The sequence below is a fragment of the Canis lupus genome, chromosome 9 (genome assembly GCF_003254725.2).
Source record: "Canis lupus dingo isolate Sandy chromosome 9, ASM325472v2, whole genome shotgun sequence".
Taxonomy (NCBI): domain Eukaryota; kingdom Metazoa; phylum Chordata; class Mammalia; order Carnivora; family Canidae; genus Canis; species Canis lupus.
In genome coordinates this window covers 37,842,538-38,075,862 of record NC_064251.1, presented here as the reverse complement: position 1 = coordinate 38,075,862, position 233,325 = coordinate 37,842,538, and the positions used below count along the sequence as shown (strand labels likewise).

General features: G+C 46.1%; 2 protein-coding genes, 2 long non-coding RNA genes and 1 pseudogene across 10 annotated transcripts; 2 read left to right on the top strand and 3 right to left on the bottom strand.

Moving 5' to 3' along the window:
* Window positions 1–1,354: 1,354 nt before the first annotated feature.
* Window positions 1,355–110,866, bottom strand: AATF (apoptosis antagonizing transcription factor). Of its 7 annotated transcripts, none has more exons than XM_025439792.3 (13): window positions 110,577–110,866; window positions 109,431–109,622; window positions 106,956–107,387; window positions 105,976–106,113; window positions 73,602–73,716; window positions 71,944–72,145; window positions 71,053–71,217; window positions 69,293–69,376; window positions 40,892–40,959; window positions 38,950–39,030; window positions 29,764–29,835; window positions 13,002–13,132; window positions 5,081–5,439 (listed from the first exon to the last, which is right to left on the bottom strand). In XM_025439792.3, exons 1-13 carry the CDS (start codon window positions 110,659–110,661, stop codon window positions 5,240–5,242), a joined length of 1,965 nt encoding a protein of 654 aa, XP_025295577.1. In that variant the 5' UTR covers window positions 110,662–110,866; the 3' UTR covers window positions 5,081–5,239. The 7 variants fall into 7 exon arrangements, 6 of the variants coding, with proteins under 6 accessions (XP_035576852.1, XP_025295577.1, XP_025295578.1 ...); XM_025439793.3 differs by having other exon boundaries at window positions 13,002–13,126; XR_007413019.1 differs by lacking the exons at window positions 5,081–5,439; window positions 13,002–13,132 and adding exons at window positions 14,844–14,858; window positions 16,439–16,545.
* Window positions 86,286–86,445, top strand: LOC112655704 (U2 spliceosomal RNA; annotated as a pseudogene).
* A 4,736-nt stretch (window positions 110,867–115,602) lies between the features above and the next one.
* On the bottom strand, window positions 115,603–122,645 carry LHX1 (LIM homeobox 1). Its single transcript, XM_025440101.3, has 5 exons — window positions 121,907–122,645; window positions 119,742–119,968; window positions 119,368–119,645; window positions 117,813–117,978; window positions 115,603–117,497 (listed from the first exon to the last, which is right to left on the bottom strand). The coding sequence occupies exons 1-5, from the start codon at window positions 122,074–122,076 to the stop codon at window positions 117,118–117,120; spliced, it is 1,221 nt and encodes a 406-aa protein (XP_025295886.1). The 5' UTR covers window positions 122,077–122,645; the 3' UTR covers window positions 115,603–117,117.
* Window positions 122,646–170,093: 47,448 nt separating this feature from the next.
* On the bottom strand, window positions 170,094–180,390 carry LOC112655283 (uncharacterized). The gene is made up of 5 exons (XR_004818800.2): window positions 176,023–180,390; window positions 173,800–173,926; window positions 172,576–172,769; window positions 172,002–172,232; window positions 170,094–171,680 (listed from the first exon to the last, which is right to left on the bottom strand). It is a non-coding gene; the product is annotated as an uncharacterized LOC112655283 (long non-coding RNA).
* Window positions 180,391–182,855: 2,465 nt separating this feature from the next.
* On the top strand, window positions 182,856–184,584 carry LOC112655223 (uncharacterized). The gene is made up of 4 exons (XR_003133591.3): window positions 182,856–183,213; window positions 183,299–183,594; window positions 183,739–183,898; window positions 184,153–184,584. It is a non-coding gene; the product is annotated as an uncharacterized LOC112655223 (long non-coding RNA).
* Window positions 184,585–233,325: the final 48,741 nt, after the last annotated feature.

Below are 233,325 nucleotides of genomic sequence, written 5' to 3'. Positions count from 1 at the left end.
TGTGCAACTCTCCAGAGCAGGGGCGCAGCCAGGCACCCAGCCAGGGGCACCTGCCCCAACAGCCCCTGGCTCAGCCCCCACGGTGCCTGGCTGAGGGGGGCCCACATCATCTGTGTTAGGGGACCTGAGCGGCGTCCCTGGGCCTGTGCTAAACCCGGGTCTACGCAGCTGCTGTTCCGGAGATGCAGCTGCCCTGCAAGTGCTTGGCTGAGCCTCATCTGACTAAGTAGGAGCCCGAGGCCCGGCGTCTAACCAGCGTCCTCAAGGTCAAACCCCAGCACGTCTCCAGGCCAGGATTCTTTCGTTCCCATCAGAAGGCCGCCCAGACCCACTCCTGGACTAAGCTGTGTCCCCCAGTCTCGGCCCGCGGCGAGCCCAGAAGCCCCCCTTGGGGAAGGACAGCTCACGCACAAACAGGAAGGTGGGCGGGAGGAGGGCTGGCGGGGACCTCTGTGTCACTGTCCCATGCCTACTGGGGCCTTGTATTCTTTTCCTACCCTGTCAATGATGCGGGATTATTGGTAGCTGGTTGGTTGTTTTTTGTTCTGTTTTACACTCTTGAATTTTCTTTCCTAAGAACTCAGTTGTCCTTGACCTTGACAAATGAACTAGAACCCTGAAGGGGCGGGGGGTGGGGGGTGGGAATAAAAGCAGCAAACTTCTCAGGAATATAAATGCTGCTGCAGCAGGACCCTAGAGGCAGACCTGCGGCGAGGGCGAGAGGGAACCCCGAGTCAGGTGAGGGGCCACTGGGACACTGGTCAGGACAGCTGTGGACAAACCGGCTACATACAAATCAGCAGGGTGACACGGGGACCCCGGACTTGAGAGAGAATTAGTTAATGAACTTGCCAAATTGCTGGCAATTATTTTTGAGGGGTTACGCAAAAAGAGAAAGCGAAGATATAAAAATTGGGTAGATGAGCTTTAAAAAAAATGACTAAGCCAAGCTTAATTCCTCCACAACTGCCCCGCTACACTAGCACGTACATAAATTTAAAAAGTAAAAAGACTCAGATGTAAAAAAAGGGGTTCATTTGCTTGAGACGAGGCTCACTGCTTGTATCTATTTGCCTTTATTAAGCAGAGAACACAGGGCAGCAGTGTTGGGGCGTCTGCCCCCTGCTGGGAAGCCCCCCACCATTTCTGCACCCGCAGCCTCAGGCTTCCCGGCCTCCTGGCCTCCTTTACCTCGGCTTGTCTGCCAAGTTTTGCTGAGACACGTGGCTCCCTCGCTCGTGAGTCCAGCCCAGGGAGCCTTGGATCTTGGCATCACCGCATCCCAGGTGTACAGTGACCGCTGCGTCCGGGGGAGCATGTGCAAGGCTTATGACAAATGTCACATTTGGATTCATTCTGTGCCTCGAACTCAGGTCCGTCTGGATGAAATGGGAAGAGGTAAAGTCGAAGTAAGAGAAGTCTTGGCAAAGTGCACGGGACCCAGAGAACCAACCTCTAAAAGGAAGCTGTGTTTCTAAGCTGGAGAAGCAGAGTGGGCTGAACTGCTCGGAGCCAACTTTCCACCGTGTTCTAGGGGTTCTGGGGGTTCCCAGGGTTTCCGGATGATGTTCCTGGATGCTGACACCCAGAGAGAATGGCTATGCACCAAAGACCGGATGGCACAGCAGGGAGGAATGCACACCCACACCAGAGGTACCCGCAGGATGTAGGCATGGAAGACAGCAAGAGCCTGAAAACCAGAGGGGAGAGTGGAGAGCAAATGATATGCAAGCCAGCAGCCAGGAAAAGGATATGCACCAGCCCAGGAGGGAGATGACGTGTCACTCTTTTTTTTTTTTTTTGAAGATTTTATTTATTTATTCATGAGAGATGCAGAGACACAGGCAGAGGGAGAAGCAGGCTCCCTGAGGGGAGCCCAATGTGGGACTCATCCCAGGACCCTGGCATCACACCCTGAGCCAAAGGCAAAAGCTCAACTGCTGAGCCACCCAGGCATCGCGACGTGACGGGCGTCACTTTCTATTTATCTGCCATCTTTCATGGGAGCATCTCCAAACACATTATAGGCGGCAGCTCTTTAATCCTCCCAGAGGAGGATCTGATTTGCAGGGTTCCCTCGGGGGCAAGAAATAAAACCCCAGGATCAGGCTCCTGGGCCAGCCTCCTTTGTGCCACTGCACACCTTTTGTGGTGGAATGGCCCGGCCTAAGGGGGGTGAGGAGTGAATAGGAAGCTAAATAAGCCTCCATAATATGAATCAAGGGCCATCAAAAGAGTTGGACTCTTCCTTGGATCACTTAACTCCTCAAAATATATGCCAAGAAAAAAAGTTATTTGAAAAGACAAAAAACAAGCTTTATGCAGAAGTATTAGACTGTAACATTATTCAGAATAGCAAATAATTGTCTAACAATTAAATGTTCAACTATGGGGAATTTGGCTAAGTGCTGAAGATACATGCTCCAAATGGAATAATTAGCAATTAAATGACTTAGATGGCATCTGTAAAAACATGGAAGTCATCTTTTACTATACTATTTTTTAAAGATTTTAATTTAAAAAAAAAAGACTGGGAATCCCTGGGTGGCTCAGCGCTTTAACACCTGCCTTCAGCCCAGGGCATGATCCTGGAGACCCGGGATCAAGTCCCACATCAGGCTCCCTTCACGGAGCCTGTTTCTTCCTCTGCCTATGTCTCTGCCTCTGTCTCTCTGTGTCTTTCATGAATAAATAAATAAAATCTTTAAAATAAAATAAAATAAAAATTAAAAAAAAAGTATGTATTTTAGAAAGAGAGCACAAGTGAGAGGAGAGCAGTGGGAGAGAATCTCAAGCAATCCCTGCTAAGTGCGGGGTGGACACAGGGCTGGAGTCCAAGACCCCGAGATCACGGCCTGAGCTGAAATCAAGAGTAGGATGCTTAACCCACTGCCCACCCAGGCGCCCCTAAAGATCTTAAGTAATCTCTACACCCAACGTGAGGCTCAAACTCACAACCCCGAGATCAAGAGTCGCACGCCCCCCTGACTGAGCCAGCCAGGCGCCCCTCCTTTACTGCACTATTAATATGAAAATGCAAAACACTGTGTACGTACCAGTGGTTCCCAACGGGTGGTGTGTGGGTGTCCTGTGGAGGGGGAGGTGTGGCTGCACAGATGTTTTGTTTTCATTGTTTTTAAAAGGGTGAGTAGAAAATTTCAAATAGTCTGAAGTAAAAACCAAGTCCCCCCACCCCCAAGAAGACGCGGGGCTACTCCAGCTCGTGGCGCCCGCACAGGAATACCAAACGGCGAATAATGAGAAGTGGGTATTTCTGGGTGGTAGGGGATCAGTGGAGACTTATTTTTATTTGTTCCTTATACTTCTCTGTAGTTGTTAGTGTGAAATAACCTAAAGCAAGAAAGCAGCCTCTGTCCTCTGTCTTGAGGGGAGGGCAGCGCCACTGAGCCGAGCCTTCAAGCTTCCTCGCTGTTCTGGTGGCTTAGGAGTGTCTGTGTGCAGTAGTCAGCTGGGCAAAAAGAAAATAAGCAAACTCCACACAAAAGGGAGGAATGCTTCAGTCAACACTGAAAAAGGGCCCTGGATGGAAACCCGTGATAACAGTTCTCACCTCATTTGAAAATCAGCATTAGCTACCAAAATGTAAAGTATTAGTTTTATTAAAATGCAAATCAATCAACTAATCTGTCTTTCTAGTAAGAGTTGAATTGCAGTATCCGTGTCAATTAAAATAGTTTCCAATTTATTCTTGGCTGGAAGGAGGGTGGTCTTCTGAATTTTAAAATGTAAGGCTCTCTTTCTGAAAATTCTCTGTTCTTTCTCCTCTCTCCTGACTTTAATTTGTTTTAATTAAACACATTGGACTCCAAATATCTTGAAGTACCTGTTTAAATCTTTTTCTTCATCAGGTCAGGAGTGACTGTGACAAAGATTTGATCTCTTTAGGAAACAGAGGTTAGTGTCAGGCTCACCACAAGTTCAGTATTAATTACTTATTGCTATTTGAAGGAGCATGATTTGCACTCCTCCAGCTAGGTGGACAGGATTGGATGTTCTCTATATTTTAAAAAGTGATCATTTTGAAGGGAGTAAATTTGGGGGAAACTCTGTCCCCGTTGATTGATTTTTTGGGTAGCTGGGACATGCTGAAAATGAAACATTTCCCCAACAGTCAAGCCCAAGAGGTAAGTACTGAGACAAGAGAAACAAATCACCACGTGCCAAGGTCCAATTAATGTGAGCTGGAAAAACCCTCCTCCCCCACCACTGTCTGCCCCATCCTGAGCTCAGAAGACACTCTGATGTTCACACTAAACTGTGACGTGGATTATGTGCAGGACTCACTTCATCTGGAGCCCAGCCGGTAGGCACCGTGCAGGGTGCCCAGACACCGACACTGCACGATACGTGGGATTCCCGGGCACCGAAATCTGTCACTTGGTTTTGACATTTCCAAACAGTATCAGAACCTGACGTTAACAAAAGCGACGAGTTATGCACCACAAGTACACACAGTTCCTAGAATGTGCATTTCTTCTCTAATTCCACAGTTCTACATAAAGATGTGGGTAAAGGAGCTGTGGGGTGGTCAGTAGAGAATGCCGGTTCGCACACATTACTTATGCAAGATAATCTTCATTGCATATTGACCACAGCAGGCCAATAAATCCCCCTTATGGGGATTTAATTTCCAGCTTTTGACCTCTGGATGGAAAACAAGTGAATCATTTCCTCCTGCTAGATTTACACCAGAGCTAATCTCAATAAAGTGATTTGGGAATGGTGAGACTGGAAAAGGACTCTGGAAGAATCTATGGGGAAGAGGAAACAAACCAAAAAAAGGTCAGGGATCTATTTGCGACAAATCAGCAAATGCCTCCAAGTTACAAAGTCTCCTGGGCAGAGTTCGTAGGTTTTTGTGGATTCCCTGCTCCTCGGAGCCGTGACCCATCACCAAATGTAATCCAGCCAGCATCCTGGCTTCCGTGAACTTTTGTATTGTAGGAGGAGGCCGTTTGACTAGAAAGAAAGTGAAAGCTCTCCCAACAAACCTGTCACCCCACCAGAGCTCTAAAGCTGCCTTAGTCCATGCTGCTTAAGACATCACACGCAGTGGCAGTGGCTGTACCAACAACACCCTTTATTTGGGACAGTGAATGAACATGGGGTGCGGGTCCCTGGCAGGCTGCAGCATGGTGGACATGCACACTTGTTTCCAGGCTTCCTGGGATGTATTAGGCACATACTCTGAACCCCACACCTTTCTAGGACTTCCCAACTAGTCCAACGCTGTGGGCTGACACCTTCCTACATTTGGGGCTGGGCAAGGGGCCATGTGGCGTGTCCATGTGTCTACGTGTATCCGTGTGTCCGGAGGCCCCGCCTCAAGCCTGTAGCCAGAGCAGCAGGCGCGGTCAGTCCCTTGGGCCTTGATCAGGAGGGTGGAGCTGCCCAAAAAGAGATCGATACAACTCTGTCCTAGAAGACAAAGAAAACAAACTGGTAAACACACTAGTTACCTTTTCAAGGTTCAACAAGAACTGAGAAGACAGGAAATGTCCCATTCGGTTCAATGGCCAACACAGCCGTGTAATTAAAAATGCACCCCACCCCCTTACTCACAAATACAAAGAAAGAACTGAGAAGCAGTCAATCAAATAGTAAAATATGTAAATAGTCCGGTGTGGCTGGATACCTGTCTTCCGGGAATGAGTTTTCTATAAGTTTGCCCTTTACAGACAGGCTCTTCAAGTAAGAAAACAAGATTGAATATTTTAATAGGATGTATGAGACCGCTGCACGACGAGGAGGATTCAATCAGACATGGGATGTAGGGGGATATGATTTAGTTTTCATACATTTTCTTGGACTCGGCAGTACTTGAAAAACAATGAAAATGACCCAGCAACAAGATTCCAATTACTATCACACATGCAGCTGTTTGGTGGGAGAACCAAGGTTCCTCCCCACTCTCCTGGCCCCTTTTATCTATTTTCAATCTAATAAATAATTTGATTGGCTAATTTATTTCTAGAGCTGGGCTTCGAAATTTAGAAAATGATAGTATGCCAGGGTCTTGGGTCCCTGAAAATAAAGTATCCCTTCCAACCTCGGTTTTTGCTGTCAAATGTGACACACACACAAGCACCTGGCCAAAGTCCTCTATCAAGGCCTGGAAATCTAAGGGGTGGAGCAGGGTCCCTCCTGCCACTGGGGCTCCCAAACACTTTCCCCTGTGCACAGAGAGCAGGTTCTCCTTGCAGCGATCAGAGGAGCAGTGAACTTCTGAGGAAACATGGCCGGCCAAGGCAGGTGATCCATGGCTGCACTCGGTGTCAAGGTTGGGCCACCAACCCTCCCGGAGGGAGGCCAGGCACACAGGGCTATGGACATGTGCCAGCCAGGGAATGACCCCAGAAGAAAGCTGTGCCTGCTCTGTTTTATACTTTCAAGATCTAACCATAAAAGACAGCCTGCCACCCTGGCAAAGAAAATAGGCTTTTAAAAGTGTCATCGTCAGCAGGCCTGACTTTCCAAATAAAACACCAAACCACCCCCCCTTAAACAGTTATTTCGGTTTAACAAGACTAAATACAAAACCTTATTAGTCTGTTTCTGAAGTCATCCTGCTATGGTTGTGGACAGGAACAGAGGTACTACCATTAGAAATTCCAGCAATGGGGCAGCCCTGGTGGCGCAGCAGTTTGGCGCTGCCTGCAGCCTGGGGTGTGATCCTGGAGACCCGGGATCGAGTCCCGCATCGGGCTCCCTGCATGGAGCCTGCTTCTCCCTCTGCCTGTGTCTCTGCCTCTCTCTGTGTCTATGAATAAATAAATAAAATCTTAAAAAAAAAAAAAGAAATGCCAGCAATAAAAATAGTGTATTAAAACTTCCAAAAAAAGGAAAACTCCCAGGGATGCCTGGGTGGCTCAGTGGTTGAGTGTCTGCCTTTGGCTCAGGGCATGATCCTGGAGTCCTGGGATCAAGTCTCGCATCGGGCTCCCTGTATGGAGCCTGCTTCTCCCTCTGCCTGTGTCCCTGCCTCTCTGTGTCTTGAATGAATGAATGAATGAATGAATGAATGAATGAATGAAATCTTTTTTTTTTTAAAGATTTTATTCACTCATTCATGAGAGAACACAGAGAGAGAGAGAGCGAGGCAGAGGCACAGGCAGAGGGAGAAGCAGGCTCCATGCAGGGAGCCCGATGCGGGACTCGATCCCGGGTCTCCAGGATCAGGCCCTGGACCCAAGGCGGCGCTAAACAGCTGAGCCACCGGGGCTGCCCAAAATCTTTTTTTTTTTTTTAAAAGGAAAATTCCTAAAGAAGAAATTGTAGTAGCCCAAAATGCAGGCTGACTCTATCATGCAGGGGACCACAGGGCAGGCAGAGGGATTTTACCAAAGAATCTGCCAGCAGCCGCACTCTGGGTGATAGGGGATCAGTGGAGACTTACTGCTGTTTGAAGGCACGTGGTTTGGACTCGCCTGAGTCCGACCAGCTCTGAGGCCTACAGACAGGGGCCACTGGGAGCTCTGCTCTGTCTTTTGTTTCTCAGCTTTGCACAGCTGCACACCCGCCCACCTGCCCGCCCGGGCTGGCCTTCGAGCACAGGCTGGATGGAAGGCGCTTCTGACCAGATGTGAATGAGAGGCAGCGGCTTCCAGATCACCAGCTCCATCACATAAAGGACAGAAGTGCCCAACGCAGGCTCCCAGGGACCACACCGTGGCCTATTTGCCACATAGTACCAGAATCTTTAGTCATTTCAACACACAAACTGAAACAGCCTGGAGGGAAGAGCAGCCACGGCAGAAAGGACAGGATGGATTTAGGGCAGTGCGGGCTGATGAGTGGCCCAGCCATCCCACTGGCCCTGTCCCCGGCCCGCGCAGACCCCATCACTGCCGCCCCAGCAACCCCAGGAAGCGCGGGGCCCAGGCAGCAGTTACTTGGCCGCAGCAGGGTTCACGTGTCAGCAGCGCAGAGTGAAATGCTGAAACCCATGTTTTCACAGAACATCATTTCACACTCAGGTGGACAAAGCTGACAAACATATGCAGCTGTTCGTGGCAGAGCAACCTGGAAGGCTGAGGGGTCTGGGATCTTCAAACAGTTTGAGAGACAGAGACTAAGAGTGAGAGATTATTCCAATCGAAAACCTCCTGTGTGATTGCAGCTCCGTGTCTCCCTCAGCCGCTGCCAGCATCCAGTGGCCACCTCTACCCTCCCAGCATCTCAACTTCCCCTGCTCCTCGAGGCCCCACCACCTGTTCCACTCTTACCATTGCTAACCACGAATCAGGTGGTGGCCTCAAACTGACTTCCTATTCCCTGCTCTACCCAGCTGTTTCAGACCCTGCCCCGCCCGTAACATAATGAAGCACCCCCTGCCCCCCTTCAACCCCCCCACTGAGGTTCTGTGCAGCAGGACATGACCCCCCGGGCTGGGGAACACCCTGGCCACTTGGGGTGTGTGTGGGCCAGGACCGGGCCCCGAGTCTGTCTGAACATCTCCTGCGAGAGTTTTACAGAGCCATGCAGCCCCCTTACATACAGAATTTTTCTCAATAAATAGTTACAAAGGACATAATTACCAGAATATTGTGAATACTAACTTTTGGAATAAAACTCTTACATTTCTTTTGTAATGCACCCAATGGAATGTATGTGCCATATTGTCTTGATACCCATCATCATTCATTTAAATAACACATAAACATACTCTTTAACTTGGAAATTTCACAGCATTCTCTCCTTTTTAAATTTGTATTTCCATTTGATTTTTCCCTACAGATTTCTGTCCTAATTGTTTTATGCTTCAAAGTCTTTTATTGATCACCCTATTATACTTCTTGGCCACAAAAAGTATGTAAATTGACACTTTTTGAAATTTCAGAAGTTGAAACAAAAATGTTTTAATTTCTTGACACCATCAGGCCCTAAGTAATTAAAAAAGTACTTCCAGATTATGTTATTATTACACATTTACTATTCTATAAAAACAATATATAGGACAACAGTACAAAACTGTGTAAAATGGTCCTAGAACTGCATGTCTTCATGATACGGATGGGGCGTGTCATGGACCCGTGGTGAATGGTATTTATCGCCAGAATGCAAGAGCACTCAGTATCCAGTGTATTCCTGTCTATTGGTTTTTGCAGACACAAGTGCAGAGAAACATTGTCACATGAACAAGTAGATGGGGACAGGGGAGTTTTGTTACAGCAACATCACCTGATTCTTTTGATTCCTTCTGAATTATATGCCCCTTGCCCCAAATCATATAATGACCTACCACCAAAAACTGATTTTAATGATCTGCCAGCTGACAGTTCAATTGGGTTCTCCTGCAATTTTGTTGAAAATAAAGACCTGGAACCCTTTGACTCACAGGGACTTATTACCCTCCATCCTCAATCCCTGCATCAGTACTGTGAGCTACGTTCTTGCTTGGTGCCCGGGGCTGGGAAACCTCCACGTCGGAGAGAGGAGGGGCTTGGGTGGGCCGAGTAGCAGATGGGAGGACAACGGTGACAGGTGAGACCAGAGACCTGGTGCATTCTCCAGCCCAGGTGCATTCTCCAGCAGTCCCACTTGGGGAAAGAGTACACATCTGGAAATTGATGCTCCCAAAATGTGTATCTGCTTCCCCCTTGGGGAGTCTTGGCACACACACCCCAGCGTGAGGGCTCTGGGATGGGGAACACTGCGTCATCCCCAGACCCACACAGGCATGTGGTGTGGGGCCAGTGCTGAGGGAAAGGTAAGAGCATCTTCCAAGAAAAGGCACATGTCCACATCCCTTTCCCCATCCCAAGGAAAACAAAACTAAAAATAAAACTCAGTAATAAAGAGGCACCACGGGACGGCGGGTCAGACTGCCTTCTGCCGCACGGAACATTTTCCCTGCAGCCTCTTTCCTAACCGGGATTTAGCCATGCAGAGAAGCTCAACTATCAATCCTTCAGGTTAACCTTGTCTCCATCTGATTCTCTAGGGTAAGTGTATAGTTTAATACTTGAGGTCCCCTTAAGGCTATGCATAATGAACTTGGTTTAAAAAAACCCCATAATTCCTGCTCCCCATCACTTCAAGAATCAAGATTTGAACTGCTGAGTTGAAACGCCTTCCCCCACACTCCCAGCCTCAATGGCCAGTGGGAATGTCCACTGTGGAAAATGTATTAATGTCCATATCATGCAGGAGAATAACCTACGGAGTAATTAACAAGACATGGACCTAAGGTAGAAGGTCGATAGCAGGGGCCCTTCCTTGAATTAAAATTTAACTTACCCTTTATTGCAACCTACAAAAGCAAGTAATGAGCACTAACATTTTTATTTCTTTTAAACTGTCATTTAGGCTGTAGAGGGGATAATTACCTATCTCTAGTGTAGTAAGGTTTTATAACCCTTAGTGAGGCATTTTCTAATTTAATATTTTTACTATATTATCATAAAACCTGTTTCTAGAAAAAAAATGATCATGGATTAGCGGCCATTTTCCATAAAGACAATGTGTGTGTGCACGTGTGTGTGTGTGTTAGGATTTGGCTTATTTATGACACGACTCTTCTGAGGAGACGCAAAGTACCGCAGCTGAGGAGTGGTAAAGTGTGATCACCTGAGTGGTGGGTGAGGTGTGAGGTGGGGGCAGCATGCGTGTAAGACCGAGGCCCCAGGTGTGTGCAGCCCAGGGCTTTTCCTTCAGTCTTCCATGTGGACTTCCCGCTGACCGCAACATACTCCAGGGTCTTCTATGCCGTGTGGGCAGTTGGCACAAAGGGGCACGGGAGACCCGCACATGATCTGCGTGGGGCACAGTTTGCTCAATTTGCTAGGTCAGTAGCCTGCAGCATTGGGCTCCGGGAGGAGCTGTGCTGGCTGTGCTCCAGAACGCTGCATCCCTCTGACTTGGGGCTGGAAACCCCAAGCTCTACCTATCTGGCCCTGTGGCCAGAGGCAGGCACAGGGAGGAAAGAAAGCAGCATGCCACTGCTCCCTGAAGAAACCTGCACAACTCCCCAAGCACGCTGTGTTCTCTGAGTGAGTCTGACGTGCAGGAGTCCTGAGCCAGTCTTCCCAATGTGCCAGCGGAGACAATACTGCTGCTTTCCTGATTAAAATTATACACATAATTTGCCCTTGATTAATTTGAAATTGTTCATTTGTTGCCTCATGGTGTGTGTGTGTGTGTGTGGGGGGGTGCTCTTTCCAAAATACACAAGCCACATCCCAGAACATGTCATGACCCTTCCTTTGTTCCACCCTCTCCCTGTCCACACGCACCCCAAGGACCCCTGGGTGCACACAGAAGTGGCGCAGCATCTGCTTCCGCTTCGTTCAAACCCTTGTGTGGCCATTTAAGGGTAAAAGATGAGGAAGCACACAAAGGGAACAAGAGACAGAGGGTTCCAACCAGCACAATCCTGATCGAATCCGAATCCTGAGGGGTTGGTATAGGAGCAGCCGAACAGAAATTCACACTGACCGGCAGGGTGATGGGTGACAGACGTGCTCAGGAAAATCACTGGTGATGTTTCAGATGTCTGCCTTTTTCCACATTTGTGTTCTGAGAACAACATAATCACTAGAGCTGTGGAAGCTTATAAACACGATCAGATGTGGTCCCTGCCTCAAAATATAACACAGATGCATGATACATGCCCAACACCTGTCTGAATACCCATGTGAACTTCGATAGGCTTTGTGGAGGGCTGCCAGGATGTGCATGACAATAGCAGATGCAGGGTCGGGAAGGTGAACCAACCCAATACATGTGTCCAGGACAATCGGCCCACTCCATCAGGGGAGACATGGGAAGGTTCCTCCTAAGGCTGAACCCAACCATGCCATTGTGTGACTGCCGCCCACGGGCCCCTGACCCGCCAGAGCTGAGAGAGTGACAAAACCGATCGCTCTTCCCTACCTCAGCATTTTGACTATCTGAGGTTTTCTCCTAACTAAACTTGTTCTTTGCTAGGGGAAAAGAAACAGTTCCTCCATGCCGTGACGAGGCCTGGGGCTCTCCCGACGACGGTAAGGCCCTCCTGCCCTCCAGGCCAATCCTGACACGCCTGGTACAGACTGGTTGGTCCCAAGCGGGCAGGACAGGGCTTTACTCCCTCCTCCGTTCTCAGCCCGCACTTCCCCTGCCTTCACGGAGCTTCAGCTCTCTTCCCAATAGTGATCGAACAAGGTATCTTGTCAATGATTACTTGACACATACCAATGACACCAAATAAAGGGATCCTCCAGACCCTGACCCTCTAAATGCTTTGTGCTCAGCTCCCTAAAACATGAGACACAAAATGGTACCTTCCTTTCATCTTTTATTACTCCTGCTTCCTCCAACCCAAATCCATTCTATTCTGTATCAATGACTTTACAGGTGAGAGAAATGTGTTGGAGACATGCTTCTGTGACCTAACAGGGGAAATATATTGATCCAAATGGCAAGCAACTGCTCCAGGCTCTTCAGGGGCTGTGGTGGAGGGTAAACCCTAGCACGTCACAGCAATAGTATCAGAGGCTGAGGTTCGTGTTGGAACCTGTCTCTCTGAGACTGGACTGTTGAGGACGCAAGCCAACGAAGACACACATGCAGCTCGTAGAAGGAGACAGGACAACATACAGAAATTACGACAGTAGAAAACTTAGGATTCCTCAATGTAGCCAGAAGGTCAGCACTTAACTCACCCTCACTCTCCTCCCAACATCCCCCAGCAATGAAAAGTGAATCACAGGCTCCCTTCTTGAAATCTCATCACGGTTCCATAGCAAAACCCGACACCCCCCGCCTCCAAGAGATGAGATAAAAAGAAAAGGAAGCAACCTCGTTTCTTGACAGAATCAAGTAGCAAAGTAGCAGGCAGGACTCCGAGGATGCCCACATCCATCACTAATTACCTGAATCTGGAGACAAGGCAGGTCTCCCAGCAGCCGCCCGAGTAGGCCACGAGGTGGCAGTGCACGACGTGGTTGTAAGGACTCGGTCAGTGGCATGGCTCCCAGCAAACTGCGCCCATAAATTACCTAGTGTGTCTGTTCTCATCGCCATCCTCCCCGTGCTTGAAGGAGACTCTAGAAGGTCTGTTCCAAGTCGCTCTTTTGGTCGGGTCAGAACTAGGTCCTTCAAACCTCTGCCGATGCTTTTAGCCCTGCAGCTTTAAATTACAGACGGTGACATGTGGCCTCTGGCCTGTCTCCTAAAGATCAGACAGATTTATAAATGTTCAGAGGAGCAGGTTGAGGGCCCAAACAAAGGAACTGAGAGGCTTGGAAAAGGAAGGAGAGGGCAGAGGGCCAGGGAGGCACAGAGCAAGGGTCAAAGCTGCACTGGGCTCCTCACTTGGGCTCCTTCCTGGGTTCCCAAGTCAGCTATGTTCACTTCACTTGAACAAAGGGAGAAAAAGACTCGAAACTTCTGTCATCCCTAGTAGTAGGCTTTGAGTCTTTCAAATTCTTTTAAAGAAAAATAATTTACCTTGTTGGACTATCAAAAAAAAAAAAAAAAGAATAGTGTGTGTGGGGGAACCCTGGCACTCTAGACAAAAGGGATGTTGCCTCCTTTTCTGTGCATTAATATTCCATATTCCTGAGATGATTTCCACTTTCACAGTTTGACTGTTTTATAACAGATTTGATGCGAGAGAAGACAAATGGCCTCGCTAAGGAAAGACGACAAATCATCTCACCGCTTTTAGCAGGGTTTTCTCTTTATTTTTATTTATTTTTATTCTGTGGCTGGGCTGCAGAGCTCTCCGCCTTGCTGGAGATGTTTAATATTAACGTCAAGCCACCACGATCCTGGCAATAGAGTTGGCCGGTGTTGTGTTTACGGTTTTGTGACTGCTGGCTTCAGGAAGATGAAGCCCCTTGTTCAAACAGCAGCCCCTCTAACAGCTCCTGTTAAAAGCCTGGGGATGCTTCACTGCTTAGACGTGAATCACTTCCTCCGACCTCACTGAAGGGGAGGCTGACACACGAGTTACATTTGTGTCCCTATCAAGGCTGCTGCTGTGACCCAGGGCTGGGGGTGGGAGGGCGGGGGCATGTGCTGCATCTCTCAGCCCCAGGTTAACTCCTTCTTTTGGGGTTCAAAGTGCATGGAAATTAGTGAAGGTGTTTACTGGCAACCCACAGAGTTTCAGCAAGGCTTTCTAGGGCTTCTGGTAATCAGCCCAGGATCATACTTAACTAGAAAGCCCAGTACCGCTCCAAACAAAGCAGCGACCACTGAGCTGGCAAACACGAGGCACCAGCCCTGCCCTGCTCCTACCGAGGGTGGGGAGGGTGGGGTGTAAGGTACCAGAGTGTCCTGGGGCAAGGTGCCTGGTGGCTGACCCCTAAGTCCTGACACTCCCCGCCCTGGGGTACAAGGATCTTGCCTCTCCTTTGCTCCTCCTCCCTCTTTGTCTTTTTCATATTCCTCCAGCCGACAGGGACTGTAGACCTTCTCCTAGCTTAGACCTTCTCTTAGCTTCGGTTCTTGGCCCTCCTCTCTTCCCTCTCTCACCCACCCCCAGCAATCACATCCATGCCTCCAGCTCTAGGCTCTAACAATCTCCAGGGCTCTGACCCCCTCACCTAGGCACTGCACCCTCTGGCCCTGCAAGGCTAAGCTCGCTGTCACCTAAACTACCATCTATTAACAATGGCAGCGAATTCTTGGTCATTCATGTCCCACACCTAACTGCTTAATGGCAGGAAGCTGCAGAGTTATAGGTATCCATACCACATTTTCTGATTCAAAGATAAAACACACCCCGAGACAGAGCTCTGGCTTGGACAGTTTACTTTTATTAATTGACAGAATGAAAATTGATGCTCTCCATCTGTCAGTCTTCCTTGTTTTTTAATAGTATCCTTCAAAGAACTTCTTCCTCTTCTCTATAAATTGGAAATTGAGAAAAAAAGGTTTGTCCCAGACATTTGCCATGTAAACTTTCCCCCAGGAGTAGTGACCGGGACCCAGTAGCCTCTTGGGTCCCCCAACCTGGTTCACCAACCAGTCACTGAAGCCAGCAGTCTGATGACCTTGGCCAGCTAGAAGACTGGTTTTAAAAAGCCTCACTGCTAAGTACAAAAGGAGTAGTTTGCATCTCTGCCCCTGGAAGCTGGTGGAATCTGTTCTGTTGCATAGCTGCGCCTCCCCTGTAAGGCTGGGAGGCAGGCGAGGAGGCGGGAGTGCTGCCCAGTGCGTGTAGGAGAAAATGTGTGTAGGAGAAAATGTGTATCGATTTCTTCTTTCTCATAAAGAAGCACAAAGCACTGAAGAACAATCGCGCATCTCTGCGGCATTTCACATTCCACGTGAGACAAAGGCCCAACCCCCACCGGCCTGCGGAGCAGAAAGGGGAACCACACAGAGTGGCGGGCTCCCAGGCATCAGCGGCCACCATGCCGTCCAGGGCCACTGCGGGGACTCCAAGCACCTCAGGCCACCCGCGCCTCCCCTGCCTCTGATCAAGTAATTTTCCTCACCGGGCTGATGCTGCCTCATCTATATTGGAGAAGAAAGAGCCTTCAGTCTTATTTACCTTTTAAGTGGAGGTGCCCAGAGGGTAAAAGAGTTAATGTTTATAAAGTGTTCTGCTCCCCAGAGGGAGACAATGGATAAAACACAAGGTGTGGTTATGGCTCATTCAAGACCTCATTTCCAGGGTAGTTAGTAATAGCTTCCCATTACAAATGCAGTGCTTCCCGGCACCCTGGACTCAAGGTACCAAGAGGCGATGCCCTTTATCTAAATATCCTTTTTTTTTTTGGTTTGACACTTACTACCAACACTAAAAATAACAAAAGGTAACCAGGGACTATTATGCCTCGCTAATGCACACACAGAATCCATTCCACACTGTTTTCTTCTTAAACCACACAAATCCTGAAAGCAGTCCAAAACCCTGACTGGGAGCTGTAACTGGTCATCACAGAGCACTGTCTCTATATTCTCTGTGTTTCCACAGTAACTAATAACTTGTAGGACGGCCACCAGAAACCAGACTCAGGGTAGATCTCACAGCCAAGATGGACAGGAGGAAACCTCCTACAGAACACAAAGTTTATGATAGGTACTTTTGGAAGTGATAGAAAAAACAAAAGTGTTTTTGAAAGATCTTTGCCCAAGGTTCATCCTCCATAAAAATGACCTCACAAACTGTAAGTAAAGGGTTGGGACTGAGAAGTCACAGAGCTGGACTTTCATTTCTGGGGATCTTCCAACATGGCCAAGAGCTAAGAACAAAATACAGTGCTGGAGCTCAAGCAGGGCCATGTTTGGACTAGGAGACAACCCACAGCTAATTAGGGCATGACCTGGGAGGCAATGCACTTTGTGGCCTAGATGGGTACAAAGTGCTAGGGGAGCAAGAGAAAGGATATTAAAAGAGTTAGATAACTTGGAGACTGGAGTAAAAGAGGCAAAAACTTGTTCATCTGTCTTACAGGTCTGTGTGCAAAAATAGTCTTACCAGCAAATTGTAAATAGACTTATAAGCTGAAAGTCTTTAAAGGCATTTCAGACAGGAGACCCACAGCCAACTGTTTTCAGGTTTGCACCAAAACGACTATGTTTTTGCTGCAGGCAAAGGAACAATGACACAATATTTACCTAAATGCAAACATACATTTTCTTTATTTAGATCACTATACAGATTACATTTAAAACAGTCCTTCTCAGGGACACCTGGGTGGCTCAGTGGTTGAGCACCTGCCTTCAGCTCAGGGCATAGTCCCAGAGTCCTGGGATCGAGTCCCACATTGGGCTCCTTGCATGGAGCCTGCTTCTCCCTCTGCCTATGTCCCTGCCTCTCCCTCTCTGTGTCTCTCATGAATAAATAAATATTTTTTAAAAAATAAAATAGTCCTTCTCAGAAACAAAAAACTTAAAAGAAATTTCATTCTCAAGACTCTCATGAGCAAGAAGGACTATCTTCGCTTTATAAAGAAGAAGACTAAGCCACAGAGGGAAGCCTCCTCTGGGGTCGCACTGCATGAGTGCCAGGGCAAAACATGTGCTCAAACATCCTCCTGCTTAAGAGAGGCTGACATCAACTGGGAAAAGACATTGTATTGTTTTGCAAATAATACTTCTGATACAAAAATATATACAATAAGGCAAGATAAAACTGGAATCAAAATTAATGTATGAGGGACGCCTGGGTGGCTCAGCGGTTGAGGGTGCCTTTGGCTCAGGGTGTGATCCCAGTCCCGAGATCAAGTCCCACATTGGGCTTTGCATGGAGCCTGCTTCTCCCTCTGCCTCTCTCTCTGTGTGTCTCTCATGAATAAATAAATTAAAAAAATAAATAAATGTATGAGCATAAAACTTTGATACAAAAACAAATGAGACTATAGTAAACATACGCACACTGCTTTGACTTATAATTTAAGCATTCTTAACCCCGATTAAGTGCTCTTGTGAGCTGTAATAAATACCACTGAAGAACAAAGTAGGGGTTCAAGGAAGAGCAAACCCCCCAGCTCAGTGTGGAATGGGGAATCATAAGTCTCCCTGGAAAGGTTGGTGTTGGTCAAGGACTATGAACCTCACAACAGGAGACACCCCGAGTTAAGTGAGCAGAATTAAGAGACAGGAGTGCAAGGAGTGGTTGTGAGGGGTGTTGTGGGGATAGCACAAAAGGTATACAACTGAAATGTGTAACAAGGGAAGGAGGGAGCAAGGTCTTGAGGGGCAGGGTTAAGAGTACAGGTTCAATTCTATAGGCAAGGAGGAGTATCATCCTCTAAGTGGTATTCTAGAAAGATTTCATCTGGCAACGACATACAGACCCGATTAGATCAGACTGGGTGGTTAAGAGACTATAAAATACATACACAAAAAAAATTCTGCAAGAAAACACATAAAAGTATTCATGTTCAACTCTCAATAGCACCTAACAGATGAATTTTTCTTTGTCCTTTCTGTATTTTCCAAATTTTCTTCCATAGGCATGTATTGTTTTTATTACAGGAGGAAAAAAAAAAGATATTTTCTTTAAGGAAAGTAGATGACAGTGCATATGACAGGCATCTGCATATGGCAGATGTAGAACTATAAAAGCAAGCTTACTGAATACTCTAAATCAGGTTTCAAAGCAGATTATAAGGTTTAGGGTCTTTGTATCAGAAGAATTGCGTAACCATAAGAGCAGGTCTAGAAATTCAGTGATTCATACTAAGATGTGAATGACTTGTTAAGTACCCCTGCCCCCATAAAAAAGCATCTCGATTTTAAAAGAAAAAAGGAGGGCAGCCCTGGTGGCTTAGCGATTTAGCACCGCCATCAGCCCGGGGTGTGCTCCTGGAGTTCCGGGATCGAGTCTCCCGTCCGGCTCCCTGCGGGGAGCCTGCTTCTCCCTCTGCCTGTGTCTCTGCCTCTCTCTCTCTCTCTCTGTGTGTGTTTCTCTCATGAATAAATAAATAAAATCTTTTAAAAAAAAATAAATAAAAGAAAAAAGGAAAGGAAAAAAACCATTTTAATCCAAACGAATCTCCCCCCCTACTCACCCCAAACAAGTTTTTGATTGAGAGAAAGGTTCTTGGGCAGCCCGGGTGGCTTAGCGGTTTAGCACCTGCCTTCAGCCCAGGGCCTGATGCTGGAGACCCAGGATCGAGTCCTACATCTGGCTCCCCACATGAAGCCTGCTTCTCCCTCTGCCTGTGTCTCTGCCTCTCTCTCCTCTCTGTGTATTCTCATGAATAAATAAATAAAATCTTTAAAAAAAAAAAAAAAGGAGAGAGAGAAAGGTTCTTATATGTATATTGAGGATGCAGAGAAGCAGCTTCCCTTTGGGGCCTCACTCCCAGACATTTCTAAAAGCTTGCTGATGCCTTGGAAACAGCAGCAGGTTTGAATTCACATTCCTAAATGCACATATCAGCTCCACCACTTACTTGCTATTTAACTTGAGCAGGTTACTAAATTGCTCTATGCCTCAGTATTCCCTTTTTCTTTTTAAAGTAGGTTCCAAAAAAAATTTAAAAAAATAAAAGCATTAAAAAATAAAGTAGGTTCCCCCCCCAACAGGAGTTCGAACTCATAACTCCAAGATCGAGTCGCATGCTCTACTGGCTGAGCCAGCCAGGCACCCGTATGCCTCAATATTCTTTTTTTTTTTTTAAGATATTTATTTATTTATTCATAGAGACACACACAGAGAGAGAGGCAGAGACATAGGCAGAGGGAGAAGCAGGCTCCATGCAGGGAGCCCGACGTTGGACTCCATCCCGGGCCTCCAAGATCACACCCCAGGCCGCAGGCGGCGCTAAACCGCTGTGCCACAGGGGCTGCCCATGCCTCAATATTCTTATCATAAAAGGCAGAGAATGTCAATCACTTCAGTGGTTTCTTTTAAGAACTGAATGAAAAGGTATATGAAGGGCTTAATGCAGTGTCTGGTACATAGTAAATACTCAACAAGTGGAATATGATGTTATTATTCTGTGTTGTCTCATTGCCAATCAGAAATCGGGAAGCTGACTTAGGGTGGATAACTCAGAGTAAAGGATGAATGCACTTAGAAATGGTCTATATATCTTAGCAAACTAACGTTGGCTCAGTGATCATTGTGGGAAATGTAGGACTTAATCTAAATTAAGGGGAAAAACATTTAGCTATTGCCTACCCACTTACAGGATACTTAGCTGTGATTTTTTTTTTTTTTTTTTTTTTTTTTTTTTTTTTTTTTTAAAATTTTTATTTATTTATTTATGATAGTCACAGAGAGAGAGAGAGAGAGAGAGAGAGAGGCAGAGACACAGGCAGAGGGAGAAGCAGGCTCCACGCACCGAGAGCCCGATGTGGGATTCGATCCCGGGTCTCCAGGATCGCGCCCTGGGCCAAATGCAGGCGCCAAACCGCTGCGCCACCCAGGGATCCCCTTAGCTGTGATTAATATGATATTTTAAGATATTATATTTTAAAAGATAGTAATAATAAAATGCCATAACTTAAAAAACAGTAAGTCCTTAAGAGAAACATTTCCATCCACTTTAAAGCATGTGAAAGATCCCTATGGGGGAAAAAAAGGATTCACAATCCTTTGAAGAAATGATAGGAATTTAACCGAAATGAAAACTATAGTCAAGAAACCCATTTTGAGGAAAAATTTATCTGTTCAACATCTACAATCTCTTTCTAGAAGATGTACTTTTATCACTCTACATCCTGCTTGGAACCAAGGCTTCAATTTGAGAATGCAAATTCACTAGAATTATATAAGACCGAGCAGCAGCAAATCAGGAAAAACTGAAGAAACAATCACAGTTTTCAATCCAGTTTTAAAACTCTGGCCCATGTCTCATCTTTGAACTTGAGAATGTTTCCTTTGTCCTTTCTGACATTACCAGAGGAGGAAGGCCCCATGCCTCCTATCTCTGTGCTGGACGCCATCTTTAATGATGATATATGGGGGTCCTTTCCCCTCAGCACTGCTGGGGGGTCAAACATGTGATGCTGCCCGTCTGAGTATCAACAAGCGAATTATAAACTGTGTCAATCCGAGTTAATGCAAAGCTGTAATCCTCTTTAACAAGAGATCAAATCACTGCTGTGAGTTATGTTCATTCTGTAATCTGATAAGGAAGAGAGGGAACCTCTAATAAAAGAGTAATGGGAGCCTTTAATGATGCTGGTAAAAGGCAGCACCAGTGAAAATATTGCTCTCGTTCCTGCTGATTAGATCAATGTTGCATATTTGCCTGGACTTGTTTCACCTGTCAGAATAACCTGTGTCTTTTTTAGGAGATAAGAAACCTCAGAGAAAGCAGCTGTATGTATCTTAACCATTCTTGCTTACAAGTTTTTAACTAACGAGAAATGCTCCACGGAGGGTACTTCTGGGGTTATTAGCTGATGTGCTCTCAATGCCGAGCAAACTACACCAGAATACTTGACCATGATGCAGTGCATATTTCTATTAAATAAAGGGGTAAAAAGTAGGCAAATGGAGTAAAAAATGGCCCACATAACCTCTGGGTTACCAACTGTGGGGGAAAAATATTATCAGGAGAGTGGGAGAATGTGCCCATGTCTAGGGTGCAGACCCACACACAAAAATGGCAAGCCGAAGATAAATTGCCTGTACGAATTCTATTATAACAAGGCACCTCAAGAACAACGTGGCAGTGATATTGACAAAGCACTTTACAAGGCTGGATTACCTTTGTACATTTCCTTTCTAAAACTCCAGATGTAAAACAATTATGTATTTGGTGCTTAGTGGTTATCATTAAAAGATCTTTTCCTGGTTCTTTTTTAATGCCAGCAGCTTCATAGAAGGAGTGGGAAAAATGGTTCTTTATTGTGGGGGAGGAAAGAGGGGGCTAATATGGAAATTCTTACTGTTTCTATTGAGAATTTCTTTTAAGTTCTTTGCAAGGAACAGGGCATCCATAAAGTGTTAATACTGCTATCATTTTTGTAGTAAGAAACAAAGCTTCTCAGGAAATATAGTCAGCTAGCCTTAGTATGGGTGGTACCAGAACTGGGTTTGCGTCAGAAGCATTGTCCAAAGCAGCAGTGCCAGCAAGGTGAGCACCAAGTTTCTATGATGCACATGCAGCTGCTAGTTGCCGCTGAGACCCTTACCGTGCTGACAGCCAAAATGCTCCATGGAGGGGCACACGTGGATTCCCTTCCCAAATCTGAGGCGGCAGCCAGCTCAGAATCTGCTTCTATTTGTCACATCAGATTTTACATCTGACCTCCGTCAATACAAATGAAGAAGTAACTTCTTTAAAAAAGTCTTGCCTCAGAGGGTCTTTGTTTTCTTCCATTCATTCATTTATTTATGATAGTCACACACACAGAGAGAGAGACAGAGAGAGACAGAGAGAGAGAGGCAGAGACACAGGCAGAGGGAGAAGCAGGCTACATGCAGGGAGCCCGACGTGGGATTCGATCCCAGGTCTCCAGGAGCACGCCCTGGGCCAAAGGCAGGCGCTAAACCGCTGCGCCACCCAGGGATCCCCTCAGAGGGTCTTTGAAAAACACAGGCAAATTTCTACCACCTCCAAATTCTTCATTTTGTTAGAACCATAGTAAGAGATCATCTGAATTTTCATGTCAGACACTCTCTGGTCTCAAAGCACCCCAGGGGATTCACACCACATAAAGTAAGCTCTATTTCTAAAATACTGATAAGTTTAGAATAACTTCAGTCGTCAGAGAAATGAACAGCAATCCTGTAAACCATGCAAGTATCACACTGACCTGTTCTTGGTGGTAACAATGGGCTTAGAGGGATTCTCTCCCAAAGAGACACCACATGTTTTTTCTCCCTTAGCCCACTGATAACCCTGTCTCTACAGTATCACATTATACTTTACCCTCTTAGCAAAAATGACCCTAAGGGGCAAACAGCAGCTGCTCTGGAGTTGAGCTGCCCTGCATCAAAACTATCAAGGGCTTGGCAAAGTCAACGATCATTTTTAGGCTCAGAGTAACACATGGGCAAAGAGTGATTTCTTTTGTTTTCTCTAGATACTGGGTATGTTCATCAAGCCTGCAATAGAAACCACCCGCCTACCTCCTAATGGAGTAAAGACCTACTGGACATATGAAGTATCAAGGGTTACATGAGACTTTCAGTAACATGGGAGACCTGAAAGCACATAAAAGGCATTTAAATTAGTATCCAAAGTTTATCTACAAAGAAATGCCCCCAAAGGGAAATCTGGTAACAAGGGGACACAAACTGGCTACTTTGCATTTAAAAGGTTTTAAAAAAAAAATAGATCGCTTGAAGAGAAAAATTCCTAGCATGAGAAAAGAATATGTATCAGCAGAAATTAACTAAATAGATAAAACTACACAGACCACATCACAGGAGAAACAAAATGAAGATGCCATTGCCTTCTTTTAAAGATCCTTTTAAAGATAGCACTTCTCTCTCCACTAAGGGTATTTTAATACCCTGTGTTAAAGATCTCTTCTATCCTCTCCCTTAATGAGAACTATGTTCCAGTTTCAATTCAATTTGACCAAGTGCAAAATTTTTTTTAGCTCAAATAGGATGATTTTAGCTCAAACTGGGAATTCAAGAAAGAGTAAAACAGCCCTCAGATTGTCTCCCTCTTCCCATCCAAAAACCGCAAGCACTGGGGCTCTAGGCATGTGTGGAACAATGAACTGAGAACAAGGAACAAAGAGAAGGGGTTCTCTCTTCAGACCCGGCTAAGGTAGGAATCATAGGTGGAACTGTCTCTGGGAATAAGAAATCAAAGTGCTAGAAAATGTATGCTTATTTTACCATAATTTAAAAGGGGAGGGGCAGCCCCTGTGGCCCAGCGGTTTAGCGCCACCTTCAGCCCAGGGCGTGATCCTGGAGACCCAGGATCGAGTCCCACATCGGGCTCCTTGCATGAAGCTTGCTTCTCCCTCTGCCTGTGTTTCTGCCTCTCTCTCTCTCTCTCAAATAAAATAAAATAATAAAATAAAATAAAATAAAATAAAATAAAATAAAATAAAATAAAATAAAATAAAATAAAATAAAATAAAATAAAATAAAATAAAATAAATAAAATAAAATAAAATAAAATAAAATAAAATAAAATAAAATAAAATAAAAATAAAATAAAAAGGGGGCAGAGGGTAACGGGAAGAGACACCAGTATTTAAAATGTATTAAAAAGCCAGTTTTATCCATATGGTCCATAAGGCAGAAACCATAAGGAAGAGATCTTTCATTCATGTACTTCAATAGAGAAATAATCAGGACTTTCCCATTTCCTCTATGTATTATATATATAATCTGCAAACTGAAAATGTCCTTTTTTGTTGTTGATACAAAGCAGTATAAGGTTACAGCAGAAAAATTTCAAACACTGGAAATACAGAGACTAGAAAGTAAAGTGTGTTTTCTACTCCTCTCTACCCAAGCAACAAGTATGTGGAGTCTGATATCCATTATTTCAGAGCTTTTTTACTTTTTTATATAACTTCTATGAATGTATTCTCATGGTAAATAAGTGGACCAAAATAAAAGGATAAAGAACAAAACACTTGAGTTTCCCTCCCCCGTCCCTCATGCCATTCCTTCTCCACAGGTAAATGTCAATACTGTGATGTGTGGTCTTCCCACACATTTCTCTCACCACTGTAACATATACACAGATATGTATACTTAGGCCTGTTTAATCTTTATTTTCAAAACATAAGTGGATCATCACATTACAAGCACTGTTTCTTTTTCTAGTTAATAACCTGGAAATCTGACAGTATAATTGATTTTTTTAAAGGTTATCACTGTTTTTCTATCATACATACCTATTCACTCAAAATGTGGATTATATAATATTGTATTTTTTTTTTTAGATTTTATTTATTTATTCATGAGAGACACAGAGAGAGAGGCAGAGACACAGGCAGAGGGAGAAGCAGGCTCCATGCAGGGAGCCCGACGCGGGACTCGATCCCGGGTCTCCAGGATCAGGACCTGGACCGAAGGTGGCGCTAAACTGCTGAGCCACCTGGGCTGTCCCTAATATAGTATTTTGTACTTGGAGATTATGTCATGGCAATACCTTTAGTGCCACTTCATCATTGAACAGCTGTTTATAATTTCATTAAAAGATTTTACTGTGATTTATTTATTCAGTAAGCAACTACTTAAGGTAAGCAACTAGTTATTTTCCCCCATTATAAACCATGTTGCAATAGAGATTCTTGTTTTGTTCTGTATTTCCCATTTACTTATTTATTTTTAAATAGTTTTTTAAAGATTTATTTATTTCGGGGGGGGGCAGAGGGAGAGAATCCCTCAAGCAGACTCCCTGCTGAGTGTGGAGCCTGATGCGGAGCTCAATCTCACAATCAATTAAATCATATTTATTGATTTATTCTTTACCAAAGTACAGCTGACACACAATATAAAGATTCTTAATACAAATATGTTTGCCAACTTATTTCCTTAGATCAATTTCTAGAAGTAGCTTTTTCTGGGTCAACAGATAAGTATATATTTAAAATTCTGCCAAATAAATAAATAAATAAATAAATAAATAAATAAAAAAAAAAAAAAAAAAAAAAAACTCTGCCGCCCATTGCCAAATAGCCCTCGAAAATCATTTTGCCAATTACATTCCCAACAGTGGTATATAAAAGTGTCTGTTTCCCCACACCATCAACACAGGAGATTACCAATCTTTTCATGTTTTATAATTTAATAGGAAAAATGAAATCTCATTTTAATCTGCATTTCTTTGATTAATGAGGTTGACAGTCTTAGTTTTTTAGCTATTTGAGATTTTTTTTATGACTTCTAGGTTGGTTTGTTGACCTGCTTTTTGCCCATGATTTTTACTGGGATTCTTAGAAACTTGTAAAAACTCTTTTACATATTATTTTACATAGTAAAGAAAAATGCTACGCTACATATCAAACCTTTTCTTGCCAGTTTGTCATTTGCTTATCACTTTGTTTTCCGATGTCTTTTTTTTTTTTTAAGATTTTTTTTTTATTTATTCATGAAAGACACAGTGAGAGGCAGAGACACAGGCAGAGGGAGAAGCAAGCTCCCTGTGAGGAGCCCAATGCAGGACTCAATCCCAGGACCCCAGGATCACACCCTGAGCCGAAGACAGACACTCAACCACTGAGCCACCCAGATACCCCTCAATGTCTTTTTCAATATGGACTTTCAGAAAGTCAGATCTATTAATATTTTTCCCTATGGCTTCTGACCTTGTTGTCATCTTAGAAAGTTCTTCTCTATCTCAAAATCATAAAAAATTCTCCATTCATACATGTACACCAAAAATGACGTACCTGTAACTTAGCAAAACCAAAATTATTCATTTGAGGAAAAGTACAATGCACTGATATTGATGTTTTAACACCTATGAAAGTTTCCAATTCCTCAGTGATATTTTGTGGCGTACAAACTAGGAGACAAAACAGTACAGTAGCAGACTGTCACCAGTTATGGAATTACCTAAAGGGAAACAAAATAGGCCAAGCTATGACTGCCTCCTTCTGCCCTGAGAGTTTGGATACTAGAAGCTGAGAGAGCTAATGCCCACTTACTCTACCCATAGTTAATCTGGCTTATTCAGACTATGGAGCATGAGCTGTAATGTAGATGAATGCTTCTTCTCCTTAGGAAACACAATGGAATAGGAGTATGCTGTGGTGAAAACACATGCTTCATTCTCCAGCTATAAGACTTCTATTAAATTCCTTGTTAAGTGGGCTAAACAAGCTGGAGAGGGCAGCCTGGGTGGCCCAGCAGTTTAGCGCCGCCTTTGGCCTAGGGTGTGATCCTGGAGACCCAGGATCAAGTCCCTTGTCAGGCTCCCTGCATAGAGCCTGCTTTCTCCCTCTGCCTGTGTCTGTGCCTCTTTCTCTCTCTTTCTCTGTGTGTGTGTCTCATGAATAAATAAAAACTTAAAAAAAAAAAAAGCTGGAGAACAATGCTGATAATAAGCAATCAGTCCACAAGGGACAGCCTTTTCTCCTCCACAAATACTGAATGCCAGAAGGACTATTACCCAACAAACATACCCAACCCCTTCTCCCTTGCCTGTACCGGAAATAGCAAGATAGCACAGTTTTAACCAATGATATATAAGAAGTTTGGAGGGGATTCTGGGGAAGCTTTTACTTTTCTGATCAAAGAAAGCAGGTAAATCTGACACTTCTTCCTTCTCTTCCTGCCCTGAACACCATTTGATGGCTAAAACTGCAGCCGCCATCTTGGGTCCAGAAGGGAAAGACCAAGGGATGCTGGCCCTTCTATCACTGAGAAGGGAAAACCACTACCAGTAATTACATGCTACCCCTAAAACTCTCCTGTCAAAAAAAATAAACTCTCATTTGCTTATGCTTCTGTATGCAAGTTTTAAGATTTTCACAGATCAAATCTAACATAATCCTAAATAATACAGTTATTTTCAAATAATCTTTGGATAGCATTTGTTAGCAATCCTCAGAAATTATAAGGAATAAATAAGATTCAGGAAAACTAAGTGCCTCTGGGATATTAGGTGGTTTAAGAAAAATCCCAACTAAGAAGGACAACAAGTTGTTTCTAAATGATCTAGTGGTAATACTGTACTCAAGAGATGCCACTAATACTTACACTGAGCTTCACTTTATGCCTGGGGTAATCATGTTTCCTTAATGGGTTTGTTTTAGTTTTTGAGCATCTACTTTTCCTTTTCTATTGATATAATTTTCCATGTTGTCCTGACAGGGATTTTAAGTTGTACTCAATTTACTCTGTAATTTCAAAAACACAAACTAGATCCAGAAATAAGTGGAAACAAACAAAAAACCTCAGCCAGACAAAAGCATTCACTTGTAAAGCACAGGAGAGCTAAGTCACAAAGTTCAGGGACCCCTGGGTGGCTCAGTGGTTGAGCATCTGCCTTTGGCTCAGGTCATGATCCCAGAGTCCTGGGATCGAGTCTCACATCAGGTTCCCCGCAGGGAGCCTGCTTCTCCCTCTGCCTATGTCTCTGCCTCTTTCTGTATGTCTCTCATGAATAAATAAATAAAACCTTAAAAAAAAAAGTCACAAAGTTCTGAGTATAAATGTACTCAGAACCCTGCATAAGCTCTTTTGTACTCAAAGTACTGAACAAATGCAAACAAAAAATAAGTAATCATTGTATTCACCTAAACCTGCAGATCTACTACGTTTTAGGGCAGGAGAGAAAATCTGATGGGATTTAGTAGCAAACAAAATAATCTCAATTAAAAAGATTAAATGTATTTTGATATATAAAGCTGGCAAAACCCTTATGTGCTTAAACCAATACTTTCACTTGATAAAGATTTATGTTTATATATGTCTACCAATAGGGCGCGCCTCGGGGGCTCAGGCAGTTAAACATCTGCCTTTGGCTCAGGTCATGATCCCAGGGTCCTGGGATTGAGTCCTGCATTGGGCTCCCTGCTCAGCAGAGAGTCTGCTTCTTTGCCCTTCCCACTGCTCATGCTCCCTCTCTCTCAGATAAATAAAAATCTTAAAAAACGGGACCCCTGAGTGGCTCAGCAGTTGAGCATCTGCCTTTGGCTCAGGGAATTTTCGTGGGACCCAGGATTCAGTTCCATATCGGGCTCCTTGCAGGGAGCCTACTTCTCCCTCTGCCTGTGTCTCTGCCTCTCTTGCTCTGTGCCTCATTAATAAATAAAATCTTTTAAAAAGATTCTTAAAAAACAACAACAAAACCCACAATGTCTACCACAACATTATTTACAATAATCAAAAATCATTTAAATTCAACAATTAGTGAATGGCTAAATAAGTAGTATAAAAATATTACACAGTCATTTACAATTTTTGAACAATGTTACTGACACAAAAATGCTCACAGTATATAAAGAACTAAAGAAAGAATTCACAATAGAACTTTAATTATGTTCTATAGGAACATTCTCAAATGGAACTCATAAAGACTGAAAGGAGGGGCACCTGGCTAGCTCAGTCAGCACAGCATTTGACCCTTGATCTCAGGGTCATAAGTTCGAGCCCCATGTTGAGTGTAGAGACTACTTTTAAAGAAATAAAAAGACTGAAATATTCAGAGATGCTACAAGTGGCTCTCTCCTGCATGTGTGTATATATTTACACACACATTTCCTAGCTCCCTACACTGAGACAGCCTAGGAACAGTGAAACCCGGTGATAATGAACACCCTTAGCACACAGATCTTGGTTTCTAAATACCACAATCCCCCCAAAAAAATCAGAGCTCCCTGGAAAAAGACTGATTCCAGGGCTAGAACAGGGAAAGTATAAGACAAACCTAGAACACCTTGCTGTGCCACAAAATAAGAACATACTCAAGGAATGGGGACATTTCAAAAGGACACAAACCAGCTTCCATTAACATGGAACCATTTCAAAAAAAAATAATGACAGTAATAGATAATAACTTATTGAATAAAATAGGAAAGCATGAGTTCACCCTGATATAAATGAATAAATGAACGGCAAATAAATGAAAGAGAAGGGATATGGCTAAATAAGTAATATAAAAATATTACATTGTAATAGAATGACAACTAATAAATACAGAAAGAATCAGTCTTTTACAAATCAGTCTTTTACAAATCAGTCTTTTACAAATATTAATTGTAATATTATGAGGATACATTTTTTGCATATATTTCTATTTTGTTTTATTTTATTTTATTTATTTTTTTAAAAGATTTTATTTATTTATTTATTCATAGAGACAGAGAGAGAGAGAGAGAGAGGCAGAGACACAGGTAGAGGGAGAAGCAGGCTCCATGCAGGGAGCCCGACACGGGACTGGATCCCAGGTCTCCAGGATCACACCCTGGGCTGCAGGCAGTGCCAAACCACTGTGCCACCGGGGCTGCCCTCTATTTTGTTTTGGTTTATAAAATGAGCATGTACTTCTTTTGTGAAATATATATATATATATATAGCCTTACCAAACACAACATAATGCCCATCTCTAGAGCAGTCTCCTTTTAATAAGGCAAGCATATGCACAAAAGCCCCAACCACATAAAGCAAGTGTCCTGACCCACGTTTTTGTCCTAGAGAAAAGCCTTGATGTCCTAGGCAGATAGCTAACGTTAAAAGCAAAACAGCAAAGACAAAAAAACACTACCAGAGGCAACATTGATATTTACAGAAATTTTGTTTTGGTTCTACAGTAATTATGGGGTGAAGAGATGTGACAAGGACCCTTACTATGATGAGAATGACAAATGGTTAACTGATAAGAAGAAATGGAGAGGGTGACAGGCTGTAGAACAGGTCAATATCAGGCTGTCATGGAGCCATTTGAGACACATAATTAATCTATTACTCACCTGGCATCATCATTCATTGTAGTATGGTCAATAGGTGCCATGAAGCTCAGTAGCTTGCTAAGGACATGAAACCTAAAAAAAGCAGGAAATAAACAGGCAGCAACATTAGTAACTATTAACCTAGAAAAGGACACACGAGCTAACATACTCCAGAACTGATTACAGGAACATTTGGCTCTGGAGTAGAAAAGAGAATAATTCATAGGCACACACTGATCATAACCGTTATTTCCCTGTTTTTCCTTAATGTTACAGGAGAGATGTGTGATAACAGCACATTGTACATGACAGTTCAACACATCCATTTACATCATAGTCCCAAAAAAGAGTTAACACACTTGTGGCCCTCAGCAATATATTAACCCTTAAACACTATTCCAGACAGAAGAGAAGGACTTTGAGTATCTATCCCATTTTCCTCCTCTAATTACATCTAAGCATTTTTCTTTTTGTTTTTGTATTTTTTAAAATTTAAATTCAATTAATTAACATATAATGTATTATTGGTTTCAGAAGTAAAGGTCAGTGACTCATCAGTCTTACATAATACCCAGTGCTCATTACATCACCTGCCCTCCTTAATGCCTGTCATCCAGTTACCGTGTCTCCCTACCCCCCTCACCTCCAGCGACCCTCAGTTTGTTTCCTATGATTAAGAATTTCTTATGGTTTGTCTCCTTCTGTGATTTCATCTTATTTTATTTTTCCTTCTTTGTTTTGTTTCTTAAATTCCACAAGTGAGGTCATATAATGGTAATTATATGACAGAAAAAGATGTTCTCTAATTGACCTATTTCACTTCGCATAATACCCTCAAGTTCCATTCACATCATTGCAAATAGCAAGATTTCACTTTTTTGATGGCTGAGTAGTATTCCAACATCTTAATCATTTTTTAGTATCGTTACTAGTAGTAAGTATAGTTGTGTGACAATACCCAAATGCAATGCCTCATACCACCATCACTCATTAGCACTGGTTCCCTAAGTCAGAAAAGGCTTTTTAGTTTTTGGGGTTTTTTTAAAGATTTTATTTATTTATTCATGAGAGACACACAGAGAGAGGGGCAAAGACACAGGCAGAAGGAGAAACAGGCTCCATGCAGGGAGCCTGACGTGGGACTCGATCCCGGGTCTCCAGGATCACACCCTGGGCTAAAGGCGGCGCTAAACCACTAAGCCACTCAGGCTGCCCCAGAAAAGGCTTTTGGAATTCCATATCATCTCTATTCACTAGATGCAGTATTCCATTTCCCCTATCTTTAAATGAAGGCGTACATCTGAATATACAATAAGTTCAACCCTTAGATCTTCAAGTCATGGTGTTACAGAAATTTAAATTATATCATTTCCATTTTCCACTAACAAAAAAAAAAGGCATTTTTGTATGAAGTGCTTTGAGATCATCTGATGAAAGAAGCTGAACAGGGACTCCTGGGTGGCTCAGTTATTGAGTGTCTGCCTTCGGCTCAGGGCGTGATCCCAGACTCCCAGGATCAAGTCCCACATTGGGCTCCCTGCAGAAAGCCTGCTTCTCTGCCTCTCTCTCTCTCTCTGTCTCTCATAAATAAATAAATAAAATCTTAAAAAAAAAAAAAAAAAAGCTGAACAACTATATGACCTATTTGGACCATATTATACCAAAGAGATTCAAATGAGGTAGCCCTTTCTACTCATTATATAGACGAGGCTATATGACAATATACATATTATAAAATTCTAACCATAAAAACTCTACTTGGAGGGCACCTGGTTGGCTTAGTTGGTAGATCATGTGACTCTTGATCTCTGGGTTATAAGTTGGAACCCCACACTGAATGTAGAGATTACTTAAAAAATAAGTAAAATCTTTAAAAATACCCACAAAATTCTGCTGTGCAAAATACTATCCCCAAACCAAAATATGATAAATATTTTCATGTACATAATATTAGCTTTACAGTATTAAAAACATTTTTACACTTATCAAGTAATTTGATTCTCTATAGTACCACCCACAGCTAAGCCTCCCAAATTTCATTCTTTTTTAACAAATAAATTTTATAAGAATAATAGTGATGAGATTTTCCCCATTACAAGAGTAATAGAAAAAGTATAAATTCATTATAGAAAATATGGGAAAAAACCAACGAAGCACACACACAATATGCATAGTTCTTCCACCTACAGAGAGCTGTTAACATTTTGATTAGTTGTCTGTTTTTTATAGTGATCCTGTTATTTACACACACTCACAGAATTTTGTATCCTCTTTTTCTCACTTTGCATTGTAAGCATTGTCCCATAACAGTATCTGGATAGCTGTATACAATTCCAGGAGTGGAAATACTATAATACATTTTTGAACATTTGTATTGCTTCTGATTCTTCATGTTTCATAAGATGCAAAAACAAAATCTCTGCATACTTTCTTTATGTCTGCTATCTCCTAATTATAGAAAATAATATATAATTCTTATAAAGATGACTCAAATATAAAAATGTATAGAAGACTTACAGGCATCCTGCAGTCTTATCCCCCAGAAATAATCACTGTTAACTACAATGTTAAATGTGGCATTTTCCATATATAAGACAAATATAAACCTAACACATTTTTCATGTAAAAGGGAAACTGTAATATACTTAATATTCTGCATGTTTCTTCCCACTAAACCATGTCATATTCTATTCCTTTTCATAGTTGCAGAATATTCCCTTGTGTAAATATATTATAATTTATTTAATCTCCTATTGATGGGCATTTATATAGACTGACCCTCTTTCAAAACCATATTAAACAGTGTTAAAGATTCTTTTTTTTTTAAAGATTTATTTATTTGTGATAGACATAGAGAGAGAGAGAGAGAGAGAGAGAGGCAGAGACACAGGAGGAGGGAGAAACAGGCTCCATGCCAGGAGCCCGACGCGGGACTCGATCCCTGGACTCCAGGATCGCGCCCTGGGCCAAAGGCAGGCGCTAAACTGCTGAGCCACCCAGGGATCCCCTAAAATAAAGATTCTTATACATAAACTATTGCATATTTGTTCACATACTTCTTCAGGATAAATTCTGAAACATGAAATTGCTAGTGAATCAAAAGGAACACATTGAAAACTGAAAACCAGGAGTCAAAATATTTCTCATAAATTCACATAAACTTTTAAGCATAAAGCGTAAGTACTATTAATAAATGCATTTTAATGTCTATAGGTTTCACCAAACTTTGGTGTCCATCTAAAAAAAGGAATACTATTCTTGGATATATCTAAAGAGAGGTTTAATCCACTCACTGGACAAAGATTATGAGCTCTACTCCACAGGTAAGTATTGTCCAATCCTGTAGTGACTGGCCACATGCGGTTGCTTAAGCCCTTGAAACGTGGCTGGTCTGCATGCCATATGTGCCAAATGAGAAATGCATCAGATTTTGAAGACTCAAGATTAAAAAAGAATGTAAAATATGCCATTAATAATTTTAAAATAATAAATTGTTGAAATACTGAGTAATAATATTTTTGATATATTGGGTTAAGTGAAATATATTCTTAAAATTAAGTCCACCTAATTCCTTTTACTTTTGAAATATGGCCACTAGAACATTTAACATTACATATGTAATACATGTTTTTATTGGATAGTGCTGCTCTGATGCAATATATTTTTTTTGATGCAATATATTCTATATTAACAGCATGACAAAAGACAGACTGTAAGAAGTAATTACACTAAAAACTATTTAGTAACATGTACTTAATGCAACAGACTTCATCTAATCTCACTGCTGCTGAGGATGGATGCATGTTTTAGTATTAAAACACCTTTTAACAACCATACTAAGAAGAGATAAATGTAATTTTGTGGCAGAAGAACGGACAAACATAGTAAGACATCCTGTTATTAAAAGCCTGAGTGTACGGCAGCCCGGGTGGCTCAGCGGTTTGGCGCCACCTTCAGCCCAGGGTGTGATCCTGGAGTCCTGGGATCGAGTCCCACATGGGCTCCCTGCATGGAGCCTGCTTCTCCCTCTGCCTGTGTCTCTCTCTCTCTCTCATGAATAAATAAATTAAATCTTAAAAAAATAAAAAATAAAAAAAAAAGCCTGGGACACCTGGGTGGCTCAGCAGTTGAGCGTCTGCCTTTGGCTCGGGGCATGATCTCGGAGTCTCGGGATCGAGTCCCATGTCGGGCTTCCTGCACTGAGCCTGCTTCTCCCTCTGTCTGTGTCTCTGCCTCTCTCTGTGTGTGTCTCTCATGAATAAATAAATAAATAAAATCTTAAAAAAAAAAAAAGACTGAGTGTAATTCACTTACATTATGAATTTTTTTTAATTTAATTTATTTATTTGACACAGAGAGAGAGAGAACATAAGCAGGGGGAGAGGCAGGCAGAGGGAGAGGGAGAAGCAGGCTCCCCGCTGAGTAAAGAGCTCAACATGGGGCTCGATCCCAGGACTCTGAAATCATGACCTGAGCCGAAGGCACCACCCAGGCGCCCCTATGAATTCTCATTAAATCATGATCAAATCCACTTAAATATAAAGCTGTGAAAAAATGCTGATAATCAACAGTTATAATTATTTCCCCAAATCCAAATATCCTTTTTTAAAAAAATAAATTATTTCCTACCATCCACCTACAAGTTGCCATCCCCAGTCTGACCAGGCTGATGCCCTTAACCTGCTATCATTTAAACTAATGTTTCCACAAAGTAATATTCATTTCTGCTATGACATTTCTGAAAAATCTTCTCTCTCCAGCTCTATCACTAAGAGCAAAACTTGCTTGCAGGTGGAACTTAGTATCAGTGATGACAGCTGGCACACCTACCAGCTCTCCTTGAGGTCTCATTTAAGGAAGTTATTTATAATATTTTCACCTAGCCTGGCCACTTATATAATCCTTTGGAGCAGAATGCTAATGTTTCCAATATGTCATTCTAGTGCCTACAGGGGCCAGTGAGTCCTGCCCAGAGAAACAAAACAAGCCACAGGTTAGAAACATGGGCTCTTGCTATCAGACCAATTAGCTCAAATCCTAATTTGCTACTTCACAGCTCCGGATGGGCTGTGTGAGTTACTTCTCTTCTCAAAGCACTTTACAGACATTAGCTCATCTAATCTGGTATCAACCCTCCAAGATATGAATTAATACATGCATTTCACAATGAGGAAAGTGAAGCACAGATGTAAACTAACTTGCCCAAGGTCTCCAGGTGGGTAAGTAGAAGAGTCCAGTTTCAAACCTGGACAGTTTAGCTCCAGAGTCTGCATTTGTTGTTCTCTCTGCATGTAAATTGCTTAGTAGTGCCTGACACTGAGAGTTTTATAAATGTTATCACTGTTGCTATTCATAAAGATCACTCTCTGATTCTGACCACATCCCTCACAGTCATGGTCACAGGAAAGCCAAGTGAATGTGGATGACAAAACCACAAAACATGTGATCTTTTTTTAAAACTTTTTTTTAAACTAGGCTCTAAGGCCAGAGTGGAGCCCCAAACATTTTAGGGAGGGAGAAGGAGACAGAGAGAATCCCAGGCAGGCTCCCTGTCCAGCACACAGCCAATGTAGGGCTCACTCTCACGACCCTGAAATCATGACCTGAGCCAAAACCAAGAGTCAGACGCTCAACTGACTAAGCCACCCAGATGCCCCAGACCCAAATTTTTTAATTCAATAACTAACTTGTAGTAATTTTAGATTTGTAGAATGACTGCATAAATAGTAGAGAGTTCATGCATACCCTTGCCCAGCTTCCTCTAGAGTTAACAATTTATACAAACATAGTGCAATTAACAAAATGAGGAAATTAACACTGGTACAATACCACTACCCAAATTAAGAGCCTTCAAATTTCATCCATTTTTACCCTAGTGTCCTTTTCCTTTCCAGGATCCAATCTGGGACCCTAAATTGTACCTACTTGCGCTGTCTCCTTCACTCTATGATAGTTCCTCAGTCTTCCTTTGTTTTTCAAACACTCACTACAGTCTACAGAATAAAGTCCAAATTCTTAGCACAGCCATGATCCAGCACTTATCTACTCATACAGCCTCATCTCCTGCCATTCCCCCATATTCCATTTAAGTTTCTGCCAAAATAAATTAAATCACGGTTCCCAAAATGGTCCTGTACACTCTCAAGCCTGTGTTTTTCCAAACCTTATTCTCTCTGCCCTTTCACTGGGCTGACTCTCATAGTCTGCTCAGTGTGCAGTGTGGATGGCGTCTTAGATGACGTCTTTCTGGGCAGCGTGCATTCCCCCAAGGGCAATCAGGTGACCCATACACCAAGAAGACCTCTGTCACAGCACTTCCCACACAGCATCATTGTCTGCTTATTGCTTGCTACCCTCTCCCTCTCTTTTTTTTTTTTTTTTTTTAAGATAAAGAGAGTACACACAGGCAAGTGGGGGGGGGGGGGTTGCAGAGGGAAAGGGAGAGAGAATCTTAAGCAAGAACCATGCTCAGATGGAGCACAAGTGGAGCCCAATGTGGGGGTCTGATCTCACGACCCTGTGATCATGACCTGAGCCAAAACCAAGAGTCAGACATAACCAAATGAGCCACCCAAGTGCCCCAGTGTCATCCTCTCCTGAGGACATACTCCTCGAGGGCAGAATGGATCTTACCTGGCACCTAATACGGTTCCTAGAACTTTAGAAGGAATCTTTTTTTTTTTTTTTTTTTTTAAGATTTTTTACTTATTTGAGAGAGAGACAGAACAAGTAGGGAGGAAAGGCAGAAAGGGAGAATCCCAAGCATACTTCCCTCTGACCAGGGAGCCCGACCAGAGGCCCAATCCCACAACCCACAAGATCATGACCCCAGTGGAAATCAAGAGTTGGAAGCTCAACTGACTAAGCCACTGAAGGGCCCCTCCTTTTTGGATTTTAATTAACCATGTCTTACATTTTAATGTTTAGCCCCATTTAAACAGAATGTCTGTCTCTCACTTACCTGTTGCCAGGATAAGATTTTAAATGTTTCTGGATTTATGGGCATGTATGAATCTAAATCACTATGAAAGTACCACAAAACCAGATGTATGTACTTGCAGTGACCATACCTCTAATGAATAGTTTAAGGAGGTTAGCTTAGTAAATTAATATAAGAAAAACACTTGCTATTAAAACAAAATCCTGGTTTGTTTTCTTTCAACTTAATAACTGTGATAAGTATATTTTGATTTGGGAAACAACAAACTTGTGCTGTTTTCCTAAGTTATTTGTCGTGTTAGCAAAGTACTCACTTTTCTAACACTCACCCAGACTTCTTACTCTGGTTTATGTTTAAGGTTAGAGCCATTTCGCCTTACCTGTGAGCATGGTAATTTTAATGACATAGCCATCCAAAAACATCTTCTGGCTGACTAACGCCTACAAGGAATTACGTAGATAATAAGTAAGGTAGGAATTGTCTTAAAGAATTAGAGGAGCACAATTCTTACCCTCAAGGGGCACACACACATAACTACTTGCCCCAATATAAAATCTGTAACAACAATGTAGAAAAGAGATTTTCTCCTCTCTCAATTCCTTTGAAGACAGTATATTTGCAACAGTGATACCAACAGACAAACACAAGAGAATCCAAAGAAATTAACATTTTTAAATGCTTACTATGTACTGGAACATTTACACATCATTTTAATCCTCAAACCAAATTTATAAAGTAGGGATTATTATTGCTACTTAGTAAATGAGCGAAGTGAGTTCCAAAGAATAAAAAACCACCAAAATCACAGAGCCAGCCAGAGCCAGAATTTGAACCTAAGCCTCCCAGGATTCCACGCTCCTCCCTCTGGAGAACAATGTTTATAGTCTCATAAAGCTACAATTTTAAAAAGCACAGCACTGGAGGAAAAATCTGATCTCCATATTAAAAAGTAAGTTTGGCTCTCAAGTCTATGCTTAACCATCCCACTAAAAACAAACTTGGAGAAGTGTAAAGACTTCAAAATTGTAACATGAAAAACGTTAAACAAATTATAACAATTTAACCTGAGATTTAAGAAAGTGACTTTGAATAAAAATATAGTAACAAGCTGCTTTGCTCTTCTGCAAAGTTAGAGAAATACATATTTTCTGGAGAATAGGTTAAAAACAAAAACAGATTAATTAAAGTAGTTGTGAAATCTGCTTCTCTGAAGTTATATGAGACAGATCCACATTTGTTTAAAGGGAATTCAATGACAGGCAGGTTCTAATAAGGATATAGAATTAACTATCCATCTAAATTGTCCTAACACAATGGGTTTAAGATTTTTCCCCATATGCCCTCCAATTATAAGTAGTTTCTTTGACATGGAGACTTTGTGCAAATATTACATAAAAGACATACAATAAACTATTATCTTTCTGTATACTATACATACAAACATACAGGATTGAGAGTTTTCCTATAGTCAGAAGTCTGAAAACATCAGAAGTCTGTTTTCTCATAAAAATTATATTTCTCTGGGTGTCTGGCTGGCTCAGTTGATGGTGTGTGAGACTCTTGATCTTGAGGTTAAGTTTGAGCCCCACACTGGGTTTGCTTAAAACTTGTATTTCTCATCCCATTTAAGCACATTGTTAACATTTTCTGGAATCCTTCATTTATATCTCCTTAGCACAGCATGTACGTGTATGGCATCATGAAAATGGACCCATATAATCTTATTCTAAATAAGCATCCAAAGAAAAATTGTTATATTGTTCTGTAGAAATCACTTTTTAAAATTAAAACAATTTTAGGGTGCTGGGGTGGCTCAGTCGGTTGGGCATCCAACTCTTGATTTCAATTCAGGTTGTGGTCTCAGGGTCATGAGATAGAGCCCTGTGTCTGGCTCCAGGCTGGGCCTGGAGTCTGCTTAGGATTCTCTCTCTCTCCCCCAACCCCAACTTTCCCTTGCTCTAAAAGCAAAACAAAACGAAAAACTAAGACAATTTCAACTAACTTGTCTTGTTTTCTTATTTCTCTTTCGGGAAAATGCAGGTATTATACTTAACCTATCCTCTTACAACAGCAGAACAAAATATAACTGAAACTATAGTATTTCCATTTTAGAGTAAGAAAAACTGAGTCCCAAAAAAGCCACAAATATTGTTTTAGCTATTTTTCTGATCCTTAAAAACAGAATCATCAGAAGAAATAGAGAACTGACATAACAGCCAAAATGTAAGAGCTGTAACATGTTAAAATCTTTCTAAAAAGTAACTCACCGAAGTTTCCTTCCTTTGCTGGCTTTCCTATCTACTTTCTTGTGGATTTTGCTTCGTAACTTCTGGATCGCAAGCCACTGCCTGGGAAATTCACAAGCAATGTTATACATCATCACTAATAGAAATAGTTATACCTATTGACAAATTGGAATTTTTCTTACTAACAACCCTGCAGAAAGAAATCATCAACCCACATCAAGTTCCTCAAGATAGTCTGGGGCCAGAGCAGCTAATCAATTGAAGAGGATTTGTGCAATGATAAAAAAACAAATGGCAGCTGGGAAATTCCACAGCAAATTTGGTTAACAATACTCCTTAGTATCTAGAGTTGCTGTGACAGGTACTAAATCTAGCAGTCTGCAGGAAAAGCCAGCAAACTGAGTAGAGCTGCTTGCATTTGCTTTCAATGTTTTAGCTGTGCAAGATGTTCTATTACTAATATTGCACTGTTGTTTGGTCTGCATACAGGAATTCTTCAATTTTCCCTTTGTTAATACACAAGTGCTTTTTCCAGCACTTTCCAATTTTTGCTAATGTTTTATAATTATCCACTACTGACACAAGTTTTGCAGCCATTTTGTTTATTTAATTTTCATTTCATCCGTAGCATTTAAGAATGTGCTGCTGAAAGGTAAGGGTTCTTTCCCCCCAATATAGTCTCAATATGATGTCATGCTACAAAGAAATTACCAGTAATTCTTTACTATCAAATATTGAGTCAGTCTTCAAATTTCCTGGATCATCTCACTTTTACAATTCGTTTGTCTGAATCAGGATCCAAACAAGATTCACATGTTCTGCAGTCATTTTAGATTAAAAGAAATTAATTTTCAAATAAAGGACACTGGCTAAGAAAAATCTTCCTAAATTCCTCATATGAACAAATGTGAAAAAAAGAAGAAACAGCAGCAGCTAGTCATCTTACCTGATTTATACAACGAAAACTCAACATCAGAAAAAAATAATCTAGGGAAATCCAATTACTGTAATCTTAATATAATCTTAATTACCATAATCTATTTTATTGTAAAGTCAGATAAATGTACAATATAATCATCACTTAAATGCAATTTGCTGTATCACATTAAATTTATAGTGAACAGCTCTCTATAGCATTCCAGAGATACACAAAATAACAACAATATCCTATCCTAAAACCCAAATAATGTTTTACTCAAATAAAATTATTTCATCAACACAAATTTTTCATTGCTTTCTCAAAATGTCGCTGTGCCCAGAATCCCATTCTGGCACTTGCAGCTTTTGTTTCCTTTCATGCTTTTGCAAATTATGGCTCATGGCTATTTAAATGTACACTATTCATTAGGTAGCACTCTAAATGCCCTTTTTATTTTCCAACCACAGGATGAAGCATACACACAAGAGCCTTCCTTCACTACTTTACATTCTACCCTGACATCTGGGTAATGCTGCCACGTTCCATTTCTAATTGTGCCGAGGCTTTTACTGAAGGGGTGGAGGTCTAAATTAGGGCAGACTCAAACAAAGCAGATTCAACTATGAGCAAGGAACCTGTTGTGCACAATGCCACATTCTGACAGCTGAGAGCACACATTTGGGCGGTTGCTTTTTATCCACTGGTCAGAGACTGATACAGATACAATCACTGTCCAAATCAGAGAGCAAAGAGCATAAGAAGGACTTTGAAAAACAAACCCTAAAACAAATACATAGCTGTTTTATAATTTCCTATTCAACTGCCCTTAAGGCAAGGTAGGGTAAAACAGGATTTCCATCACCCTATCTTTCCTAACTTTAACTTCTTATTGTCTGGCTTAACTTTTTTTTTTTTTTTTTAATGTTGCTTAACTTTTATAATTACAGGGCCAATCACTGCCTTTGAGGCAGAATTAAGGGGACTCAAAGGGAGAAACTATTATGTAGGTTGCTTTGCATGACTAGAAAGCCATATCTGAATTACCTTCCCATGGCCACCTGATCATTGGGATCCAAGGAGCTGGTCTTCCGTTCTATGAGTTCTCGAAGAAGCTAGGGGAAAAAGGAAAGCAACTGATTTATTTATCATCTCCCAGCACCACGTGACTTTCAAGGGCATGGCAGGAATTCTGAATGGCATAGTGACAGCTCTAAAACTACAATCAATAAGGGACAACCCAGTGGCAAGAATATGACTGAATTCCCATTAACCCTTTCATATTTATATATCTTTAAAAAGGTGGCTATAGTAATAGCTGTGAACAGAAGTCCATTTAGAGGACTTATTGTACTGCAGTTCATTTCAAATGGATCAATGAGTGTGCAACATTCCCTTCATTGTTTTTATGATTAGTTTCGTCCACCTCATCGATACCAATGGAGAATCTTTAAAAGGTCAGGTGGGAAAGGCTGTATGGCCAAAAGGAAAATGCATCAGCTTCTCACCAACAGGATAATGGTACATGGTTAACTTCTGACCTGTAACCTCTAATATTCAGGAAGGTCTTCCTCAGGCAAAAGCCTTTATTACATATAATTAAAAGTGTGAACTTCATTCTCTTGCTTTCCATGGCTGGTACTCCACCATGCTTACTATGAAGAGATTTAACCACGTATGACACCAATACATTCACAGCCACAACAATTCCAAAAGGTAACCTAAGGGGCACCTGGGTGGCTCAGCAGTTGAGAGTCTGCCTTCAGCTCAGGGCATGATCCTGGGATCGAGTCCCACATGGGGGTCTCCGCGGGGAGCCTGCTTCTCCCTCTGCCTATGTCTTTGCCTCTCTCTCTCTCTCTCTGTATCTCTCATGAATAAATAAAATCTTTATTTATTTTTTTAAATATTTTATTTATTTATTCATGAGAGACAGAAAGAGAGAGAGGGAGAGGGAGAGGAGAGAGAGAGAGAGAGAGAGAGGTGCAAAGACATAGGTAGAAGGAGAAGCAGGCTCCATGCAAGGAGCTCGATGTGGGACTCAATCCTGGGACTCCAGGATCATGCCCTGAGCTGAAGGCAGGTGCTAAACTACTGAGCCACCCAGGCATCCCATAAATAAAATCTTAAAAAAAAAAAAAAAAAAAGAGAACCCAATGGAAGTTGTATGTGTGACTGAAAATACAACAGAGAGAACTGTTTATCCCATACAACGAACTCCATGAGAACTCTAAAATTACTCTCCTACTCTCCTCTTACTTCTGAGCAGCCCATTGCACACAACTAGAGTGTAAATCTATACCTTTCACACAGACTAAAGAATATGCATTGGATCTTAAAGTCATTAGGTGAAAAGGAGTAATGTTTAAAAATTAAACATTAGGGGTGCCTGACTGGCGCAGTCGCTAGAGCTTGTGATTCTTGATCTCCAGGTCATGAGTTTGTGTCCCAAGTTGGACATGGAGCCTGCTTAAAAATAAAGAAACGTTAAGCATTAAAGGAGGAGAGTTTTAAATTACAATAATAATACTAGATATCATCTCCCCTATGCAAGTGCTATGTGCAGGGCAATCGTAACAGAGATTAAAGTCCCAAAAGTCTTCTAAGAGAAATCTAAGGGAAGACACTAAAATAATCCTGCTAATCATCTGTCAATATGGGTTTGACTTTGAAACTTGTTTCCTCACCAAAAAAGGTAATGATTTTGTAGGTGAGGCATGGTAGCAATACAGATATTTCACCAAGTCAAACAGCTGAAGTCTGGGGGAGGATAGAGAAGGAGGAATAAATTCCTACGAAAGTAGTCCACTCTCTAATTTTCATTTGTTTATGTAAGTAGGCACTGGAAGAAGTAAAACAAATTTATAGAAATGTTCATTTCCATATAAGATGAATCTTTATTGCAAAAGGGAAAAAGGATATCTCAATCGCAATTAAAAACCCTCCTGTGATGTTTTTTCATTTGCTTATTTTGGACATTATTACTACAGCAATTACGTTTAAAAATGCGGGGACCAGAGGCCACTGGTTTATTATCACTAGAAAACAGCAAGCTATTTCTCTACCCTGTTTATCTGATTGATTCCCAACATCTTTCTGGCAGCCAATCTATCAGTTTATCTCTCCTACTTCATCACAGTCACTTCTGGCAGCTAAATACAAGATCCAAATCCAGTGTTACACAGACATACGACACAGTAAACCTGTGTAGCGCTGCTACTCTGTAAACAGCTGCCCTGAAGGCTGAGCAAAAATGGGCTTCTGGTTTCTAGTCAATATTCTGTCAGAAGCATGGCTGGGGGACAGGGGTAGAAGGGGGAGAGGTTGATAAGAAGAACAGAAGAAAGAAAAAAAGAAAATGAAGAGAAAGAAAATACTAAAAGGGCCGGGAAATAATGGAGTGGCTGCATCTCATTGCCCTTACCTCGGTTCAAGCCACAGAAGAGACTGTAACAAGGGTTCCTAGTTTCCCTAATCATCTCTGATTCTGAGACTGGGGCTGTCGTGGCCAGTGAGAGCAAGTGCTCACAGAAGGCTGCCCCAGCACAACAGGGTGATCCTCTGCAAGAAAGTCCCATATGCCCTTCCTGAAGGCTGGAGATTGGAGCCGCACAACTACAGTGGGTCTGGTACATTTGCAGTCGCCCCCACAATTCACCAAGTTGGTGCATCATTTACTTTCAAGCACTCTACGTCCCATATTCTGAGCTGCAAATTCACTACTCAAGGGCCCTGCACAGCTACTCTTCGTCACCTGTGACAAGGAAGATGGTTTTACTGGTCAATCTGGCCAAGTCTACTTTTTTCAGTCCAGTGTTTCTGAAGATCCTGTTGTGTGCAAGGCAGGAATGAGAAAGTAGCAAGAAAATACAAATAAACAAACTATTCCCATGGCTACTTCTCTCTCCCACAGTTAACCCAATCACTGGGCTTTAATTTAATTAGGAAAACTGCTTTCAAAAAAGTTACTGAAAAATTAAGCTTTAGGGATATTGCTGAAGAATTAATTTTGCTGCTCAATTCAATTTTTATAGCTTAACTTTATGAATAAACTTTTCCACTAAAACATAGGTTTTTATTACAGTTATTTAAGCTTTTTATTTTTCGACAATAATACCACCGTATTGGTCATTTTCTTTGTGACTTGGAAAAAGGAGACATATGTGAAATATTTTTGTTCTAGTCTGTTTTAATTCCAGGGTCAGCTCACAAAAGCTTGACTGTTTTTCTCTAGTTCTAGGGGAAAATCATAGATATTAGGTTTCCAGGTCAGCCCACAGAAACCCATTTAACACATAACAACATACATGAGGAACAGCCCTGATGGTACTGTGCAGCATCTAATCAGCATTTATAATACATTGTCTAGAAAAATGCATGCCAGAATCAGTTAAAAATGGCAGACTGAACACATTAGTTTATCTCTTCTCCCTTCTCAACCCCTCCAAAAGACAGGAGAGGAATAAAACAAATGTATTAACTCATGAGAAGGAAGAGAAGGGGAGTTAATGAGAGCAGATTTTCATAAATTTTTCAAAGACAGGAGATGGAAGAATAAAAGGCAGTTATCATCCAAGTGCCCAGAGGGAATAAAGGTGAGGGTGGAACTAATTAGGCCCACAGAATCCCTGTGAGGAGGAGCTCTGGCAATTGCAGCTACTGCAGAAGAGGGAGAGGTGGGAGGGGACAGCGCCACTGGACCTTCTCCAATATCCCACAAGTGACTATCTCCTCTACCACCACCTCTCACTAAGGAGACTGTTCTGTGGGAAAACTGGGCCCTAAAGAGCTACAGAGAGCTATGAGGCACAGCAGGCCGGGAGGAGGCAGAAGGGAAAGGTACTATGCCCATCTCTGGGAACCTCCGCCTCCTTCCCTCACCCTACACACAGAACGCCAGCACCCAGAAACAAAATCTCCGAGGCAGGAGAGCAGAGGAGCCTCTCTTGGAGAAACTGTACTACCCAGAAAATATCTCCAAGTTCTGGAGAGTGTTTGAAGAGTATTCCATTTGAAGAGTATTCCAAACAGGAGGTTAGTTCACAGCATGATTATAGTTAAAGCAGAGCTTTCCGTTCAGGTTTCAGAGATACTCTTATGTCTTAACTACAAAATATGAAGAGACTTAAGGATCACCAGGAAGGCTCAGACATAGATCAAAGCAGATAGGAAAAAAGGGGACACCGGAAAGCAATGAGGAAAACAAAGAAACCTAAGGAAAGAAAGAAAGAAGAATGGACACTCTTAGAAAAGTGAAGATATACTCCCATAGAACATGATGCTGTGAGAAAAGAGTAAAACAAGAAATTAGACACAAAACAGAAAAATTAAAATTCAATACAAGAACTGGAAAATAAATGCACAAAAATCTTTCAGCTATAAAACAAAAAAGCAAAAAGATAACATCCCCTTGCTTATTTGTAAGAGGAAAAAAAAAGCTAGAGGACAATGTCAGAATTGTCCAGAATGTCAAACACCCAACTAACAAAGGCTAGGAGAACATAATTAGAGAAACAGTAATGAAAATTTTCCAAATCGAAGGACAGGAATGAGCCAGCAAAAATCTAGTACAATGAATGAAAAAGGACCTTTCCCAAGACACATCAGCATGAAATGTGGAACACCGAAAGTACAGAGGAGATCCTAAATGCTTACAGAAAAAAATAGGTCATGTATAAAGAGGGTGACCGTATGTCCCAGATTACCCCAGAGAGTCCTGGTTTACGCCTGTTGTCCTAGTATTCTTTCAGGCTAGCACCTCAAATGTCCCAGTTTTGGCAAGAAATTATATAGTCACCCTACATATTCAGGAATGATAACTAAGTGGGACCAGATATTTCAATAGCAACAGCAAGTAGTGGAGGACCGCAGGGCCATGCCTTCAAAATTCTGAGGAAACGGACTTTCAACCTCAACTTCCATATCTAAAGTATTAATCCAGTATGAGAGTTGTTACATGGAGACACCTTCACACGTGTAAAGACTCAACAATTTACTTTGTCCATGCTCCTTCACAAGACAATGTGTCTCAGTGAGATGTGCACATACAGCAAGAAGGAGATAGGCCTGAGGTGTCAGAAAGCAGGTCTAACTCAGGAAAGCAGCAAAGGCAAGTCCTGAGACTCCTGATGGCAGAGGCCCAGAGAGCAATCGTTCCAGAGAGCCCTAGAAATAAGGTCTCCAGGGAAAAACGGCAGGGGGAGGAGGGGGAGGAGGGAAATGACAGTTTATGTACTTAAGGCATTCGGTGTGTGGAGAGAAAAAATAGGCAGAGATACACAGAATACTACACATATCCTTTAAATACAGGCATTATTAGCTTTAGGAAAAAACAAGTGTGTAAGGAAATATTATCATCATATATGTGAACATTTACTTAGTCATAATATTGTAAACACTGACTTTTCACAAAACTGACAATAAGTACACCAGGAGAATGGAGAATGGGGTTGTGGAGGCAGAAAGTGCAGAAGGGCTAGGACCTCACTGCCGTTAAGAGAAGTCAAGAGATGATTTGATACATAACTGAAATTGGTAAGTCGACAGTAGTATAAACATACTATTTAAAACATGCAAGTAATAAGAAAACCTAAAGAAAGCCTTGGAAGTTTTTTCCCCTCCAAAACTTCTCAGCACCATAATATTTTACCGTTTCTTAGATAATGCATGACCCAAAGAGAATTGGTCAGGATTTACTTGGCAATGTCCAGAGGAAAGAGTATACAGTAGTCCCCTGCCTCTTCCTTGATTTTAGTCACCCACCGCCAGCTGCGATGTGGAAGCAGATGACTCTCCTACGGACCATCAGAAGGTCCACAGGAGCCTGACGATATGTCATGTGCCTGTGCCATTCCCCTCACTTTGTCTCATCACGTAGACGTCTATCATTTCACACCATCACAAGAAGGGTGAGTACAGTATAGTAATATAGAGACAACATTCACATTTTTATCACAGTATATCATTATAATTGTTCTATTTCATTATTAGCTATCGTTATTCTCTTTTGTGCCTAATTTATAAGTTGAACTTTATCATAGGTATGTATGTGCAGGAAAAAAACAGTATATTTAGGGCTTGGTACTATCCATTGTTTCAGGAATCCACTGGGAGTCTTGGATCATATCCCGTGTGGATAAGGGAGGCCCACGGTAGGTGTTCTGTAAAATCTTTCCAATCTACAAACTCACACTGAGAAATTTTAGAATTCCCACAGGGGAAAAGATAGGAGGATCAAGGATATATTGATTAAAGTCCTTATGAGTATCTTTCTGCACCCTAAAATAAAACATGGCAACAGGATGCCTGGATGGCTAAGTGGTTGAGTGTCTGCCTTTGGCTCAGGGTGTGATCCCAGGATCCAGGATCAAGTCCCACATCAGGCTCCTCGCAGAGAGCCTGCTTCTCCCTCTGCCTTTGTCTATGCCTCTCTCTGTGTCTCTCATGAATAAATAAATAAAATCTTAAAAATATAATAAAACATGGCAACACACTAGAAATAATACCAATAACATTTATTTTTCATTTGCTAACAATGCCAATTATTAACAACTTACTATTGAGATATGATTCACTTACTATATAATTAACCCATGCAAAATGTATGTAATTCAGTGTATTTTGGTAAATTCACAGAGTTGTGCAATCACCACCACATTTAATCTTAGAACATTTTCATCCCACCTAAAAGAAACCCCAAACCTATTAGCTATCATCCCCGGTAAGCCCCATCCATGTACTCCCATAGCCCTAGGTAATCACTCATCTTTCTCTCTTTATGATATGTCCATTCTGGACATTTTATATAAATGCAATCATATAATTTATAGTCTTTTATAACTAGCTTATTTCACTTAACATGTGTTCCAAGGTTTATCTATGTTATATATACCAAGTATCAATACTTTCTTCTTTGTTATGACTGAAGGATATTCCATTGCATAGATATACCATATTTTATCTATTCATTAGTTGAGGGATATTTGAGTTGTTTCCACCTCACTGTTATTATAAATAATGCTGCTATGGATATTCATGACAAGTTTTTGTGTGGATATGTCTTCCATTTCTCTTGGGTATATACTTACAAGTAGAACTGCTAGGTCACATAGTAACTCTGTTTAGCATTTTGAGGAACTGCCAGTTGTTTTCCAAAGTAGTTGCACCACTTTAAATTCCCACCAGCAGTGTCAGGTCCAATTTTTCTACATCCTTGTCAGCACTTGTTATTATCTGACTGTTTGATTATAGCCATCCTAGTGGGTGTAAAGTATTACTTTATTGTGGTTTTGATTTGTATTTCCCTGATGGCTAATGAGGTTGAGCATTATCTTGTGCTTACTGATCATTTGTATGTCTTCTTTGGAGAAATGTCTATTCAGATGCCTTGGTCATCCTTTAATTAGACAGTCTTTTTATTACTGAGCTGTAAGAGTTCTTTATATATTCTAGACACCAGTCCTTTATCAACTCCCATTCTGTGGGTTGTCTTTTCACCTTCTTGAGTATCATTTGCAGTAGAAAAGTTTTTAATTTTGGTGTAGTCCAATTTTCCCTGGGTCATTTGTGCTTTTGGGGTTGTATCTAAGAAACTATTCATGATTCAAGGTCATGAATATTTAATTCTATATTTTCTTTTAAGAGTTTTATCATTTTGGGACGCCTGGGTAGCTCATCAGTTGAGTGTCTGCCTTCGGCTCAGGATGTGATCCGAGTTCCGGGATCGATTCCCGCATGGGGCTCCTCCATGGAGCCTGCTTCTCCTCCCTTTGCCTGTGTCTCTGCCTCTCTCTGTGTGTGTCTCTCATGAATAAATAAATAAAATCTTAAAAAAAAAAGTTTTATAATTTTAGCTCTTGTATGTAGATCTATGATCTATTTTGAGTTAACTTTTATGTATGGCGTGAAGTAAGAGTCCAACTTCATTCTCTTGCATGTGGATATCCACTTGCACCATTTGCTGAAAGACCATTCTTTCTCCCATTGAACTGTTTCTGGTACTCTTGCCAAAAAGTCAAGTAATTTTTAAAGCATTTGGTTTTATGGCCACATATTTCCTGGTTTCCTGAATTTGTGACCTATAGTTATCAATTCCTAACCCCTCAGGCTTCCATGGTTCATAGCCACAGATGTTTGAGATGGGAAAAAGCTTGGGGCAACCCTCTATTCAACTTAGACTAACTGAGTCAGGATTTTTCACCTCCCCCCCCCCCCAAAAAAAACCATAGACTGCACTTGGGAAACAAGTGCAGTCAACTTCTCCTACATGTGTTTCAGTCCCTCTCTCATGGAGATATGAAAAACAGACTCACAAGTCTTGGTTTATTCTTCCTTCAGCTTCCTCTCTAGCTCCCGCAAGAAATCTTAGTGAAATATATCTGTTTCTGCTCTGCCTCCTGCTTTACCACATTTTTTTTTGTTCTTAGCTCTCCAGTCTTCCAAATTAACCCCTAAATGAACCACTTTCAATTTTTTATTTTTTAAATTCTTTTTTTAAAGATTTAATTTATTTATTCATGAGAGACATACAGAGAGAGGAGCAGAGACATAGGCAGAGGGAGAAACAGGCTTTCCACAAGGAGCCAAATTCAGGACTCGATCCCAATCCCACCCCGGGATCATGACCTGAGCCAAAGGCAGATGCTCAATCACTGAGCCACCCAGGTGTCCCACTTTCAATTTTTATATACTATAAAGTATATTTAAAAATCTACATACACTATAATTTCAAATAGCTGGGAATTTCAAATGTCTATAGCATAAAATTGCCATAAAGTAACCCACTCCCCATAGGTAACTTTTTCTGTTTTCTTTCTACATTGCCCATTCCTCAACCAACTCGATATAACACCTAAAATTTCTGTCTCCGTTTTTCTACTGAAACAACTTTTGCTGAGATCTCAGGATCTCCATGTCTAATGGACACGTGTCATGACTCATCCTACTGGTTTTTGTTTTTTAAAGATTTTATTTATTTATTCATGAAAGACAGAAAGAGGCAGAGGAGAAGCAGGCCCCCTGTGGGAAGCCCGATGTGGGACTCAATCTCTAGACCAGGATCACGTCCTGAGCCAAAGGCAGATGCTCAACTGCTAAGCCACCCAGGCGTCCCTCCTATTAGATTTCTTGAAGCAGCAAGTGACACTAGACATTCTCACCTTCCCAAAACACTATTTCTTGGCATCTTCAAGATATCTCCTTGGTTTAATTCCATATTAAGTCACCTCCTCTGCCTGAACATTACATGCTAACACTCCTCAAGCTCAGTTCCAAGTTGCCTTTTCTTCTCACTCCATATGCTTTCTCTAAGAGTTTCATTCTATTCTCAATGACCTAAGAGTTACCCCTGAAATTTCTTTTCCTTTATATTCAGTATCTAATCTGTCTCCAAGTCCTGTGTATGTGATCCACTCATTCATGAAACTAACCATTTCTATCTACCTCCACTGCCTATATTCTACTATAGGCTATTATCATCTTCATTCATTCCATAAAAGTACGCTTGAGTACACTGGGTAAGAATGAAAAATAAAAGAGACATGGATTCGCCTGAGTTAGTATAATGATGTCCCTCTATTTACTCTTCCCCCTCCTCCATTTTGCTCTAATTATAGTCAGAGTAAAAAAAATTTTTTTTTTTTTTTAAGAGAGACAGTATATGCACATGCAAGTCGAGGGAAGGGGCAGAGGGAGAGAGAAAATCTTAAGCAGGCTCTACGCCCAGCACGGAGCTCAATTTCATGATCCTGAGATCATAACCTGAGTCAAAACCGAGAGTCAGGTGCTTAACTGACTGAGGTGCCCCAATCAGAGTAATATTTTTAAAATGCAGATATGCCAGAGAATAAAATCCTTACTGCATCTTCAAGGCTCAACACAGTCTGGTCCCTTATCTATCCTCTTGAGCCTAACCTTCCATCTCCATGCTCTGGTCTCAACAGTCTTCTTTCGTACTTGAAATGCTCCCAGGTCCACTCCCACCACAGAGCCCTTCGTGCATAGGCACTGCTGGGGGCATGCTTCCTGAGCCATCTACCTGCTTGTGTTCCACCTCCTTCTCTACTCAGTTAATCTGTTTAATCATCTCCTCCTTAGGGAAACTTTTCTTAATGTATCCTACACACACACACACACACACACACACACACACACAAAATGGTTTTTGTTGTACTTAATTTACCTGTTGGTAGTAGATTACTTGATTAATGCCTATCTCCTCCTCTAATCCAGAGGACCACTATCTATGTAAGCAACCGATGTCATTACCATTATCAGCAAATCTCCCCAAACAATACTCTCCTTCTTATATGTCTTACATAGGGCCCAGAGAAGTGGGTGAGAAGTACCCTTTTTTTTCTTCTTTCATTTAATATATTATTCTTGACTTCTTCATTGATTCATTAATAATACAATCAATATGCATGAATTAGGAAAATAAAACCAAGATCCTTAAAGATATATGTCCATGAAAGTTTATTTCCTACAGAGCCTACAGAACTAGTTTTTTTTTGTGCAATGCACCTCAACACTGCAAGTATGAATTGAACCATGTCCTTGCATCATTTCAAGAATTATCCTTTTTGAGGGCCTGGGTAGCTTAGTTGGTTAAACATCTGCCTTCGGCTCAGGTCATGATCCTGGGGTCTTGACCTGCTCACCAGGGAGCCTGCTTCTCCCTCTCCCTCTGCCCCTCCACCCAGCTTGTGTGCATGCTCTCTCTTTCTCATTCTCTCAAATAAATAAAATCCTTAAAAAACAATAATAAAAAAAGAATTGCCCTTTTTTAAAACCATCCCAATACTACTTGAATTAAAAAAACAGAAACAGGGGTGCCTGGGTGGCTCCATTGGTTGAATGTCTGATTCTTGATTTTGGCTCCAGTCATGATCTCAAGGTCATGGGATTGAGTCCTGAGTCAGGTGCCATGCTCAGCAGGGAGTGTGCTTGAGATTCTTTCCGCCCCCCAACCCCAACCCTCTCTCCCTTCCCTTGACTCGTGCTCCCCTCTCCTCTCTAAAATCAATCAATCAAACAAAAACAAAAATTCATCTAAATGAATTAAAAGATCTTAAGTCACTTCTCTTTCTTTTAATGTTAAAATGATGTAGATCTATCCTCCTTCTTGGATTTAATTTTTCAAGGGAAATATTTGGTTCTTCTCAGGAAAAGAAGAGGGAACTGATCTTTTATGCTTCCTCTAATATATCCATACCCTCTTTCTGTAGTCTCTTTGAGATGGTCCTTTTATTTCAAGAAAGGTGTCTTAACATCTTTATAATAAAAATCTGAACTAATTTTAATATAGTGTTTTTTATTTAAAAAGCTTTTATTTATAAATACATTTTTCAAATTCCAAATCTCAGGTTTCCATCTTCCATTTTCTAAGATCTAACGATTCTACATATGAGCTTTCGTTATGTGAATGTGTGTGCTGCATAATTCAATACAACTGTAAATATCTGCCCTGAGTCAGTATAACACCATGGCTTTGGAGTCTGACAGATCTGGGTTCTGAATCCCAGCTATGCCCCTTACTAGTTGTGTAATCTGGAAAAAAGCTCTTTTGACCTCTCCAGGGATTCAGTTTCTTCAATAATAAAGAAGTAATAATTTTATCTCATAAAGATGATTTGGTATTTCAGGTGATAAAAACAAAATTTAAGTATTCAATAAATAGAGATATTGTCAATATCACATAACAATAATAATCCCCAAACCCCATTTGGGGCAAAAAAACCCAAACCTTCTATAGCTAAATCACCACCACTATAGATGCTAACAATGAACAAGTACAATAATTCAGTTTTCCTTTCTACTGATTTTTGTCAGATTAGATACAAAATCAAAGAAAAACAGAATGAAGAAAATGTAAAGGCAGAGAAGATTAACAGAAACAGTAAGTCAATACCTGCAAAGTTATAGGGCTTTTCTAAACTGGACCATGATAAATTAGAGCAAAAGTGACCCTCACCTTTATCATTCATTCCATTTGAACAACTAACTACTATTCCATTTCTATAACTGCAACTCTGGTCACTATCCTCTGATCACACTATCCCTACCACCTCATACCCCCAACTCCACCCCCACCCAGTCTCACTCTATTAATGTTCTACCATTAATGTTCTTTTTTTTTTTAATAATAAATTTATTTTTATTGGTGTTCAATTTGCCAACATACAGAATAACACCCAGTGCTCATCCTGTCAAGTGCCCCCCTCAGTGCCCGTCACCCATTCACCCCTACCCCCCGCCCTCCTCCCCTTCCACCACCCCTAGTTCATTTCCCCTAGTTCAGGAGTCTTTATGTTCTGTCTCCCTTTCTGATATTTCCCACACATTTCTTCTCCCTTCCCTACCATTAATGTTCTATCCTTTGAAGGCCCAGATCAAATGTCATCTCCTGCTCCCTGTAGCCTTCTCAAACTCTCCCAAACTGGTATTAATTTCTCTCTCTTCTGAATTATTTCACCTCTCACCAAGCATGCTGGTTGTTTATATTTCTGTTCTCTCCTCTGCCTGGCTGTATGCTTCCTGAAGGCAAGGGTATAGTCTGACTCAAATGCTCACCTCCCACAGAACTCTGCACACTGCCTTGCACATAGTGATTATTCAATGTGATTTCTAAAATGACAGAGTTAGGGCAGCCGGGTGGCTCAGCAGTTTAACGCCGCCTTCAGCCCAGGGTGTGATCCTGGAGACCCAGGATCGAGTCCCACATCAGGCTCCTTGCATGGAGCCTGCTTCTCCCTCTGCCTGTGTCTCTGCCTCTCTCTCTCTCTCATGAATAAATAAAATCTTAAAATAAAATAAAATAAAATAAAATAAATTAAAACAAAATAAAAAACAGACTTACATAGAAAGCATTCTTTTTTTTTTTTTAAGATTTTATTTATTTATTCATGAGAGACACACAGAGAGAGGCAGAGACATGCAGGGAAGCCCTATGCGGGACTCAATCCCAGGACCCAGGGATCACACCCTGAGCCAAAGGCAGACAGACGCTCAATTACTGAGCCACCCAGGAGTCCCCATAGCAAGCATTCTTCCAGACCTTGTGGTCAGGGATGAACAGCCTCTGGCTTCTCAACGGCAAGTACAATATTTATAGGAAGAGTAGTACAGAGAAGAATGGAGAGAAATCAGGATGTGTGAATAAAATCCAAGAAGCATCTTAATGCTGATGTTAGAAATAACCCACCTGTGGTTACCAAAAATAAGAAAGTGTAGAGCTAGAGGCTACCATTGAAAGTCAGCCTGACTCTGCCTCGCTGCCGTTGGTCTTTAAGGATTTGATTAGTTTTTCCACTTTCTGATTCAGTGCTGCATCATGCCTCTACTCCAGAGCTAGAGCCAAGTAAGGCCTATGATTTGGAAGGGATGATAAATTCGTTCACTGAATAAAGTAACACTGTTTTCTCAGCACAAGTTCTAAAATATTTCAAAGGCCATAATATTTCACTAAGGCTTGGCCATTTGGGTTAAAATTTATTAGTCAAAATAGAAAACTTTCTCATCAGATCCCATATATTCCATTAGGCGTGATATATAATGTCTCTCAATGTCTAATTATTAACTGGGAGTGTAAGTAAATCACTATCAATATTGGGCCCTGATGTATGCAGAAAGGTAAGAATTAACCAATTCAAATGCTAAAGAATTTCTTTTTTTTTGCCAATTTGCTTTTCCTTTCTTTTTCTTACATATAAAAACAATTTTCTGGGACACCTGGGTAGCTCAGAGGTTGAGTGTCTGCCTTTGGCTCAGGGTGTGATTCCGGAGTCCTGGGATCGAGTCCCACATCGGGCTCCCTGCATGGAGCCTGCTTCTCCCTCTGCCTATGTCTCTGCCTCTCTCTGTGTCTCTCATAAATAAATAAATAAAATCTTAAAAAAAAAACAACAACAATTTTCTAAGAATCAAATGACTGCATTTAGCCATTCTTCCTAATCCCTACCAAAAGTAACAATGTACAGAGAATTTTATTGTTCAGAATTGCCAACAGTTCCCATTTCCAGTATTCTGCCCTTTGGTAACCAGATAGATGTCCTGGTGTAGCTCTTTTTTTTCTTCTATCTTTAATAAAGGTGGGAAGAAGGGTCATATATATATCCTTTGAGACCTCAGCTCAGTCACTGCCTATTCTAGGCATTCCTGGGCAATGTTTCCTTTAATGGCATCAAACAATGTACCTTTTGTATTGGAAGAATAAGGAGGAAGTCACTCAGAACTAGAGAAAATTTTACTAAAAACGTTTACAAGAAGAAACCAGAAGGGTAGTACTAACTTGTGCTCTGTCATGATGTCCTTTAGGGATGAAAAGCCCAGCTGAAACAAACCTCTCCCTGTCTTTCCAGCATTCTCCTTCTAGCATGTAGGCTCCAACAATTCTTCAGCACTATCAGGATCAATAACCCATTGATCCTGACAGCTTTTCAGCACCCTGCCTCTTCTTCTCACGTGCTCACTGCCCTCCTTCCTCAGGTAGAAGTGAGTCCACAGTCCATCAGGATAATCACTCCTAGTATACACTCCAACTCCTCTGCATGATAGGATATCCCTTTGTCAAACAGATTCATGATCCCTTGGGGACTGATGGGTCTTGGAATTCAGAATCTTTAGGATTTTAGGAGATAAGACAGTGTATTAAACACAAATGACCCAGCAGAGTCTGGGACACCACCCTAAAGTCAAACACATGAATATTTCTTCAGCAAAATATATGAATCATCCCCACTAGGTGGAATAAATAAAGCCTTATATATTTATAATAGCTTTGTGACCTTTCAGATCAGCTGCCACCACAAAAGCTTGCCAAAGTTACCAAAACAAAACAAAAACTGAGTTTTCAGAACTTCTTCAACTTCGGAATTACAGGAAAGGGATTATGTACCTATAGTCCCTCAGCAAACCCCCAACCACGTTAAGTCTCAGTAGGTGCATCCATCAGCTGAACTGGCTGGGAAAAAAAACAAGATCATGTGAACTGAACTTCAGTGCTACCTGACAATTCCCCAGGGGCTCTCCCCTTCACTCATTCTCCCACTCTGTCAGGGGACTCTCCCATACCTCTGCTTTTCTCCAACCTCCAGCCCCTGCCACATCTTCTCACTCACAGCTTCTTGGTTCAAAAAGTAAAATAAAACATGACAAAAGCACCTAGATGAAAATTTCCACATGCTTCCACCATATCTACTTGCAAATGTACCCAATATACTCTGCCTTCCCTCTAATACATATGGGATGAAGTGTCCGTCAGACCAACCCCTCCTGACCTGAATACTTCCCAGCAATTCTCACCTCTCTTTTGAAACATCCATTTTCCTCACTGAATCACTTCCATCAGCATACAAAGTACATCGCCTAACTTAAAACACTCTCCCAAACCTCCACTTCCCCTTTCAGCTGCTCTATTTCTCTATTCTCTTTACAGCAAATCCCCTGGACAGCTGTCCACACACAGCATCTCCAATTTTTCTCCTTCCATTCTTTCTTGAACCCCCTCCATCATTCTACCAAAGCAGTTCTTGTCAAGGTCACCATGACTACCACTTGCTGACACCAGTGGTCAATTCTCTATCTCACTTGATCTGCAGCACCTGACCTAGGTCACTCACTTCTTTTAAAAAAAAGTTTTAGGGCACCCTGGGTGGCTCAGCGATTGAATGTCTGCCTTCGGCTCAGGGCATGATCCTGGGATCTGGAATCAAGTCCCACATCGGGCTCCCTGTGAGGAGCCTGCTTCTCCTTCTGCCTATGTCTCTGCTTCTCTGTGTCTCTCATGAATAAATAAATCTTTAAAAACATAAAAATTAAATAAATAAAAATTGTAAAAAGTTTTACTCATATATAATTCACAAACCAACAATTCACCAACTTAAACTGTATGATTCAATGGTTTTGTATATTCACAGAGTTGTGCAACCAACACAACAGTCAATTTTAGAACATTTTCATCACTCCCAAAAGAAACCCATTACCCACTCCTTGTCACTTCCCATTTCCCTCCTAGGACCCCCAACCTTAGGCAACCATTAATCCACTTTCTCTACATACATGTGCCTATCCTGGATATCTCATATATACGGAATCATAAAATATGCTGTCTTTAGTGACTGGCATCTTTCACTTAGCATTACGTTTTTCAAGGTTTACTCCAATTGTAGCATTTATCAATACTTCGTTCTTTTTCACAGCTGGATAATACTCTATCGCATGGATATACCACATTTTGTTTATCCACTTATCAGTTGAGGGACATTCGGACTGTTTCTTTTGTGGCTATTACGATAACACTGTGAATATTCATGTATGAGTCTTGGTGTGGGCATACACTGTTTCTCCTGGATATACACTTAAGAGTGAAATTGCCAAGTCATATGGTAACTTGAAGCTTAATGTATTGAGGAGATGCCAAACTTTTCCACAGAGACTGCACCAATTTATATTCCTACCAGCAATGTGTGAGGGTTCCAAATTTTCCATATCCTTGCCAACACTTGTTATATCATCTTTTTTATTACAGCCATCTTAGTAGTGTAAGGTGGCATTCACTGTGCTTTTGATTTGTATTTTCCTTAAAGACTAATCATGTTGAGCACCTTTTCCTATGCTTCCTGATCATTTAAATATCTTCTCTGGAGGACCACATGGGTGGCTCAGTCAGCTAAGGGTCTGCTTTCAGCTCCAGTCATGGTCCTGGGGCTGGGGAGCAAGCCCTATGTCAGGCTCCCTGCTTAGTGGGGAGTCTGTTTCTCCCTCTCTCTCTGCCCCTACCCTCCCTCTCATGCTTTCTCTCAAATAAATAAATAAAATCTTGGAAAAACTCTTCTTTGGAGAAATGTCTATTCAGATCCTTTGCCATTTTAAAAAAAAGAGTAATTTTTTTGTTTGTTTTTTTTTTTTTTAGAAAGAAAGAGCAGGGAGGGGGGCAGAGAGAGAGAATCTCAAGCAGACTTCCCACTGAGCGTGGAGTGGGAAACCCAAGATCATGACCTGAGCTGAAATCAGGAGTTGGACGCTTAACCAACTGAGCCACTCAGGTGCCCCTGCCATTTTTTATTGGGTTATCTTTTATTATTACACTATAAGAGTGCTTTATATATTCTAGATAACAGTCTCTTATCAAATATATGATTTGCAAATATCTTCTCCCACAAATATTCTTTTTCATTTTCCTGAAGGTACCTTTTGCAGCACCAAAGTTTTTTATTTCAATAAAGTCCAATTTATCTATTTTTATTTTTGAAGTCCTATCTAAGAACCCATTTCCTAACCAAAGCTCATGGAGATTTACTACTATGTGTTCTTCTAGAAGTTTTACAGTTTTATTTTTACATTAGGTATGTGATTCATTTTGAATTATTTTTTATGTAGGTGTGAGGAAGGGCACCAACTTCATTCTTTTGCATGTGGATATCCATTTCTCCCAGCACTATTTGTTGAAAAGACAGTTCATTCCCCATTGCATTGTCTTGGCACCCTTGTTGAAGAACAATTGACCATAAATGTAAAGTCTTATTTCTGGATTCTCAATTGTATTCCATTGATCTACACCAGTACTACAACATCTTGATTATTGTGGCTTTCTAGTAAGTTTTGAAATTAGGAAGTATGAATCTTTCAATTTCCTCTTTCAAGATGGTTTTGGCTATTCTGAGTCCCTTGCATTTCCATATGAATTTTAGGATCAGTTCAATTTCTATAAAAAGGCAGTTGGGATTTTGATAGGGATTGTATTGAATCTAAAAATCAATTTGGATAATGCTGCCACCTTAACAATATTAACTCCTCTACTCCACAAACACGGGATGACTTTCCATTTATTCTGGTCTTTTAAAATTTCTTTCAATGATCTTTTTTTTTTTAATTTTTATTTATTTATGATAGTCACAGAGAGAGAGAGAGGCAGAGACATAGGCAGAGGGAGAAGCAGGCTCCATGCACTGGGAGCCAGATGTGGGATTCGATCCTGGGTCTCCAGGATCGTGCCCTGGGCCAAAGGCAGGCGCCAAACCGCTGCGCCAGGGATCCCTCTTTCAATGATCTTTATAGTTTTCAGTGTACAAATCTTTCACCTCCTTGGTTAAATTTATTACCAGATATTTTATTCTTTTCGATACTATTGTAAATGGAATTGTTCTCCTTTTCAGATTGCTCATAGCTGGTGTATAGAAACACAACTGATTTTTTTTGTGTATATCTTGCATCCTACAATTCTGCTGAATTTGTTAATTAGCTGATAGTTTTTTGGTGACTTCTTTGGGATTTTCTATATATAGTGTATATATATATAGGATCATGCCACCTGCACATGACAGGTAGTTATACTTCTTCCTTTCTAATCTGGATGCCTTTATTTCTTTTTCTTGCCTAACTGTCCTACCTAGGGCCTCCAGTACAATGCTGAGTGTTACTGGCAAGAGCAGACATATTTGTCAGGTTCCTAATCTTAGAGGAAAGCATTTAGTCTTTCATCATTGAGTAGATGAAAGTGGGTTTTCATAGATATTCCTTATCAAGTAAAAAAGTTCCTTCCATTCCCAGTTTGCTGTGTGTAGTGGTGGTGTTTTCTGTTTCAGTTTTTGTTTGCTATGTGTTTTTTTTTAAGATTTTATTTATTTATTCATGAGAGACACACAGAGAGAGAGAGCGAGAGAGAGAGAGAGAGAGAGAGAGAGAGAGAGAGAGGCAGAGACATAGGCAGAGGGAGAAGCAGGCTCCATGCAGGAAGCGCGATGGAGTGCTTCCCAAGACTCCAGGATCAAGCCCTGAGCCAAAGGCAGACGCTCAACTGCTAAGCCACCAGGCATCCCTGTTTGCTATGTGTTTTTACCATGAAAGGACTGAAAGCTTTTTTCTGCATCTATCCACATGAGGTGATCATGTGGATTTTGTCCTTTTTCTATTGATATGGTGTATTACATAATTGATTTTTTATATTAAACCAACCTTGTGTTCCTCAGTTAAATCCCACTTGGTTATGGTACAAAATCTTTTTTACATATTGCTGGATTGAGTCTGCTAGTACTCTGTGGATTCTTGCATCTATATTCATAAGAGATATTGGTCTGTAATTTTCTTTCCTTATGCTGCTTTTGTCTGGTTTTGGTATCAGGGTGATACTATATTTCCCCCTTCTTGAAACACTTTTACATGGAACCTGGGAAATTACTCTTCCTTACTCTCTTAGCTTACCAATTGCTCTTTCACAATGATCTTTGCTGGTTGCCCTTCATCTCTCCACCTCTAAATGTTTGAATGTCCCAGGACTCAGGGTTTGAATTCTTTTTTTCTTTTGCTCCATTCTCTAGGTAATATCTCATTTAGTCTCATGGTATTAAATACAATCTATATGCTGATGGCTCTCAAATTTATACCTTCAAGTCCAGATCTTCCTATGAACTCCAAAATTATAGATGTAACTATATGAATGAACAACTCCATATGAATGTTTCAGGGGTAACCTAAACTTGATATAACTGATAATCAAAATAATTAAAGCCAAAACACATCCACAGAGGGGGGAAAAAAAGCTTAATAAAACCAAAACAAAGTTCCAGATTTCTTCTCCAAATTAGCTTCTCTCATTTTTCCCCCCATCTCAGTAAATAGCAATTTTGTTCTTCCAGTTGCTTAGGCCAAAAACCTTAAAGTCATCCAGGACACCTCTCTCTTTCCATACCCCATATGAAATCCAACAGCAAATTCTGTCAGTTCAACTTGAACATAAATTCAGAATCCAACCACCTAACACTCCTTAAAAAACCACTCTAGTCCCAGCTACCACCATCTCTTGCCTGGATTAGCACTAGATCCTCATAACTGGCTTCCTGTTTGCCACAGTTTCTTCTCAACATGAGCTAGCAGAGGTATTCTTTCAAAATATTAGCCTAATCATGCAACTCCTCTCTTCAAAACTCTTTAGTGGTTTCCCATTTCAGTCACAAAAAAAGCTGTAGTGCTGCAGTGGCTTACAAAGTCCTACAGTACCTGGTCCTCTATTACCTCTCTTTCCTCCTCTCCTACCACTGTTTCTTGCCTACTCCACCCCAGTAACACTGGCCTCCTTGAATTTCCTAGAATATGCTAGCCTCCACTATGCCTCAGAGCCTTTGCACTTGTCATTCCTTTTGTCCCCAACACTATTCCTCCAGATATCTGTATGGCTGTTATTTATTTCCTTCAAGTCTCTGCTAAAATATAGCCTTATCCCCTGAACCTTCTACATAAGAATAGTAACCATCCTATCCATACCCCAGTATTCCCTTCACCCATACCTGGTTTTAGAATTTTCTACTGTACAGTCACAACATATTTCACATTCATTCTAGCTTGAAGCTAGAACATTATGTTCACAAGGACAGAACTTTGCTTTGTTGCAGCCCCTAACAGAACTGCAAGAGAACTTTCTCTGATGAGGAAATGTTCTGTATTTGCACTGCCCAGAACCGTAGCCACTAGCACATGTAGCCACATAGCACTTGAAATGTGGCTAGTATGACTGAGGAAGTCAGTTTTTAACTTTAATCTGTTTTAATTAATGTAAATTTAAATAGCTACATACATGTACTATTAAATATTAAATAGCTATATATACATGTAGCTACTGCATTAGACGGCACAGCAAAGCCTAAAAATAGCAGTTACTTAAAAATACATAGCAGGTATGCAAATATTTATTGAATGAATGATGGAAGAAAGAAATCTGAAGGCTTTTTTCTCATTATAGAAAATTTCAGAAATACACAAAAGTAGGCTATAGCTAAATGAACCTTCCAATACCTATCACCAATATGAAGGCTCTTCCAACCTGAAATAAGTTTCAGTGGATACCAGCATCTCAATCCAGCTTGTAACAACTACTACATTCCTAGAAAATAGGGATTTTATATCATCCAGAGCTTTTATCAAATAGCATCTCCTAGGATCCTTTATTTTATTTAATTATATATATATATATATATATTTTTTTTTTTTTTAAGATTTTATTTATTCATGAGAGACACACACACACACACACAGAGGCAGAGACACAGGCAGAGGGAGAAGCAGGCTCCATGCAGGGAGCCCAACATGGGACTCAATCCCGGGTCTCCAGGACCAGGCCCTGGGCTGAAGGCAGCGCTAAACTGCTGAGCCACCCGGGCTGCCCTATTTAATTATATTTTTAAAAGATTTATTTATTTAGGGGCGCCTGGGTGGCTCAGTCAGTTAAGCGTCTGTCTTTGGCTCAGATCGTGATCTCAGGGTCCTGGGATCGTGCCCTGCATCAGGTCCCTGCTCCATGCGGAATCTGCTTCTCCCACTCCCTGTTCTCTCTCACTCTCTCTTAAATAAATAAATGAATAAAAAAATATTTTAAAAATGGCTTCAAGAAAAGATATATTTATTTGAGAGAGAACGCACCCACATGCACCTGCCTGCAGGAGCCAGGGCAGGGGGACAGAAAAAGGGGGAGTCAAGCAGACTCCCCCCGGAGTGTGGAGCCCCACGAGGGGCCCAATCCCAGGATGCCAAAATCATGACCTGAGCCAAAACTAAGAGTCAGATGCTCAACTGACTGAGCCACCCAGGCTCTTTTAGAGGTTATAAGAAATGACTTGAGGAATCAGATCAGGTATATGTTGGGGGGAAAAACTGGTAGGCAAATCAGTGCTCGAGACAGACACTAGAGAGCTACATGTATGTTTTTGTATCAAGGACTCGATTACTCTCACCATTTACTTTCTCCACACGAATTTTAATGAAGTCACACTCTTAAGGAGAAGCTATGTGACCATACAAATTAAGAGAGAATCTCACTCTTGTTGGATGACACAAATTCCTTGGGCAGGGGTTCTGTCTTCTTAATCCTTATAAATTTAGCATCTGGTATAATAAATGTTAATTGAATGAAGCTCATAATTGCATAAAAGTGATACATATAAATTGTCAGAGTGCAAAGAGACACACTGGACCTCCAATTTCCTAAACAGATATATTCTGAAAAGGAAATTTTCAAACATGACAGATCAAAAGGCAGCTTAACATGCTAGAAAGAAAATCATACCAGGAGCAAGAATTCCTGGATTTCAATGTCGTAACTCACTAAGTAGGGTGATCCTAATACTAGTCATGTATTTGCTTTAGGCTCCAGTTTGTAAAAAGACAGTTTAGCCTTGATGTTCTTCAAAGATGTTATCTGACTTTAAAGCAATTATGTTCTATTCTAGATCCACAATACAGAGAAATTTTTAAAGTGCTTATTAACTTCCCCTTTCTATGCCAAATCATTTTTCCTGTGACTTACTTTAAAGGAGGTATACGTTGAGTGTGATTTAATAAGAAGACGTTGTCTTTACTTTAGGGACAGGTAGTATTCCCCATTTCCTGAGAAGTACCAAATTCTTCATTTGGGGCCACTAAAATACTGCTGGAGTCCTATTCTTGATTTATACTCAGCTGGTTGGCATTGTGCTTATTAGTATAGAAAAGGCAATTCTGACCACATATTTGCCTAGTAAACTCCCAAGGTACCATTTGTGTTTGAAAAAGTTTCTTCAACAGTTCTAAGCCAATCCTTATCTCTTTCCTAGCTGGCTCCATAAAACGTACTGTTTCAGGCTTTGTTCTCAGATTTTACCCTTGTTAAACAAGGTGGTAGTACTGAAGGCATGCTCTGATGTTTTTTAAAGCAGGAAAACTGAAAGAAATGAGGGCCAGCCACATGTACTTTCCCTTGGCACTATTGTTGGATGGAATTTCTGGACCTTGCATTTAAAATGTGGCTTTGGGCCTCCTATCACATGCAGCTTCCACAACAGCAAGCCCATGCTAGGAATCAAATGCCAATACTCATGCTGAATTTGGGTCTGAACATTGATAGATCAACGATGGCAGCACAGCAGCTAGAATGTATCTCAAATAAAATTCTTACACATGGCACACAAAATAATCTTGTAATTATTAAAACTGGAGTTTAATTGGACATTGGTATTTGGTTTGCGTTTTGTTGTTTGGTTGTTTTTTTTTCTTAAAGATTTATTTATTTATTTGAGAGAGAGAATGCATGCGGGGGTGGGGGGGGAGGGACAGAGGAAGAGGGAGAATCCCAAGCAGATTCCCTACCTAAGCGCAAAGCCTGATGTGGGGCTTGATCTCATGAGCCAAAATCAAGAGAGAGACACTCAACTGTCTGAGACACCAGGTGCCCTGGGTTGTGTGGTTTTTCTTCCACCTATACTATGCCTCATAAAACCTAATTGATTAGTTCTCTGCTGTATTTTTAGCCAAAATTTCAATTTTCAAGTTTATGTACTTCATATCTTCTCTAAAATCATCATACACAGGGCAGCCCCAGTGGCTCAGCGGTTTAGCACCACCTTCAGCCCAAGGCCTGATCCTGGAGACCCGGGATCGAGTCCCACATCGGACTCCCTGAATGGAGCCTGCTTCTCCCTCTGCCTGTGTCTCTGCCTCTCTCTCTCTCTCTGTGCGTCTCTCATGAATAAATAAAATCTTAAAAAAATAAATAAATAAAATAATCATACAGGTCTATGTGTAATGAGTTTAATCAAATTTTTAAGAAACAACCCACATCTCAAGTAACAGTAACATTTAAAAGTAAAACTAAAAATGACTAAAACTACTCTGAACCAGAGGGTATCTGTTTTTATCTGTTTTTTGACAACTAATTAAAAGGAACAAGTTCAAATCAAACTTAAAAATATATTATTAACCATCAACTGAACCACTGGAAAGATATATGCCAACAGTAAGAAACTGGTACTGCCATTAACCATAAGAATGGCTTGAGACTCTTATTCACACTAAATGTATACAATTAAAGCCACCACATCAACTGTCCTTATTAATCACTCACCAATTAGGGTAAACCATCTTGTCAGAAAGCTTGCCTCTTTCCTATTTCTTAACATTATTGACTCTTAATAGTTCACCAAAATAGTAATTACTTGTTTATGGCATTATCAAATGTCTAAGCCCAGCATGTGGCAAGGTCAGTTATAGACATGCCCTGATGGCATGTGAGAGGAGAAATTTAACCCACCAAAGTGGTCATCGAAAGAGCAAAACCTATTATCCATTTCTCTAGACACTCCTGGTTAAATTTAAAGTGACAGGACAAACTAGATCAAAACTAAACAGAGCTAGAAGCAACATACAAAATCCTAATGAACCCTTAGAAATCTAGGTATCGATTTGTCAATATCTAAGCTCAATTAGTCCTTTCAGAACAAAATACCTCATGAAGCAACAAGAAACTAGTTTGAGATCTGGGATATGAAAAGAATAAAAGCAGTCACTTTACATTGCTAAGTGCAGTCATATCTCAACCTGGAGATCTTGTGGGGATTAAATAAAGATGTATGTCAAGCACCTATCTACTAAGCCAAGGAGCTGGCACAGAACTAGGGTTCAGTAAATGTTAGTCCTTCCTCAAATCTTTAAGAATGCAGGCTTATCAAGTCAAAGATCCACTGGCAGTGTAAAAAAGCAAATTGAAACAAAAGAAAATCCTTACATGCTGATATGGACAACAGATCTTATAGAACTCAGCAAACAGGATAATGAAAATGAAAAATAGATCCTGAAAACATTTCTCAATGGCTCATCCTTTGTGGTCATTTACAATGTTCCTGTTTTGTGAAATTGTCTTTAGGGATGAGCTTTGACAAGAAATAGGCCAAATGCAAGCTAATTCTACTTGAGAGGGAAACTCAGAAATGCCTCCAGCAGGTAAACAGTTTCTCTCATAAAATCTTTCCACTGGGTATACTTCAAGCTTTCAATAATTCCAGTTTCCAAACAAACTAGTAGCACAACCATAAAGCTAATTTTTTCTTTTCTTTTTTTAATATTTTGTTTATTTTTTCATGAGAGACACAGAGAGAGAGAGAGAGAGAGAGAGAGGCAGAGACACAGGCAGAGGGAGAAGCAGGCTCCATGCAGGGAGCGTGATGTGGGGCTCGATCCCAGGACTCCAGGATCACAACCTGGCCGAAGGCAGGCGCTAAACCGCTGAGCCACCCCAGCGCCCAAGCTAATTTTTTCATTAGAATTGTTAAGTAACAGGAGCTCAATAAATAATTTGCCTTCTAAGGAAAAAAAATGACTTTCTAACACAAATAATATTTCTTCCAGTTCTAAGAAAAGGAAGGCTATTTACAAATTGAAAGGTATATACCACAGTCAAGTCTTTTTACGGCTCAAGAATGAAATATTTAAGAAATAAAGGTACGGAAAGAACAGGACTTGGTCTAAAGCGTCTTGAGATGCCATTTACTATTTGGCTTCCAGGAAGTTACTAAACTTCTCAGGGACTCAGTTTCCTGTAAGGTTCTTTTCAGCTCAAAAATGATATGATTACTTATGATATCTGATACTCTTTAGTGCCTCTCTATGTATACATATATATGCACACATGTACATACACATACATATGTGCCTTTATTAAATAATACAGATACATTTTCAAAGTTGTAGTAATTATGAAACAAATGGAAAAGAGAGAGACGGAGAATGTGTGTGTGTATGTTCAGTATTCTGACCCTGAACATCATTCTCAGTAGTTAGGGCATTTACACAGCCTGAATTAACCAAGTAAGCCTTTAAACCCTTACAATGAAACATTAAAATTCAATGTGGCTATAATCTCTTCCTTACAAAACATGGACCCAAAGAGTCTGGCTTCAAGTACAGTTTAAAAAAAAAAAGGCAAAGTGTATTATATTCACCACTCAGCTTTTCCATATGACCACATTAAAAAAAAAAAAAAAAAAAAAACCACACACACAAATGAAAACTCACAGGCCCATTGTAATACATTGTACCGCTTCTGAATGCAACACTTAGCTCAGGCTTACTACCCTGACAAATAAAGAAAAGCACTTTATGAAGCCAATTTAATTGGGAGGTGACAGAAAACATACTGCCATTTTCTTTAGCCTTATCATTGAATTGGCTTCAGCTCCAATCTCGGGCAAATCCCACTCAACAGAAGAAATTAACCAGGTCAGCAGAACAGGTGCTGTGCTGTGTCTGTCAAGGGCCTGGCATCACCACAATTACTTGCACACAATGAAGCAGTAATCTTTACAGATCATCTCTCCCAAGAAGTATATAGGGGAGGGAGAGGAAAACTGAAGGGAGGCGGGGGGAAAGTGGGAAGAAGAAGAGGAATAGGAGGCCAAGAGAAAAGGCAAGGAAAGAAAATGAATGTGCAGCTGCCTCGCGGCTCAGCAGATGTCGGGATGTGATGTACGAGGCTAGGATAAGCTGTCGTAGCCCGCTGCCAGAGTGGTAAGTGATTAAAGCCTGCACAGTTCTAAGCACCATATTTAGAATCTGCGGGGTTTCAAGACTTGCACCCATTCCTTGCTGTGCTGCCAGATGTTGGCAACTGGTCCAGTTCCTACTGACTGTGTGTGGATGGCAGCAGTTGGTACAGCAGCAAAGCAATCTGGAATGCTTCCGGAGATGCTGTACATTAACAAGTGTCACCCATCATTCACCTTTACAGAAGGCTGAAACAACTCCAATTTGCTGCCACTTCCCTCTTGGGAAACAGCCAAGATAAAGTTGCGCCTGGCAGCCCCATTTGTTTCACTCAGGTGTTTCAGCTGCCTTGCTGACCTCTATTAGTTTAAGTTTTAATTTAGATTAACCCCAGCACCCCAATTAACCAGCAAGGGGAAAAGCTAAGATGTGACTAGTCATAACTCTGAAATCAGAATTTATCGAAGGTAAAATTATTAATTGGGATGAAGGGCCAATCAAGTAATGCTATTTCTTTTTAAACAGACCTCCAGGCAAAAAAATAAAATAAAATAATAGAAATCTTTCAGACTAAGGATAGCCAGTGGAAGTAACTTCTCAGTAATTTCAGTGTATTTTATTAAGCCTATTTAATTTATGATGCACTTTCTATCGAACAATGTACACTTCAATAAATGAAGACTGGAGCATTTTTGATTGTCTCCCATGATCTCACACAATTATACAGCATTAATATCCCATATCAGGTACTTCCTTAGACACTCTAGAACAAAATAGAGTTCCCTACTCTTCTGACAAATGGATATAATAAGAGAAGAAAAGGAAAAAAGAATCAGGACCTCTGACTAGGAACACCTGAAGACACACCAATCCTCTTTCCTATACCCTCTTATCATTACTTTTAAGGCTCACTTATGGCAATAATTTCATTGAACATTCCAGAGTGAACAGAAAGATTATTAGTCTCTTTCTCGGGGCAAGACTCAGCTATCCCTTATAAACAGAATCACCTGTTCTACTGGCCTCATAGTGTGATTTTCCCATGTTCCTTCCTTCATATTCCAAATACATAATACAGTCCTCATGGCTAAACCTTCAATAAGCAGTTGCAAATTCCTTGGTAAAAGTTAATACACTAAAAATTCAGCAGAGAAAAGAGTATCTCGATAAATAATGGCTCAACAAAAGCTGTTGTGTCACTGCTGAACAGCACCCTTGATTCTCCAGAGCTAGAAAGGGTACATCCTAAAGCACATTTCATTAAGTATGACTTATCAGGAGACCTAGGATTACAGGAAATTATTTTAGTTCTTTAGAACAGCCCAAATGTTTAGTCTATTTTTACAGTCACTAGCATCATTAAAAAGAGCAGCATGCCAACAGATAATTACATCAGAGAAAGAATTGGGGGACATTTGGGAAGAGATACTAAGAACTGGGCCATATTTCAACTGTTACCAATTCTTTCTGTCTTCAAAACACTACACTATTATTATAATCAACAGCAGGAGACAATCTCAATACATACTTAACTGATTTGAACAGGCATGTGCGTACACACACACACACACACACACACACACACACACATCAAAGACAAGGGACTTAATAGGCAATAGAACCAGAAGTGCAATTCAAGGACTCAGGGATCCCAGCCCTTTAGCTCCATATCCTAATCTAATAGCAATGGTACAAGAAACCAAATAACTAACAAAAAGTCCTCTATTAACATTATCAAAAATGGCTGAGAAAGAATAAACCACCTGACTCGAAGAAGTTGCAGCTGTTTTACAAATCCTTTACACCCTGCGGCAACTAACAAAGTAGTTGTAGTCATTTTCACTTCAAAAGGAAAAACACAAGATAGAAGCAGAACAGGGGTGCCTGGCTGGCTCTGTCTGTGGAGCATAATGAGACTCTTGAGCTTCTAGGCTGTGAATTTGAGCCCCACACAGGGTATAGAGATTTCTTTTAAAAAGTAAACTCTTAAAAAGAAAAAAGAACAACAAACTTAGAACTACACAGTAAGTCAATTCAAAAGACAGCAGTTCTAACTCCCCGACTCTATCTTCCTTCCAAAGTAAAGCCACCTTTTGGTCAGAGAATTCCATGAGTTATTTTAAAATGCTAAAACATGATCTGTAATAAAAGAAAAGAGTGTAAAAATCACACCTGGTGATAAAAGTCATCATCATCAAAGATTTCACCATCCAAGTCCTTCAGGTGGGCATTGGCAGGGGCCTGAGGAAGCATTTCCTATTTTAAAGAGAAAAAAGAAAGGAGTGAATCCAAAGGAATTATCAAAGTAATGTAGCTACTACAAATAATGTGTGTAACAGTCAAAGCAGTTTTCCTTAAGATATAAAATTAAAGAACAAAAACATTCCAATAAAAGCAGACAAAAACATTAACCAGGCACTTACCTGGAAAAGAACCACAAATCGTCAATAATCATATAAAATGTTTAATTTCATTCTAATTAAATATATGAAAATTAAAATGAGAAGACACCATTTTTCACCTCTAAAACTGACAACACTCAGTACGAGAAAACACAGCTGGTGAAAATGGAAATTAATGAAACTTTTTGGAGGCAATCCGTAACATCCATCAGGATTTAAAATGTGTATTATCTTTGTGTGTGTTTTTTAAAGATTGTATTTATTTATTCATGAGAGATACAGAGAGAGAGACAGAGAGAAGCAGAGACACAGGTAGAGCTCCATGCAGGCAGCCCAATGTGGGACTCAATACCGGGACTCCAGGATCACACCCTGAGCCGAAGGCAGACGCCTAACTGCTGAGCCACCCAGGCATCCCTATTCTCTTTGATTTGACATTTCTACTTTGAGAAATCTACCTGTATGTTCACACAAATACACATATTACAAATACTCATGTTTCCTATAGCACTGTTTCTAAAGCTAAAGACAACATAAATATCCACTGTTTGAATAAATTATAGTACACACCCACATAATGGAATACCCTGCAGCCTAATATTAGGAAGAATGAGATAAATCTCTATGTAATGATTTGGAAGTGTCTAGGAAAAATTAAATTTAAAACATTGTCAGGGGCAGCCCTGGTGGCGCAGCGGTTTGGCGCCGCTTGCAGCCCAGGGCATGATCCTGGAGACCTGGGATCGAGTCCCGCATCGGGCTCCCTGCGTGGTGCCTGCTTCTCCCTCTGCCTGTATCTCTGCCTCTCTCTCTCTCTAGCTGTGTCTCTATGAATAAATAAATAAAATCTTAAAAAAAAAAAAAAAAAAAAAAACATTGTCAGATTTTATATAGAGTTGATAAAATTTTATATATTTATAAATACACATATCCATCCCATTTAGTTAAAATAGAATCATGTTTTTATATGTATATGTGTTATATGTATATACAGTTACATGAATAGAAAATACCTTTTTACAATTATGAACATTGGTTCAATCGGAAAAGCAAAATTTTACTTTTCATTTTAAATTCTTCTGAACTTTGAAAAAAATTAAGTGCATATTTCCACAAATAAAAGTTTCCTTGAAACAAAAGAACTTGTTTCAATTATGGATCATTTTCTGTAGTATCTAAATGTCCAACATAAAACCTAAAGTACACACTTCCTTCCATACCAACATTTCTAGAGAAACATCTTTAAAATTGAATTTTAAAAATTGGATTATGAATGCTTCCATTATCAGATACAAAGCAAACTCAAAAATAAGAAACTCCATACAAGTTAATAATAGCTCCATTTTAAAAGAACACTTTCTCCCATAAACTCTTAGTTTCTCAACAATCTAGTAAAGTAGTGCCTTTTCTCTTTCTTTCACTGACTTCTTAGACCAAGAATAATATCTACAAGCAGGTGATCAGATCTTTCAGCAAATGAGCCTCACAGAAACTGCTCCTTGTAATCACCTAGCATCACAGAGCTCTTACCGGTTGTCCTGGCAAACTCTCCGGGAGAGGCTGCATTGCTGGTTCAGGTTTGCCAAGAACTCGGTAGACAGAGCGCTTGGTCTGCGTCCTTCGAAGTAATCTTTCTTTGTCCATCAGAATATGATCGATCTGAGTCAAGATTGAGCGTTCAAAGGCACCAAAACCCTGCAACAACATTAACCAGTGTCAGATAATGCAGAGCGTCCGTGCTAAAGGCAGCTACATTGGTTTCTCTATCTTTCTGTGTCAGCAGAGAGACAGACAATCCTCCTTTCAGAAGGGACTTCGTGTTGCAGATGGAGTTTGTGAATGGCTATAAATGTTCTCGGGGGAAAAAAAAATCAGTCTTAAGCAGGTCGTATTACTTTCCTATATCCGGAGATTAACTTCCACACCTTTCGTAACAATTGAAAAATCCATTTCTTTAAGTATTTTGTATTTCCAAACATTTGAACACTTACAAGGCCACAATTTCTAGAACAAAATATCTTTTTTAAAAAAAGATTTTGTTTATTTATATATTTGAGAGAGTGCGCACATGCATGTGTGAACAGGGGGAGGCGCAGAAGGTGAGAGAGCAAATCCCAAGCAGATTCTGTGCTGAGCATGGAGCCTGACATGGGGCTCAATCTCACCACCCTGAGATCATAACCTGAGCTGAAATCAAGAGTTGGAGGCTTACCCAACCGAGCCACTCAAGTGCCCCCAAAATATTCTAATAAAATTAAAATCCCAGGTCTGAATGGAGTTCAGTAAAGTTTTCTGTAGAAATGACTACTATTATATCATAACATTATCCGTTATCAATGAGCTGTAGTTCTAATTTCTTAAAACTGCTTCAGGTGGCGACAACTCTGTTACACACATGTAGAGACATACACACACACTTGCCTTTCCCAGTTTTCCAGAGGCCAGCTTGGTTCTATCATGCCACTTCTGAAGTATACGGTTCCTGTAGACTGTAAAATCAGCAAAACGCTTTGCCATGAAGCTAGGATAGTCCTCCATTTCCAGCTTCCTCTTTGGTGGGGCCCTTCTCTGCTGCTTCTTCTCTCCTACTAGCTCTTCATCTTCACTGGAAATTTCCTCCTCACTAAAGTTCAGTAAGGATATTAAGTTCAATATAAACAAACATTACCCAAATAAAAAGCTAGGCTCACATAAAGTTGAGAGTATTTAGGCCTTCCCTATTCTATCTACATTTTTATAAAACACCATAAATGTGAGGGGGGCTTTTTTTGTTTGAAAGGAATGTTCATGAGGTCAATCAAAAAGTCATGTAACTTTTCAAATAAATATAAAAACTACTGGCTTAGAAATATTTTTTTAAAAGGTAAGCAAACCATAAAAATAAACGAGGTTGTAAAAACATTATTAGAAATGCATATGAACCAGGCCTATCCTGTTACAAGAGATGGTCTTTAAAAATTAAACACATAATCATACTTTTATGACCTTAATCCCCAAATCAATAAGGGAAATGGTTCTCCCTGTAACCGATTGTTCAGGAAAGCTGAATAATATTAGCTGAATCAAAGGAAGAGAGCTAAAAGTGAAGAAAACTCAAAAAGGTGGGCAACGAAATGGGAACTACATTGCAATAAATGCAACTACCTGGAGAGAGTAAGTAATACAACCTCTAACTATCAAGCCACTTGCACACCCTGGACTACCGACCCCAACACATTATAGGTGCTCAATAAACATGAGCTTACTTGTCCCTCCAACTAATTCAGCAGAAAAGAAATGGAGCAAAGGATAAGCTCAAAGGAAAAAAAGCAAGCAGGTACCATATACATACAGCAGGTTTAAACAATAGGTGGTGGTATGGTGGGTGTGGAAATCCTTCATCAAATGTGACAATTTCAGAAAAGAAAACAGGTTTATTTTGTGCTTTTCTAAAAATTTTCCACCTGTAAAATAAGTGCTTCTTCCCTTACTGAAAAGGAGATGCCTGTGACCAGCAATTCCATGGTATTGGCAGGAAGTGCTTCATAAACATTAATCAAGAATTAAAATAAAAAATGTCCTTTCATTGCCTAATTTCTTTTTTAAAAAGACTGATTGATTAACTGAGGCAAGGAGGAGGGACAGAGGCAGGGAGGGAGAGAGAGGGAGGGAGAGGGAGAGAAAGAGAGAGAGAGAGAGAGAGAGAGAGAGACTCAAGCCAATTCTACACTGAGTGCAGAGCCCATCACGGGGTTCGATCTTACCACCCTGAGATCACGACCTGAGCTAAAACCAGGAGTCGGACACTCAAAAGACTACCGCCACCCAGGCGCCCTTCATCTCCTCATTTCAACAGGTCTAAAGAGAAGGCAAGCCTTTTCCGAAGTCCACAAAGGAAAGCACAAGTAAATATAAAAATGGAAAACCTAATTCCTAATTTCTGTGCGATCTCAGCCACCAGTTAAGTGCAAGAGGGTCTTTCTGTTTTATTAATAGTAAGTCTATTATCTTCTTGCAGAGGATTTGGCTTTCTTTTTCAAAAATGATAGTAAACCGCTCAGATTAAAATAAGCAACCCCAGAGTTCCATTCCTTCCTTACCTTTCTGCTTTGGGCTTTGTCCCATCTACTAAGTATCTAGTATCTGGGTACTGGAAAAGTAACTCTTCCTGAAGATCTGCCAATGACCTCAACAATGATTTCAGAGCCTTGTGACCTGGGAAATAAAGCACAGAGAAGGAACAATTAATTATCTACAGTTCTCCAAAGTAGGCAATGCCTATAACTCATGACTCCTGAGCAGTTCTGGCCGGGGTGGGGGGGAAGGCAAAGGGTACCCAGGGACTAAGAACTCTCTGAAACACAGAATTCCTGAAAGGAAGTAATAACAGTGCCTACTTCACAGGCTTATTGTGAGGAACAAGTGAGGTAACATATGTATGGTGTGTAGGAAATGATCTACAATAAACGTGAGTTCTTAAATTTAGTAAGATTGACAAACTCCTTCCCTGCTTGTCATCATAACTAATCATTTTTCCCTATTGTGTTAGTTTCTACAGGTAACCCACAGACCTCCTGGATTATCCCTCTATCAATCAACTCCTTAAGCAATTCCTCCTCTTCTAAAGAGCACAACTTTGTCCTGGGATCCCTACTACTGCCACCGCCACTGCCACCACCACCCTCCCTCAGGAGATCTCATTTGCTCTGGTTTGAGCTGCCACCTCACACATCCAATCTCTCTGCACATATTCCTATGAAAAGTTCTTGTTTACGTATGGAAACTCAAGTTAATGACTTCCTGTTTGCAGTACTGCATGTTGTATTAAAATTTTGCACATCGAAACATGTTATTAACCTGGTTCTCCTCACAGCCAACAGGATGCATTTGTAATAAAGCTGGTCAGGATTAAGTATACAGTCCACGGCTAAGAACTTTCAGGATAAAAATTGGCCCTCTGAGAACTGAACTCTTACCTTCTTTATCAGCCTAATCCTACTAAAGGGGCTAACTAGACACTGATAATCACTATTTATGTGTTGATAGCACTCAGACTTCTCTCCTTTTATTGAGCTTCCACATTTCCAGCAACTGCAGGAAAATCTTCACATGGATGCTCCATCACCCTTCCAAATATACATCAGAAACAGAACTTTGTTCTTCCTACCTAATATTACTCTCTTGTCTGATTTTCTCTGCTTAATGTGTTTTCATAGGCAATCACTGACATTTTGGTGCCCTTATTGTATATATTTAATCCACTGCTAAATCGTGTGATATTCCATTCTATTGTCAGTAATAGCTGTCCATTCATCTCTGGCCAGGCTTCTCTCACACCTTCCCTCTTTCCCTTAAATACTGTAACCCTCTCACAAGTGCCCCTAATTTCATTTAGCAATCCCTGCATTCATTGTTACTTTATATTCCATAGGGACTTCAGCCCACACAAAGTTAACCATGGTTTTTAATGCCTTTTCTACAAAAGGTTACACCTTAAGAGACAGAGCCTATGTTTTCCAAAGTGAAACTACAAACCAATTTTGCTTTTGCAAAGTGGTTTTCAAAATTCCCAAGACCTAACCTTGAAAATCTTATGCTAAGCGAAATAAGCCAGTTGCAAAAGCACAAGTACTATGTGATTCCACTTAGACGAGGCCTAGAACAGTCAAACTCATAGAAGCAGAAAGAAAGCAGAATGGTGGCAGCCAGGAGTGCAGGGGAAAGGGAAACAGACACTTATTCCTATTCAATGGATACAGAGTTTCAGATTGAGATGATGAAAAAGTTCTGGAGATGGATGGTGGGGATGTTGGATAGCCATGCAAATGTACTTAATGATACTGAACTATATATGCTTATAAATGGTTAAGCTAGTAAATCTTATGTCATGTATATTTTAGCACAATTGAAAAGAGAAAAAACCTTAAGTGTTCCCAAGACCAGAACATAATAAATAATTCTTCCATCCTAGTGCATCTCTGTACAGAAAAAAAATCATCTATAATCCTTCAATCTTGAGCCTAGTTAAAAAGAACAGGGAAAAAACAATGGAATATTATTCAGCCTTTAAAAAGAAAGAGGGAACCCTGGGTGGCGCAGCAGTTTAGTGCCTGCCTTTGGCCCAGGGCGCGATACTGGAGACCTGGGATCGAGTCCCACATCGGGCTCCCGGTGCATGGAGCCTGCTTCTCCCTCTGCTTATGTCTCTGCCTCTCTCTCTCTCTGTGACTATCATAAATAAATAAAAATTAAAAAAAAAAAGAATTTAAAAAAAAAAAAAAGAAAGAAAGAAATTGGGACGCCTGGGTGGCTCAGCAGTTTAGCGCCTGCCTTTGGCCCAGAATGTGATCCTGGAGACCTGGGATTGAGTCCCATATCGGGCTCCCTGCATGGAGCCTGCTTTTCCCTCTGCCTGTGTCCCTCTCTCTCTCTCTCTGTGTCTCTCATGAATAAATAAAAATCTTAAAATAAATAAATAAAATAAAATAAAATAAATAAAATAAATAAATAAAATAAATAAATAAAATAAATAAATGAAAGAAATTCTGACATGTGCTACAACACACAGATGAACCCTGAGGACATTATGTTAAGTGCAATAAACCAGCTGTAAAAAGACAGGGACTTATAAGAAGTACCTAGAGTAGTCAAATTCATGGAGGCAGAAAGTAGGATGGAGGTTGCCAGAGGTTGGGGGAGAGGGGAATGGAGACTTGTTTCACAGGTATAAAGTTTTAATTTTACAAGATGGAAAAGTTCTGGAGATTGGTAACACAACAATGTGAATCTACTTAATACTACTGAACTGTACACTTAGAAATGGTTAGGATAAATTGCTAAATCCCTATATTATACACCTGAAACTAATATAACACTGTATGTTAACTATACAGGAATGAAAATTAAAAATAAATTTAAAACTGAAAAAACAAACGGTTAGGATAAATTTTATGATACATAAATTTTAGGTTATGTGTTTTTTGCCACAATAAAAAATTACGAAGAACAAGAAAAGCAGGTGCCTGTCCCTTCCTGCCTGTAGGTACCATGTGTCCATGATGTAAAACAGAAAATCAGGAACCTCAGCAGGGGGAAGCTGCAGAGTAGTCTGTAATGTTCATAGCTGCTTGCCCCCAACAAGCGAGTCATAATGTGATTCTCACATGCAGCATAACCAAGAACTGTGAAAACACCCAACGAAAAGACTACTACTTTTAAGGGCCACTTTCAAGTAGCTATACAAGCCTTTTTATTTTGTTCAAGTCAGTTTTAAAAAATCCATTGCAGATATATTAGACAGCATATCAATCCAACAAGAAAGCAGAGAGCCAATATCAGTAAATCAAAGTGTGCCTTTCTGTTAATACTCTCTCATATGTTCTCATTTTATACACCCCTTCACCCAGTCAGAAAGTAGCCCTGAAGTATTTAAGCTCCATTCAGGGATAGCACCACCATGCATCAAAGTGTCAAGAGACCTACCAGAGATGAAATCTGCAATTCTGTGCTTCTAACCACAAAAAAAAAAAAAAAAAAAGAAGAAGAAGAAGAAGAAGAAATAAAGAAAAATGTTTATCAAAGGAGAGTCACTAGTGACCAACACATAGACAGCTTCCTGTAAAGAGATATAGAAGAAAGAACTGAATTCTCATTTCTTTGCAATATTAGGGCCACATTTCCCTTCCACTAAGATTTTGTGTCAAATCTAAAGAAACTGGACAATCCTTTGGCCTCCTCAAAGCCACAGCTGACAAGAGTGAGGAAACTCTCCTGAGGACTCAAATCTAACAGTATATTCGTCCCAGTCAAAATATGAAACAAAACCCAACCCAACCCTCTTTTCATCATTCAAATAGGACCAAATTCTATTTGTTCAACTCTATGAAAAATGAAGAGAATGGAACCAATGGTTTCTAACTCATCTTTTATTTTTCTCCTAATTACTGTCAGAGTTACAAGCTAAAAAAGCAGCAGAGAGGCATATACTTTCTTCTCTCTCCCTCTTGGCACATGGCCACAAAACAAATGGAGACTGTCAAGGATATATATGTTTATTTTGCCCTACATGGTCCATTTCCAGAGGCCTTTCCCTTAAGAAGAGATTAAGAAGGACATATGCCTCACCATATTATCAAGATACAACCTCAGCATCTGGGCACCAGCTTTAGGAATAATTTTCCAAGTACAGAATCAATGGAAAGAATGCTTTACTAAGGGTCATAAGCCCTGTATTCTGACATTATTACTAACTAGTCATTTTATACTGAGCAGACCAATTTAATCTTTGAGTTGTAATTTTCTCATCTGTAAAATGTAGATAATCCTTTGCTTGTTTATCTCACAGAATTTAGGTAAAAATAATAAATTTGTCTATATTAAGGCATTTCATAAATTTTTAAATGCTGTGGATACAGAAAGTATATCAGTATCAAAAAACCATCATCTTTCACATGGTGAAAGCCTCAAGTTCTGCTTGTACTGATCAACAGTTCTAGGACTGAACTAGTATTCATAGATTCCTGTATTAAGTATTCATTTACATGCTACCCATATGCAAGCATTCTATATATAAAATGTCACCAATCTAAAAACCATTTTCACCTAACAGCTTTATTTTTCTCCCTGATTCATTTTGGCTGTTCAACATAAACAAAATTGTAGGCAGAGAATAAGTTTGGACATAGACACACAGTTCATTAATTAGATTATAAGCCAATAAGTACAACTTCTGGCAAGGGGATTGGGGGATTGGAGGGGGAATGCAGACGGTGAATTTGTAACTAAAATACAGCTTACCTTATCAGTTTTTTTTTTTAATTTTTATTTATTTATGATAGTCACAGAGAGAGAAAGAGAGAGAGGCAGAGACATAGGCAGAGGGAGAAGCAGGCTCCATGCACTGGGAGCCCGATGTGGGATTCGATCCCGGGTCTCCAGGATCGCGCCCTGGGCCAAAGGCAGGCGCCAAACCGCTGCGCCACCCAGGGATCCCACCTTATCAGTTTTTAAATATCTATACAGTTATTTTTAAAATAACCATGAAAATATACAGTAATTTATGTACAAGTATACATAAATTCCCACATTCCTATTATGCCAGATAAATACAATGAACTAGAATGTATAGATTACAAGAGCATTTTTTTTCTCCTTCAAAAGTAACTCTAGAACCAGAGCTAAACTATAGGTCAAAATGACACACGATATATTGGCCTGAGAACAATACTTTTCATTCAAATCCACACAAGCCTGCCACTTGCACTAGTCATCCCCGGCAATTAATCCCCCAAGAAAGACGTTTGATTAAATCTTTTCAAGCAAATCCTTTGCTTTGCTTTTGTTAGTTCACTTCTTGTCAACATCTATTAAAATATGCCTTTAATTCTCCCACAATCTTAAAAAACACCGATTCCACTGTCTTCAACTTTAATCAACTGTATGGCCGGCATTTTTCATTTCATAATAATGTGCTGCTTGGAATTCAAGAGGCAGGCTCAGCATCAATCATCTGGTAAGAATTTTTCCACTGCAATAAATATGCAAATGAGGAGAGCCAGTCAGTCGTATTTCAGGCCCGACTTGCTAGTGTTTTAAAAAAGACACAAATTTATTAATTGCCGGTGGCCAGAGGAATCCTATTACTTTGGGCATTGATTACAAAGCTGTGTGAGTGATTATTGTGCAACTCGCGGGCTACCCAGGCATGAGGAAAAATTATTAAAGCAAGGCAGAGATTATCAACTCAGAATAACAATAAGCCTTAACATTTAGGCCCTAACTTCTTCAACAAAGAATTACGTGAAGGCTCCACTGTATCATAATTCCGAATTCTGTCAGTATTACTGTTTGGGCTTGTTCTATATTCCCCAAGCAGAATGGCATTACCAGTAGAAAGAGTACTTCAGGTTACAAATTCCTGAACACCAACCATATGGATGAGTTGCTATCATCTCCAATGTGTGTCCAACTAGAATTTTTATATAGCCACGTACGTATATGCATATATAGGTGTGTGCACATGTGTATTCCCAGATTTGGATAAGTGGATGTGTTATTATGAGGACTGTGGTTTTAACTGGAACAGTTTAAGGAGTTCCATCTCTGTGTGTTGGCTACTTGGTTCTGTGGACCGAAAACAGTATTTTTTAATGGAACAAAATAACCACCAGGATAACTTTTCAAAGCAGAGCACAGGGACTGATATTCTAAAATCACGATGGCTAAGCCAAAAGCAACCTTGGGTTTCCATACTTCAGGGGGCACCACAGTGGAAGGCGTGTAGTCTGTGTAGGAGTCTATGGAGGAAACGGTTTGATAGGCTAATTCTGAATGCAAAGTGTTTTTGTGAGAAACATTCAACCCAAGACATATTAAATCAAGAAAGAAAGAGGACTCAGTGGACAAAACTTATTTTTTTCTCTTAAGAGAATGATGTGGGGAATTGGGGGAGTAAGTGGAAGCTCAAATAGGGAGAGACGAAGAGACATATGATAAAATATGTTGAGTGAGCCCCCTCACAGAAAGAAGCAAAAAGCAAAAAGCAAAAAAAAAAAAAAAAAAAAAAAAAAAATCCTTAACATTTTACATTACTGCCACACTAAGTAACATGATAGATAGTGTGCATTTGAGTTCTGTGGAGGGACATCCCACTCAAGCTGTAATTTCTGACTTGGCATGAATTTATAAGGAAGGGAAAAGAACTGCAGAACTTCTTAGGTTTCCCTGAATACTCCCTCAAATACCTTGATGAAGTGTGTCAATAAATCCTTAAAAAGCCCTATAGGACACAGCAATCTAACTGATCAATGTACTTCCCGAAACCCACTACAGTTCCCTTCCACTTCACAGGTCCCAGACAGCTTTCATTGCTCCGTAGTATTTTCCTACAAAAGGAAATGTATTTTTTACCCTTTGAACAGAAAAAAATACATGCTCAGAATATGAGGTACTTAAAACCCAAACTTATTTACAAGTAATTGTTTAAACTGTCTAATGAGAGCTACCCAGGGAAAAAAGAGATACTTTCATTTTTATTTGATATACTTTTTAACTATCTGAATATTTTATAAGCATACATTACTTTTATAATTTAAAATACTACTAAAATTTAAAGCAAACTTTAAATAATAAAACTTACTCAAAATAAATTAAGGCAGCCTCGGTGGCCCATCAGTTTAGCGCTGCCTGCAGCCCAGGAGGTGATCCTGAAAACCCGTGATCGAGTCCCACATCAGGCTCCCTGCATGGAACCTGCTTCTCCCTCTGCCTGTGTCTCTGCCTCTTTCTCTCTGTGTGTGTGTCTCTCATGAATATATAAATAAAATCTTTAAAAAAAAATTAAATTAAATTAAAACCACAATCCAAGTAACCCTGTTTATATAAAACAGTCTGATCCTTTCTTATTCAAAAGCCTTCAAACAAACAGCGTCTTAGGCAATGAAACTACTCCTAACCTAAATGCCCTAATTCTCTCTATAGCATGGGTCTGAAAATGTGGATTCCCAGGCAGAATTGATCACTCCTTTCTCAATATCATTCACATCACTGCTACAGCCCTTGTCATATTATACTGAGTCTGATTTCGTTACACTGTAAGCTACTTGAGAGCACAGACCTCATCCTGTCACTCTAGCATCCAACACATCACCTGAGCCATAAAAGGTATTCTACAAATATATGTTCGTTCCAGAGAAATTATGCCTAAGCCCCATAGCAGAACATCTAATTACACTACCATTTCCAAATCTAAATGCTGACAAGCAAACAAAATGGGAACTATATATTTGCTAACTTCAACAAGTATGTACCCTCAACAAACTGACTTTTTTTAACAAAAGCAAAGTAATCAAACTTAACTTCTTCCTATAACATATTCAGGCTACTCCTAAGAGTCTCAAAACCATCTTACCAATTTTAAGAACTTACAAATAGTGTAATGCATTCATATTAAGACATAGTAATCATCACCATTTAGATGGCTAAAATGAGGCTCAGAAAATAAGACTGTTTCTGTGTTTCTTTTAATATTAGCAAGACTAAGCATTATTTGTTTGCCAATCCAAAATGAAAACACTTTGAGAGGTTGCTTTCATTTAAGTGAAAACACTTAAATATTTATATTTTAGAAGTGGTTTATCTATCTCTACACCCTACTATGAGCTCCCTGAGGTAGGGATTGTGAATAATTTGCCTTGGTATGCATGGTGTTGGCAAATGGCAGGTTGTTGAATGAATAACTGAACAAAAATGGCATCCTAATAATTTTCTGGGCATGCTTTTATATGTGCATTCCAAGTTTTCAAAGAAGTAACTGCCAGTATAGTATTAGTATTTATTTATATAACCCTTTTAAGAAGGGGGAAACAAATACTGTGGCCACAGAGCTACAGCCTAAGAAAAGACCATACTATCATTATTAACAGATAACATCACGAAGAACCCACAAAGTGGCAGGCCCTAGCCTAGGCACTTTATATGTATTACATAACTCAATTAAACCCTTCCAATAACCCTTGGAGGTGGGTACTATTATACTGCCATCATACTAATGAAGAAAATTAAATACTACTAAAGCTTTAAAAAGAACTACATATTTTTCATTTTCTACATCAACGTATCCTTAAATGGTCATGTATCAAAACAATCTGGAAAGCAAAGTATAATGAAATTTTCAATTATAAGAAATGACAAAACTGGGATCCCTGGGTGGCGCAGCGGTTTGGCGCCTGCCTTTGGCCCAGGGCGTGATCCTGGAGACCCGGGATCGAATCCCACGTCGGGCTCCCGGTGCATGGAGCCTGCTTCTCCCTCTGCCTGTGTCTCTGCCTCTCTCTCTCTGTGTGACTATCATGAATAAATAAATAAAATCTTTAAAAAAAAAAAAAAAAGAAATGACAAAACTGCCCTCTCTCTAATATCACTACATGATAAACAAAAACAAAAACAAAAGACAATGCAAGTGAGGCTCTGTTAAAATGCTACATCCAAATTTGGTTCCCACACCAGGAAAAATAACGTGGAGAAAATAAAGGAAGCCCAAATCTATACGGAAAGAAGGCAGGTCTGGTAAGGCAAAATAAAGGGGTATTTGCCTAACATGAAAAAAGAGAATGGTAAGAAATGGATTAATAGTCTCCAAAATTCAAATAGCCAAACACATCAGAAAAGATGTTTAGACTCACTTAAGGGAGAAAAAAAAAAAAGAAAGAAAGAAACCTAAAACAATGTAATATTTTTCTGATACTACTTGATGTTGGCAAGAATGTTTGGAAAGGGGCACTATCCATACACAACTGATAAGAGTTTAATTAGAACGACATATCCAGGAAGCAATCTGGCAAAATGTATCAAAGGTTTGCACATGCATACCACCTGACCCTACTTTTCCATTTCCAGAAATTAATCCTAACAAAATAATCAGATAAGAAAGCGAAGAAGCAGGTACAAAAAAAAATTATTTTTAGCATTGTTTATAACTGGTAAAAACTGCAAACATCTTAAGTGCCCATTTATAGGGGATTGATTAAATTAATTTAGTTTAACCAGATAACTTTCTGTGCAGCTGTTTAAAAAAATAATTATAAACAGAACTTGTTCTGAATAAACTAAACTATAAAATACTTTTTGAAATAACTGAAGTACTCTGAATATGGAGTAGACATTTCATTAGGATTAGTAGGAAGTATTAATTTGGTTAGGTGAGATGACAGTGTTATAGAAGAAACATTTTCATTTTTTAAGAGCCATTTACAGAAGTATTTTTTTAAAGATTTTATTTATTATTTATTTATGAAACACAGAGAGAAAGAGAGAGAGGCAGAGACATAGAGGGAGAAGCAGGCTCCTCACAGAGAGCCCAATGTAGGACTCAATCCTAGACCCCAGGATCTCGACCTGAGCCAAAAGCAGATGCTCAACCACTGAGCCACCCAGGCATCCCTACAGAAGTATTTAAAGGCAAACTGGTATGATGATTGTAATTAACTTTAAAATACTTCAGGAAAAAGAAAAAGAAAACAAAAATAGCCAACGATTTTTTTTCTTTTTTCTTTTTTTTAAAAGATTTTATTTATTTATTCGAGAAACAGAGAGAGAGGCAGAGACACAAGGAGAGGGAGAAGCAGGCTCCATGCAGGGAGCCCGACGCGGGACTCAATCCTGGGTCTCCAGGATCATGCCCTGGGCCGAAGGTGGCACTAAACTGCTGAGCCACCTGGGCTGCCCAATTTTTTTTTTTTCTTAAAGAAAGAAAAGATAGATTTATATTCATTAACATGCAGAGATGTAAATGTCATGTATGGTTTTAAAAAAGTTTAAATTGACAAAGGATCTGGAAGGATATCTACCACACTGCTATAAATGGTTACCTCTGAAGAGTGCTATTTACAGTAGGGAGAAAAGAAGACATTCACAATCCATGTTACATTTCAGTACTATTGGGGAGGAGGAGGAACAACACTATTTGAAAAAAAAAAATTTTTTTTTAATTTTTTTACTACAAACACATTTTACTTTTATGACTACTAAAAAAAGAAAAAAATTAAACTTAAAAAGTAAGAAAGATTAAATATATATAATAATACAAAGGTCTTCTGAGGTAGAAGTAATTCTGCCTGTCAACAGAAAACCAAACAAGGAGAAATAGATTAAAATAAAGGCAGGAGAAATTACAGGTAGTCATAAGTTTGATTGATAAAGAGATCTTCTATCCCTAAACTCGTCTAAAATTCCCCTGTGTGATTCACAAAAGAAATGCCAAGGACCAATAAATGTAAGGGAAAAAATGTTTACCCTCATTAAACACTGAAAAGTGTAAATTTTAAAAAATGTAAACTAGGGACTCCTGGGTGGCTCAACAGTTGCATGTCTGCCTTTGGCTCAGGGCATGATCCTGGAGTCCAGGGATCAAGTCCCATATTGGGCTCCTGCATGGATCCTGCTTCTCTCTGCCTGTGTCTCTGCCTCTCTCCCTCTCCCTAATGAGTAAATAAATACAATCTTTTTTTAAAAATGTAAACTAAAATAAGCAGAAACCATTTTCCACTTATCAAAGTGACAAAGATGAAACAAAATTATAAAGTCCAGTGTTGACATGGATAAAGGAAACTGACACTCCTATAAAGAAGGTCAGAATGTAAAGCGATACAACCTTTCTGGAGAGTGACTTGGTGATACAGATCAAAAGCCTTAAAATTTCACATATCCTTAGAACACATACTAATTCCACATCTAGAAATTTGTTTTCCACAACAAAGTAATCGTGGATATAAGATTTACTAACAATGATGTTTATTACATTATTTACAAAAACAAAAACATGGAAACAATCCAAATGTTCAACAATAAAGAACTGATTAAACTATCCATATGATGCGAAGTCTATGCTGCCATTAAAAATGATGCCATAGAATCATATTTAATGGCACAGAAAAATATTCATAATCTTTGTTAAATAGAAAAAAAAGCCAGATTGCAAAACAGAATATAGAAAATGGTTCCACTTTAGTTCTAACTATATGCCCACAGTGAGGAAAAAATTGGAAAAGATATATGCCACACAACAAAGTATTATAAGTACTGAACTCAAGCTGCTGGGATTGGGGAAGATTACTTCCTTACTTTTATTTTGGCCATTTACTAGATTTTATTTAAGGAATATGTATCATAGTAAGAAACAAGTCTATTGATACATTTCTCTACCATTTAAAAAACAGCTTATCTGCCTACAGGAGAAAGAGTAGATCAGCTGAGTCCCAGGGCCCTTCTAGTTCTCTAACTGAAAGGCAGTATGTAGAAAAGACCTTAGAAAACCCAAAGGATACAATTACTACTCACTGTAGTGAGTAGCCACCTGTTTTACTACAAATTCATCTCCACATTGCTCCTGCCTTCACTTCTTCAAGTTCCAGCATTTATTCCATTTCTTTATTTCCCCATACTTTCTTTAAAAAGGAAAAAAAAAAAAAAGCAAGACACCTAGGTGAACTCAGTCAGTTGAGCATCCAACCCCTGACTCTGGCTCAGTATATGGATCTCAAAGTCCTCAGATCAAGGCTCCATGCTCAGCAAGGAGTCTGCTTAGGATTCACTCTCCCTCTCCCTCTGCCCCTCCCAATGGATGCTCTCAAATAAATAAATAATTAAATAAATCTTAAAATAAAACAAAAGAGTTAAACCGCACACACAGTGATTGGGTGGCGTGGCCAAGAGCAGAGATCAAACCCCTGTTTCCACCCTAACTTTGCCTCTAACTGTATGACCTTAAGCAAGTTACTTGACCCTCTCCAAGACTTCACTTCTTCATATGTATGGCACATTTATTAGCACCTATTTTACAGGCTGCTGTGAGGACTAAATGAGACATTTGTAAAGAACTTAATATAGTGCCCGGGCAGTAATGCATAAGTACCAAACTGAAGCTATTTTTATTATTTGTAAGTATAAGGTCATCTGACATTGTACTTGCACAATGAAAATACCAAGAGAGAAGTAAATTGATCATCCTGGTTCTCAAATTGTCGCATTTGATTTCTTTTCACTCGTGTTCACCTTATGAGTCTACTGAGGTCACCAGAAATGCTTTCTAATTAGAACCTGACTTTAAAAAAAAACAAAAACAAAAACGGGGGAGGCACCTGGATGGCACATCAGACTCCCTGCTCAGTGGGGAGCCTGCTTCTCCCTCTCCCCCTGCTTATGCACTCTCTGTCAAAATAAATAAATAAAATCTAAAAAAAAAAAAAAAAAGAACTTGAGTTAGAATGTCTGTCTCTGCCCTTCCCCCTATCGCTTCTCAGCCTTGAGGCTTAAGATCAAGTGTAGTATCTGTCCTTCCCCCTAACCCTCACCACATAACATTCATGTACCATCTTTAAAATGTAAGAATCTTTTTTTTTAAAGATTTTATTTATTTATTCATGAGAGACACAGAGAGGCAGAGACATAGGCAGAGGGACAAGCAGGCTCCCTGTAGGAAGCCTGATGAGGGTCTCTCAATCCCAGGACTCTGGGATCAAGACCTGAGCCAAAGACAGATGCTCAACCACTGAGCCATCCAGGCACTCCAGAATGTAAGAATCTTTAAGACTGTCTAAACAGCTTGTCTACGCTTAAAAATTTTCCTTGTATGGGGGCACCTGACTGGCTCAGTCGGTAGTGTGCAACTCTTGATCTTGGGGTCAGGAGTTTGAGCCCCATACTAGGCACAGAAATTACTTAAAAAAATAATAAATAAATAAATAAAAATTCCTTGTATGAAATAGTATGAATAGCTAGTAAGAATTCTTCTCAAAATAGTAGAATTTGGGGTTTTATCTGGAGGCAAATTTATCCAAATGCCTCAAGAATGTGATAGATCTAAAACTAAACACCAAGCAAAACAATATTATATGAAAGTTAATTAAAAATTACCAAAGAGGGCAGCCCGGGTGGCTCAGTGGTTTAGCGCCGCCTTCAGCCCAGGGTGTGATCCTGGAGACCCAGAATCAAGTCCCACATCGGGCTCCCAGCATGGAGCCTGCTTCTCCCTCTGCCTGTGTCTCTGCCTCTCTCTCTCTCTCTCTGTGTCTCTCATGAATAAATAAATAAAATCTTAAAAAAAAAATTACCAAAGAATTAAAGTCAAGTACAGTTCAAGTACAACAAACTTCCAAAGCTAATCATACGGACAAACTTATTTGGGGTCAGGTTGTAAATATAATTATAATAATCAACAGAAATGTGTCTTAAAGGTATCATGATATTCAGATTTTCTCTAAGATAATTCTTAAGCAATTCTATAGCCTTTTTTCCCCTTCAAACTGGCCTCCTCAACCTCTCCCCTCATCAAACTTCCACTAATACTTAACAGAAGAAAATATGTACATGTTAAAATATCTGGGATAATACACCCCACATTGTTTTTTTGAGAAGGTGGTACAGGGATTTGGGAAAGTGGGAAAGCGTTTAGTTTTTCCTTTACATACTTCGATACTGTATGTGTATATTCCAGTGAATATTATATATACACACTTACATAAAAAAATATACATATAAAGATTTTATGTATGTCTATATCTACATAGTAGCAAAAGGACATAAACATAAATTAAGTCCCACAAAATCCCTAGCAAGTTTCATAAATATCAGAGAAAAAAATATCTCCACTCGTGAAAATGCTTTGCAGCTTCTCATAATATTTTTAAGGACTAGCTACTATTAGGAAAATGCATTAGGAATAGATAAGCATTAGCCATGGCAGAGACCAGAAAGGAGGAACCTGCTGAACCAGTGATCTGATTTCATGTTTCCAACTGCTTTTTACACCCTCTTACACAACCTCTGGTTTAGATTAGGCTTCCAAAAGAAATGGTTAACAGAACCCAAACACCCTGAAAAGTGATTTCATGAAAAAGCAACTAAAAATAGGAATATTATGTAACAGCTTACTTGACATAGCATAGGGTTATGTTAGTCTAAATCTCTGGGGTCATTTGGGCTCTGAAAGGCAATTTCATTTATCAGTATAGCTACTATTACAGAGAGGAAAAAAATCTGCAAAATCAGAGTAAAGAGAAGTACAACTCAACAGTATTATGCCTCCTACATTCAGCCAACTCCAACAACCAACAAAAACCAAACACATAAATTCTCTATGTCTTCCAGGGGGATTTTCCCCTTTTAAACAAAGGATTTACTTTCTACTCTTCCACTGTGGCCCCATCGTTTGGATCACTTGTTCCTATTTAGGTCCAATGTATCCCTTAGGAGTTTCAATGAGTTGTGAATTAATTGTTATTCACAAGCAAAAAAGAAAAAAAGAAGACGAAAGAAAGAGAAAAAGCAGGATTAACTGCAGTTGCCACTACAACTGCGAAGCGTGCATCTTGCACTTTCACCGTGTAAATAATGCACAGATCCTGCGGGAACATGCCAAACACCAGGATCCTTAATTAATGGAGCTCTTTAATGTGCAAATCAGGAACAAATTGCAAGTTCTGACTTGCATTGATTATGAAAACATTAATTGAATGAGCAAGACCCTAAAAAAAAAAAAAAAAAAAAAAAAAAAAAAAAAACAGAATCCTAAGTCTTCGAAGAAACCAAAAGAATACAAAGCTCTGGAAAGCAGACAAGTCTGACTGATGTCTAAAATGCAAACCTACAACTGAGTGCTGCTCACTAGCACACAATGAATTTGAAAACAAGAAACAGAAAACCAACAGTTTGATCAGAAAGCAATCAGTATAAAAGCGTCTAGTCCACCAACATCTTGCATTAAGCAGAAAAATGAAGGCTCACTCTGGAAGCTTGCAGACACTGCTTTAAGAGAAAAAAATCACCTTATATATATACACACTTATATGTATATAGGTATAACAAAACAATGCTGTCTCTTTAAAAAGAAATTCATCCTATATAAATTATAGCCATAAACTTTTCCTGCAGTGCAGCCTAATTAATTCTTGTTCTATACACAAAGGGAAATGCTGGGTGACAAATGGGTGTGAAGCCAGAAAGCTGCCAGGTCTGCAAAACATTTTCTACTTCAATTTATAAGCAATTTTGCAGTAAATCATCAACCAGAACCTGGAATCTCAGGAATCTCTGAGTGTCCAAACCACATTATATCACTTATCAAAGAGAGAAGGAAAAAGAGTCTAAAGACATCTCATTTTTCAGTTCTAACCCACATCAAAATCTAGAAGCTCTGTGCAATCTATTATTCTCTTCTGGGTAAGGTTTTAGTATCAAAGATATATTTTTCAAGCAAAAAATGACACTATAGGTTGATGTAACCCATTCCTCCATCCCTGGAAGTACTGTATCATGTATCCATTACCATAAGAAATATTCCTAGACTTATCTGGGAATAAGCACACGAGTATTTCCCCCCTTCCCTCAATCCAAACAAAATGTTCACAATCAAGACAAGCTGAAGGGTTCAGTGGTGAGCCATTGTGAAAAAACAGGTGGGAAACACTCCAAGGAAATAGGCTACTGAGGAAAATAGAAACTTCCAGGAACAAAGAGAGCAGGGCTGCTCCTCTGCAGGCAGACCCTTCATTTACCCCTAACCTCTGCCAGACCCTGATCTGTTCTCCAAATCTGTAGTTTTACCTTTTCCAGTATGGCATATAAATGGAACTGTAAAGTATATAATCTTTTGAGACTGGCATCTTTCACTTAGCATAAGACCTTTGACATTCATCCATGTTTTTGCATTTATCAGTAGCTTGTTCCTGTTTTATTGCTGAATGATGTACCACAATTTATTTTTTTATTTATCTATTGAAGAACATTTGGGCTGTTGCCATTTTTTGATGATTATGAATAAAGCTGCTTAAAACATGCATGTGCAAGCCTTTGTGTGGATATATGCTTCTCTATGGTAAACATCTAAGATGTTCTGCTGGATATCTGGTAAGTATATGTTTAACTTAATTAAAAAACAAAACAAAACACTCAACTCTTACCCCAAGCGGCATTCTCACCAATAATGCATGAAAGTTTGAGTTGCTGTGCACCCCTGGTGTCACTTGGTGTTGTCAGGTGCTCGTTTTGAGACATTCTAATAGGTGTGTGTAGTGGCATTTCATTGCAGTTTTAATCTGTATTTCCCTCAACACTAATGCTTACATGAAACATTTTTTCATGCACATCTTTGCCATCATATATACCTCTCTTGGGTAAGTTCCTGTTCAAATGCTTTATCCCCCTTTTTTATTGTTCAGTTTTGAGAGTTCTTCATGTATCCTGGACGTAAGTCCTTTGTCAGATGTTTCCAATTTGCAAATATTTTCTCTAGGTCTGGAACCTGTCTTTTCATTCTGTGAACAACACATCTTTCACAGAGCAAAAAATTTTAATTCTGAGTTAGCCCAACCATCAATTTGTTCTTTTATGGATTATGCTTTTCATGTCATATCTAAAAACTCTTTGCCTAACCCAAGGTCATGAAGATTTTTCTCCCACGTTTTCTTCAAAACACCTTATAGTTCTGCTTCACTTTTAAGTTACTGATCTATTTTATGTTAATTTTTGTATAACATGTGGGCTACAGGTTGGAGTTCATTCTTTTGCAAATAAATGTGCTATTGCTATAGCACCATTTGTTGAAAAGACTATCCTTTCTCCACTGAACTGACTTTGCACCTTTGTAAAAAGTCAATTGTCCATATTTGTGTGAATCTATTTCTGAACTGTATTCTATTCCACTGATTAAGTAACCTTTAAAAGAATAACCCACAAAGAAAGGACAAAGTATGAGAGAGATGATAGCAACTCAGTTTCTTAAGCTGAAAAGTCAATGAACTACATAGTTATTAAAATGCCTAGGGACACCTGGGTGGCTCAGTTGGTTGAGTATCTGACTCTTGGTTTTAGCTCAGGTCATGGTCTTGGGGTCAGGGATAGAGCCCTGAGTCCAGCTCCATGCTCAGCATGGAGTCTGCCTGAGTTCTCTCTCTTCCTCTCCCTCCCTGTCTGTCCCTCCTCCTCTTGCTTGTGCTCTCTTACACAACCTCACTCTCTCTCAGGTAAACAAATAAATTCTTAGGCGGGGGGGAGGGGGGGAGAATCCCTAAAATTAAAAAGACTGACCACACCAAGCATTTATGAGGACGTGGAGTGACTGGAACTCTTATACACTGCTGGCAGGATTATGAAATTGTATGACCACTTTGGAAAAGAGCTTAGCATTTCTTTAAAAGTTCAACATATACTGGGGCCCTGGCTGGCTCAGTTGGTAGAGCATGTAACTCTCGATGTCAAGGCTGCGAAGACTGAGCACCACACCGGGTATATAGAGATTACCTAAAGTATAAAAAGAATTTTTCAAAAAAGTTCTATATGCTAATAACCATGAGACTCAGCCATTCCATTCTTAGTTATCCAGGAGAAAGGAAAGTACACATCCATATAAAAACGTGTACACGAATGTTCATGGCAATTTTCTTTGTAACAACCAGTAACTGGAGCCAAAACAAACTGTGTCTGTGCCTCTAATGAAACATCCCTCAGCAGTAACAGGCAATGAGCTACTGACATATGCAAAACCATGGATGAACCTCAAAATAATTAAACTGAGTGAAAGCTCAAAAAAAAAAAAAAAAAGATACAAACTGTAGCATTCCATTTATATAAAATTCTAGAAAACAAACTATAGTGACAGGAAACAGATTAGTGGTTGCTTAGGGACAGGAAGAGGCAGGAAGAAAAGCTAATAAAGAAGCTCAAGAAACTTCTGGGGATGAGGAATATGTTTATTGTCTTCATTGCGGTGGTGGTTTCATAGATGTCTACACATCAAATTGTACAAATGCTGACAGGTTAAGTAAGCTGAAAATTGAGGACTGACCATTTCATTTAGTAATGTGGGGTCATCTGTGACCTTGGTGAGTAGTTTGGGTAGAATGGTAGAGATACAGGCTTGACTGGAATGGGTTCATGAGAGAATAGGAAAAAGGTATCTGTAATAATGAATACAGACTCTTTCTAGGGATGTGGCTTTAAAGGGGAACAGAGAGATGGGATGCATATACAGTTTACTGTATGTCAATTACACCTCAATAAACCAGGTTTTAAAAAGCAAATAAATTAATAACCAACATAACAAACCTGAGCAGGTTGACTCTAGTGCTAACAGTGAAGAAGAATGAGAAGAAGTCCCCTTATGGTCTGTGAATAAAACCCCAGAAGATTCAGGAACTGGCAGTGCTGGGCACCTCTAGAAGAGAAGAGCAAGACAGGGCTAAAAGCAGTCAGTATAGGAGATCCTTTCCCAAAGGCAGAAGCAGAGAACTTTATCTTCTGAGAGTTCAACATAGCATCTCTAGACAGGAGGACACCAGACATGATAGAGGACAAAGGCATGGTATTAAAAACAGAGGAAATAAATTTAAGTTCAGAGATTAAATGCTCAGACCCCAGCTTGCCCACCTGATCTAAAGATATTGACACTGGGGTTCCCCAAATATGGTCCATATAGATCACTTCACAATGGAAAACAGGGGCAGCCCTGGGTGGCTCAGCGGTTTGGCACCGCCTCCAGCCCGGGGTATGATCCTGGAGTCCCGGGATCGAGTCCCATATTGGGCTCCCTGCATGGAGCCTGCTTCTCCCTCTGCCTGTGTCTCTGCCGCCCTCTCTCTGTCTCTCTCTCATGAATAAATAAACAAAATTTAAAAAACAAACAAACAAACAAACAAAAAAACAATGGAAAACAGAAAAGAGCCCCACTAAACATACAAAACTTTGAATCAACTTTTTGGTACCCTCCTCTTTTTGTTTTTTTCTTTTTAAATCTTATTTATTTAAATAATCTCTACACCTAAATGAGTGGCTCAAACTTATGATTCTGAGATCAAGAATTACATGCTCTTCCAACTAGCCAGCCAGGCGCCCCAGTACCCTACTTTTAAAATCAACAGAGAGGAAAAGATTACCAAACGTCTAAGAAAAACATCTATCATGTTATACAGGGGTTAAAACAAAAGAAAAAAAAAGCATGGAGGGAACAAACTATGTAGGAAGCACACTTAAGAAAATATGTATCATGTATATCCTCAGAGAAATAACATCGAAATGATAGAAGAAATAAAAATACTGGATGGAAGGGTTTGAAAATAAAGCCGAGGAAGTATCTTAGAAAGTAAAACCAGGAGTGCCTGACTGGCTCCATCAGTGCAATGTGTGACTCCTGATTTTGGGGGTTGAGAGTTTAAGCCCCAAGGTGGGTATAGAGATTACTTAAAAATAAAATCTTAAAAAAAGAAAAAAAGTAGAACCATAATAGAAAAGAGAGAGAAGAGATCATGGAAAACTGAAGAGGAAAAAAGAAGGAAATCAGAGGGACAGACTAACATCAAATGATAGGTCCGATAGGTCCTCCCAAAAACAGAGGAGAGAAAATCACAAACAAAATAACTTCAAGGAAACTTCCAGGACTAAAAATTAGTATCCAGGTAGAAAAGGCCTGCGAGTACTCCATATAATGGATAAAACAGATCTACACCAAGTGGAGCATCATGAAATTTCAGAATTCTGCAGTCAAAGAGAAGTCCCTAGCTTCCAGAAGAAAAGGAAAAAACAGTAAGATCAGGAATCAGAAGGGGATTTTGACTTATCAAGAGCAACTTTAGGGATCCCTGGGTGGCGCAGCGGTTTGGCGCCTGTCTTTGGCCCAGGGCGTGATCCTGGAGACCCGGGATCGAATCCCACGTCGGGCTCCTGGTGCATGGAGCCTGCTTCTCCCTCTGCCTGTCTCTCTGCCTGTCTCTCTCTCTCTGTGTGACGATCATAGATAATAAAACAAAAATTAAAAAAAAAAAAAAAAAAAAAGAGCAACTTTAGAGAGTAGAAGGCAATGGAATATTTTATAGAATTCCATACACAATCAAGTGTGATGACAGAATAAAGATATTTTCAGACAATCAAGGTCTAAATAATTTACCTCTCCAGCACCATTTCTCAGCAAACTACTAGAGGATATACTTCACCAAAATAAAGAGTAAGCCAAGAAAGATCCTGGAATAGGAGATGCACAGAGGTGAGAAGCTAAGGTAATCCCCAGAATGAGAGGGGAGATGTCAGCATGATAGCTGGGCATCAGAGGTGAACAGTCCAGATTAGAGCAGGTCAAAAGGCTCTGGAAGAGACTTCTTCAGGAAGATAAATTGGCAGAATATCTGATGCAACTGAGTATCTTGAGGGGAGATTTAAACAACTACAGAAAAGTTTGGGCTTAAATAACTGTACAGAAAATAATACAAACAGAAACGTAACAATTATTAACTCTAGAAAACAAAATGATGTGTGGGAAAGGACAAATAATCATAGTATATATATATTACATGGCTCACCTGTGAATGGTGTTTACACAGACATAATAATGTAAATACTGACTATTGATCTAACCAAATTACAATATACAACCACAAAGCGATAGAAACTGTGTATGAGTGTAGTAAGAACAAGAGCTAAATCCTCATTTTCATAATGAAGTACCAATAGATAATGCCTAAACTGAAAAATCAAGTAGAAACAAAACATGTTAATTAGAGATATGGGCAGAAATCCATGGATTCAAAAACAAAACAAAACAAAACAAAATAATTAAAAATATAATTGTTGCTTTAGAGGTACCTGGGTGGCACAACTGGTTGAGAATCTAACTCTTGGTTTCAGCTCAGGTCATGATCTCAGGGTCATAAGATCGAGCCCCAAGTCAGACTCCACATTCTGCGCAGAGTCTGCTTGAGACTCCCTCTTTTTCTCCCTCTCCCACCCACACACTCACATGATCTCTCTCTCTCTCAAATAAATAAATAAATCTTAAAAAAAAAAAAATATATATATATATATATATAGGGACACCTGGGTGGCTCAGTGGTCAAGTATCTGCCTTCTGCTTAGGTTGTGATCCCGGGCTCCTGGGATCAAGTCCCACATCGGGCTCCCCACAGGTAGGCTACTTCTCCCTCTGCCTATGTCTCTGCCTCTCTCTCATGAAAAAATAAATAAAATCTTAATATATATATAAAATATATATAAAATATATAAAATTGTTGCTTTGGGACAGTAGGTTCTGGCAAGGGAGTGGTGTACACAGGCAGTAGATATTGGTTTTCCTATAATGCTTTATAAAATTATTTGACTCTTTATATAAAAATTTGGGTAAAAACTTAAAAGAGGAAAGGGGGGGGCAGCCCGGGTGGCTCAGCGGTTTAGTGCTGCCTTCGGCCCAGGGCCTGATCCTGGAGACCCGGGATCAAGTCCCACATCGGGCTCCCTGCATGGAGCCTGCTTCTCCCTCTGCCTGTGTCTCTGACTCTCTCTCTCTGTGTCTCTCATGAATAAATAAATATATAAATCTAAAAAAAAAAAAAAAAAAGAGGAAAGGGGATGGCTCAGTTGGTAAAGCATGTGACTCTTGATCTCAGAGTCTGAGTTCAAGTTCCATGCTGGGTATAGGATTACTTAAAAAAAATAACAAAATAAATACATAGAACATTTTTTAAAAATTAAAAGAAGAAAAAGTCCAAGGTAAACAGAACAGCTGGTGGAAACAGAACAATTCTAGGAACTAAAGTAAATTTAAAACAAAACTGAGTATTTGTAAGTGTACATAGTTTATATAGAAAAGGAACATTAATTATATAGAAAAGGAACAATTAGAAAACAAAGGGCCTCTTACAAATTAAAAAATGATTACAAAAAAAATAAAAATAAAACCTGGAAATCAGACAGACATGGAAAATCTTTTAGATACTAAAGCCAGGTTCAGCATCAAAAAGAGAGCAGAGAAAACGGAGGGAAAGAAATTAACAAAGAAATCTCAGAAGAGAATTTCCCCAAACTGAAGGAACCTAGTGTTAAGGCTAACAGGGCCCAGGCAGTACTCAGCACAACGAATGAAGAAGGACCCATACCCAGACATCTCTTCTGGCAATTTCAAATAACCAAAAGTAAAGAGCTCAAATATTTCCAGAAAGCAACACAAGCCACCCACAAAAGAATGAAATTCAGAGCAGCAACCACCTCCTCATTAACAACATTCAGATAGGGCAGCCCCGGTGGCGCCTAGCGCCTAGCGGTTTAACGCCGCCTTCAGCCCTGGGGTGTGATCAGGATTGAGTCTCACGTCAGGATCCCTGCATGGAACCTGCTTCTCCCTCTGCCTGTGTCTCTGCTTCTCTCTCTCTGTGTCTCTCATGAATAAATGAATAAAATCTTAAAAAAAAAAAAATCAGATAACAAAACAATACTGGTAGGTTGAGCAGCTCCCCCTCAAAGAGGTTCACATTCCAACCCCCAGAGTCTGTACATATGTTAGAGTATGCTAACCCCAGAGTCTGTACATATGTCAGAGTATGTTAAGAGTCTGGGATGGGATGAGTATCCTGAATCAGCCAGGTGGCCCCAATGTAGCCACAAGGTCCTGATAAGGGGAAGGTAGTAGGGTCAGAGTCAGAGAGAGAGAGAGAAAGAGAGAGAGAGAGACACATTGGAGGAATAACACTGGTTTTGAAGCTGGAGCACAGCCATGAGCCAAAGAATGTGGTCAGGTTATAGAAGTTGGAAATGCCAAGGAAACCTTCTCCCCTGGAGCCTTCAAAAGAAGCAAAGCCCTGCTGGCAGTCTAGCTTTAAGAGTTCTCACCTCCAGAACTGTAAAATAATAAATATATAAATAAATAATCATGTGCTGTTTGAAGCCATCAAGCTTGCAGTGATTTGTTGCTGCGCATAGAAAACTAATATGGAGCAGTACTGTTGAATTCTGAGGTAAAGTCATTTGCAATCTAGAAATTTATACCCGATGAATTAAGACTATATCAATGAAGAATGGAAGTACAGTATTTTTAAATCTACAAGAATGCAAATAATTTACTCCCCACACATTTTTGAGGAACAAACTGACAAAGTAAACTGAGATAAAGGAAGACAAGAGCCCAAAAATAGCTTCAAGAGCAATGAAAAAAAAAAAAAAAAAGAAAATCCTAAGGGAATGACTGTGCACTAGTCCCAAGGAAACAACCAGTTCAAACTGGGAAAATACAATAGAAAAGATGGTATGATTTAAAGTTTGGGGAAAAAAAAGATTGAGCTAAAACTGAGCCTCAGGGTGGGGGTGGGGGCGTAGGGATTAGAGACCTAAGGGGAAAATGATGTAATAGATTAATAGTCTGAATGTGAAGCAAACAAAAATACAGCACGGTTTTAAGCATCTGGTGCAGGGTTTTTGTTTTTTAAAGATTTATTTGAGAGAGAAAGAATGCGTGCACACATGAGCAGAGGGATGGGCAGAGGGAAAGGGAGAGAATCTCAGACTCCATGCTGAGTGCAGAGGAGGCAGGGCTACATCCCAGGACCCTAAGATCATGACCCAAGACAAAACCAAGAGATGCTCAACCAACTGTACCACCCAACCGCCCCCAATACAGGGTTATTAATAAAAGATCTACTGGAACCAGGAACTAGAAACTTGAACTACACTAAGAACATTCTCCTTTAAGTGGCCCAGGAACCATGACTCTGAAAACAAAGGAAAAAAAGTTTAAGTCTCCAGTTCTTCCCCGCCCTGCTATTATACTTTATTTACATGGTAATAACACTGTAAATGCGGTTTGCAGGTTTTCAACTCCTGGGGTCAATGCATGGATAAAGCACTGGGTTCTTGGTTGTAGCGGCAGGGCAGACTGTAAAACTGGAGCAGAAAGAAGATGGGATGGACTATCTCATATGCTTTCCTCAAAATTTCTGCTGTCTCATCCTCTATTCCTCATTCACAATTTATGACCTTGGTTTCTCTTTTGACGAAAACAACAATCAAAAGAGAATTTTCACAGACTCCTACCTATCGGTGCCTATTTATATACTCCCTTCCCAGCTGTCATGACAGTTAAATTGTCCACACTGCTATCGAAGGACACCCTTCTTGTGCATAGTCCCATCTCCACTTACCTACTCAAGGACATTGCTACAGCAGATGGAGCATTCTCCTCAACATACAAACATGCAGCTTACTTCTTGCTTCTCAAAATAATCAAAACACTTCTCTGACTCCACATCCTTCTCCACCCAATGTCCCATCTCTCTGCTCCCCTTTAAAGTCACATCCCTACAAAGAATTGTCTAAACTCACCATCTCAAATCCCTTTTTCCCATCCTCAGCAAACCCATTCCCGTCAAGCCCATATCCCACTCCACGAACAGTGCTCACCAAGGTCATGGCTGACCACCATGTTGCTAAATTAAATGTTAATTCTCAGCTTGTTTAACCGGTCAGGAGCATCTCATCTTTCATACCAGAGAATAAATGAATCAAGAAATAGATATAGGGATGTCTGGGTGGCTCAGCGGCTGAGCATCTGCCTTTGACTCAGGTCATGATCCTGGAGTTCCCGGATCGAGTCCCACATTGGGATCCTGCTTATCCCTCTGCTTATGTCTCTGCCTCTCTGTGTCTCTCATGAATAAATAATAAATTCTTAAAAAAAAAAAAAGAAACAGATATAAACAAGCTACCTAAAATTATAGAAAATGAATAAAATGAGACTAAATGTAAGGCAAAGGGTTCCTGCTGTCTTCCTGAATGCTTCTGTACTGCTTATTCTGCTCCTGTATGATATTAATAAAATTATTTAAGCATAGGTTTTGAGACACATATAACAATAATAAAGGAGAATAGCATCTCATGCAGCAGTTAGGTTCTCAAGCCTGAACACAAAGCAAATATCAAAGTTCTGACAAAATGACTTGAAAACCCCTAAAACTGCCTATAGGGTTCAGCATTGTACTGTCTCCACAAGCTCAACCTAAGCAGCTCCTCCCCTCAAACTCTAGGACCACAGCTAGTTCAACAGTTAAACACTGCTGTAAATGATTACATTTAGGGACCCTGCTGTACAAAGACTGTGTGCTAGAAGTCTAAACCCCAGATTCAGTCTGTCTGATGAGATGCTCACAGAAGGGCAACTACAGATCCCACCCTCCATCTCTGACGGGCTTCCTTTGTGGGGCCTATGGGAGGCACCACTGGCTCACTGAATACAATGGCAGGCCGAACTTCTGCACTACTCAAGCTGTTTCTCTCTCCCTCTTCTTTTTTTGGCCAGGCACCTATAGTTAAAAGTGGATTAATTAAATGTCCATATAATGAGGCTCCAGCACATAATGATGAGTATAGCTTCCCGGTGAATATAGCAGGTTGAGTAACCCTATTAGCAAACTGCTACTATTACCAGCTACTACAGGGTTGCTTCTTGCTTCTGTGGCCAAAGACAACCCTAATTCCTAAGGAACCCAAACCAGTAAAACAAATTTTCTGACTAGATTGGTTTCAGCTGTTTACACAGTTCCACAGCCCTAGGGCTCAACTCTTCAGGGTAGGTAGACTCACTGCAGAAGACTCTGACCCTCTCTTCCTGGTCCTACCACTTAGTTACTTTGGAAAAGCACTTGCTCTGCGATCCAATTTTACTCTTTGTATAATATAAATGCCTAATTAACCAGGTTGGACAAATTAAGTAAGTAGCTCAATAGGGACCAAAAGTCTTCCTACACAAAACTCATTCTCTAATAAACAGACAAAACACAGCATATGTTTAAATGCTAAATCAAGAGGTATTGTGTAAATATCAAACAAAAAGTTATCAAGAGATGATTGTCTTCATTTCCCACCTACAGTTTAGGAAAAATAAGAGATCAATAATGCTCTGAGGTAGCAGGAAAGGAGGAAAACAACAGTCACAGAAGAGAATTTCAATTGTTATAAATCTTCTAAGGCCAACAAATTCCAAAAACCTTAAGAAATAAAAAGGCACAACCCCTTGGTCCCAGCAATTGCAGAGAATATAGATCTATGCTGTCCAATACAGTATCCACTAGCCATATGTAGCTACTGAGCAGTCAAAATGTGGCTAGTCCAAATTGAGATGAGTTGTAAAAGTAGGATATACTCTGGACTTCAAAGATTTAACATGAAAAAAAAGATATATAATATACCTTCTTATTTGTTGACTACATGTTAAAATATTTTTGATACATGGAGTTAAATATCAAATATATTACAAGTTAATTTTACGTGTTTTCCTAGACTTTTTCTTAACGTAGTTAATACAAAATTTTAAATTACATATGTGGCTTACATTATATTTCTATTGGAAGGGCTACTTTCAAACAAATTGCACAAATATGTATGTACAAAGATGTTTATCAAAGCATGCTTTATAAAAGTGAAAAGCTGGAATAAACCTAAGCATCCATCAATACAGATTGGTTAAATAAATTGCAGTAAATCTATAAAATGGAATATTCTGTAGCTACTGAAAATGCTGATGTACATCTAAATATACTGACATGAAATGATATATCAAGTAAAAAAAATAAGCTTACAAAATAGTACATATTTATAAGATTCCTTTCTTTTTTCAAAAGGAGCATGTGTATGTGTATGTATGTGTATGTGTATAAGCACAGAAAAGGTCTGAAAGGTTATTCATCAAAATGAAAACTGTGGTTACCTCTGGGCAGTAGGATTGCAGGTAATCCTTCTTTTCTTCCTTATGCTTTTATGTATTTTTGAATTTCTGAAGTAAGCATGACATAATTTTACAATAAAACAGTAAAGATATCTTTAAAAATGAGACATCAGCTAAAAGAAAAAGATCAATCTTTTATTACTTTTGCTAGATGAAGTCTACAGTGACAAGGGTCCTTAATCCGACACAGTGCTACACTAGGAGAAGCTTGCAAATACCTCTGTCCCAAGCTACACTTAAACTTACCCTATAATTAAGAATGTTTCAGGGTTCTACATATCATTTGTGAAAACTCTGCCATGAACCCATAAGGTATTAACAGAGAGAACACAGAAACGCACATTTGTCACCTAAGGCAGCCAAGTAATTTAAAAAGGGAGGGCTGGGACGCCTGGGTGACTCAGCAGTTTAGTGCCTCCCTTAGGCCCAGGGCATGATCCTGGTGTCCCAGGATGGAGTTCCACATCGGATTCCCTGCATGGAGTCCACTTCTCCCTTTGCCTGTGTCTTTGCCTCTCTTTCTCTCTGTGTCTGTCATGAATAAATAAATAAAACCTTTAAAAAATAAAAAAATAAATATTTGGTATCTTTTGAATTTTGAGCCCTGTGAATCTACGCCTACTTTAAAAATAAAATCTAAAAAACAAAACAGAAACATTATCTATAAAAACTCCATGATTGCCCATGACTTACTCAAAATTTAAAAAGTTATTCCTAAGGGGCACCTGGGTGGCTCAGTCAATTTAGTGTCTGACTCTTGATTTCCTCGCAGGTCATGATCTCAGGGTGGAGAGATCGAGCTCCAAGTCAGGCTCCAAGCTCAGTGTGGAGTCTGCTTGAGATTCTCTCTCCGTCTGCCCCTCCTCCAGCTCACACACACTCTCTCTCTCTCAATAAATAATCCAAAAAAAAAAAAAAAATTTATTCTTAAGGTGTCTACTGGTGCTGAGATCAAATTAGCATTAAAAATTGTAGTCTATTCAATTCAAAATAGTTGAAGGGCTGGGGTAAAGGCCAGAGATTGTGGAGAAGGTGAATATGAACGAGAAGTGGGAAGATGCAGGGGAGCAAAGACAATGTAATTTATTAACAGTGGAATTTGTTCTTATACTCGTACGCAAGTAAAGAACCTCAACACTTCCTCTCTATATATTACATTATACTGTGTTCCTGGGTTCTTTTGCTTATGGGAAATAGCAAAATGTCAACCATTGTTTCTATTAAAGGTCTTTAATGATATTGCATTTTAGACCTGTAATGAAACATGGTGCTCACTGCAGTTTGTAATGCATCTCATTAAATACATTAATAACATGCATTTCACTAAAAGGTCAACTTATTATGGCTGAAGTTTGGCTTTCCTTTAATCACTTCATTTAAAGCTACAGAGCCAACTCTGAAAAAGATAGTAGAGAGTGTCTGTTACAGAAATCCTCTCAATTCTCCCATCCATTAAAATTAGTTACACTTACTAAGAAATCACTGTTAATGTTCTTATATGGAGTAACAGTATTGTGATTTTTCTTTTTTAAAGATTTATCTATTTATTTTAGAGAGAGAGAGGTAAATCTATAAGTAGACTTTAGAGCAGGGGGAGGGGCAGAGGGAGAGGAAGAGGAGGGAGCCCGAGACACTGAGATCATGACTTGAACCAAAATTAAAAGTCAGACACTTAACCGACTGAGCTACCCAGGCACCTCAGTATTATGGTTTTTTAAAAAGTGCTTTTAAAGATACATGCTGATTTACTGAAAAAAATGATAAAGCATCTACTATTTGCTTCATACAAATCCAGAAGTAGAGGGAGAGTTAGTATAAATATAAATAAATAAGATTGGCCAGGAGTTGATGACTGCTTAGCTGGCAAAGGCATGTGGGTTCATTGTACAAGTCTCCATGCTTTTATGTAAGCTTGATATATTCCATAATGACAATTTTTAAATAACTCATGCTCAGGTTTCTTTCTTCCTTATGTTGCTGCCACCAACATAAAAGACCTGCCTCCTAATCCTGTAGGACTTTTAAAGAAGAAAAACAGAGAGGAAAAAGTAACCTCTTTAGAGAAAAATGCTTTTGCCACAGGAAAACCCTTAATTTTGCTAAAGCTACTTTATGACTTATCACTTCTACAACTACTTCAAGAGTTATAATCACCAACATGTAACACCAAGGTGATTGCAGACTAAGTGCATGTGTATTGGGGAAAGGAGATACTGATCTATTTTCTGAAAAATAGAGTGGAGGGTGCTGACATTAGAACAGCATGCTGCTCATCAGTTTAACTATGGTTAAAATCTCCTGCTTTAGAGGCTATTTTAGGACTATGAGAGTAAACAGCAATGCTAAAGACAGAATATATCAATCCTGAGAACAGGATCCCAGGTGTAATGAAACTGACGTTGAGAGGATAAGAGGGGTCTGAAAGGAGAAAAAATTAGAAAGGCAGGAGAACCCAAACAGCATTCACAGTGTCACCAAAGTCAAAGGCAAATATGTCAAGGAAAGGTTGAATGCTTCAAAGAGGCAGTAGCTGGCTTTGGTGGCAAGGAAATCTCTGATCATCTTTTCATAGTTATGAGACAAAAGCTGAATTGTGAGCATTAAAGGAGAATGTAACACTACACTTTCCAGAAGGAATGCTTAATTTAAATTATATAGGAAATTTGAGTACTAATAAAAAGTCAAAAAACACTGAAGACAATGAGGATGATGGTTATTATACTGATGACCATCATTCACATGACTGATCATTACCAAATGCTTCTTTTGGCAGAAAAATACCCATGCCTAACATGTGTGCCAGACACTATGCTAATGCTTTATACTGATCATGTCCTGCAATCCTCACAATCATACTATTGCCCTCTCTCTGTGAAGTAACCTGCCCAAGGTCACATAGGTAATCCATTGCCAATATGGATTCTAAAGCCAGGCGGGTCTAACTTTAACTCCTATAAGACAGTGCACTGACAAGAGATTTATTAAAGACAGTAAGTTCCAGTGCCTGTTCTGGGGTCAGTACATATTCAGCCTTGGTTCTACACTAGCCATATAGCACAGTATAAATGGTGCACCCAGAGTAATACAGCCCAGAAGTTTTTCTTAAACCGTTTACCAAAAAAAAAAAAAAAAAAAAAAACGTTTACCAATATAGGGAGGTATTACATTTTTATGGCTGTCATAAGATTGAAAACAAACAAAAATTAGCCACCCTGGGGCATCTGGCTGGTTCAGTCGGTAAAGAATGTAACTCTTGATCTTGGGGTCATAGTTTTGAGCCCCTCTCTGGGTACAGAGAGGATTTAAAAATAAAATCTTAAGGTGCCTGGATGGCACAATCGGTTGAGTATCCGACTTAGTTTCAGCTCAGGTCATGATCTCAGTGTCAGAGTCTGCATGGGACCCTCTCTCCTTCTCCTTCTGCCCCTCCACCCCATGCTCTCTCTCTTTCTCTCCCTCTCAAATAAATAAATATTTAAAAACAAATCTTAAAAAAAAATTAGTCACCCATCAGATGTGCAGAAATGTTACTTACTAGATACTATTGAAGAAACTATCATTCAGGTTAGAATGAATGATAGAATATGTGACACTAAACAAACATGCCTTTCTTCTCCCTCCTCCACTGCAATCCACCCTCAGATTGTCACAGACATCTGTCACATTTATTGCAATGCACCAATGAGACAAAGAGGGAATTGGTTAAGTACAAAAAAAGATTAAAAAGATCAGAACAGTTGCAAAATAAAAGTAAATGATACTAAAGTAGCTAAAGAAACTAAGTTACACTCAAGAATAAGAATGTGTCCACCTTGGGATCCCTGGGTGGTGCAGCAGTTTGGCGCCTGCCTTTGGCCCAGGGCACAATCCTGGAGACCCGGGATCGAATCCCACGTCGGGCTCCCTGCATGGAGCCTGCTTCTCCCTCTGCCTGTGTCTCTGCCTCTCTCTCTCTCTCTCTGTGACTATCATAAATAAATACAATCTTAAAAAAAAAAAAAATGTGTCCACCTGACAGGGACTAACTCTTAAAATAGCAATATTTTAAGATGAATTTTTTTTTTTTAAAGGCACAGGCTCAAGTAAAAAGAGTAATAATTAACAAAATGGAAAAAGTCTCCACATGTAACACTCCAGACATTTAACCTAGAGCAGTCTGGGCCTCCCTCCAAAGCAGACCAGGAATTAGGGTACCAGGGCATTAAAAATAGAGAGATGGGGCACCTACCTGGCTCAGTCAGTAGAGCATACTACTTTTGATCTTGGTGTTGTGAGTTTGAGCCCCATGTTGGGCACAGAGTTTACTTAAAGAAAGAGCGGGAGGAGGGAGGGAGGGAGGGAAGGTAGGTAGGTAAATAGCAGGTAAGTGCTCCAAAAATCTCAAAAATTTTGAAAATTGCCAATTTATCATTTATTTAAGAAGGGGAGAAAAACTAAGGGAGGGATAGAAAAGATCCACCCTCACTGTATCCGTGGGGTTCCTGACTTCAGGTACCCCTGATGGACCTGATGGCTGGACCCTAGGAATCAATTCCTAATTACAGCACGTATTCCGGGGCACCTGGCTGGCTGAGTCGGTAGACTGACTCTTGATCTCAGGGTTGTGAGTTTGAGCCCATGTGTGGCACAGAGTTCACGTTTAAAAAAAAAAAAAAAAAGGCAGGTATTTTCCCACAAGAGAGGTTTGCAGGATCCCCTACCATAGAAATCCTAAATATTTACTTTCAACTTTGAGGTGATTCTATCTAGAGGCAGATGTCCTCCCCGGGTCCCTTCCAACTCTAACTCCATGGTACCATAAAAACAAGTTTTAAAGAGCAAATGAAAACACTTAAGTCTCAGCATGCAAATATGGAACAGCAATTCCAACCACAGTACACTAAGCCCAAATCTCCCTCTGCCCCATTCTTTGGTGCCCTTGGGCACAGAGCACAGTCCACAGGAGGCAAGGCATGTAACACTTCAGACATTTAGGCGGTGCAGAAGACTTTTAAATAGTAAGGTAGGAAAGCTGGAGTTGGCTCTGCTATGCATGAACAAGCTCTATAACTTTGGGCAACCCATTGTCTCTGGGCTCTAGTTTTCTTATCTGTAAAATGAGGGGACTGCAAACCAAGTAATTTCTAAATTCATCAGGACACCTGGGTGGCTCAGTGGTTGAGTATCTGTCTTCAGCTCAGGGTGTGATCCCACTCTCAGAATCAAGTCCCACACCAGGCTCCCTGTGGGAGCCTGCTTCTCCCTCTGCCTATGTCTCTGGCTTTCTCTGTGTGTCTCTCATGAATCAATAAATAAGATCGTTTAAAAAAAAAAAAAGTAAAAACTATTCTGTACCATATGATCACTGAAACTAAATCTCTTCAACTGTGTGGTGTTGCAAATACAATCCAAGTATATCCCAACATATACTCCAGTGGTTCTAAGTATCCCCATAATGACATAAGTATTCTTACTATTTTTTAGGGCGCTGGCAAATTCCAGGCCCCCTTTGTCCTTGAAAATAGGGAAAACATCTGGTTGAGGAAGTTGATTGGTAGTCAACAGAGCTTTTTGTAGCTTGATCCTTCCTTCCAAGAGCTGGTCCCACAGTGCTGAAAAAGAAAAAAGATTTCATTCCTCAGTTACAAAATCTTCCTGGGTTGGGGGGGTAGAGAGGGGGTAGGACAGGAAATCACATCAGTCTCTACAAAGCATGGCTTTATCACAGCTTCCTAGCGCAAAAATACTTGCTATTATAGGAAATAAATTCAGTACCTTGGAAGCAAGTATTTGCTATACCAGAGAAGGAATGATGAAGCCCCAAGAGAGGAGAAAACTGTTTCCTCTTCAATATTCCACAGTTGGAATGCCTGTGTGGCTCAGCAGTTGGGTGTCTGCCTTCCACTCAGGGCATGGTCCCAGCATCCCAGCATCAGACCCATGTCCAGCTCCCTAAGGGGAGCCTACTTCTCCCTCTGCCTACATTTCTGCCTCTCTCTGTGTGTCCCTAATCAATCAATCAATCAATCAATCTTTAAAAAAATATTCCACAGTTGTTGGAAGCCTGGGTGGCTCAGTGGTTGAGCATCTGCCTTCAGCTCAGGTTGTGGTCCTAGGGTCCTGGGATTGAGAACCACATAGAGCTCCCCGCAGGGAGCCTGCTTCTCCCTCTGCCTATGTCTCTGCCCCTCTCTCTGCATCTCTCATGAATAAATAAATAAAATCTTAAAAAAATATATTCCACAGCTGTCAAAGCACTAGAACAGAACCAGCTGAGCAGCTCAGTGTAGAAATGATGGGCTAAGCACAGAATAATGGGGCTTCAGGCCTCTAGATAGGGGAGGCAGGTCACAAACTAACTGGAATGACATAGGAGTGCAGGAACAGCCAAAACAAACAGGAGATCAAATGTAGACACTTAGAAAAATAAGCCAACAGCAAACCGTGTACAAACCTATCTGGTTCTTCACAGCTCTTCCTTTCTCCACTTCCTCGGAAACTCTGACACCGGAGAAGGTCATCACTACACCATCATCTTCACTATTTTTGTCTGCAGCCCTGTCTTCATCACTCTCACCCGCGGAGTCTTCATCTCCATCCCCTTCTTCCAGGCCACTCTCCTCCTCTCCATCTTCCTCCTCCTCACTGCTACCGAGGTCATCCATTCCTTCCGTGAATCTTTCAAAGTCACTGATGCTCTGGACACTAAAACCTGGTGTTTTCTCAGGGCGGCTTCGGCTCCTCTTCTTCCAGGCCAAACTGCTGTCCCTGTCATTATCATACTCCTCTTCCTCAGCAGCACTCATGGCATCCTCATCAGATCCCTCCAGACCCAGCCCCTCTGAATCTCCATCTCCAGACTCTTCCTCATCAGATACCTCCTTGTCTAAACAAGAGAAGAAAGAAGGAAAACAAGATGGATGTTACTTTGAGACAAACACTAGGCTGCATCTTTGATTTCAAATAAAGGACTGCATGCAGCATCCATCAAAAATAATAATAATAATAATAATACATATTATTATTATACTCAATTCAATTCAAATCTTTATTGTACATCTACCTCGATAATGCTACAGGGAAAAGCAAAGGTGAACAAAAAACATGGATCTCATTCTAACAAAAGGTTCTAGTGGAAAAAATAGACCCTTCGAAACTTAACATAGGGCTTGAAAACCCAGAGAAGGGGGAAATTTTAAGTGTAGGGCAAGTGGATTTAAACAAGGCTTTTAAGAAAGAGGCTAGTAGCCTTTGATCTGGACCTTGAAGAATGGTAAGATTTCAAGTAAGGAAATTAACAGTTTTCCCAAATCTACATCTGAAAAAATTTAATTCATCATTAAATGTACAATCTATATCACTACAGTGTACCCTGTTTATTACGTACTTATTAGGTACCTATTATGAGCCAGGTGTAGATAAAAGCCAGGAAATAACAACTAGAATGTAACACCTATGGGGAAGGAAGGGTTCATAGCTTGGTGGAAGTGGTAGATATGCATGGTAACATTCATATTATTACCATTATAATGTCATTAGTACACAGCATATGGAAAAGGATCCATCTAACTCTCCTGGAAAGATGAGGAATTGGCTTCATGTGAAGGAGACATTATAATTTTACTGATTAAGCATAAGTAACAACTTAATATGATAGTCTTCTGTACTTCTTTAAAGAACTATTTAAACTCAAGATATGGAGAGGGCTGTCAAAAGTATAAATACAAAACTAAGAATAAAAATAGCAGAGATTAATGATTAAGTTGTTTTTATGTGTGCCATTTCTCATATTAAGGAATATTCATAGAGTAGTAATTAAGAGTATAAATCTTGGAGTCAGACTGCCTTATTTGAATCCTGACTCTTCTGCTTACTAGGTATATGACCCTGAGCAAGTTATATAAACCACTCTGTCCCTCAATTTCCTTATCTGTAAAATGGGGATAAATACTACCAGCTCCATAAACTATTGGGAGTATCAAACAAAATGATACATGTAATGTTAACAGTAACAGCATCTTTGGAAGACTTACCGTGTTCCAATCTCCTAGCACTTAAAGAGTTTACCACAATGCCTGATAAATGGTGAAAGCCCAATAAATATAACATTTGTCTCACAATTGGTCCCTTTATCACTCTCTAGGCAAAGAATGTGAAATGAGCTTATCAGGAGCCCCCCAGAACTATACCAAGGGCCAAATCATGGATATCATAACCTGAATGATAGTTTCTTCTATAGTATCTGTGGAGTCTCACCAAGGCACCTCTCTAAAGGAAAAAGAAGATGGCATCCACTCAGTAATCATCATATCCAGCCTCTCCCTTTTTTCCACTGAGAAACTTAGGGTGTTTTAAAACTCTAAGCTGGTGTCCTCACAGTCTTCTAAGGCTCTTACAGGGAAGAGGGAAAGATTTTGCTATTTTTACAGTGGCAAAAAATGAGCTTCACAAATTATTCTTATACAGTGACCCAATCAATGCAAGACTTGAAAAACTAAAGGAAGGAAGAGGGTCAAAATCCATGAGTAGCATGTTCATCAGATGCAATTCTTTTTCAACCCATAGCCTTCTCCAATACCCAACACATATTGCCTTTTCTTTCCATTTTAGGGTGAGGCATTAGGCTAAACATAAGGATTATAGAAACTTAATGGCTCTGAGCTTTAGACTTGCTTATGAAGCGAAATAAAGTAGCTCTTAAGATTCTTTCTAATGCCAAAATCATGGTTTCTCCTAAGACAGTATGTGGACACACACACACACACACACACACACACGAGACTTGCAGAGATCCAAAAAAGAATAATAATAATAATAATAATAATAACCCCAAACAAAACCACAAAAAACAAAACAAAACAAAAAAAAACCCACAACTTTAAACAAGTAGGGAAGAAAGAGAAAGTATACCAAGCAAACATCTACTCACCAGATGAACCTGGCAGGGTCTGCTCCCAGTGGTCCTCCTTCCAAGCTTTTCTAGAGGTAGCCTTGCCAGAATACCTTTTGTCTGTGTCCAAGAGGGAGGCTGATGCCAGTTTTCTGATGCTACCCACAGCCAGGAAATCACCTTCCCCATCTTCCCCTTCATCAAACCTGTCAATCACTCTGGCAGCAGTGGCTGTAGGGGAGGGGTGGGGGCGGGGGAAGTCTCCAGGTTAGAGGGAACTTGAACGGTAATCCCGTCCAATCCTTTTAACGCATCCTCTACAAAATCCCAACTAACTTCCAGGAAAAAGAAACGCATGACTTCTCAAGGTAAGACCACTACCGTATTGCCGTCCCTGAACAGAAAGTTGACCTCTGCATCTACTAGCAGGGCCTATCTCTACGCCTTGGATCATAAAAGCTAGCCTAATCCTTCTTCCACTTGTGACAGTGGCTCAAATATTGTTAAGTCAGCCATCTATCCTCCCTCCCTCCATCCCATCCCTAAGGGAGCTTGCTTCTCCTGGCTCACCCCCACCCCCATCCCCCTTTTGGCTGATATTTCCTAAGACACGGTCCAGCACTCACATTTATCCTTCCTTATTCTTCCTTCCTCACACTTCTCTGATTCAAGTCTAAAGCAGGATTACTCCCAACCAGACCTTGGACACCAGCTTACAGAACAGCAGTCGCATTCGTCAGCCCCTGAGCAAGTGTCTCGAGGCCTAAGGAGGCTTAAGCAGCACCACGGAATCCCACTTCTTCCTTCAATCTCCAAGTAAGTTCTTAGGGGCAGGCCGCCTTAAAAAACAAAACGGCTAAGACTGCCTTCTCACTTCTAACTCAACACCAGTAAGGGCATCCTGAAAGATACCTAGTCCCACCAGCGACCAGACCCTAGCTCCCTGCAACAGCCCTGGAAGCCTGAGGCCCCGGGATGCTCCGCCCACCCGAGCACCCAGTCCAGCGTGCGGGTCCGAAAGGAGCCGAAGCCCTAGTGCTCCCGGGAGGCGGTTTCCCTCTGCGCGGGGGAAAGCCGAGTGGGCCAGGCGGCGAGGCCCGGTGGCCGGCCGCTGTCGCGCTGCCCGGCGCTGCCCTGGGCCGGCCCCACCGCTCCCCACGTGGCCTTTCCCCAGTCGGGCCTCACCCTCCTCCGGGTCGGCCTCGGGATCCGCCTCACGCGGGCGCGGGTTCAACAACTGCTCCAGCTGCAGCGCCAGCGGCCCCGCCATCGTCACCAGGTCTCGCTCCGCGCCGCTGCTCGTCAGCGGGCAGCCCAGCCTCAGCCCCGGCCCGGGCCCGGACGGCTCTCTCCCCGCCGGGGCCCTGCCGCCCGGGAGACTGCTCGCCGGAACAGCCCGGGACCGCGCACAACCCCGCTCCAGCTCTGGGCCGGCCACTTCCGGGAGGCGCGCGGGAGGGGGCGGGGCCCGCGTGTCACTACGGGCGTTGCTAGGAATCAGGCGGAAGCGCGCGGGAGGCTGTAGGGAGGGTCGCCGTCCCCGCGGGCGTGCGCGTGCGCGTGCGCGTGCGCGTGCGCGTGCGCGTGCGCGTGCGCGTGCGCGTGCGCGTGCGCGGAGGGGGTTGGTGGGGGGGGCGGTCCGGGAGCGCGCGAGGGCACGTGGCCGCCGTTGGCGCTGAACAGACGCTGCGATGTGCCGCGGCCCTTGTCGCCTTTAAGATTTGCCCGAGAGCTCCCGGTGCATGGAGCCTGCTTCTCCCTCTGCCTGTGTCTCTGCCTCTCTCTCTCTCTCTCTCTCTCTCTCTGTGTGACTATCATAAATAAATAAAAATTAAAAAAAAAAAAAAAGGTTTGCCCGAGATTCGCTTAGAAATAAAGTGTAGTGTGGCCGTGGCCTATGATGGCTGATTTGAAAAAGACGAGGGAGTAAAGGGTGAGCATCTCCAGCCTCAGGTGCGCTTTCAGGGACGCACAGACTGAACCAAGATGGGTTTGGCATTTAACAAGTTGGAGGAGGCTGGGGCCGGGCACATGCCTGTGACCCTGTGGTGGGCAGGCTTGAAGAATCCCACATCAGGGATGTGCATGTGTGTGTGCCGGACTGTTGGCGTCGTTATTAACGGGAATAATTAGAAATAGCTCCGGCGGGCAGCCCGGGGGGCGCGATCCTGGAGACCGGGGATCGAGTCCCACATCGGGCTCCCGGTGCATGGAGCCTGCTTCTCCCTCTGCCTCTGTCTGTGCCTCTTTCTGTGTGTTTCTCATGAATAAATAAATAAAAATCTTTTTAAATTATTTATTTATTTATTTATTTATTCATGAGAGACAGAGACAGGCAGAGACAGAGGCAGAGGGAGAAGCAGGCTCCACGCAGGGAGCCCGACGTGGGACTCGATCCCGGGTCTCCAGGATCACGCCCTGGGCTGAAGATGGCACAAAACCGCTGCGCCATCCGGAATGCCCAAATAAATAATTTTTTTTTTAATCGCTCCGTCTGTTCATAAATAAAGAGTGACTACAGTTTCTCCGAATAGCCTTGTCTTAGGGAAAAGGAGGTGGTGGCGATTACTCCGTATCCTCGTTATTGGTATCTGTTCGAAGGTGAAGGCATACCCAGGCCCTTGAAACTGGTGCACAAATGCAGAGAAACCTGTACCGTTAGAGGGGCACAGGTAGACTCAGAATCTAAAGACTTAATAGGATCAAGTTAATTACACCCAGCCACATGGAAAGATACAATCCCTTTGTTTTCTCTCCTTCATGAAGTATTCCCTAACTGCCCAATGTGTGGCAGGCACTGCTAGATGAAATACAAAGATGAGTAAGTTAAATTCTCTCCTGAAGGTGATCAGCCTAGGGGGGCAGACAAACTTGTTAACAGAACAGGCAACAAGAGATGATGAGGGTGAGTTGAAAGTGGTGTATCCTTCCAATGTCTGTCTGAGGTCACCTGTAGAAACTTAGAACGCCCTAAACAGAAACTGCATCAGAAGAGTCCAGAAGACTGTTAAGGGAGCTGGACAAAGTTGGATCCCATAGCTGAACAGCCTGGGAACCCTTAGCTCATCAACTGTTTCCTGTGGAACTTAAGGGAGGTGAGGGTCCCCGACTTTCACAGTCTCAATATGCCCTCAGGGTCAAGATCAATGAGAGACCAATCCTTTAGTGAGGCTTGCTCCTGTCCCCTTCCTAGGTGGCTGCAGAGGGGAAGGAGAACCTGTCTATAGGGCAGCCCCCCTCAAACAGGAAAGAGAAAAAATGCCAGGCTTTACCAGCAGCAAGAGGATTCAGAAAACAGCTTTGTTTATTTTTGTTAACATATCCCCTGTAATTGCAGTCTGGGGCCTATGACTGGGGCTTCCAGAGGAAAAAAACAAAAACAAACAAAACCCATGCGCCTCAGGCTGCCACAAGGAGCCTTCGCCTTGGACTTCAAAAGAACAAAAATGTTTCTCTCCACATTTAGGAAACTGCCTCCCCCAATCCTCCTCCCTTCCTATTTTGAACAATGGTGCTTAGAATCCCTGCCTTCAGGGTAAAGAAAAGGGAGAAAAGAGGGAGGGAGGCAAGACAGGTCAGAGACCACCTCTAAGCTGTCAGGCAAACAGGACACTAGTGGATGATTCTGGGTAGAAAATGGTTAGAGTTCTGCTTATCTACTCTCCCTTCTCCTTCCCGGTCCCCACTGACTTGGAAAGCCTTGGAAAGACTACCGTACTCTAGTCACAAATATCCCAGGGCCCCTCAAATGCTTCTCCTGCTTTCTTATGCCACACTGAGGGTAGGGAGGGGGAGACAAGAGAAAAGAATTCTAGGACTTAATATGTAGCTGAGAGAAATTGAGGCATGGGGCAGGGGAGCACCCTCCTAAAAGCCCTCTCTAGGGGGCCCTCCCAGCTTGCATGCTGGTATCTTGAGAAGGAAAGAGGGGTTTCCTGGTGGGAACAGGTCTGGAGATGGAGAGTGGACTACAAGCAAGGATATTTCAAACCTATACCTCCTAGAAGAAACGTAAACCTCTGAATGCTTTGGGGATGAGAGACAGCAGATTTGATGACCAGAGGGATGGAAATAAATGGGAGCACTCTCCAAAAAGAACAGTCCTCTCCCGTGGAGGTCAGAGGGTCTCCTGGCTCACAGTTCTCTGTCTGCTGCCTAAGGGCTGCAGAGTGACAGGCAGAAAAAGGGCAAGGGTGACATTAGGTTACCACCCCACCCCCACCGTTGTCCCAATCAACTATTCCTATGACTAGGTGTTTCAGAAGTTTAGGGAAACCAGGTTCTTGTCTGTCTCTCTTTCCAGAGGCCATGAATCCCCAGGTCCCTGCCAATGCCAGTCCTGGCTCTCCCTACTTCTCCCACACCTTGTCTAGCCCTGATGCAGTCCTCCTTCTCCTCCAGCCTGGAAAAGTTGGAAGGGTGAGCCTCGGCTCCCTAGCCCAGGGCAGATGGTGGCTTCCCCAGGTTGGAACCCTGAGGGCAGATGGCCAGAGGCACAGAGGTGGCATCTTGAAGATGGCCGCAGGGAGAAAGCTAACTGCCAAGCCCAACTCGAGAGGAGACTGCCCTCCTAGGAGACTAGGAGACGGGGACCGCTTGGGTGCTTCCTATGACCCTTGAGCCTCTCCTCGGAGCGCCCAAGCGGCCGCCTGCGGATGGTGCCGCCAGCGCTTCTCTGCACCCGAGGGCCAGAGGTGGGCAGCGCTGCTCTGATGGGAAGGAGAATACTCCCTGATATTTCTAGACCTCCTCCTCTCAGGCGGCTCCAAATCTGACTGCTAAGCTTTGCCACCTGTCCAGGTATTTGTTAGGGTTCAGTATACAGAGTCAAGGGGGGGAAAGACTGCCCTGCTGCCACGGTCAGAGGGTCAGAGAGAGGAAATAAGTCCACACTGAGCGCCCAACTCAAAACGCTTCTTAACAAGTACCCGATTCCACAATAAAGCTGCTAAATAATTCAGCAGCCTTGATAGGAAAATGCAGCTTCCCATGAGCGTACGTTCAGTTAAATGAATGTCTTTAAAGGGGGTGGCTATAATGAATAAGTTGGCTGTGATTTAATGTATATAAACGCTAAAAGGGTAAAAACAGCCGATCCAGGGATTGCATGCAAAGCAGATAAAGAAATGTGCCATATGCAGAAGCTAGGAGTTTCAAAAGTCTCCCTGTATTTCATAAATTTGGATTTCTGAAAGAACACTGTCAGGTTCCTCCCAGTTAGTCCATCAAAGACAAACCATCATATAGATGCAGTGAAATATTGCTTATTTTAAAGCCTTCCCTGCAGGAAAGATACACTTGGTTGTGTCTTAACAAAATATGAAAACGACAATGGAAATTACATACCGTTTAATGTAAAACCTTTGGTTTTTAAAACGAAATAAATAATCCGGACTGAAATCTAGGTGATATAGAGAAGAAATTCTGGAACTCTAATAGCATCTAATATTAAAAACACACACGCATCCCATAGTAGATAAATATTTAAATTCCTTCCATGTTTAATGAAGGCTTGGAAGGGATTGAAGTACTTTTCAGAACCTATTGGCAACTCCCGGGTGAAATTTGATTTCTCTATTGGTTATTTTTGCTCATCTTTCAGAGGAAGGTAATAATATGTAACCTGTGCCAGGCAAAATAGTTTTTCCCTCTAGGAAACTTCCAATGTAACAAACATTATAAAACAGCTACTTCACATCAGTTCTCTGAAAGGATTCAAAGTCATTTCTAGCCGTTCTGTACATTCATTTTATGTTATCTTTTAAACTACCAAATTAGAGAGCAGGATTATCTGTGGGAAGTGAGTTGAAACAGGAAAGGGCCACCTCTACCTATATTTACAGGTAACTGACTTTCACAAGTCCAGTTTTACGTGTGCAGAATGGGGGATAGAGACAGTGTATGGGATCTCCTGCCTAATCAGACTGGGAACACTCATTTTTAGCCATGGATTTGATTTCTATTTCAAATTCTATAAACTTATCAGCAAATATCTCTTCAACTCTATCAGTTAAACCCACAGAATGCAAATCCGTAGTTATTAGCAGGAAGCCACGGAGAAGAGCTAGGCTGGCATTAGCAAGGGGATTCAGCCACAGGCAAGGTAAAAAGATACCCCATTCCTGCCTCTCTTCCTCCTGGCTTCTGAGGGGTCATTCAGCTCCCCATCAGGCCTCCCCTCTACTTGTTAAAACATTAAATAACACACCAATTATCTAAACATCAGATTTTCTATTTTTATTAAAAACTCACAAATTTATTCAACATGTTTTCTTTCATACAGTGAATGGTCTAATATGCACTGGAGGTCACACAAGCTTAGGTTTATCAGAACAATAAAAGACATATGAGAAATTTAATATATAAAGAAAAAAGTAGCAGCTGTTGACTGCATATTTGACCATAAAATTTAAATATTTTGGACTTTTATTTTAAAGACACAAAAATAAAACCTGTGCGGGTCTATATAAGTCATATTAACAATTCCATGAATGTTCAACAGGACTAAAAATTAGCAAAGATGGTTTTTTTTTAAACCTTGTAACACTTTGTTTTTTTTTTTTTTAACACTTTCTCAGGTTGCGGTGCCAGGCACCTTTACAGTATTTGTGCTATAATTATTCTATTTGGCAAGTGTCTGAATATCATGTTTTCTTTTTGCCTTGTGTAAACAACACCTTTTTACGTACTAGCACAGTGAGCTGTGAGCCCTGCAAATCTGTCAGAACATCTACAGGAAAAGAAAATGAACAATTTTGGTTGATTGCTCAAAACATTTTCTTTTTGAACAAGAGGTTTCAAAACAGGATATATTAATAAAACACTGAACTCCTGAATTTAACATTATACGTAAACAGTTGACTGTTTTTAGTTCAATAGTCTTTTTTTAAACTTTTTTTTTTTTTTGTATGTGTGAAGGTAAAATACTTTCTTGCACAGTTGATGTTCAAGTCATTTTACTGAGTGGTCCGGCTAGAGACCATCCTATCGAGGGTGTGTGTGTGTGTGTAGAGCTTTGTGAAGGTAGAAGAGTTGATACTGAGGGCTTTACATTGAGAATTTTGCAATTTTGGCAAAAACAAAAACCAAAAACCCAGATAGACAAAAAATATATATATATATATAGTCCCACCTGATGCACAGCAGGTCGGCGTTTCTGAAGCTATAAGAGTTTGTTGTCGCTGTTCCTGAACACTGAGACAACTCTAGTAAGAGATTTCCCAGGGCCAGCACCCTCCTGGCTGGCCCGGGGCGCCCGGGGCTGCTCCCCCTCCCGCACCCCGCTGCGCCTCTCCGCCCCCCTCCCGGGGGCTCCTGGCGTCCCCACCGGCGTGCGCCCCCGGGCCGCGGTGGCTGTTACCGTGCGGCCCTCCGGCCAGGCGCGCGCTCGAGGAGTCTGTCCGCGCAGCCCGGTGCAGGTGGAAGGTGGGGGGCGAGGTCTGCATCTCCTTTCGGGAGCCCCAGCTCCGCACCTTGCCGGCCAGCGCACGGATCCCAGTTCTGCCTCCAGGCGGATTTGGATCCTATTTCTCGTCCCCCTTTCCCATCCGGACTCCCCAGAGGGAAAATGGTCCCCGACGCTGAACGAAGTGTGTGTTGGGGGGTTGGGGGGTGGGGGGGTGGGTGACTTGCTTTTTAATGTTTTTTTTTCTTCTTTTTTCTATTTTTCTTAAATAAAGGTTCATTTCTGTACAAGCACGAACTCCGCGGCGCCTGCGAGATCCCGCTACCACACGGCCGCCTCGTTCATTTCGGGGGGGTGAGACAGGTGGTTCCCGTAGCTCGCGCCGCCGTTGACCGAGAGCGAAGAGAACGGCGGGCTGGGCCCGAAGACCTCGGCCGACATGGAGTGCAGAGGCCCGGGCAGGCTGGGCTCGGGGCTGGGCGAGTCCCCGGGGGGATGCGCCAGGATGTCAGTGAACCGCTGCGCCTCGCTGGACGGGTGGTGGCCGGGCAGCGGGTGCTCCAGGCCGCCCAGGGGCGTCCCGGAGGGGCCGGACGACGGCACGAAGGGCAGGTCCACGGGCGTCTGCGCCTGCGAGGACGGGGGGCCTTGCGGGAAGAAGTCGTAGTTGCCCCCCGGCCCGTAGTACTCGCTCTGGTAATCTGCGGGGCGGCGGGGAGGAGGACGTGAGCGGAGGAGGAGGGACGCGAAGGCAAGTCGGGGGGCTCCCGTGCGGGGCTGGCCGCGGGAGGGGCCTGGCGCGAACGCGGGAGCTGCTCCCCGCCCGCCCGCCCGCCGCGTTCGCAGGCGGGGAGCCGGCCCTGGTCTCCACTACGCCCCGCGCTGAGCCGCCGGCCTCCGCCGCGTCGCCCCCTGGCCAGAGCGCCCAAGCAAACCAGAAGCGCCTCCCGCGCTGCCACCCGCTTCCTACGAAGCGGACGCGGCCCGGCCCGCCTGCCGCTCGGCCGCACACTCACCTCCGTAGAAGGAGAAGGGCCCGTTGGGGATGAGCTCGCCCGGCTCCAGGCGGTCCACCAGCGGCCGCATCCGGCGCGGGCTGCGGAAGAAGGCGTGGCGCCGGGCGCCCAGCGCGCTTAGCTGCTTCATCCTGCGTTCCTTGGAGCGTCTGTTCTGGAACCAGACCTGAAGCACATAGGCGGCGGGGTGAGGCCCCGCAGACAACCCCCTGCCCACTTCGGGTGCGCGGCTGGCCGGCCCCGAACCCCTCCAACCGCTAGCTCCACACCGGGCTCCGAGTGTGGGTGTGTGTTGTGTGTGTGCAGGGGGGTTGTGGGGGGTGGTGGTGGTATGACTCTTACTAGGACCGCGCACGGCGGCGGCCCCTGAGCCAATGATATACGGGATTCCCGACTGGGGACCTGGGCAAGCCGCCCTGCCCGACGTGAGGCACTTGAAGTTGTTTCCAACAGTCACACTGTCACAGTTGTAGCTTCTGGAGGCTGTACACACATAGACACGCAACCTCCCCGAATAGTGTCAGACACGGGCAGCTTCCCATTCACGGTCCCTGGCAGCCCCCTCCCCCACATGATCGTGACAGAGAACTAAACAGCCTCCTGTTGACACTCAGTCTACCAACGATAGTGATGCCAAAACCCACAATCTCCTCTTCATATCCGCGCAAATCTCCCAGTGCCAAATATATCTATCCGTAGCCTCTCACTGACAAGACAGAGACAGGCAACCTTCCATTCACTATGCACAGGATGGTACAGCCTCCCGGGGCGCAGGGTCTACTTGCATAAGTGTGCCCACGCTTACTTAGTCTCCCAGGCACATCCAACCACATCCTCGAAGAGCCTCTGCAGGTGAACCAGACACCTAACCTTGGGCTTGAGACTCAGGCCCAAATCACATGCAGCTCCAAGTCCTCACAACCCACTAGCATAGCTGCCCAGATGTCCACCTCCCCTCCCTATCCCACTCTAGACTGCCAGAGGCTGAGCTGACTCCAGCTTGGGCCTTTCCCCCTTCAGACCGGGATGCCCCCATCTCTCTCTGGAGAAGAGGTTTCTGCTCTGGGGCTTGTCTAACTGAGGCATGAGACCCACAAAGTAGAGGTTGGAGACACAGAGGGAGATCTATGTTGTGGAGAAACCAGTGGAACTGATTAATTCTGGCATGCTCTGAGACCTCTGGGTTCCTTCCAAACAAGGTGGGTGGTGCAGAAGAAAGGGTCCCAACTTCCTAGCAGTGTCCAACACCGTCTCCTCCTCCAGCCTCATGCTGAGCTCCCCATTCCTCCCGCTCTGCCACTACCAGCACCAGCACCAGCTTCAAATTGGGAAATGGAGGCTGCCTAGGGATTTCTGATGCCCTACACATGGGGCAGCACAACACAGGTCACCAGTGGAGGGGTGTGTCTGGGCCTCTCCAGTCCACCCCCTCCAGCCTCCCAGGACTCACTCCCCTTCTTGAGGCTGGGTTTCCCCGGCTTGGCCGGCCTGGTTGCCTGCCTAGAGGAGCCATGTCGGTCTCTGGGGGAATGGAGTGGCATGCCCAGGCCCTGACCTGGATGACACGCATGTTGAGGCCAGTCTCCTGAGCAAGCTGCTCTCGGATATGGCGTGTGGGCTTGGGAGTAGCAGCGAAGGCCGCCTTCAGAGTTTCCAGCTGCTTTGCCTTGATGGTGGTACGTGGCCCCCGCCGCTTGGCACCCAAGTTCTGGTCGTCATTTTCGTTGCTGCCCCCTTCCTTGTCTGATACATTGGCGCTCTCTGAGTCCTTGGCATCATCCTGTGATGGGTCTTGGGAGTCCGGAGACAAACTGGGGTCACTGCCCGTGGTGGCTGGGGAGAGGGAGGGGACAGGTGAGCAGCGGCCTTAGTGGGCCTTCTTCCCCCAGGACCCACCCGCCCCTAATGAGCTGGGAATTAGGGCCTCACCCGAGTGGAGGCTGTTCTCTTTGGCGACACTGCTGTTGCTTAGGTAATCCTCTTTGCAGACAAACTTGTTCTCATCGATGATATAGAGCTCCTCGCCAGTAGAGAGCTGCTTGTTACACATCATGCAGGTGAAGCAGTTTAGGTGAAACACTTTGCTCCGTGCTCTCCGCACCAGGTCGCTAGGGGAGATGCCCTGTGCGCAGCCCGCGCATTTGGTACCGAAACATCTGTGAGGTGGGAGAGGACGGGTTGGTGAGGGGCAGGGGGAGAACAGAGGCCAGGCAAAGGACGAAAGAGAAAGAGAGAAATTAGAAAGTGGAGGAAGAAGCAGAGAAAAGGGGATAAGAAGAGAGACAAAAAAGAGAGGCAGAATGCCCATCATGCAGTAAAGAAGGCAGGAGGGCAGGGGCACCAGTGAAAAGTCAGTGAGGGGATACACAGGGTTAGAATGCGATTGAGGGGCCCAAGCTGCAACCCCACCCCCAGCCTTATGCCCCGTGTTGTCCCAGAGGAAAAGAGCGCCTGCGGAAGGAGGCGAAGGAGGCGGCAAAGCGGTGATGGGAAGGGGAAGGGAGGCACTTATTTCCTCATTAGATTCAGAGAACAAATTCTAATTAAAGCTCCAAGTAAACGCGACCCGAGCGCCGCTTTTCTCTCCCAGCGTCACCCTTCACCATAAAACGACCCTGCACATAGGCTGAGGATTGGCTAGGTCCAGTCCCGCCGCCGGTAAAGAAACAGCCGCGGAGCGCGCAGACGGCTGCAGCTGAGCCACCGCCAGGTTCAAGCCCAAAGCCCGGCAGGTTGGCGCAATCTAGAGCCACTGCGGGGCTCTAGGTGCCCGGCTGCGCTTTGCGGGAGCCAGGCCTCTGGGGCCCATTGGCAGCTGGCACCGCTCTCCGGTTCTCCGGTTCAGCTCTAGCTGGTATTGGGGACACCAGGTGCCGCTGGCCGAGGTTTGGAGGCTCAGCCTGCGCTTGCTCCCGGATATACCAGCCTGCACAGTGCTTTTCTCCCTGGTTCCCCGCAATCAGAGACACGCTTCCTAGGGCAGCGTTGGGGACAGCGCATTCTGGGCCTCTAACCAAAGCAATCCGTACGGTTTCGTGCCCCCACCTCCTCTCCCAGTTTGACCTGTCACCACAAACTCGGAGAAAAGCAGAGACCAAGTCAAAAGAGTAAACTGGGAGATTTCAAACCAGTAAAGAGGAATTAAAATTCTCATTTGCTCCTGTTCTTCTGGGCTGACTTGTGTGTTTGTGTGGATTTCATGGCAAGATAGTGAATTTTAGAGAATAAATTAAAATGCTAAACGAAGGAGGATCATCTGGAGAGATCTCCGGGCTCCGACAGCCAGACCCGGGTTTTCCCCCGCGTTTGGCAAGGAGGTGGGGCAAGGGGATAGTGCGCAGTGCCTGGGAGAGCTCCGAGCAGAGCCTGCACCACAAAGCCGAGCTTCGCGTTGGGCGGCCAATCCTCTCGCCAACCCTGGCAGCCGGGAAGCGGGAGGGAAAGGTCTTCTCCGAGGCTGGAGCCTTGGGGCATTTCACAGGCAAGGTGCAGTTTGCCCAGGCCGGCGCTTGAAGGCTGGTCAGGGTTTCAAGAATACCCTGGGATGTGCACCAGAGGTGTTAAGGCAGAGTTTTTCCTGCCGCTGTCAAGGCAAGGGACTCAGACACTCCAGGCAAAAGCCTAAGCGGTTCCCGCCAATACCTTTTGGAGACGAAAAAGGCAGTGTGGCATGTAACTGGCCTGGGCTTCTAAGCTCAGCCCGGAGGGTGAGCAACCTGGGAGGCTCGGGAATTAATACAGTTGCTGGAAAGGTGGTGGTGGGGGGTGGGGAGACTGGAGCTGGGGTTACAACGCCCGGGGCTGTGCTGCCTCCTTCAAACCTTGGAGGGGCTTCTGGGTGCAATCGGACTCAGACCCTTTCTTCCCAGGTACGTGCAGCTAAGCCAGAACCCACAATTTCCAGGACGCAAGCAGGGCCGCGTCCCGGGCGCGCAGCGCCAGCTGGCGAAGAGGCGGGTGCCCATGGGACTTGGCTGCCCTCTCCAAGGCTGCTCCTAAGGCGGTTGCTTCGGCCACGCTGACCTCTGATCCGAAGCTGGCCGGGAAGGGCCCGCGGGGAGGGAGCAGCAGAGGCGGGCCAGGGAAGTACTCACCGGAAAAAGTCGTTCTTGCAGTAGAGCTTGCCTTCCCGGGAGAAGCACTTCTCGGTCAGGTTGCATTTACATTCACAGCACTGGACGCACTTGACATGCCAGGCCCTGTCCAGCACGTTCAAGAGGAAGCGGTCCAGGATGGGCCTTTTGCAGCCAGCACAGTGCACCATGGTCTTTGGTTCGGTCGGGTGAGGCCGGGAGAGCGAAGAGCAAGTAGAGCCTAGGGGATGATTCCCGAAGACGTCAGCAAGAGCTCCCCAACCCCTCCAAAAAGAGGAGACACACTGGGGGTGCAAGCCAAAACCTGCACCAAGAAATCAAAAGGGGCTGGAAATGAGGCTGATGGGGAGCGGTGGGCACCTCGGTGGAGTGTGCAGCCTGGGAGTCCCAGGGCACCGGGGCACAGCAGCGCGGCTGCAGCTCCTGGGACCAGCAAGAGTCTCAGGCCGGGAGAAAGCGACTGTTCGGCCCAGAGCCCTAGGAGGAGTGAAGGTCACCGAGAGCAGCGACGGGACAGAAATAAATAAAAAGGAGCCAGAGAAAGAAGAGCAGGACGCAGCGAGCTCGGGTTGCAGGGAAAGCGCCGTGGAGTTCTCCTGGGCTTGAGGTAGAGCTGTCAGAAGTCAAAGTGCATCTGCTTTTGCCGGGGTATGAGGGCGGGTGTGTGTGCCGGGCTGCCTGCCACCGACCAGAATTTCCCCTCCTCTTTTTTTGTTTTGTTTTGTTTTGTTTTGTTTTTGTTTTTGTTTGTTTTTTAGAAGAAAAGAATAAAACGAGTGTTGAAGCTTTGGATCCTAAGCGGCCGACATCGCGCGGCGGGTCGGGACGCGCCGGCCTCCCGCGGTGGGCCTGGGGGAGGGGGTGGGGGCAGGCCAAGGGAGGAGGGAGGGAGGGAGGGGAAGGCCAGAGGAAGATCTCGTTGTTGATTGTTGTTGCTGCTTAGATTCCCGGGGTTTGGAGAAGTGTTTGTGTCAGTCGTGAGCGCAGAGGGACAACTCCAGGCGGACGCAGCCAGGTGCGCTTGCTCGCTCCCCACCGGCCCAGTCCCGTCACCTCGGCCCGCGGCCCGCCTGACGGCCTCCGTGTTTTCGGGACGGCCCTCCCTGCTTCTGGACTCCTCCGGGGAGGTGATACGGTCTGGCTCCTCACCGCGCCTGGCCGTGCATCGTGGCTCCAGTCACAACTCGCGGCCGCCTGGGCGCGCAGCCCCGCATCTCTCGGCCCGCGCTCCGGCTGCCTGCGTCCAACCACACAGTCGCTTGACTTTCTTTTCCTTTTCCCTTTTTTTTCTCGTTGTGATGGCAAATCTGGGTTTCCTTTCTAGCCTTTTTCTTTCCTTCCTTCCTTCCTTTTTTTTTTTTTTTTTTCTTTTGCAGCGGGAGGAGTCGGGGGGAGGGGGAGTAGCTTGGAGAGCTTTTAAAAAAAAACCCGTCCTGGTGCAGCAGCTATAGTTCGGCGCGGCCGGAACAGTTCAGCAAGGGCCGCTGCTGTCGCCGCCCAGGCCGCAGTTCGTTGCTGGCTGTCTCCGGACAGGCGTCCCTCTGTCCCTGGTCTCCTGGCCCAGTCCGCCGCCCTGGCGCGTCTCTCCCCAGCTCCGATGGCTCGGTCACTGCTCCTGGCTGTTGGCTGAGCTCTGGAAGCCCCCTCGCCTTAATGCAGCGCCCGCCGACGTCACCGCGGCCTGCGACCAATCAGCGGCTCGCGGTCCCTCTGTAAACCATTCTGCATCCCCGGGCCGGGGAGAGTGCCGGGAGACCGCGTTTAGAGGATCAGTGGCGGCCGCATCCCCGGCCCCGCGCGGTGCAGGCGGCGGGCAGCGAGGTGCCCGAGCCCCTCCTGCTCCGGTAAGGCCTCGGTTTGGATGGGAAGGACTGAGAGCGCGCGGGAGTAGGTGCAGGCGGAGGGCAGAGTACTGTTGGAAGGTGGGATTAATCCAAGGTGGAACCTTGTTGGAGGTTGGGTTGCAGCTGGGTCCGGGAGCCCCGGCGGTCCCGGCGAACTGTTTGCCTTTGCAATTCAGCGGGTGTGGGGCTTCCCCCGCCCCCTTCTTCGCGCTTTCTTGGCCTGAAAGTTTGTCCCGAGCACAGCGCGCGTTTTTGCGGTAGTGGGGAAGGGTGGGGGAGAGCCACAGAATCTTCCTTCTCCGATCCCTCCGTGCCTTGTCCCCCAGTCCATCCAAAGTCCATAGGGTCTCGGTCTCCCGGAGACCTGCGTGTCTGTTTCCCGCAGCGCGGTCTTGGAAAGTTGATTCCGGCGGTTTCCTGATGGGGGCGGGGGAGACCGGAGGCGCGGCGCCGGGGAGGGGGAAAGGAGTGGGTGGGGAAGCGCCTCGGGTGAGGAGTTGCAACCCAGGCGAGAAGTTGTATGGAAACTGTGATCCGGAGACACCTTTTACATACAAAAACAAACGACTAGGCGGGAAACTGCAGGGCATCCGTGGCGGCTGGCGGGTGGTGGTAGTGGCAGTGGGAGGCCGAGACGTCTGGGGCTCCACGGACAGACTGCAGTGGATTCGGGTGTGCAGCGCACGGGCTGGGTGGGCCCGGCTTCTCCTCCCCTGTTCCAGGTTCCCGGCTAGCCACAGCTTCCCGAGACCACTGCTGACCACACCCACTGTGCTCACTCCTCAGGGAGCCTTTACCTCCCTAATTCGGAGTATAACCTCGGGACCACTGCCCCGGGGGGGGGCGGGGGGCAGATATTCCAAAGGTGGGGCTCAGGTCCCGGTCCTGAGAACCCTAGCCTCGAAGAGTCACTCCGGTTTCCCCGGCTTACGCCAGTCAAATACCAAATACCGTTCTGGACAGCACCATTCCTGTGCTAACCGGGGATTTCTCGTGAGGTCTGAGGTGGCAGGGCTGGGGAGTCCTGTTTTTGCTCCTCGTTTTTTTTTTTTTTTTTTTGGGGGGGGGGAGGGTGCTAAGAAGTCTCCTTCAGCCCTAGTGTGGAAGAAAATAAAGATGGGCAGCTGGCCAGGTCTAGCCGGTATTTTGGAATCGGCCTTTCGATCCCACTCACGGTGGGGGACTATGACATCTCACACAAGGGCCGGAGATTAAGTGGGGGAAAATGCGCGCTGAAACACAATTGCAATGATCCTGAGCTGGTCCGGGATCCAGCTCCCTGCAAATGGAATACCCTCTTCGAACGAATCGGGAAGCCGCTACAGAAAATTTGGTTTGTGCTCTGCGGGAATGGAGTTTTGGGGCTCTGCCAATGCCCCTTTCTTGCCTTCAAGCTTCAGCCCGCACCACCTTGCAACCCCGAGGCCACCGCCAGCCCCCACCTCGCCTCCGGTGTCACCTTTTCATTGGAAGCCAAAGCCGAGGTCCAGAGTTCCACTCTTTGGCGTTTAGCCCATCCTGACCTCTAGGCGCGGTCCCTCTAACATCTTCTCACCCTCTCCGAAAACACCTGGGCTGGGGCTCCCCGCTGCGGGAAGGGCGGTGTTGGGGCTGGTTATCTCTCTTGCATCAGCCCCCTCCGCCGGCCTCTTTCAGGGCCCGGCTCATGGTCTGGAGTAAGACGCGGAGGGCGGTTCTCCAACCCTGCAGGCCGGCTTCGGGAGATCGGACTGGGTGTTTGGGCTCCTCCTGCCGACCCAACACTCCCAGGAACCAGCCGATCCGTACCCAGTTCTCCAGCTCCCGCGGAGGCGCTAGGAGCTGCTTGGCTCAGAGGACCCCATCTCCTCCACCTGGAGCCCGAGGAGCCTCCCCAGCCCGCTGCGATGGGTGAGACCCGCGAGGAGGGGCTGGTCCAGTCCAGCGGTCCCCACGCTCCGCCCCCCCCTCCGCCCCCAGCTGTCCTGGTTCTCGCTGCTAGCGCCCTCGACCTAACCGCCCCTTTCTGGAATCTAAAGCCATCAGAGTCCCGAGTGGCTCAACCCCCGCCCCCGTCCCAGCTGGGCTCCTTCTCATGCAAAGCAGAGGGGCCGTGGGGGTGGAGGGCAGTCGGCGGGGACCTACGGGTGACAGCTGGACCCTGCTGCCAGGCCTTCTTGTACCCAAGGCCTGCTGCCTCCTTTCGGGTGGACAGGAGGGGGTTGCTCCACCCGTTTGGGGGTGCTGTGATCTTGGGACCTCGGACCAACGCGGTAGGGGAGTTGAGGATGAGAAGGGACGAAGGCTCTGGGGCATCAGGGTCTGCTTATCCCCGTGTCCAGATGGTTCAGTTAACAGGTTTGTGGGAACTCATCCCCGCGTCTACCAGGGAATACGGAGCGCAGCTCTAGGCGCGCCTCTTGGCTCCTGAGTCTACGTTTAAAGTCCAGACCTAAGGCCTCCCCGGCGACAGCACACTATATTAATGTGTTATTTTCATTTCCATTGAGCTTCTGTTTTAAAATGTATGTGGTCGCCCAGTCTTGGAGAGAAAACTGAACCAGCTTTCCAAATTAGCCGCCTCCGAAGGCTCCCAGCTCAGCTCTGCATTTAAACCAGTGGCTGCTCCGCGAAGAGCACCAAGCTTCCCTTCTCACCCTCACCACCACTCGCTGCCAGCATCCCGAAGCACACAGCGCTTTCCTAGGCAAGGACCTCCAAGGCACACAGACCCACAGTCCCGCACACCGCCCCCAGGGCGCGGGAGCTCTAGGCTGGGTGCCCTGAGGGTCAATTTCGCCTCTGGCCCTTCACTCGGTGGCCGTGGAATCCCCTCCACTTCATCCCCAGGCTCCTTTGGAAAAGGCCCCGGAGGGGCCAGGAAGCGGCTTTCACAGTACAAGTTTCCCTTCTGAGAAGCGTCTTGAGGGTCCCCAGAGGCAGGATCCTGCTGGGGAATTGGGGGACGGAGGGGCTTCTGTTAGCCCTCCCCAGACACCCTGCAGTTTTGAGGGGGATCGACGGTGCCCTCTCCTGTGTCTGATTTCCTCCCGTGATCTCTGTGGTTCCAAGCCCCAGATCGCTTTGCTCCCTGACGTTCCCGCGTGGCTCGCGTGGCCCAAAGACCCGAGCCGGCCAGGCACCATCAGCGGCTGTAGATGCGAGAGGGGCGACCGCCCCTGGCGGCTCCCCTCCTTGCCCACCGCGCTCCGGGGCAGCCCGCCGCCCCCCAGAACAGCGCGGTGAGGCCGTGACGGAAGGCGCTCGGGGAGGAGCGGACTCGAGGCGGTTAACAGCGCCCGGCTTCGCGCACCGCCGTAACCAGCCTCGCCCGTGCAGGCAGAGGGCGGAGGGAGCGGGCGGGTCTTCTCCAGGGGTCCAGGAGGCCGCACAAACTCCGCACAGGCTCGGCGGAGACGCTACGCACGAAACTTTGGCCCCGGGCCCTAGGATCTGATCCTACGTCTTCCGCTCTCGCCTTTGCGCCTGGTTCAGGTTGTCTTAATCTCACTCCATCACTCACTCCTGGAAATGACCTACTTTTGTGCACCACTTTACAGTTTATATCACGATCTCCCCTGAACCGCATATTAGGGAGGGGGAGCGGATTTGTCTTATCTCCTTATTCCCGGGGAAGAAACCCACGTTAGGGGGTTGGCCCGGGATCCCTGGGCCCGTGCCCTATGGAAGGTGAGAAATTTGGGGTGGGGGCTTGTCACCTTGCACCGCTGTGTACTTTGGCCCCAGCGGGGAAGGGAGGGGGTGGGGGACAGCGAAGCGGGGGGGGGGGGGGGAAAGGGCAGCATCCGGCCCGGGCTTCACGGTGTGCGCTCGGGCTGGGTAAACAAGGCTGGCTTCCCACGGGGACAGGGAAGGGGGGGCACCCTGAACCTGGAAGGGGCGGGGGAAGGTCAAGCGTGGCGATCTCAGATGCGAGGCAGCGCCGCGGAGCAGAGACCAGTGGCGGGTAGTCGCGGAAAGGAGAGGGTAAGTGGAGGAGGCAGGAGAGAGAGAGAGAGAGAGAGAGAGAGAGAGAGAGAGAGAGAGATGGAAGTGAGGGGAGAGGGACAGGGAAAGGGAATAAAGACAGAAAACCAAGGGGAAAGAAAAGAATAATGGGAAAGTAGGCAGGAATAAAAGAAGGGTAGACGCGCTGGGGGAAATGCATCAGAGGAGTGGAGGAAGAGAAAAAGGGACCCAGAAAGACATGCGGCAACATAAAAGGCGCGCGGCCGAGCACCCTGCAGGGGCTAGGGGGACATCCGGTGGGACTCGAGGGTGCACGGGTGTGACAGTCGGTTCCTAGGCGGGAGAAAAGGAGGCAGCGCGTTTGGTGGGCGACTCAGCGCCCGTGGAAAAGCGTGCGAGCAGCTCCGGGCAGGAATCCAACAAATAAATAAAACGTCTAAGACGGCGTGACAACAATGTGTATTTGGGTGCGTGCCCGTGTTCCTCTGTCTGAACACACACTCACACCCGGTAAGGAAGACAAACGGGGCTCGTGCCTCAGAGTAATTAATCCTCTCACTAATTGACTCTCTCTCCTTACCTAATGGTCGTGGTCACTGCTGATATCTGGAGAGATATCAAAGATGGGGAGAAAGAGAGAGAGACCCCCAAAGCTAACCAGGTTTGGGACTGGAACTGTCCTTTCTGGACTTGGCAGCTCTAGGCCCCCCTTCCTCTTTTGGTGGCAGAAGTCAATAGATGTTGCCGCCCCACCAGCCTCTCCATGTTTGCATTAATAAAGATCTCCTCATATTAGGGATAACCAGGAGCTGTCCACACATACACTGAAGCCTTTCATCAACCTCAGAGGCTGAAAGCCACCCCACTGCCCCTCTGCTGGACATTACCTACTTTCAGGCAACACCAAAGTTGCTCCCCCAGGAGCCCCCAGCCCCTGCGCCGCCTTCTTTCACTCATAACTTAATCTTCCCAGGGCCTGAGATGTGTCCTGCAGCCCCTAGTGGAGCACATGAAGTTCTGAATGGGTTGGGAAGCAGCCATGGATAGATGGAGGGAGAGCAGCCGAAGGGACGTGGCCAGGGCAAGCATGGGGAGATGCTTCTAGAAACACCCACTCAGACACAGGTGGAGGGATACAGAAGCACAGAGGAGAGCAGTGCACCTTGCAGAAGTGGAAAGAGTGTCAAGTGTGTGGAAAGGCAGCCAAGGTGACCATGTCTCAGTGACTGTGAGGGGGACCCTTCTATCTGTGTGCGAGCATGGGGAGGAGCCCATCTATCTTTCTCCCACAGCACCCTCTGTTCTCAGGACTGGGGAAGGAGGCAGAGGAAAGGGTGTTGGATGTGGATCAACGCATTGGTAGCCAAAAGCGGCCCAAGGCCCAAGGCCCACAACTGGTTTGCTGATACAGCTTTGAGGCTTGCATTTGGGAGGTGAATGTCAACTCTCACCCCTCTGAGGTGGCAGCTCTGCTCTGTTGCCCTCCTCCGAGGCTAAATAAATAATTGCTGAGGTCCATAAACTGCTTAGCCTAGGGAGAAGAAGGAGCAGGGAAGGGCATCTCCCCAGGAAAAAAAAAAATCCACTTCCCTCTCACCCCCCACTAAACACATTCTTAATTGTCCCTTGGGAACATTTGTACCTTTGACCAAAGCAAATCCCCAAGCAGTAACAGCAAAATTCGTCATAGGGGCTGGCAGTCCTGAGAGAGCTAGGGGTCTGGGAAGGGGGAGGCGGAAGACATGGCAGGCACGTCTGAGAAGGTGAGAAACTTGGCTCTTCTTTCCCTGTCTCTGTCATGCTATAGAAAGAAAGTGAACAAGAGGAATAAAGTTCCGGGGGAGAGAAAGAGAAGGACATATAAAAGGCAAATCCAAACCAGAAAGGAAAGAAAGTGAAGAAGAAAGAAAAAAGGTGGTGGTGGGGGGAGATGTGCTAATAAAAGAGGGTGATGGCAGCCCCAGGAGGCTGGGCCTTGTCCCAAACCATCGGTCTTCATTGTCTCCGTGTGTGCAAAGGCAACTCTGCCGGCATAAGGAAAAGCCACTATTGGAGCCGCGGCTTTATTTTATATCCTATACATCAGGAGGGAGGCAAAGCTTTATTTTCGCCAAGAGACAGATATTTTATTTCTCTCTTACGGTTTTATGTGTGAGAGATGTCAGGTTGCCACAATGGATGGCTAATGCATAGGCAAGAGGAAGCCGTGTTGGCATGCTGTGTGTCATGGGGTCTTGGGGGGGTGAGCGGGCCTGGGATTTAGGGCTGATGGGACACTCTGGGGGATTTCTGCTAAAACATCTCTCTTCATAAATCCAGAAGCATGGTCAGCTCAACAGGGAGAAGAAGGAGTTTTAGAGGGAAAAGAGTTGGGCTTAGAAATAAATGAACACACAAAGGAGCCGCTTCCCTTCCGACAGGCTGGGGCAACAAGAGGCAAGGTGGCCCGGTTGGAAAAACAGAGACCCACATCCAAATACACGCGCACCTTGGCAGGGAAGTGTTTTCCTACAGAATCCACTATCATTGTGCTTCTTTTGCTCGGTTTTGTATTTTTTCACCTTTTTCTTCCCTTTCTTCACCAGAAATCTTTTTTCACCTCCTCAGAGCCTTGGGGGGAAAGAGCTATTAATTTGCAAATCATCTGATCTGTGAAAGGATCAAGATGCCTGTTTTTCACCGCTAAATCCAACGTCTTGGGTGGACACACATATGCACATGCGAGCCAGTCATGCTGGGAATCCTGGGAGTAGAGGTGCTAGATTGGATTCCAAGAAATGTGCCCCACCCCTCCCCTCACTTCCCCCTGGGACCTACAGGGTGAATGAAGCCTCAGATCCCAAACTGTATAATATCCCTATTTTTGAACCCAGAGAGAAGCAGGAGATGAGGGGACAAAGAGAGAGGGAAGTGGGTTAAATGACATGTGCCTTTCAAGACTTGGACTAGTCTCCCTACTCCCAACCCCCACCTCCACATCATTTCTTCCAAGAGTTCCAAGAATTCTGTTCATTCTCAGGTCCTACTCTTCCAGTTTTTTGAGTTCTTGCTCTATAACCACTGTGGAACAAAAAGGTGATTTTGCTCTTTTCCTCTTTCCAGGGGATGAGAGGCGGCACTGGATCTCTAGACAATGAACACGGCGGACCCAGCCACATGGTACTTAGCTGTGGCCTCTGGGGAAGTCATTAACCTTTTTGGGCCTCAGTTTCTCCATCTGTATTAGGCTAAGTGATTGCTAAGGTCCCTTCCAGCTTCAACCGAATGAGATAATGTGTGAAAACATTTTGTAAACGCTAAAGCCGGACGAATGCCAGGGATTATTATTATGATTCTAATCAATCCTCTTTTCTCCACATGGATCTTGGCTGTTTAGCGCCAGCAAGCAGGCTAAAGAGGGCTGAAAGCGAGAGAGCTTAGCGGAGATGGAGAAGCTCTGTGGCGTGGACAGAAAAAACCCTGCATCTCCAGAAACATTCTGTCTCTGTGTGCCCCCCAGGCCTGGTGCGTAGGGGTGGGGAAGGGGAGGAGGCCTGACTCTGTATGACCCATTGCAGTCTACATGGAGGGAGAGAGTATATTTCTTCTAAAGCACCATTTGTCTCCAAGTGACTGACATAGGAACCTGATGCGAGGGCGATCTGCGATTGTTTTTTCCAGGAAGAAAGGAAAGAGCAAGGTGTAGCTGATTAGCAAGTTAATTATTTCAGTATCCCAAGGGTTCCAGTGTGGTGGTAAGTTGTCCAGCCCTGGTGTAATTTCACAGTCCATGCATTTCCTGGTGAGCACCTGGGGTGCCCGGGTCTGTCTCTCTCTCCATCCACCTGCCTCATGTCTTCCTGACACACCTGGGGAGGTGGGTAAGGATGAGGAGGTAGATGGCACAGTGCACACATTTGGCCTAGGCTGCAGATGGGGGAGCGAGGCAGAGAACAGAGTGGAGGAATCCTCTACCGCCACTGAGCGTTTAATTATCTGGCCTTTCCCCTTCCCTTTTTTAAAAATCTTTTGTTTAATAAATATTAATGAAGCAGATAATCCGAAAGTGGAGTTGCTGTGAGGTTATTTTCCCCACTCTCAGTGCTGAGGGCAAGGGGGTACAAGGGGCCCTTTGGCCTCTTACCTCCTCCTGGCCCCTGCTAATCTCTCTTAAGGCTCAGGTTTGCTTTCTCAACTCCAGCTACCACTTGGTCTCCGGCAGCCTCCTCCACTCAGACTTCAAGATCTGATTTCCCCTTGGGGGAGGGGAGGGAGGATTGTCAAATGGATGCCTCCCTCCAAGAGAGAAGTTGGGGATGCTGAACATCAGCCCCAGAATGAGCAGCGTCTGCCATTCTCTGCTCTCCAGGCTGGTGGGGCCAAGTCCCCTGCCGCTCCTCCTGAGGTGGACGAAGGGAGGGCCCTGCCGTTTACTTAAGACCGGTCCCATCTGCTCAGACTGCCCTTTCATAAGGGGAGGGATTTATGCAGTGTCCTTGTGCACAGATCTGGGATTTGCCTGAAAACCTCGGGCCTCCAAGAATATTGTTGAACGCTAAAATGTTCAGCCACAGAGATGATTCATGATTTGTCTGCATGGGCAGGGTGAGTGTGCGTGTGCGTGTGTTGGGGAGAGGCACATGCATTGATGGGTGCTTCTTACCATTCCTACTTCTAAATCCAAACATTAGGAAACTTCTTTTTCTGTATTTACTCAGGAGGCAGCCCACGGCACCAGGCTCCAGAGAGCCAGCTTCCTGACTTCAGCGGTGTGAAGATGATCCAGTACATTTTTGGTTCTGGCTTTCAGCCGTCCCCCAAGCAGGTTGGCTGGTATCCCTGCTGGTGGAGAGGGGCTGGGGGCTATCTGGAAAGATAGTTCTGATGACTGCTTCATTGTGGGTGGCAGAGGATTTGGGGAATGGAGCTGGGTGAATTGCTGTTCGAACTACTTTTGGCTGTCTTTACCTTATAGGCCTTGGGGATCTCACTAGGGGAAAAGTTAGAGAAACCCAGAACAGAGGAAGGCAGGTGTAAGGAGTTTCTTGGCTCCATCTTGGTTACTGCCATGCCAAAAGGAAGCCCAGGGATAGTAAACAGAGATCATGCAGAGCAGGGGTTTGAGGTTCCATGTGGTATCTTGGCCCTGGTTCCTGGGACATTAAGAAGTCCTTCACAAGTTGTAGAAAGACCCACAAATTCCATTTCTTTGTAATCTTTAGGAAGTAAATGCAACCTCTTTTCACTGCTTAGTGACTGGTAAGGTACATTTTCGGCCCATATGAATCTCATTTGTGGTTTTGCCATTTTCTTTGCTCATGTTCCAGTTGGGACTTCCCAGCTCTCGAGTTTTCTTTTCCCTCAGGCCATCCATTAGTTAGCCAACAGCCTGGGCCATGGGTTGGCACACATTTTGAAAGGTGAGTTTGGCAGGCCCGTAACTACTTGCAAGCTTGTTTTCATTTGGGCTGATGGGACCGTACAGCTTCCCCGTCAAGAAGAAGCAGGGAACCATTTCTGTGACTCTTCTAATGAAGGATTTACTACTAATTTGATAAGTTCAATGCTCTTTTTACTCATTCTGAGTGAATAACTTTGTCAGTCAACCCCAAGAGTTTGTAGAACCTATAAAAACACTTCCTTTGGGCTCCCTGTTTTAACACATTCTGGGGCTTGGGCTTGCCTCTGACAGACAGGGGAGGGGCAGAAACATTCCAGAGACCTGGTCTGAGAGTGTTATCTCTTCTTCTACCCCAAATCCTCACCCTCCACTTTATCTATCTTTACTGCAAATGCAGAGACCTCCTAGGGAAGTGTGAAGGGATGGGTCTTAATCAGGTTTGGGGAAAGAAGAGGAATAAGTTGAGCTCAAAGAAAGATGGGGACAGTCGGAATGTTAGGGGACGCTGCTCTGTGTGTTGTATACGATAGCCTGCAAATTATGCATTGGTTGCAGCAATCTACAGTGTATAGGTCGGCATTTGCCAAATGTCACTTGGCCGTAACAGTGTTAAATAAAATTGTAAGAAATGCTACTGGGGCTTGCATGGGTTATTTAATTCTATCAATGATAAACAATGTTAATGTGTAGCATCTCAGCTGGCACAATATCATGTTTCATTTATATATGCCGAGATATATTTAAGCATGAAAGATAGAGTTTTCCAACACATATATTTCCCAATGATTACTTAGAAGAAATGTGATAGAAGCAGCAAAAACCTCTTCTCTCTCCACATAAACTTGCACCCTGCTCACACGGATTGCCAGTTGCACAAGTCCACATGGGCAGCTAGCCACATACATACTGTCACAGTGGGCCTTCACTGGTAAATGTAAAGGTCGATTCTGTAAGTGTAGATCCAGCTTTAGGCACTTGTACACAATCACATACACACATATACCAGCATTTTAGTCTTTGGTATGTTCACACACATGTTCTCACACACTGCTGCATAAACGGATGGTGATGTGAACACGCAGACCATCCCACACGTGGATATATACACACACACACACACACACACACACACGTAAGGGTCCTCCCATGAGTGTCCACATGCAGGAGCATCCTGAATAAGTGTGCATCTATGTCCACGTGCACGTTTGTACATACATACTCCCACACCCCTGCTCTGTTGTGTACACCGGCAACACTCCATATGGCCATGGTATAACAGCTGCCCTGTTATTCTCAGAGGCTCCAGACCTGGTGGACAGTATTTGAATTGGGTGTTTGCCCTGTATGAGCCCTGAGGCCTTCAGAATGGGAGGCCAGAAGGAATAGGGTCAAGATGCCAGCCTGCCTGGCCTCTGATGAAAATAATATGAAACTGTGGGGGATGGGACTGTTGGGAAGCTGGTCTCCACAGATAGGGATGCTTCCAAAAGAAGATCAATCCTTTATTTGCTCATTTAAGATCAGAATACCTGAGAGGCTCCTGTGGTCCTGTTTCTGCTGTCACTTATCTTTGTGAGCCTAGGTAACCTCCTCTCTGGGTCTCACTTTCTGCCTCTGTAAAGTGAAGTATTGGCCCAGACCAGTGGTTCTCGGCCCTGGTTACACAGTAGAATCATCTGGGGGAGCTTTTCAAAAAATACAGACACCTGGGCTCCATCCCAGACCAATTAGATCAGACTCTCTGGAGGTGGGTGCCCAGCATCTTATTTTTTTAAAAACACTTGAGGTGATTCTATATTCAACCAATGTTGAGACCCACTGGCCTAGATACTCTCCAAGGCCCTTCCAGCCCTAAAACTGTGCTTTGAAGGACTTTTTATATATAAAGCACCATGCTGGGCACCAGGGCACTCTGCTGAAAGTTCTAATTCACTTGCTTCAGAAGTTATTATGAAGCCATTAAAATCATTCTTCAGTTTAGGAAGAGTATAATTTTTTTAAGCTTCTTTTTTTTTTTTTAAAGATTTATTTATTTATTCATGAGAGAAACAGAGAGTGGCAGAGAGGCAGAGGGAGAAGCAGGCTCCCCGCAGGGAGGCCCACATGGACCAATCTCAGATCCCAGGATCACGCTCTCAGTCAAATGCAGTGCTCAACGCTGAGCCACCCAGGCGTCCCTTTTTTTAAAGGTTTTATTTATTTATTCATGGGAGACACAGAGAGAGAGGCAGAGACACAGGCAGAGGGAGAAGCAGGCTTCCTGGGAAGAGCCCATTGTGGGACTCAATCCCAGGACCCCGGGATCACAACCCGAGCCAAAGGCACTCAACCACTGAGCCATCCATGTGCCCCAGAAGAGGATAATTTTTGAACAAACTATATTTATCCTGGAAAAACTCTTCCCTGCATTTCCACTTGTCTCTTTGTTTCCTTCTTTGTTCCAATTCCCCATTTCTCAGACTCTCACTCATCAAACATTAATTATATGCCATATATGCAAATGCTATAAGCAGGTGCCCGATAACTGTGATAGATACCTTGCTACCTGCCCATATTTTATGTCTAGCTCCCCATCCAACCTGTCGGGTAGCAGAGTATTTTTAGTAGGGTACATGATAAGGCACAAGCCCCGGGAGGGAATGTTTTCTCCCTCCCCCAGCTCTGAGTCAGGGAACAGCAGCCCCTCGGCCCATGCCCCAGTTCTGGAGGCTGGTGAGGTGGCTGCAGAAAGCCTTGAGCTGCGTGTCCTAGAAAGCTGCTCTCAGACTTGGGCCTTGGGGAATCCTACCTTAATATTCTCCAGCAACCATTCCCCAGACAGAGCCAGTCCCCCTTGAAAACAAATCTGCTTGTAGCCCCGCACCTGCCACCTGCCAGAGGAGGCTGAGCCCAGCTGAGGCTCCTCTTCCATGTGGCAGGTGGAAGGCAGAGCTGGGGGTGGGGGTAGGGGGCTGTGGGCCCTTTATCTGTTGGGGATGCTGATGAGAGTAGGGGCAGGGGTTCTGCCTTTGATGGGGGGGATAGTAGAGAAAGGGTTAATTCTAGATGGAAGGCCTCCACTTTGGCCTCCATGCTATCACTCACCAAGCTGATGTTTACCGCCTACCACTCCTGGGGAAACTCAGCACTGTCCAGTTCTCTCTCTCTCCCCAGCTCCATTGGCCGGCTGACAAGACAGGTCAGGCTGGGTGAATTTTCTCCCGAAGGCGTTCAGACTAGTTTTCTTTAGGGAAGTTGTTCCACTGTGGCTACGGCCCCACCATCCAGGTGGGCACTGGGAGGTCGTGTCGGGGCCTGAGGCCTCTGTGGTTTCAGTTCTCTGTCTCCCAACCCTGCATGCTATTTCTCCATTTGCCTATTTCTCCCCTCTCTCTTTCATTTTGTCCCTATCCCCCTTGATGACATGGCAAGTGAGGTCTCCACCCCTAGGGAGGAGGCACATCAGGCACCAAAAGTGGCTGATTGCAGCTGATACCTCGGGGCCTTGCAACCCTTCCTCTTTTCTTCTCTCTTCCCCTGCACAGAGGGCAAGCCTGTTCCTAAGGAGGGAGCCTGAGACACCGCACAAGATCCTCGGACTCTAAATCTCCAGAGCCCAGCTTCCCACGCTTGCGCCCCTTCCCAGGGCCTACCTCCCCTTGGGCCTGTGGAGCATCACACCCCAGGATGTGATGGATTCCCCAGGCACCTTCAAAGGGCTCTCCACATTTGTTTGCAATGCAGACCTTGAATCCTGCTCTGGTCATAAATGTTGTTTATTTTGACTAGGACCTACTGAAAGGGGAATGGGGGTTAGGGAGGGCACAGAAAGGATGCCTAGGGAAGATCATAAAACCATTAGCAGGACAGGGCCTTTAGGGGTCACAGGATCATAGAATTTTCTGGCTGGAAGGAACATAGGCCATTAGGAAGGTCAGAGATGACCCTCTGTCAGCAAGAGGCCTCTAGGTGCCACATGGAGCTAGGGTGGGGAGCTTTGGGCCTCTTTCTAGAAAGTGGACACACAGTGTGGGGGCATGACCCCCCAATAACCTTACACGGGGTGGGGCAATAGTTGTTGAACATGATGGATTTGCCCTCCCAGTGGGAAGAACCAGTTGCTTGAATGTGTAGTGGAACCTCTTGTTCTGGGAGTGGGCACAGCTCTGGGTAAAGGAAATAAAATTCTGTTTCCACCATTATTTGGAGCAGCTAGTAGATACCAGGTGCTAAGCCCAATGCTCTTCCAGTACCTTCAAAACAATTCTGAAAGAGATATCATCTCCATTTTGTAGATAAGATAAACTGAAGCTCAGAGAGAGGAGGTGGTTTGCCCAGGGTCACACAGCAAGTTAGTGGCAAGGCTGGGACTAGACCTTAAGACTTTGGACTCTTTAAACGTAATCTCCTTCCCACCTCCTCTCCGCTCCACCACACGCTTTGGTCTGGTCTTGAGTGACCAAAGGGAGCAGGGCTTCCTTCCCTCTAAAGCTCATGGTGGGGCTCAGGAAAGCTCAGGAGCAAACCTCCTTCTAGTAAGAACATCAGAATCTAGGGCTCCTTCCAGTCCCCGGCATAGACCTGGCTCACTTTGCAGAGAACTTGCTCCCATAAATCTTGCCATCATCAGGAAACCGTCTTGGTTACCCTTTATTTGCTGTGTGAGTCAGAGCAAGTTGCTTCACCTCTCTGGGCCACATCCTCCCAATCCATCTCCAGACCTGAGGTCTTTGTGGAAGGTGAGGGTTGGTGGAGGTGGTGGCAAGCTGGTCCCTTTTGAACTCCTCTGCGGTGTCCCAGCTCTGGAGTGGGGATGGTAGGAGGAAATGAGACTTGGTTTTGCCATCAAGGCTGACTCAGACCACAAAAAAGGCACCTCAAAAGCAGGCAAGGCTAGGCTGGCTAAAATCTCTGCTGAGAATGAGAGGCTGAGAGCCAGGGCAGAAGCTGGGCTGGGATGAAGCAGCTTAAGTGCCAAGTTCTTCCCTGACCCCCTGACTGTGTAATCCAGTTGCTTGGACAATGGAAAATCCCCTTCTCCCCCACCTCAGCCCCCTCCCTCACAAAAGCCTCCTAATAGGCCTGCCAGCTTTGGGGCGCTAATCAGCCCAGACAGCACTCTGGGAACAGGTTGCCAGGTTGTCCCCCTCCCAGCTGACCCTCAGTGGAAGATGGGGAAGGCTGGGAGGGGGCAGGACATGTGTGTGGTGGTGGAGGTGGGGGCGTCTCCTGCTCTCTGGCCTCTCCGAAGGATCAGGGACACTGATGGGCCTCCGTGCTGAGGCAAACTTCAGGGCTAGGTCCTGGGGCAGAGGTGCCTTGGGCAGGGCTTCTTATTAAACAGCCCCATTATTTCATCCAGTGTATTCCTTTCATTTTTATTTGAAGACGGCTCCCTCCCCAGCACCTTCGCCTCCCCACCCCCTACACTTTCACTCATCCTTCTCTGGAGCTGCTGACAGCTGCCCTGCGGGTGAACTCCTGATCCTCCTGTGGCTGGAGAGACCTTGGGGGTGGGTGGGGGGGAGCGGTCAGGCCAGAGCATGCCTCCTCCCAGCTCCCCCAGCCCCCCCTCAAGATAGCAGCACCTCGGTTCCAGGAATGAGACCTAGAAGGGAAGAAAAGGAAGGAGGGAAGGAGTAGGCAGGAGGAGAACCAGGAGGAGGAAGAGAGCAGAAGAAATGTATGTGTGGAGAGAGGGGAAAAAGAAGGAAAAAGAAAACCAAGAAGCAGCACTGGAGAGGAAAAGGGAAGTCTGTGGGGAAGGAGAAAGGAGAAGAAGGAAAGGAGGAGGGAGGGCTGGGCCAGAGGATTGGGAAGGACTCCTAGGAGATGCTTCAGGGCTAGGGGTTGGGGGAGGCAAGGTGGAGGGGGCGCTGCATCTACTGCAGGGAGGCCCAGGTCTCTCCAAGTGTATGGGATGAGGCTGGAGGGCTACCCCCCCCCCCCCGGAAGGCTGCCCTCCCTCTGGCTGAGGGGAAGCCCTGGGAGGCCTTGGGATCCATGATGGACAGGTACCCTGGGCTGTAATCAGGGGGTCTCTAGCTCGCAGTGGTCGGGGCTGTGAAGACCAGCCAGGTGGAGCCCATCAGTTCCTTCCCAGGATGGTGACTGCTTCTTCCCGGCCTGCCTGCCCGCAACGCCTCAGCTGGCCTCGAGGCTACAGCTTTTGCCTGCTCCTCTTTGGTTACGGTGCCCGTTGGGAATTGGTCCTAATTGTTGGGTCTTATGATGTGATGATGGACAGGGCCTTAAAGACCCAGATTTTCCACCCCTTTGCTTTACAGGTGGGGAACGGAGGTCTAGGGAGGGGAAGAGCCTTGCTCACGGACACGTAGCGAGTTCACAGGGAGGCCTGCCTTCCTAGGATCACAGGTGAACAGGGAATCAAGAGCCAACGAGGAGCAGAGCTGCCTGATGTCTCTCTGTAGAGGGCCAACATCCCGTCCCCTCCACTGGGAACACTGCCACAGTGTTTTCTATCCTAGGGGAGGGAAAACATTTGTGATTACAATAGTTAACCACATTCTGAGGATATGCTGGGAACTTTGACATATATTATTCTCAATAAATTTTTTTTATAAAAAATATTTTATTTATTCATTAGAGACACACAGAGAGAGGCAGAGACATAGGCAGAAGGAGAAGCAGGCTCCCCACGGGGAGCCCGATGTAGGACTCAATCCCAGGATCCTGGGATCATGACCTGAGCCAAAGGCAGACGCTCAACCACTGAGCCACCCAGGTACACCTATTCTCAATAAATCTTCACATATATCCTGCCTGGGGGCTATTCTATGACCTGTGTTTACAGAGACATAAGCCAAGACACAGAGATGTTAAGTAATTTACCCAAAGTCACACAGCTAGGAATATGAGCTGAGATTTGCTTATGCATGCTCTCTCTTGGATGATGATAGCCAGTGCTGTCCAGCTTCATCCTATTTTCTACCTCCACCCCATACTCCAGGGATTAGATCTAAGTCAACCCCCATCCTGCCATGTAGGACTGATATTGTCAGGGAGAACCCAGCTGGGTGGAATCCTCTGACCGTGACCCACTGACTCCCACCAAAGACCCCATAAGGACAAGGGTAAGGTCCCCTGAGACTCTGTGTGATTTATCTGGTGATATTGTTATTTTATGGGATGGGCCAAAGAGGTGTCAGGAAGCAAGTTTGCTGTAAATCTCTTCTCTCTGCTCCCTTTCCCTCTGCATGTCCCCTCCTGGGATTTATGATGGAAAATGTTCAGAGCTAGGGACTTGGGGCTTGGGTTCAGGCTTGGGGTGGGAAGGCAAGGGACAATACATCTTCCTCCTCTGAGATCTGCTAAATGTGTGAGTGGGTATGTGTGCGAGCACTACCCGTGCTCCATCGCTAGCCTGCAGCATACAGACCACAAAATCTCTATTAAGACCTCCATGGCACTCGAACGGCTCTGCGGACAGAGTGTATTGCCTGCACTCGAGGTGTGTATGATGGGAACCAACTCATAGGCTAGTGCCCCATGTGTGCTTGCCTCACGGGTGAGTGTGAGTTTCTGGATCAGGCCAGGAGCCCAGGAGCAGAGCCCTATTAGGAGCAGATGTGTGACCCATATGCAACCTCCAAAGATGGAAACAAACAGGGGGTTCTCCATGGGGCATGGAGCAGCAGGAAAGGAACCTGCTTCTGGGTACTTTTAGCCACTGGGGAGGGCAGGTAGGAGGACAGCTTAAAGGTTGCCTTTAAGAGACACCAAGGCTCCTGTCCCTGAGTAAAATGGGCCCAATTGGAGAAGTTGTCTTGGCCTGATTGTGGGTGTTGTGCTCCAGCATGGGTCCCTGGAGAGATGGGAGCAGGAACCTACTAACCTGACTTCCTCCATCTGCAGAGCCTGGAGCATGGACATCTCCTTGTTGTAGGGTCTGTACCAGGAGGTGAGCACGAGGTCACACAGGTGCGCTGTCTCCCCTTTCCCAACTCTCCCCCATCATGAGTTTTCAGGGCTGTGAACGCTGGGTTGTTTTGTTCTCTGCAGCCAGAGATCTAGAGATAGCTCAACCCAGACAGGGACCAGGATGGGCAAGGAGAGGGAGAAGAACCCCCTTCCCACCACAGAATTCCTCACATAGGTTCTGGTGGCCTCTACTTCTGGTCCTCTCCATTGCAGGGGGATTTATCCAGAGTCTGTGGCACCCAGAGGACATGGTTCTCACCTCATAACACCCCAGAGTCCCACGTCCAGTGTACAGGAACTTAGGGGGTGCTCAGTGAATCCTGTCAAATGAATCCAGGAGAAAAGCAGAGACGTCACCCTTCATGTTAATACCATGGCACTCTCCCATCCCATTTTTTCCCTCTGCTCCTCTCTCAGCTGCCCAGACCAGGGCTGTGCTGTGTCTCTGGTTAAATATATGGAATTATCTATTACAATACTTCAATATTTATTACATTGATTTCACTTTAAATGCTTTGTAAATCATAGCAAAAAATAATGGCCTTCCAACAGAGAGTCATATACCGTAATCAACTGGAAGAAGTCGGCATTGTAATTTAAAATAAAAAAAATCCTTATGTGAGTCTCTCGTTTAAATTAAGAGACAGGACGTGATTCAAATAATAAGACCCCAGTGAGGCTGGTTTTTCTTGGCAAATTAGTAGAGGTTTTAACTGGAACTGAAAAGGTGTTAAGGTGGAACACTGACCTTATTAGACCTTAATTATTTTCTGTTGTTACATTCCTGGAGCAGAGGGTTTTCTCCCCCCGACAACCCCCCCCCCCCCACCCAAAGTGGCCATGTAGTGTCTCATCGCAGGAACTTTGGCTCTAGAGAGATATCACTTCTCAAGATGTATTAGTGGGATAAAAAGCAGACACTTTGCCTGTGTCCCTTTGCTTCATCCCAGTGTCCGGGGCTCCCAGAAGTCCAGGTTGGAGGCAACGTTCTTGTCCTTGAAAGTGAAGAACTCACCTCACTGTACCACTGCCAAAGATCTGGGCTCCAGCCTCAGCAGCTGCATACAATCCAGGAAGCACTTCCCCTCTCTGAACCCATTTCTTCCCTGCCCTGGGGTGATTAGTGGGAGCCTGGCTGTAAGCTGTGAGGTGCTACACAAGTAGGAGGGACTTCCTGGCCAGCCTGGGTGTAGAGATCCAGATGTAGAGATAACTTAACCAGACTTTGATTTGAGTTTTGCTTCCCTCTCTCCTACCTTCCTTGTGACTTAACTCCAAATTCTGCTCCCACCCCACCAAGATGGGACAAGGGAGAAAGTTTAATTTCCTAATAATATGGCTGTAAGATAGGCAATAGGCAATATACCCATGTTACAGAGAAATAAACTGAGGCACAGATAATGAACTACCAGCCCTCCCCTGTCCCCAGCTGCTGAGAGGCAGAACTGGGATACGAACCCAAGTGTGTCTGACCTTGGATCCATCAAAATCCCAAGTGGCAGGATGATGATGGCTTCACGAGTGCAGGGATTTGAAGATGATTTGTTCACTGCTGTATCCCCAGCCCCTGGAATAGTGCCCGGTACACAGTGACTAATAAATATTTTTAAATGATGAATGTCAACTTTAAGGGGAGGTTTGGTGTAGGAAAAGCGAGTTAGCAATAAACAGCTTACTGGGGGCTTTATCTTACCTCACAGTTTCACAGAAGGCTCTGTGCGGTAAGGAATTTGGGGCTGCATTTCCTTGTTCACGGGAGCCCCTTCTGGCAGTTTTTTTTTTAAAAAGATTATTTATTTATTTATTTATTTATTTATTTATGAGAGACAGAGGGCGGGGCAGAGACATAGGCAGAGGGAGAAGCAGGCTCCATGCACCGGGAGCCCGACGTGGGATTCGATCCCAGGTCTCCAGGATCAGGCCCTGGGCCGAAGGCCGCGCTAAACCGCTGAGCCACCCAGGCTGCCCATCTGGCTGTTTTTATATCCAGTTACCACCATGCCAGAGGTTGGGGCCTCAGTGGTAAAGGGGAAAGGAAATAAAATGGGGAAATGGCAACATTGGTGGTAGAGTAATATCTCTGCAGACACGTGCAGATTATACTCAATTGATATCACACAGGGAAATAATATCTTGCTCCTTGGCAGAAGAACCCCTGGGAAGACCTTATGGAGAAGAGAACTCCACACATTTTCCTAATCAATCCATCCTTTAATTTTATGACTAAAGATATCAGCCCTTGATGCAAAGGCACCAACCTTTCATTTAGCCAGTTTTTACTGAGCACCTACTATAGGCTGTGCACTAGGTTAGGTCCTGGCAGGGGCTAGGATGCCCGTGGCATCGCTCATGGTCCTCAGGAGCATAACCAATGCCTCGGGAGGCCACCCTCAGGACAGCCAGGTTTGTTCATCAACTTGCTTGGCTCTTCCTTCTCTCTTCCCTCGTGTGCAGAGAGTCAGCATCTCACTCCAGGTCAGCCTCAGGATTTCTCTCCCCACTCTCGCCCTCACTTCTCACCCTCCACCCCCAGCTCCCTGGCTGATGGAAAAGGTACAAAAGGGAATCGGAGAGATTCTGTGCTGTTTGTTTTGGGTTCAATGGAATCTCATTTACACGTGTTAATTGCAACTAATTGGCACTAATTGGATGAACAGGAAACCCTCTGGGAATACTCATACCTTTAATTTGTAGTAAATATCATTAATTAACATATGTTAATTAGAACCAATTAACATTGATTAAGGGTTTCCAGTTACTTGGAAAGTATAACTCTGTGTCCTCCTCTCTTGGTTGCCTGAAGTCAGCACAAAATACAATATGTGAAGTCTGGGCAGGGAAAGGACAACCCTTTTGGAGACCTCTCCAGGTAGGGGGTAGCCCCCACCCAAGGTGGGTGCTTGGAGGATGGCACCCTGCCCTCTCCTGCCCCAGGGCAGAGGGGTGTGTTGGGGTTAGGGCTGCGAGGTTAGCACTTACTTGTCAGGGAGTGAGAGAGTCTGACTTTTGGGAGGTTCTCCTCTGGGCCTGACTCCCAGTGTGGGTTGGAAAGGCACACTGGAGTTCAGCCTAGCAGAGAGGCTGCTGAGACCAAGCAAAGTTTAGACTCTTCCTTCAGAGATGGTGGAGAGTGAGACACCCGTCAGCCTGAGCCCTGTTTGATGTGTGTACATGTGAGCGCACGCATACGCACACACTCCTCCATCTGACAAAGATATGTGGATATTGACCTCCTCTATCTGGCACTGATAGTGAATGGGGATACCTCCGTGGTCTGACAGATGCATAGATGGTGGGACTGTCTCTGTCAGACATCTCCTTTGCCCATCTTAGGATGTTTTTCACTCAAGACTGGGATGCTGTTCCAATTATCCAGAGTATTGGTATCAGATTTAAAAAAAAATCATTTGGGCAGCCCTGGTGGTGCAGCGGTTTAGGGCCGCCTGCAGCCTGGGGTGTGATCCTGGGGACCCTGGATCGAGTCCCACGTTGGGCTCCCTGCATGGAGCCTGCTTCTCCCTCTGCCTCTCTCTTTGTCTCTAATAAATAAATAAATAAATCTTAAAAAAAAAATCATTTGCCTGGGAACCAGAAGGCTTTTCTGTCTACTCTTAGTTCTGTTACAAACTAGCTATGGGACTCTGGATTCATTAAAATATCTATATAAATTATCTTTAGTCCAATTACAAAAAATTAAATGTTTACTGCAGACTCCCCCTGCATCCAAGATTACCCTTTCTGTGATAGGCTTCCAAGGCCCTGCCTTTCCTTTTCTGCAATATTCACCTGATTGCATCCTGTCCGACGTCCATCTTCATTGACCAGTCATAAGTTCCTTGAAAGCAGGGTTTGAGTCTGGCTTGTTCACTGTGGCACTTCATGGGCACTAAAAGAGCTGCTAGTGAGTTAAATAATATATGGGATGAAAAAATATGTTGAATAAATGAATGAACACATAAAACAAAGCCATCTTTAATTTCAACCACCACAGAGAAAGCATTTGTATGGTGTGTGTGTGTGTGTACTTACACACACATATATATATGAAAATATGTTTTATATGTCAAATGCACACACGTAACATGAATATCTATCTCTAAAAGCCCTGTTGTTTTTGCTCTAATAACTTCAAAAGTATAAGTGTTCCAGACTTTAAAAATGAAAGAAATCATTTAAAACTTTGATCCTTTACATCTAGTGTGCGCTTAATTTTGTGAACTTTGAATAATAATTTTTTAATTTTAAATTTCTGTTTCAGTCCCTTTGAATGAAAGGCGTAAACAGTGACTCAAAAACGAAAACTAAAAGTTTATTGTTGGGATGCCTGGGTGGCTCAGCAGTTGCGCATCTGCCTTCGGCCCAAGGTGTGATCCCACGGTCTTGGGATCAAGTCCCGCGTCGGACTCCCTGCGTGCAGCCTGCTTCTCCCTCTGCCTGTGTCTCTGCCTCTCTCTCTCTTAAAAAAAAAAATAAAAGTTTATTGTTAAAAATTCACAAGACTAAATAATGTGTATCTTTCAACCACTGGGTACATCTTGAAACCAATTTTCTCACCTGTGTAATGTGGCTATGGATACTTGCACTAACTCTCCCGGTCTCTCATGTGGGTGTGGGTGATTTTGTATTTTTTTTTTTTAAAGATTTTATTTATTGATTCATGAGAGACACACACACACACACAGAGAGAGAGAGAGAGAGGCAGAGACACAGGCAGAGGGAGAAGCAAGCTCCATGCAGAGAGCCCGATACAGGACTCGATCCCGAGACCCTGGGATCATACCCTGAGCCACCCAGGCGCCCTGTGTAAGTGATTGAATAACACCAGGAAAGGAGTATTCTCCAGGCCACCTGAGAAGAAAAGTACTCTTGAGCTCCCATATCCTACTACTGGCTCTGACAGAAAGAGATGGGGGCCTGATGGGGGCAGACTCTGGCAAAATCCTTGCCTCCAAGGGGACCTCTGTGGTAGATCCTCCTTTACCCAACTCAGAGAAACAGGGCTGCCCTCAGGGGTGACCCAGGAGGGGAGGTTTGGGATTTAGGACAATGCAAATGCAAGGCTGGAAAGATTGCCCTGTGAAGGGCTTGGCCCCACACAGGGAAAAGTGGGTTAAAAGCCTTTCTTATGGGAAGAGACCTTCTTCCAATATTTTACATGCATCATTCACTTGATTCTCCTATAAACCAATGACGCAGGCATGATTATAATCCCCATTTCACAGATGAGGGAACTGAGGCCCAGAGAGGCCAATGGTGTGTCCTCTGCTCACACAGCCAAGTATGATGTGAACCAAAGTTTGGCTGCTCCGTGCTGCCCTTTTCTCTTACCCACCCTTCTGGTGCCCTTAGCATGGCCCCAGGAAGCGGTGGCTCCTTGGGTGCTGTCCCCAAGGCAGGGAGCTCCTGGTCCTGCTTAGGCCTCAGCAGCATTGCTGAGTGGACCCCCTATTCCCAGCTCCCTCCCCACAGAAATCTGAGGTCTGAGGGAGAGCTGCTGGCAAGGTTCACAGCAGCTTAATTACCAAAGTGATTTTAATTTGTTTTTGTTAATTGAAATCTCATTAAGCAAGTAATTTACTCCAACACAGCTCAGGAGTCCACAATTCTATGGGTGAGAAGGCTAACAGGGGCTTTTAGAAGTTGCCCTAATCTGGGGAACGTGCTTCTTCCTTTGTCCTGTGGCCTGTGTGTGCACCTGTGAGTGGGTGTGGCCCACGTGCCTCCTGCGCAAGGACCCTCAAGCTGGCCAGGGGCACCCTTTCTCCTTCTTGGCCTATACTCCCCTGTCCCACTATCCCAGGGCCCTGGACCCCACTTGCCTTGCCCCATACCCAGGGATGATGAGAAAAAAGTGAACCCGAGCCATCCCTCTGGAGAACGTGCATGCATCATGCTTTAGACACACACACACAGACACCATTTATTATGCCAAGCACTGTTCTAGGCACGAGCTGGAGACACTGGGGGCACGGATGGCACCTTTTAAAGGTCTCTTCTGAACCCTGGACTTTGTGAATTCACCTGCTAACTGTCCTGAGTCCTCTTTTCCAACTCACATTACATGAACTGCAACCCCTTGCCATGGTTGTGCTTCCCTGACTGTGAGCTCCAAGAAGGTAGGAACCACTCTGCTTCTTCATGGCTATAGCTCTGGCTTAGTGGTGGGGATTCCTAACTGGGTTTGGGTGGGCAATTCTTTTTTTTTTTTTTTAAGATTTTATTTATTTATTCATGAGAGACACACACACACACACAGAGGCAGAGACACAGGCAGAGGGAGACGCAGGCTCCATGCAGGGAGACTGACGTGGGACTTGATCCTGGGTCCCCAGGATCATTCCGAGCTGAGGGCAGACGCCCAACTGCTGAGCTACCCGGGTGTCCCTGGGGCGGGCAATTCTTTATTGAGTGGGACTCTGCGGGGAATTGCAAGTCTGTTAGCATCCCTGGTTTGCTTACTTAATACCAGGAACATCTCTCCAAATAACTGACAACCCAAACATGCCCTTCACATGGTCCCAACCTCCTCAAGTGGAGTGCGGGGACGCTGCTTGGCATGTGGTAGGTGTTCCATGAGCATCTGTTGAGTGGGTGACTGAGCGTGAATGAGTGGTGCCTCTGATCCAGTCCATGCTTCTCCACCATGTGTGTGTGACTGAGCAATGCTCCTCTGGCCTGTGCCCCTGGGTGCACTGGGCCAGTAGTGGGTTCTGGACCCCACTGCAGGCCGGGGCCCCACTTCTCCAGAGCTCTGACTGTACCACGCGTCTTCCTTCTCTCCTCATGGCCTTGTTCCTGGCTGCCTCTCCAAGGTCCCTGCCACCAGCTGCCTCCTCCTTTTGCCCCTGACTACGGCCACTTGGTAGTTTCCCAGGCCTGACATTTCGAACATGCAATGCCATATGTATTGCCACTCTCAGGTAATTATCACGTAAAATTAAGCTAGTCTTGTACATGAAACCAGCAATTAGCCAGGGATTGAAGGTCAGGGAGAGCTCATTTATAGAGTCGCTAACAAAATGTTAAGTGGAAGTGTGTGTCAGATGGGCCACGAGGCTGGATTAGCCAGGGTCGCAGCGGTGGGACTGGAGAGCCGCGGAGACTCCCGGCTCTGCAGCGCTGGGCACAGCAGGAAGATCTGGGGATTTATGGCTCACACTTTTCTCTTCCTGCTCCCAGTCTGGGGCATGGCTCTGAAAGAAGGTTGCTAAGCCTGCTAAATCCTCATCCACACCAACACCCCATTCATCTGGAAACCTGGTAGGTCCTGCCTAAAAGCCTGGATGTCAATTCCACCTCCTGCCTGGCTGCCCACCACCCCAGCATTTTACACTCAAGCCTTTCAGATCTGCTTTGGGTATCTGAAGACAGGGTGATCTTTCAAGACTCAGAAACTTTGCACATGCCGTTCCCTTTGCTTGGAACACCTTTCCCTCTCTCCCGAACCTCAGCCTGGAAATTTTCTTTTCTTTCTTTTCTCTTGCTTTCTTTTCTCTTGCTTTCTTTGTTTCTTTCTTTCTTTGTTTCTTTGTTTCTTTCTTTGTTTCTTTCTTTCTTCTTTTTTTAAAGAGAGAAAGAGGATGTGTACACATTCAAGTGGTGGGGAGGGGCAGAGAGACACAGAGAATCTTAAGCAGGCTCCATGCTCAGTGTGGAGCCCGATGTGGTGCTCCATCTCACAACTCTGAGATCATGCCCTGAGCTGAAATCAAGAGGTGGACACTTAACTGACTGAACCACCCAGGTGCCCCAACCTGGAGATTTTTAATTTTCCTTCCTATAATTCAGTCCTCACTTCTCCAGGAGCCTTCCTAGATTGCCCCCCAAACCCCAACATTATTTCAGAAGGGGCTATATTTGCTTTTGTACCATGTGCATGTTTCCACTATTGTACTTACATCCTATGGCAATATATTGGTGACTTGGCTGTCTCCACTACTGGACTGTGAATTACTCATCTCTTCCTGGCAACCTGGAGCTGCTCAATAAATGCATGTGAAATGAATATAGAAATTATTCTCTTTTGCTCTTTGTTCTTTTACACATCCTTCAAGGTCCTGCTCAAATACCACCTCCTCTGGGCAGCTTTCCTGAATTCCCTTCCCTGGTAGAATTAATCATTCCTTCTGTATTCCTATAGCACTTTGTACACATTTTTATTACTGCACTTACAAATTGCCTCATATTTCATTATAGGCCTACTTAGGGCTACCACGTTGCACAACTCCAGAGGGCGCCACTCACATTGAGCCAGGTAATGCAGAGATGGAACCCAAGATCATGATCTTGGGATCATGAGATCAAGTGTACTTGGGATCATGAGATCAAGTGTACTTGCCCACTGCAGTGACCTTTTGCGGAGCAAATAACCTAATGCTTTTGCTAATAACCTGCATATGAGGCACTCTCATTGGCCACATTAGTGTCAGTTCAGAGTAGGTATGCAATAGACATGCAATAAAGATGTGTTTAGTTATGGAACAGAAACAGATGGTTTAGCAGAGAGAGCTCTGGTTTGGAAATTGGGGGACTAGGTTCCAGTTCTGGCTCTGCCACTAGATTGCTGTGTAGCCATAAATGAATCACTCAACCTCTCTGGTTCTTATCCTTTAAAATCAGGTTAAATGTGTCAAAGTGTCTGAGATAAAGCAGGTGCTCAGTGCATGTTAATTTCCCACTTCCCTTTTTTCATTTGCAAAATGGGAATTTTAAGATTCCTTGTGGCATGCAGAATTATAGGCTCTTAGGATTAGAAGAAGTTTTGACAGGCATCTGATTTAACCCCTGGCATCTCCAGTAGGTGGTCAGCCATCTCTAATGCCAAGAAGTTCACTTCCTCACAGTCCAGGCCATTCTATTTTCAGATAGCTCTGCTTTAAAAGAGAGCCCCATTATCTGACACTTGGCTTCCCAGAGCTTCCACTACAGGGTCTGGTTTTGCATTATGTGGCCAGGCCCATTGCCCAAGATGAGATTCATAGACAATTATCTGCTTCAGGCCTAAAGACAGAGTCCCATCACCATCCCTTCAAGCCCATTTACCCTTTTTGTTACCCTACTCTGAGCTTGTTCCCCTTTGTCCAAAGACTTCTTGAGATGAGACATCAGAACGAGATAGGACTATCACCTTCCTTTGCCTACAACCTGTACTTATATTAAGAATCCAGGTTGGATGGGCAGCCTAGGTGGCTCAGCAGTTTGGCGCCTGCCTTCGGGCCAGTGAGTGATCCTGGAGACCCAGGATCGAGTCCCACGTTGGGCTCCCTGCATGGAGCCTGCTTCTCCCTCTGCCTGTGTCTCTGCCTCTCTCTCATGAATAAATGAATAAAATTAAAAAAGAAAAAAACAATCCAGGTTGGAACCCAAGATCAAGTCATTAGGACCCATATCTCAACTTTAGCAAGCATTTTACCATGGGAGACAAAGCTGGGAATTAGCAAAATTCTTCTTTACTTTTATCTCACATTAAAAAAAAGTCTGCCTGCCAAGGGGCATCTGGGTGGCCCAGTTGGTTGTGTCGAACTCTTAATTTCAGCTCAGATCATGATCTTGGGATCATGAGATCAAGCCCCACATCGGGCTCGTGCGGAGCCTGCTTGGGATTCTCTCCCTCTCCTTTTGCCCCTCCCGCTGCTTGCATGCTCTCTCTCTCTCTAAAAAAAATAAAGTCTGCCCAAAAAACCCCATCATAAACAAAGTCCAAACACAAATGACAAGCTAGGGAAAAATTATTTGTAATTCATATCATAGGCTAATTTCCTTAATAAAGAGAGTCTACAAATCAATATGAGAAAGATCTGCAACATAAAAAAAAAATATGAGGAAAGGATAGCAGAAAATTGACAAAAAAGGACCTGAAAATTGTTCCTAAATATATGAAAATATGTTTAATTTCATTCATCATAAGAGAAATGCAAATTTTTAACCTGTCACATTGCCAAAGTCAAAAAGTGTGACAACACTTTGTCAGTAAAAGAGGAGGAAACAGACACCCTACTACATTACAGGGATAAACTGGGACAACCTCTCTGGGGGGGATATGTGGCTTTATCCACTAAAATTGAAAAATGCAGAGACATTGTGATTCGGGATTTCACTTCTAGGAATGAATCCTATAGATTTCCTTACACATGTACTTCAGAAGGTATGCTCGACAAGGGCACGAACTTTTGCCTGCTTTGTTCACTGCTCTATCTTTGCCCCTGGATTGCTGCCCAGTACATAGTAGGTACTCAATAAAAGTCTGTTGAATGAATGAATGAGCAAATATGTAAAATGTCATATATTCAAGGTTATCTATTACAAAGTTTTTGGTAAGAGCCAAAACCCAGAAATGATGTAAGTGTCCAACTACCATGGAATAGTGCATTGGTGTTGAGAGGATCAGGGCAGCTCTCCATGTACCAATGTGTAAGGACCTCCAAGATATGAATCTTAAAGTGAGAAAAGCAGGGTGCAGAAAAATGTGTGTAATAAGAACACGTCTAGATATTTGCTTGTCTATGTATAGAACATCTCTGGAAGGAAGCTCTCAAGGTGGCCACTGTGCTTGCTTTCTAGGTAGAGGAACTGGGGTCATGGAGCATGACGTTGGGAGTAGCTTTACTCTTCATTGTATTCTCTTAGAGTCCTTTGAATTGTAGGTCATGTAATTGTACTACCTATTCAAATAAATTCAATTCACAATTTATTTCTTTTTCAAAGATTTTATTTATTTATTTATTTATTTATTTATTTATTTATTTATTTATTTATTTATATTTATGAGAGAGAGACAGAGAGAGAGAGAGAGAGAGAGACTGAGGCACAGGCAGAGGGAGAAGCAGGCTCCCCGCAAGGAGCCCGATGCAGGACTTGATCCTGGACCCCAGGATCGTGCCCTGAGCCAAAGGCAGACACTCAACTGCTGAGCCATGCAGGTGTCCCTACAATTCACAATTTAAAAGGAGCAGGGCTCAGGACCCAATCCTGTACTTTTGGGCCTCTACATTTGTGTGCACACATATCTGCACATCTTTAAGGATGTCCCTACATGTGTTATGCATGCCTGCATGTACAATTCCAATCTACTTTGCTCACAACTGCAGTTTAGTTTTCCTAAGTGAACATAGTTCCCGAGACCTTCCTCCACTCAATAATCTTTGATGACTCCCTATTGTCCATAAAAGTCCAAACTCTCTGTCCTGGGTTTCAGGATATCCTGTCATCTGACCCCAATCTGCCTCCCACCACTCCCTTTACACAATCTTTGCCACAGAAAAATGGAGCTACTTGCTCTCCCACCTGCCAATATCCCAGCTGGGCCTTGGACTATGCTTCCTGGGAAAACGAGAACCTCTCTCCTCCACTGCCACAAATCATCCCCACTCTTAAAGACTCGTCATACACCTCTTCCTCCAGGGGGGCTTCCTTGATGTCTCAAGCTGGAAGTGGTCTCTCACTTTTTATCTGCAGCTCTCTTATAGCATATAGGTTCTTTTAACCCTATATTAAAGCTGTTTCTGTACCTGAAAACTGTTCTTCTAAGCTACTGGAAGGAAGGCAGAGTTCAGATTTGATTCCTGTTTGCATTGTCCTCAGAGACCAGGGAAATGTCAGGCACATAATAGATATTCCAGAAATGCTGAAGGAATGCATAGGCCTAAGTCTAGTGGTGGGTAAGTCTGTCTAGTCTTTGTATCATCTGAGCCATCATTATCATCTTCATCATCACTGGGGAGGAGACTTGTGCGTACCTACTTGCACACAGCCTGTGTGGGGCCTTCTGGAGAGTGGCTCAGCATGAACCCACTGCAGCCCATCCACGCCCACCAGCCTGGCCACAGAAGAGGGGCCCAGACGTGACCAGACGGTGAGGCAGCCACATTCCAGACGGATGAGGCATGCCTGGGAAGTCATGTCTGGCTCACCAACCCACCTGCAGGCACTCAAGCTTTACAGACCTTCAGGCCAACCTGGGGTTCGAGTCTTCACTCTTGCTGTTTTTACTGTGCAAATGGCAAATGGGTGAGTGTCAGGGTCTTCACCTATGATATGCAAACCCTGCCTCACATGCCACTCTGAGAACGAAAGAGAGCGTCCGGTAGGTGTCTTGCTGTGGGCCTGGCATCTGGCAGGTTCTCCAGGGCTGATTACCCAGAACCCGGGGCTGCCAAGCCACAGACATTCAGGAAGTCACATCAGCCCAAGCTAAACCTAGAAAGGTAAATGTATTGCCAAAAACCCCATATGCCAAGCAGCTCATTATTGCAAAGCCAAACAGATTTTTTTGGCTCAACCATTGTTTGGGATTATTTTGCCACAGTTAACGCTCTGTTGATGAGAACACTCGAGACCTACCCAGGGTGTGATGTATATGGTGGATACACATATGAACGGACTGCGTGCACGTACACAGACACATGGGATGTGTGTGCTTATCATGTAGAGCTGGGCACATCTGCTCACATGCCTGTGACCTCCCCAGGGGTCATGCATGTCCATGTGACTGTTCATGTATTCACACATGCACATGTCTACATATGGCCATTCACACAACTGTGCTGGTGTGGTGACCTGGGTAGACTCGAACACACTGCCAGAAGGAGTAAAGGCTGGTAGAGGTAGAGAAATATTGAGAAGAGATGGGGCAAAAAAGGAAAAGGAAATTTAAAGACTAAAAATGTGGGGTGCCTGGGTGGCTCAGTCAGTTAATTATCTGCCTTTGGCTCAGGTCACCATCCCGGGGTCCTGGGATCCAGCCCTGCATTGGGCTCCCCGCTCAGTGGAGAGTCTGCTTCTCCCTCTCCCTCTGCCTTTCCCCTTCTCCCTGCTCATGCTCTCTCTCTTAAATAAATTAAATCTTAAAACAACAACAACAACAACTATGGGGGAGGGGTAAAGGCAGTTGAGTGAAGGGGCTAAGCATGAACTTGAACCTCCCCCAGGTTGAATGCTCCCTCTGCTGATTCCCAGCTGGTGAACCTTGGGAGGTCGCTTAAGCTGTTCTGCCTCAGTTTCTTATCTGTAAGATGGGGAAGGGAACAACAGCATCTGCCCATCAGGACTGTGGTGGGGACTGAACGGGTGAGTACAGGTCAGGTGCTTAGCGAAGCCCAGCACAAAGTAAAAGCTGCCTTAACAAATGGTGGAGAGGGGAGTAGCACCCAGCAGGCCTCTTTCCTCATCTTCCAGCTTCTTCCCCTCATTCTCCCTCTCTGTCACATGGTGCTCCCTCCGCACCCCACAACATCCTGGTCTTTGCCAGAACCAGGCTGGGAGCAGGCAGGGCGTGCCATAGGCAAGGACAGAAAGCCAAAGGGAACAGGGAGGTAGAGACTCTGGCTCTGAAATGTGGCTTCTTTCTTTCCCATTTCCCTAGCCGTGCTCCCAGAGGCAGGGGGCTGGGGGGGGAGCAGAGGGAGGGCTCCAAAGAACAGACAATCCCAGCTATTCCCTGGTGGGCTGGGGGTCAGGCCCCCTCCTCGCTCCATCTGCCTCTGCCACAGCTTGTGCCATCCGGCTTGCCAGCGCAGCGCGGCCCAGCAGGCTGGGATCCCAGGCTGTGCCAGCCCTGGCTCGGCTAGGGGTGGGAGCGGGCTGCAGTCTAGGGTCTGGGAAAGCTTCTGCCACTTTGGTTTATTTTTCCCTATCTCCTCTTTGCTTTCAGAACCCTGGTCTTTCCCAGCCCTGGGGCTCTGACTCTGCTCTGTGCCAGCCTCTGGCTGTCTCATCCATCCCTGCATCTCTGCCACCACCTGCCCGGGGGCTCCTGCCAGCTCTGGGCTCAGGAAGCATCAGGCCCTGTCAGCCTCAGCTCCTGCACACACCCTTCCCCACCCCCTGGCTGAAGGCCTGCGGCCCCAGCATCTGGAGGGGCTGGCTCTCTGCTCCGGCTGCCCTGGGCCCGGGGTCCCCAACCCTGCTCCCCACCCCTCCTTCCCCTCTTCGTCTCTCCCCAGTGACTAGAGTTTTCTTCCCACCCCTCTGCCTCCTCCCTGCCCAGGACAGCTTGCTTCCCTCCAGGCCTTGGCTGGAGGCTCACAATGAAACTGCCTCCCCCCACAGACTGGGAGGTGGAGAATCTCCATGGCAACCAAGAAAGCCTCTCCTCCCTCCCCTCCCCTTCCTTTCCTGGCTCTACTGAAGGGGCTAGAGGTCTGGTGGGGAGTCCAAGCTCTCAGTGATACAGGGTGAATGACAGGCAGATGGGAGTGGCTGATGGGGTGTTTGTGAGAGAGGTGGCCGATTGTGGGACCACAACTCTTGGAACAGGGGCCAAGTGTGTGACTAGTGTGGCCTCAGCCACCAGTTGAGTCCCTCCAACAAGGCTGTGATTCCTCTGGGCAGTCAGGTACATACAAAGCCTCAGGCACCATGTGAGATCTACTCAAACCCAATCTCCAGAGTTGAGTCCTAGGAACTTGTATTTTAGAAATTCTCCCCAGGCAATTCCTATACCTACTACAGTGGAAGACTCACCAGGATCCAGAAGTCTGGGATACAACAGACTGGTGTTTATTTTATTATTATTATTTTTTAAAAGATTTTATTTATTTATTCATGAGAGACACACAGAGAGAGGCAGAGACACAGGCAGAGGGAGAAGCAGGCTCCCTGCAAGGAGCCCGATGTGGGACTCGATCCCAGGACCCCAGGATCACTACCTGAGCTGAAGGCAGACTCTCAACCACTGAGACATCCAGGTGTCCCTTTTATTTATTTATTTTTTAAGATTTTATTTTTAAGTAATCTCCACACTCGATGTGGAGCTCAAACTGACAATCCTGAGATCAAGAGTCATACTCTCCACAGACTGAGCCAGCCAGGCCCCCCCAGCCCTGTGTATGAATCCTAGCTTGCTCAGGGCGCCTGGGTGGCTCAGTTGCTTAAGCGTCTGCCTTTGGCTCGGGTCATGATCTCAGGGTCGTGGGATGGAGCCCTGCATCAGGCTCCCTGCTCAGTGGGGAGCCCGCTTCTCTCTCTCCCTCTCTCTCTTCCCCTCTCCCAACTCATGCTCTGTCTCTCTCCCTCAAATAAATAAATAAGATCTTTTTTTAAATAAATATTTTATTCATTTATTCATGAGAAACACAGAGACAGGCAGAGACATAGGCAAGGGGGAGAAGTGGGCTCCTCGCAGGGAGCCCGATATGGAACTCGATCCTGGGACTCCAGGATCACACCCTGGGCCAGAAGAAGGCGCTCAACCGTTGAGCCACCCAGGTGTCCTAAATAAATAAAATCTTAAAAAAAAAAAAAAAAATCCTAGTTTGCTCACGCAAAGTCAGGTGGCAAGTCTTCAATCTCTCCAGAGCTCAGTTTTCACTTCTGTAAAATGGGATTACAGGATCAACCCCACAGGGTGTTTGGGAATTGGTACTCCCAGATAAAGCACCTTCCACAGAGCTTGGTTGCTGCTGTCTCCTGCATTAGGCTTTGCTATCTCCAGGGGGAGGGGCAGGGGTTGGGGGTAGGGTGAGGTGGGGTGGTTGGGTGGGTGGAGGGAATGTGACCCCCTCCCACCACAGCCTGCCCCGGCCTGGACCTTCTCTACCATTATATGTTACAAGACACTGTGAATTCTCTACACCAGAGCAACACGAAATCATTAAGGCAAAACAATAAATAAAGGCCCAGAAGTTATTACAGTGCTGACAAGCACACAACGCCATCCTGCAAAGCAAATATGAATTATTTCAGAACATTTTAAGATGAAAAATCCTCTCTTCTTCCTGCCTGGCCCTATAATCCATTAACTCCTCTTTTCACCCCCTTTTCTGGAGGACGAAGGGAGAATGGCCAGGCCAGGGGGGTCTTCAGAACAGGGCTTCCTGTGCCCCGGGCAAGCTTGTTCCTGCTGCCAACTCAGACTGGAAACCAGCCTGCTGCTTCCTTGGCCTTGAACACCTTCTGTTTTGCCCCAAGCAGCTCCCTGATCCTTGTCTCCCCTTGGAATCAGGGCAGGAGCAGTATCGTGAACCTCTCCTATCCCTGGCATCGCACATGTTGTTCACAGTTGGCAGAGAACCTCCCCAATCCCCAATCCGCAACAGCTCCTGGAAGAGGGGCAATGTTCTTCCCCATTTAGAGATGGGGACACAGGGTCAGAAGTGTTCAGGGACGGGCCCATGGGCTGATAAATCACAGAGTCAGAACTCAAACCCGAGTCTCCTGACTCTGGGTTTAAATGAGACAATATATGCAGAGCACTTGCATACATACTCAAAAAATTATCATTACTCCTGTCATTGTTATTATTATTTCTAAGTACTTTCTAACATGTTCCAGCTCTGGTGGTACTGCTGTGGCCGTGTGTCAGTTCTGACTGCTTGGCATCCCTTCCCTGTTCTGCTGGGGAAGGGAACAGCACCCCTTGCCTTTGGAGTACTGCCCCCACCTTTCTGTGTCACTTGAGGAGCTGTCAATTCCTGTGCCATGCCCTCTCCTGTACTTTGGCATGGACGTGACGTCCAGACTTACTCAGCCATACTGTCCCCTCCTCCTGACCCCAGGGATTGGACCCGAGCTGGAACCATCAGAACATTTAGCTGGGATTTTACATACAGACTCGGAGAAAGGCAAGCCCCCCACCCCCTTACCAGTTCTGTGGGCCACGCCTAGCCCCTTCCCACCCCCCTCCGCTGACCAGGCACGGAGGAAACCTGTCAGCAGGAGGTGAGGATGTGGCCAGCACTTAGAGATGAGTGGAGGTAAAAGGCTGGGTGAGACTGCTTAAGTGCCTCAGCCTAGCTGCACCAGAAGGCAGCCATACCTGCCCTTCCCAGGCCATTCACCTGCCCTTTGGGATTGGGGGAGATGCACTTGGGTTTCAGTCACTTGCTCTGACAGGTACGGGTGCTGTGTGTGTGTGTGTGTGTGTGTGTGTGTGTGTGCACTCAGTATATGCCCTTTAGCAGTGGCCCGAGTGAGGTGGTCTCATCACCTCCTGACGCCTCCAGGGTATAGTGTAGGAGGCTGAGTGTGCCCTGGACCAGGAGATCACGCCCGAGGGGTATAACCCCAGCAGAGCCGCTGATTCATCCTCTTGGGGGGGTTCAGAGTAAGCCCTACTTCTCTGGACCTAAGCTTCCTCATTTGTTAAATGAAGGTTAGGACTACATTATCTCAAAGGGGCCTTGTACTGATCATGTTCTAGAATTCACTCTGTATGCCAGTGTGCACCAGACCTGGGCCACAGGGCCTTCCACATTCCCACACCTTCCAGCCTCTTCCTTTCCATCTCCCACGACTCTCCCACTACCATCTCACCTCTTTGTATTCCACACACATCTGCAGTCCTAAATTTTCATTTACTTGTAGCTCCTGGAATAAGTCATCAGTCCGTCCATCCATCCATCCATCCATCCATCCATCCATATTATCAATCCACTCACCCATCCAGTGAGCTCCTGAAATGTGTCAGGCACCATCTCTGATGCTGTAGGGACCACAAGCCCTTGCCCTCATGGAACAAACAAATGAATGCAAATGTGTTGAGAACTAGGAAAGGGGAGACCATGGCAGCATCTAGAAGGGGGCTGTAGCTCTCTCAGAGGAAGAGATAATTCTTTAAGGCAAGCCTCAAAGGTTGAATAAAGACTAGTCATGGGAAGGAGAAGAACATTTCAGGCAACTAGAACAGCACAGAGAAGGCTGGGGATAACAGAAACTCATAACAGAAAGTGCACAGTCAGCCAAACGATGAGAAGTGCAATGTGTGGCTAGAGATGACAGGAGGCCGGCAATCATGATGATCTCTTTACCCTTCTGTCCACTTGGCAAACTCCTATTCACCCTTAAAAACCCTGCTGAGAAAGTGCCCTCCTTTGACCCTGGAGTGAATTGCTCTTTCCTCTGTACCTGGCTGGTTCATCTGTAACTGCACCTGTTTCCCTGCCCTATAATGATCCCTTTCCACATTTGTCCCTTCTCCTAATGTTCCTTTACGGCCTGAAGCTGTTTGTAGTCGCGGTGCCTGGCACATACAGGCACTCAATAAACGCTTTTGGACGGAATTGAATCACACAGTGTGTATGTAGCCATGAGATAACTATGTTTGTGTTTGAGGAAGGGGCAGAAGGAGTGACAGGCATGTATGTGGGTATCTCTGTGTTTGGATTTAAATTCAACAATGTTTCCAGAGAGCTGTTTGGAGGCAGTGGACTGTGACAAGCTGCTGACCATTTTCTCAACACTAAGAAAACTCGCTTGGCTGGGGGGTGTGAAGCCAGTTGGACTTAAGGCTGAGCTGCCTGCTTCTCGGCTCCCCCACCGCCCTTGCCTTCCTTCCCCTTCATGACATGTCTCTGCCCACTCGTACCCTCAACCCTCCAGGGCTCTGTGGCGGGAGACTGAGGCTGTGGCCCCTACCCAGGTGCCCACTGGCCGCTGGCCGATCTGGCTTCTTTGGCAAAGAAAGCTGATCAATGGGCGGGGGGAGGGGGCCCAGACCCCAGGTCCCAGGCCAGACGAGGCCCTTCTAATCCATATGGATAGCTCCCTCCTTTGCCTGCCAATTTGGGTCAGGTTGCTGTGTTGGTGATGGGTGATCTGTGGTCTGGGAGGGGCTCTGAGGTCTCTGTATGGCTGTGGGGCAGGCAGAGGAACAGCCTGACATGGGGGGGACAGGCATTTAACCAGATGAGCTCCTCCACAAAAGAGCTGCCCCAATGGGTTTTTTTTTTTTTTTTTTTAATGTTCTTGATTTTCTTTATCTGCTTAAATTCTGAGGAGCCTGGTACTTTCCTGGAGCAAGAGAGGGGATCCAGTGGGGAAGGAAGAGGAAAAATGAGCTACTGCCCCCTCACTCTGTCAAGGGTCACCTGCAAGGAAAGGGGAGACCTGCAAGCCAGGCCCACACCAGAGGCCCTCTACAGTCCCAGCAACGTTGAGATGTGGTTCCATCCATCAGTAAGCACATAGCCCACCCTGTGATTTCAGGGGTGGGGGAACCTGTCGGCATTTGTAGGTCTACCATGTACAGGCTCCTGGCACAATCACATTTAATTCTTTCAATAGTCCTGGGCAGATACTATCATCCCCATTTAGGAGATAGGAAAACTAAGGCTCTAAGAAGTTCAGAAGCATGACTGAGCGCTCAGAGCTTTGGCTCTCTTCTTCCCCAATCTGCTTCCCTAAGGCACTGAGGCTGACCTCAGGAGGCCACCCCATCAGAGATGGAGATGTAACCAACCATAGCCTCTACTTATGAGCATGTGACCCATAAGCACTCCTTGCCCTCAACGACTGCCCTGGGGCCCTCCGGTCCTCAGCCAGGACTGTCTGCCCTTCTCTCTGCTTCCAAGGATGCCTGGGTCCTCTTCTTTCTTTTCCTCTCCTTCTGGCCACTAACCCCCCAGAAAGCCATTTTTTTTCTGCTGTGGTCTTGGTACAGGACTGGGCAGAAGGCCCCTGGCTCCACTGTCACTGGGGTAGGGGGGGAAGGGAAGGACATGGATCCTGTGCATGGAGGCTTAGAATGACCTTTCCCTTAGCTTTCTCAAGGTGACAGTGAGACCTTGAACAGATCATTGAAGCTCTCTCTTTCCTCACCTGTAAAATGAGGCCACACCTTACCTTAGAATTTTATAAAGGAGATGAAACGAGATAATGTGTCTATTGCTATGTTGCCTGCACTCAAGGAAGGTTTGAGAACAAAAATGGTGAGTTGGAGTGTGGCTGGACAGGAGAGAGAACAGAGCTGGTCCTTGCGGAGGAGCTGGTTGAGGAAGGAATACAGCGGCATGGTGGGCTGGGGGGACCATGAGGCTGCATCGCAGGAGTGAGGCAGGCAGGGAGAGGTTGGGGGGGTTTCTGAATGCCAGCTGACTTTGGACTTTGTCCTAGCGATTAACTGTTTTCACATGTGGTGTCCCTTGTTCAAATGAGATCCTGTTTGGAAGTCTAATAGGGTAAGCAGATAATTGGTTGGATTGAGAATGGGAGGTTCCAGAGTCGTGCTTTTCAACCTCTGTCTAAAAATTTTTTTTAATTTTTATTTATTTATGATAGTCACAGAGAGAGAGAGAGGCAGAGACATAGGCAGAGGGAGAAGCAGGCTCCATGCACCGGGAGCCTGATGTGGGATTCGATCCCGGGTCTCCAGGATCGCGCCCTGGGCCAAAGGCAGGCGCCAAACCGCTGCGCCACCCAGGGATCCCGTCAACCTCTGTCTATACCACCCCTGGTCCTAGGAAGGGCTCCATGGAACCCACTGAGTGACAATGAGCAGGTCTGAAAAGCCTCTGCAGTGGAGAATGAATCAGAGTAGAACCAGGAGGCCTAGGCAAAGAGAGCTGGAGGTGAGGGCTCAGCATACTCATCCTCAGGCTTAGGGGGCACTGCCCAGTCCTCTTTGTGAACCCCTTCATCCTCACCCTGTGTACAAGTTGATGGTGGCACCCGCTGGGAAGGCTGGGTCCAGCTTTTAGTTCTTTTCTGGGTCCAGGTTATGGGGTGCCATGGGTCTCTCTGCTGGCATTAAGGCTCCAGAGTGAGTGCCTTATGGGGTGTCACATGGTCAAGGGCTCATCATGTCCCCTCCAGCATTTACCTGCCACCACTGCCATTCCCTGACAGGGGTGAGGGGGTTGGAGCACATCCTTTCTTCCACTCCACTTCTCTACCTGGCCAGCTCCTCCTTGCCATCAGGCCTCAGCTGAGACACAGCTTTCTCCAGAAAGCCTTCCTGCTCCCCCTCCACACTGGATCAGATACCCCCACTCTGTGCCCCCATGACCCTGGGCTAGCGTCTTTCATAGCAAGGGTCCCTGAGTGCTGTCACTGCCCATTTATCCTGCCTCTCTGCTGGGTTTTAAGGTTGAAGGCAGGATCCTATTGCTAGAGCCTAGCACAGCAAGCTCTGCCTGATGCAGGGTAGGCGCTTAATAAATGCAGGTACTGCAGGGGTGCAGGGAGAGCCCAAACAAGGGTGCGAGCTCTTGACAGAAGAGGGCTGAACTTCTGAAGAAGGGGTGAAGGCTGGGAGGAGAATCCAGGCACTGGGATTGGGGCTGGGGGTGGCGGTGGCATGGCCCCACTAGGCATGTCTATCTTTTCTCTGTCATGTCTTTCCTGCAGGGAGTTTGTCTCCAGGCTGTACTCGCTCTCTATGCTGTCCAGCTGCACACCATGTGGCACGCCCACCTGTGTGCGTGTGCATATGTTGAGGTGTGTTAGCTAGATCTTTGTGTCTATGGGTCTGAATGAATATGAGTGGGTGCAGAGCTGTCTGGGTGTGTGTGTGCACGTGTGCGCGTGTGTGTAGTCACACGGCGCGTGTGTGCGCACACACACACAGCAGCAGTAAGTTTGATGTGTGCATGTGTCTTTGTGACTCCAGGTACAGGTGTGACACCTTCTCGCGCACAGCTCTGTATGTGGAACACGTCTAGGTGTGTTTTTGTATCTGTGGGTGTGTATGTGCTTGCCCAGATCTAAGTGTGACCACTGGGGCTGGGTAGGGCCAGGTGCTGATTAGCCTTGGCTTGCCAGCATTTAGGTGACAATTTACAGCTGCACCTGACCCTGGCCTCTCTGCCCTGTCCCGTGTGTGCTGCAGCGGCTGCCCCCTGGCCCCCGCCCACCCCCTGCCCCCTGGCCACATAACTGTGATTTATGGCTGGCCTGTGGGGAGAGCTCCCCCCCATCCGCCCACCTCTCTGCAGCTCCTGCAGCAGATGGGCGGCCTGCTGCCCCTGGAGAAGCTCCGCCAGGGAGGGTGAGGCAAGATGCCTGCCACCAGGCCCGGCTCCGACCCCTCCCTCGCCCGCTGCTCACCCGCTTGCAGACAGACCCTGTCATCCTGTCTTGGGCTTGTTCTTGGCTATTGGAATTGTGAACTGAGGTGGGAGGTCAGAGTCTGTGACATAGAACAGAAACTGCCTCCAGTCTTCCATGCCTCTCCACTCCAGACACAGATAGCCAGATGGACAGACAGACACACACAGATGAAGTCACCGATAGGTCCTCATACAAGGATGCTCAAAGGGTCAAGTCTGACACATGCATGTGTATACACACATGCAGTGAGCATTTGTGGGGGATATGCATATGTGTGGGGGCTGGGCATTGAGCCAGGCCTCCCTCCCCACCGCAGCCAGGCCAAGCACCCCCCCCCGCCCCCCCGCCGCTCCCCGCTGGGTCCCTGCCTCTCTGTCCCTGCATCTACACGCCCTGATGCCAAAGGGTATCTTCTCTAGCTCGTGCCAATCCATTATGAAGGTCCACTCAACCAGCAAGGGCATTTCTGGGGGGGTGCATCCTAAGGTGGGCCCTTGGGGGCTGGCGCCCCACCCTGTACTCCTGGGCTGGTGTTGCTGGGTGTAGGGGTGCTAGCGAGACCCTGGGCTGTGTCAGGCTGAAGGTGAGCGCTGGAAACAAAAAGATTGGAGTAAATTATTATTCCCCCCATGGCTTTCCCAAGAAAGTGGAGGCAGCAGCCTGAGGCCCGTTTTCCTATTTGATGGGGAATCAGATAAATGGCAGGCAGCTTGCTCTGATAAGGACTTGCTCTGGGCACAACCTCTCTCTCTGAAACCCTCTTACTATGCATAGAGGAAGGCTATCTGTGCAGCTGCACCTTGACACAAATATATCTGCACCCGAGATGAAGCAATTCCCCCAGAAATTACAGCAGGGGGATTGCATCTGAGGAGGGGGCCCTGGGGAGGGGTGGGGGCTGCAGGGGAGGGTTGGGGAGGGGGGAGGAAGGAGAAGCCTGCGCAGGCAGGGAGGAGAAGAGGGAGGCCGCTGGGAGATTGGGAGCGGGGAGGAAGAGGTCAAGAGGACTGCACCAGGGAGAGGCCCAGAAGCATCTCCGTGTAGAATTTATACATTTTTCCCCCCTCCAAGTGGCTTCCACGGAAATATTCTTTTCCTCCTGTATCATCTTCTTAATAGGGCAACCCCTCACCACCCCCTTCCCCACTGCCCTTACCACATTCTCCTCTGCCCATAGAATTAAAAAAAAAAATATATATATATATGGACAATAAAATACACTTTACAATTAGTTGCCTAAATAAATTAGCTGCCTTAAAATTGTTCTTTCCAGAGGGGGAGTGATGGTAATGCAATTTACATAAATAAGTGCACAGATAAATAAATGTCTTTGGAAACACGGAGAGCACAGAGTTCTGAGTGTCCGGGCATTTAAAACACTTTTCCAACTTGTCACAAGGCTTTGTTTGTGTGCGCGCATGCACATGTGTATGGGTGCAAAAATGTGCATGAATACACCTGCCTGTTTGGGTGTGTTCTCACCTGGGTAACTCTCACACATGCAGACACATACACTCTCAGCTGTTTTTTGCTTAGTCTGATAGAACACCATACTCTCCCTGTGTCCCCTACCATCAGTGTCTGCTCATCTCTGTGAGCCTGTGTATCCGGCCTCCGCCCTCCCCAGTCTGAAAACCAGAGCCTCCAGCCTCCTAGGAGGTCTCCAGGAAGCCCTCTGGCCCCAGTAAGAGAAGCTTAAGTGAGAGACATCCCATCAGGCACAAGAGTCCCATCTCCTGCCAGACACCCCCTCCTCCTAGCTCTTCCTTGGCTGGGCAAAGGTGCCCAAGGGCGCTGGCAGCAGGCTTGGCAGGACAAGGACATGGGGGAAGGGCAGTGGGGCCATGTGGCATGGGGGTCCTGTCCCCAAAGCCATGGGTCTCAGAGATACAGGGTGGGCTTACTAGGGTGGGACAGGCAACAGGAGGCATTGCATGTGCAGGGGTGTGAGAGGAGGAAGTGGGGTGTGAGTGCCTCCATCCATGTCCCCTCCCTTCCCAAACTGGCACCTGCCTTGGGTCTGACTGTTGAGCAGCTGCGAGACACAAGAGTCGGCCGACAGATGCCACGGCCAGGCTTTTGTCTGAGCGAGAGAAAAATCACACCCTCCCCTTAAGCCCCTGTGGCGGCTGAGGCTGGGGGGCTTACCCATCTCACCCTCTGGCTCCATCTCCAACTCTGGAAAGCAACAGGGGCCTTCATCCTGCCCCCCAGCTTTTGGGAATTGGAGGGTGACGGGGAAGATGTGGGAAAGTGAAGGTTTGGGTGGGGAATGCTTTCAGCCCCTTTGCCCAAATTGTGTGATACACTCCCAGAACCCACTTATGGAGAGGGTGGTGGTGTTGGCAGGGGATGGGGCGACTCTGTCGTGTCAACCTAATGCATCTGGAAAGGGGCTGAGCTGGCAGGAAGGAAATCAGGCTTCTAGTTCTCTCTCTGCTACTTCTCTGTGGCCTCACTTTTCTGATCTGTAAAACGGGGGAAGCATTCATTCAAATGACAGATATAATGTTAAATAACATGGATAGGTGGTTTTAAAACGTGTCAGACCAATTAAGGAAGAGCTGACTGGTTGTGACTGCATCTCACCTGCTATGGGTTTGGGCTCAGCCTCGGGGAGCCTAAGGCTGGTCTCCCTGCAAGAAATAATCTCCAGAAAGTAAGTAGTCTCTTCTGGGCTGGAATTCTCTGGATGTACTTGCAAGCTGGCTCTGGATACAGGTTAGGGAACAGGAGTCCTCCAAGGAGAACTGCCGTGGATAACCAGACTGGGCCACATTGCAGGACGAACACCAAACCCGCGCCAAATTTTTCTGCATTGGAGGACTTAGCCAGGAGGTTGAAAGGACCAGGGAGTCTGGGAACTATAACTTCAGATCAAATAAGAGAAGGAAAAGCCACCTAGGAAAGTCTAGGGGGTATGGATAGGTACCCTACTGTTTTCTGTATTGGCAAGCTGGTGTGTACACCTGAGACACGGACCCCTATCCATTTTTTTAAAGATTTTATTCATTTATTCATAAGAGATACACATACACACACACACACACACACACACACACACACACACACACAGAGGCAGAGACACAGGCAGAGGGAGAAGCAGGCTTTATGCAGGGAGTCTGATGCGGGACTCGATCCCGGGACTCCAGAATCACGTCCTGGGCTGAAGGCAGGCGCTAAACTGCTGAGCCACCCAGGGATCTCCATTTGGCTATCATTGATCTCACACTGGGACATTGACTGTCACACTCATTGTTGTATATCATTGCCTGCCATTGATCTTTATACTGAGACATCGATTCCCTTTAACCAACTCTGAATTGGGGTATGGATCTCAGCATTGGAATGTTGATTCCCTTACCCATCCTTATGATGGCACATTGATTCCTCTCAACCAACTCTATTGGGACATTGATTCCCACAGGGGACCCTGATTACCAGATTACACTGATCAACAAAATCTTCACTGCTGTATTGATCCCTACATTGGAATGTGGACTCCTTTCCCATCCAACTCTGGATTGAGACATTGATCTCACATTGGGAAATTGATTGATTCCTCTCTCTCAGTATCTGGACATTCTCCGCTACCTAACCCTGAATGAAGACACTGGTTTTTATTTTGGGACTTTGGTCCATTCATTTCATTAATTGTTCATTTGTTATATCTACTGTGTGTCAGTTTTTGTGCTAATGGTTAGTATCTCTGTTTTTCTTTCTCTTCCTGCCATTAGTCCCCAGGTGAAGACCCAAGCCCCTGTTCAGGATTCATGGTTAGAGACTGACACATCTCCATGCCTCCCCCGCCCCACCCCACTCTTTCACCCCTGATGACTTCAGCTTGGCTCTATGGTCTTCAGCCAGGTGAAGAGAGCCTAATGAAGTTGGGGCCCATAGGGAGCATACTGGAAAGAACAGAGACTTAGGAGTCATTAGTTGGAATGCTGGACTTCACCAAATATGTTTCCTCATCTTCCAAGTGGGGATAAGAACACTTACTTTTCAGGTTTCCTGTGCGGATGAAAGGCAAGAATACAGATGTGAGCACTCAAGGGGACCCTGAGCATTGAGACCATCTCATCGCAAAGGCTTTCCTTCTCGTCCTCCCTTCCCCCTCAGCCCAGGGAGATGGCCCTTAAGGTCACACGTCCATGTGTACCCCCTCCCCATACAGCTGATGTGGCTGAGACCCTTCTTTTCCCCAAATTCACTACAGGTAGCATCCCTCATGAAGTATGATCCTCACAAAATTCCAGAGCTCTCTCTCATTAAAAAAAAAAAAAAAAAACATATTCTATATATAGCAAAGAGGAGAGCAACTTTCCCACTCTGAGCCTGTGTGTAATTACATATTTTGGCTGCGTGCTGGGCCTGGGATAAATCTGTATGGTAATGCAGGCCAGGGGCTGACGATGTAGGCACACATGCTAATTTTTAAACCACAAAATCGCGGCTGTTTTTCATTTTCATTTCCAACAACACTGGCAGAGATTAGGTCCTATTACGCACCATGGGGCCTGTCCTCCCCCGTGGCCACCTGCGGGGCTCTGCATAGCTTTCATGGGCTTTTGGGGCCTGGCGCAGAGGCAAATACTGCCTTCCTAATTGTAGGGCAAAGCTCTGCCCAGGAGGAGGTGTCTAGGTTGGCAGACTGAGGCCCTCTACTCCTCTCACTCCCCCCAGGGCTTCGGCTAGGTCTCATTCCACCTGGGGAAGGATGACCCGGAGCCCCCAAGTCCCATGAGGATTGAGATTTTCAGTCTGATGCCTGTCCTCGTGGGAAAGGAGTCAGCTATCCTCCCCAAAGCCCAGGGGCTGTCCTCAGGACCCTGAAGAGCGAGGGCTTGGGTCACCCACCCCTTCAGTGGTAGCCCAGCCCCCTCTTGATGTGTAGCCTTGTGCCAGTCCCTTCCTTTCCTTTGACCTCTAATTTCCAACCCATCCGAGTGCAGATGAGGAGATCTGGACCATTCCTTCCAGTCCAGATGTTCTGCATCCAAGCGCCCTGTTTCCCACTACAGGGCCAACAGAGCAGGGATGACAGTGGCTAACATGGGTGACACGTGGACCACGCGCTGCACTGTAAACGTTCACTATTTCATTTAATCTTCCCCTTGACTCCCTGAGGTCGCAGAATGGTAAACAGCAAATCCTACATTCATCCCTCGCTGGTCAGGCGATCTGTTTTCTCATCTGTACAGTGCGAGTGTACTTGATAATACGACCACTGATAAGGTATTTCTGAGAGCAAATGAATTGGCGCACAGCACACAAGACACTTAGAACAGTGCCAGGCACATGGTTGGCATCATATATATGCTGGACGTTATCATTGTTTTACAGATAAGAGATGGAAGTTCAGTAAAGGATAAGTGGCTCACCCAAGGCCACACTACTGGAACTCCAACTGGACCCCAGTCCCCTGTTAGCTCCCCAACTCCTCGACTCCCCGACTGATGCGTTGTCCCATTCAGAAATAAGTAAAGAATAAGCAGGAGGTAGATTCTCTGCCTCCCCTTGGACCCCATTCCTGGGCACTGAGCACAAATGGCAGCAGAGATGCTGGGCTAAGCAGAAGGGTCTGAGAGACCCCCTGAATGGGGCCCTGGCCTGGTCACCACCCCAACCCTGACTCTGTGGGGTCCATGCACACAAGGGAGCCAGCCCAGGCTCAGCCCTACGCTGGGGTCTGGCGGGGCCCTCTGCTTGTGTGAGGAGAGAGGATGGGGAGGGGCCGGGGAGGAGGAGCTGGCTCAGCCCCCTTCCATTCTCTCTCCATCTGCACCCAGAAGCAGCCAAGCATGGCCCGGGCCACCCCTCCCACTCCCGCCCCCTCGGCATTCTCCCCTCCTGGGCGAGGGCTGCCCTGTCTCTGGGGGGAACCTGGTCTGTGCTCAATTTCATGCCACTTAATTCCCAAGTCTGCCCGTGAAAATGGCGACAAATCGGCCCCAACTGCCCAAATGTCCCGTCCTGTCGCTCTGCACCCTCCTCCTCCTCTGCGGCCCCTCGCCCATGACTGGAGAGGCAGCTAGGAGGGCCTCACTGCTGTCTCAGACTTGAAGGGGGCTCCCTTCCCTCACCTCCCTCACATCCCTCACACATCCTTCTCCACCAGGGCCAAAGCCAGAGGCGATCCCTTGCATGCCCCTCAAGTGCATGGTCAATGTCGGGGCACTGGTTTATTTTGAAACTTAATGTCACCGCATAATGCTTTACTCTTCTACTTACCTGTTTCTTCTAAGAACAATTTGTGTTTTGAATAGCTAACATATTCACATGATTCAAATTTCATGAAGCATAAAAAAGACAGTGAAATGGCTCCTTCCCACGCTTGTGCCCATCCCCTGGGGGCACCGGCAGACCCCAGTTCCCATCCCAAGGGTGACTAACATCCCCAGATGCTTGAGTATCCTTGGGTATCTGTTCTGCAGAAATAAGCAAACACGTATAGTCTTTCCTGCCTTTTCCACAAATGGTGGTACCTGCTGATCTGCACCTGTTTACTAAGCCTCAGTGGCCAGAGTCTCCTTTTCCACCCTTACCTCCCCCTACACAGGGCATATTTGAAGTTCTCTCCCACTGGCCCACCATAAAGATTTTGAAGCCATACAGACCAGAATCCAATCCTACCTATGCCGATTACTCTCTGGGTAATCTTGTCAAGATCAATTTCTTCATGGACCTCAATCTCCAAATCAGTAAAATGGGACTATTCATGTACACCCATCTCACAAGACTACTGGGGATAGGCGGGTAAGAAAGAAGATAAAGTGCCAGGTGAAGCATAACTGCCCATTCCTTTCCCCTTTCTCTCCATCCTCCTACCAAATGAATACTCATCCTTCAGGGGATCAAGGGGACAGGGACAGATGTGGAGGTTAAGAAGGTTCCCACCCAAAAAAAGCATAAAGTCTTCAGTGCAAAAACAGGATCAGAATAGAATTGACCCAGTTGGCAAGTAGCCATGGGAAGAGGAAGTAGAGCTAGCATTTTAAGGGAGACAAAAGAGAATGGGAAAAGGAGTGTGAGGGCAGTCCCGGTGGCGCAGTGGTTTGGTGCCGCCTGCAGCCTGGGGTGTGATCCTGGAGACCTGGGATCGAGTCCCACATCGGGCTCCCTGCATGGAGCCTGCTTCTGTCTCTGCCTCTCTATCTCTGTGTCTATGAATAAATAAATAAAATCTTAAAAAATAAAAAAAAAGGAGTGTGAGAGTGTAGTAATCTATTAGACTTTGGGAAAGACAAGATGAAAGATGATTTTAAGAGAGGCTTTTTTTTTTTAAGATTTTATTTTTCTGTAATCTCTACATCCAATGTAGGGCTCGAACTCACAACCCCAAGATCAAGAGCCTCATGCTTTTCTGACTGAGGCAGCCAGGTGCCTCGATTTTGAGATAATTTCACTGTCTGTTGTGCCATGCAATTTCCTTCCTCACTTTGCTGCTTGTCCAAGAGAGCTCTGTAAAGGCTTCATAGCAAATCAGTGCTTTCTTGGAGCATCTAGGGTTTCTTTTGGGTGTGACCTGGGCTGATTTTTTTTAGATTACATTGTACACTGTGGGCTCAGCACAGGTGTGAAATAATAGAAAATTGAGAAGGATAGGATAGGTGGAGGGAGGAAGGGAGAGTGCCTGCAGGCTGTGGCTCTAGTTCTTTCTCTGAGCACCCATGTGACGGACAATGATCATGTGTTCTTGACAACACGTCTCTGTGGGGGTAGAAAGCCCCGTTTTGGTGAACCACCTCCCCACCCCTAGCTCCCCAAATTTGTACATAAAGCCCTAAGTTTTGTAACTGGCACAACTACTAAGGACGTACTGGTGGCTGTGGCACAGACACGAGGGGGTGGGTATTGGGTGGGATTCTCTACCAGCCTCTTTCTTTCTCCCCCTCTCAATAAAGCTGTCAGGAAGTAGGTGAGCTAGGTACTCCCAGATAAACTTGCCTCATTTTATTTTTTTCAGCAATCTTGTGAGGTGGGATTGACGTCCCCATTTTAACTTCAATTTCCAATTGCTTATTGTTAGCATGTAGAAATACAATTCATTTTTGTAAGTTGACCTTGTATCCATCAACTTTACTAGACTTATTAGTTCGAGTAGCTTTTTTTTTGTGGGGGAGGGCTGATTCTTTGGGTTTTCTGTGATGATGATCATGTCTGTGAATAAAGATGGGTTTTCTTTTTCCTTTCCAGTCTGTACGTCTTTTATTTCTTCTTCTGGTCTTATTGCACTGGCCAGGATCTCCAAGACAGTGTGGAATAGGAGCAGAAAAAACAGAAATCTTTGCTTTGTTCCTGATCTTGGGGAAATTTTTTTCAGTTTTTTAGTTGAGAAAATTGAGTCACAGATGTTCAGTAACAGCCCAAGGACCCCTGGCTAGTCAGTGACAGTGCCAAAGTCAGAACTCAGATCTGTCTGGCTCCAAAGCCTGCGCTCTTTCTACTGCACTTAGCTTTGCAAACACTAGTAAAGTGCTATACACGTAGATGGAGTTATAATAATTTCCTCTTTATAGCTCTTAGCTACTTGCCCAGTGAACACGGCAGTTGCTTGCTGGACATCTGCTGACGAATTGGAAGGGAGGCACAAGTAGAGAGCAACACGGAATAATCTCCCACCTTGACTGGGGGTACACAGTGGCATTGGGGATGGAGGAATTTCCATTCCTCTCTAGAGGCTCAATTCAAGAGGAATGGGCAGACAGACAAGATGTTTCTTGGAGACAAATGAGGGATTCAGTATAGAGGACTTTGAGGGGCAAAAAGGATATGGAGGTATAGCTGGATCTTTGAAGAACTGGTGGTGGACAAAAAAGACTGTGGACTGACTTCCTAGGCTTGAAGCCCACTTTCACCATGTGCCAGCCATGTGACCTTGGGTGAATTACTCAGCTTCTCTGTGCTTTAGTCTCATCTGTGAAACAGATAATTGCGTTTGTACCTCGTATACTCAGTGAGGGTTACTTGAGTTAATGCACAGTAAATGCCCTTGGTAAGTGCTATATAAGGGTGAGCAACTCTTATTTTTATTGAGTCACAGGACTGTTGGAGGGAGGACCTCCAGAAGCTCCCAGAAACTGTTCCTCTCCCCTTTGAAATGCACCCACACCCACACCACGCCCACACCCACACCCATACACACACACACACACACACACACACACATCCTGTTTCAAATCACCACATGCAACCATATGTAGAGAAAGCCATGTCACAGGTGGCCAAACTGCTTAACCTCTCACAGCTGTGTCTTCAGGTACAGAATGGGATAAGCAGGCCTAGCTCACGCTGTGATGGGACAGCCAGCCAAGGCACAGTAAAGCGCTGTAAACATTTGGTAACGGCTACTTCCAAGCGCCTCCTCTCTTTGAGGCAACCACGATGCTTAATCTGTGTTTCTCACTTCTTGCAACGCCCTTGTGAGGTAGACGCGGTTGTGCCATCTTCCACATGAGGAAAGCAAGCCCTAGAGGTCAAATGACATAAGGGCCTTCAGCCAGGATTGAACCCAGGTAGGCCCATTTCCAAACTCGGGATCTTTTATTATTTTTTTGTGCCATTCTCTCCTGGGATCAAGGGGCCCGAGCCACAGCATCTGGGTACAGGTGTCCCCTCCCCCAGGCAGTCCCCCCAGGCCCTCCCCCCAGGCGAGGCGCTGCCCTTCACTCGCTTGCTCGCTTGTCCAGCCAAATGCGGGCGGGCAGTGGGCGGCTTTGGTGCATGAGGCAGATGGGACCTTGACAAAAGCCCTGTACCTCTCCAAGCTGGTCCCCCCCACACGCCTGATTACCCCCCAATACCCAAGTTACCATTGATACAGTGGTGCCGGGTGATTCAATTAGTGCAGCCGGCAGGAAGGCAGCAGCACAAAGAGCTGGGGTAGTTAGAGACTCATTTTCTTTTGATTATTATAGCATCTCACACGTGGAAGCAGAAAATTATAGGCTCATGTGTCTTTGCTTAATATCCTCTGGGGCCAGATTTGTCGTCATGTCGAAGTTCGCTGTCAGAATTGACAAAATCATGTGGAGTTGATGGATTTACAGTGCCGGGGCCCAGCCAAGCTGGAGAGGTAGAGACCCGCACGGATACACAGATACACAGACGCGCGCAGACACTCCTACTCACACGCACTGATGCACCCCTGCTCAGATGCAGAGACACACACCCCATTCCAGATGCTGACGAGCTGACACTCTTATGGTGACTCATGCACAGATATACACACTCCCCACACCCTGGAAACACACTCATTGAGTCCATACCGAGATAGACACACACCACAGATACTGATATAGGTCCATAGACCCGCACGAGTACACATATCCTGCACACTGCTAAACACTCGCCCAGGCTCACATAAGATATACGTCCCACCATACACACACTGCTGCAAACCACCCAAACACACACACACACACAAACACTCATATACCCTACTCCACATTAACTGATAAGCAGACATACTTGGTGATATGCACACACACAGCCTTCAAGCTGATAACTCTACCCAAACACACACCCAAATATTCATACCCTCCCACACACTGATACACGCCTACCCAAACACACACAGATACTTAAAACCATGCACACTGATATGCACCCAGACACCTACACCCATATGTCTTGATACACACCCAGATGCACACACAGACACACATGCTGATTCACCCCAGTCAGATATTTTTCCTCCACACTAACACACATCCACTTGGACACACCTTCAGATCTTCACACCACACTGATGTGCACCCATGCAGACACACACACTTACACTCATACATATGGACACACATTGAAATGCACAAACACATACACATACACTATTCACTCACATTCAGACACACATGGACACAGAGCACCCCCCTGATTCACATACACACACCCAAACTCATACATCAGAGACAGGGAGGCATAAACAGACATCAACAACACACACAGGCACAAAGTCACAGTGATACACTGACATGCATACACAGGTACCCAGACACACACGCACAGGAGACACATAAACAGAGAAGCACACTCACAGAGACACAAGAGCGTGAACACAGCAGGCAGCTTCTAGCTTCTACCTATGCAGACTCCCTTCCCTTTCCTCTCTCTCTGCCTCTCCCCACACCAATCCTTGCTCAGCTTGGCTGGCCGGGGGAGATCCTGGGAAGAAATATGGAGATGGAAACATAGGGTGAGGACTGGGGGAACACCCCCCACTCCTGGTTGGTGAGTAGATCAGGTGCTAGATTTCAGCCCCATTTGGGTCCCATGTAAGGTACAATCCAAGGCAAATTCCTGGGAGGGCAAAGTAAGGCTACCTGGTGCTGGAAGTTTCCTAGGTCCACTGCCTCCCTTTCCAGAGGGAAATTCAAGAGCCCTGCCCATGCTCACCAACAGATAATGGGGCACCCGCTATGGGAAGGGTACTGGGGGCCACACCCAAATCTTCTTGGAGAGGGCAGAGATCTGCCCTGCTGGGGTCCAGGGTCAGAGGGTCCAGTCCCAGCCATCTGTATTGTGGTTCTAGGCCTAGACTTGGCCCAGACTGACCAGGGTCAGGTCCTGACACATGGGAAGAACTGGGTTAATATTGGCATTTGTGTCACACGGACAAAGTGGAGGTGGGGCCTATGGTCGCTTGGCCAGGGCTTTGGGCTCCTGAAGGTGAGAGTAAAGAGTCACAAGTTCTAGAATCTCTGAGCCTTGGCTCAGCCAACCTCCATCCCCTCCTAAGGGGAAAATTTACCCTGTTTGAACTCCAGGCCAAACGTGTGGTACCTGACCTCATCTCCTCTCTTGGAAACCCTGGAAGTTGGTCTTCTCCTCCCTATTTGGCCAGAGGAGCCTGTCTCATACTCAGAGTAGGAATAGGACTTGCCCGGGGTCACAGAGTTGATGAAATAGGATCCGAACCCAGGGCTGCATGGCTCCCAAGCCCTTGTCCCCTCCTCTCCACCATGTGAGGTCAGCCTAGTTCAGCAAGGAGGGACTCCCTGGCTTGATCAGGCATTAGGAACCAGGGTCTGGCCATTAGCTTTCTTGGGTGAGGTCACTCAGGGGGCGGGCACAATGGTTAGGCAGAGAGCCTGGATCCTGGGGGTCAGCACAAGCTGGCTTTGCATCTTGACTCAACTTCAGAAAAGTCACATCACCTCTCTGAACCTAACTTCCTATGTGTCAGATGGAAATGATAATCTCTCTACCTAAGGGCTGGGAGAGTTTATATATAGGGTTTTGATAAAGGCAGAGCTGTTTTCAGCAGTTACCAGTGAGGCTCCCCAGCTGTCCCAGAGCAGTGTCCTCAGGCCATTCCCACTTTGGGTTACTCACAGCATCTTCTGTCCTTCTGCACCACTTTCATGGTGCCCACCTTGGCCCCGGCCCAAGTCTGTGGCTTCTAAGTGCCCTGGAGACTTGGAACGGCTCCACTGACTTCTCAAGACCCCAGGCATCATTCAGACCAGAGATTCTCAACCCTGTCTACACATTAGAATCATCGCTGGAACCACTGAGCCAGGCCCTCTAAAGTGTGGCCTGTGGCCCAGCAGGATCAGCATCACCTGGGAGCTGGTCAGCCATTAGGACCTCACCCCAGACCCACGGAATCAGAATCCGCAGCTTAAGAGGATCTCCAGGTGATTCGAACTCACCTTGAAGTTTGAGAAGCCCTGCCCTGGAGCACTCTCTCATTTGAGAGAAGAGCCAGCTGAGGTTCAGGGAGTTGCAATGGACACAGCAGAATCAAGGCTCTCGGGGATCCCTGGGTGGCGCAGCGGTTTGGCGCCTGCCTTTGGCCCAGGGCGCGATCCTGGAGACCCGGGATCGAATCCCACGTCGGGCTCCCGGTGCATGGAGCCTGCTTCTCCCTCCTCCTGTGTCTCTGCCTCTTTCTCTCTCTCTATGTCTATCATGAATAAATAAATAAATCTTTAAAAAAAAAAAAAAAAGAATCAAGGCTCTCATTAAGGTCTTCACTGCCCAAAGCATCACTGGCAAAATCTCTTCCAGAAAAGGCCATCAGGAAGCAGACACCTCGGCCCAACTTCTCCCAGTGGGACTCCTGGTCAGCCCATCCCGAAGTGCCCATTGCAGGGTCCTCGCCTTCTCCATCTTGGTCTGGTCTTGAAGATATGCTAATCAGCGTGGGAGTCCCCCTTGCACAGAATTATCATATATGAGCCGCTCTTCATCTCAGGATAATTTTCTCATCTGCATAATCGTATTTGACTTCCTTATGGATGTAAAAACCCCCTTACCTTGGGCGAGTTAATCTTCATTGATTGAATATCAAATTCATTCGAATGTGGGAGAAGAGGCTTTTCGTTCTCAGCAGCAGAGCTGGGCTGAAAGCCTTGCTCAGCTGGGGGCCGAGGGGGGTGAGCATTGTCTCTGTCCTTGCCCAGCTGCTTGAGGGACCCTTCATTTCCGACCCATTTTCTCCGTGGCAGCATCTTTCCTGCTTCCTCTTTCTCATTCTTCCTGTGTTTTGTCTTCATCTTCATATTTGTTGGGTTCCTTAGTGTCTCAATCTTTTGGTTCTGTTTTTTTTTTTTTTTTCCTATCTTACCCCAATTTCCTACTCTTCCTGGTTTCCTTCTTTCCCTTCTCTTCCCTCCCTTTCCCCTCTCTTGCTTCTCTAAGTCTCAGATTCTCCCTTGACCTGAAGCCATAAGTGTCTCTGCTATGTCCTCACCTGCAAATTTGGTGGAAGAAAAAAAATCCCACCCAATAAGGTACGTTCCAAATGTTCACAACAGTCCTGTGATTTGGGTAGTATTTTCTCATCCTACAGATGAGGACACAGCAACATGTCCAAGTCCCACAGTAGTGATGGGACTAGGATTTGAACCCAGGCCCACCTAACCCTCAGGTGGCCCACAACGATCCCGGAAGAGGCTGAGGCCAGGCCTTCTGTTTCCGATAAGCTTGGAAACAGGTGAATGAATCAGCTTAAGGGGTCTACAACTTGTCACTTCTCCCCAAGCTGATGTTGCTTGAAAGCTTAGCAAACCATTTGGTAGATAAAACACTCAGCATGTGCTAGACACCTATCACCATTGTCATTATGGTTATTCAAAGTCAGGCCAGGGTTCGAATTCTCACTCAGGTACATGAAATTGGGGTGACATTTGCCACTCTGAGCCTCAGCTGACTCATCTATAATGTGATGACAATAATAGTAACTGTCTAAAGACTACTATAAGGACTAGAGCTCTGCATACAAAACACCTAGCTCCGTGCCAAGTATGTAGAAGGAGCTCAGGACATGTTAGCAATTGTTTTCACATTACTGCTGTCATTAACATTATTATTATCACTGGTGTTATTCTCATCATCATTCTTATCTCTGAGTGCCTAGTACCTCGTAGGTGCTTGGTAAGTATCAGTAAATGAATGCCCTGTAGAAGCTCCTTTTATACCTTTATTACAGTTCCTGACTCTCTGACTTCATTTCTCCTATATATTTTGCAGGGCAATGGTTGAGAGCTGGGCTCTGGAGTGAGCAAGACATGGTCGTGCATCCCAGCTCTGCCGCCTGCTATGAGCCTCTCTGAGTTTCTGTCCTGTCTGTAGAAAGAGACGATCAACAGCACACACCTCATGGCTAGTGGGAGGCAGAGCTAAGACTCAGAGGGGCATGGGAAGAGGTGGGAGCAGAGAGATCTTACAGGAGCACAGAGAGAAGGTGGGACCAAGCTGTGAAGGCCTTGAATGCCAGGCTAGGCAGTTCTAACTGGGCCTTGCTTCCTCTTTCCCAGACTGCCGGAAAGGGACCCTGGTCTAAGGGCTCCGCCTGCAGACCCTTCAAGACAAAGCCAGGCTACAGGCACTCTGCCAAGGCAGGAATGCATCTTCCCTGGACGCCTCTGTTCCTCAGTTCTAAGTGGAGCTGGAGCCATGGAGAAAGGAAGGCCATTTGCATTTCAGATGTGGGCCAGGTGGGAGGGCTCCTTGGGGCACGGGTGGAGTCAGCTGCCTCACTTCTCACACACATCCTGATGCCAGACCAGCCTTTTCTGGCCGCTGCCTCTCGGTGCAGACCCAGACTCTGACCTGTATCCACCACTACTTTACATAAGCTAACTGATAATCATATGAGGGACACACCATTATTATAGATACTACAATTTATAGATAGGGGAAATGAGGTCCAGAGAGGCAAAGCAACTTGCCCAAGGTCACACAGCAGTCAGTAGCAGAGCCGGCATTCACACCAGACCTCTGACTGCAAAGCCTGCATTCTTACTCATGTATCACACCGCCTAAAACTCCCTCCTCATTGCAACCCTTCCACCTTCTGCCCTGAAGCCCTGGGAGGATATCATATGAAATACACTCAACCCACTTTGCTGGGTTTCTACTGTGAACCAGACCAGGAGGTACCTCCCACCTCCTTCAAAGCCCATACAGCTCTCTAGGGCTCTGAGGCCACCTTAGCAGACAGGTCATGGGGCTCAGGCCCCTCTACTCTGAGCTTCATGGAACCTCTCAATCATCGCTGGGGATCCTGGTGACCCAGTAAGTGACCAGCCAGGGCAGGTGCAGAGACTCACAGGCAGGCGACCCCTGGACTCATGGTTAACCAGTCTGGGATAACACAGCTCAAAATGCTGAGGGCTCCTGACTCCCTCTGCCTTTCCATAAACAGAGAGAAGTACTAGGTGTGAAGCACCTTCCCACACATGCTCATCACCACCCTCCTGCCATCCTGTGGTCCCAGGACGCAGACACTGTTGGTTCTGTCTTCCAAAGGAGAAAATGGCTATTCCAACAAGGCTCTTAGCCAGTCTTTCCTCCTTGATGGAGAAAAAAGTCCACCCTCCCTCTAGCTCCCTTCCTCTCTTCTCCTTGTCCTCTGGGTGGGGGGGGGGAATGGATGGGTGGGGTGGTAGCTCCCTCACCTGGATGGCCATTACCCCTCCACGGGGCTTCCTTGCTGATGAAGCCATTCATCCAGGTGGGAGGCAATGTGCTGAGTGATTGGAGCTGGATGGCTCTGGATGGACCCTCCCTGCGGAATACCCTGTTGTGGCCCTCACAGCTATGTGACCTCGTGCAAGACACATCCTCTCTGCCACCACCTGCCTCACCCACACAACGGGTAAAGCAGATTCCCCCCTCCACAGGATTAGTTTTCGAAGAATCTGATCAGCTAGCCCATGCTTAATGAATGAATGCTCCAACCACTGTCCGCTAGCAGCTTTTGGTTCCCTAGCAAAGCCTGTCCTCCTCCCTCGTGACCTCTGACCCCTCCTCCCCCTCGCCTCAATGCCTTCTCAGCAGGAGATTGTGGGTCCCTTCCCCCATCCAAGAGGCCCAGGGGGCCTGGAGAAATTAGACCGAATCAAAGCAGAAAATGAGTTTTCATTCATCTTGGAATGATGCGAGAGGTTCCGGGCAAGACAAATAGCGGCCTCCCTCCTTCTTTTATCACTGTCACCGCAATTAATAGGCTGTGGCCTTCGTTACCCAGGACTCTGCTAAGGAGGGCGCGGGCCCCTGGGCGACAGTAACGAGGGAGAGGAAGCAGACCCGTCTCCAGCCAAGTTCTATCAGGAGGTCATATGCCCACCTGGCCCTTCTACCTTGCCATCTGGGCACGGATGTGCCAGGAGAATGTGCCGCAGCAGCATATGGGGTGGCCTGGGTGAGAGGGGGGCATCCCTCCCCGACATCCCTGGGAGCATTGGTCAGGCTATGGTCTGACCACTGGCTGTGCCCCTTGAGTCTTTCCCAGGTGGCAGTGACAAGGCATGTGATTTCTGTTCTAGGCAACAACCTATGAGCTAGGCACCTGGTCTCTGAGTTTTCTGCTGAGGAATACTGGGATTCGGAGAAGTACAGCTACTCCTTTGAGGTCACACAGGATTTTGGAAGAGTGGCTAGGATCTGGATGAACACAGGTCTGCTCACCCCCAAGCTGGGTTCCTCACTAACATGTTCGGTTGTCCAACAATATGGAGGAAGCGAGGACCAGGAGATGGGTTCCTGAAAGTCTCTGATCCTAGAATTGTCTAGGAAAAGGGCTGTGGAAACCGAGTTAGCAGCAGCTCCCTACCAAAGCCCCGTCCTACAGTCCTCAGATCATGGAGGGACCTTGAAGTCATGGCGGTTCCTAGCCTAAACCAAGTCTTTGTCATGCACCATAATGAAGGCCCTTTTTTCAAATGTGAGTCGATAGCATTGAGGTAAGTTTTAAAAGGATTCCTGTTATTGAAAGCCCAGGAGGTTCAGCTCATTGGATATTTGCTTAATGAATACCACATTACTTGTCTAGTACTGTGAACAAATTTTCCCCCAGATTAGTAGCTTAAAATAATAACAAACTTTCAGGATCTTTCACAGTTTCTATGGGTCAGGAACTCAGGAGAGGCTTGGCTAGCGGTTCTGGCTTAGGGTCTCTCATGAGACTACAATCATATGTTGGTCTGGCCAGCAGTCATCTGAAGGCTTCACTGGAGTTGGAAGACCTGTTTCCAAGATGGCGGACTCATATAGCTGGCACATGGCTGTTGGCCGTGGGGGGGAGGCCTCGGTTCCTCTCACGTGGAGCTCTCTACAAGATGGCTCACAACATGGCAGCTAGCTTTCCCTGAGCTAGTGATCCAGTGGAGCAAGGCAGAAGCCACAATGCTCTTTATGACCTAGCCTCAGAAGCCATACGCTGTCACCTCTGCTATTCTGTACTGGTTGCAAAGAACCCCCTGATTCGGTGTGGGAGGGGACCACACAAGAGTGAATACCAGCAAACCAGCACCATTGGGGGTAATCTTGGAGACTGGCTACCGCGCATACTTTTGAAATCAAAAGAGCATTTTGTAGGGGTCAAAAGGGGATACTTGAGGTTAAAAAAAAACAAACAGGTAAAATTTAACCTACAGTGTTAAATGTTAAAAATTAGGAGACTCTTTACCTTTGGGGGGAAGACAAGAACTGAGAAGAATCCCCCATGGTTGCTTCTGGAGAGAGCTGATAATGTTTTATTTCTTGGTCAGGGTGCTAGTCATATGAACATGCTTACTTTGTGAAAAATCATTGAATATGATGTGTGTCCTTTTCCGTATGGACAAGATGCTTCAATAAAAACATTTTGAAAGGGATGCTCTTATTTGAAAGGCTTGGAGTGATTTGTGTGTTCAAGTCATCTCATTTTATAGGAGAGGAAGCACTGGGGCTCAGGGAGGGAAGGAGACTTGCTCAAAGGCTCTTGGTGGCTCAGGGGTGAGATCTTGAGCGGGCCATGAGCCTTCTGACTCCTGGGCAATGGGCCTTTGCAGGCTCTGGGATTTTTTGTGGTGTTTTTTAAGATTTTATTTTTTTATTCATGAGAGACATGGAAAGAAAGGCAGAGACATAGGCAGAGGAAGAAGTAGGCTCCCTGCAAGGAGCCTGATATGGGACTCGACCCCAGGACCTTGGGATTATGCCCTGAGCCAAAGGCAGATGCTCAACTGTTGGGCCACCCAGGCCTCCCTGTAGGCTCTGTTCATAAGAGCTGCTGCCATCAGAGGGCTGGGGTGGGCAGGTAGGCAGGGCTCCCCTACCCTATGCTTTCGCTGCCCTTCCCCTCTCCCCAGCTGCCCCAGAGATGCTCTGGAACCAGTGGGAGACTGTGCCAGGGTCCAGCTCACATAGTCCCCTCCCAGTTGGCCCTCACTAGGGCCTACTGTGGCACTCGCTGCCAACAGACCAACAGCCTGGATGTTCAGAGAAAGAGGGAATTGCACCAGAGGTCTGTGTCCTGAGTTGGGGAGGGGACAGGTGTTGGGGATGCTGTTTTCTCTTACACACTACTACATGTGTGTAGAACATGCCTCACTCTCAGATGACAAAGTCCCTCTCCTGTGGCTGGACTTTGAGACTTTTTGGGGCAGGTACTCGGCCTTAATTCAGCTCTGCCTGTCTCGTATCCATCCGTTCATCCACCCATCCATCCATCAAGCAAATTTTTACTGAGCACCTAACTATAGGCACTGGACCTACGACAATGAACAGAACTGGCAAAATCACTGCCCTCAGGAACTAACACTCTAGGAAGGATATTTACAGTATAAGTAAAATAGAGAGTATGGGGGATGGGGCATAGGAGTGTGTATGTGTGTGTGTGTGTGCGTGTGTGTGTGTACACGTGAGCAGTTGTATTGGGGAAGGCTTTAGTGAGAAAATGACATCTGAACAAAGACTTGAAGGAGGTGAAGGGGTGAGCCTAAGGCAATCAGCAGGAAGAGTATTCTAGGCAGAGGGAACAGTATGTACAAAGGCTCAGAGGCAAGGGCATGCCTGGCATGCTAAGAACAAGCAAGGAAGCATTGAGGCCTGTGAGGTGAGCAAGGAGGAGGCAGCTTGTGGAGATCTCACAGGTCAGGTGCCCATCAGTCCTGGGTTTAAGCTGTGGTCCTGCGTCCCCTACCTGGAGGACCTGAGGGCTCTTGGTTGTAATCAGGATAATACCATCTACCTCAAAGGCCTTTTGAGACTTAAACCTAACCCATGCCTATAGTGAATGTCCATGAAGGTTGAACAAGATAGACAGTCCTGCTGTACTCCCCACCCAATGGAACAGGAGCTTCATATAGGCCAGGGATTTTGTCTATTTTGTTTACCACGAAATCCCCAGACCCAGAAGAGTGTCCTCGATGAGGGCCTTCACAGACCTTATAATTAAACGAGAAATCACAAATACACTGTGAGGCTGCCTATCTTGAAGAGGAAATGCAGGGAGCCAAGGGAGCACTTAGCAAGAAAGCCTACCTCGGACCTGGAGAATGGCAGGGAGGGCTTCCTGGAGGAAGTTATGGCTGAGACATACTGATGAGTAAGGAGTTAGCCTGGGGATGTCCCAGGCTGAGGGAACGGCACGTGTGAAAGCCCAGAGGCTGGAGAGAGCCAATTATTTGGAAGGATTTCAATATGGCTAGGAGAGAGCATTAGGAGAGGTAAAGGGGCAGTGTGGCATGCGATTGCAGGGCAAGGGGGTGGGGTGGCTGGAGATGGCGTAAGCAGAGTACCATGTCATAAGGGCCACGGAGGACCCTGGTAGCCATTCCGTAGGTGACACAGTTCCTGGCACATAAAGGTGAGACAGAGGAGGAGTGTGAGTGGAAGAAGCAAGGAAGGGAATAAGATCTGAGCTAGCCATAGCCTGGCCTCCCAGTTCTCAGCAACAGCTGTGGCTGAAGCTCCTGCACCACCCCAAGGCTCTGGCTCCTTGGGCCTTGCTGGCCAGGTCTATGGACCCCCAGGCCTCCCAGGACCGGGTGCGCCCTGCCACCTCCCTCTCTCTGTGCTCCTGGCCAGGCAGCGCAGGGTGGGACTGGGGGGCCCCAGGGTCTCAGCAGTGGACACAACGTTCTGGTTCAGTGGAAGGACCTTAAACCCCGTGACAAGGACACGGCAGTAAAGGCTGATGTGGCCAAACCCCTGGTTCTGCGGCGAGCAGACCCCAGGTGTGTGATCGGGAGCAGTTAAATTTCATCATTACCCTTTCTCCGATGGTGTTTTTTATAGTCTTTTTTACTACTGGCACTAAAGGTTCTGGACTCATCCTGGCGGAGTGGAGGACATCACTCGGAGGGCTGACTGCTCCACGATATAAAAAAATGACAAGTCTCGGCTTAATCTTTCTGATAACTGTGTTCCGCGCCCCCATCCATCTCCACCCAGGGGTCTGGGCGAAGCTGGAAGACAAGAGCATTCCAGCATTTAAGAATGAAAAATTCAGTGCCCTTTCTAAGCGCAGCATGGCACTCCCTGGCTTGGTGCCGTTCTGGATGTGGGGGTGTTGGCAGGGATGGGGGGCAAGGTGGAGTGGAGTGAAGACCAGTCAGGTAGGGTCATCCCTGGGCAGGGGGAGGTGGACAGTGGGTCCCACACCGTGTCAGGGAATGTCAGTATGAACATGTACACTTGGAAGTGTGTGTGAGGCTTGTGCCCATCGAGGTGGCCCCTGACTTGTGCTTCTGATTCTCTAGGTTCTTGAGGGTCTGTGGCGATGTTGTGTGTGAGTCTTTGGACCTGGTAGTGAGCATCTAACACGGGACCGTGGAAAGAGTCCTTTGCTCCAGATTCACTGGATTCCCAGCTCTACTTTAACCACTTACGTAGCCTCTTGTGACTCATTCCCTCTCTCTGGTGAGTTAGGCCCACACAAAGCCAAAGCCATCAAGCTGAGCACTGGCTAGCTGGATGATCCTGGGCATGTCACACCTCTTTGCTTTGCTCCCACCTCCCCATGAAACCCTTGCTCTGGATGACCTTGAGGCCATTTCAGCCCCAAGACCAGAAGACCCTAGGGTTGGAGGGGCAGAGAGACTCTGCTCGGCCCAGGTAAGCCGGGCCCAAAGCTAGATTCCAGTTGTGGTTCAGACTTTTCTGTTTGTGCCTAGGAGAGCAGCCACCTGTCTCCTCTCCGAGCCCCAGAAATGGACAGATGCAGAGGAAGACTTCAGAAGATGCTATAGAGGGCAAGAGCACAGGATCTGGAGCCTTCAGACCTGGTCTTCGATTCCAGCTTTACATAGCAGTTGTTTCATGGACCTTCTAAGGCTCAGTTAGCCTATTTGTGAAATGCAAGCAAAGGGGACAGTAGGCCTTTCCTCTTGGATCAAATAAGCCATACCTAATACATGCTGAGCACTCAGTAAAGGCTGGTCGGTACAGGTGTCTTCATACTCACGGCACCCACTCCATGCCTTTAGAACCACACAGACACCCAAACAGAGCTTGCCTCCCTGCCGCTGCCTAATCCTGTCTCAGCCACCTTAGTCTCTTCCTGTGGGAGTCCAACAAAGGGGACAAATGGCCCTCTTGCAAAGGGATGAGACAGAGGGAGGGGAAGCCGAGCAGGGAGACTGGCTGCCAGAGGACTGGTTTGTTCCGGAAGGGGCCAAACATTTGTCGTTAATAAGAGTGGGGGCGGGTGGTGTGGAAGAAACTTGCGAGAAGCTCCCACCTGGGCCGGGCAGATGCTGGCCCACACAATCCCTTTATCACCAGCAACGTGGTTTTAGAGAACAAGATGACAGGCTGATAGGCCTCGGTTATCTGGGGCAGGCGGTGTTTATCTGGGAAGCTTCCGTAGGCCAGGGTCCCCACCGGTGTGTGTGTTATCTGGGCCCGAGTGGCTGGGGACTTGGGGCCCCCTCCCCCACAGGGCAGCTTCAGGATGGCCAGGGGCAGGGGCAATGAGGATCCCTTGTGAGGCTGGGAAGATTTACGTTTAAGAATGGCCAGGGCCCTTGGGCATCTGGGGCTGGGGTGAACTTGTTCCCGTGATTTGGGGCCACCCCCACAGCAATGGGACAGGGGCCCTTGTTGGGCACAGACAGCGATCTTTCATGCTGTGGGCAGGAGCATCCCCCCCGTTTCACAGATACCGAGGCCCAGGCCGGTTCTGTCCCTTGCCTAAAGGCGCCTGGCCAGAAAATGGGAGAACCCGAAGTTGAACCCTGGTTGTCTGATTTCAAAAGCACGAGCCCCTAGAACAAATCCTATGACCAAGGCGCAGTGGACGTGAACGCCTTGCAAGGCGTGACACTTACTCTTGGAGACGGTTTGGGTCTATTTGCTCTGTTACTCCCACACTGGCCTGGGAGAGAGAGAGGCGGAGCCTTTTCCTTGGTCTCACTTTACAGACAAGGAAACAGAGGCCCAGAGCGGTACAGACCTTTGGCCAACGTCACCCGTGTTAGGGTACAGCTGGGACTTTAAACCCAGTCCCCTGGCTCCGAGGACTAACATTCTCAAGGCCCTAAGAGGAGGGATCTCCCTGTCCTCTGGCCTCCTGAGGCAATTAGCATCGGCACCCCCTTTGTGGCCCCTTAATCGTTTATCGGCCTCACAAACAGCCTTGGTCAAAAGCAATAAAGTTGTGACTTGGACCGATCAGGCCTGTGTAGCTGCCATTGTTGTGCATGTGGCCCACCTCTCCAGCTGACTGGAAGGCCCCCCAGGGCAAGAATCTGCTAGCTCTCTATTTGTGCGTCTTCCCTACTGCCGTGTGGATGATGTTTGGTGAACCAATGCTCAAACCTGGGCCTGATGCTTGGAACACGGGGCAGCAAAGAAGCACTGGGGATAGACACAGCAGGGGGAGTTGGCACCTCCCATTCTCCAGGACCGAAGGTTGTATTTTTTTTAATAGTTAAAAATATTACTTTTATTTTTAATTATTTTTTGTATATTTTTATTGGAGTTCGATTTGCCAACATATAGTATAACACCTAGTGCTCATACCCATCAAGTCCCCCCCTCAGTACCTGTCATCAGTCACCCCATCCCCCTGCCCACCTCCCCTTCCACTACCCCTTGTTCATTTCCCAGAGTTAGGAGTCTCTCATGTTTTGTCACCCTCTCTGATATTTCCCACTCATTCTCTCTCCTTTCCCCTTTCATCCCTTTCACTATTTTTTATATTTCCCGAATGAATGAAACCATATAATGTTTGGAGGACCGAAGTTAAACCCAGTCTGCTCCATCCCCATCCGTCAACCCTGCACATGCCCTGCTGTCCTGTATGTGGTGACCAGCTCTATAGCCATGACTCAGCCAAGCAGACACCTGACTGCCCCCCTTGGCACTTCCTATTGCCTCCCCCCACCTAGTCATTCCCAAGTCCTGTTAATTCTGCATCGCATCTTCCACATTTTTAAATTAATTATTTATTTACTTGTTTGTTTATTTATTTATTTATTTATTTATTTTAAAGATTTTTAAAAAAATTTATTTATTCATTCATGAAAGACAGAGAGAGAGAGAGAGGCAGAAACACAGGCAGAGGGAGAAGCAGGTTCCATGCCGGGAGCCTGATGTGGGACTCGATCCTGGGTCTCCAGGATCACGCCCTGGGCCAAAGGCAGGCACCAAACCACTGAGCCACCTGGGATCCCCCATTATTTTTTTAGATCGGGGCACCAGGGCTGCCCTCCAAGACTACTGTAACAGCCTCCTACTGGCCTCCCTGTCTCCAGTCTGGTTGCAATCAGAGTGGTCTTCTTCAAATACAGACTTGAGCTTGTCCCTCCTCTGCTCAAACCTTCCAGGCTCTCCAAGGTTTTCCAAATGAAGCTTCAATGTCTTAATTCCCCTGTGATCTGGTTCCACCCACCACTCCAGCCTTACTTCCTAGTCTCTCCAGGTGCCCTGGGCCTTTGCAAGTGCCAATCTCTGTGGAGAACATTCCTCCTTGCCCTGGTTCCTTCTGTGGCCAGCTCCTCCTCATCCTTTAGGTCTCAGTTTGGTGTTGCTTTCTCCAGGGAGCTTTTGCAGATCCCCGCCAAGTTAGGTGCCCACTTATCCATGCAAACTTCTGCACATGACTCTCCCAGCCCTTGCAACATGGACTGGGAATTGTCCGGAAACTTGCCTTCTGTCAGTTTCTTCCATTAGACTGTAAGGTCCATGAGAGCAAGGCCTGTATTCCTTTTTGCTTTTTTAAAAATTTATTTATTTATTTAAGAGAGAGAGAGATCATGAACAGGGGGAGGTGCAGAAGGAGAGGGAGCATCTCAAGCAGGCCCCATGCTTAGCAAGGCTTGATCTCACGACCCTGATATCATGCATGACCTGAGCCCAAACCGAGTCAGACATCTAATAGACTGTGCCATCCAGGTGCCCTTGTGTTCTGGTTTCCTGGTGTCAGTTCTCAGAGAATGTGAGCGAACAAGTGCTTGACAATATCCTCTCTCTCCCTGGATTCCTTTAACTCTTCAGAGGGATTTGGGCAGAGAACTGCTGGGGATAGGGAACAAGGGTCATGGAGCCCACCCTGGTTCTTCTTCTTTTTTTTTTTTTTTAACTTGGTCCTTTGCTTTTTAATGTTTATGATGTTTTTGGTACACATTTTAAAGCTTTAACTTCTGTTTTTTTTTTTTAAAGATTTTATTTATTTAATCATGAGAGACACACAGAGAGAGAGGCAGAGACACAGGCAGAGGGAGAAGCAGGCTCCATGCAGGGAGCCCGACATGGGACTCGATCCCGGGTCTCCAGGATCAGGCCCCGGGCTGAAGGCGGCACCAAATCGCTGAGCCACCCAGGCTGCTGTAACTTCTGTTTTAAAAATGAAATATATATGTACAAAAATTCAAGTAATATACATATGCTGTGTGAATAGTAATAATACAGTAACCTTGTACTCACGTCTGGTTTAATAATAATACATATTTCCAGCTGCTACACCATATTTTCCCTTTTCACCACTAGTAACCAATTTCCTTAATTTTGTTCTTATATTCTTTATAGTTCTGTCACATATGGACAAGTTAAACAAATTATCATTTGATTTCGTATATTTTTGAACTGTGTATAAAGGGAATCATACCTTCTGAATTCTTTTGTGACTTCATTTTTTAAAACTGAACATTATCTACTGAGAGTCACTCATGTTGATACATCCTTTTTAAAGCATGTGTGGTATTCTATGCATGTGTATGGCTACATCACAATTTATATATTCATTCTTTGCTTGTTTCCAGGTTTTTGCTATTTCAACCTGGCTTATTCTTAATGATTATCCTCCCCACCGTTTCCTTTATTTTTTTTTATTTTTAAAAAATTTGTTCATGAGAAACACAGAAAGAGAGGCAGAGACATAGGCAGAGGGAGGAGAAGCAGGTTTCATGCAAGGAGCCTGATGTGGGACGCGATCCCTGGAATCTGGGATTATACCCTGAGCCAAAGGCAGATGCTCAACCACTGAGTCACCCAGGCGTCCCTTTTCCCAGGGCCTGTCCTATCCCACGCACACATACCCGCCCTCCTGCGGCCACACTGCAGCCTACCCCCCAGAGATGGACAGTGGGGATGAGGCTGCCTTTCATCTGAGCTGCCCCTACAGAAACTCCAAAGTCACCCACCAGTCAGAATGTCATTGCCTAAGTCCCGGTGGCCTCCTGGAGGAGGCTTGGGCTCTGGGGCTGGCTGAATGCTCACCAGGCTTCCCCTTCCTGCCCCCCTCTGCCCCCAGCCTCAGGAGTGGCCCCACTGGCCCCCCTGCCTCTCCAACTGCTGGGCCCTGGCAGAGGGCGTGGGACCGTGCATCCTGGGGTGTGTATCCAGCTGTTGCTCGCCACAGCTGGCTGCACCGGACTCTGCCCTCCTCCTTGCCACTCCATTTAATGCCTGAGAGTGGAAGACAGTGAACAGAACCTGGGAAGGTTCCCGGCTGGGGACAGGACACGTTTGTTCAGTTCTGGGCCCAGACTGATTGTGTCCCCTCCTCCTTCCTTTCTTGAATTCCTGAGCCCCAACTCCTCTGGCTGCCTTCACTCAGGACTGTGAGAGGTGCCCCCCCGCCCCGCCCTGCTCCTTCTGGAGTCTCGTTCTCTCTTCCTGACAATGAGATGTAGGCTGCTTCAGGAAGGCTCTCACCTCATGGGGAAAAGCCTTGACAGGCAGAGAGGGTGTCTGCACTCCACTGAGCAGCCCCAGGGAGTCGTGGGAAAGGCTGGTGGGGGACCCAGACTGGAGGCATGCTTGAGGAGATTATGCCTGGACCGGGCAGGGGAGCAGTCAGAGGCAGGGAGGCCTCTGTGGGGAAAGTCTAGAGGGGAGGGAAGCACAGAGCATCTGCCCAGGCCACAGTGTGGAGGACCCCTCCCTAAGGCAGGGCTGGGGTGTGGCTGCCTCTGGTCCTGCCAGTGGCACCGTCCTCCACAAACCAGCAGGGCAGGGCCGGCCCGGCACGGGTTACTTGTCTGGTTAACAAAACAACAAGCATCCACTGCATGCTTATGATGCACTAGGAAGAGGCAGGCCTCTGCCCTGGCTGGCAGAAAGTCCAGCATAATAACAGAAAATGCCACTGGGAAGGAGTAACCGAGTGGCCCAGCTATAGGGAATGCCTGAGCACCACACCCAGCCCTGTACTTCACAGGTCTGAACTCATTTCTAACTTTCATGACACTTGTGAGACAGGTACTACTGTCATCACCCCCATTTTGGAGTAACCCAGGATATACTCTGGCATTTATGACCTCAAGGTTAGAGGGAAAGATTTTTTTTAGGAGGGACACATTTTCTCTGGTCAAAGGCTCCTGAGCCAGTTGAGCCGAGGTTACCAGAAACACACAGAACATACACGTGTGTGGGTATGTGTGCATATAGGATTGTGTAAATGTACCACATCTTTTGGGCAGCAGACAGCCAGCAGCCAGGAGCCACAGGTAAGGAGGAAAAGGGTTAGATGTAGAGCACTGGACTACAGTGGCTGAGAATGCTGCCAGACTGCCACTTACACGGTCACGAGACCTTGGGCAAGTGGCTTCACCTGATCTGAAAAATGGGAAAAAAAAAAGGCAGCTACTTGACAGGGCACAAAATCCAATACTGTGCTCCAGGAGTCCGGCTCACCATTGCATCAGGGTTATCAGATAAGTCATCTAGCGCCACCCCTTCCTTTCCAGATGAGGAACAGACTCAGAGAAGGGAAGGGACCCACCTGGGGAATCCTTACCTGACTCTTCTGGCCACTACATGGGGAAGTCGTGAAGACCAGCTTTGTCATGCGGAGGGGCCTGCCCCCCATGTGCCCCAGGCATCCTGTGCTAGGAACAGACGCAAGCTCATCTGTCCCAAGACCTGGGGGCCCAGCTCCAGTAGCCTGGCCTAACCCTCTCCATCCTACCCCCATACCGCAGCCTCTGCTGGTGCCATCTAGTGGGTGGCAAGGTGCCTATCCCTGGGGTGTGGGTGCCAGGGGCCAAAGCAGGAGCCCAGCCCTGGGGGCTCTGTCTGGGTTAGCAGGGTCACTGGACCTCACACCCCAAGACTCTTAGGGAGGGTCTTTACCCTGCCAGCCACATCAGTTGGCTTCAAAACACGGAGAATAAACTTGAACTTTTTCTATTGGGAACTTCCACTGCTGGAGACTCACTGTGCCTCAGAACTCACTCCAGTGAAGGAACATGGGGTTCAAAGGCTTCCCAAACACTCTAATGCAGAGAACCAGCCTACTATACTGCCGTGTCTGCTGAGCAACAATAGCCCACACTTCTGCAGCTTTACCATGTGCCAGGCTCCGTTCTAACCCCTTTAGGTCAATTATCTCATTTACTCTTTACACGACTCTGAGACAGGTGCAACTGTTATCCCCATTTCACAGATGGGGAAACTGAGCTACCAAGTGGTTAAGTAGCTTGTCCAACGTCACACTGCTGGTAAATGGCAGAGCTGGGATTGGAACCCAAGCAGTCTAAATTCGTAACATTGCTTTTGTGCTTCCTACAGGCCAGGCATTGTTCTGAGCGTTTCACATGGATTAGCACACTTGATCCTCACAATGACGAAACCGGGGCACAGGGAGGTTCTGTGGCTTGTCTAAGGTCACACAGCTAAGAGGAAGGGTTGGGATTTGAACCTAGGAAGTCTGGATGATCACAAGGATCCCAAGGTTTGTGGGTGGAGGGCTCAGGAAGGTGCTGTAAAAATAAACAGAGGTGGGCTCGTTCCTGCCCTCTCCGCCCGGCAGCCTCCTTGTGCATCCCTTCCCGTCTCCCCTCATCCCACCGTCCCAGGCTCAGTGATCACAGCAGAGGAGACAAGGCCCAGGGATGAGAGAGCATCTGTGAGCCGGGCAGGCAGGCGGGTGTGGGCAGAGCCTGCACATGCTCAAGACGTCTCTTCTGTGGCCAATTAAACAAATTGCAGCAAAACAGCATTTTATTAGTATTTGCCCATAGCAGTCTGGGGCTGCAATAAATTTCTCATGGCTGCAGCGCTGGAGAGGGCAGGCGGAGGGGTGTGTGCAGATGGGGGGGCGGGGAGAGATCAGTGCCATTGGTGGGGGTGTGGGGAGTAGGGTGTGGGAAAAGGAGCTGGCATGTTAAGCAGTAGTGGTGGAGGAGAAACATCAGGAATGGCCCTGGGGGCTGTTGGGTATCAGAGTGGCTGTCTTCCTAAACAACCGCTCCGCTTCATCATAAACACAGTGACTTATGAGGCACCATTGTGCGCTCCACACCAGCAGCAGTGCCAACGGAGCTGCCTGCCCGGGGTAGGCCTGGGGGTGAGCAGATGGGGGTGGGCATGGAAGCCCAGTGCCTGGCTTTGGGTCCCACCTGGCCGCTGGCACCTGCCTGGGTTTAGTCCTCACCATGGGATACCTGGGTTGCTGAAATGGCCTTCTCATTGGTTCCTCTTCCTCCAAGCTCTATTCATTCATTCATTCATTCATTCATTCACTCATTCACTCATTCAAGAAGTATTTATTAAATGCCTGCTGTTTGCCAGGTCCTGGAGTGAACTGTCTATAAAGCATGTCATTCTTCTATTCTATTTTTTTTATTTTTTACCCTTTTTAAAAGATTTTATTTATTTATTTGATAGAGAACAAGCAGTAAAAAGGTACAGAGGGACACAAAGAGAGAAGGAGAATCTTTGCTGAGCACTCAGAAAGCTGATGCGGGGCTCGATCCCAGGACCCCGGGATCAGGACCTGTGCTGAAGGCAGATGCTTAACCAAATGAGCCACCCAGCCCCATTCTTATATTTTAAAAAATCTCTAGGGGCATCTGGGTGGCTCAGTCCATTAAGCATCTTACTTTTAATCTCAGCTCAGAGCTTGATCTCAGGGTTATGAGTTCAAGCCCTGCATTGGGCTCCACACTAGGTATGGAGCATACTTTAAAAAAAATTCTAATGCTTCCCTGCTGATTTCATGAATAATCCCAAGCTTTTGGACCTGGTAGTTAAGACTCTCATAAGCAGGCTTCTGCTTCCCTTTTGCAGCCTCTTCTGTGGCCATTCCTCTCAAGCCCTCTAGAAATGCTAATGATAGTGGCAGCTACCATGTATCAAGTGTAAAGTACCAGCGCTCTGTGTAAAGTGCTTTCCCTGTATTAACTCATGTGTCCATCACCGCCACCCCCCCCCCCCCACCTCCAGTCAGCATGGGCTAAGCTATGCTGTGGTAACCAACAGCTCCCAAGGCTTGGTGACTTCAACAACCAAGGTTCATATCTTGCTAAATCTATGTTACCAGTGTGTGTCATCAAGGACTCTGTTCCCTGGAGAGACTCAGGGATAGTCACATCACAAACTTGTTAGGCACTGCACAGTGCTAGAAAAAAAAGAGAGTGAGTGAGCTCCAGAGGCTCTCCCACTAACATTTAGGCCTAGCATTAACACTTGTGCTCACAACTCCTTGGCCGGGACTAGTTACATGATCCTACCTAACCACAGGAACCACAGAGCATGCACTTCTATCTGTGCCTGGAAGGTGAGACAGCCAGAGTGTTTGGCAAGTAGCATTAATGACTACTAGAACTTTTTTTTTAAGATTCTTATTTATTATTCATTAGAGACAGAGAGAGAGAGGCAGAGACATAGGCAGAGGGAGAAGCAGGCTCCCCACAGGAAGCCTGATGTGGGACTCGATCCCAGGACTCCAGGATCATACCCTGAGCTAAAGGCAGACATTCAACCACTGAGCCACCCAGGCATCCCTACTACAACTATTATTAGCACCTGTTAACAGATGAGGACGTGGAGGGACAAAGAGGTTTTTATTTTTTTTAATATTTTATCTATTATTTATTTGAGAGCGAAAGTGCAAGCACAAGCAGGAGAAGCGAGAAACATACCGCCTCTTGAGCAGGAAGCCCAACTCAGGGCTCGATCCCAGGACCCTGGGATTACAACCTGAGCCAAAGGCAGATGCTTAACCAACTGAGCCAACCAGGTGTCCCCTGAGGCACAGAGAGGTCAAGCAAACTGCCCAAAGGCACACAGCTCAAAAGTGAAGCTGACCTCCAACATGACATTTTGGCTCCACTCCTCTCCAGTGGCCTCATGCTTTCTCAAACCTAGCCTCTTTCACCCTTGCAATGCTTTGCTCATGCTTGTCTCTGCCAGGAATGCCCTCCCACCACTTCTCTGCCTGGCAAAATCCTACTCAACCTCAAGACCCTGCTTGATACCCACTTTCTCTCTCTAGTTCCAGAGAGAGGGAATTGTTCTGTCTCTGAGCCTGCACAATACCTGACGCCTGCAGACAAGATCACCGTGGCACTGCTCATACTGTTTTGAGCAATTTCTGTGCCCTGATGAGGTCCATAGGGGCAGGACCTACTTATTTGTCCTTGTGTTCTTGTTGCCTCATGCTGGCATTAAACTGGCACAGGACTGCTTGGCAGAGGTTATGGGCAGTAGACATCAAGGCCTACCTGGGCACATGTAATGAGAATTTACTCCCTCCCATTCTGGAAGTCCCTGAACCTAGGTCCTCTCTCTGAAACCCCAGACTTAGTAGCCTAATGAGACATGAGGCTGGAGGAAGAGAGAAAAGGTAGAGCTCTGGAGGCTGGCCTGGGGAGCGAGCGACAGCTTCCTCCACCACCCCTGAGCCTTCCTCAGGGCACAGAAGGGTTGACAGATCCTGGGACCTGCCTGTAAACTCTACCTCTTAGTTTGGGGCTCAGCCATCAGGCTGTTCTAGTCCAGAATTCTCAGCCACAAAGGTTTTTTTTTTTTTTTTTTTTTTAACCTAAACTACATTCTCTCTTCTACCCACCTCTACCTCCAGGCCCAGATGGGCTAACTCAGATCAAACCAGTGCTTCTCCTGTCTCCCCAACCATCATCACTGGGTTTCAGGAGCCAACCAGTAGTCTTCAAGTGGCTAGGCCAGTTTCCACATGGAGATCAACAAAGGAAAGAGTAGCAGGTTAGGGAGGGTTAGGGAAGTTGACTTCAGGTACCACACCTACACTCACTGTCCACCATGACCCCATGGCGTGGGGAGGATGTGCGGGAGACCTGGGGGACGGGGTGTGCAGGAGGCCCCATGGGGTGTGTGTGTGTGGGGGAGCGGGGTAGGTTGAGAGTCTTGGCTACACTGTTCTCCCACCCTTGGAAAGAGCCAGCTTCTCAGCCTCTGGTCAGCAGGGAGGCCACGTTTCCTTTGTCTCACTGCTCTTCCCTCTCCACTACTGAGACCCTGGGGACTGGCACATCAGGTGGGAATTTAGTATTTGCCAAGTGTATGAATGAATGAAAAAAATTCCATTCAGAAGAGACAATGTACCACTTTCTACACCTGAGAGTCCCCAACTACAGCTCATCATTAGAAGGACCATTATTTTGCTGATGCAGAATCATTCCACCCCACATCTTCATTTCTGAACCTCTCCTGTTGTCTATGTCCCGCTGGCCCTCCACAAGCAGGCAGCTCCATCCCTCCTGTTCTCAAAAAGATCACACCAAAGTCCAAGGAACTATGCCCTCAATTGTTGGCCAACGTGTACTGAGCACCCACCGTGTGCAGAGAACAGCGCTGGGAGGCGCAGGGGCAGGAGGCTCCGTCACTGCTCCCAGCTGCTCCTGAGTCGGGAGTGGAGCTGAGCCAGGTGGGCTCCAGCACAGGCAGGTGCGGGGCGTGTCACAGAGCTGGGGAGGGAGGGGCGGTGGAGGAGGCCAAGGGCATCTCTTCCTTTCTTTCTCTGTATATTCTTGTGCTTAAATGTTTCCTAAGAAAGATGTTTTGCTCTTGTAAATTTTCAAACAATATTGATTTTTGTTGTTGTTGTTGTTGTTTTTGCTTTTTTAATCAGAGGCTTGAGAGAAGGTGAAGTGGAGGCCTGTTCCCTCTCCCGGACTCAACTTCAAAGTCTTGGGGACACAGGGCTGTCAGACAGCAAGGCAGGGAAGCCAGGTCCAAGGTGTTGGATGACAGGGCTGGAGGTGGAGGTGGCTAGGACCACAAGGCCAGGACCAGGACCAGGCCAGGGCCACAAGGCAGGCAGGACAGGGCTGGAAGCTGTGTCCTGGCCTGGCTCAGCCACAGGGGGTGAGGGGCCCCCAGGAACGGTTTGAATCAGTGGGAAGAGAGCCCTCATTGTCCTAGAATCAAGTCTAGCCAGTCTGGATAGACTCTGGCATTGACAAAGGGCCTGGGGCTGGGGTAGGCTGGGGAATGATGGCAGTAAGGACTGTGTGAGAGCCCTGTGGTGGGCTGGAGGAAAGAGGGGATATATAAACCTGTATGACCACAGGTGTGGCCCATTATGTTTACAAAGTGCTTTCACATTCCTAAAGACTCGTCACTAACCGCCCAATGAGATGTAATAATCCCCATTTTACAGATGAGAATATCAAGGCTCAGAGAGGTGAATTTGCCAGAGCTCACACCAGTGAGGAGAAGAATCCTACAGCCAAGCCTCCCAATCCTACAGCCAAGCCTTCCAATCCTACAGCCAAGGCTTCCAAAAAGCCATGTCTTTCTCTACGATGCCAATCTGAGAGTTCTGGGTCGTGAGAGGGGACAAAGGAAGAGCCCCAGGTAGCTTCCAAGCCTCCTCCTGCAAATAGCTGTTGGGGGAGAGCAGGAAGAAAGCCAGGGCCCCCGTGGATTTGGTGGTCCTGCTACAGCACCCACTGCCCCCAGGCTCTCCTGCCGGACACACTGATTCACAGTCCTGAACAGAAACGGCACTTTGGAAGCATGTATCATGCTCTCTGGGGCTTCTTGTTAGCTTTAATGTACCAAATCCTGAGAGGGACATGGCTGGTAAGGCTGTCCAGGCTGAAGCAGCTGAAACTCAGAGAGGTAGAACAACTGGCCCGACATAACACAGCAAGTAAAGGTCTGAGCTGGGATTAGAGCCAAGAGGGTAATTCGGAGACCCCTGCTCTCGGGGTCCTCTCTGTGTCACCATCTAGCTTCCTGCCTCCCTTCCATCTCTCTTCCAGGGGCTGAAGCTGGCAGCTTCTGGGCACAACACTGTGCCATTCCCCTCCCCAGAGAGCTGGGCCTTTATAGAGAATCCCCAACCTTTCTGCAGAGAGAACCTCCAAGGGTTTGGCACAGGCCCCCAGTGAGTTTGAGCCAGAAGTGGCAGGCTCCTTGAAAGACCTGCCAGGGCTCCCAATCTCACATCCCTCTCCGTGTGAACAGCAGTGGGATCCTGGGCCCAGCAGTGGACACAGGCCCCCACCTGGTATGTCATGGGAGGAGGTAACAATGTGGGCCCCGTGGTGGGGTGACTGACAGTAGCAGGCCCCAGTGGAGGCCCATGAAGATAACCACTCTTGACAGATGAAGACGCAGCCCAGGCAAAAGCTACATCCTATTTGGCTTTTAATTTGGAGGCCCCCAGAGTGAATTCTGAAGCTCCTGCTCTTGTCCTTACGTGCAAAGTGGATCTGACTTTCAGGAAATGACCTGAAGTGAAGCCACATTACTTATCAGCTTTTCTCTAGGATTCACAGCCTTCACGCTCCCACCCCCTTCCCCACAGGAATCAGGGCTTCCCGCCTGTGTCCCCTCACACACACCTCTACCTTATCACTGCCGGGCTGCTAGTGTGGCCTGGGGCCCCGGCGACCTCAGGGGTGAGGGTGGACAGTGGTGTTCAGCACGAAACCACCCCCACCAGGTTCATCTGGATCCGGGATCCGCAAAGCCAGCCCCTCGGCCAAATCCAGCGGCCAAACTGGGACCACCCAGTTTTTCTATGGTCTCCAGCTAAGAATGGCTTTTAGAAAAAGTCAACAGAAGAAAGTCTGTGACATGTGAAAATCCTAGGAAGTTCAAATCCCAGTATCTGTGAGTCAGGTGTCATTGGAGCACAGCCCTGCCTGCTCACTTGGGTACAGTCTGCGCTGCTTTTGCACTATCACCCTGGAGACGGCGTGGCCTGCCGAGCCTAAAATATTTACACTCTGGCCCCTTATAGAAAAAGTTCGCCAACTCCTGAACTAAACTCTCATTTTGTCCAATCGAAAGCATCGAAAAGTCAACTGGTGATTGGGTGGGTGGGGTGGGTGGACAGAGGAGGTGTTGTCCCGAAGTCCCCCAGCAACGGGCAAGATGAGGGGCCATCTGTGACCTCTTCCCACATCCACACATCTCGGACGGAAATGTGCTCGTCAGGCGTGGTTACCAGAGTCAAGCACTAACTAATCGGCCCCTTGATAGGGAGTGGAGATAGAAAGAGACTCAGTCCTGCTCTCTGCAGCCTGACTGCCACCATGTGCAGGATGGAGCCCCAGGTGACAATGGTGAGTGCCCCTTGCCCCTACACTCCCCGTGTTCACAGTCTGGGGCGGAGGGTCTAGACAGACAGGTAAACAGAAAGCCACTGTATGGTAGGGGTGACTCATGGACGTACGCCCTAGGGGGCAGAGGAGGCAGAGAGGGTGGGTATCTCCCCCAGCAGGGGACCTTCAGGAAACCTTCCAGGGCAAATAGAGCTTAACCCCAGCCCCACAAGAATCACCAAATGGGCTTTGAAAACCAGCATTAACCACCACCCCCACCTTGAGAATCCAGTTCCACCTAGCCCAAGTGGGTCCTGGGCTCAGATAAGTTTCTAAAGTCTTGTAGGTGATCTGAATGTTCAACTCTGGCTGTAGACCCTCCAAAGGAGGACTGGAAATTGCCTGAGTGAAGTGAGCAGCAGGCAAGGCTGTGTGAGTTGCCCAGGCCTGCAGGCCACTGGGACCCTCCCCAAAGCACCCCCAACCCCGCCCCACCTCAGGTCCTTAGGGGGCCCTTCCCCTATGAAGTACTTCCCCCATCCTGATAACCCCCTTATCTCTTTAGGAAAAGTGCTGATCTGATCAGACTCATTCACAAAGTGAGCCAATTCCCTGGGCTCAGGAAAAAGAATGTCCCTTGGTGCTAAGATAAGGGAGGAAATGATAATCCACACATCATTAGGTCAGATGTCCCCTCAGCCCCCCACCTTCCCCAGGTGGGAGGACTGTTGAGCCTCCATTTCCCCTTCTCCCTGACCCCTTGGAATGCCCTCTGGAATGAAGCCAGGTTTCTTTGGTGGGGGGGGGCGGGCAGAGGAGGTGGTGGGTTATCCAGGCCTCCCCCCTCTGGCCTGTCCAGCCCAGCCTGAGACCTCCGGGCAGTGACTCACACGGTCCTATCTTTGATCGCTCAGGTAATGGCCTGGCCTGCTCTCAGCCGAGGCAGGGAATAGAGTTAGCACCCACGCTCTGGGAGCGCTGACAGCCCCTTTAACAAGGCGTCCAACATCCCATTTCCTCTGCACTTCCTCTCGCCTTAATCCTTTTATGCGAAACTCACTCAGGAGCAAGCCCTGTGAAATTGAGGCCTCTCTGTACACGCAGCCTGGCCCGCTCCCTGCCCTCCCAGCAAAGCCCCCTCCCAGCCCAGGCACCCGGGAAAAGGAAGATTGGGCCCGAGGAGGGGACCCAGGTGTCTCAGAGGGTCACCCCCAAACACTGTAGGATGGGGTACTGACTGGCACCTCGGACATGGTTTAGAGTTTCTGGCTGTGAGGAGGGGCTTCTAGAGCCTCAAGCCCAGGCCTGACTGACACCCAGGCCACCGTGTGATCCCTCCTCCACCTGGGCTGGGGGCCCTCAGGCCTGAGTCAAAATTGGAAGGAGGAAGAGGAAGCTCCTGGTGGCTTCAAGGAAACCTCTGACCCCAGCCCGAGCTCTTCTAAGAAAAATCATTAATGTTCTGGCATTAACACCCAAGGGTGGAAGATGAGTGTCCTCCGGGCCATCAGCCAGGACACAGATAAGAGCCAGGTTATCTTGGATGAAGGTGGTGGGAATATAAAATGTTAATACTCGAGGAGAGGCGAGTGCAAAAGGCAGGCAGCCCGGTCCTCCACCTCCTCTGGCTCGGCTTCCTTCTTGTCCTTCAAGCCAGCCTCTGTTCCTGGCAAGGTTCTGCCTGGATGCCCCTCATCAGCTGCATGACACTGGGCAAAACGGGGTCAAGACTCCTTCAATAGTATGGGGAGAGCACCTGGCATCCTGCAAACACACCATTCCAACCCTTTCTCTTTCCTCCCTCCCTTTGGCAAAGGTTCTTTGCTTGACCAAACTTTAGCGAGGTTCCCAAACCTTCTTTTTGGCCCATCGGTGCACTCCATTGTAAAATCCAGTATTAGCAAGAACCCTGCCAAGTCAATTCGGCAGGAGCCCCCCTGATATCTGATCTGGTGCCCCCACCCCAGGTGACATCTGATCACCTTGTCCGGTCTTCAAGCAAGAATCCTGCGAAGTTGGTTTAGCCAGAACCCCACTTACCCTCACCCCAGATGTTTCTTCTTAGCCATTTCCCACCCATGTCCCCCGCCCTGCTCCTTGGTTATCAAGTCCCACTTGCTGCTGCTGTATTTGGAGCTGAGTCCCAAATCCCTGCAAAATCCCATAGCAATGGTCCCTATACTCATAGTGATGATTCTGAATCAAGAGAACCTTACCATCTTTAACAAGTATCATGAATATAATTATATATTATATATATATTCATGCCATCTATCCCCTCCTAGGCCTGCTGGTGTGGTGTGGCTAACAGCTGGGGGCAGAAGGTCAGGAGCAAGTTCCTTCTCCGCTTGCTCCTCAAGCCTGCCTTTGCTGCAGACACAAGACAGGTGAGAGCCACACCCGGACAGTCAGCCATGGTGGGAAAGGTAGCTTTGGCTTGTGGGGTGTGGCAGGGGACCTATGGCCTACAGGCTGTCCCCACTCCTTTCCTCCCCTGGGGCTCAGGGCCTGGCAGGCCAGCCCAGAGTGCATCTTCCCCAGGAAGGGCCCATCCCCCTTTGCCCCAACCTCACTGCCTTTTTTTTTTTTTTAAGATTTTATTTATTCATGACACACACACACACACACACACACACACACACACACACAGAGGCAGAGACACTGGCAGAGGGAGAAGCAGGCTCCATGCAGGGAGCCCGACGTGGGACTCGATCCCGGGACTCCAGGATCACGACCTGAGCCAAAGGCAGATGCCCAACCACTGAGCCACCCAGGTGCCCCCCCTCACTGCCTCATGTACAGCTTGGAAGGGGGTTTTGTAGCTATGTCCTAGGCTCACCAACGATCTCTAGGTTTGATGTGTTCTGGTAGATTGTGGGTGACACATGGGGCAGGTCGAGCACATGCCGAGAGCACCAGCAAAGTGGGGCCACTTAAATACAGTTTTGGAAAGAATTTAATATTCCTAAGAGAGCATATGAGTAATATGGGGGATTCAGACATTTGCTGGCCTTCCTCACATCTATTTATCACTGAGTTGTTGAGTTTTAAAATTACATTTGGGGGGCAGCCCAGGGGACTCAGCGTTTAGCGCCACCTTCAGCCCAGGGTGTGATCCTGGAGACCCAGGATTGAGTCCCACGTCGGGCTCCCTGCATGGAGCCTGCTTCTCCCTCTGCCAGTGTCTCTGCCTGTGTGTGTGTGTGTGTGTGTGTGTGTGTGTGTGTCTCATGAATAAATAAATAAAATCTTTAAAAAAATTTTTTTAATAAAATTACATTTGGGGAGGGTCTTACTGGGACCCCAGTGCCCACCCCATATGATGGCAGCGCTGGTGTATAGACCTCTCCTTTGCCTCCTCCTGGGCAGGGGTTGGATGTCAGCCAGCACAGCAGGCCACCCCACCTCACCCCTTGTCCCCTAGCCCTGGTTTGATAAAGGAGGGTAAAGGCCCACCAGTCCCAAGGCACCCCCTTTCCCAAACAGCCACGGGGTTCTCACCACCTTAAGGACTGTCACACCTGCCCTTCCTACCACCTCAATCTTCCAAATGGCATTTATGGAGAGGAGACAGAGTCCAGGGAGTTTCAGTGATTTGGCCAAAGAAGACACACAGCATGGATGGATGCTCGGCCAGGGTAGCCTTGCCCACTGCTCTCCTGAGATTCTGAGAGGGGCTGCCTGCTGTCAGCAAGCTGGTGAGCAGGGGAGAGAAAGATGTGAGGGGTCCCCAGGAACTGAAAAAAAAAGCACAGACAGAAACAGGGCCCCCAAAAGAGGGAAGTGAGCCGTAGAGGGAGATAGAGGGAACAGGGCGAGGAGGGTGAGGCAGAGAGAAACTGAGCGAGAGCAAGATGGAGCGGCCTGCGAGGGATCCTGATCTTTAAAGCTGACTGATAAAAAGCTTGTTCCAAAGACAAATTCTTTCAAACCAACAGCTCCAATGAGACTTTCCGTCATTCTCCCTATCACAGCCTGGCCCCTTCTCTCCAGGAAGAAGATGAAAGAACATCTTCATCTCCTCTACCTCCCGTCCTCCCTCCCTCCCTCTTCCCTCCCTCCCTGTACTTTCTCCTCTTCCAGTGCTTGCCAGAATCAAACCTCCTTCCAGTCCCCCCATCCTGCACCCCCCTTGTCCTGCTGTCCCACCACTCATTCCCTCCCCATAATTTTCTGTTCTCTGAATGTGGAGCAACTACAGCAACCAGCTTTCTCTTCCCCTCTACTGTTTTTTTTTCCATCTTCTTTGTCATTACTTCTTACATGGTCCCTCCTAGTCCCCCATGATAGCTCATGAGTAAAGGCCCCAGGCTTTCTCCCCCGGGTTTCTGAAGCAATCCTATAAACCAAATCTTCTTGATCAGGGAAAGTAGGGCCACGAGGACCCCTCTTCTCATCTCTTCCTCACCCCTTGCTGTCCTGGCCCCTCTGAGAATCTGGGAGTCGGGTGTGTTCCCTGGCCCTGGGGACCTAAGCCAGGTCTCCTTTTGGGGTTAAAGTGTGGGCATTCTCTTCCTCTTCTGCCCCTCCTTCCCCAGCTATGGCTGAGGCCTGGCACCCCCTCTCCCCACTTGCCTCAGCCTCCCCTTGTCCTCCACAATTAGATCTGCCTCATGCCCACATTTGGGAAACACCCCCTGAATGGATCCAACCCATCATACGTCTAAGAACATCTTGGTCCAAGATCCAGAAAAGAATTCCACCTCTTTTTGTTACCATTCTATGTCTCTCTTCCATCCAAATCTCCACTCTCTTCAAATTCTCTCCCTCTTTCTCTGGAACAACCCCTACTTATTCTTCAAGGCCCCAACTCAAGCGCCACCTCCTCTGGGAGGGCTTCCTGACTCACCCAACTGCCCCTTCCAAGCTCATTTTGCACTGTAACAACATGTATGGGAGTTCATCCCAGATGAGATTGTGAATCCCTTGACAGCACTGGCTTCATATTTTATTTAGCAAACATCTGTTGAGCACCTTCTGTGTGCCAGGCTGGGGAAATAATTGTGGCCCAAAGAGACACAATTCCTCTCCTGTGGGGGCTTAGACTCTAGTAGGAAATGCAGACCCACAAGAGAGTATTCATGGGCGATGGTAAGCGATGTGGCAGGGGGAAGTGAAAGGCACTCCAAGAAAGGCACCTTCCCCAGAACAGAGAGTTAGAAAGGCTTCCGAAGGAGATGTATTCAGGTGAAGAAGAAGGGGGAAGGGGTCCTGGGCTGAGGGCATTGAAAGCTTGAGCAAACATGGTTCCGATAGGGACCTGAAGAAGCAGGTTAGACGGGAGCCTTTGGTGGGAGTGGTGGAGAGAGATGAGGAACCATGCCCTAATCATAATCTTTCTCCAGGGTCTTGTGCTATGTGGACAGCCCAGGATAGGAACCGGTAAGTTTCTTGACATTGGGTGGATGGAGTCCAGCTAACACTCACTAATCAATGTCTACCATGTGTAGGGCACTGGGGATTGGGATGGAGGGCAAGCTCTCCAAGGATCCTAACAACAAACAATAGCTCACATTTTTAAGGTGCTCACCTACTGTGTGCTGGGCATGGAGCCGTGTGTTTCACAGGTGTCATTGCCTTTATTCCTCCTGGCAGTCCTCTGTGGGGTGCTTATGATGATCTCTGCAGCCTGCTAAGTGCACTAAGGCTCAGAGAGGTAAAGTGAATTTTCCAAAGTCACACTGGAGCCAATATTCAACCACTGGCTTCATTGTGACACAGTAGCCTCTCCCCAGACACAGAAGGAATTGGCTTTGCCAAGCTTGCTGACGGCTATCTTGCAGAAACCCTGGCACTGCAGCCCTCTGAACTGCCATCTTTCCTCCCTCGGAGCCAGCCTTCCTGAGAAACCCATTGCATCCTTCCTCCCCCCTCTTGCTTTCCTCTCCCCCAAAGCCTTGGTACTTGCATTCCTCCCTGGACTGCCCCCCTCCCTGGAAAAGAGAAAAAATGGCAAGAAAATGGATCTTTAAAGATACATGTATCCATCACTGTTATTTACATTCTAATGTGCGTCTGTGGCTCAGTTCCAGTGGGGGAAATGTAAATCAGGTGGACACCATTCCCGAAAGCCCTAAAGAGCTTGGCTCCCCCAAATTAGAATAGAAAATGCTCTTTTAAAATGCACCTTTAATATGTAAAAGCCCGCCAACCTGGGCTCTAAATAAACCAAACTTGAACCAGATGCCAAATAGAGTAGATGAAGGACAGGTGCACAGAGGGTCCTAGGCTGCAGAATGAGGCCTAAACAGCTATTTATATTAATGCAAAGAAAGTTCAACATTCTTCCCCTTGATATATGCTGCAGTGGGAGGTGGTTTTTGTCCTACCAGCAAGAATAAAACGTACAGCTCATGATGGGCAGGGTCACATGTGCGAGATAAAAAGCTCTGGGTATAATATATGTCTCCACCGCGTATTCTCGGCAGGGTTTGCGTTAGATCTGCAGATGACAAGAAAACACTTACTCGAGGTTACACTCTGCTCACCAGGCTCCCAATCGCAGCTCCCTACCCTGAGGAAATGCAGCTGCCTCTCAATGGGGCCAGCAGAGCCCCAGGCACCCAGTCTGGGGCACCCCGTCTGCCTGGGTGTTGAATGGGCCCTGTTGGGGCTAGAAGTCTCCAGGGGCAAGGGATGCCTGTGTTTGTTGGCTGGAGTGGAGGAACCTGTGCCCTTTCCCTTGGGGACACCCCCCTCCACTGCGACTGTGCATAGATTCCCTGCAGACAGGGTCACAGCTGCCTGGGCAATTTATAAAGCCACACAAATAACTGGGACAGATGCACTTTCACAGGTGTGTTACATAAAGTCCTGGCTTCTTCTTGGTGTAGAAGTCAGAATTCACTTATTCATTTACTCATTCATTCACGTGAGCAACATTCACTCATTCAACAGAGTATTACTGACAAAGTACAGGACCATAAGCAGGGGCCCAGAATGTGAAATGAAGATAACCACAGGACTTGTTTAGAGAGCTCAGCTAGATGCGGTGTGTAGCCCAGTGCAGGATAGTGGTAAGCAATCAAAAAATGCTGGCTTCAGGGGCACCTGGGTGGCTCAGTCGGTTAAGTGTCTGCCTTTGGCTCAGGTCATGGTCCCGGGGTCCTGGAATCAAGCCCGCATGGGGCTCCCTGGTTGGTGTGGAGTCTGTTTCTACCTCTCCCTCTGCCCCTCTCCCAACTCATTCTTTCTCCTCTCACTCAAATAATAAATCTTTTTTTTTTAAAGATTTTATTTATTCATGAGACAGACACACACACACACACACACACACACACACACACACACACACACACACGGGGGGGGAGGGGCAGAGACACAGGTAGAGGGAGAAGCAGGCTCCATGCAGAGAGCCCGAGGTGGGACTCGATCCCGGGTCTCCAGGACCACTCCTCGGGCTGCAGGCAGTACTAAATCTGAGCCACCAGGGCTGCCCTTTTCTTTCTTCTTTCTTTCTTTCTTTCTTTCTTCTTCTTTCTTCTTTCTTTCTTTCTTTCTTTCTTTCTTTCTTTCTTTCTTTCTTTCTTTCTTTCTTTCTTTCTTTCTTTCTTTCTTTTTTTAATGCTGGCCTCATGGTAGTTGTCAGGCAATGTGTTGTTGGCCACGTGCTGGAGTGAAAGGGAAGACTGAATGATGAATGAGGTGCTGGCTATGTCATGAGAACCTTGCAGTCCAGGGAGGCTAAGCATACAGACAGATAAGCAAATAAGTACAAGTTCACATGATAAGTCTAGATAGAAGGACTGCAAAGTGCTATGAGGGGTACAGATCAGGTTGACTGGGGAACACTTAAAAGAACAAGTAATATTTGACCTGGGACTTTAAAAAATCTCCTCAGGAAGAGATGAGAGTGGAAGGGCATTTTAGGCAAAGGGAACAGCATGTATAAAGAGATGGCTTGTGCCAGAGCTGATGTGATGAGGGAGTGAGGAGAAGCCCTGAGTCTCTGGGTTGGAGACATGAAACAGGGTTGGGAGCAGCAGGAAATGTGGTTGGAGAGGTAGGCAAGGTTGGCTCATGGAGGGCTTTGTGGGCCCAAATAAGTTAAACATTTATCCTGTTAAGAATGGAAACCTTATAATTAAAGAACTATTTTCCCTGATCCGGGCAGGGTATGCAGTTGACCCAAAGGCAACTAATCAATCCCATGATGGCTCAATTCGTGGCCTGGCCTGGGCAGAAATATTCATTGGACCAGCCAGAAGCTCTTCCTTGGTGAATTAGTCAGGACAAGCAAGACTACACTGTAGTAACAAACATCACCAAATCTCAGTAGCTTAACACAACCAAAATCTACCTGTTGCTTATGCAAATTCCTTGCTGGGTCTGGACAACTCTCCAGAGTAGCTGTCACCACATGGGGGTGAACATTCCAGGCTAGTTCCACCACAGCACTGCCACACCAACAAGTGCTTCTTTGGAGATCAGGGAAGGAGGCGTGCAGGACTATGTATCAGCTCTTAGATACTCCAACTGAAGTGACTGATACTACTTCTGCTCACATTTCATTGGCCCAAATAAGTTACACAACCTTGCCCAACCTCAGTGGGGTAGGGATTTCCTATGTGCCCACAAGATGAGAAAACCCAAAATACCATTGAGCACTGGCAATGTCTGTTGCATTTTGGAACTACAGAGAGAAAGAGCTAGTTTTCCATGAGATGGAAGCTGAGAAAGAGATGGAGAAGTGCAAGAGCCACAGATGCCACAGTGGCCATGAACCAGAGATGGTTACAGAGGTCCACTGCTGAAAAAGTGGGTCTTTCTGTGCCTGCTTATACCTTGGTGTGGCGTTCATTGCTCTTTTTTAATGCTCCCCTCCCAGTTCAACACCTCGAGGATTCTGAGATTATAGAAGACTTGTGATCTCCAGGAGTGGGGAAGAGATGCTGCCAGTATGAGGGAAGGGGAAGAGGGCCCCAGCCAGACATCAGTCCTTCTCCACCCAGAATTTTAGCCAACCTCGGGAGAGGGTTGGGTTGTGCCAGTGGGCCTGAGGAGTTGCCTTCAGGCTCCATGTCAAGAACTTCCAGTAGATCTGGATTCATAAAGTAATAACAAGCAGAAAAGGGGGTTTGGGTGGAAGATGTAAGGGAAGGGCTGTATTTAGAAAGCCTGAAGCCAAAGACCAAATTCCTCTAAGTTTTGAAGCTGGTGGCTGTGGGCTTGGAAGGGCCACAAGTGTGGGGGCAGAGGGTATCTGGGTGGTGCAAGGATGGGGAGCAGGGTTCTCCAACTGCCTTGGGCCCCCCAGGGAGCCTTGACAGATGAGTGAAAGGCCAATACAGACCCTTTCAAGGGCACTCTGCCAGCAAGGCAAACCCCACAGCTTTTTGCTTTGCCCCCCCCCCCTTCCTCAGAAGAATAGAGGGAGTGAGGTCATAACCCCTGCCCCTCATTCCCTCAAACACCTCAGGATTGTCCAGGATTCAGCTCCCACGGAGTGTAGCTGATGCCACAAATCATAGAGGTGGCAGGTCAGGCAAGGTGACCTTTGAGGTCCTTCACAACATGGATGGGAATGGAGGGGCCAAGAGCTGGGGCATCGGCCCTGGGTGTCCAGCACTCTGTGGCTCTCGAGGGATCACAGGAAAGGCTGGGAGGAGCCTGGTGCTGTGCCCAGGGAGCAGCCTCAGATGGGGGGCAGATGGGGAAAGGAAGAGATGGAGCATGGAGTGGGAAGGGAGAGGGGAAAGCAGCCAAAGTTAAGCAGGAAGGAGGAGAGAAGGAAAAAGAGGAGGAGCACAGATCAAGAGGGGAAGAGAAGAAAGTAGCAAAGAGAAGGAAGAGCCAGCAGCAGGGGGGAAAGGAGAAACAAGGGGGAAATAACACCAAAGAAGAGGCGAATGGCTAGAGCTGGGCCCTGGGAGCCCAACTCGGGGTACCCTGGCCCTCTGGAGGGGCACCCAGGCAGGCCGGCCCTCCCGCCATAAAGGCGAGCACAGTAGGCCGCTAGGAAGATCTATGGGGCCCCGCAGTGCCATTGTCTTCAGAAGGAATTAAAAACAAATTGCTGAGGGCCAGCACATAATTTAAAGACTCACGGCAATTTTATGACTTGCTAATGTTCCTAATTACATGCCCGTGAAAGGCTTAATTAATTGGGGGATGTAGCAAAAAGTGGAGCCTGTGTTTGTTATCATGGTTCCACTGCATTGATTTTAGTGCCTATGGAGAATTTAGGGCCTCTTTATTTGCACAAAGAAAATGCAAGTCTCTCGAAAAAATGCACATTAAGATCAACCCCTCGCTGCTATCTAATATACTTTCCTCTACTTAACCAAAGCGCTTGTAATCATATTTTGTAAATGTTGGTGCCGTTAATTGCATTGTGAGGGAAAATAGGTTCCGCTTGGCTGGTTGTGGAGAATTTTATAAAGTTCGCTCCCTGCACCCCATTCTGGGGGACTCTTCCCAGGGAACTTGTAGAGAAGTTGGGATGCCCAGCGTGAGAAGTTGGAGAGGGTGCCTGGGGTTTCCCCACTCCTGGCCAGAGCTTGGATGCTACTCTTTCTCACTGCTGGAGCCATGTGGGTGAGCAGAGGGCAGGTGGGCTCAGGCAGGACCGGGGGTGAGGGCAGTGGGGCTGGTGTAAGGCCACACTTTGGACATTCCTCTCAGAAGCAGTGGAACAGAGCACTTGATACTGGGGTGTGCTACACCCAGTGTGATACACTTTACCTGTGAGGCCTTAGATGAGGCACTTAGCTTCACGGAGCCTCAGTTTCCTCATCTGTGAAATGGGGGTAATGATTCCTGACCTGCTGATATCAACAAGGGAATGGACATAAAGGAGGCCCAGATCTAAGGTTACAGTCAGGGTCATTAGCCTTTGTCTCCTCTCTTCCTTCCTCAGGGCCCGCAGAGAAGTTCTCCCTCCATCTAGGGGCTCCTGGTGAAAGAGGTACAACCTCCACCCCAAAAATCTGCCTTTTATATAGAGAGGTGCAAGAAGTCTCAGCTGGAGACACAGTGGGTCCTGGGAGAGAGAGGGGAGGAACCACTCATGTCACCTCCTCCAAGAAATTACTCCTGACACTGTCCCTCCCTGAAAACAGGCTCTCGCCCTTTCTCTGTGCTCCCAGAGGCTCTTGCTGGCTCAGAACCTTCCATGAACAGTCATTGTTTATTTACTGCAATTCCTTCAGGGAAGAGGCTGGGCCTCTCAGCTCCTCATCCACAGTGGTTACCTAGTACCTGGCTCACTCAACAGCATTTATAGAATCAGTGAATCAACAGATTAAGTCATCAATTTGGTCAATGGGGCTTGGTCAGACGGGGCTATCCTGGCTCAGCAACCTCTTTCTGCTTCTGTGACTGAATTCACTGCTCAACAGTCTCCATCAATACCCCCTCCTCTCATCTCACACACTTATTCCCCATATACTCCTCTGGGACCCCTCCTTGGGTGAGGAGGTTCTTCTGGAGATGATTAGAGTTGGAATCATAAGCTCTAACATGGACTCTGTCACCATCTTTTCCCCACATGGTGACCAAAGTGATGTTTTAAAAATGCAAATCAGATCCTATCAAGCTCCTGTTTAAAGTGTAAAGGCTTCCATCTATACCTAAATAGAACATGTTAAATATACACCTATTCTTGGTTCTCTGTTTGATAACTCCACCAGAATGAAATTTACAGGGACCTGAATCTGGTGTTCACAGTTCTGGCAGACTCTCACTCATGGTTGCCTAATTCCTTATGGGATGCATACTTTTGGAATATGGCCTCATGTTTGAAGACCTTTATTTATCAGAATTCTGAGATGCCTGGGTTGGAGGTAGGTCCTCCAAAGAGGACTTGTCTTTGCCTCAACCCAGAGGTGGATATGAACTTTTGTCCATTTCAGTTCATTTATTGCTTTGGGTTTTCCAGCTTTTGTGAGTGGTGGAGAGCAGAGCCTCACCCTACTCAGAGGCAGGCCTGCAGTTATGGAATTCTCAGGACAGGTCTTTTCATTTTCACTCACTGTTTTACTGAGTGTGGTGTTTCAAGGGTCTCAGCCTTATGGGTGTGTGTAGGAGATGATGTCCAATCCCATCTCCTCCCTTTGTCTCCTGTCCCTCTCAAGGCCTTTAGAACTCAAAGTTCCATGTTGCCAAAATCAGGTTTCCAGATTCTTCTTTGATTTAGACCCCTTAGGATTTCCTTCAATTTTTCCCCCAACCCAGATGTACCTGCAATGGGATGTTTGTTATATTTTGCCCAGCATTTCTAAGTGTTTTGTATTGGAAGGGTGTTTTTGGCAGGGGGTCCAGCTCATCATACTTCAAGGGATGAAAGTCCCTCTGGTGCTCTCAATCATATTCCCCAGTTTAGTGTTTTCATTGCACTTGTCATTATTTGGAATGATGATAATCATTTGTTTATTGCTTGCCTATTCCAACTGCAGTATAGGCTACACTAGGGCAAAAACCCTGCCTGTCCTGCTCACTGCTGTCCTTGGCACTGGAAACAAGAAGTCTTTGTGAAGGGACTGGATGAGGTAGAGAGCCTGGGTTCAGTTCCCAGCTTAGCAACCTGGCAAAGTCCCCCGGGCTCTCTGAACTCAGGTGTTTCACTTATAAAATGGAAGGAGTAATTATTACTTTATGGGAGACTGTCAAGTTAAAGTAAGACAATGTTTGTCAAATACTCATGTGAATCACGGCTGGACACTTGGTAAATGGTAGTTACCATGACTGATGACTTTGGGGTGACACCCCACCCTCACCCCCCTATGAAGCCACAGCTCTTCCCATCCTCTGGACTCTGCCAATAGGAAATCAGGGATCTACCCTTTGCATCTCTGTGCTAGGAACTGAGCAGCCCTCTCTGACCTCACACACCAAGCTCCATGCCTCCCAACACAGGGCCGGCTGGCTTGGCCCCTGTGTTATTCAGTTTCTCCCCTGCCCCAAGAAAGGGCTTTAGGCCTGTGGGAGGTAGGGGGTAGGAGATGAGAGAATGGTGCTCTTCTGTGTAGAGAGGTGTGGGAAGAAAGCCTAGGGAGAGAGACCTGAGTAGGAAGCCAGGCGAGCACAGAGGGTGATGCTGCCAAGTGCTTAACTGTGTGGGACCTCAGACTTCCCACCCTATTGGGCAAGACAATCACTCCATGCCATGGTTTTCCCATCTGTAATATGGGACAATAATAGTGCCTACTTCATAGAACTGTTGTGAGGATAAAAAAAGTAAGTAGCTGTAAAGTGCTTAGAAGTGGGCCTGAGATTTACATGTTGATTTTTACTATGTGTATTTTGTTCACTGTTGAGTTTCTAGCATCTTGCATGTGCATGATACATAGTAAGTACTCAATAAATATTTCTTTTATTTATTTTTCTTTTCATCAATAAATGTTTCTTGAATGGATGGATGGGCAGACTAGCCTGAGAGGAAGCACATACAGTGACACCTCAGACGTTCTCTATACATTTTGCGGATAATCCTAAGAGAATTTGGATACAGCCTGCCCCATCATAGCCTCCCACAATGCTGGGACTGAGAGTTCTGAGAGCCAGGTGTGGAAACCACAATCCTCAGGAGCTTTTTCAAATGCCTGTTCTCCCTTCTCTAATGCAGAGACTCTGGTCTCCTTGACTAGGTGTGGAGGGGCGAGTGTTGATTCTGATAGCTCGGCCCGGTTGGCCCATCTATTGCACTAATCTCATGCTGTAGATGAAGAAACAGGCTGAGAGAGGCCTTGTGCAAGGTCACATAGGCAGTCGTGAAAGAGCTCAGGACTCCTAAATCCTGGTCAGATGCCCTCTTAATAGTCTGCATCCCTGCGGCCTCCCCCATGGGCAGGACAACTCAACTATTTGAAGTCTTTTTTTGTTGTTTTAATAGAAAGGGGGTTCTCTATGATAAGGGTTTGAAGAGGAACTGGGGAACCCAGAGGCAGAAACACAGCTGGTCTGGGGAGGGGGCGGTGGGACCAGGTCTCAGAGGCATCAGAACCTCCTTTCTCTATTTCTCCTAAATTATCCTTCACCATTTAGGGCCTCCCACCCTCATTCATATTTTTTTAATGATCTTTTTCATTATTAAATATTTCTAACACAGAAAACTACAAATAATATAATGAACACCCATGTATCTTCTACTCAGCTTTGTTAAATCTTAACATTTTGCCAGATTTGCTTCAGATTTGTTTTATTTGTTTATTTTTAAAAGATTTTATTTATTTGAAAGAGAAAAAGCGTTAATAGCATGAGCAGGGGGAGGGGCAGAGGGAGAGGGACAAGCAGACTCACTGTTCAGTGCAGAGCCAGGGGGGCTTGATCCCAGGATCTCGGTATTATGACTTGAGCCGAAGGCAGATGCTTAACCAACTGAGCCACCCAGGGGCCCCCCAGATTTATATATTTTTTAAAAATGAAACATTTTAGATACAATGGAAATTCCTGATCTATTCTTCCCAAGGCTCATTCTCCTCCCTCCCCTTCCAGAGGAATCCACCTTACTGAATTTAGGATTTATTATTTCCATGCAACTTCTAAGTACAGATTATAAATACATAAGCACGGTATTGTATGGGTTTGCTTCTAAACTTCATACAAATCGCATCCCAATTCTGCACCTGGCGGGGGTTTTGTTCAGCACGTTTTGATTTTTATCCTTGTTGTTACATGTAGCTCTGTGCTACACTCATTGAAGGAAGCTATATGCCTCAATTTACCCTTCACTTACTGATAGAGGTTGCAGTCAGCACCCATGTACATATCTCCATGTGCACATGTGCAAGGGTTTCTTAGGGGCATATAACTAGGAATGGAATTGCTGGTGTCTGGCCTATTTTCTGTTGATGCGTCATAAACCACCCCAAACTTAATGGCTTAAGACAACATCCTTTCTATCTGTTTACAATTCCATGGATTAGGAATTAATGCAGGACACAGTGGCAATAGCTTATCTATTTCTACAAGGTCTGGGTCTCAGCCTGGGCAGCTTAGACATCTGGGACAGTTCAACAGGGACAATATGTGTGGTACTGTCAGATGCATCAGTTTTCTTCCACATAGCCTCTCCCTGTGGCTAGTCTGGGCTTCCCCGCAGCATGGAGAGCTCAGGATTCCAAAGGATAAGCCATATTGTGCTTATTAAGCCACCGCTTGCCTTGTTCCTACTAATAACCCACTGGTCAAAGCAAGTCTCATAGCCAGGCTGAGGGCTCAATGGGAGAGTGGGTGGAGATGGGGAGGTATGATTTACTGGGGACTACTGATAGAACAGTCTACCACCAAAGGGTACAGCATCATCAATTTTAGGAAATATTACTAGATGGCTCCCCAAAGGTAGTATCAATTTTTAACTTTCCAGCTCAAATACAGTCCCCTCCCAAAGGCATCTGGACTATTCTACATCCTACACAAATACATGAGTATTGCCAGATTTTTAACTTTTGTCAATCTAATTGATGTGAAATGATATTGTGCTATAGTTTAATTGCATTCTCCTGATCACTAGTGGAGTTATTCTTTTTTTCCTAGGCTTTACTGAGATATAATTGACATACAACATTGTTTAAGCTCAAGGTGTACAACATGTCAAGAGCTGATTATTTTTCCTGTTTATCAACCATTTATCTGGGTTTCTCTGCTGTGAATTACCTGTTCCTACCTTTTGCCCATGTTTCTGTCAAGTTCTTTTTCTTTGTCATACTAACTTGTAGTTGTTTGTATTTTTTTGTTCCCTATTCTTGCATGTTTAACCTGGCCGTGTTGGGAATGTCTTCTCACTGCCAATAGAATTCTATTCTTTGAATAGAATGCTGTTACTGGGGACCCTGGGGCAGGAACTTAGGTGGGGAGTTTGGGATGTTAAGAGTCTTTCAGCTGTGACTCTAAATGGTCTCAGCATCTGTCCTGCCCTCCAGGTGTCTTTGCTAGAGTTAGGGTGCAAATGGGGAGACCCAGGGCTGAGCCCACAGCCATTTGGCTTCCCTTCCCATCACTTCAGATGGGCCTCTTCCTCCTACACCCAAGGCCATCATAGCCCCCCTGGGAAAACTGGATAATGACAGTGCATAACAAGGTACAAGAGACTATAGCTCAGAGGATTGGGAAATCTCTGTGCCTTGCTAGCCTATATACAACCTGTGCACTAGACATTGACTGAATATGGACATGGACACTGAATGTTGGTCCTGATACACTGACCCATACCCTGCAGCTCCTGCTTTTGTGCTTTTGCCTATGCTTTCCCATTACCCCCATGGTCTACCTCAATGCCCCCTTCATGAAACTTTCCCTCATGTGGCCCTCCTACCCCCATACTGGATGCAATCTATTCCCCTTCTGACATCCCACAGAATTTTCTCTGTACCACTTGTCACCTTTTACAGACCCCAATTTGTGTTCTAGATAGGAAAAGATTACTCAACAGACAGAACGAGTAGTTTAGGGTGCTCCTAAAACAAAACTCAAATGCAAAAATTCAGCTTTGATGAACTCACCCAGAATTTTACCAGCAAATAATCTAGAAAGCAGTGGAAACTGAGCTGTGTAATCCAACGGCCAGTAGTCACGCATAGCTATTTCAGTGTGAGTGCAGATCCATTTAAATTAAGTGAAATGAGAAGTTCACCTCCTCGGTCACACTAGCCACAGTTCAAATGCTTAATAGCCACACCTGGCCACCAGTTGCTCTATTAGCACAAATATAGGACATTTTCATCACTGCACAAAGTTCTATTGGGCAGTGCTAATTTTTACTAGTTCTATGTTTTACAGCTTAGCGTTGCTTCTATTTTGAAACACTTGTACCAGGGGAGAAACAAAATCTCTCCATTATTTAGCCTTCCAAAGGTCTAAACATTGCGCTGGTCCCAACTCAGCCACGAATTCTGTGTGACCTTAAGAAGGTCCCCCCCCCTCCCCACTCAGCCTGCTCAGCTGTAAAATGAGAGAGCTGGTGGGGAAGGCCCTTCCAGTTCTGACCTACCTCTGGTTCCACCTCAGGAAATAGTTATTTGTGTCCTGGCAGGAAGAGCAGAGGTAGGGGTGAGGAGGGGAAAAAAGGAAGGAGGAGGAGGAGGAGATCATTAATGGCCCCCAGATTCTTGCCTTTGATCAGGAAGTCTAGAGTGAGAGGAGGGGCCAGGAGGTAGGGCGATGGGAGGAAGGAGGAAGGGGGGGGGGCGCTGGCAGGTGAGTGGTCAGGTGAGAAGCAGAAGCCAGAGCTGGTGAGTGTGTGTGTGTGTGTGTGTGTGTGTGTGTGTGTGTGTGTGTAAGTGAGTTATGGGGGGAGGGGCTTCCACCTGCTTCTCCCATCAGAGAGAGCTGAGTCCCTGGCTAGGGACCTGCGCCTCCCACCCCTCCATTATCCTCAGGGTACCCCTGCTCACCCCCACAGCCAGCTCTCCAGTCCCTGCTGCTCTACAGCAAATACAAAGGCCAAGTGAAGGCTGGTGTGCCTGGAAGAGCTCCCTGGTGGAGCCCCGGCTGCCTGTCCATCCCACCTGTGCAGGTGGCAGAAGAAGGAAAGAGACCCACTGAAAATAGCACACTTGGACGCAGGAAGGAGGCAGCCCTTTGTGAGCTGTTGGCTTTGGGGACTGAAGCATATAACCGGGCTGGTAACCAGGAACTGAATGTTATCTTCATCTCTGGGATGGGGTGTAGGAGTTTCCAGGGGGGAGACAGTCCTGGATTTGGGCTCTGTGAATAAGTTTATTTAACTTCTCGAAGTCTCTCTAAAAGGGGACCCAGGGCACAGTAATTGTAAGGAAGAAAGGAGGCTCATCGCATGTGTAGTACCCTGATAGGTGTTTAGGAGCATCTGGGTTTTGGAGGTCTCTGAAATCTGAGCTTGAACTCCCATGGGGCACCCTGTGCATCCCACCCTGAGGGTCACTCCCAACCTGGGGTGTTAACTGCATGGTGTGCAGGGGGGGGGGGGCAGTGCAGGCAGGACCCTTTGATCTCACAGGCTGGAAGCCCCAGCAGCATCTTTGGTGGGCTGGGCAGGGCAGTGGTGGGGGAGGGCACGTCTGGGCCTACTTGGCTCAGACCCAAGAGTCCAGGTTTCAAAGGCGTGCTTCAAAGGCAGGGCTGTGTTAATGTGGCTTCTTTTGTACCTGCTCAAGGAAGGCAAACATCCAGTGCCCCCTCCTGCCCCGGGATGGCAGCTCAGATCCCCGGAGATACTCCCTGCCCCCTTCATGCCCCAATATAGTTAGTTTGACCTCTCCATCCGCAGGATTCGGTCTCATCAAAGCAGTGATGAAGGAATTGATTAGGGCAGGCCCTGCCCTGGCTCACCTGTGGCCTGGCCACCCTGGGGTTACAGTGACAAGCTGGCAAGGATGAGGAATGGAGAGGAAGGCAGGCCAGGAACTGCTACTTTAATGGAGAGGGAGCTGAGGCAGTGAAGCAGAGCACCGGGAGAGGGTTGAGAACCAGGAAATTGGCTGGGAGTGCCAGAAGAAAGGTGCCTGCTGGGGCTTGTAGGTGGGGAGACTGAGAGAGGCCTCCCTCCCCCTTCCCCCCTGAAGCCCCCATAGGAGGTCCCCTCCCTGTCACCAGATCTGAGAGGTCTCCCCTCCTCTTTCTTCCCTGGCTAGACCTCACCCTGGTCTGCACAGGAAGGGGGGCCCCTGCTCAGCTCTCCCACCCCAGGGGCCAGGAGCCAGCATCTGGGCGACCCCACAGGTGGCCTGGCTGGGCTCCAGTGGGGGAGAGAGGTGAAGGGAAGGTGAGCATCCAAGCCCCTCCCACCATGGAGCCAGAGCCACTCCAGTGGAACAGAGCTGGGGCAGGAGGCAGCTGGAAGATGGATGAAGGGCTTATTCTTCTGTCAAGTTATCCACCCCTTGGCCTCAAATCCTGGAGCGTCAATCATGTGCAGAAACTCTGCCCCTTGAAAAAAAGCCTCCCACGGCCTGGTCCCCTGCCTCTACCCCTCCCAGGAGAAGTTTCAAAAGTTCTGGAACCTTGGACAACCAGGATTCTCTTGGGATTGGTTCACAGATCTCAGGCTACTAGGTGGACCGCCCCATGCCTCACCCAGGGAATGGCCCAAGTGTCCATCCATTTCTTTAGCCAGCAGCATTTTATTGAACACTTACAGGTGCTAGGCATCCTCAACACAATCTATATTTTAGGCAGGAGCATCCCCATCTTACAGGTAAGGAAAAGGAGGGAGGTTAGGCAGCTTGCCCAAGGTCACCCAGCAGGGAGCTGAGTAGGCCTGTTAGTGCTTGGAGCCTACTGTTAGTGCCTGGCATGTTCCAGGCGTGGCTCCTCTGTGAACCCTGAGCCAGCCCTTCTCTTGGGACTCAGCTGCCCTACTACTACTATCTGGGCCACGCTTCCTCATTGGTAAAGTGAGGCCGATGAATGGACTCAGAGGTTCTTTCAACACTGGCTGCACACCAGTCAGGATTTTAAAGATACTGGTTCCTCCTCCCCTGCTCCTCACCCAGCCCAACAAATTCTGACTTAACTGGCTCTGGCTAAGCAGCTCCCTAGGTGACTTAAGTGTGTGTTGGGGCTGAGAACCCTTGGGGAGATGATAGCCAGTCCTCAGGCGCTAAGGGTAGCACCCAGCCTGTTCCCCAGGCTCAGACAGGGATCACTGAGGGTGGTAACTTTGCTAAGAAATGGGGCAGAGCAGCTGTCTCTTTAAGGAGCCGATGCCTGGGGAATCAGCAGAGTGCCCAGCCCTGTGGGCCAGGTGGCCTGGAGAAGGCTGGGGAGGGGCAGGTGTCTCAGCAGGAGCCTGGGAGGCAAACTTCCAAAGGCGGGCAGAGAGGAAGGGAAACTGCTTCAGGCCAGTAGGCCAGCAGCAGCAGCAGGGAGCCTGAGCCAGCCCAAGACTGAGATCCCCCCTTTTCTGGAGAAGCAGCTCCTTGGTCTGACCCTCAGGGGCCAGCTCTCGAAGCACAGGACCAGGAGGAGTAGGGACAGGCCGTGGAAACAGTGGTGCCTTTGGGGAAGGTGAACCCAGTGGCCTTGGCCACCTGCCCTGTGTGTCCCTGCACACTGCGTTCTTACACTTGGTCCCCACGTGGGAAGGGAGGGAACAAGGGGCACCTTGGACTCTCCTTCCAGAAAGATCTGCTGACTGAGACAAACTTCCCCACCCCCACCCACTCCGGCTGTGGCTGGCAGGCACCTCCAGCAGTTCAGGTAGGGGAGGGCCTCCTCCCTCCTGTCGTCCCCTGCTCCCGGGGCCACACACTGCCGTCAGCCTTCAGCAATCCTAGAGTCTGTGTGAGCTGCTCAGGACTTGGGAGGCCCAGGGCAGGGGAAGACAGGGGCCCTTGAGACCTGGGCTGTCCTTCCTCTGTTGCGATTTCAGCTAGAGCAGGGATTCCCCAACTGCAGTGGGGAGACACATCACCACCAGATCTTGTTAAAATACAAATTCTGATTCAGTAAGTGGGGTCAGACACTGCATTCCAGACACACTCTCAGGTGATGCTGCTGGTCTGCACAGCAAAAAGCTAGAACACCCCCATGGCTGTTCTCTGAGCCCAGCCCTTGGCCATGCCTGCAAGCAGCTGGCACTCACCAGGGTAGAGCCAGGCTGGGCCAGGCTGGGCGGACGGCCACCAGCCCCTGGTGCCCCTAAGGAACAAGTGGTCCTCACCAGGCTGGCACGTGGCATCAATGATGGCTCAGTGCCCAGAATGGGGAAAACGTAAAATCTCATTTCAAGCCCCAATGATGGTTTGGTTCAGCTTTCCTAGCTTTTTTAGGAACTTAATGCCATGCATTTTTCTTAAATGCAAGGCTGCAAGGCACCTGCTTAAAATGATTTTTCCCCCTCTACATTGGAGTAGAGACAGGCAAAGGAAGGCAAATGCTTTTCCTCCCCCCTTTTCAGGTCTCTGCTTCACTGTCTCTGCAGTGTCTGTTTTGATGTCTGTGCATGTTGGGATTTCTTGTCTCTTTCTGCTCCTGCCTTGAAACAGTGCAGGGCTCAGGTATAGACCTGGGTATGACTCCTTCTTTTGCCAGAGTGGATTAGTGCTGTGATTCTGGGGCAAGTATTTTAACTTCTCTCAGCCTCAGTTTCTTCAGCTATAAAATGGGCTCATTAATAGGTACTTCATAGAGTAGTTCTGAATATTTTTATAAAGATCATAAATATTAAAGCCCCTTGTGAAGTGAAAAAGATTGGCCAATGACACATGATCATTAAAGGATTAAGAGCACAGGAGCAAAAAATAAAATTAAATTTAAAAAAAAAGCACAGGAGCTAGGGACACCTGGTTGAGCATCTGCCTTTGGCTTAGGGCATGATCCCGGAGTCCTGGGATCAAGTCCTGCATCGGGCTCCCCACAAGGAGCCTGCTTCTCCCTCTACCTATGTTTCTGCCTCTCTCTGTGTGTCTTTCAGAAATAAATAAATAAATAAATAAATAAATAAATAAATAAATAAATAAAATCTTTAAAAAAAAAAAAAAAGCACAGGGGCTGGAGCCCATGTCTGGAATGGGATCCTGACTTCCCCAGTTATTATCTGTGCAGACTTCACTGAGCTACCTAACTGCTCTGAGCCTCAGTTTCCATACTTACAAGAAAAAAAAATTATTACCCCCACAGGCTGATGAGGAGGAAGCAAGATGAGGTATGGATACAGCTCAGCACCAAGGCCTGACAGAAAGTCTTCATGCACAGACTTCTCCTAAATTGGACTTGTACTGTTTGCATCCTGGTTTTCCCTTCTCAATGTCCTGTGACATCCCTGAGTTCTTATGTGTTGTTGGTGGCCTCATAGTATTTCATCACACAGTTGTATGGAAATTGGTGGCCTAAGTCCTTTTTTGTTGGTCATTATGGTTGTTGAGTGGAGGGTCTAGAGAAGGAGGGGCTGATAACCATTTTCTTTCTTTTCTTTGCAGGCCCCCGGGGGAAACGCAGTGGCCTGGCCCAGGAGCCCCTCACATAAGGCTTTGAGCAGCTGGCCTCCCCATGCAGTACCTCCTGCTAGTCAGGGAGCACAGAATTCTCTTCCTTGGGGTTCCTTTGCTGTGCTGGGGGACAGATGCAATAATTTGTCCACTGCTGTCAGAATTGGACAAGTGGCCTGACAGAAACACTCAAGATTATAGGCAGACAGGCCAGCAAGGAGTGGAGGCCTTCTCAGTGCTGAGGAAAACAGTGCGGGCAGGGGTGAGAGATGGGGGCCCTGTCTCTGTTTCTGCTGGAGGAAGACTTCTTAGAGGTGGAGGTGGTCTCTGGAACAATAGAGTGAGCCCAGCTGAGTAAGGAAGATGGGATTTTTTTCCCCACCCTCTCTGTAGGGAAGAGACACCTAGAGGTAACGACCTAGAGGTAGGACCTGGGAAGAGACCCGAACTGGTGGGAGCCTCAGTTTTACCATCTGCTAAAGGGGAATAAGAGGGCATCTGCTTCCTCGGGTAGTTGGGACGATTTTATGAACACATGCTTGTAAAATAGCACATGCCCTTTAGTGAGATTCAAAGAATGCAGCTGCCTCTTCTATTATAAACTCTTCCTCCACCCCCTTCCCAGCATCTCATTGTCACCAACACTTTTTCGAAACTAGGGCTCTCCCCTGGGACACATTACAAAGAGGCAGGACTTACTCTGGAATTCTGTAAAGAGCCACCACAAACCGGAAGCCCTGGTGTGAAGCAGCCCCCTGTCCCCGTCCCTGCTAGAGCAGTGTGTCTAGAAGCCATGGGGAAGTGCGGTGAGGGTGACAGGAAGGACATATGTCTGGGGGACAGGGTCCCAGTACTTGAAGATTCTCCAGCTTCAAGAACACGAGCTTTATCGTCGGTAGAGCTGTTACACTATACCAACCAGTCTTCCAGATCCCCTGAAGACCCAACAAGAGTCAGCGGATTAACTCAAAGCAGGAGAGATTTGAGCAGGATACAAGGAAGGCTCTCTTGATCACCTGGGATAATATGCAGGCGAGGCCGAGGGAAGAAGCCTGCGCTGCCCTGTCCCAGAGAGGAAGTCTGTCCTGGATGAGCGCTGAGAATGGGCACCAGTACTCCAGGGATGCTTTGGTCCGTGGAATAAGCTGGGGGCAGGAGTGGCAGGTTACCCCATCTCCCGTGGTCTAGAATTCAATCATTTAATTTTAATATGATACCTAAATTTCCGTTAAGCTTAAAGAAAAAATAATCTATATGAGCTTGAATGTGGTATTCAACAAAGGCCTTCATGGACAGGGGCCCCCACCCTCACCCTCCAAGCTTCCTGAAGGCACGTTTTGGCTAAGAGACGAAGTTCGAGGTGTGAAACCCAACTGTCGATACAGTCACTCTCAGCAATCAAGCAGAATTAATTGTGTGAACACCATTGATCAAACCACTTAATACTTACAGGGCCTGAGAAGGAGCTGGAATGTAATTTCATTACCAACCTGCTCACCTCTAATGAAACTCCTAATAACTCCCTAATTTTTCTTTCAGATAAGAGCTGATAGGTGGAAATGGGGGGAGCCGGGGTCGGGGAGGGAGGGACATGGAAACTTATTTTCTCTCCTGTGCTTGACTCTATCTAGAAAGAGCCAAGTAAAATAGCTAGTCCCAGGAGCATCTTGTCCAAAGTCATTCTAAAAGGTTGTGGTCAACCCTGAGATTCGGGCCTCGGGATGGGGCGGAAGAGGGGTACAGATAATCCCAAACTGTGAGTGAGGTAACAAAAATCCATTCTAACTTGCCTTGAGGGTGATTATTCAGTGATTTAAGGGTGGCTGATACCTTTTTAGGCTGAAACAAAACACAGGTGGGTTCTCTGGACCCACAGCAAGGGGTTGGGGGGTGGGGGGAGGTGTGAGCAGAAATAGTCACAGGTTCCAAATGTCAGAGGATAATAATTGTGAGAGCTGGTTGGGAATGGTCACCAGGTAGTATGATCACAAGGTAGTACGCATCGTGGCTCAAGTCCTGAGTGGGGAGAAGCAAGTTCCCTTTCGGGGCCCTGCTCACACAGACCCAAGTACACCGTGCATGAACTCCACACCCATGCGCATGCACATATATACACAGGCCAGTATAAGTCCCACGAAGACAGAAACATTGTCATGCCTGTTTTCTCTGGTGCCTCATGCTGTGTTTGAAAGGCGGCAAGCATTCAATAGGTATTAAAAGGGCCCCTAGGTGGCTCAGTCGGTTAAGCTTCCGACTCTTGGTTTCAGCTCAGGCCATGATCTCAGGGTCATGAGAGCAAGCCCCATGTCGGGCTCTGCACTGAGCTGAGCATGGAGCCTGCTTGGGATTCTTGCTCTCCTCTTCCTCTGCCCCCCCCCCCCCCAAAAAAGATATTTAGAAAATGTGCACAAATAGCACGTGCACATACACGTGCATGATTATACACACGCAGGTATGTGTACACAGGAGTACAGACACTGTCTCCCACCCTTTTGTTTTCTGGGAGGGCAAGGGGACCTGCTGGTCTTATTTATCATTTTATTTTTTTTTTTTGAAAGATTTTATTTATTTATTCATGAGAATACACAGAGAAAAGAGAAAAAGAGAGGCAGAGACATAGGCAGAGGGAGAAGCAGGCTCCATGCAGGGAGCCCGACATGGGACTCGATCCCCGGTCTCCTGGATCACACCCTGGGCTGAAGGCGGCGCTAAACCGCTGAGCCACCCAGGCTGCCCTTATTTGCCATTTTAGTCCTGGCACATAGTGGGCACTTGGAAACACCCATATAAAGAAGAGGCCTTCTTGGTGCTGAGAAATATACTTCTGACAAAGCTCATCTACTCACATGGTTGGATCATCCCTTAATTCAAATCCCTGCTCAAGATCCTCCTCTCCCAGGAGGCCTTTTTGTGCTCTGTTGCGTTCTCAAGGCATGCCCACTCACTGGCAGGATATCTGTTTACGCTGGATACTATGAACGCCTCTATATGAACGCATATGCTGGATACTATGAATGCATATATATGAACATATACCTCTGTCATCAGACTTTTGTCTTCCCAGATCACCCCCTACATCAGATCAGGAACTTCTTGAGAGGAGGGCATCCTCTCTCCCATCAAAGTGGGAGCTGCTGGACTACACTTCACCCCCCTGTTCGACTGGAAATTCTTCTGCTGATCTGAGCCCTAGAGGGGACAAGTCTTCCTCACCAGATTTTGCAGAAGGTCCCTCCATTTGTTTGCACTATGACACCTTCTTTCTATTTGGCTCTCTGCTGACTCCCCAGAAGCCCCGCAGTGCCCAGTGGATTCCAGTGCTCGGGTTCTAGGGTTGACCTCCCAGGGTAGGCATGTGGGCAGATGAGGGGCAGACAGCATAAGTGATTGGCCTAGAGGAGTGTCCTTGAGTGTGGGTGCAAGTATATCCATGCGTGTGGGCAGGTGAGTCCTGCCTTCCCGGTCTGAGCCAGTCTGGGCAGTAAATTCCAGGTTTCTATTACCCACCCCCACCACGTTCTGCCCAAGACTCCCTGCAGCCCACCCAAGGCCCTCAGACTTTCTCAGCCTTTGTGGGGCAAGGATGTAGGAGAGGCATCCCCCACATTTGGGGCTTCACCCCCAATCTCCAGCCCTGGCTCCCTTTACACCTGGCTTCTGAGGACTGGGAAGGAGGGAGGGAGGGAAGTAGGGAGGGAGGGAGGGGCAGGGTGAGGGGTAGGGGCAGTGAGGGTAGTTATTTACAAAGCCTGTGCCCTGGGGACCCTTGTCCTGGACAACAATTACAGCCCCTTAATTAACTGAAGTGCGGTCCGCCTGTCGATGGAGGCATGTCCCCCACTGAAGTTTGCTACGCCTGCCGCTGTCTAGTACTGGTTAATGAATATAAATCAGATAGTTTATAGTTAGCAAGCGGGGAACAGGCTGGCAAGGGCCTGAATTCCAATGTGGACTGCCCGGGGATAGGAACATGCCCCTCCACAACAGGGGCTGGGGCACCCACAGCTGGGGGGTAAGCCTGCCCACCGCATGGTAGGGCTCTGAGGGCATGCACAGGTGTACGTGCAGCCTATGAACACAGGGAACACTTAGCACGGGCACAGAGTACACACACAATGCCACATACCCACAGAATCACACCTGCGTGGCACCCTCCACCCCTCCCTCTACAAGACACGTGGAAACACTGAAGAAGCACAGCCCCCAGGAATCCCTGGCCTCTGTCCCCTTCCGAAATTCACAGGGTCCTGGCTCTGAATCTCCCTTCGATGCCAGAGCCTGTGCCCACTGACCCTGTACGAGACAGATCCAATGTAGTCCCCAGGACAGCTTCCCCTCATTCTGGGGCTCGGCACAGGCCCAGAATGCTGACCCAGTTTCCCGTCCCAGGGCTGGAGTTGCTGGGCTGATGGCACCTGGCAGGGGCTGTGGTGGGGTCCCTGTAGCTCCAGAACCCTGACTCTAGGCAGAGAAGCTTCTAGAATGTGTGTGTGTGTGTGTGTGTGTGTGTGCGCGCGCGCGTGGGCTTTATCCAGTGCCTTCACAGCTGCAGAGGAAGTAGAGTGACGTGGTCCTAGTCCAGGGCAAGCAGGCCTAGGTCATGGGCAGTGATGTGTGCACCAGGCCCTAGGAGCTCTAATGGCTTACTGCTCTTCTGTCACATATCGGAAGTCTTAATAATTTTGAACCAGGGGCTCTGCATTTTCATCTTGCACTGGGCACCCCCAAAAATGTAGCAGGTCCTGTTCTCACCCTTGACATAGAGCTAATGGGACAGGTTGGGTATAAAGTGTAAGTTTGGGGTTCTGGACAGAGCTCTAAGCGATAAGGGTCACTTATGGAAAGTGCACTTTACCCACATCTGGGGCCTCTGTCCTGCTGTCTTTGTCACCTGGACAAGTCACCTTACCTCTCTGGGTCCCAAGTTCAGAATTCCAAGGAGATGACCTCTTAACTCCTTCTTAGCTCAGCTTCTTCTACCTGGGAAAGAGGTCAAACCTCCTTGGAATCTTGGGGGTACACACACACACACAAAGCACAGCTGGAGCCTCAACATAGAGCTACATTATTGCCTCTGGAGAGATGGAGTAGGGGCATCTCCAGGCCTAGGCAAGTCTCTACAAGCTGCCTCTAAAATCCAGAGACCAGCCAACACCCTTCCTGGGCTTGTTTACTTCTTACTAGCTGGTAGGGGACTCTGACCGCAGTGGGTAGTGGTGGTTATGGCTTGAGGAGGGGGGAGCAGATAAAGTAATTGGCATCGAGGGCTTGATGACACCCCCACGTTCCGCCTGGCTGGTCAAGGCTGGGAGGGGCGACAATTATTTACTCCTCCTGGGCTCCCCTGCCGGGAGAGCTGTGGGGAAGAGCTGAGCTGTTCTGCAGGTTCTGGAGACAAAGGAAAATGATCCTATGACCGCAGCATGTGTGGCGAGACTGGAAAGCCTGGGGTGACATGCGGCCAGGGTGGCCAGAACTGCAGGCAGTGGGAGTCCAGAGGGTGCATGAGCAGAGAGTCCTGGGCCAGAGCACCCACGTAACCAAGGCTGTGGATGGAAAGGGGGCCTGCCTCCCCTGGTTCCCCTCTTTGTCCTGCCCTTGAGTTGGATTCTAGTGCCCCATCCCACCTGCAGGCCGCTGGCCTCTCTTGCGGGCTGCAGGTCTGTGGAGGGGCTCTCACATCCGCTGTTGGCCCTGCGAGCCTTGCAGCCTGTTAGTCTAGGGGTGGCGCTGTAAGGGTATCCCTAGCCTCTGCCCTGTCCAACAGCCCAGTGGAGAGGCAGTTGTCTGTCCAGATTGCTTTTTTTTTTTTTCAACAGAGCCAAATGGGGAGATAGGTACAGCATTCTGCTGGGCCAGAGCCTCAAGCTTTCACAGGCGCATCCCCAATCCTGGCTAAGCTACTATCAATACACCCACTCCACAGATGGAAAAGTAAACTTTCTGAAGAACTTTCAGAAGTTCTGCAGCAGCATGAGCAGTAAGGCTCAAGTGGTTTCTCCCTGATTCCTCATTGGGGCCCTTGAAGGAAGTCGGCACCCCATCACTCTTAATCCCTCTCGCACATGCACATCACATACACCCAGAGGTGGATAAGAACTCCAGATCCCCCTCAGACTTGGAAGAGAAGGGCCTCCTCCTGGGGGCTCCATTGCTCTGACAAGGGGCCCCTAAACAGTGTGCCCTAATAAACCCTCCCGTGGACAGGGAATATCTGTTGATCTTCACAACCCCTGAGGTGAGGAAGACAGGAAGAGTGTCAGGAAGAGAATTCACAAAGATTGGAGCCAGAGAAGGTGCCAAAAGAGGTTGGCACTGTGACTCCTTTGGAGTTGAAATCTACCTTAATTCCTGGCCCAAAGCACCCATACACATACCTGATGCCAATGATGCCTCATCCTAGGAACCTGGGCTCTCAGAGTTGGGTGGGGGTGGGCCAAGGGAGGAGGAATTGTTTTGTTTGGAATCTGACCAAGCTCTCCCACCCTTCCCTTCTCTGAGAGAGAGAGACTTGGTCCTCAATTGGGGACATCACATAAAGCAAATCTCTAAGATATTCTCAGATGCCTAAGATCTCAGATTCTGTGATCTTAGGGAAAGCTTCCAAGGAGAGGCAAAATGGAGGAATGCTTTGAGCAGACCAAGGCTGCCAAGATATGGGCGACCTGTGTCTGAGTGGACCAGCCTCTTCCCTCCTCCCCAGTCTCTGGACTCAGTAGCATCAGGAATGGAAGAGCCCTTTAGCCTGAGGTGAAGTGAGGAATCAGGAGCTCAGGAAACTGGTTGCTGCTAGAGGATCACTGATATCACCCCATTAGGCAGAGAGATGGGTGGCCAGGGGGAGGTCCTTTCAGCTCATGTCTGGCTAAGGAGTGCTAATCAGGGTGCTGTGGACAGGCTCGGGCCCAGCATCAGTGCTCACTGCCCTCCTGGCTGGGGGAGAGTAGAAGGCTGAGTTAGTCCAGGGATTTCTATTCCACTCAGGAGCTGTGGTCAGAGCTCATCTTTTCTTGGAAGCCTCCTCAGACTGACCCCAACATGGCCCCCACTCACAAATGTGTCCCCCCTTACCTCCTTCTTCAGGATTCCAGGAGGCAGGAGGGCACCTCCAAGACTCACAGACCAGCCCTTGGATGTGTCATTCTGCATTCCTCTAACCAACATGGCACAGAGTCGAGAGAGAGAGGAGCAAAGACCCTTTGTACACTCCTGGGTTGCCAGTTTGAGCTCTAGAGGCCACATCCTCACCTGTTGGGGGTGGGGGGAACAGATACCCAGTATCACCCCACGGGCTTAAAAACAAGGAAGCCTAGGGGTGCCTGGCTGGCTCAGTCGATAGAGTGTGTCACTCTTGATCTTGGACCATGTGTCCCAGCCCCATGTTGGGTCTCAAGCTTACTTAAAAAATAATAATAAGGAAGCCTACATGTGAGTTCTGTCTCTGAATTCGCTGGGTGACCTCCCAGATTCTCTCACCCCCAGGGAAAACCAGTGACCTCTGGATTTCCCAAAACAAGGGGCTCTGTGGGCTACCGGGAGAGAGGGTAGCATGGGTGGGGAAGGGTCTTGTCCTGGGATTTTCTTGAGTTTCCTCAGTCTAGTCCCTTTCCCCTGGGCTCCCCAGCTCAGCCACTCTCCAACCTTGAGAAAGTTCTGTGACTTCTAGTGGCCCTCAGTCTCCCCCCACCTCCATGCTTCCTCTGCAAAGGATACAGGGAGACAGAGGTCATCTGGGCATAAAGCCTGACCCACAGGCCCTGGTTTATTATTATTATTAATTATTATTTTTCACGACCATGCTAAGCATACTCATATACATGACTGGAGAGGGGGAGGTCCTTCTGCAGCCCCTGTGTCGGCCCAGAATCTTTTATTTCTCTCCCCACTTGCCAGATATGATAAAAACCTCCAATAGCCCAGCCCACGCTGGGGAATGTGTGTTTGGAGAGAGGCAAGGAAAGCGAGGAAAAGGTTGACTGCTTCCCCCCCCTCCCTTTAGCGTGGGTGACACCGGCGAGAAGCGAGCAGCTGACCCGGGTTTGAATTTAGAGTGTTCATTAATACGATATTATGCCATATGCTCCCGCACACTGTCTCCCTCTAATGCAGCCGCCAATTTGCTGAGCAGCCCTAATTAGTAATGGTATAATGAGAGTATTCAGAGGGTAATGTGGTGGGTGGGGATGAGAGTGATGGGGTTGCTCCTGGCCTGTGGGGGAGGGACAGGAGCTGGCTGCAGAGGGTTGTGGCTGGGGGCTCAGGGGTCCATGGCAGGGGTCATCAGGACCCAGGGTTGGGTGAGGCCTAGGAGGCAAGGTGCCTTCCTCCCCATCACCCCCAACCAATCCAATTCCTTAGGGAGCAGAGGTTCTAGGTTGTGGAGTGGTGTGGTGGCAGGGAGAAGAGAATGAACCCCGGGTGAAGGAGGGAAAGAATGGTCCTTTGTTTTCTGGCTGGAGGTGGTTGCTAGAGGAACCGTAATGGTGGTGCTGTCTGGGGGCACATGTGGACTGACACTCTGCTCACCCCTCGGAATCACCCTGCAGGCTGGCGTGACCAACACTCTGTTTCAGATAGGGAAACTGAGGTTCCGAGAGGTTCAGAGATCACTCCACTGGTGAAGGAGCAGAGGACTGGCAGCCAGCACCATCAGACTCCAGCACAGGAGAAGCTCACTTTGACCATCCTCTTGGGGATGGGGATGCTGTGGTCAAAGCAGAGGGAGGAGCACCATCGAGGGGTTAAGGCCGGAGGGGCTAAGGATGTGCGTGGTGGAGGATGGACTGGCTGCTCTTGCTCCTTGTTCTTCCCTACTGCTCAGTGTTTCCCCTGTACCCTCCTTCCTGTCTGCAGGCTCCCAGCCTCAGTCCCTGGGATGAGATTATTTGCAGGACCCGAGTTGAGGAGTCACTACATGTGACAACCAGGACAGACTCCATACCTTTGGCCACTGCTATGCCAGTGGAACCTTTGGGCTGACCAACATGAGCCTCTGAGCTTATGGCAAAGTCTGCCCTAGCCAGAGGGGAACTCCAAGAAAGGGCTGGGAGCTCCAGGGAGCATGAAGTATCTGCGCCCCAGGTTCGGGTCTGCCCCACCTACTCGGAGCCTCCCAATGCCAAGGGCATCTACAGGAGTAGGTGGGGGGTGGGCCCTGGAATCTGCATCTTTGAGACACCCTTCCCATTGCCCGTCTCCCCACCCCTCTCCTTCCCAGGCACGGCTGGGCAGCACTCCCTCCCTGGGTGATCACAGCTCTCCCGCAAACCCACACTCAGGAGATGAAATATTCATCACGTACATATTGGCTCCTCCAGCGGCTTTTAGGGAAAGCAAATGAGACTGGCTCTGGGAAGGAAATGAGTGTGAGGCACAGGTGAGGGGTGGGGGGTGGGGGGAGGCCACAATGGTCAGGACAAGGTGGGGCGGCAACTCCTTGCTTCAGCCTTTCTTGGTAGCAGGCTGCACCTCCCATTCCTAGTGTCCCACCCCACCACATCCCTGCCCCCAACCACCCTTATCACTCCTCCAGCCCCCAGCAACCCCCCCTTCTCCTAGAAGATGAGAGTTCACAGTTTTACTTTCTGACACATCCAGGCAGCGCAACAAAGCATAGATGCATCTCACCACCGGCCACTCCTAGCCAGGCTCTGGGTCTGCGGGGCAGCAAGGTCCCTGCCATCACATAGCACACGAATGTAGGAGACCATTTCACACAGAGTGGGAGGGAAATGAAACACCTGTTTTGGTTTGGGTGGGCAAGGAAGGCCTCTGTGAGAAGGTGACATTAGAGCCGAGACCTGGAATAAGAATGAACTTTCCAAGCCAAGGGGATGGCAAGTACAAAGGCCTGGAGGTAGAAATGAGCTTAGAGTGTCCGGGCAGCAGCCAGAAGGTCAGTGTGGCTCCAGCTCAGAAGGGGAGCTTGGAGAGAGTCACAGGGGCCCCCTGGGCCACAGAGGACTTATTCTGAGAAAGCAGGAAGAGCACTGGATTTGGAGCCAAGGGCCTGAGAAGGTGACTCAGCCTTCTCACCTCACCTTCCTTATCTGTAAAATGGGCACAAGAGTCCACTCAGAGGGCAGCCAATAACATCATAGATGTGAAAGCGTGTTCTTCTTTAACATCAGTATCATGGCATTCCCCTCTGTCTGTCCTTGGCTGAGCCCCCAAAGGTCTCACCCCAAAGGTCTGCCTGGACAATACTGAGGCTCAGAATCTTGGAACCCTGGCATGAAGGTCATTCAGTGAGTCTTTACTGAGCAATTCCTGTGTGCCTGGCACTATATTTGGTGCCAAGATGGAGCCATGAACATGACAGATGCAGTCTGGAAAGGAAAGTTGGATCAGCCCATTTCATAGACAGAGGATGGCAAAGTCAAAGCCATATGGTGTCCAACTGCGAGGATGAGAGCCCAGGTGCCCTGACTGCTGGTCTAGTGTCCTCTACTGGATTCATGCAATGGGCAGCCCTTCCCTCCTCTAGCTGATGGGCTCTCCCACCCCAGAGCTGTTTGGATTTCAGGAAGCTTTCTCCTGGGGCTGGGATGAGGAACGCAGGGACATTGGCAGAGGGGACTGTAAAGGCTTGGACACGGGGAAGCGTGGGATTCGTACATTAAAAACAGAGGTGGCTCTTTAAGAGTGTGAAGAAGAGAAGCAGGGCTGGATAGACTTGGAGAGGCACTTGATGCCATTTCCCTGACCCCAGCATCAGGGAGCCACAGGAGCTCTTGGGTTTGGGAGTGTAGCGGCTCTGTGCTGCCAGCATGGGAGGGGGAAACAGAGGCAGGGAGATCTGTGAGCAGACTACTGCAGTGGTCCAGGTAAGCACTAGACGAGGGACTCTGCTGGAGCAGTGGCGGTGGCAAAGAAGTAAAAGGAACAGAGTGAGAGGCATTGCAGAGGAGGCTGCAGGAGTTGGCCCCTGACAGAGTGTGGGGAGCAGGAAGGAGGGAGGAGACAAAGAGCTCTCAGAAGATGGGAGATTTAGCTGTTCTTTATTGATTCCACGAACATTTCCTGAGCACCTGCAGAGGGTCAGGCCCTGTGCCATTCAGGCAGGAAATTGAGCAAAACTGTGCAAAACTCAAAGTCTTGTGATTTGTGCTCTTGTTGAGGTGGGGGATGGGAACATGGTGGCAAAGGGTCATCAGGCTCCAGTGGCCCTCCCAGAGGCTCAGTTTTGCTCTCTGTAAAATGGAGACATTTCAAAAGACAGTTCTTTCCCCTCCAAAGAGCTCCCAGGGGCAGGAAAACATCATCTGGCTGCTTCAGGAAGCTGCTTCTGGACAGATTCTCCAGAATTCTGGTCACTCAAGCATGGGGAAATGACGCAGGCATGGGCAGAGGACATGCGCTCTCCTTTGAGGCTGGGGAGGCAGACCCAGGTGGGCAAGCCAGGAGCCCTGTCAGGACTGTGGGGAGGGGTCCCAGGGTCTCCTGCTTCCCATCTGAGGAAGGGGGCTCTTCAGGGGGTTGCAGTGATCCCAACAACAATGGCAGCTGCTGATGCTTCCCAAGCAGTCCTCTGCTAGTAGCTTTACATGTATTACGCCAGTTCTCAGGGTCTCCAGGAGCAAGTACTGGTAGTATCCCCATTTTCCTAATGAGGACACTGAGACCCAGACCCAGATTTCTGAGACCATTCACAGAGCCAGAATTGGAACTCAGGCTGCCTGACTCCCACATCCAGCACATCCAGCTCTTAACCTCTTCTCTGATCTGTTCTTCTGATAACTCACCCAAGACCAGGAGCCCACCTACCCTGCCATCCCCTCTACTACAGGCCAGCTCCACCCCACTGCAGTGTAGGGGCAGCAGAATCCAGAAATATTTGAAGAGGACTGGGAAGCAGAGGTCAAATTTGGACTTGCCAAGATGGGGGAGGGAAGGGCATCACAACAGTGCCTTTGCACCACCAGAGCACAGGTGATGTAGGTGGTCTCTCCCAAAGGTGCCGGAGCTGGGGGTGCTGAGCCCTGGGGCCCCTCTGTGTCCCCATCCTATCACCAGTTTTCCAGGAAGTTTGGAGTCTCCCTCTGCCCTCCCCCACCCACCAGGGTGAAGGTTTGTGGGGAATGTTCTCCCGCAGAACTCGGCACGAAATAAATTCCATTCTTACTCTGCAAATGACACTGCACATAAATATTCAGTAAATTAGCAGCACGCTTTTATAGATTTATCAGTCATTGCAGGCACAAAATGACAGGCAATGTTGTAGCTGAAATATTAATGCTGACAAATTAATGATTTCTGAGTAAATGATGTCATTTTTGCACCGTTTCATTAAAATTTACTCACTTCTGCTTCATTTCTGGACCTAAAAAAAATTAAAATCATTTCTTTCTCTCTTTCTTCTTTCTTTTTAGTGCGGGATCGGTTCCCAAACCTGAGAGGGACATAAATTTTCCCCAGCAGCACCCCGGAAATGGAGGTGGGGAGCAGGGCAGGGGTAGCCTCCCCTCCTCCTGGCCCTGGGAAGGGGTTGGGAGAGACCCCCTGGGGGTCACAGAGCCAGTTCCCGGGGCCCCTGCCATTAGTTTAGCTGAATGGAGCACAGGCAAGTGTTTTCTCTGGGTCAAGGCTGAAGGGAGGGTGGGGACCCTAAGGGAAAGTGGGGAGGGATCTTGGCAGGGGCCACCTGGAGCGGGGGCAGAAAGAGTAAGAGGAAGTCATTACCCTATCCCCTTTGGAAACCGAGGGCCTCTATCACGCCCCATCTCACATGGCCTCCTCTCTTACAATAAATTTGGGGAATAACTAATCTCTGGGACTTCTTTGGTAGAAAAAGGGGAATACCGACTGTGTAAATATGTCCGACCCAACCCTCACCAAGACTCTTGGGGTGAACAGATCCAAATCAAAACCCTGGCCGGACCACCGGTGCCCAGTGTGACCTTGGGCGAGTAGTAAGTATCCTGGCCTCTCTGCGCCTCAGTTTCCTTTCCTCTACCGCCTGCCCTCCGCCCCCCCCCCCCCCCAGGCTTCTTAGGAAGATTCAGTGGGATGGCGCGTCCGAGGCCGCCCAGGGACAGGTTCCCCGGGAGGGGGGAGCAGCGAGGCCCCAGAGTGACCTTGCCTGGCCCTGCGGGGGTGGGAGCCCGTCGCCGGCTGGAAGACGAGGCCAAACGCAAACAAAGTCGCGGCGGGGGCGCAGCGGAGCCGAGGGTGGAGGCTGCGGGCCGCAGAGGCCAGGCGGACACAAAGGACCGGAGGGAGCGAGGCCGGCCGAGCCTATCGGGCCATCTCGGGCTAATTCGTGTCCGCCGTCGCCTATCTCCCGCCCGCTCCCGCCGCTGATAAAATTGAAGTGGAAATGAAGTTGGAGGCTCGGGAGGATCCGCGCCGACGGGGAGGGGGTGGCGCTCTCAGCCGCCGGGCAGCGGCTCCGGGGCAGGTGCCCTTGGCGTTGCCCTTGGCCAGGCCAGAGGGACGGGGACGCCCCCCGCGGGGGCCCCTGACCGGCGGCTACCGACCCTGTCCCGGTCACAGTGTACCCAGCAGTATAGTGGGGTAGAAATAACACGCTCGTTTATCCGGTGCTTATTAGGTGCCAGGCTCAATGCCAGGTGCTTAAAATGAGTTATTCTCCTACTTAGAACTGCCCCCTCCCACATCTGAGAAGGACAGAGGGATCCTTCCCATCTCCACCGGTAGGCAGGGAGGCACCCAGGGTTGCAGCTGGCCTGGGGCCTGCTAACACTGTGGGGGATTCCTACCCAGGACAGACACACGG

What these genes read in the sequence shown, in the direction of transcription:
- AATF (XM_025439792.3), bottom strand. Translation starts at nt 110,661, where the DNA reads ATGGCGGGGCCGCTGGCGCTGCAGCTGGAGCAGTTGTTGAACCCGCGC. An exon ending in TGCCAGCGCCCTAAAAAATA is followed by an intron (nt 73,717 to 105,975) that starts GTAAGAATACTT and finishes TTTATTTCCCAG; the next exon opens with GTCACAAGGCTCTGAAATCA. An exon ending in GATGAGAACAGACACACTAG is followed by an intron (nt 5,440 to 13,001) that starts GTAATTTATGGG and finishes TTTGTCTTCTAG; the next exon opens with GACAGAGTTGTATCGATCTC.
- LHX1 (XM_025440101.3), bottom strand. Translation starts at nt 122,076, where the DNA reads ATGGTGCACTGTGCTGGCTGCAAAAGGCCCATCCTGGACCGCTTCCTC. An exon ending in TGCAAGAACGACTTTTTCCG is followed by an intron (nt 119,969 to 121,906) that starts GTGAGTACTTCC and finishes CCCACCTCACAG; the next exon opens with ATGTTTCGGTACCAAATGCG. An exon ending in AGAGAACAGCCTCCACTCGG is followed by an intron (nt 119,646 to 119,741) that starts GTGAGGCCCTAA and finishes CCCTCTCCCCAG; the next exon opens with CCACCACGGGCAGTGACCCC.